Here is a 288,358-nt window from a genome sequence, read left to right as displayed (position 1 = left end):
CTGTCACAGAAAGAGGGCATATTGGCAAAAATAAATTCTAAGGAAGCTGCACTGTAGGGGCCTGCCTTGACCCTTTTGAGACACATTAGCAACAGTTCCTCTTGACTTCAGCAGGAATTAATGCTCAGGCAAGGGGAATACCCAAGAGTTCATTATGCTTCTAGATAACATGATAAAACTTGTTGGCAGCTTTGGAAGAAAAGGGCATTTTCACAAATGGGAATTGCTCTAGACAAGTAAGCCAGCTGTCCTTCTCTTGTTCCTCCTTCACCCTAAACTGCTTGTGTTGCTTCTGTGATGATAGTTTTGTCTTTCTCCTAGGTATTTGTCTTATAGCAATAGTGCCATCTTCTTTTACATTTACTGCTAGCAGTACCACAAACCAGCATCCTGTTTGCCTTCTTTATTGCAGCTGCATACGGGGCGGAAGGCTTTAGGGACTTTCATGCAATAATTCCCAAATCTTTTTCCAGTAAGTATACTGAAACTCAGTTCACTACAGAGCATTTCCATTTAGTTCCTACTTTTATGATTTTTGTTTGTGTCATTTCATTTCTGAGTAATGTATGTTTGTTTGCCTGCACTTAAGTAGTCTGATCTTTTTGTTTTGTTCATGTGTATATTGTTTTGACTTAAAAGAAAATCTGCTTCAAAAGCCACCTTCTCCAAATTCTTGGCAGTCAAGGAGACTTTAATTGTTTAGTATAAATACGTATTTATTATTCTTATAATTGAAAGAAAAAAATACATATAAATTGTGGAAAATCTTGTCATATACTCAAGTCAAACACTTCTATTACTTCCATTTGCCATGGGAAAAACAACAGTATGAAGTTGTAGCCCGTTAAATTTGCATAATCACTTATGTTTAACCATTCATACCATCTTTTTAAGTCGTGATGTGGTCATTGATTTCTTTTGTCTATCACTAAATTATTCCCCTTTTTAGAACATACATTTTAAAGGTAAACTGCTAGTTATGGTATGCACTTATTCTATTTTGCATATGATTTCTAGTAAAAGTGCAATACTTGAAAAATCATTAAAATATCTAGATTGGTAGACTTTTTAAGAGGTGTCCAGTCACGCAGTATTCATAAATGTGAACACCTTTAGGTTTTTGTTTCCCAGTAGGATTTTGAGTCAGATACCCTTGTCTGTTACATCCATGCAGTCTTTCTGGGACACCTGTGAGGTTGCAGGATGTATCAGAGAAGAGCTTGTCAATCCTCTCCACTTCAAAGGCATATCAAGGTCTTTCAGTTTCTTGAAGTAATTATTGCTTGTAGCTTATTGTTATCACATTGCCACACCATCACTTTTGAATAAGGTTGCCATGAAAATGTTGTTCCACAGAAGGAAAAGACCTGGACTTCATTGGATGAAACAGATTCCCTCATATTCTTAGCTACCCAGTGAAGTAAATTCTTCCCCTTTTTTGGGTTGGGTGGGATGAAGTTAGACTTTTTTTACTGTATGGAAAGTAAGATTTTGGGCAATGACATGGTCTTTTTCAGCCTAATGAAGAAGTATTTATTCACCAAAGCCACCAGATTAGAAAAGACAGAAATAGCAGCAAAGATAATTTTTTTCTACATAAAGTACCATATAATCATACACTCCTGTGGAGAGAAGAGGAACAAATACTGGCATGAACTTGTCTGGATCTTGACCCTTTTCCTTCATGTTAAAGTCTGCTGTGTTCATATCAGATCAAATTTGCTAGCCTCTATATATCACATATTTTGAAGCTATGGCAAATTTACACCTGAATTCTTCCTCTGGCTGCAAGCAATTATCACCTATGGGATTACCACGAAAAGGATTTATCCAATAAAATCATAACAGTTTTCCCAGACACCTTTCTTTTTATTTGAATGTTTTTTAATCATAGCCTTTGACTTTAGTTATCATCTCCTATTACTCAGCAATCCTAATCCTGCTGTCCTAGAAACACAACTGTCACTCTTATAATTTCCTTAAATTTTTCCTTCCATCCTTCCATATCCTGCTTTCTATATAAGTTTTTGTACTCTGCTCTCCCATGGTTATTGCTTACCCTATAGAACTGCAAATCAAAAATTTGGATTCAATACAACCTTTGGAATCTTCCTGCCAAGTGGAGAATGTTGCATTTCCTGTTCATTTTTATCCATTGAGTTGAGTTACTTACTTTCACAATTATTTTGGACAAACCTCTATGAAGTCGATTGATTTTAACTTTCATTCCAATTAGCCTGATTGTCAGAATGAATAGAATAGAATTATAGTTGAGGTCATACCATTTGTTATTTAGTGATATTGTACCTGCTGTTTAGAAGTTAACTCCTTTCATGTGATTGTTTCTTTGCCACATTATTTGTTCTGTAACCAAACTGAGTGGCATCCTGTATTGTTTCTTTCAGCCGGTAATATTAAAATAGAGACTCAGAGTGATGAAGAGAATGGGCGTGCCTGTGAAATGAATGGGGAAGAATGTGCAGAGGATTTACGAATGCTTGATGCCGCAGGAGAGAAAATGAATGGCTCACACAATGGCCCAGGCAGCAAGGCTTTGTCAGGAGTTGGAGGCATTCGACTTCCTAACGGAAAGCTAAAATGTGATATCTGTGGGATAATTTGCATCGGTCCCAATGTGCTCATGGTTCACAAACGAAGCCACACTGGTAAGGCCTGCCATGGTTTTTCCTGTAGTAGACAAGAACTGGCCACATATTAGGAACTAAGACTTATTTTCCATATCATGCACATGTTGCCTCTTGTAAGGTAATGCAGCATTGGTGAGCCTTTGGAACTCAGTTATTTTGGTACATCCCTTTGGCCTGCACAGGAATTGAGACTTCTTCATGGAAGTCCATCTATTGGGCTAGAAATTGTGCTGTTTGTTTGGTTTGAAACTAAAAAAGTTAGAAAAATCAAATTTAAAGGAAAAGCAGTCTTGTTTAATTTCTAAGAAATTTCTAAGAAATGCTAAAGAAAAACCCATTTGTATCTAACTCTGAAATTAACACAGCTGTAATGTTTCCAACAAAACAGCAAAGCTTATTATGGATCAGTGATTACAAAAGTGATTGGAAAAATACATATTAAGAGAACTGTATTGAAAACTTAGTCAAAAAATACTTACATTTCATGTCCAATGTTTCATGAAGTAAAAACAAGTATTGTCACGGGTCAAATGCTCTGAAGTGTTTCCACTGGGACACTAAAGGAGACATGTAAAGATTTTGTGTTCCATAGGGATGGCTTTTCATTATACAGTGCTGTGAATATTCTTGCCTCAATTTTCTAATTCTGAGTAGTCTCAAAGAGGACCAAAATGAAGAAGCTGAAACAAATAAAAAAGTCAAAATTGAGTCTCACCTTGCCTGATATAAAATGTCTAAAATTTAGGCTTCCAATCTAAACTTTAATGTCATTCATAGCTAAAAGAGAAGAACTGGACTGTACTGTTGTTTCACAGAAGTTGCTTTGAAAATAAATTGGGAATTTGGCATTTTTACATGAATATTCCAATGAGAGGGAATTTTAAAATATTTTTAAGGTAAGAATGACCTGTCTTATAGTTACATTCAACTGAAATAGTTGTGCCAATAAACACATAGATACTTTCTTCCTCCATATCCTCAGAGTCTTGCTAAAATAACCTTCCCAGAATAACTAAGTAATGAGATTAACAAAGTGCTTGCTTTCAGAGTTTAAATGGAGAGGATCCATGAAAAGCCCCCTAGTGTGTTCCATTGCCCTCAGTGTTACTGTCTGTGACAGCAACTGTGTCTGTTCAAGCTATGAAAGTGTGGGATCCGTTAATGTAACATGGGTTAGCCATGTTCAGAACCAATGCTGTTATGTTACCTGCTTCAAAGTACCCTTCAATTATATGTGATAAATCCCTCTGTCAGGAAAAAGCAGATAATTACTGGAAAAGCCACATCTAGTACTCAGAAAAGAGGCTATAGCCTGCTTCCTAGATATAACACAGTGCTTGTTGATTCTCTTCTCTTCTCTTCTCTTCTCTTCTCTTCTCTTCTCTTCTCTTCTCTTCTCTTCTCTTCTCTTCTCTTCTCTTCTCTTCTCTTCTCTTCTCTTCTCTTCTCTTCTCTTCTCTTCTCTTCTCTTCTCTTCTCTTCTCTTCTCTTCTCTTCTCTTCTCTTCTCTTCTCTTCTCTTCTCTTCTCTTCTCTTCTCTTCTCTTCTCTTCTCTTCTCTTCTCTTCTCTTCTCTTCTCTTCTCTTCTCTTCTCTTCTCTTCTCTTCTCTTCTCTTCTCTTCTCTTCTCTTCTCTTCTCTTCTCTTCTCTTCTCTTCTCTTCTCTTCTTTTTCCTTCAAAAATTGATAAAATTAATGCATAAAATGACTTGTGCATGGGGCCTTGTAAACAGACCCATGGGCTGAAGAGGATGCTGTAGTGGTTGAAACAATATGTTGCAACTTGAAACGCACTTAGAGATAGAAGTCTTTGTGCTTGTTTAAGCAGACTGCTCCTTTGTTATAAAAACTCCCACTGTTGCTGGGTCAGAGAGGAGCTGTTTCAGGTCCCTAAGGGTCCATGGCAGTGTTTGCACCAGGGCTGAATAGCCTGTGTGAGGACACACCTGACTTTAGGTAGATGGTGGGCCCAGCTGCCTTTGTTTCTCATGCATGCCTGCCTGGTTCCTGTGACAATTTCCCCAGGGGCCACCTCACTGAGTGCCAGGTCATTTCCCCAGCACAGACCTTCAGCTACCTGAACTTCTTGCCTGGCAGAGGACCCATTTGCCTGCCAAGGGTGCTTGGGGTGCTGCCACACAATGATTGTCACTTGAAGATTTCTCCACCCTTTGCAGAGCTCTTCCCTTGCCAACTAGACCCTCTTTTGAACAAGGGAATGTAGTTCAAGCCTGCACTGGAAGCACTCCACAAGAGGCTCTTTGCTCAGGATAATCCTCTTCTTCTACACTCAATAAAACAAAAGGATGTGAAGTTTGGTCCCTGGATCCTTCCATGGAAAGAATGCCTTTGCTTTCCCTCCTGCCTTATTCTCAGCTCCTCCACTGAGCAGCCTCTTTGAATGAGCTCAGGTGGTTTTTCAAGGGCTGGCAAAGGAGTGGAAGTTCAGAGCTGGTAGTTTAAATTAAAGGGATGTCATGAGGAAACAGTGGTGCCTGCTTTTCCTTTCAGCTGCACTGTGAAAATTAAAGTCGAAATGGGATATACTATTACAGACATTTAACTGACTATGCTGAAGCTCATTTCAATACATGCCTGGTGAAGGAATAAGCCTCACAAATGAATTACTTTGCTGCTAATTCATGTAAAACCTGCATATGCAGTGAGGTTTTCTTAAATAAATATTTGATAAGTGAACAAAACTCTAGCACACTAAAGTGCCAAAATAAAATGACTGCCTGACCTGATAAAAGACATAATTGCTTTTAATGAATACACCTGCCAAGTGCAGATATGCAGAGCAGCACCTGATATTTCTGCCCTCTCCTGTCTGCAGGCAGCTGTACAGCACTGACTGCTTGCTAGTACCTTACCCGTTGCTTACAACAGAGCAAATCCCAACTCACAGATGCTCAACTCTTCTCGTTCTCCTTCGCTTTGAGCACATTCATTTTGTCCATCTTGCCACTGTCATGTTTGGTGTTTAAGAAAAAGGAGATTTTGAAAGAAGAAAGAAACTCCTGCTCCCTGATGCTGAAATCTCAGGGTACATTCAGGCTTCTCATGCTCACTGTGCATATATCTGCATGTACATGCAGATCTGTGTATGTGTGTGCATAGGTGTATATATTGTCTCCCTATATGTTATTGTCTCCCTATTGTCTCCTATTGTCTCCCTATACTAAGTTAAGTCACCAGTTAGTTCACTCACATCTTGTTACTTGTTTCTGAATGTCTCAAATTTATTTAGAAAGAGAGTTCTTGCAGGTCTCCTAGAGTTGGGTGACCCTGTCATTGTTTAGAAATTAGAAATATTTTAATTAAGATTATAAGTATTCTTCACTGAATAAGTGGTACAGGGCCCAAGCTCCTACTGAGGTTTGCAAATCACTGCAATGGTGATGGTTGATTGAATTCAGGGTCCCATTGCAGTTTTTGTTCCTGGGCCTGTATTTGGTCATGGTTACATGCCCAGGACAGGTATGTACTGTTCAGACCTGGAGAAAATAACACACAGTTCAGACTGTTAGAAAAAGAGTAATTATGTATTTTTTTCTTTCCATCCTGTTCCATCCTCATTTGTGGAGGTATCACCACACCCAATAACCTTCCATCAGTGACTGTCAGCATCCTGGCAGGTCTGGGAGTTTTGCCAGGCTCATAAAGGAGGCATTCCTCACCCCAGTATTTGCAGCATGGACAGCCAAGGGCTGGCCAAGCTACACATAGCTCCAGGGTCTTTTGGTGACAATGTTGTTTCCCTTCTACAGCAACATGAGTTCGAGCTTCCTTATATCTGATCCCACTCTGAGTTCTGTAGAAGTATTTGGCGTGCAGCAGTCTCGTTTGAAATGCTTCATCCATCTTTTCCACCTAGTGAATGACTTCACCCTGTAACTGGGAGAGCTGTAGGCTAGAGATACATTACATTTGTACTTTGCTTTACATTTCTCTCCTGGAGTACTTCAAAAATACTTGGTTTGTCTTCTTACAGTCTTCCGAGTAAAAATAACAGAAATGAATGCCAGAAAAGCTTCTTAGAAGGAATTAACAATTCCTTCTGAATGTGTCCCCCTTACCAAGCTGAATTCTTCTATTTACTTTTTCAGTCCATTTCTGAAAAACACTTTCTGCATTGAGTAACTGCCCCAAAGATTAAGAAGTAAAGTAGAGAGACACTTACCTGTTCTCTTATCTCCTTAACCATACCATGCATGGCTTATGAAGTAAATTGCAGTCCTGTAAGGCTTATGCTGGCATTTTTGTGTGCCACCCCAGCTGAGCCAGATGTGGGTGTAGTTTGGATGAACAGAGCTGCTTGATGGACAAAGTGAGCTCATTTAGCTTGACATGCCCTGTGCTGCTCTACTTGAAACTGACCAATGAAAATGTCTTGCTGTAAAGGGGATTCATTTTGCTGTTGCTGAATACTAAAGCGACCAGCCCTGATGGTAGAGTTTTTCATATTTTGGGGTTGGGACAGTGCTGATGTCTAATTGATCTTCAGCTGTTCTGCTGCATTACCCAGAAGGCAAAAATGATCATGCTGCACATATATGCACATGTATGGACGTAAAATGTCATCCTAGGTGTGCAAAATGGTACACGATGTTTAAGTGAGAGAGAAGGAAGAAATTTTTTTTTTCTTTTAGTATTTTACCTTCAGCACTGAACTCCTAAATACAGTGTTATTGTTATACAAAAAAAATAATCAAAACTTAGAACAGGTCATCTTTGGGCTGTTTCTAATGTTGATGCATTATAATTACTACAACAGATGGAACTGATGCCTAAGAGAAACAAAATTCAGCAAATATGTTTTAAAGGTTAGTTTGACTTAGTTGAGGGCTGTGTAGAAAAAAGGCATGCAGCAGTTCTTGCTGATAGAATGCTCTTACGTATAATTTTTCTTTTATTCCTATCTGGTGCAACTGGAAACATTTGATTTCCCACTGATTTCAGAAAAGGCCTCAACCATCTTAAATTAAAAAAAAACCCCAACACCTCCCCCCCGAAAACAAACAAACAACACCCCCCCAACTAATAAAATATCATATTAGTTTTAAACAACACTAAGCAAAAAACAGCCATATTAATTTTTGCAAAGGCTTTGATTCACTTCCTTGATAACAGGCCCCAGTTTAGACAAATCAAGGCAGTCTCTTTTCGAGTTTTTCCACATCTATCCAGAGTGTAAACCTTCAGAGCCTGTTTGTGCTGCTCCTCTGTTCATACTATACTAGAGAAGGGTTGGGACTGAGACATGGCAGTACAGGGCTTCCTTTGCACTGTCTTAACTTCTGTGATTTTACTCTCTAGCTTTCTCTCTTTTCTCTGTCTCTTTCCTGATTTGGCTGCTTAGGGACAGACAGGTAATGGAGAAGAAATTGAAAGGGAAAATACAGGGAAAATGTAAATGAAAAGAAGTTATTATAACTGTTATAATGAAGTGCCTTTCATTTAAATATAAGAATGTAACGCTGAAATGAACTTGTGATCCTGAAATGCATTTTTAATGAGTTTCCTTTTTATTTTGCTGCTTCAGTGGCATATTTTAAAGACCCTTTGAAAAAAGCCACATTAAAAACCCCACCAAATGCCACAACATGCAAAATTGGATATTGGTTTATTCCAAAACTGCTGATCAGGAAGAGTGGCTCTTCAACACAAAATGTTGCAGTCACTTTATTTAAATGAGTTTGAATTTGCATTGTGATGTGCCATTCTGATTTAGAAAAAAAAAATTAGATTTTCAGATCAAATTGACCCAGCCAGTGAAGCATTAAGAAACTGGCAGGTTTAGTCTGAAAGCCTCATGTTATATCAAACCTGCAGCCGGTGGAAGTCACAGAGCAGCAGTGAGAAAACAACTTTCTTCCTGAAATCTTTCTCTGTTACCGCATAAGGTCTTTTTGTTCTCACATATTTTCTCCTTCTTCCCACAGGAGAACGCCCTTTCCAGTGCAATCAGTGTGGAGCCTCCTTTACCCAGAAGGGCAACCTTCTGCGCCACATAAAGCTGCACTCAGGTGAAAAGCCCTTCAAGTGTCACCTGTGTAACTACGCTTGCCGCCGCAGGGATGCCCTCACGGGACACCTGAGGACTCACTCAGGTAAGTGGAAGTTTGGGAATAACCAGGGCTGCTTATCTGCTTAGGAGATGGGGCTGTCCACCAATCCTGAGAGCTCTTGTCACCCTGAGGAGCTGAGTAACCTCATCTTGGGGTTAGCCAAGCAGTGAACTGGCCACAGCACGTTAGCAGCAAAGAAATGACTAAACACATCACACTCACGACCCCTCACGAGAAGAACTGTGTTTGTTCCCATACTTCTTGGCTGATTCAAAGTTTCTGTATTAGAGTTTCATCTTACAAGCCTCGTGTGAGTAATCCATTTCATGGAAGTACAAACATGACTTAAGTTTATGAATGTTTTAGGGTTAGAGATAATATAAAGTTGAAACACAGTCTTGTATCCATCTTCAGCCTAAGGAGTGAACGCTGCCTATAGCATTTAGCAGGAGTTATTTGTTGCACATTGTTATTACAAGTACTTTGAAAAAGAGAGTGGACAGAAGGCAGAGGGTGGTAGAAAGAAAGATAATCTTCCACAAAAGAAGACTCTGATGGAGTTTTTCAGTGTCTGTCTCAACATTAATATGGAGATATGAATAAATATTTTTGAATAGCTGCACTTTCCCATTACCATGAACCTCTCATTGTTTGACAGAAGCCACAGTCACATACCTTCTGTGAAGTAAAACCAATTTAGCACATTTAAAGTGCCTTTAAAAGCAGAGTGCCATCTCATCTAGTTTCCCAAGCTAAGCTACAAATGCAAATTGCTATTTGGATGGGAGACCTCCAATACACATTGCTGGAATTGACACTGGTAATGTTACTTGTGAAAGTTGATTTTGGGTTCTGGGTGGCAGAAGGGGAACTCTCAAAGTGATTTTTTTGTGCTCCAAAAAATTAGGGAAATTCTTCTCTAGTATACATATTGAGTAATAAAATCCTTAGAGTTGATCCCAGATTTCCAAAATAATTTCCATTTCTTCATTTTTTTCCCAGCCTGATTGGGGAAGGCACATATTTTAAATAGTATTTTGCCTCCCTCTCCCTTATTGTTATTGATTTTCATGAATGCACAATTTGAAACACAGCTTTTCATGTATATATATGTATGAAATCTCATGTAGACATTCTTGGCAAACTGAGGATTACGTAGTTAAAGAAACAATTTCTAATCTATACATAATGATTAGTTCCTGCAATTGGCAAATTGACATCAATACATTATCAAAAAAGTTGGATGTCTGAATCTGATTTTCACCAAGAATCATTAAATAAAATTCAGAAATTAAACTGTGTAACTATCTAAAATTGTGAAATCACATATAAAATTACAGTCTTGTCACATTAAGACAGAAAATTCAAGTCTAGAAGTACACAGAACAGTACTGTTGGTGAAAAATTTCTAGAACTAGCCAGATCCGGATCAGTGTAATACAGAAAATAAATTGTCATGCCATTTATCTTGAATTTCCAGAAGCAGAAAACACACAAAATTAAGATTGTATTAAAAGAGTTGAGCTGGTTCTGTTTACACCAGAACTGACCTCCAGCAGAGCAAGTCTCTACATACACCACCAGTTTGTCCACTGGCAGTCTCTAAAAAGACACTAAAGAAACTGCTCCAAGACGTTTGAAATATTTCCATTTCTAACCTATGTAGATGCTGTTTTTAAAGATTTAATGTCACAGTCTTTATCTGATCTGAATCACCTAAAATCAGTTTGCAGCATCCATAGAACTGGCCTGTTGATGTAAAGATATACAACCAGCTTTCCGTTAGTTGTTTTTCCCTTAGATTTTTAAATTGATGAAATTTTCCTTCACCACAACATGGCTTTATTTTTGGGGTGGGCTTTTTATCTCTTGTCCTTAACATTGCTAATATGCTGTTGAATGCCTCATCTGACTCTCATAATGGATTGTGTTTTCTCCAGTTGGCAAACCCCATAAGTGTGGATACTGCGGTCGCAGTTACAAGCAGCGCAGCTCTTTGGAAGAACATAAAGAACGCTGCCATAACTACCTTCAAACCATGAATCTCTCGAGTAGCATCTACCCAGGTAATAAAAGTGTCCATTTGGGGAATACTGCTGTCCTGTCATAAATGCAGAGAAAGGAGTGCAAAAGAATCAGTAGTACCATTTGTGACAACTTTTGCTTTGGAGAGTCATACTCATTCCCCATATATATGATACTGTGTCTGGATTTATTTTTTTTTTGATAAACATTTGGCTGGTTTTTCTCTTTTTCTGGCTCCAATGTAAAGCTAAAGTACAATTCAAACGTAGCAAAACACTTGCAAGTCCTGGAAAACATCAGTTTGTCATCTCAAGACAATATGGCTGTGCCTTCTTTTGGAGGCCTATATTACAATACACTTGTGAATGTATTTTTAATAAAGACTTAATTCAGGTTTTCTAGATAGGACTGCAGAATCTTCTGCACTTCACATCTCCTCCCCTTCCCAGGTATGGCTCAAAGGGCTTATTTGACCCCTGGGATCAACTCATCTAACAAAGGTGATCTGGCTTTGATCCCACTCTGCCGGAGCAGAGGACATAAAGCCAGAGATATTTAATTTAGGCAGTTTGATTTGAGACAGTCCAGAATGGCTAATAATTTATTGACAGCCTTCTTCCCAAGCTTCCTTTTAAAAGAAAACTGGGGGGAGGTAAGGACCTGTGTTGAGACTAGTGTAATGATGAAGGTAAAGTCCATTTCTTAGACAACATTAAAAAAACCCCAATGCCCAGAAGGAGAGCAAGCAGGTCTTGGGGCTTGGGTTATATTTTTTTTAACAAAGATCCAAAAGATCTTTATGGGATTGATCACAGTAACTAGCCTTACAAAGTCCTCGTGCATGTGCAGTTTTAGATGGAGGAGATCCAGCTTCTCTGGTGGAGTTTAAACCCAGCCATTAAGTTCCATTTCCTGCATACCTTCTTAATCCTGTCAATATATGTTATTTAGTTTGTCAAGTGACAAAAATGAAAAGTTCACTCTGCCCTCTTTGCAATGATGCTTCGTTTAATATTTTATATCTGTACAGAACCTGAATATGTTTTTACATGCTATCAAATAATGTAAAGTATATGCACATAATGATAGCAGTGAATACAACTGAGATGCTTCTGCAGACAGCGTGTTAGAGCAGCTCACCTTCTAATTTTATCGAGGGGCTGCAGAATATATGAATAGAAAACCTCAATGCAATAATATGCAGTAAGCAGCAATACTTATTTCTCAAAGAGGTGATAGGATTTAGAAGCAAATATTCTGGTTTGAGATTGCAGTCTTCAGTGTCTGGTACATGGATTTAAGTACCTATACACTGAATTTGAAAATCTGTGCAAATGACTAGCTGAACTACTACGAAAGTCTTAGTAAGATGAAACTGATGTCAGGAATCATAAACTTTAGTAAGAAATAAAACAGTTTTAGTGACTGACCCTTTTTTTATATCAAATCCTGACAGGAGAGCTTGCACTAGCTTACAACTAAATATCTAATAACTCAGTGGGATAAAAACTTTAGGAACTTATTAATGCTTTGAAAGAATCACTTCTTCTTGTGTATACATTAATATATATCTATTTCTTCTTGTATATTTTCCTTATATTCTTGTATATTCCATATTTGACATAATAGGACTGCTTTTGCAAATTAGAAAAAAAAATAACTAAAGGGTTCAAACCTCATATTCAGCCAAAGACTTCACTCTTAAAGAAATGTAGTCCTCAGTTAACAAATCAATTCTATACATTTTTAAAAATGAAACTTTCCTGCATTTGTCCTAGTATTTTGCATGATGAAAATTTAGAAAAAAAACAGTTGAGAATGAGTGGATGTCCAGCGAATTTTACTGTATTCTATGATAGATCTAGAAAAACAAGTAGCTATAGTATCACCGTTCTTAAACTATTTCAAGGTGTGATGTGGATCTATTAGAGCCACTATTGAGACCCGTTTTTCCCCAGCCTCAAAAAATGTTGGTGCAAAAATATCTGCTAGAGCACCTGATTTGACATTCTGCCACAGCAAGATTGCTTTTTACAGCATTTTTAAAATACTTTTTGCAGTATACGAAGAAAAAAAGTCAGTAGAAAGAACCTAAACTTGTAGAAGCTTTCCATCATCTTCTAAATCTAACAAATGTAATTGAGAAAGAATTTTAATAAGGGAAAGATAGAGCTAAAGGGAGTAAGAAGAGGGAAAAGAGATTGTACTTACATTTTAACTTTTCTCTCTTTAAGAGAAAGAAATATAACACAGAATTGGAACCTGACAAATTTAATGCCAAAATTCTTATTTTAGAGGACTATAATCTCACTGCCCATATGAAGTTCTTCTCCTAGAGATATTACCTGGAGTTTTGCGTTTGAGTTGAGTGGAAGTGTGCTGAAGTCTTACCAGGCTTAAATAAAACAGCAGGAGAAGTAGTTTATGACATTTTTAAAGCGTCGATTGCAGTTCTTCAGTCACTGGGAGTTTTGGTTTGAAAAGATAAAATGATTTTTTTTTCAGTTCACAGACACCAAATTATAGATAGTTATTCATTTGGCAGCAAATTTCAGAGAGTTTCATCTGCAAGTTCTGGTGATTAGTACGTTATTCAATTTGTCCTCTTTTTTAATAACAGTTTTAGAAGTTTGAAAGTTTGACTATTGAATACATGACTCACCCTCTCTTGAACCTATTAGAAAAGGAATGTTATTATATCCTAAACAGATATTTCTTGATCATTTAAACTTTTAACTAAATATTCGGTCCCTTGTGTGCCTGTTAAATGTCTGCTTTAAAAGATTCTCTGTAAGTCCCTTCCTGAGGTGGTACCTGGAAGCCTTGGTCAGCACCAGATGCTGGTGTGTGCATGTTCAATGGTGGCTATATACCATAAATAGCCTTTATTTTTCTGCACCTTCATGACTAAATTCATCTCATTTCCTGCATTCGTCACAGTCTTTACTGTATTATGGGGCTGGACCATAATTCCATGAAACTCCATGTAACTGCCATTGGCACTGGCATTTTCATTGTCTCTATCACTGTCACGGCAGTATGAGCTGCTGTAGCAGTGACTCAAGAGCAGTTTTTGTACTCCTCAGTTTGGTTGCAGGGTGCTGTTGAATAGGACACTTCACCTGCTCCTCACAGTTATCCATCAGACCTGATTTCATAGATTTCAGGAACAACAAAATTTTCACAATCATCATTTTATGACTGTAGTGTATTGTCAGAATAACAACGGATCGCAACGATCTGTTCTCAGCTATTGAGAAACACCCAGGTACCAGAGTAATGGGTCCTGTGAACCAGTAAATCCAGTGAGAAAACAGATTCTCAGCAGGCACAGAAGGAAAAATGTAGCAGAGTAGGGCACTTTATTGAAACAGCTCAAAGAATCAAAGTCATATTTTGTGTCTTCCTTCAACAGCAACTCAAAAGTCCAGGAAAAATGTCGATATCCTAGTAGAAGATAAAAGTAAAGTTAACACCTTTTTTTCCATTGACAAACAAACAAAAACCCCCAAACCCCACAAACAAAAAACTCACCAGCAAAACAGTTGTGCTGTGATCTCAGTGCATTCACCTTCCTCTTAAATGCCGGAAGTCAGAAATACTTTCCATACCTTTTTCACAGTGGTTGTTTTGACAGTGCATTTTCATACAACCCTTTTGTTTCTGCAGGAAAGTACTGAAGTAAAATGTACTGAAAGTGAAATAGTCTCCTTTTCCTAGAGCCTCACAGTTAAGCTCCTAATTCTACAGAGTCCCAGCAGCAGCAGGAGGTTGGGAAACAGGTTTGAGTATTGGAATACAGTGTTCCTACTGAAGGTGTGATTTTATCAATTAAAATCATTAAAATCTAAAATAGCATCAAGGAAGTATTGAAATATTTGATGCAGGATAAAAGGGGCTGGAGACAAGGGTTGGTGTAGCTTGCAAGTACATCTTCCACTGCTGGAGTTGATAAGTTTATCAATTTTTCCTGCTGAGGAAGCAATTATCATACAGGGGGTTCACTGGGAGAGGTGCAGAAGGACATTGCGGGGGGTTTCAGTGGGAGAGTGGAAAGATGAACTGCTTTGTGTCCAGGATAAAGTTAGGACCTCATTTATTCACAGAAATGCAGAGTGCTGTAGAACAAGAGTAGAATGATTATGTGACATACAGGCAGAAACCTTGCAGTTGCTATCTCATCTTTGTGTCCTAAATGAGGAAAACATCAGCATGAACATAGATTAATCAGATTGAGGGAATTTGTTACCAAGAGTCAGAATTGTCCTGTGTCTCATATGCTGAACTCCTTTGTCCAGCTGCTTCAGAGCTAAAAGACATTGACTGACAAACAATAACCTAAGACAACAAACAGTTCCATTAAAATGGAACCTGCCTAACCCTTTTGATGTCATTTGATTTCAGTCATAAAAGACGAAAGTAACCAGAGTGAAATGGCTGAAGACCTGTGCAAGATAGGGTCAGAAAGAGCCCTCGTGCTGGATAGACTAGCAAGTAACGTCGCCAAACGTAAGAGCTCTATGCCTCAGAAATTTGTTGGTAAGAGTTAAACGTTTGCTGTCTCCTAAAAATAAAATAAAACAAAGCCCCCTAAAAATCACTTTCTAGCATTTTCACTTTTGTTTTATAATTTTACTTGTTTTACTAAATTAACAATATGTATCTCTATAGAAGCAGATACAGAAATGTGTTGGGGGAGAAAAAAAACCAACTAAATATCTCCAGCATAAATTTCTGCATGTATAATTTTTCACATTTGGAGATTCAAGTTTTTTTCTGCCTTTTTAAAAGCTTACAGATCAGATCATTAGAAAATCTGAACAGGTTCTTGAAGTTGCCTTAAGAACCTGAAGACAGGAATAGAAGTTTCCTGTTGGGATAACATTTGATCACACTTGCAGAGTTATTTTATTGAATTCTTGAATGACATTCAGATCTGGGCACATTGGTGTTTTTGAAAGCATTTGTGAATAGTTGAACATAGACTGGGTAATATTCTTCACCCTTTGATAAAATCTGTTTATTTTTACAGCCCAAACTGATATGTCTGAAAACAGTACCTAAATGAAAACTTTGTGTACATTCTACGAACGATGCAAAAACTTCATGCCCATTTACACGAAGCAGTTCTTGTCTTGACAATGAAAAATTTGACATTAAGCCTATAAAAATGAAGGCTACACATATTGTTCTGTTTAGTAGTCCTGTGCTAAGTAGGGATTACACCACTTTTGTGAGATCCACGGACAATATTTTGTCAGCTATGTAAGGTTAGTCTTCAAGAAATAAAAACATGGGAGATCAGAGGACAACATATACTCGCATCTAGTTAGGTTTTTTTTAATTCTCTGTACACTTAAAAAATATTCTATAGGAGACAATCAGATTAAAGTCTCTGAAACAAAATGCACATTAAGAAGGTCTTCAGTCAAAAGTCAAGACAAAAAAAGACCATTTTATGGGACAGAAAATGCAAATGTACTTTCTTCAAGAAGGACACAGGTGAATGGAAAATTAGTATTTACTACATGAGGAAAGCGGAGTTTCAGCTGTGTCAGAAGGTGCAACAAAAGGTTTTAAATTAAATTCCGAGGCTTTTTTCAAGTCCAAAGACAACAATTCTAGGAGGTAGTCAAAGATAAGAAATGTTCATTCTTATAAAAGGGCAAAAGTTTTAGTAGATAGATACCAAAAATATATCAACGATAACATATATGTAAGGCCAACCAGACTAGTTTAGACACTCTAGTAACTGTTTGCATTAGCCAACATACTAATTCAATGAAAGTTCTAGGTGCAGAGTGCAAAAATTTAAAAGATACTAACAAGTATACTATCTGCAATGTATCCTTGGGTGTGGATCAGCTATTTCATTTTGGACTGGCTCTTTTTCTCTGTTCACCCTGAGAAACACTAAAGAAAGCCAGTTTAACTGTGAGTTTTAGGAGGGCAGAGTTTCCTGACAGTGTTTCAGGGTGCAGTGTAGGAAGACAACTTACTGACAATAGATATTTATGGACATTTGCTAACCTTCAGAAGGAAAAATTTTCTAACAAGAAAATGCTCCAAAATCCTTTCCTTTCCAGTCTTCATCTGCTGCTTCATACAATAGAGAAATTCCTGATTAACACAAGGTTGGGCTGGCTGTTGAGGAGAGCTTTTGGGTACTAAAACATGTTTATTGCTCCTGTAGATTATCACGTCACCCCAATACCTGTGCTGAATTCCAGCAAGAAGGAGAAAATGGTGTCCTTCACATAAAGAGCATCTTCTGTTTCACTAGTTGATCTCAAGACTAAATTAATTACCTTTCAAAAATAAGATTGTTCGACAAATTCAGCCAGTTACCTGTAAAATTCTCTCTGTATTCCAAACCACCAAAAAATGGGCCATCCAAACCAGAGAGTGACAACTGCATGAAAGGTTGACATGTGATTATAATGTTCAAAAGAATAGGCAGCCAAGAGAAGGATTAAAAAATACTAAGAGAAAAGGTGCACACATGCACTGAGTGCATTTTTGACTGTTTAAGTACCTGTAGCTCAATCCTGAGCAGTGCAAACCTTGAAGTGCATCAAACCATTAGCAGTTTAATTTACTTATGCTCTAATAACCACAGAAATGAGCTATTATTTTTAATGAGTGCAAGTATTATGGCATTGCCCAGATATCAAAATGGTGCCTGCCTACCCTAACTTTGTGTCTGTTTCAGACACTTTGCTTGGAAAAAAAAAATTCTGAATACTTGATCCTCTCAGCACAACTACCAACAAGCTATGCTACATAAAGCAAATACTACCAAAGAAACAGATATTAAAATCATGCTTTCTGAATGCCCAAGATTTTGTTTATAATGAAGACCAGACCCATTTTTCAGTGATGGGCAGTGCCCATGGAATATGAATGATTTTGGCTTCATCTTTTCCTCCTTGAATAAAGTGTATACATTTATGTTAGGAGAGCTTTTCTGTATTTAATTCAAGAGTCTTTTACAATGCCTATTTGGAATCTTAGGCAACTCTGCCTGAAAAGTATAGCATTATAAAGGATAAATCTGGAATTAAAAAAGAATGCAGCCCAAATTGGCAGAATGATTGGGAAAGAAACCAAGAGGAACTGGAAGCTTGTGTAGCACGGCAGCTAGAAAGTCTCTGTACCCTACATACCCGATAGGAACTTATGCAATGCTCAGGGTTTTATTTCTCTGCTTGCAGAGCATGGAGCTGGTATGAAACCATATCTTGTGGGAAATGTAGACCACAGGACTTCCTACACTTTAGCCCCCATCATTGCAGAAATGTAGTGCTAGAGAGTTTTTGGTCTCTTCACTGACTTTGAATGGTCAATCTGAGTAGAAACTCAGTGGAACATTGTTGATAAATTAATGTGCAGATCTTCTGGTAAAATTTCCATGCTTCTGTTAGTATTTCATTTGACAAATAGGACTTTCCAAGACCTACCAGTAAATTCCATGGGGATTGGGAAATGGTGACAGAACTTCACAGAGATGTTTTTGGCTTTTAGTGTTTCCCAAGATCTGAAGAGCTAGAAAATCCATCCAGACTATCAACAATATGTTATTGGTAGAACTTGGGAGCCTGTGAAAGTCTTTCACCTCTTTACATTTGCATGAATTTATTAAGGGCCTGGTAAAAACTTTGGTGGTTTATACTGTTAGAGAAGTTTGCTCAAGTTCATATAGTCAGCATCTGTGCATTTAAATAGTTTTTTCCACTCCTAGCTTTTGCCTTCTATGTTTTGCTATCTGTCCAGTTATTTGGGGGTAAATTGTAGTGAAACTCAATGTTCAATGCTGGGATATCCAGCTAAATATACATTAGTGCAGTCTGATTAAAAAAAAAAAAAAAGATTTATCCCTCACCTTTGGTATCCCATCAGAATCAAAGTTACCAGTAACAAGTAACCTTGCTCCAGATAGGGCTTTCTACCTTGTAGAAAAAACACGATCCAACTACAAACGCACCTAAATCTTTTCCGTAATTCTTGGTTACTCCTGTACCAACAAGATTTTAACACAAAATATTTAGGAACACGGGTAGTTTCTGGTAATGTAAGGCATGTCTAACATGCCTTATGGTAGGTGTGTGGGGATGGTAGCAATATAACAAATAAAGTTTTTATTGATTTTACTCCAAAACGAGAAATATATGACCACATTACTGATGTGGTTATTTCTAAGAAACTGAAGGTCTGAAACTAAACCATATAATTTCCAGTCTAAGAATGTCATATGTTAGGTAAAAATATTGAAAATTTGCTTCATGTTCTGAAGCATCAGGCCAGGCTCACTGTGGCTGTGTGGTTTCACCAGCCACAAGGGCAGTGCCTCTGCTCCCTGTAGGAGGCAGATGAGAGACACCAGTGAGAAAGGAGAAAGACATGGCAAAGCAGTAGATATGTAGCTCCCATGAATCCCTGTATAATTATTTCCAGAATTTCTTTCATCCATTTGCTTTTCCAAAGCCCTCAAATTATTTTGCGTGCTAAAAACAACTGCCAACCCACCACTTTTCTGAGCAGTCGTATTAGAACTGTGAATACCTTAGGTGGATTTCAGAGGTGGATTCGGTCAACTCTCTTCTTCCCTGTTTTATTAATCTATAGTGTTCATTTCCTTAACCATGTAGAAATCAGCCCTCTAACTCCTCACTGTTTCTCACTGCAGGTGACAAATGTTTGCCCGATCTTCCATACGACGCCAGCATCAACTACGAGAAGGAGAACGAACTCATGCAGACGCACGTGATTGACCAGGCCATCAACAACGCCATCAGTTACCTGGGAGCAGAGTCCCTGCGTCCCCTCGTCCAGACACCGCCGGGTGGCTCTGAGGTGGTGCCCGTCATCAGCCCCATGTATCAGCTCCACAAACCTCTCGGGGACAGTCAGATTCGCTCCAACCTCCCTCAGGACAACGCAGTGGAAAACTTGTTGCTGCTTTCCAAAACCAAGTCGGTCTCCTCTGAACGAGATGTCTCTCCCAGCAACAGCTGCCAAGACTCAACAGATACAGAGAGCAATAATGAGGAGCGCAGTGGTTTGATCTACCTGACAAACCACATAGGTGCTCATGCAAGAAATGGCATCTCTATAAAAGAAGAAAACAGGCAGTATGATGTCCTGAGAGCAGGTACTGACAATTCCCAGGATGCTTTCAAAGTGATCAGCAGCAATGGGGAGCAAGTAAGGGTTTACAAGTGTGAACATTGTCGAGTCCTTTTCTTGGATCATGTGATGTACACGATCCATATGGGCTGCCATGGGTTCCGTGATCCTTTTGAATGCAACATGTGTGGCTACCACAGCCAGGACAGGTACGAATTCTCTTCCCACATAACTCGAGGGGAGCACCGTTTCCACATGGGTTAAAACACTGGCACAGATCGAGCCTCAACAGCTGCGTTACTGGAGCTGCACGAGTCATGACAGCAACAAAAAGCAGCTGGACAGTGAAAGTTACAAGAGAATCAGAGTTTCAGCAATGTTCTCCCACAAGAACAGGGATTTCATTTTGGTAGCATGCATTGTAACTCAGTTTTCTAAAATGAGTTTTTACTGAAAATGTTTGATCACCAAAAACCTTTAGTAATGTAAGTAGGAGCTTTTGTAGTCACATAGCTGAAATCCCTTCCCTGAACTGATGCTTGTTGCAAGGCCCCCCTTGCCAGAACTCTTAACCACACACAGGATGCTCCACATGACGAGGACACAGCAGGCAGCAGTGGCCAGGCTTTCTCTCTTAACACCCTGAGCTTGGGGCTCTTCTACCAGATGTTTGTCTTTTTGATTTCTAGTGTTATTTGACTCTTTTGAGAAGATTGAACTCAACTAAAGGTGGAGGGACCCATCTCAGATGACTTCATGGACAGCTGGGGTGAGATGGGACCCACCCACCGTGCCTAGAAGGTTCTAAGTTGCTTTGGTGGTAAGAAGTAGAACATTTCCACCTGCAAGGGTGCTACTGGTATTGACATCATAACATGCCTTGTTTGTGTCACTAGACAGGTGAGTAGGAATACAAAAGATAGAAGAAATACCCTTGTAATATACTCTGTGAGGCATGAATTGAGTTTAAAGTATAGAAAAAGGGTATTGTTGACTCATCTTTGAATAAATATTTTCTCGTCCTATTCAATAAACCCCCACTTTTTGTTAAGCAACCCCTCATTTCTCTGCATATAAAAGTTACAATGTAATTCATTTTTATTTCTCTTTAAAGTTTTAGTTATTTAGAAAAGTATGATGTACAGTTGAGAGAGTTGATAGGGATATGTGTGGGAAGTCTCCTTAAGCACATTTTTCATCTTCTTAAATTGTTTGGAAAATATCCAAATGTCCCTCTCTTAGATATAAAAAAAAATCCCATGTTGCTTGCACAGAAGATGTCCCCTTGCAGATTTTGTGGCTCTACTCATAAGTGTTGCACTTGATTTTTTTTAAAGCACTGAGATGAATTAAAACTAGCCAGTCAAAATTTGCAGCCATCTTCTTTTTTCCTGGCATTTGCCATTTAATGAGGGACCAGGCCCACAAAGGTGTGGAGAGCCTTTACTTCCTATCCAACCAGTCATTTCACTAAGTGCTTTGAGTTACTTTTATTTCAGTGGAACCAATCTTAAGATACAAAAAATGTTACTTTTTGCAGAATGGAGACCAGAGGCTGCAACACTGCAGAGTGCAGAAGAGTCCACCAAAATCTTTCTCCATGGTGGGTTCTGCTGCAGGTACTGTAGCTTCAGTTAGAATCAAAACTTTGATGACAAATAGATTTTAACTCCAAACACATCTGATGAAAAACCTCTTTTTAAAAACTTCTACTTAGCTTCCTCTTCCAAATATTTCCTTTCTCTCCCTGAACACCCTCATGCTTTAAGACTAGGCAAAAATAAAATATTTGCAGCAGTATAAAAATCAGTCATTGGTGCTGCAATATTTCCTGGGCAACATTCACAAAAATAACCCATCTTATTAACTTAATGTATAAATATTTCCACCCTGCATAAGGAATGGATATTTTGCAGTAAACATGAACACCCAACAAGACTAGCACTCTTGTCCTACATTTACACATTTTCCATTCACAAGTGCACGCAAGAATGTGTATTTACTATAAAACAGATTCGATGGGACCATGAGCTGCCTGTACCTGGGCCAGTGTGGCTTGAGAGTACATTTGCAGCTATATTTGATAAACATTTCCTATATACACATACTATTACAGGCATGCCGAGTTCCTTCTGCTTTCACTTTTGCAGGTGTAGGACAGGAGCAACAACACTGAAGCTGAGGAAGGACACTGATGACAAAATGAATCACAAATGTGTGCTTATACTACCCCAAGCCTCGGCTGTTCATGCCAGTTGTGAGGCACTTGCTCCACTGGACACGTGGGCACAGCAGTGTTTCTACACTGAACATGCAGGAGAGCCTGGCAATGAGGTGGCTTTGTCACCAGAGGTGAATGCTTGTGCCCACAGCCTGGTGCATACATCCACAGAAGGAAAAACACATTACTAGTACATGTTATCCCCCAGAAATGAGCAGCCTGAACTGCAGACCCAAAGGTGATCACCTCAATTCCCACATTAGAACTCGGTTGTCTTAAGGGACTTTATTGGTGCCCTCTACTCCTGCTTTGTAAATCAGCAGAGAATTTATTGCTTGTTACCTTCCAGCCCAAGAGGCTGCACGAGAGGTGAGCATGAGGAACCCGTGGCCACTTTCATGCCCCAGCCATGGTCTTGTCATCAATGCCTGCTACACATTCAGCTTCAAGACAGACTGTACCTGGCAACAAGGAGTTACCAAATATTTTGTATAGGAATGATCTGAAGAGAACTTTCCAGAGGGTAATTTACATGGATGAATTTTTACCTTTCTTTAAGAACAGTTGGAATGGGTTCATTTTTCATAGTTGGTAGGGATACATTCAGCTGTTCTTACCCCTCTCCAGTTTTGATTGATGCCAGAAAAGAGGGGACAAAGTAATTTCTAAGCCCTGCTGCAATGTCCTGTGTGAGATCAGACATTGGCTGAAACATTCTGCTTTTATTGCTCTTAGACCTCCTTCCTGTTCTTCTTAGATTTAGGTCACTATATGTGCCATGTCACCATTTTTTCCACCCTTCATTTGAAGACTCCCCCAGCTGTACAGAGGAGGGGGACAGCAACAGCTCACTCAGGTGGTTTTTTTCTTTGCTTTTACCAAAACCCGACACAAATAAAGCCACGTTCTTGAACCGTGTAAACAAGCACAGCTCCAGAAGAGTTCAAGTGTGCCTCAAACACAGCTTTGGAAGGTGATTTCTGATTCCTGGGTAGGTTTGCCACCTTCCCCACATCTCTGTGCACACACACACGTGTCTGAGTCCCTGTGTCTCTCCTCGTGGCGACATGCACATGCCCTCTCTGCGGCTTTGTGTATCATTAATATTTTATATACATTTGTATGTGTATATATATCTAAAATGGTTTGTATGATGATGCACTGTCACTCACAGTAGGTTTGTTTTCTGGCTCTGGAGTTTTCTTATTTATACTATAACAGAATATGTTGATGTTGTATAATAAACAGTACAGTAGTATAAGTATATTAAGACACAGTGTATCAGGGCATAGTCTAAAGGCGGAGCGAATGGCATTTTCTGTTCACTAAAGGGCTTTATAGGTTTGGTTTTTTCCAGTGCTTTTCTCTTTTGCACAAAAACATCTTCAATTTGTTTAGAAAGAAGTGGTTCAGTAATTTTATTTATGAACATATGCAAGGATGGCATGAAAATAGGATGTTGTGTCTGTGTACATTGAAACAAACTGTGCCCTCAGAAAAGTTTAGTATAATCTTCTTTTTTCTCTTTTTTTGCTATGGTGCAATACCCTGATACAGCTTAGTTGATAATTAAAAGGAGTAAATATGTGAGTGGTTTTAAGTTTATATCTGTTTTAAAAAAATAAAAAATAATTGCTTCCCATTCCTTCCCCAGGCACTGCCTTTTCTAATAGGTGTAATGTATTTACACCTTTTTTTTTTTTGCTGTGGTTTTATATTGTAACTTCACTTTCTTTGAGAATATTGTATTTAAAAAAAAAAAAAAAGACAATTTCATAAAAATTGGAGATGTTATTAAATTATGTCTGCAAACTGAGATGTATCTTTTGAGACAAGAGAACAAGATAAAAACCCCAAGCCCCAGAACATTTTTGTCTCTCTCCTGGTGGGTGAAGGAGGCTTTGGGCACAGCCGGAGGCTCTGTGTCTGTGCCTGTGTGGGAGGGGACACAGAGCAAGGTGAGGGGCAGGGAGACAGGGCCCCGTGAGGAGTCCCTGCACCAGGGAGAGTCCATCGTGCTGGCCTCACAATCCAATCTGTGTGGCCAAAAAAAGCCAGGCTGCGTCACCACCCTGCCCTCAGCCCTGCGTGAGGCAGCCTTGCTCAGGCAGCTCCAGTGAAGGTCAGGTCCTGAGCTGGCCACCTGCTATCCGGAGTGTCCCTGCCCATCCCCATCGCCCAGCTCCTGCAAGCAGCCGGCTTTTAGAAGTGCTTCCCCCCAGCCCTCTCCTCACACCCTTCCCTCCCACCAGCCAGATGGAGTCATTACAGAACACGATTACTTCTGCATGTAGAGTCATGGTAATTCAAAATAAAACACGGAGAAATTATTTCTACTTTTTGCCATAACAAAGGTGATTTCTCTGCAGGTGTCCCTGTTTCCTTCAGCACAGTAAATTTCACATCACATATTTAATGCAAACAAGCATCAGTGTTTTGCTCAGAAAAAGCACCGTTTTATAAAGTTTCAGAAACATTTCCATTTTTTAAACTGTATTATTATTAACAAAATGAAGTTTTAAAAAAAAGAAAAACAACCCCAAAACAAACCCTAATGGTATTGCAATTAATTCTTTTACAGGTTCCCAAAATCTAAATTTTCCTTAAGTTCCTTAAGTTTTTGTGGCATAGTTTCATCATAAACTATGACTACTTAATATAATCTAAGAAGGAACTAACATCCTTTGTTCCCCATCATAGCTAGCTCTCAGTAAATGAAACAAACTGCAGTTTTCTGTTTCAGCTGGTGACTTTTCTCCAAAACAAATATGATCTGTTTAATAATAATAGTAATAAACACAAAAATAAACCAAATTGAATATTCTCAATCAGTGTTATTAAACTCTTGAGCTAGAGACATCTACAGATTTAAATGCAAGTTTGTGTGCCTAAAAATCTGTTCTGGGTCTCTTATCTATTTCGTTTCAAAGACTTCCTTCAAATCAACACATTTATATTTTTTCCTACTAAGCTTGATTAAATTACATCAGAAACTGTGGCAGGTGCCAAGATACGAACTGTTACACAGACAAAACCTACAGCTACTGGGGGTGAGTATTTTCAGCCTTGAGTTCCCAGACCGGCTTCCCAATCCCTTCACAGGCATCAAAATACCAAAACAGCATTAACCAGTGCTCAACAGACAACGTGTTTGAAATCAAGAAATACACTAAAAGACACAGGAATGTTTTAGAGATACCAGAATGAGAATTCCAGCCAGACCTAGAGCACGTGGATCTGATAATGTAACAATTTCCTGGCTTTTTGATGTTGTGTGTTTGTGTGCGTTTGTGTGTGTCCGTGTGTGTGAAAGAATCACTCAGCATCTTACTTGGGAAAAAGGAGCTGGAAAATGCTCCTGGCTTTGCCGGTACACTGAGGATATTGCAATGCTTTTATCAGCTTGTGAGATGGTCAAAAGCAAAGGAAAAGCTTTCACTGAAAGCTTCACGTTTTAGCAGCAGGACAGACAATTTAAAAACTGAAAATGTGGCAACTGGAAAATCAAAATGTTTGATTTCTGAACAAAATGTTCATGCCTGTCTTGTGGGTTGGATCTGCCAGACATCCTTCCCTGCTATGGGCCAGCCAGGCTGTGTCCAGCAGCACGAAACACAGGAAACTTGTTGTCTGGAAGGAAAACTGTACATGAGAACAACTTCTGGTCAAAATGCATCCTGAAAGACAGAAATTCCTCAGACCTGGCTCATGGAAGGCAACAGAAGTCCTAATCTTAACAGGACATCCATTGCCCCAATTTCAAAATTTTGATGCTTCTTTGTTTTGGCCACACAGACTCTGACTTTTCAGAGCTGCTGAATTGAAGTCACGGGCAGCAGCAGACGTGCAGCATTTCTGAAATCCTGCTGTAATGGCCACTAAACGGGCATGCAGAAAACAGGAAGGACAAAAATTTGCAGTTTTGCTGAAAATGGGATAGATGGAAGAGAGAAATCCAAAGCCAGGCTTCAGACAGCAGGAGCTACTCACATTTAAACAAAAAAGGCTGCACAAGCACAACTGAAACCCCACTCTTGCCAAATGAACAGATCCCTGTTAACTGCAGCGAGATTTCTGCTGCATTTATTATTACTTTTTTTTTTTCTTTTCATATAGAGAAAGGTCTCACTGCTTTAAAGCCATCCCAGGACATGGAACAATTCCTGGTTTTATCTGTCCTGACCACACGTATGAAACACGTGAATGATAGAGGGCAGCTGCTGCTGTTCCTGCTGCTGGCGGTGGCTGCAAATCACACAAACCAACGCCTTCCTGTCCCTTGGGAGAGAAGTGAAGGTTCTGGTTTATGAGCAGTTAGAGAAGAAAAAAAAGAGAAAAAAAAAAAAGTAGAAAAAAAATCTACACCTTGCAGCAGACAGTGAGCCAGGGGCTGGTGGGGGTGAGGAAGTTAATCAGCCCCAAGCAGGCTGTTCGGGATGAGGCCAAACAGATGGCTCGTCTCCGAAACGGCAAAACGGGAAGCAGATGTGGCCACCGCTTCTCCCCATGCATAACTGGGAACCAGCCGGTTGGTGAGGAACTTTGCATAACAAGGATAATTTGGTATCAAAACTGTCCCTACAAGTGATCTGAATGGATCTGGGCACAGTTGACAGTTTTCACTTCTTGTTTCCCACTCAAGGTTCAACCAGATTAAATCTCAAATGTGACCCTGCTGCTTGCCTGGGGTTGCTCTCAGCTCTTCTCTAGGGAAACCTCTGGTGGCAGTCCTCAGGTCTCCACTGAAGCTTTCAGGGCTAAAACCCTGATCTCTGTTCAGCCAGTTGACATTTTAGTGACCAATTTCAGCAGGCTCTGATTTCTCAATCTGAAGTCCATAAACTTTTCAACAAGCAGCGGAACTGACCTTGAGCTCCTCTCCTCTATTTGCATGCACCAAAACTCATAGATTTTGGGGACAGGAATGCCATGAGCATGGGCTAACGTCCCCTGTAATCTTCTTACAAGTAAGAACAGAGCCAAGGGCCTCAGAGGAGCCTGACATCCCTTCCTGGGGAGAGATCATCTGCCTGGAGCAGCAGGGATAGGAGCCTCTGGCTGCAATGCCTCACCAGAGTGTCAGAGACTTCACACCTGCCTGCCCTACATGCATTTTACCAAAATAACTGGGAAAATAACCTGAATATTCAGGGGGTAGTTTAAAACATAGATGGGATGCATACTACAAGTAAAAGAGGGGGTTTTCTTTCTCTATTCCTCGCTATTTTGCTTCAAAGAAGATAGCAATGTCAATTTGACTACAGCTTTTACTTTATAGTGTCCCTGTTGCATTGACAAGAATTAAAGAAACTACAGCCTTAGTATGCTAAGTATGTATCAAATGTATCAGCTTAGTAGGAATCAAAAAAGAGATCCAGAGAGGTCTTAACATTGTTTGTTCAAATCTGGATTCAAACACTGCAGGTTTATTTCACTGATAGTTGCAGTGTACAAAAATTTACCTTTATCACCTTACAGAGGTTCCTCAGTGTAGCCATGGGAGAGAATATAGACTTGCTCAACATTGAGTTGAAGAAAAAGAAGAGGATGTAAATACTTGCCAAAAACATATTTGTGGGCAGTAACCAAAGCCCTGTTACATGAATTTCATTTTTTTTTTAGCACAGCACATAAGCAATTTATCTCCCCAAATCCAGCTCTGAAACATTCACAAATGCTTTATTTTTGCTTTGCATCCAGTCACTTAGTTCCTGGCTAATAATAAAGACAGGGCTTTATTTGCATAGTCTAGCAAATGCACATGGGAATTGTGCTGAGCACTCACATGTGTGGAGGGGGTTTTTGGACTCATTAAGTATTGGAACAAATTAGAATGGTTACTTCTGCTTTGGAAACATCTGTCTCGCCACCTCTCTGTAATCCAAATCCAGGCTGAGGCATCAACCAGTCTTACAAGGTATATTGTAATTATATGATGATATTTTAATGGTACCTGACAAGAGAATTTTTTCTGCAGGGTAAAGCTGAGTGAGAATGCTCAGGATCCTGAGGAACACCCAGCACCAACAGACCCTGCAGCTGCTTCTCCCTGAGTCTCAACTCCACCATGTGTAACTGACCTTTAAACAAAGGTGGGATCCTGATCAGCAGGAAGAGCAGGGGAAGAAAAGCTCCAGTGGTTTTAGGAAAACAAGGAAGTAAATGCATGTGTTAATTGAACAATTCATCTAAAGTTAAGCATTTTCGACAGAATTCCAAAGCCCAGGCCAGGAGAAGGAGACTACAGGCATCTGCCTGAGTTTCATTAACTAGTTCTTGATAGCTTAACCACTGGTCATTGAAGGTAGGAGCAAATGTACCAGAAGTGATAGGCAGACCAGAAGGGAAATGGAGGGTGGTAGAAGATTGGGTGGAAAAATTAACATATCAAGTTCAGCAGTGAAGAAATTACCCTCTACCACAAGGGTTATTACTGCAGAATTAAGAAAAGCCAAACCCAGTGCATTTCAGGGGGAAGAAAATCCACTTTTCTTAATGGCTGCACACCTATTATAGTTCCTACTATACTATGGGAGAGTTGTCCTCTTTTCTTGATTATTCTTAAACCTGAAATGAATTTCTGAACTAAAACTATTCTTCTATTTGGATCTTAGTGACCACTCCTGACCCCCCATCCCTGCCAAATCCAGGCAGCCAACACAGGTGTTCCCACTATACATTCACACTTCCTTTTTGTCCTCAATACCTGACAAAGCAGAGAACTGTGTGGTGTAAGTCCTTTTCAACAATTTCTTTGATGCTTTCATTATGATCCTTTCATTAATTTTTAAGAAAAATTCTCTTCTTGCTATCGCATTCTCTGGAGATAGAGAGTTGTGGAGAATATCCATTTTTGTTTCCAACACAGCAGGTGTGTAGCTCTGCTGACTTTGGGATGAGTGTGTGTTTATGTGCATAAGATTACAAGTGGAAATTATTTTGAACCAAAAGGTGATAAAATTTCTTCCTGTTATCTTTAAATTTATTCTATTGTTTTCAAAATTCAAGATACTTTTTCTGAAAGGTTGTAAAGAGCAGCACCAGTGTGAAACAGCTACATCCTTCCCTTCCCTGAAAGAGAAATTGAAGCACAAAGTGCTCCCTGAATTCCTTATGCAAGCTCGAGCAACAGGTTTTTGACAAAATCAGGATTGGCACCCAGGTCTTCTAATGTTTGTTCTTATTCTCCAGCCACAGGTTGGGCTTCTTCCTTGGTGGACAATAAACTCAGGAAACTCCACTTGCAGATCCTTGCACTAACAGTTAAGAATTGAAAAAAGAACTCAGGTTTTACATTACATCAAAGTATGTGTGTGTTTGTGCACAGGTACTATATGTGTAAATACTACGTCTCTGTCTAATTCAAAATATTCAATAATTTTTAGATTTTTAACCAAGAGCTGCCAGGTTTCCTTCCACTTCTCTGTTAACAAAAACATCTTCAATTGCCTAAATTCACAGAATATTTTGACCAAACATACCAAGACACAAAATCTGTTCCATGATTAGTTGTTGAAATTAGACAGCTTTTGCCTTGCAAATATCTTTAAATGATACACAGAAAAAAAAGGAAAACAATGTTGGGACAGGGACTCTCTTGTCTGGTGTACTGCCCTGTGGGCCCTCTCTCAGTTTTTCTACGGAAAAAAAAATAGTTCTATATCACTAATATATTATAGTGATATAAATATTCTGCTTAAATATCTCTTTTATGGTGGCCAACTAGTTGGGATGCTTTCCTAAGCCTTCAAAAACACAACAAAAAATTACCCCATCTGCCCTCCCAACAATGCCAGGGAAAAAACTGGAAAAAAAAAAAGAGAAGAAAAAGAAAAAAAATTTAAAACATCAGGCTGTGAGGGCTTTAGTTAGAGGTTCATTTGCAATCGAAAAGATGAGGCTTGCCCAGACTTTGCACAAATAGGAACGTGCAAAATAGAAACTTCAGATAAGCTGTGGAAAGAGGGTGGGATTTCCAGAAAATAGGGAAGAACTTGTTACACCCTCCTTGTCTAACTTTGCAGGATCACCACAGCTTCTCTGGAGAAACAGTACGTGCCGAGGGGGAAAGCGAAGAGCTTTCCTTTTGGTTCTGCTTCTCCTGTATAAACTGCTTGCCTAATTTCCTTTGCAATCAGGGAAATATTCGGCTCAAACCCCATCATTTCCACATCTTACTCTGCTGTGTGCTTTTGCTACAAAGTCTCTTGCTACCTCCATAATTTTATGCCATGAATATTGTACCAGGACCGTAGTTCTTCTCAAGCCCAAGACTGCATCAGTGCTAAGCAAGTTAAAGCCATTAGGGCAGGGGAAAGAGGGAGAGGCTGGAGCCACTCAGCCCTGCAGGATACCCTGACAAGCTTGCTAGCATGGGGTTAGAAAGGAAATGCTTAGAAGAAACAAATGCCAACAGGTTTGGTGGCAGCAGAAGGGTGAACAGAAATTTACACAAGATTTAAAAAAATATTCGGATTGGGAGTGCGTTAAAATACAAAAAATAATTTCTTCGGGAAATTCCACTTCTTGGCTTCTTTAGGCTAAGCCTAAAGCCTCTGCACCAGGAAAACACTGGGAGGAATGAAGGTAGCTGTAAGAAACACTGGCTCCTGCAGTGAGCTTTCTAAAAAGTTTCGCAGCAGCGATAAAGAAAAAAAAATAAATAATAGTATTATCATCACATGCAGTCAGCACACAAAAAGTGAGCCTGGAAAGAGCCACCCCAAAGATGGATATTACAGAGAAGGGATTTCTGGTTTTTTATGCTAGTCTCATATCAGTTCCAATTTTAATTATGTGTCCAGAGAAAGAAAAGAAATAGGGAATTTGGATTGACCTATGATCATCTCAGAAAACTGCACAACAAATTTCTGGACCCCACAGAGTACCTTGGCCTGCTTTAGGCACAGAAATTAGGTACAGCATCTGAGAGTGCACCTCTTCTCCTTGCCTCACTCTCAGGACAGCTGTGATACATGGCAGTGCCCCAGAGGCCACCAGGAGACCCCTGCAGCCACCACCCTCAGCGAGGTTTCAGCAGCAGCAGCACGTTCAGGCCCACGGGACAGAGCAAGGGAGATGTTATCACCATTTCCTTTCCCTTCCCTCTGCGACCGCTCTCTAAAGAAACGCGCCCTTCAAAAAAGGGAATTGCAGCAGCCTTGGGCTTTCCCCCGACCATCCATGCTGCCACACCGTGACGTCGCCTTTCCAAGGATTTGCTGAGCGGTGCTGTGTGGAAAACCAAATCTGTAGTCCAGAAATTTGTTGGCTCGACAAAAGGGATGGCTGACACAAGCTGCCTGACAAAGAGCGTGCGCTTCCTGTTGTTGGCAGAAAGTGAGACTTCACGCTGTTCCCCCTTGCTTCCTTTAAAAACAGTGCCAGGAATTGATGCAAATTGGCTTCAGAGCATCTGACCCACAAAGCAGGGAAGTGAGAAACTGTAGGACTCAAGGAGCCAGAGCAATATTAGCCCTCTGAATATACACAGGGTTTTAATATCCTTGATCAGTGATCGTGGTGGCATCGGCGATTTTCCCTTGAAACGTGCTCGGGGGGCTGAAGCCCTGAGTGGCTGCAGAGTTATTTCTCCAGAGAAATCAGTCAAGTGGTTTCTTCAGGCACAAAGGCTCCGCCGGGCACGCTGGGCAGGCTGCCCGGACAGCTCAGTCGAACGCCCCAGAGGGGTCTCCCGAGAAGTTAACTCCTTCCCCAGACAGAGGAATCCTGCCGGGGCATCGGGAAAAGCTCCTGCACTGCTGGCCACGGGGGCTGCTGCTGTTTGACCCTGTTGCAAGAGCACAGTGGTTTTTACTTCTGACACAATTCCAAGAGAGCAGCAAATGCCATTTACCATCAACCAAAACTCAAATGAATTGAGACTTTTGAGTTAATTGGACTCAGTCCCTGTTACCTGTTGTTTATCTACATGTCAATGCATTTTCAGGATCTTCAGCCTGGGAGACTGCTTGTATCGGCTCATTTATTCTGCTATTAAAATTTCCAAGATCATGGATCAGTTTAAATACAAATGCACTGTGTACCAGGATTTTCACCTCTTTTTCCAGCCCCAGTTGATCTGAGACACAAAGAAAGATTAATCTCTCAGAATCCTCGCTTTGTTAAACAGGAAGTCCTTTAAGTGTCAGCCTGGTTTTTCATGGCTCTCTCAAAAAAAAATCTTAAAAATAAAAGTCCACCCCAAACAAAAAAACAAAACAAAACCCAAAAAAACCCCAAACAAACAAAAAAAACCCCAAACCAAAAACAAACCCCAAACAAACAAAAAAATCCCAAAAAAAACCCCAAAAAACAAAACCAAAAAACAAAACAAAACAAAACCAAAAACCACACAAAAAACCCCCCCACAACCAACCAACCAAAAAAACCCCAAATACAATAATTAATAAAAGTTCAGTAACATTGACATTGGATGATTTTAAGTGACAAAACAAGGAAATAATATTGACTAGCCTTGGGCTTGGATGGACTTCTTTAGTAAAAGAACTCCATCTGGTGGCAGGCTACAAAAAAAGAGCAATTCAAACACCACAGCTGTGTTCCTCTCCATGGAAAAGACTGCTATTAGTGGAAATGGAGAGGAGTCCTGGGGATAACTACTTCTACATAAACTTCTAAGACTTATGTAGCATAGACTGAGCAAGGCATCTTTCAGGCTTGTCCTAAATGGAGGCAGAGGTGAATTTTTTGAGCTCACCTGGCTCCCATATCCTGCTGCACAACTTCTGCTGCTGACAGCGCTGTGTGAGACATCCCCAGGCTGTGGAAGAGGAGGAGCAGCAGGGCCATTGCCACCTGCATGCTCAGGCATATGTGTCCAGGGTACTGGGAATCACCCTCAGACAGTAACTACAGTCATTCCTCCCTAGTGGTATAAATAAGGCAGCATCACTTTTCCTCTGCTCTAGAGGTAATAAAGACCCTTAGAACATGGATATTTTTTGATGTGATTGTTCTACCGACGAAAGGTAACATTCCTGGGCATGAGTTCCCCCTCTTCTGGGGTGACTAGAGGCATAAGTTATACTACCATGACTATCTGGGGAGATGCAGCACCCCAACTATTTTTAAAAGCACATGAAAAACAGTTTTCATTAATGAAACCACAATGGAGCAGTCTCTAGAGTGCTCAGTCTTGTCCCTTCTGAGGCATTTACAGACAGAGTGTTACTGTGTATTTTCAGCAGATGACAGCAAAAGTTTCTGAAAATTTGATCTTCTGTTTCTTTGATGCAAAACTTCTGGTTTTGGAATGACTTCTGATATCACAATGTTTTAATTATCACTTTTTTTCAGTCAGCTCTGAGACTCACTGTCATATGACAGTAAGGCACAGTAAGGCATTAAGAAGGGTGAAACCTTTTAAATTTAGCCTTAAAATCACTGAGAAAAAAAAAATCACAAGGTGAGTTCAGAAAATAATGAACTGATCACAGAATTGTCACTACAAGCTTCTTCTTTCTCTCCAGTTGTAGCTATGCCAGCCCAGGGGTTCTGTGACCTGTATGATTTTATATAACATACATTTAGTGGTGAGGGCACAAAACAGAAGAAGAAAACACCACTTTAAGCCATGGACAGGTATTGAAAAATATATCATCAATGACAATGACAGCCTGACAGTATATGTTTATTTGTATCTGTACATGTAATCAATCTTCCCACCCACAGTAGTTTTCCATTTTCTCTGTTGATTCTGTTTGAGTTTTCTCTCTGTTTAATTAAGAGGAGCTGGCACCAGAATAGCCTGCAAACACCAGCTTCCAGAGTTCATGCCCTCTCTGGAAAAGAATTCTTGATCACTTAAGAAAAACCAGGAGTTTCTATAATGCTGTGCAAATAGCTATATCATTCACTACACCAGATCTGTATCCATTCTGTAGGGCAAATAATTGGTGTGTAAAAAATACAATATATCAAGTGAATTCAAGCTTCCAATGTCAATATTTACTCTTCTTCTTTTTTCTTTCCATACTTGGTAAAAAATCCACAGGTCAAATAAGTTCTCCTTCTTCAGAATACTGAATTAAGTATGCGAGCACGAGCCATTTCATAACAACTCGTGTAAGAAATCTCACTGGTTACATCAGACCAGCAAGGAGAAGCAGTCACTAGTTGCAAGTGTCACAAAGTAAAATTACTCATTTGGGAAAGGAGAAAACAGACTTGTAGATCTTCATCCCTACTGAGGAATATTTGGGACTGGGGACATTTATTAATCAAAATGATCCTGCACAACAGTTTAGGTGAAACTGCCCCACCTGGCAGAGACACATTTGGCTTTGGCTGTGGGCAAAAAGTTATAAAGAGACAGTTTTACTAACATCAGTAATCAAAAAGCAAAGAAAACACTCTACATTTAAAAGAAGCAGCCTAGGCAATTTAATCTTACTACATTTTAACCCATAGTACAGAACTCAAAACCTGTAAGGATTGGGTTGGAATTTTCACAAGCCACTGTCCAGAATTTTTTTATCTACTTCTGTAAAGAAAAAAGCTAGCTTTTTATTTTCCCCTGTGAACACACAATCGTTCCAGACAGTCTTTCAGAGCAATGCATTAGCAGACTGGCCATCATTTATTTGTTGGTACTCAGGTGTTTCCATTTTACAAAGCCCAGAGAGAATTTCAGATTGCAGCACGCCAGTTCCAAAACCAGGCAAACTAATCTGAAAGTGGAATTTTCTATCTGCACAGTTTAGGGGGAAGGCTGAGCTCCTGGGAGCTTTTCTCCTGTGGCTTTGGTGGAAAGCCTCAGAGCAGCCTGGCTGTGTTTGATTAGGCTGCAGGCGCCGCAGCCAAAGGAGGATGTGATAAGATCAGAGGCAGGACAGAACACAAGATGCCACCCCACCCCTGACCACTACAAACCAACCCAACTCAAACAGAGAGGGGCTCTCTTGGGCTTAGGGAGTTGTTTGGGAATCTGAGAGACCACCTCAGCTGCACCCATGAGCTTGTGGTTGTGACTACACCCGAATCACATCCACAGCAGCCCTGACCCTGCTTGGACAGCTGCAGGTTCCCCTTTTCTGTTCCCCCCCTTCCCTGCCCAGCTAACGACTCCAGTCATGCCTGGGTGAAGAAAGGGCAGTTGTTCCTCTTTTCCTCAGTGACCTCCAGTGAGGAAGCACTGCATCATCTCTCCCCCAGCCAGAAAGCAGATCTGGTGTCTTTACAGTATCCCTGCAGCTTTCATTCACTTTCTTTGACCCTCAGCTTCTGGAAGAGAACAACATCACCTTTTGCTCACTGCTCCATCTTTGCCACAGGAAAACAGCTTAATATTCCTTTAGAACAGGTTATGTGCCTTGGGAATATGGACATGGGGCACATCTCCTCTGAATCTTTCTTGTGACATTTTCTGAAGACAGAAATTATTAAATTGTTGTAACACCTCTGCCCAGTTAGTTGTGAAGCCATAATCAAAGTGCATTTAGAGACAAACCACAAGGCATGCCAGAGATTTCACTTGGGCCCTTCCTGCAGCAGGGATGATGGATTCACTGGTGACTATTAGTGATGGAAGAGGGAGGCTCCTCTGTGTAACTTTGCTGTTGGAACTAACAAGGTGGGAGAACACAGCAACTTCAGAACAACTTTGCTGAAAATGAACAATGCACTGAAAAGTTCATCTACCACCCTGCACCTATGGCCAGCCCTACCCTGCTCCAGTTTGGTCCCTTATCACTGACGAGTGCTGTCATTTGGGGTATCAACCCTGAAGAGAGATGAGCACTCAGAAGTGATCAGAAGATTAACCAAAAGGAAATTATTAAAAGGAGTGGAAGAGTGATATTTATTTAGCACAGGCAGTATTGTTGTGCCAAATGACAACACATCTCAACTGTTTGAGGTAGCTGCTACAAAGGGGATGATTAAACCTTTCCCCACATCTGTGATGTGAGCAATACAGACAGGATAAGGCACGGAATACATCACAGTAACAGAGAAGAGACATTAGGGAAGAGCTTTACTCACCTTCAATCTTGCTAAAGAGAATCCAGGCAAGAAAGCCACTTTATCAATGGCTAATACTGAATATTTACGACTCTGTGTTTGTAGTGCAGCATCTACTGAATATGTCAAGTCCTGAGTGTGAACATATCACTAGTATGGGAATAAAGTCCAAAAACACACCAAGGCTTTTATAAGTACTCAATGTTTTTAAAGAACAAAAGGAATCACAAGGATTAATTCACCTTACATGAAGTGGGAATTTGAGGATTTCTTATAGTCCCTTCCAGACCTGTAACTGTGATAATGCAGTTCTGGCTTCACAGCTATGACCCAAGGTTATATGAAGTTTCTCACCTGATGGGACAAAAAATCCAGAGACCCAGAGACCTATTAGTACTACAGCTGCTTATATCTACAGCATTTTACATGACTGATTTTCTAAAGATAAGGTATGGAATGGTAACAAAATACTAAAAAGCAAGGCTAAGAAATGAGGACTTTAGGATATTGTGTCCGTATCTTTGCCAACCCTCGCTTTTACATGAGTTATTCTGTGTTGGGTGCAGGGGTGTCAGTAGGGGAGGGCTGCAGGCATGGCCTCCGTGGGGCAGGGCACAGCTGGTTCCAGCAGACCCACGGAACACAGGCACTGCAGCCCAGGGGACAGCTCAAGCTGGTTTGTTTGGTGGGTTGGTTTTCCAATGTCACAATGTTGGCTTGTAACCAGTTCCATAATTTCTGTTAGAAGGAAATTGCCTTATTTCAGAAGGACAATCTCAGTGATGCTCTTAAGAGGTCAGTCTGGTTTCCATCCACTTGCCATTAGCCAGTGATGATCATTTCTGCCTCATCAGCTTTTTCCCCTACATGTGTTGGCACAGTTTTCTGTAAATGAAAATCCCCCGGGGGACTTCACACAGCTCTGAGACAATTTAGCTAACTCAAATCCAAGATGCACTCAGAGCCCAAATTGCCTTGTTTATTAATAAGACCTGACTTTTCCAGGACTGCAATTATTTACCTTTAAAAGAAACTGAGAGATTGTGCACCCAACGTTGCTGAACCACAAAACCAGAGAGCCTGCATTTCTTCTTCCGAAGATCAGCCAGCCAAAAAGAATAAATAATGAAGTACATAGGTTTCTGCATACACTAAACAGCTCCATTAAAGTGGATTTATCTGCACCATTTCCCTTAAATTACAATCATGCCCTATTCCTGTGCAATTTTCTGTATTTTGTGAAATTATGTTCCTGGCAGCCGAATCGCTGTGTGGTGGCACTGCCACAGAGGGTTATGAAGCTCATCTTGGGCTGACACTGCAAGTGCTGCTGGCTCTGAGCTCTGCAGCAAAGCCCAAGGAATGCTACAGGGCTGGGGAGATGGCCATGTCACCATCATTACTAAAACACAATAAACTTTACCTAATGCTCCCTCTCACTATTTCTATGTGTTTCCTAAAAATAAAAAAAAAAAAAAAAAAAAAAAAAGGCAACATGTTCACATAATTCTTGTAGTGAATAAATGAACAACCTAAAAAGTAGGAGGAAGAACAGCCTTGTCTGGTTCTTTTATCTGTTTGACAACTTCCACTTTGCAGAGACAAATACAGAGGCACAGAACTTTTGTCCCAGTCGTTGTCACCTCAGGAGGAACTTCATTCTCTGTCACTATGAGGATTTTCATTGGTCCCTCCTTGTAGAACACTTCCATTAAAATGTGAAAATTCAGACACAGAGATGACCACAGAATGCTCACACAGCACACCGGAGTAATTCCCAGCATAAATAAGGCAATTATTTAATCATATATAAGACATTTATTAACCCTTGAGCAATCCTTAATTTGACTAAACAATTAAAATTCTCTGGTGTTTCATTCACTTGACTTAACAATGAATTTAAATAAATGTTTGGAGAGAGCAAAAATCTTACCTAGTATGTGTTTACAGCGCTCCAAAGCAGAACTTGTAACAGACTTAATCTCATAATCTTTACCCAAGTGGCACAAAAGTCAATTGGTTTGGACCAATCACACATTTATCCTCACAAAGTAATCTAATTATTCTATTTTCACTATTTAAAAAATAAAGATAAATTCCCATACCTGAATTTTTACATCTCTGCAAAACAATTTCTGATATATGTTAGACTTGACAATAAACTATGAATATAGTTTTGAGCTATGAATAAAACTGACTCATTTGCTTAAATCAGCATGAGCTCTAAGAAATTCTAAGTCTTCCAAATTATTCTGAAGGCTCACTATAGTCTCCTGGGCCCTGTAGTTTCCAAATACCTTTAAATATGCTAGTTAAACAGCATTCATCCAGTTTCAGAGAAATCTAAGGAAGAGCAGCTTTTAAGCTCTGCATTTTCCTCACTAGGAGAAAAAGTTCTTTAGAGAAACTGAAAAACGAAGCACAGACAGCAGAGCAGCCAGCTCTGCCACACTGACAAAGGAACCCAAAGGAAAAATTTCCATTTATTTGCCTTTCAGGGGCAGCTGTGCTCAGCCAGTGGGCAGGGACAGGTTATGTGAATAAAAGGCTGTGCATTCTTTCATGCCTTAGGTATGAATACCAAACACAAACTGGCCAGGAATTTTACCATTGATGCATGAGGACTTTTTAAGGAGCAGGAACCCAGGAGGTGTTGGGACATGGGATTTCTCCATCCTGACCACTAGAGCACAGCACTCTCAGAGTAAGGTGTCTTCCATCCTAATTTGATGATGCAGCTGCTGCTGTTTCTGCTTGGGGGTCCAGCCAGGAGCCAGGCTGAGCCCTTAATCCAGACCAGTGGGTACAAAACCACACACACACACAGAGACAAGGACAGAGGGAGCAGTGTCTTTCCCACCACACACACACACAAATGAACTCCCACAAACCCACCCACAGCCCCACCCTGTCCCCCAGCTCCAGCCTCACAGCACCCGAGGTCACCAGTGCATGACACAGTCCCCACCCTCCCCAGTTTCACCAGGACACCTCACCCACAGAGCCTTCAGATGCTGCCACAGGATTTAAGTTTATCCAATAACCATGCCCAGACCCTGGGCCCCCTTATCCTGCCACTGGGGGGCTCTTCCCAAATCCTGTTTTTCCTCCTTGCCAGTTTTTGGCAGTGAGTTTTGGATCCCTACAGCACCTGGTTGCCCACGCTGGCTACCCCACGGCTGGGCCCAGATCCTAAAGCCCCTGTGACCCACGGCCTCTTCTCCACCTGCAGGTATCCAGACCTCCCAATAAAACACACCCACACATGCTGATGTAGCACAGAAAGCAAGGTCAAGCAGAAGATCATCAAAAAAAGTTTTTAATGAGAAGCTGGGGTTAACTGCAGTGATGAGTCAGAAGGTTGTCAGACAAGAGCAATGCTCAAGAGACCTTTCTCTTTTGTCCCCCTTTCATTTTTCCATACAAGTCCACAGTCATCTCTGCCCTCTCCTCCCTCTGCTCCTGTCTCCTCCCAAACAAAGCACCTCCAGTCTTCCTCATCCATCCCAGTTTCGGCATACCCCTACTCCAAATCAGTATTTCTGCTATTACTTGAATGTCTTACTGATACAGCATGGTGGACCGTGCAAGATTTCCCCAATATTCCTTTCAATTGTCTGTGAGGTTTGATAACCCTGCCCTTAAACATCAGTGAAATCTGTCCATCTCTGCCAGCAGTCTGTAAATTCTGTCAGCCTCTCAATGCCACTGCTGTTCAGCAATTTCTCGTATCATGACCAGCAGTTCCTCACAGTCTTTTCAGCTGGCAAAGCCTCAGCCAGAGCCTGGACATCTGCCTGGATAACATAAGGAGGTTTAATTCCAGGGCAGAAACAAAGGAAGTGCAGACGCATTAATTGCCACAGGTTTGATGCGTGGCAGCGCTGAAGCCCAGAGGCTCCTGTGGAGCGGCTGGGCCGTGGCTCACCTGCCGCAGCCGAACGTCTGGTTCCAGGTCTCATAGAGCTCCAGGTCCCTGGGGGACACGCTGGGCCGCACCGTCCTCAGGGCACTCTCAAAGTCCAGGAAGGAGATGGGCCGCACCTGCTCCGGCGTGATGGTGGCGATGTCCACGGACTGCAGGCTGCGGATGGGGCCCAGGGAAGCTTCCCGGCAGAGCTGGGTCATGTCTGCCCCAGAAAACCCATCAGACTTCTGGACTATGAGTTCGAGCTCCTCTTCATTTAGAGAGCAGTGCTCCCTTGCCATCAGCCGGGTGACAATTTGCTTCCTGGCGGAGGCTTCCGGCAGAGGGATGTACAGTCTCTTCACCAGTCTCCTGCGGGCAGCTTCATCAATTTCCTGGGGTCGGTTTGTTGCTCCAACCACGAGGATACGATCTTCGGAGGAGGTCGTTGCCCCATCTAACTGCACCAGAAATTCAGTTTTTATTCTCCTGGATGACTCGTGCTCCCCCTCTCCGCGCTGGGACAACAGGGAATCGATCTCATCGATGAAAATCACCGCTGGCTGCTGGCACCGCGCCACAGCGAACAGCGCACGGACCATCTTCTCCCCCTCACCCACCCACTTGGAAGTCAGAGAGGAGGCACTGATGCTAAAAAAAGTGGCTCCAGACTGGCACGCGATGCACTTGCCTATGAGGGTCTTACCAGTCCCAGGGGGGCCAAAGAGAAGAATTCCCTTCGGAGGACCGCGCAGGCCGGTGAAGATGTCCGGTCTCAGCATGGGCCACACCACTATTTCTTTTATGGTAGCTTTGGCAAACTCAACTCCAGCAATGTCATCCCAGCCGACCGGAGGCCCGTGGTCCATGATCTCGTGCATGATGAGCTCAATCATTTTTGGTTCTATGTTTTTCAGCCGTTCATCCACGGGCAGCGATGGGTCTGTCGATTCCCCTCCGTAAGGTTTACACTGTGCTCCTCCGGTTTCACTTCCATCTTGTTTCGGGACTGGAGGCACAAACTTGCTGAAGGGACCCCGAGACCTGCCCGCACCCAGGGATTTTTTTACACCCCCATATGACGAGACCGGTGCACGCGGGTTTTGAGATTTCTTTTGCTGATCCATCCACAGCTGTTCCTTTGCAGTTTTAAACCCAGGAGCACTGCTCTCTTCAGTTCTGTTTCTTTGTCCTGAAAAACCATTAGTTTCTGTAGAAATGGAAGCCTGACATGGAGCAAGGCTAGGAACAACTGTGCTGCCTTCATCAGCCATACCATAGAATGCTTTTCTTTTCCCAGAATTTGCAGACCAGGCAGGTACAGCTGACTGGTTGAAAAGAGACAAATTCTGTCCATTATAACAGTTACCTGACATTTTCAGAGAAATACTACTAGTGACTTCTTTACTCCCAAAGAGCGGAGTAGCCTGGAAACCTGGAGGAGCCTGTTTGCTTAAGGAGGCAGAGGCGGCTGGAAGTGTGTCTGAAGTTCTGGTCACAGGAGGCACACTGCTTGGAAGGGACTTGGACGATGAGGGATGCCCAAGAAGATCTGATCCCTGACTTGCACACTTTGCTGAGCCAGCACTGGGCTCAGTCTCCCCGGTGCTGCCGAAGACATGGAGTTTAGGAAGAGCTGGGGCAGTGGGGGCACTGACCCCTTTATCAGCTCGTACACGGGCATCTGCCGCTGCCATCTGAGAGCGCTGGAAAATTTTGCCAGCCTGCATCCTCTCTTGCACACACTTTAATTCAAACACATTATCTGTTGTCAAGGCAGATTGCCACTTGTCGCTGTCACTTTGCTGACACGTTGCCAAAGTCAGAATGTTTTCCGCATAGTTATTCAAGCCCGTCTCCGCGTTGCCAGAGTCAACAATCGCAGAGTACTTCTCCGCGTACTTCTTGAACAAGTTGGCAGCACAGACCTGGGAGATCTCGGAGTTTGCCCATGCATACTGAATGCGCAGGATCTTGGCACGGAATCCGTCTGCCTTCTGCCCGGGCGTGCAGGTGCCCGAGGTGACAGCAAAGTGACTTTCCTGCCAGTCACTCAGGTGCACCGCGCTGCGGGCAGGGGTCTCCATCACTGACACTGGGACAGACAGAAAATACCTGCAGTTACAAAGTGCCACTTCACACCATCTGCACCAGCTGCTTCCCCCCTCTCCTGAACACTTACACTGGAAAACCTACAGTATTTTAACTGAGAGAAACAGAGCAGGAGGTCTTGCAAGCTACTTAGCCAGTCTAGACACTTCACTCTTTTCAAAAAGCAATCAGCTTTGTGGTGCAAAGGCATTTAGACTGAGGTTCTCTTTTCCTCTTTGTCCAAAGAAAAGAAACAAGTGGGGGAAAAAGAAAAAAAGAGAGTTTGTTTCTAACCAGAGGTCTCCTGGGGAGGTAAGTAGGCTGCAAAGAATGGTAACAGATGGCCAAGCAAAAACTGGCCTTGTTAAATGAAATCACCAGTGCTTTCACTCTTATTTGACAGAATATGGCACAGTGCGGCAGAGGACAGAGGATACACCACTGTCAGAATGATTTCAATTATTACAGTGATGGTAATAAAAAAGAAACAATTAAGCTAGTAAGTAAAATTGTATGCAGTGTCTCCAAGGGGAGATAAAAATTGAATGAATAATCTTGAAAGCAGCAAGCTTTCAGATTAGGAAAATATTAACAGATTAATAGCAAATGTTCAAAACTACATCTTCCATTTAGAAGGCACTAAAATATCCCCATTTTACACCCTAGAGAAACAAAGCTCTTGTGTGTTTAAAGCAATGCTTGTTTCTCAGTTTCAGAAAGCGGAATTTAAACTGCTTTAGTGTTGGGGTTTTTTTAAGAATAGGAAAGATGACATTTGGCTCAGGAGGAATATTTTGTTTGATTTGAAATGATTTGCTCACGTTCACAGTGTATTTTCTTTCTCTGTAAAGTATCATGTCCATACATTCTGCACCCTTCCCAACAGAGTATGTATGAGTCAGGCAGCAATCCTATGGATCAGCCATGGACTGCGCAGGAGTGCAGATGAAGGTACAAGGGCAACGTTCATGCAAGGCTGGGGAGACATAACTCAAGGAATACTGGCTATGTGGGGGTGTCCTCCCTAATTATTTACAAAAATAATCTGCCATCAACATTAGACAACAGAGAGCATGATATGATTATTGCTCATATGCTTATATGGTTACACATATGATCAATAATGAGGATGTAAATCATTTTAGAGTATTTTTTTACTAGAGTCCAAATTTGTAGAGCTGTTTAGAAGAGTCAAAATACATTTTACCTGCAAATCCGGCACCTCTACAAGCAAATCTAATTAAAACAAGCAAAACAAAACCACAAAAGTAAGACTCTCTCTGAAAAGTTACTGCCAACTTTTGCACCATGAAAAGTCTAACTTGCACCTAGAGAATCTGATGCAAACTCATCCACATCCATCCATAGCTGAGTGACAGGTGAACAGATGAAAAGCTGCAGCCTTTTACTTCTTTTCTCTAAACAGCTGTCACTGTGCACATATTTTTTGGTAACTGTTGAACCAGAAATATCTTAAGTGACATAAAAGGGTAAGTTCATGAAAAGTTTAATAGCAGGTATTTACCCCCATGAAATACTTCCATAATTCAAAACATAAAATCTCAAGTTCACCACCACTTTCTTAAGGATTCAGTGTCACCTTCACAGCACTGAGGGAAGGTTGTAACAAGCGAACAGTGGTAGCAGTTTGAAATTTCAGTTTGATTACTCACAGAATCACAGAATGGGGAAAGTTGGAAGAGACCACAGTGGTCATCTGGTCCAACCTCCCTGCTCAAGCAGGGTCAACCCAGCACACATGGCACAGGATTGTGTCCAGACAGTTCTTGAGTATCGCCAGTGAGGGAGACTCCACAGCCTCTCTGGGCAACCTGTTCCAGTGTGTGCACCCACACAGTAAAGAAGCTCTTCTCCTTATCCAGGTGGAACTTCCTATGCCTCAGTTTCTGCCCATTGCCTCTTGTCCTATTGCTCGGCACCACCAAGAAAAGCCTGGACACCCACCCTTTAGTTATTTACATACATCTTAATCATCGTCTAGCATCACACGCTCCCTCCAGTCTAATCCATATAAATTATCCCCATAGCCTTTCAGCTTCTCTCCCAGAGAGCCACACGCACACGCGTTCAGCCAGAACTGTTCCCAGACGAGGGCACGGTCCTTGGCGTGCACGCCTGGGCTGGATCCAAGCACTGCCGCCAATGGATCTGCACTCGGGAGCGTGCTCGCCTCACGCCGAGCGGGCGGAGCTGCTCCCGGTGCCGCTGCCTCCACACACAGCACGCCCCGCACGGGGCCGAGGGAAGCACGGCCCAGCACGCCCGCCCTTTCACTGCCCTCAGCCGGGAACCCAGCCGGGAAGCTGCCGGCCACGGCTGAGCCCTCGCCGCCCCTACCCAGCCGGCAGCCAAGGCCCCTCAGCTTAGCAGCCCTGGCCGGTCCGGCGGCGGGCGGCTCCCCCCTCACGGCACCGGGAAGCGGAGGCCACAGCCCCGAGAGGGCCCCGCAGCGCCCTGCCCTGCCCTGCCCTGCCCTGTCCTGCCCTGCCTTCCCCTCCCGTCCCGTCCCCCCGCGTCCCGGCCCTGCCGCTCCCCGCACCCACCGGCCGCCGCCGCCGCCGCGAACCGCGCGCGCCCGCTCCCCTCCCGGCCCCGCCCGCCAATGGGATAACAGCGCTCCGCGGGACGCAGCCAATCAGAGATCGGGGGCGGGCCGAGAGGGAGAGGGGCGGGTTCGCTGTGCTGACGTCACCCGCAGCGCGGGGAGGGACGCAGGGAGGCAGAGAGGGAACTTCCCATTGGCTGCGCCCTGGGGTCCGCTGCCCAATGGGCGCGGGGTCCGTGCCTTGGGAGGCGGGGCCGGCCCCGCGCCCACCGCTGCGCGCGGGGTGGCGCGCGCCCGCGTTGGCGGTCCGGCGGGTCCGTCCCGCGGCCTTTCCGCGCGTTCCCTCCGCGCGCCTTTGGCGTGCGCCCGTCGGGCCCGCCCCGTGTTCCCCGGCGTGTCCGCCCGTCTGCCCCCCGTCCTTCCCGGGTCCCTCCCGCCGAAGCCTCGGCGGCGGCCCCGGGCGCTGCCCTGGTGCCGGTGTCTCGGCTTGCTAGCCCTGCTCACACGCTTCGGAAGAACCTTTCTGGTCACGGCTTGGTTCCTCAGCCGAAGGTCGGAGCAGCCGAGAAGGGAGAGGCTGTGGGATGTAAGAGTTGTCACATTTATTGCCTGTCCAGGCCATTTTCAGTAGCAGTAGAAAGTGGAAACGTGGAGATGTGCAGTTCCTGCGAGCAGGCGAGGTCTTTACCTCGGTTCGGTGATTGAAGGAGCAGAATTGCTGTGGCTCTCGCTGTGTCAAACTCGACTTTGGCTGCCCCAGAACGGCAGGGCGGACACCTCGCATCAGCATTCCCCGCTGTGTGTTCCTCTCCTGGCAGTCGGAAAGCCCTCGGGTGCCCTTTGCTCAGCTCACGGGCAGCCGGGCCCGTGGCGCCCCGGGCTCTGTCCTTGGCAGCAGCCCTCCGTGCAGGACGGGCTTCACAGGAGATAGGTGCCATCAATGATGGCCCAAGCCCGAACCCGAACCCTAACGCTGGTGGTGACTTCGCAGCCAGTGATGGGTACCTGGCCCTTAGGCACACAAGCCCTTGACCTCCACGGCCACCGATTTCATCTGTACCCCTGTGGCACCGGCTGCGCGGCCACCACGGCAGTGTGAGAGGGGAATGCTAACACTCCTGGAAACTGCTGCTCAGGCCTTTTTGGGAGAACAGCTCTGACAAGGACAAGATGAATGACACAATTTTACAGGGCAAAAGATGATGGTCCATGTGGAAGTATCCCACGAACGGAATGAGGTGGTGGAGTCCCCATCTGGATCACACCAACCCACGTTCAAATTAGCACACCAATCTGGATGCAAATTAGCACTCTAAGCTGCAGTTGCACCTCTGGTATTAACAGAGACGCTTCTGTGTGGGTGAATATTTCATTTCCCGTGAGGAACCTTTCCTGCAGTTACTGTCAGGTTTTTGATATACATCTGGCTTGTTATGCCATTAGTACAGACAGCACATTAAACTGTCTGCGCAGGTATGCAAGCTATCATCTCAGACCCAGCTGGGCTAACATTTCAATAGTTTGTGACACTGCTGCCATCCAATTTTTCCCAAGGCATGCCTGCCTGATTTCCCTGGGATTGCACAGAGGCAGGGAGCACAGCAGCCTTGTGGATGCAGGCTGCAGCCAGGCAGGACGGGTGTCATGGGTTCCTTCCCTGTCCTGCATGATGGCACTGGAGCCACACGCCAAAGCCAGAGCTGGGCAGGTGGCCCCAGGGGCAGATCCAGCTGCAGCACTGTGCAGAACTTGGCAGAAGGGTTGGCACTGGCCCTGGGTATAGCCAGGTATTTTTCAGACTCCTCTTGCTGAGGAGGAAACTTCCTGCAGGAAAATTTGCGAACTCCCGTTTGAATTTGAAGGATACACTGAAAAATAATCCTTGGTGGTGAAAATCAGGGCACTGACTTGATATAAGTAGGAAAGTTGGGCCTCTTACAGTGCATCTGGCATGAATGAGATGAGAAAAGCTTAGTTAAGTACAAAGAGACAATAGCTGTACTTTTGTTTCCATTTATTAATATTGCAAATTAAAACCTATATGTCTATTCAGTGGGTTTTGGATACAGATTTTAAAGCAAGTCAACAGCTCACAAATTGTAACTAGAGCATTAGACTTCTGATTATTTTTCCATTTAGAACGTACAAACTCTACATATTCTATATAGATATTATCCATTGATGGTTATTTAACTTGCCCCCACCAACCACCCTGGTCTTCAGGATTCAGTTTTCAGGTCTTCAGTTTTATTTCTCATTTGCTTCTGTCTTTGAGCAATTCAAATTTATACATCTCAAGGTTTAGACTGCTGTTGTAAGGCAACTTCAATGTGAGTACTACTCATCACATATGTACTCACAATGTGAGTACACTCATCACCTTCAACAACAACAAAACAGCCATGAGCAGAATTATGTATGTCAAGGCAAGAAAAAAATTAAAAAATTAATAATTATAATGCAGTTCAGAGTATAGTATATTACCAATACTTTAATAAATACATATATTTCCAATATTTCACCATCAGTAATAAAATATATTTATAATCTGTCATTCAGAATGTAAGTTCTGTACTCTGCTAGTTTTAAAAAAATAAATTGAGGTTCCTGAAAGTAAAAGTCAGGTTTTTTTCCTTCCTTCTCTAAAAGCTGCAGTCTTCCTTGAGATATGGATATTCTACTGAAGTACAGTTTTGCGATTTTGTAATTATTTTTAATATCAAACAGTATTCACCGGCACAGACTGTATTAGCTTTTGCACACAAGGCACAATAAATCCAGGTTAACATTAACTATTCACAAATACAGTGTTTCTCACTTACAGATATGTTGCAAAGCTACAGAATAGAAACAGCAGTTATGTTCTTCTTTCAAAATGTTCCTTTCGATGCTTCTTCTTGAGTTGCTTACATAGCCCGTATTTCCTTTTCAGATGACCTAAAGTTAATAGACTAAGAAGGAATTATCCCATGAAGAAAAGAGGGTATGAAAGACTGAATACTATGAAGGCCTTCAATAGCTACATATTTGAATCATCCTAGAATTTCAGAAAAAACAGAACTATGAACTTCAGGTTTCTGTACTGGGTTAGCCATGGGCAGATGTAATTCCATGGGTCTCATCACTGCTGTTTATTAGCCAGATTTACTTACATCATTTCTTTAAAAAACAAAACAAAAATTAACTTTTATTCCATCTTTATTTTAAATTAGCCTTTATCTTAAATTCTTTGCCATCAGAAGTTTTTGTATCTGGACAACAGCCACATCTAAAACTGATATCCAGATACTGAAAAATGTTTAATTGAATGTTAGTTTTGGCAGTATTTTCCCATAAATGTCTAAAGGGATCTATTTGGGTGTGCATCCTGCCTGCATCCCAGTTTTACAGCAGTTTGGGGCTCACACAGGCGGGCATCATCCATCTCTGCTCTGGTTTCCATGGAGCAGATTTCCAGCAGAATCTTCTTATGTACAGTTTAGTGGTGCCTTAACCTTGCGCCTTTCTTTTCCAATACTTATTAGTCAGATTTTTAATTTCACTTATAGTCACCTAAGCCCAAAGCAACTCCATTTAATTTCAGTGGAATTATCCTGGATTTACTCTGTGATAGTTTTGATCCAAACCTGATCTCTCTCTTTCTTTTTCCCTGGACAGACCTGGTTATATATTACACATTTAAAAATACTGGTCTGTCTCACAGAGAAGGTGTAATTCTTTGGCTCCAGGATTCCAGAGTTTTCATAATGTAAAAGTTGTAAAATTGTATCAGCATGGAAGATACGTCTTATGGATGAACATTGTTTTCCAGGTCATGAGATCTGAATAACGTTTTTTAAAAAAAATAGTAACAGAGAAAGGGAACAGCATTTTCCACTCTCTTCAGTCTACCAATCTGTTGCACAGAAAAGCTAAATTTCATATTGGTTCTGCTGAAGAGAATGATGCTATCAAAATTTCTGACACTGTAGCTGACAGCAGTGTCTTATGTCAGTCACCTGCTCAAATATTACTGGGTTTTACCAAATTCATTGGCATCCCTTTCTTCATCTGTTGCCTGGGAAACCAGTTCCTTATGGAAATAGTAATCCTTCCCAGAAGTGAGAGATTAGGAAAGGCAGAGGTAGGAGCAGACCATGTGCCAAATTAACTGTCCTGATCCAAGTTGCCTGGTCTACTTGTAACTCCCCAGCCATAGGAAGTATACTTGAAAGGGATGGAGGAAGAAAGCTGAATAATTGTGCATGTTGCTCAAGAGGCTTTAGAAGTTAATATAAGCATTAAAAGGAAGATTGAAATACAAATGTAGAAATTAATCTTACATATTATTTTTCTTGGAGCAGCTACTTATGTTGTTCTTATTTACGCAGAAATAACTGTCTGGAATTAATGTTTGTTAAATGGCAAAAGCACTTCTTTATTTGATATTGTTCTGACTTTCACCTCTAACTTTTATTTTAGCTCTTTACTGTGCCTGTCTTTGACAGGATGACATATTAATGGTTTGTGTCAAATATATATGATTTGACTTTCTCAGAAAGAGGTTTTCCAGTATTTCATTTTCCATTCATCACTTTTAAGGGAAGAAAACCACTGATGGGGGCACCACAGCTGATTTTGGGTGTTTGCTCTCTTACTTCCTATTTTTATTGTCACTTGTTTACTCATTTGTTAGCTAATTTGAGAAACTAAGAGTAACATTCTTGACATCACATTGTCTAAGCACATTTTGTCAAGATTTGTTACACCATGAAGTAATCAAAATGGTAGCCATAAAAAGAAATCAACTCAGTTTCACAGATCATATTTTACAGACTATTGTCAATCACTGCTGAGAATAACTTGATTAAAAATATAGACTACCAGGTAGCACATGGCTTTTGACAAAAGTCTTCAGGAGGAGCTTTTCAGGGATCTCATTATGAATCTGGAAACCAATATCCAGCATAACCTATTTGCTGGAATTTGACAAAATGGCTGTTTTAAAAGCAAACCATTTAGGGGAAAGTGGAGAACCTGCTAGAAGGATGATTAGTAATCAGTTAGTGCTCATTCCCCTAGGTCTGGCTATGCAATGAAGGAAGTCTTGAAGTCCTTTGTCCTTTGTTCATTTACAAAATTACTGCAGTAAGTGTATCATGACACGATAGTGCCCCAAATCCTGGCAACTACATTTGTGCATGCCTATGCAGATATTAACATACTCAGAACCTGAACTGAACTTCCCCAAATTGGGTTCTTCCTGCAGTCATAGTAATGTTAAATTAATTGGTTATAACACCCCTTAGTTTCATCTGTGAAGGAAGGAGGGGCCAGGCTAGAGGTGAACAGGGACAATGGAGGGAGCACCAACCCTTCCATTTCCATTGCTTGGTTGAACAAATGCTCTTGACTACAAACTGTTAAGAAATGACAGCTCAAGTCTCCTTGGCTATGTGCATCCTGGAAACAGGCAAGATGAAACTACAGTACACAGAAGGAATGACTACAGTTACAACTCAACTTGCTGGCAAGGATTTTGCTACTGCAGCTGGGCTATATAACAAGAGGTTTTGTACTTTTTTCCTTCATAGTTTGACTTTCCCACCTGCACCTAAAATAAAACTTGGCAACACAGAGAAAGCCAGTTAATTACCTCATCACCACTTATACTTCACTGCTGTTACTGCTGGTTGTGGTTTTGCTCCCATGTTTTCAGAAGATCAGTTGCCAGCTGCGAGATGTGCTGCCAGGCAAACTTGATGTGGGTGGATTCCACTGTGCGGGAACAAATAGCAAAACGTAGCACAAACTTCTCTCGCAGGTGGCACGGGACCAGATGGATCTTCTTGGCATCATTTATGCCTTTAAGAAGTGCCTCGTTTAGTTCATTTGAGCCCTGAAATCATTGTAATTCAATGGATATAGCAATAAATTTCAGAAACAAGTCTGTTAAACGTAAATCCCACCAAGCAGTCAAGCCCAAGTAGCACGAGTAACAAGCAGCCACTTTCTCATCTCTCAGTGGTTTGCCATCAAAGGATCACAAAAGGATGATGATGTAAGAGAGAAGTTTTGAGCCACGAAGAGATTTAGGGATTACCTTCAGTTTAGAAGCAGTGTTCACACTGGGGCATTTGTGATAGCTGACTGCCTTTTTGTCACCTAAGGTTGTGAGCTATGGTAAAAGCATTCATTATTGTATCCTTGTTACTACACTCTTCTTGGATGTAATCAAACAAGCACAGGAGCAAGTTTTGCAATAAACTATACTAAGTTTCCTCACTTAAGCATGGCGGCTGTGAGAGATTCTTTTGAATATGAAATCTTACCCTTAATTAAACAATTTTTAAGGTAATATATCCCTGGCATAAATAAGTTTCATATTATCAGTGGAAACCCTAAAAAAGTATTTTCCTCAAGTTCTATAGGAGTTATCCACCAAGTGTCTTAGTTCTTGTGCAACCTTTACCCTCTATTACACTGGTGGTAACACACAATTGCAAGAGATTCTGCATTTTTACCACAGTGTCCCCTTACTGAGCACTGACTGTGGAAGAAGAGTCACAAATGGACAAATCCATCTGCTCAGCAGCACGTGTGTTACTGTGGCAGCATTGGTCTTCTTGAAGACATCCTGACCAGAAAATACCTTCTCTCAAATCTGGGCAATTTTGACTTTCCTGCTTAGCCTTTTCCATATAAAACCAAAGTATAAGGCAGACAGTTTCCCATTGGAAGCAAGGATAAATGTATCATTCTCACATTTTTAGAACACATTAAGAATTAAGAGTTGATCCCAAGTCAAAACCTTGTTCTGTCTTAGCCCAAGTTGTTACAAATTTGGTGCAACGTCCTAAAATTCATGGCTTAGCCTTACTCTTCTAGGAGATAATTGTGACTGAAACGCTCCTGACTAAGAAAATGGACCAGCTTTGGTGTTTTGCAAGTCCCCACCTATTACAGATCAGTCACTGGTGACAATGATGTCGTGCTTTCTTATCAAAGGCAATGCATTATTAAAATGACAATCCTTGCCTTTAATATCAAATGCACAGCATTGACTTTCAGGCAATACAAGCAGTTATATGATGTTAAGTTGGCAGGGGTGAAGGGAGGAAGGAGAAAGATCCATTTATCTTTCTTCTGTTCTACTCTCACAGCTCCACCTTAGGGCTGCTGTGACACTCGGGTGTCACGTCAAATTGAAGTTGGTAGTGACTAATCCTCTCCCAGAGCTTTGAGAAGGCAGCTTTGATTGAGTCTGTGAGCTTCAATAAGACAGCATTCTCACCCCCTTGGAGAAATTACTAGCTTGACTTGTATTCATCTGCAGTCATGACAAGGGAGGCCTAAAACTAACCCTTTGGCATGACATATTTGATGAAATAATTATAATATGAAAGTCATAGGTAATTAATCCATTTGCTCAACAATGTGAAAGGCAAAAAAAAGTTACAGCTAAGTAAAAAAATTAAAAAGAGCTTCTCAATAACAAAGGAAATAAGAAAAAATATTTCATACTGTTTATTTCAGCTATGCAGCATATTGCAGCTATGCAGCACTATGCTCAAGCCCCCTGACCCTTACTCCTATTATAAATACATAAAATTTACAAATATCCTGCTTCCAAGATGTATTTTAATACAAATTATAAAAATGACAGAAAGATTTTTAAAGGAGTGATATAAAAAGCAAATAAAGCTGTTAAAATAGCTATAAAAACCTCCTAATTTGAAAGCTTGCTAGTGTTTTTGTTTTTGTTTTTTTTTTTTTTTTTTTTTGTTTTTTTGTTTTTTTTTTTTTTTTTTTTTTTATCAGATAGGCAAGAAATTAAAACTCTGCTCTTTCAACACTGGTTTTCACTGGAATCAGGCCTTTGTTCTACAGCTAGTCCAAAGGTTTCTTAGCTAAAGATCCAGTATTTGCCTCCTACTGTAAAATTGCCTTTCCCTTTAGATGTGATTTCTTCCTCTGAATCATGAGGGACAGGAAAACAGATGTAGACGAGCTACTGGTCTGATCAAAAGCGACAATTCCTGTGTTTCTATGCTCTATTTCACCAGAACTGTTCCTTCAAAGTAAATGCAGAGCACTGACTAACAGCTGTGTCTGGAACTGCAAAACTAGTGTTTGCTTCATGTGAGAGAGCAGACAGCAACCAACATTTTGTTACTGAGCAATAAAAGCCACAGAATCTATCCCTCAATATGTTTTAAAAGTTCTTGTTAGGAAAGAGATTATATTTGTGTTTCCACTGAGTGAAAAAACTACATTCTATAATCTGTCTGATCCCCTAAACACAGAGTCTTTTAAAGTTTTATTTTAAACATTATAAATTCAAACAAAGCCATCTTCCTATTCCAGATGAATTCACCATTACTTTATTATTTACTGGTTAGATTCTTCAGCCATCAAACTCAAGTTGCATCAAACAGAAAACCTAAAAGCTCATTTAGGTATCATGTTAACTAGAAAACACTAGTGCTATTGTTATTGTTGCTTGGTGGTCAGATTCAGTCTCACAATCCAGTCCTTTGCAGAGGCTTTAGCTGCAAGCTTCTCTAAAAAATGACTTCTTTACCCAAACTGAGACACTGATCCCCTTTTAATATCTGATTAAAACAAATGAGCTCTCTCAAGTACTGCAGCTTTTATGCTCCAAGTGCAGAGTGAATTTTCTAGTTTCCGCTGGGCAAGGTCTCTGTGTCAACAAACTTGGCACTTTGAGAAATTTTGGGGAATAAAAGGCCAAACAGGGCAAAAGGATCATGTTCAGCAATAAAAAGCAGACCAGGGAATCTGTCCTCCTACGTAACCTGTTCTTGAATATATCTTACTTCAATTTTCCCAGTTTTACCATAGAATTTTATAGACGAAAAAACAGTCTTTAAAAACAATTTTAAAAGTGTTTAGTGCTCTGATTTTCATCTATGATAGTAATTTTTAATAAAATTGAATATTAAATATATACACATAAGATTAGGTTGGCAAGAAAAAAATAATACACGCTAACCATATTCAGAAGTCTAGGGAAATATACTAAAACAATCATATTTATCAAAGCTCATCACACATGGAAGGTAAGTCATTTTGTGTGACTAGTTAAAACATTTGTTTGCCTTGACTGTATATTTCCATACCTTAATGTGCTTTAATTTCTCTTAAGCTTTTGATTCAGTTTTAATAAAATTGTCTTAAGCTTTTTTCTTTCATCTGCTTTGTTCTAAACAAACTCATTTTACTTTCCTTTAAAAAAATAATCAAGGATATTAACTACAAAGACTGTATTTAATTGTAGATTATGGTGTTAATTACTATAAACCATGAGAGAAGAAACAGGAGATCTTAGCTGCCTTACCTTCAGCCGGAAGCAGACCAGTCCCAAGACAACCTCAGCACAGATCTCAAACCTTCCATCCTGAAGGACCAAGTGTTCAAATTGGTGCGCCAGTCTGATGTGCTGAGAAGAGAAAGGGATCTATACTGAATACATTTGATTCACCAAGAGAAAAGGTGCGCTGAAGTATTTTCCATGCCTTTGCTCTGTTCCTTCTGCTGATGTGTGATAATATTCACATATTGCCATCTGCTTGTGTTAACTTCCATCCCATTTATGACTCCCAGAGACCATATGGAGCCATTGCTGTATTCGTATCTCAGTCTGTCTTAGGCAGTGCTGGTCTGCTTCTTGAGACACTTCAGCACTATTTGATATGATACCACATTAAGAGTAAATAATTTTAATAATTCTCCTTTATGTTTTATACCACTGGTAGTTTTGCCTGGGAATAACTAAAGAATCCAAAAGTCATTAAGAGGGAAAGGGGGAAATGCACAGATATACAGGGAAAAAATTGTGGCAATTACAGTGAAAATTGAGCTGGAAAGATACACCTTTTAGAATAGTTCACTTAATATGAGAAATCTGTGAAGAAAGAGAGAACTTGCTCACTAGTCTGACATGGGTGCTCAGGTTCAGTTGGAAAAAAGGTATAATCAAGTGGCAGTATAATAAAGCAAATGGACAGCAAATCTCAGCAAACCTGTTGAGAAGTTTCTGAGGCAAGAAAGAATGGCACTGGGCGCCAAGCCAGAGCAATTATTTTGAAGCACATGAAACCAAATTTCAGATAAATACGAAAAATACCGAAAGACATACTAAAAACCAGCTGGGAAGTCTTAACATCAGTCAGTGGTACTTGCATACTCATACCATGTTTTGCTTTGCTTTCTTCCAAAGAGAAAATGAATTTAAAAGTACTTTCAAAAAACCAACCCACATCCTCATAAGGTACCTGCAGTACCTTATCCAGCACCCCTCCTACTGGCTATATCATTAGCTTATTCACTGTCCTAGAAAAAGCCAACCAACCAACCAACCGAAAAAGGTAAGACAACAACAGCAACCAGGCATTTGAATTACAGTTTGTCTTCATGCAATAGCCAGCCTATACCAAAAATTATCTGAAACATCTAAAAATCATGTTTAAAGATTCTTCAGCTTTTATATAGTTAGGATTGCAAATAATTTTATAAAAAATAAACAACTAAGCCCATGCTTTTGCACTTTGACTTTTTCTAAGTTCAAGGTCAGCTATTAAACAAAAATGAAACATATCACTTTGGGTCAAAGTTAAATGTGGAATGTTTCATCTCACAGGAACTTCTTCCAAAAGGACGAAGAAAAAAACAGAAACTACAGAAAAGAGAAAAAAAGCCAACACATTTTGCAATCTTAATCATAGCTTTCTGGTGGTTTTTTATTTCTTAAAATAGAGAAACATAGTTTAGATTGAATCAAAATATTTCTTCAAAACCTTCGTATTTGGCTTACTGGTACCCTACGCAACCAGACAGTTTTCCTGTTGTTACCACTTCCGCTCTGCTGTTGGCTACATCCATTTATCATCTCCCTCTAAAATTAGCCTGAAAGCTCTTTGAGTCAGGAATGAGACCAGTAAAATGCTCAATCCCTTCCAAGGCGTTTGAATGTTCCGCTAATACAAAGAGCATGAATTTACAGCTCTGAAATTCAACCAGAAGTATCTGCATACATACAGATATTTGTATGCATAATAAGTGTGTGAAAAACATATGTGAAATAGGCACAGGTGTTGTAAAGGTCTTTTACTGTCTCCTGCTATCCTCACATTCTACAGCTTTAACCAAACATGTTTTTTACACAGCTCCCCAAAATTCTGAACTGCATGTACCATGACTTGGAAATCAAAGGAATAAAACAAATCATGTTCAATGCGATAAGAATTTCACAGTGTCCAGCTGAATGTAATCACCAGCTGAACTTCATCAAAATTTATCTGGGTAAGAATTGAATAAAGCAAACATTTAAGATCTGGCTTACTTTGAGAAGTTTGTACAAGAAAATTCCAGACCTAAGACATGCATTTTATAGCAGGTACTTTTGTCCACTTTTTGAACTAAATGATTTTTCAGGATTTTGAAAGAAATAAAAGCAAGAGAAAATAGAAAAAAATTAGTTAAGTCACAAACCAAAATTCTAGAAGTATTTTGCATTCATGTCTGGATGCAAATACTTTTATCCATAGCAAGTTGTAACAAACAGCAATAATTGGTAAAGACACTGGGGGGCACCAAGCGTTTTAGGTTTTACTGAACTGGAAGGAGAGAAAGTGGAGATTTCACTGGAGTTTTATGTGTACAGCTTTGCCTAAATATAGTTACCCAAGGCCCTGCACCTTTGAACCATAAGCTATTATCCTGAATTGCTCTTACAAAGATTGCTGCAACAGTAAAGTTAAATATTATTAAGCCTGGAAGTTCAAGTTCTGTAGAACTGCAGGGCATTTAGGTGTCACACATGCCTCTCGAAGTCCAAAAGCTGTACTCACTCTGGATGTGAGCACGGCAATAACTCACAGGAGGACATGTGTGGCTTTAGTGCTTCGGCTTTTCAAGACAGGCATGTACACTGTGAAAATAAAGTCCTGTTTGAAAAACTGGAGGCACTGAAACTGAGGATAGGAAAGAAGAAGTAAAAGACTGACAGGCTGTTCTCAGTTTTCTGCTGAATGTGTACATACCAAGCCTGACCTAGGATATCTTAACCCTCCAAGTGCTTTTGATTTTGACATCTGTGTCAAGCTGTGTCCCTAATACCATTAACTTAAAGTCGGCATTCAAATATATTTAACTTTTCAAAATTATTTTATCTAGAGGTGTTATTTGATTTAACAAAAGTGTGGACATAAGAAAACCAACTCATATACTGTTTCTAAAACTACCCTTTGAGCAATCTCTTCATCAGGTGGGTTCTCAGAGTGGAATCATATGGACTGTGTTAGTGTCCTAAAGTATCTTGGTATATAGGAACAGAATAACAGCCCCAGTCTTTGCAGTGCAATTAAGCTGATTGAAAAAAGAGGCTTCTAAGGAATTGATATGTGTCACTATTATCTCAGGTAAATAACCATTGCTCTTCTGAAGAAGAGTGAGAAAAGAAACAAGGGATGAGATTAATTTGGTTATTCTGGATTAAGGGAAATGTCTTACATAATCAACAACAGGAGCAGTAACCTTGCAAGGCACTAAGACGTGGTCCCTTTTCTAAAAAAATCTGTATTTTTCTATGTATGTCTGTGAGTAAATAACTATAACAATGAATATAAATATGAATATAAATATAAGTAATATAAATGCTTCTGCATTGAAGTGTTCAAGCTGAATTTTAATTTTTAGGCAACACCTTCAAGAGCTAAAATAGCTTTTGATTGCAGGGAGCTTCTCTGAAGCATCAGAGTACACTCCTGTGTATATGCAGATAAGAGTCCTGGCCTAGTCTTGATCATTTCATACTTTTTCTCCTCTAAATTTCACTTCTTTGCCTGCCTTAACCTGCATCCCATTACACTGAAGGAAAATGCAGTCAGAAGAGTCTTCTTAACAGCCACATGGACTGTGCCACTCTCCAGTTCAAATACTATCTCTAGTATTGCTGTTCTTTACAGTTCCAGTTTCTTGGACTCTACTGTTAATTTTTAATGGCATCCTTTATCCTCAGTACACTGATTACTTCTGGTCCTAAGGAGGATTCAGCTGAGTCACAATGTTCATAGGGATTGCATACAAAAACACACTAACTCCTAAATTTCTCAAATTACTTCCGCGCTCTTTGAGAGGACTTGAACCAACAAAGGAATAACAGAGATGGGTCAAGCGGTTTGCAAATGGGCCATTTGGGTTTCACATTTATACAGACTCTGAGTGGTTGGCATCAATCGAGAAAACTGTTGTTGTTGGGTTTGCCCTCTTTTTCCATCTCCTCTGTGGCTTTGGGACTTACCTCCAAAATTTGTATTTGTCTCTCCCCACATCCTTCAAAGATGACTATCCTCCCTTTTACCACTGCTTTAAAACCTATACTTTGCAATAGATTAATATAACATGCTGTGTGTGAAAAGCGTGCATAACTGGAATGTTTAGAAAACAAAAAAGTTACTGTATCTAAATCCAAGTCACACATTCTCATCTCCTGGGAATATTTTAGTTCCTAAATGTCATCCTCAAGCAGATGCCAAGTTACAGTGGTTATCCAGCAATTTTGATGTCGATCTTAAGGCTGCAAACACAACAAACATCTTTTCCTTAAAATATACCAATAAAAGATGGGGGGAAATAATTTTTGTGACAGATTACATCAAGAAAAAAAAAGGTTGTGAAGAGATAGCTACAGATGTCTTTGGTCTTCCACACAGAAACTTGCTATCACATGACAAATAGGGTGGGTTCTTAGGGATCTACAGTGGGTTTTTTTTCCCTCTAAACCATGCCAGAAGCTCATCACTACTGAAAATCTCAAATCCCTTTGTACATAACAGCAGGCTGCACAAAACAAGCCTAACTAGAAATCTATAAACACTGCACAGATCTTCCTAGAGTTTTCCATGACTTAGGAACAAACATAGGCATCTCCTTCCCCAGATTCCAGCCCAAGGTGCTGCTTCAAACCTCTACTCTTCTGCCCAACTGTGTTAGCCTTGCCTCAGGGCAACTCCTTATTAACTCAAGAGAGACCATTTCTTCCTGCTTCCCCAGCTTCAGCCCCTGTGCTCTCCGCTGGAAGGTTGCAATACCTGCCTCTGCCACTGTTCCTAGGTCTCTTCTCATTCTATGTCCACTCCATCATCCCCTCGAATGCATCTCCAAATCATCCTATGCAGCTTCAGAAACAATTCTGGCACCTGCAGGGCTTCCCTTAAAACCCAGTTAAAAGTCCCAAGTACACAGGAGACAGTTCCAGCCTGGGACTGCCTTGGCCAGCCATGGGAATAAAAAAACTGTTATTTGCAAGATGCTACAGCATGTTTAAAAGAAAGCAGCTTCTCAAAACCAGGCATGAGGATGAACAATGTTAGAGCTCAGCTAATAACCGAAGCTAAATTCCAAATTATTTTTCAGTTGGAAACTTGTCAATAGGTTTGAAATTTTAAACCAATGTCAGGCTGGTTTAGATACTTCATTACTGCTCTACCAGAAGAAAGGTCCTCTCAATTTACCTGGAGCCCATGATAATTCCTGAGAAGACAGGCAAAAGTACAAGATTAGAAATTCATTTTTGATGTTTATTTGGCAGCTAGTGACATAATTTTATCAATGTATCTGAAAACTCACAAGAGATACCTTAAATTCTGCTAGAGCAGGGAGCAAATGAAATACAATTATTTCTTGAAATTTAAGTTCAACAGAGGCTTGCTGGAGATAGAAATTACTTTTTTTTTTTAGATGCTTTGGAACCCACTGAACCAGAATTCATTATTCATTAAGGGTAGGTAAAGAAGTATGAGGAGAAATTAATTTAATGGTTCCAATTTGAAGATCTATACAGTGAGAAAAAAACTTCATCTAATTATCCCTCTTGTCTTTTCATAACTTATTTTTATATCTATACTGAAGAACAATTTAGTCCTTAGAAATACAAATCAAATGCACTCATTTCAACAAGCCCTTGGAAATCTTAGCTGTCTGAATTACCTTTACAAATGAGGAAACATACAAAGGTTTTGCTTTGGAGTCAGTATCTTTAAGAAAAGATTCATTTGCCTAGCCTTCCTGAACTGTGCTGTCACAGAAAATATCAAAGCTTGGTCCTGAGTTATGATTCTATGAAGATGAGCATCTTTTAGCAGGACAGTCAGGGAAATATGTGGGAGACAGGCAAAGAGGGAATTTTTTGAATGGAAATACCGGCCTGTGGAAACCAGCCTGACAAAAGGCCATGCAATTGATAGGAGTCTTCCAAGGCTTTACTTAGGAATTCTTCTGTTTAGTACCAAAATTGAAAGGAATGTGTATCTGCAAGGAATTTGGTATGCTAGGCTAGCCCTTAGCTAATGGATATTTTTGTAAATATTTAGAGCCAAGTCATGGATCTCATGTCACTAGAGGTTTCCCTGAACTTCATAAAGATGAAAGGTATGCTTGAATTTGACTTTACTGCTCCAGAGGAAGTATATATAAAATTTATCAGGCACCACATGTGTTTTCAAGTGATTAAAACCCCCTCCTTTTTCATCAAGAATAAACCTAGTATTTATAACACTATTAACAAACTGTAAATTGTACACATTCTTTTTTTAACAAAAATATATTTTAAACAGGAAAAAAAAGCAACAGCAGAGGTAGACATGCCAAATAAGTCACTGTATCCCTTAATGATAATCTAAACATACTATCAATTCATGCACATTAATAAAATAAAGAAGCAATGAATATCTATGTGTCTCCACAATAAAACCATGGATGTGCTCTGACTTAATTTGAGAGGGAACTGTGGTACCATACTGTAGAAATTCCAAATTTCTAGACTCTTCTTTCCTAAAGATGAGCACAAAATGAATAGCACCTTTGATCCGGCCATGATATGAAATTGTGACCTTACATGGGGCAAACGAGCAGCAGCCGTGTTGAACTGAGCTGCCTCAAGCTGTTTCCTGTGCTTTCTGAGTGTGCAGAACTCATGGAGAGCAGACAGGCAGCCAGCTCATTTTCCCTTGCCGTCCCCACAGGGTACCCAAGAAGGCCATTCCCAGTCACCTTGCGGATGTGCTCCTGCAGCCCCTTGACCCCGTACATCCTCAGCACGAACCAGAGCTTCAGGGAGCGGAACCTCCTGCCCAGGGGGATTTGCCAGTGCTGCAACCCAGAGAGAAGAGTCCGTGTCAGAGATCGCCACTGAATGACACAGCAGGAAGTACGCTCTGCCATGGCTCTGAAGTGAACCACACTGCCACATCCTGTGGGCAGTTCTAGAGGTGGATCAAATAATAGAAAAAAAATCTATTCCTGGTTTATCAATCCCTGTTTATTAATACCATTTAATACTCAAAATTTTCAAATTAAAATTGGCAAAGGAGGTTGGAGTCAGAATGGAAGGGTCACGAGGCAAATCAAATTTTCTTTGTGCATCCTGAATTCTCCTCAAAGGCTTTAGAAAAACAAGTCTCTGAGAAACTCATGTACCTTGGCTAGATTAAAGTTGTGGGGCTAACATCTCCAAAGACAGGCATGTTTTCCATTTCAAAACAACAGTGTTTCCATGGTAAAAGATTAAAATAGAGATGCTTTTAATTTTTTTTAAATTGTGTTATTCACTATGTTAAAGAAAAAAAAAAACCAACCAAACCCACAACTTTAGGAAATTTCTTTCTACTGTCTAAATCTAAAGATATTGCACATGCAAGACAATATCTGCCTTTAAACCATTTTTTTTTCAGAAAACAAAAAACCAAATTTCTGTTTGAGCAATGTTAAAAATTTAAGCGAGCTGCATCCTTCTTGTAAAGAAACATAAAGTTTGGAAGTTTGTGATAGTAATGGAAAATAAAGTCCTAAAAATACCAGTACATACAAGTAATAAGATTAATTATTACATCAGTACTGTACTTACACGATAATCTGTTACAAGACCTGGAAATTAAAGAAAAAAATGTTCATATTGCATCATCATCACAACAGCCAAAGACTTTAATCATTCTAATGTTATTGGAAAAGCTGTATCTTAGCTATCCTTTACATCTCCTACAAACTTCAGTATCATCAGTGTCAACATGACCACTAAATAGCTAGCTGGATACTTGGCAGCACGTTAAATGAAATTGCTTGTAATAACCTTTGTTCCTTAGCTAGTTAAAATAAGCCACTAACAAAGAATTTACAGAAGAAACGCTATTTTCATTTCTGTTATGCTGCAGTGCTATGGAGATGATGGATCAAATATTATGTTTATTTTCTTCTTGTAGGGAAAACAAGCAGTAGCTAAAACAATTATTATTGATTTTGATTTAAACAGTTTGCAGAATCCCTAGATTCACTTCATAACTCATCCTCTGCTGTGAAATGTCATCACCTTTACCCTAGTGAACTAGTAACACTTTAAAATAATCCACTTCTAAATACCTTTTCTACTCATACATATATTTGTTGCTAATACTTCAGGATGTCTAATAAATGACTGGAAAAATCAACTCAGAATTTGAACTGTTCCTGCTTGGAGAATAGTATTCTGCAATTTTTTAATGGTTTTTTTTATGGAGTGAAAGCCCCTTACACAGATGGACTAAGCCACAAAGCAGTCCAGGGAGGCAAGTAGAGGGCTTTATTAGATGTCCTTTATATAAGCACACAGGGTCAGGATTCACCTACCTTTTCTTTGAATCAAGGAATTAAACTGCTTTCACAGTAAACTTGAACACAGTCAGTTACTTGTGTTAAATCAGTGACAGAAATAAAACTGATGTAATATTTAATGCACTTCTTTAGGAAGCATCTGCTTAGCTTCCTTATTCTGATTTATTTCTCTGCAGTAGAGTGTAAGCTTCATAGGAGAGAATGAACTTGTATTCGTTGTGAAAATGCTAAGTACTTCTAGAATTGTTAGCTGGAAGGTAGAATTGTAGCTTCTGAATTTGACCAGTATATGCCATTTACATAATTTTCAGCCTTTATGTTTTCTAGGGGAAAAAAAAACCAACAAAACCCAACAAATCTGCTTCCTGTGTTACAAGCTCTCTTGCCAATGTTCTCTCATTTGCAGCCAAAACATAGGAAAAAACATGGTCCTCCTTTCTCTGTAACAGGTGGCCATTAAGTTCTTTAACCTGTTACTATGCTGGTTTCCAGGTGGTAAAAAACCCCAAACCCACAAAAAAACCAACAATCATTAACCTGTTCTGGACTTCAGGAAATGAATGTGGTTGTCTCTGCTTGGTAACGAGGTAAATTGATACTATTCATATTCTTCTGCATTGTAGCAGTCATTTCTGTTTGATAGCTGCAAGACTGGTAGCAAAGAGTGTAAAGCAACTGGTGACAGATAAATAATCCTACGCTCCTGTAAGGGGCTATGTCTAATGATCCACAACAACGCCTTTCACAAGCTGTGAAGCAGAATGTAATCAATGATTAGTGCTTGATTCCTTGATTACAAGCCTCAGCCTTACATCTGTATTTAACCAGGAGGAATTGCATTGTGGGAGTGTACATGGTGTTCACAATGGAGTATAAAGCTGCATTCTTCTAACACTGCCATGAGGATCTGACCTATATCCTGGGTTGCCAGGCAAGCTAGTATAATCTTCCTGGTGTGATGATGCAAATCACCTAAAATTATAATTAATGAGAAAATAAAGACTCTCCCCTTGGGGACACACATAATTGCCATATGGTTATTAAGAGTAATTGCTCACAGATAGAGATATTTTTCTGCTCATTTAAACTCTTGAGTGAGAGATGAGCAAATTCAGAAATACTACTTCATTTACTTAGAAAACCAGGACAGGAATTCTCCTGTCCTGGATAGACCTGAGAATACTGAGAATTCAAGACCCTCTATTCGGCAAGTTGTTTTTCCAGGAGTGCTCACATCCCATAAATCACACATGGGTCAATGGGGACTGCAGCACCTTCATGCAGCAAATTTGATGGTGTTTATTGAAGGAGTAAGTGTGGCTGGGAAGTTTAACCAGAGGCATTTGCATTTGAAGTGTTGTCTAACTCCTTGGGAAATTGATATCAAATGGGAATGGAGCATACAAAAAATTAGCATTCCTAGACTGCTAGTAATCAGCTGATCTCCTTGAAATCATTATGTTAGATCACATAGCATGTTATAACCCTTGTGAAGGCAAGATGAAGGCTAAAAAACTCTTTCTCCAGCTGGGGTGATAATGTTTTCAGGTCAACTAGGTGGCCTTACAGAAACTTCCTGTTTTTAAGAAAAAAATTGGTTTTCTTCAGGTGTTACTTAACCCAGGTAAGACCAAAAGTTTTTGTATCAGCACTATCAGTTGTTCCAAGAACATATTTTCATTTTAGTTAAGGCTAGAATTCTTTTTCTCGAGGATAAATATTTTTAATGTATGCTAAGTAAAAGCTAGTGCCTTAAATGGATTTACTGTAATTTGTATATTCCATTAGAAAAGGCTAAAAAAAGTTTTTTTTTTTTTCTTAAGAATGCAAGCTTTTAGAGGGTGAACATCAGCTCCAGAATTACTGCATGTTCTTGTTTACTGCACTGTTCTATGGTTGCATTCCTTGGAAATGAAGGAAAGGAATAAAATACAAGGTTTATGGCAGTTCAGGATAAAGGCACACGAATCCATTTTTCCTAGGGCTTTTTAGTGAATAGTGGAATTCTAGATGATATTAATTTAAATGTCAATGAGTGCAGAGCCATAACACGATACACTTCTGAACACAGATCAGCACCAGCAATTCCAGGAAAATTATGAGGTTGAGTATATGGTAAGACCTTCTACAGATGCTTCACACTCTTCAGAAAGTTATGAGGGAACTTCCACCACATGTTGACACTGCACTGCTGTAACCTTCTTCACAATTATTCAGTTAATAACCAGATGTGTAAAAATGGGCTTCAGGAGGGCAAATATCACTCTGCAGTTGCCAGGTATGTGCAAGGACCAGCACTAATCCATTAAGGAGCTTTGTACAGAGCCTGAGATTAAGTTCTTTGTGAGCATTTTGTGAAGAGCTTTCATGAGCATTTTGTACAAGAGAGATAGTCCACTCTTACTGCCTTTCTCCAAAGCCAGTGTAAGAGCATGAGGACCACAGCATAATGTCCCAGAAAGCCCTCACTCAAAAGCAGAGCACAGACAGCACAGTTCACCCCCTCTTTGTAGTTTCAGGGATTGTTTACTCCTCACATGGGTTTCTGAAAAAATTGAAGCTTTCCTGAATAACTAAGAAAAAAGTCACAGACCTCAGAAACTCTAAAACTAATTCAGATCCTGAAATCATTTGGGAGAAAGATGTATTAGGGAAGACAGGCTAAGGGACTTGTTACACAACACCCAATAATATGTTTATCTGACAGCCAAAAGATAATAAGAATTTGCTCAACACTCCTGCTATCAATCAGTGGGCAGTCTGAAACTGGGGAAATCCCAATATAAAAGTAGTAATGCATAATGCTTTATGAAATTACTTTCCTTGTATTGCTTTTAACTAACTAAAATCTCACTAGACATGTATTTGCATTTTAATGAGCTTAGTTCCCTAGAGTGCTCAGAAAATGGAAACAGCCTCCTAAACAACTTGGGTAGTTTAAGAATTGCTGTTTCCATCTTAAGTTCTTTTTTTCCCATTAAATATCAAAGTGCAAACAAAATAATAATAATCTCATTTAATTATAAAATTACCAGACTCCTGATGGTGATGCTGCAGGTAAAGAGGTTCTAATTTAAAGGCACTTATTAAATCTGATCTTTTTTTCACCCTGTATAAAAAAAAAGAAAGAAATCAAATTGAGAAATTTAAGAATAAAGAGTTAAGGGATTAAATTTCTAGAAGAAGTGAAGTCAAATTGAATGTGTTTAAACTGGCATATTTCCTTAGCACAGCCTGTGCCATTTTCAGTGCTTTTTCACAGCCATATCAGTACTGTACTTACAAGTAGTTAAGTGTAAGGCTCAGCAGGAACGGGCAGCATGACTGCACGACTGCATATTTAAAAACAGACAAGAAACAGACATGGAGGATCTTTTTATGGTGATAGACACTCACACCAGAATGTGAGACTAGCTGAAGCAATGTTAATGTTTGCAGTCAACAGAAGTTGTCTTGAAATTACTGCAGTACAAAGCTGCGTGGGAAGAGCTGTTGCTTCCTAAACATCGTGCGCAGAGCCACGCTGAGGCTTTGGGGGTGCTGGCCACTATCTCTCCCTGCTGCCGTGGAAGCAGCAGCAGCAGCCACTGGAAGGGACAAGTTCCCAGTCCTGACTCAGACTCCCCTCTCGTACCACCCTGCCATTAGCTGGATCCACTATACAATTCCTGACAGACATGCTACAGCACAATGTTGCACTGAGAAGCATTAACTTAGTATTGCCAGCTAGGCTGGCATGACTGGACTGAGGTTCAAAAGCCAGCGTGTCCCTTTTAGAGAGAATAAACCGTGTTTTGCCAGTGATTAATAACAAGATTTTTCTGGTTCATGCTTCATGCTGAGTAAGACTGACTCACCTCCACAAATGTTGGGGTTTATAGAGGCAGAAGAAGAAGAAACCATAAATCAAAAAGGGAAAGACTGCTATATCATTATATTATGCCTATAAATATACTACAAAGTAAACAAAAATTACATCAACAGAGGGATACTCTAAATGACAAAAATCCAAACCTTTTTTCTGTGTTTTAATGGTTTAATGTAGAATTTTTAAATTTCTAAGCAAAAATCTAATTTCCAATATTTTAGTGTGTATGTATGAATGTACAGGCCAGTACATACTCCCACTCTCCTTCACATCTAGGCTGTGGTCATAAAACATCTTATTCAAACAAACAAAAAGCCTTCCTCTCACTAATAGTCAGGGAAGTACCAAGGTCAACAGCTAAGTATTTGCCTTCAGGTATGGGAAACACATAGCTGATAATAAGTAAACTTATGTACATGAAAAATAGCAACAGATTTTCAAATAAAATAAAAATAACCTAATTATTGCTAGAAATGTCCTGTGGACAAAAGGAAGAAGACAATAACTGAAAATGGGTTTAATTAAGAGAAATATTTTTTAAAAATTCTAGGTTGTTTCACTGCAGTTTATTTGAAATATTTGATTACTTTGATATATTCCTGTTTCAGTAGCTCATTCTTTATGTAGCTAATCCAAGTTACAAGCAATGTCTTTAGATGTTTTGTAAGTGTTTAATTTCTTCCCCTGTAAGATGCTGCATTAAACAATGGAACAAGTAAATATTCTGCAGTAATATCTAGCTTAGAAGATACAAAAATGACATGGAAGTTTCTGTAGGCAGGGCATGCAGGAAGGGTGCTGCTGCATTCTGCCAATAGGTCCACACCTCTGGCAAGTCCTAAGTGCTCAGGAGGTCCACACCAGTGTGCTCAGTGCTCAAGGTCTCTGCCATAAGGGCCCCCACCTCAGAGCCAAACCCAGTGTGTCGATTGAGGCAGCCCCTGAGAAGTCTGATGCTGCCACTCAGATAGAACTGGTAAGGAAGGAGATGCCAGTAGAGCTGGTAGCTTGCAATGGATATCCAGTGATGCCTTAAGTTCTGGCTTTCATATTTTTTAGATTCTGTACTGTCTTAGTGTATGATCTGAACTTCATAGAAAGTGTTAGCAAGTTCTCTTCACAGGGTAGCTAGACAAAACAATCCTTCTCCAGCTTGAGAACCAAGGACAGCTGTTAAAGCCTCAGGCCCAAAAGCATAAACAACGGTGAATTGAAGAGAGCAAACTGAGAGGATGGGACTTCATAACCAGAAGCTGTAATTGGACAATTAACCCCACTATGTAAATGGACCAAAACTTATAGAAGTGTGAAGACTCGTGATCAGGCATCCATCTTGCATCTATCTTGGGTCCATCTTGGCTATAGCCATGGCTGGGCTCTTGTGCTGCCCAAGGTGTATCCTGTGAAGGCCTTTCAATAAATACCTACTTTATTCCTTTAACTCTGTCTAGCCTCTGTTCCAGATCAGCCTCTCTGGCATCACCAGATACTTCTGGAGAAAAGGCTGGTACCTGTACAAGGTGTGCACAGGTGGCTGACCTGTTGTCAGATGGCTGCATTATAAGACACAGATAAAAGGCTGTGTGGTAGTAGAGGGACTGAAACGGAGGTATGTGGCTCCATACACCTACAGTAGTTAACTTAGCTTGAGACACCTTGGACTCTGGTGACCAAAAGAAACAGGGCTCCAACCTCCACCCTCCAACATTCAGACCAAAATCAGGTATGATTCTTTAAAGGTTTTAGATGTCTGTGAGCAAGGAAAACAAGGAGAGCCTATATCAGGAGCCAAAAGTGGTTACTGTAAAAAGAAAAGTTGAGTGACTGTAGCAGGTGACTCTCTGTTAAAGAGGCTCTGAGGCACCCATCTACCAGCCTGAAAGATGAAAATCATAGGGCCAGATGATCTCCAGAAGTCCTTTCCAACCCTAACAAATCTGGTCCTGTGAATATGTATTTCACAAATTATACTGGTAAACTAGATTTTTTTTAAGGCTGGATGTTATGCTACTAGACCAAAACCTAGCTTAAGTAGCACAGATTCACATATTAAGTACTCATAAAGCAAAATGCATAAGAAAACTGCTGGTGAAATAAGTAATGAAAATCTGTGAGAAGTGACTTACTTGAATTGTACATCTGCAGCTTTTAACTGCCTCACTGTGTTTTGTGGATTTTTAATGACAGATAAAAAGTTGACCCCGTATTATGAACCAGCAGGAAAGTTTCACTTCAGTTTGTGTTCAAGTAGATTGTTCAAGTTTGTTCAGCTGAAGTCAAGAAGTGAAACACAACCTCATTTCAAGCAGTGTTCAAGACCAGGCTGGATGGGGCTTTGAGCAACTTGGGCTAGTGGAAGGTGTCCCTGCCCATGACAGTGGGGTTGGGAGTAGATGATCTTTAAGTTCCCTTTCAAGCCAAACTATTCTGTGTTCTATGCTCTACAGGTAAGTATTTCATGTAAGCACTTTCCTCCAGTTACTGAAACACTGTTCCCAATCAAAAGTTAACACTTAAACCCTGAAATGAGTAATAAAAGTCAAAAATATCAAGACTTTGAAAGATTATTATTTTCACTCTCTCCGAATGAAGAGGCTTCTTCCTATTTTATAATATTCCAGAATATCAATTAAACAAGTCAGGCAAAAATGACTCTAGTTTCAAGACAAAGTCTCTAAAGGACTCTAATATTTGAATATAGAAAATACACCCTTCTTGGACTGGCTGTATTAAATTCCTCTTTGTAGGAAACTGACTGCTGTTTTCTGTACATCAGGAAGTCTGAGAGTATTTTACAAAAGGTTTATAATAAAATTGTCTCCAAATCTTAAACTACATCAGTGCCACATATTGCACTGGGTAGTTACATAATTACATTACAGATCAAATGGATAAACTATTGTAATCAGCTTGCAGCGAAAAGAAATGCAAGTGTTTACTGGGGAAAGCACTGAGTCGTCGGGGTTATTTTGAAGTCTGCCCATCAATGGAACTCAGATTACTTTGGTTCTGAAATGGTGTTCAGTGTTTACTTTCCATTTTATCATAGTATCATGCTTAATACTTTTCATTGATCCTAAGAGGACGACCTATCCTTCACAGTAGCTTTTTCTTACCATCCTTCATCATTTATTATTACTTCTCACCTTGTCAGAGAGTGTTACAGTTGGTAAGACAGGTAAATTTTGGATGTGGGTCTTAGAATTAGCTGGACAATAGACTTGGCTTCAAGTCAAAGAGTTTAAGTATACATTTATTAAGTGAATAACCTCCATGCATAAATGCCTTCCTGAACTGAAGCCTGAGTGGCTACAGTTGTGAAACTTTTACTTTGAATAAGAAGACATTGCAACGTCTCTTCAGAGTCCCTGGGCTGGAATTTTCCTACCTACAAAAACAAGCACTTTGTGCAATGGCTTATCTAAAAAAACCCAAAAACCAAAAAACGTCCTACCCAACAAGAAACAAAATGCAGAAAAAATACTTTTGTAAGCCTAAACTCTAAGCTTTACTAGGAATAACCTAAAATCACCTGAGAAGGGAACTCACAGTGTGATTGTATATAACTTGTTTTACTGGAAAGCCAGGTAAGATCCCTTTAACATAGTTCCACAGGGTTTTTAAGGAAAGCAGAATTAATAAGAAACTAAATTGTTAGGGACTAGACCGTGGTTCTTAATTGTTCTACAAACATTAAAGAAAATGATAGTGTATTTTGTAATTTGCAAGTTTTTAACAATATCTCTGAGCGATGAGAAAAGGATGGGAGGAACTAGTGAAGGAGTTTGTTTCATCATCTTCCTACTTCCTTATATACAGCATGTTATGAGGTGCTGCACTACTGATGAATTAGTCAAAATGTAAGCCACCTAAGGAAAAACTCCAATGTATTGGAAGATTAAAATGCCTACATCAGCTGAAATAATAAAGTAAAAACCGTAATTTATTACCTGAAAATTAAAAGAGGGAAATTAAAAGAGCCAAAGTTTAACCAAAAGCAACTGAGTGATCATTGTCTTACATTTATTCCTCTTTTAAGTAAAGCGACCAGTTTCTGGATGATGTTTTGTAGTCTTCTTTTTTCACATTTGCAAATTTTGTTCTATTATAACTGAAATTAATGTTTTCATTTATTTTGATAAATAGTCTGCATTTGTTAAATAGCTGTTTTGATAATAAGTATCCTTAATTGTGATGCTGGTTATCATTTAGTTTGGGACAAAATAGGATCATCTACTATGGAATATTTTTAACAAACCCATGCTATTAGTACTGACATGACACTTTGCTTTCTTTTGAAGTATGTCTATGGGTTTCTATTTTGGCATCATTTAATATCAAAATGTCTCTGCTGTCATCTGGGAAAATTGAAAGTCAGTACAAAAATACATAAACAGGGCTTTTTAAAATCAGCTGCTTTTCATCAGCCAAATCTTAAAAATTTTTAGAAAGGCTTTAAAAGAACCAAACCAAAACAAATGTTATGGAAAAGGAAAAAAAACAAGCCCTGTTTAGCATGCTGTTCATTGCCTTGATATCCTTAAAATAGGGGGGTTTTATGTTTTAAACAGTCTCAAAACGGAGCATGTATAAATCTGCAGACTTCTTGGGACTTCTCTCTCTTTTTAGAACATAATACAGAGCTCAGACCTATTTTGAAATTTTATGTTTTTGAAACTTGGATTAAATGAAAGTTTGACTTCTGTAAATAATTTATAAGATTGAAAACTATGCAGTTCTCTTCATTTCAATTGAGAAATATTAAAAAAGTCTACTGCTAGAAAGGAAGACTAATATAACCTCATTTTTGTCTCTTGTAATGTTTCCCTTTACTGTAGTACTTACCACATTGCAGAGCAATCAAAATTCACTAGGAGCCATTTGTGAGGATTAAAGTTAAATGAATCTGCAAACTGAGAATGGATAAATAAAAACAGCATTACGAAAGAGAAAAGCTTCCATGTACTAATGATATAACTTTGTCAAACTGTCTGTGTATCTATCAATTAATTCCTGAATTAGGTCTTTATAAGGTTCATACTGATATCACTTTATTTAGTAACTATTGTAGTTAAATTTTCATTTATTTTGGGAGCAAAATTAACATTAGGTATGCAGTTAGGCTAGTGGTATCAACATTTTGAGCATTTGTTTGCAATTATACTTTCTTGATACATATGCTTTGGAAAAGTGTATTTCTTATTGTGATCCTAAATAAATAAATGAATGAATCTGCATACTCAGAAACATTCACTGGAGTTCACATCACATTCTCCAATAACAATTCCCCAACCTTTCTATTTCCAAGATACTAAACCAATACACACAAAATTCATATAGAGCAAGAAATTATACGTTATTCAGAATCTGCACATCATATTCCTTAAAAAAATTACAATTGACTAGGGAATATTTTTTCTTTTTATTACTTCTTTTTTTTTTCTGACGGTATTTTCTTTCAGTAGAAATTACTGTTTCATCTAAATCAAAATAAAAAAACCTAAAATAAGCACTTGCAATGAATACATATTTATACATATAAATATATATTTATTATATATATTTATACATATAAATACACATTTATACACCATTTATACACCATAAACCAGCCAGGCCTGGTTTACTTGTTTAGGTGGGGCATCAGAAGAAACCCAGGTGGGTAAGATGGGACACCATTTCGGAAAGGTTTCATCCAAGTTTTCTGTTTTAACAAAGGAAGAAGTCACCAGCCTTAAAAAGTGGGACGGGGACCTGGCAGCACCAAGGTCTGACTATTCCATATAGCACTTTTCTGTTCTCAATTGCTTCTCATAACCTTCCCTGTCACCTGTAAACAATTAACAATTGCTGTAATAAATGATCTGTCTGTCTCTCTATCTATCTATAAATCTATCTAGCTATCACCCTGTACTATATAAGGTAGGAAATCTATTCATGGTTGTTAAATATTTACTCTTATGAAAATTGCTGGCCCAGACAAGGGATGCTGTTTCATTTCCTTCAGAAACTAATAACAATAATTTAAAAAAATTCTCCCACAGGAAATTACAGCAAGCTTCATTTGCTGATAAAAAAGAGACAGAAAGAAATGCTTTATGTGTGAGGGGGTTTTCCCTCCTCTTCTTCCTTAGCCGCTGCCTATCAGTGCTGTGTTTAAACTTCTGGCTTTACCAAACAGTAATATTTTCTCCACTGACGTGGAAGACAAGGACTTATCTGACTGAGGGGAGCAGCAGGAAATTGAAGTGTTCTTATCTAAGTAACTGAATGCCAAGCAGCTCAGCAAGGCGGGGGAAAAGGAACAGCAGTGCTGTTGGGGGAATATTTCATTTAGGTCTCTTGGTTATTAAACCGTCTGTTTGAGATACAGCTACTGGCTCTATACTATATGACTTTCAGGATGTAAGAAGAAAATCAGACATAATGAGCTCATTAATTTGTCAAAATTATTTTTTTCCTCTTTTTTTTTGTGTAATGTAGAATTAGGATGTTACAAATATGTTTTTAATGATATTTGGGGAAAAGTTCCTCTTTTCTATTTGTTGATTCAGTACTTGTTATTCTGAATGACAAGTATGACTCTTCTTCTTATAGAGGAGCAATTCCATACTCCAAGTATAAACCACTAAAAATTTAAAAATTTAAGTAATGTCATAGAATGTACAGGGATTTGTAGAGCAAATTGAGGCACAGCTTACTCAGAGATTCTGGAAGAGCCATTAATTTTGGATGCATAAGAGACACACAAATTCTATGAAAGAGCAAGGTTTCAGCAGGCTGCTAGAGAAAAGACACTCATTCACCTCCACTCCATTTAAAAGATGCCTGAATTCGGGACAGATGAAAGCACTTCCCGCATAGGCTGCATCAATATGCATCCAGATCTTTTCCTTATTACCTACAAAAAATAATTGAAGGAAATAAATTAAACAGCAGATTAAAAAGCCCAATTATTTTGCATGAAACCAAGTGCCTGAGAGGTTTCTCTTTGATGTTATTATTTTCCCAATTTAAAATTAAATTAAGAGATTAAATGTTTCCACCATCTGGGTTTTGATTAATATATAAAAATGTATATGAAACGTATTATTTTTCCTTTGTGCTTCTACTGGAAAAAAATTACAGAAACATAGAATCACAGAATATCCTGTATTGGAAAGGACCCATAAGGATCATCATCTCTAGGTTTATCTTACTAAAACTAAGCCACATAAATTATTTTCTGGTTTTTATTTAAAAACCATTATAAAATACACTTTTAAAAACATGTATCTTGAGATTTAGCTATAATTTTTATGGTAATAGAACTATTTTAGCTGGAGGAGATAAAATATTAGCTGTGCTCCCCACTTCTAACTCATGAATCACAAACACTTTTCTAAACAGTATTTTTTACATACTGATAAATGTGCATGCACATGCTTTTGAACTACGTGCAGCAAACTATTTGTTTCAAGGATGGAGACCCTTATGCAAAAGCAAGCACTGAAATGCTAAGGAAGTGCTACTTTTGATTAGTCACTGACTGGTTTCTGCAGAACTATTTTGGCATATGAGCAGCTCATGTATACTCTGTAATTAAGTATTCATACTCTACTCTAGAAAACACTATTTTAATGCACTCAGTAACAATTATGGTCTATCAGCTGATGGCTGAAGCCCGCATTACATCTTTATACTGGCCACCAGATAATTCTGATGGTTATTTCCACATACAGAGATATATCCACCGAGATCTGCAGCTGGGCACCAAGTTCATGCTGAAATTTGCGTTCTTGTGAACTAAATTTTCTTTTTGCATGAATGTCTGGGAAAGCTAATAAAATATTATTTAGAACATCCACAACTTAGGTTTATTTGAATGCATGTTGAAAGTTTAACTGATTATCTATTTTTAAATACACTTGGTTTGAGACACTGCCTTTCTATCATAGGACTGCTCCTCATGTATGCTAAGGAGAAAATTAAGCAGAAGAGCTATCATGAGACTTCGGACTTCACTGGTATGCCATCCTCCTGCTGGGCTCTGCTGCACAAGCAGGGAATCATTGAAGTGAAATACATGATTACTTGCTATGACTAAACGTACCAGTGTCACTATTTTAATACCTCTATAGGAATAACACAAACAGCAAAACAATCTGTAGCTGCTAAGCAGACTACTAGGAACCTGTTTAAAAAAAATAATTGGGAGAAACTGAGTCTCTGGGTCTTGTGCTGAAAGGCAGGACACTTCACAGAGGAAATGACCACCACACAAGCCCCAAAGTTTCAACTCCACCTGAATAAATTAGCAAGACATCAAACCAAGCTGTGTTTCCATGAAGTTGCTTCCAGATGTTTACAGCTATGGATTTCCTGTTCTAAATGTACACTTGAAGAGATATGGTGTGCTTTGGTACCATTTCCATCAGCCAGCAAACGTGATTTGACCAAGCCCTGCTGCAGATCAAAGCTTGACAAAACAAACCGTAACACAGACAGAAATACTTATGAACAGTCCATGGCTCGATCACTGTATTAAACACGCTTACATTTGTTCTATTTTTTTAGAAGAAGATGGAATTGGGAAGGGGAAAGTAAGGATTAAGAATAGATGGAGATTTTTGGTGCATATTTCCCTGCCTTTTATAGTTATTGGAAGGCAGGAACAAAACACTAGTTGCAGAGCAGAATTAAGAGTTCAACTTTTCCCTGATATTCAGCATTGCTCTAGATGCCCTTGCAGGTAGAAGGGCTTGAAGAAATATGTTATTAACTGAGGCATTTACAGTAATTCTTTACTGACAGTATTCCAAACTATGCCCCCTTTCAGAAAAAGAACCCTTAAGGCAATGCCCTCTAATTCTTTTAACAGCTTGAGAATGCACATTTGCTGCTTGACCTAATATTAGAAATAAAAGTGTAAACTGAAGGTCTCATCTATAAGTAGCTTTACTGTGTTTGGACACTGACACTGCATAATGTCCTGGAAATGACTCAGCATGGCTTAAACTGGTATCTGCAATTTTAGATAGAAGCAGCAAAGACTTACAAATAGGACCCAGTTCTAACAGTTTGTCAAAGGAGCAGCAAGAGGTGGTTCCAAGTGTTGCACAGAACTGCAGAGCCAAAAAAAAAAAGTGTTACAGCATAGAAGATTACCAAATGAGAGAAACAGTCTGTAAAGGCAGCAATAAACAAAAAGAATAGACATTACAGAACAACAACAAAAAAATGATGTTAGTCATTACCTACTCTTAGTGGAACTTTTAAGACTATGGTGCATTTTTTTCAAAGCCCCCATAACAGTCCATTAAAGCAGATGCATAAAATAAAATGTTTATATAAAATTGAATGATAAGTGCTGCACTATAGGCACAGGGTTGTGCTAATGCTGTATTTTATATATTTTCTACATGTTCCACATGCTTACTGTGTGGCTCAAGACTACGTTAACATATGCAAATCCCACCAAAACGATTTGCAGTTCATGGTACATAAGTAAGTTCTGAACTTGAGCAACTCAAAGGTGCTAGAATTATTGTTGACAGAATAGATGAACAAATGTTGCTGTCTTGATCAGAGCCACAGCTCTGCAACAGAGATTTGTAACCAGTTTATGCTCAAGAGATCTGCAACCTGGAACCTGTTCACTAGTAACACATGTTCACTATTTGGCTTGCAAGACTTTTTCACAGAGAAACTTCTTCTCCCATATTCATCCTAAAACACTGGAACACTTCTTCCTTCATTCTGTTAATGTCTCATTCAATGTATCCTTCTGTGCAGCCAGTAGACCAAAGGCCAGAGGCAACACAAATGCTGAAGTTTCCCAGTAGAAAGATAATAGAATTAGGTGAAAACGAGCTGTTGTAATTTATTGGGAATATGCATGTAGAATTTTAATCAAAAAAACTCCAGCTACCAAGGGCATATAAACTGACATTATTTCATTTTTCATTGCTACACTTAGGTTTAAAAACACCCTGTCTTATTTTTGAAAGCACCAATGAAGGCTGAGTATGGTTTTTGTCTTGTACTAGATTTCTACATATTAAAACTTTACAGTTTAAATAGAGAAATAAAGTATGCTGTGTTCTAGTCAGAGTATTGAAGCACAAAAGAATTAGATAATTTATCCAAGGTCACACATAAAGTACAGTACAACTAGCAGATGATTATAAAAATGCTAAACCCAGGATTTTGCTTTTTTCATTTTAATATTTCTGGTTACCTTTTCTGCCAAGTACACTGTTAATGCAACATATTTTGTTCTTACAGTTTTTCCCTATATATCTGGAACTAGCCACGTTTCTGTGCATATATGTGCCCATGTCCCTCAGCAAATTCTTTGTGAGACCAATAAGAGAAAGGAAAACCTATCACAATCCTATTGTCCATTCACTAGACTTTTCAAGAAAAAAAACATTCTGCCACAGTAAAACTTGCAAAAAGCTATTATTAAAAAGGGACAATTCAGTATTTTTTCTGTATTAAGATACTAAGAACTAGAGTTTGAAACAAATACAGTTCTGCAAATGAGATGTATATTTTATGTATATAGTTAGCAAAATTGTGAGCTAACATATTTTTCCTTCAAGATAATCTAATCTATATCTATACTAAGCCCTCCTATATTCCTGAGACAAAGGAGAATAAAAAACTGAAGGGCCTTAAAGTACGTTTAAGAGTTCTCTGGAAGACTAATCAACCTCTGAGAGTGGATGCTTTGAAAAGATTGCAGGGTATTTTTTTAAAGAGCAGGAAAAAAATTGGTCTCTATTTTTCCTAAGAAGGCATGTGTGTATGGAGTGAAAATATATTCATCACAGTGGAGGGTACCATGATGAAAATGCCAGTTTTTCTGTATGCATAAAGAAGAGGGGTTAACCCATTGGATTGGGAAATAAATAAAAAGAATGCACTATGAACTTAACTCTGCTTTTACACATATATTTCATGGTAATAAGGTATGAATTTTCTGACAAGATTGGAGTAAAATTGCCTTGGTTAGTCCAGAAATTAAAATAAAAATGGAAAATTCACAACTAAAAGTTACACATTTTTATTATTAGTTTTGTACTGCAGTTAAGGTATTCTCCTAATCAGGATAAGGAGTATGTTTTTTCAGTGAGAGATTATATGAGTTCAAACACATTCTTAGTTGTTTAAATAATGGCTTATGTAGAGTATACCTCAATGGCTCTGTAAAGTATACCTCAATTTCTAAAATAATTTTGTTTTCCTCTCTGCGGGTGTCTAAGCCTCAAAGCTACTTGCTTTAATTCTCAGAAACCACTTAGAGTGACAGCATCTGCTCTTGTCAGGACTCTCATTACCCCGCCTCGGTACTACAGAATGAATCTAACTCAATTTGTAGCCTGTATAACACCAGAAAAATCACATTTGTGCAAAGGACAGGGGACAGACTGCATCACAGAAATGGGACTGATGGCTCAGTATAGCCTGCAGGGCTTTTCCTTTTCAGGTTGTGCACTTTAAATTTGACTCAGCCCTTGGTTGTGAATACAAAGCAGCTAAAATGCTTAACTCAGTCATCTCGTGTTTTACTTTCCTGAAATGGAGAGCTGTGTCAGGAAACATGCATAAATCTTTATGATTCCTGAGAACAATTATTCTCAATCTTTTCAACTGGAAGACTTCCTGCAGCTTTTGAGAAAGATGTGGACACATTTTGCATGGCTCCACCACAAAGCTTTTCATTTGCAAATAGCTAAAATGAGGCAGAACTTTCAACATTCACATATTTTTCTTTTCTCCTATTCAGTTCTTGCCAGCTTGCACACATGAGAATGTCTGTGGCCTGAAGAAAACTGCAACAGTTCTCTAAACCACCATTCAGTACTTTACAGAACAGCAATCATTCACTAACTAGACATCTGTACATGTCTCAAGATTGTTTCTTCCAAATGGAAATCTGTGGTCAAGATCTAAGTATTCTACTAAAAAGATGGCTCCTCCGTCAGTCTGATTCTGATTTATTGTTTCCCAAGTGAGTCTGGATACAAAAAGCCTGCTTCTTAATTTCCTGTGGATCATGTTCAGAAGAGTCATTTCATCTGGAATCAGAGAGATTTCATGCTGGGCAGCAGGTTGTAGCAGCTTTATACTGGTATATTATACAATATACGCTGAGGTATATTGTATCTTGTATATGTCAGCTGCAATCTGTCAGTGCTGACTTATGAAAGACAGCACAAAGCTCACAGGCCACCTACACACATTTAGGTGAACTAGGCTTGAATGCAGTGGGCACTCTATCTGAATTTAAAAGTGCTTCACTTAGCAGTCTTCACTAAGTTTAGAGCCAGCCAACATTCTGCCAACACCGAGGTCTGTCTCAAGCTGGGAGCATAGGGCCCAACTGAGAGAGGCATTTACACACAGGTTTAACCACCAGTGTGTGTTTGGAGTTAATCAAATGGACATGACTCCAGCACATATTTTAAAGCTCCTCCTTAACTCAGCACCAGATGAAGGGCAGCACATCATCCATGCTGGGAAACGGCTCCTCAGTAAATTGTGGCAACTTTAGTGCCTCAACACCTGACATGGTTAAGTACTTAGTTTTCACAGTCTGCTGCTGTACCACATGAAAATCTCTCTGTTTCAATTTCCGCAAAAGTATTCTGAAAGAGACAATTTAACACAATTCTGAACTTGGAAATAAAAGAAAGAAAACAGAAATAGAGATCCGGATACCCTAGTGGCAACAGCTTTCACTGGACAAAATGATGTACACATTACTAGTGCTACAAGACATTGACAGTGGGTAGGAATGCAAAGATTCCTTTTAAAGACAATGCCTCTCCCCCAAAAAAGCTGACTGCCAAGTCCTATGTACATGAAAAGCAAACCTTTAATTAAGAGATTGTTGTAAATGACAGAACCTTTTTCACATCAAGCAAACCTGACCTGATTCTCCACTCACCTCTACAGGGAAAGCACTGCTATCAAGTTCAGCATAATGATTCTTCATTTATTCATTAATTATAAGAGGAGAAACATGCCTATAAGGCATTGCAATTTATTTGTATTTTCTATTTAATCCCTTACAAAACCTTTTCTTGTTCCTAAAGGAGACTGTAGCAGCTTGGACACAAACAAGACATCTTCATTAGGAATGATGTCTCTGCTGTCACAAGTCTCTTCAGGCAGAATTTCTTCCATCAAACTTGTTGCTTTGATGTTGAATCACTCCCCTTAGTGAAGGTTCAGTGAATACAGGGAGACATGGAATTGAGTGGCGTAAGGTGTTTCCTTGGCAATGTGCATATCTTTGTCGCCAGAAAAAAATACAACAGCACCAAATTACTCAAGAACATAAGAAATGGAAAGGCTTTTGAAATCTGCAAGCCAGAGAAGGGAGCACTAATACAGTGCATGGACTGCTGTTCAGCATGACAGAGAATTAACACACTTTTTGTGTTAAGAGGCCAACCATACCGATAATGAGATCTAGTTTAACCTAAGCTGATGTATTTTATGTATACAAATAAATGGAAGACTCAGTACAGGCTGTATTAACTCAGGTAGTGCCTCTGCTGTCTTTGAAAGCCTGTTTTGCACAGCTAAACAAACAGAGGAAGAAAAACAGCAGTTAAATCACCCTTTGTAAAGGTGTCACTGAATACATAAATTAGAAATTTTTATTCTCTTGCTATGCATAGAAAAATTAAGAAGGCGTGAATATTTATGAGCGGCCAGTTGCGGTTTTTTGCTGATAGACAAAAGCTGAGGAAAAAAGACATTAATTTTATAGTCACTGAATGAAAATGAGATATCCTGCTGTACTTGTAATTATTAAACATTAACAGTGAGATATAGGAACAGGATCCTGTGTAAGGTATTATGAACTGAGATCATAACACAGAGAAATAAAACATGCCTTGTGGCATTTTCTCCACCTCAACAGGTGTGTCCCACAGAAAAAAAGTTCTTCTTGGAATCCCTAGAAATGCTTTTTTCTCAGTCAGAATCTTGTTGTATTGCAAAACAATTGACAGGATATGCTTGGTCATCCTAAGGACTCGCTAGTTCTAGGCACCCTAGAAATCAGCAGCGTTCTGCACGTATGAAAACCACTTCTCATTCTAGTCATCCTCATATTACATAAAAACATTCTCTAAAGGTTAATAACAAGAAGACTAAAAAGATTATATTTTCAAAAGAGCTTGGTGAAATTTAAGCTTCTTTGTGCCATTTGGCACTAATCCATGACTATAAGCAAGCTTAATCTTCTAATTCTTCTGAAAACAGTTCATAGAAATTTAAGTCATATTATCCCTTCTCAAAATGTTACAACACGAAAGAAAAGAAACAACCATTGTCAGACATGACTCTTCTGTGAAAAAAGTGACTTGTTTTTAAATCTCTTTAAAAATCCCATTTCTGAAGTCCTCAGTTTCAAATTAGTTGTGTGATGATTTTTTCTTCAGTGGAGGCCAGTACAAACCTATTCTCTGTAGGATGTTATGCCCCTTAGTAGACCTATACAGCCTGTGGTCTGTATCAAGTTTAGTAGAGCACAGTGTTTTGAAATAAGCAAAGAATATTGTTGGTGATGTACAAAACCACAACAGAAATTACTTCATGGGAAAACCCAAATTGTAAAATCTTGTTTTAACCTAAATTAATAACACAGTATTCTGAACGGGCAGGAGGAGTAGATTTGATGAATAAGCAATTTTTCTTTTTGATCAGATGTTATCATGGAGGAACCAAACTTTTAGAATTTTATGTAATCTAACAATTCTCTATGTCAAAACTTGGGGGATTATGAGCTTAAGGTACTGAGACATAACTATACTTGCCTTTGCTGTCCTGCTGTGAAAGCAGGAATCTCTGGGAAAAAAAAGTGGACAGATAACAAGAAATGGTGACACCTTAGGTTTCCACAGCTGCATTCCCTATAGCTCACTTGTTAGAGATTAGTTACATACTCACAAGTACCTGAACAACATCTGATTTCGATGATATTTGGTTATATTATGGAGATTCATTTCTTTCCTAAAGTACTATCAAGGGGAAATTATTGTTTCTTGAAGACACTTGAGCTTGAGATTGTATAATTTAATTTATTGCTTTAAACTTGTTTCATTTGTACGTAAGTTGGAATCTGAAAAATAAAGGCAACCAGTTCAGAATTCAGGAATTCAGAGATTATAATACTGCAGGACTACATGTGCTACAAAATTGATCCCAATCATAATTTTGCTGAGAAGTGCAACCAGCTGCTCCAATTATTTTCTCTTCCTGCACAAAAAGGCACGTGAAGAATACTCATGGAACATCTCCTAGGATCCTAGCTAAGCTGCCTATCAGTGCCTCTGTTAGGGATGAGGTCATCTATTCATGTCAAAAGCATCTTATCAGAAGCATTAAATCTGATTTAATGTTAAAATACAGTACTCACAAAGAATGGTATGAGACCAGCAGCTTTGTCTTCATCCAGAACTTTCTTCAGGGCTGAACCACAAACACTGAATGTGTCATCTGAAGGAACATTTTTAATCTTCACAGCACCAATTAGTGCAGCCCTTTCCACAGATGAATGAGCCTACAAGGAAATTGGCAGGTTTTAAGACCAACAACTTTTACTGGAATGTAAGAAGTTTGTTTGTATTTACAAACTAAAAAAGTAAAGCCACACTTGCGATCCTGGGACTGTTGATGGTTTGTAATAGATACATACTTCTCCACCTTTCCTATAGGTAGATGGACACACACACACACACACATATACATAATTACACACACAAAATAAACTAATAGCAGCCCTGACATTTCCTTGAGACCATTGCATTGATAATATTAGACAAGAGTTCCATTAACCTCAGTGAGAGCTTTAATTTACACGGTAGGATTGATGCAGAGGGCTCTAGATCCATCAAAAGATGTGCAGACAATCATCTTGTCTGATAATGATTCAGGTGCTTGCTAGCATATTTTTATTGTGTGTACCTTTTCTGAACTCTAAAATTATACATGTCACAGTATGCTACAGACAGGTATTTTCTTACATGACCATTTTCTTCAGATTACATACTGACTAAACTGTGGTTTGATCGTTCATTCACTTTTTTAGGCAAGTAAGGATCATTCCCAATATATTATTTTATTTACAACTCACTTCATTTGAATTCCCCAGAAAAAATATTGTTTTAGAAAATAAATCACATCTCTGTAAATAAAAACAAAGCTATCACTAAAAAATTCTTAAAAATTTGTGAAGTACAATAGAATAATAACAGGAATAAAAACTCCATTGACAACAAAAGGTATATTAGCCACAAAATAATCTCCTTTAAAGCATGATAAAAACAAACAAACAGAAAAACCATTTTACCTTCTATAGTTTCATTAATTTGAAAGAGGAAAATCCCTCACCTTTTCATATCATGACCATTCTTATTCACAATCTCCTTGGTGATTCTTGCCAGTGCCTATAAGACTGGTTATTAATTCTACTTTAATTTAGCATATAATCACAAAAATAACTATCCAGAATTTTGTTGAACTTGACTAGATGAAGTTTTCTGCCTTTCAGCTTAACGTATTCCTGGAATGACTTGTTTTAAAAACAGATGTAGCATTAATTTGTATCTCAGTAGTGCCTCTTGTTCATGTGCTTTGGTAACTAATTAGGCACCAGCTTGAGAAAATCTGGAAGCCTAGACTTGAAATATAATTTTTTAATGGGAAAAAAGGTGTATGACATAGCAATACCATACTTCATTCAAGTGTACAAAGAAAAAATGTATTTTAGAACTTATTTATACTAGAATTGCAAATAAGCAAATTACAATAATACACTGAGATTACTAGCCAGTCAGAACCTCTAAATTGCTTGATCAAGACTCAAAAATTGTATCAGGATACTTTTCCAAATGCATTCTGGCATTGTTGGGCTCTATCAGTGAATGGTTTTCCCTCCCACAGAATGGCTTACATTGAACTTTCTTTTGTGGATTACTGCCTATGAGTCACACAGGTCTGTTCCTAACACAGAAGGAACGGTGAGCTTGGCAACAATCTGCTTGGAAAGGTCAGCAGTATCTTAAGGCAAATCCTTCTGTAAACGTAAGATCCTCTGACCTTCAGTAGGCAAGAAGACCTGTCAGTCTTCATTTCAGGTCAGCCTCTTACATGGGACAAAAAAAGTCAAAGCAAGTAAAAGGTTTTGTGCATCACTGGGTTGGTCAGAGCTCTGGGACTGCTTGTCTGTGCAATACTGACCTTAGGGTCCCACACAAACAACAAGAAGAAAGGATAAATATCCTTTTTGCCTCTTGAAAGCAGTTATCTTTTCTCATATTTTCTTGTCCTGTATCTTCTCACCATGCAAGTGCAATCCTCTTCCCACCAGCAAAGAGCAAGCATAGTGTAAACTTCTTCTCCAGTGCTTTCTAACATACACTTAGTAGTAAATCAAAGTAAGGCCGAAACCTGGCCATTTTACTCTGCACATCAGATATTATTTTAAAATAAACATTAAGTACTAAGAGAGAGGTTTTTTTTCTGTCTCATTTGACATGTAGATAAGAAAATGTTACAAATATTAAGAGAAATAACACTGCTTGGCCCTTCATTGGGATTACTGTGTCAGAAACGTAGCAGCAGCAGAACTCACACGAGCAGAATTTGTTTTCATTAACATTAAAAGCCTCTCATAGTCATGGCCTGCTGAGAATTGAGTGTAACTCAGTCTGCTAAATACCACTCACAGTCAGAAATCAAAGATTACGTTTTCTGTTTCCTTATAAGATTTCTTAGTTAGATTGGCAGATGGATATCTCAAAGGTTTTCTTTTTTTTTTTTTTTTTTAAATAATGTTTTGGCTTCCTCAAGTACTGTGAGCAATTTGCTTTATATTCATGCATTAAGTTTTTCTGCATCTGTACCCATGCCTGCATATAGGGGGAGGATGTACGTTTGTTTGTTTGCACATGTGCTTGTAGGAGGAAAATACTGTGTGCACAGATGGACATAGAAGACCAGATGTAACAAAAGGTACCCTAGACATACTGAACATAACTGAAATTAATACCTTATTTAATTATCTTATTTACTTCGAACAAGCTCTTTATAAAGATATTTAACACTGACAGCTGGATATTTATCCTTTATATTATGATAGCACATATGACATTGCAGTTCATTTACCATAAAATCATAGAATGGCCTGGGTTGGAAGGAACCTTACAGATCAAAAGACAGTGGTGCAAATCCCACTGTCATGGGCAGGGACATCTTCCACTAGACCAGGCTGCACATACGTCCTGTGACCCCATACATCCTGGCCTTGAACACCTCCAGAGGAGGGACATCTGCAACTTCTATGGACAACCTGTTCCACTGCCTCACCACCCCCACAGTAAAGACTTTCTTTAATATAATCACCCCACTCACAGTTTGAAATCATTCCCCCTTGTCCTGCCACTACATGGTCTTGTGAAAAATCCCTCTATATTTTTCTTATAGGCTGCTTTAAGTCATAATTATGTCACCCCAAAGCTTCTCTTCTCCAGCGTGAACAATCCTAATTCTCTTGGCCTTTTCTCTTAGAAGAGATGCTTCATTCCTCTGATCATTCTCATGTCCATCCTCTGTACTCACTCTAACAGGTCCATGTCCTCCCTCTGCTGGGGGCCCCAGAGCTGGATGCAGCCCTGCAGGTGGGACCTCAGCAGAGCAAAGGGACAAAATTCCCTCCCTGGCCCTGATGGCCACGCTGCTTTGGGTGCAGCCCAGGACGTGTTTGGCTGTCTGGGCTGTGAGTGTCCACTGCTGGGTTATGTCCAGCCTCTCACCCACCAGCACCCTCAAGCACTCCTGGGCAGGGCTGCTCTGGATCTGTTCATCCCCCAGCCTGTGTTGGTACTGGGGGTTACCAAGACCCAGGTGCAGCACCTTGCACTTGGTCTTGTTAAACCTCCTGAGATTCCCATGGAGCAATTTTCAAGTTTGTCCAGGTCCCTCTGGATGGCATCCCATCCTCAGGTGTGTCAACTGCACCACTCAGCTGGGTGTCACCTCCAAATTTGCTGAGGGTGCACTCAATCCCTTCGTTCAAGTCTTTAGTGAAGATGTTAACACTGGTCCCAATACAGACCCCTGTGGAACAAACTTAATATGTACAGTAATATTTAAACAACCAAAATCAAACAGTCCCCTATCCAAAGAGTTTATACTAATTCACCTGCCTATTCAGATGGTTGAAGTTGCTAAGTATAGACACTGTGTTTCCATGTTTATGAGAGGTACTCACCTGGTCAGAAGCATAAGCCACCAGTCTGCCCATGATCTCTGCTTCTGTTAGCTCAGGCTTCTCTGCCTGCACCTGTCTGATAGTCCTTGTTCTTGCAGCAAGCAGTGCAATCAGGGTGGCCTCACTTGCACTTCCCTGTGGGATAAATTGAGAGAAGATTCAAAATGAAAACAGTGCAGAAGAAGAAAAAGCGACATTCATTCTGCATGAATCTGTGAAGAAGTTAACAGAAAATGCAGATGAGAAACTTTGCAATTTCATGTTCTTGAAAAATATGTCAACAGCAAGAGAGGCATCTCTGCTTAATCTTGGTCTCTCTCCTTCCCAGTGTCTCTGCCTGTTTTCTTAAAACTCTCTGCTTGTTCAGTTTAGGCAACAGCCTTGCAACTATGTGCTAGAAAGCTGGACTCGAAGACTTGACTGTATGTGAACAGGCTCTCAAACCAGGCAGCAATCTGCTCTTAACTCGTAACAATGTCAGAGTAACTGTTGATTTGTTACTCTGGATTTCTGCACATATAAGTTCCATCACAACCTGAATGCCACCTCTCACTTCGATCAAGCAACATGCCTAATTAAACGCCTTCTTTCATATTAGAATTACCTTGGGCAACCAAATTATTGTGACTAAATGAGAAAAAAACCACTGAAAACCCAAAACGGCTATGATTCAATACAGCTAATTGCAGTTCAAAGTATTCGTTTTTTTCATCACCAACAAAGATGAAAGGAACAGTGACACACTGTTCTAAATTGCACTTTGACTCACAAAACATCAGTTTAAAATGTGTCTTAGATACTCTGTGATAACAAAAAGGAGAAATTTTTGTATCGATTTATTAGTAAATTTCACAGAATATGACTTCTTGGAAATTCTTTATATGGTTTTCATCTAGAACATGCACCTGAAACATGCCCTAAACTCCTCTTTTAAACTATAAGTAGCACTTTGTAAATACATGCCATAAATTTCAATGCATTGGGGAGTCTCTATGCAAGACGAAGGTTTTAGGTACTTCCAAAGTTGATCAAACATGGTGTGAATCATAACAGTGATCTGAATAGAGTCAGTTATTTTAATATCTATGTCTCAGAAATATCCCCAGTGTCAACAAACTAATTTTGGAGTGATGTTTCTTGTCCTGTGCCAAAATTCTCTCCTCCCTTTGTTGAAGACTGTGGGAAATACTAAAGGTAAGAAGACATTCAGAAAGCTGTGAAAACAGGGCTCAGAAACAGAAAGAGCAGAGCATTTAGAATCAGCTGCAGCTGCAAAGTCTGAAACTAGAAAAGATACTGTAAGTATTGCAAGCAAGGACATGAAACAATAGTTTGAGTTTTTAGGTTTGGCTAGGATATACCTTAAGACTGCAGAAAAATATGCCTAGCAATATAGTAGAAGGTTTTAAGCTTAATAATGGAGTATTGTGTATTGTTAATAGAAAGCATACAAGCAAGCATTGTTTGAAGCAGTGTATGTGTGTTTTTAGTGGCTGGCTTGAACAATTGTAAGCTTTAGCAATATATTACTGGCTAGGAATTTTTTTAAATGCCCTGTAACAAAGAAATCTTTGGCTGCTGCTGGCAAGATGTGAGCTGTTGCCATCTTTCAGTTGTCTCAAATCTTGTTATGAGACTGATGCTGCAATAAAGGCTCGAGGAACATCTCCCAGTAGTCCTGTCCCATTCGTGCAAAAGCTCCAACACAGAAGACCTGTGTATACTTACTAATTGCAACACATGTTTAAATATTTGGGAAGCGATTTTATTTCCCTGAAGGTAAGCCTGATCTGACAGATTTCATATGTGAGAATGATCCCAATGAGTTCAGACTTTCTCCTGAAGTTAGCTGAGCTATTCATGAGACCAAGCTGCCTTCTACACATGTCAATATCTCAACAGTGAATGAATGCAATCCAGCCAAAATTCAACAGCCTCATCAATGGAGTAACTGGGGAAAAGGACAGTCCTGGAACACTCACTGACTGTATTGCTAATGGTGAATATATTTTATCTGCCTTTTTGGTAGTGTGAGATTTGGGGAATGGAGACCCCTGGGCATAAACACAAGCTGGAGACAGTTTTGTGCACTTTTTTGCATTTTTTGTGCATTTTTATAGCTGCTGCTGCATACAGTGTTATGGAGGAAATATTACAGATATAGCATGGAATTAGCATACAATTACTCTTTTTGGTCAAGTAAGGTAGAACTTCTATGTGGGGGCAAGGGGTGAAGGAAATTCGGTCTATTAATTACAGAAAACATAATTTGGCAACTTCCTCATTTAATGTTATTCTGTATATGGTCTGTAGCCGGACAGAGCTCTCATCACAATATCAGAACCAGGAGAAATCATCCTACTTTTTCTGTCTATAAAATCAAAATAGCTGAAATAAAATAATTGTTTACACTGTTAGCATATTTGCAGAACATGTATGAAATACACATTTTACAAAACATGGGCATTAATATATAAAAGAAAATGGCTGTAAGAAATTACAAAGGTTAAGGCATTCATTTGAGATACAGAAATTTAGGCCCCCACTACTCTGGTGATCACCTGGCTGAGTGGGCAGATAACTTAGCTGAAGAATAGTGTCAGCTTTCTAAGGAATACACCAGGATACCCAAGCTCTTCATCTATGTTGGTGTGTAGTCCATGTATACAACAATTCATGCATGAATTTCCTTTCACAGAAACAAAGATGAAAAGAAAAGGGCCTGTTGCCCAGATGAATTTTGCCTCCTGACATACAGCTGGGACATAGCCTAAAGGTACCTGAATCCAGCAACCTGGAAATGCTTTTGGATGTCTCATGATAGACACAGGCTTTTTCCCTTGCCTCAGTTTCCATAAATCACTTTTTTTTTTATACTGAGTCCTTTTTACACCTTTTTTACACTGAAGCTTTTTACACTACTTGCAGAGCCTGGTTTGCAATGCTCTTCTATACACTTGGCACCAAAGTCTTGTGCTAAATATTTTTGAGGAAAAAACCACCTTGGTTCTTGAACTACTTGGCTAACTGACAAGTAAGATAAATCAGTAGTGTTCTTTGCCAGGCCAAAGATATTTTTGTCTTACCCTTAAAATACTTTTTCTTTGCAGAGCAAGAAAATTCTTTAAAATTCAAAGCAGGTACACTTTCCAGCAATTTATCTAGAATGAACAGCAGGATACAAACTTCAGGAAGAAGGCTGCTTTCTCGCTTATTTTTGAAAGCTGGTTTTTCTCCTCTTGAATGCTGTATTCTGCATTAAGTAAAGGATGATGATACCTTTGCTTTCACCACAGGCAAACAAAGGTTGCCATGGCAAGCAGGCTCAAGAGGCGGAAGAAATATCAGCAAGAGCTGATGTTCATGTCCACCAGAGCTCTGAACTGGAATTTTCTTTCATCTTTTGCCATTTTGAAGTGTCATCTTGCACACAACAACAAAGTGCTTCATATTGACATAGACTTTCAAATGTAATTAAGAGGCAATTTTCACAGGCTCAGTTTTACCCAATAGCACAATAATTACCTGGCATTTAGGAACAGAATGACTGGCACTTTCACATACTCACGTTTGTCTTTGCCTCACGCTCTCTTGCTTGGATCATTATTGTTTCAAGAGCAAGGCAAGAGGATCTGCAGCCCAAATGACTGCATCATAAGCTGGAACACAGAGACCACTTCTGATTCTGAAAATGACCGGTTTCTGATGAAAATTATGGGCAATCCAGCACTGGCAGCCAGGAGGGGCAACATTTCCTACTGTTAACAATCAGACATAATTGCTTGCTTTAGCTGGTACAAAATAGATGCTGCTATGATGTACGAGGGAAGCTTGATTTCTTGAACATAAAGCCCTCCCTAGTAATTGTAATGATTAAGATACTAACAGAGCAAGCAGATAAATAAAGAACTATACTGGAAATACACTGGTGTAGGTACAGGTCCATCTAGGACAACGACAGCATTTGGGTTAAATTCATTCTTCCCTGGGAAGACGCTGGGAAGATTTCATTGGAACACACTGTAGGCATTTGCAGGTGATTGAAGAAAGAAGCCCTGAGTTCTAGCATCTAAATCAGATGTATATTAGAAGCCTGTTTTAGGATAAAATGGATTGTGCCCTGGCCTCCAAAGACCAGACTCCAGAGATTATCACAGGAGCAGAGAACAATTATTTAAATTTCAATCTTCTTCATAGAAGAAATCTATTTTAAGTGGATTAATAGTTTTGACCAGAGCTGCATTTGCAGAATGACCATGCACTAGTGGAGCCATGGCTGACAAACAGTATAGCTCTATTATGCGTGCAAGATTGCTCTCTGATGATATATTCATTATTGTTCAGGTTATCTGTTCAGATATTGTTTCATTCAGCATTCAATGGCAAAGTTTGGGGACTTTTTTTTAGTCTGGACATGCAGTGTAGTCTCAGAATTGTATTATCTATTGATAGAACTGCTTAGATTCACATTTTAAGCAGCTCTTCAGTTTATTATAATATTCTGATGTTTCCTTTTGTTATATAAGAAAAAAAAATAAATAATTTTATCCTATTTAGAAAATATTAATAGACCTTCTACTACATTCTGCTATTTCTATTTATTGAAGTTAATTCAAATGTTCTGTGGAAACTGAAATAAACAATTGCACATATAAAAGGTAGACTTCCAAGCTCAGCTATGAAACATTGCTGCTATTGTTGATAAGTATGAGTTTAGGTCACTGAGTAACAAATTAAAGTCTCCATCCTACACAATTCTGATTTGAATTTTAAGCCTAAATTTTAAACTGAATAACTAACAATTCTTCACTGAGAAGCGTTTTAGAAATCAGCTGCTCTAAAAACAAAGGCATTACTTTCATGAATGATCCTGCCCACCTATTGACATTCTCACAGACCATCAGTCCTTCTGGAAAGGAACCCACGTAGCACCAAAAAAATGTATTTCCTTCATTAGTGTCCTAGTATAAAGACTTCACGGAATCATGGATTCATGAACTCAATCAGCTTCCCTTTTTTCATGCCCTCTCTTACCTGAATGACTCCTCCACCTTGGCCATCCTTCCCAGCTAAAAACTCTTCAGGCAAATTAATCATCTTCCCTAGCCAATCCAGCATGACAGTCTCCAGCTCTGTGCAAGCTGGACTTGCAGCCTGTGTTGAAAAACAGAGCAGAGGGAATAATCTCACTAGACCATGAAGAGAAATCAGATCCACCAGAGCAAGAATAATTCTCTCTCTCTCTCTCTCTCTCTCTCTCTTTCTTTTGCTATAAAGGAAGAGACCAGATGACTAATGTCACCAGCCAAGTTAGGGACCTGAAAACCATATTGTGCATGTAGTTTCTAATAATAAAAAGAAGTCAAAATAGGCCTTGAGCAGAACCATGACTATTGAATGTCAAAGCTAGGATTTGTATCTTGCATATTTTTTTTCAACATCAAAATGCAGCCTCTTTTGAGAAGAGTATACCTCATATGAATGTGGGGGTTTTAAGACAAATTTCCATTCATCCAGATGAAAAGAGAAGTAACAATAATGGGTGCTAAACAATAATCATACTTATTACTGGATTACCAGTATGTTTGCATTGCTATCGCTAATTCTAAGTGTTGGTGATTTTTCAAGAGCAAAACATGTATGAGGAAATAGCCTTTTGTTCCTGGAGTCATTCACAGTGTCTATGTGAAAACTCTTAATTAATCAAGGAAATTTACCTAAAAAATACTCCTGCGACTTGACTGCTATTAATCAATAATTTCATTGAGGAATGTTACTGAAATGCTTAAAATCTTGGCAAGGTGAAGCACCATTACCACACCAGAGTAAACTCACCCAAGAGAAGCCCACACATCCTATTCCGCCACACAACATATCTGCAAGAAGAGCTGGGAAGGAAGAGGCTGCAGGGAAGTAGGCAAAAAAGTACGGACTGTGCCAATGAGTCACCTGTATTAAGGGGAAAATAGTTATTTTTAACTAATACAGAAAGCAGAAACAAGTTGTCACAAATTCAAAAAAAGGTTAGAGGTTGTGACAAGTCAACAGTTCTTGACTAGCTGGCTGTAAAAAAGGATCTCATTTTCTAGAAAAACTTACCTTGTATTTCTCATGATTTTTTATCCATCTTTTACTCAAAATAAAAATAAGTAAGTTCTCACCCCAACCTTCCAACAGTTCCAAAATTAGAGCTCTCCATTTGTCTTCCTAGAACACAAGAACTGTGTGGGTCATGGCAGTCTAAGCCTCTATGCAGGACACTATTCTTGAGTCTCTACCATCAGAGACTCTCTGGCATTTTGTTTTCCCATCTCTGTCATGCAACTGACACAGGAAGAGTGTCTTCAGTACGACAGAGGTCCACAGAACTCTATCGCCCACACACTTGTGTTGTTTGCTAATTCTCAGGTGCTGAATTTGACCAAACAGATCCTCACTACAAAATGAAACAACACACCCCAGTATACAATACCTTCTGTAGAAAAATAAACTCTCATCTCCCTTTAACATGTTGTGATTTACATACAATTCCACTTTGTATGAACTAATATGAGAGAACAACATAGTAAATGCATAAATGGTAGTGAATTGTCTTGCCAAAGCAACATTTAGAATTATCATATGTAACATCCAAGCAATTTTAAGGATCTGTGAGATACTTGATAGTGCTCCACAGTTCCAATCTAATAAAATTTGAAAGCAGGAAATGCACAACCACACAGCAGTGTTCAATGGAAATAATGTGATTCATGATATGTTTGGTTAAAACAGCTTTCACATTCAAGGTAAAAGGCAAGTTTTTGAAAAAGTGCTTCCAGAGCTGTAAGCAAGAATTCAGCAGATCTATGTAAGATTTTTTTCATGGTTGGAAATCCAGAGGTTGCTGAGTTATTGAAGGCTAGCCTTTTCTTACATAATTTTGTTTCCTTTTTAATACTGAAATTCTTCTGTTACAGCTAGAGGATAGTAAGAATATACATTCTCTCTTGCCTGAGTTCAGTGTTTCTGTGCTGTTTTGTTCTGCATTCCCACTTCTGATGAATTTTAGCTTTTACACTCCTCTCTCCCAACCTGTGATAAGGTTTCTGGTTCTGGAGCTAACTCAGGGATTGCTGTACCACACTGTTCTGCATGCTACAAATAATCCCTTTCTTTCCTCTTCTAACCTTTCTCATGCCAACAACAAGCTCTTCTTTAAGGGATGTGGTCCATGCCAAGGGGGAACGGTCTTAACTCTTGACAGAGTGAATCAGGTATCACTTTCCCTGCTGTAGTATGCCAATTTCAAATGTCCTCATCTCTTTCACATGAAAACATCTCCTATCCATTACAATTCTCCACAGTCTAAACTAGCCACTATGTTCAAGATTTCATTTTTACTGGTCACTAGGTTGAAACCTGTCAAATCAGTTATCCAAAGACAAGCCACTGTGAACCTTTTCAGCTGTATCTCATATTTGGTCAGGATATCTTTCTTTGCTGTAACAAAGTTTTAGAGCACTTGTGGCCAATGCCTTCCTTCACAAATCAGAAAAAAAACCCCAAACACATAGGATGTGGTTCTTCACAGGAAAACAATAAAATATTCAAGAAGCAGTGGTCCCCGATAGGATCCATATGCACAGACTTTCACTGATGTCCGTAATGAGCCAGAGCTGCCACTGTTCATCTCCCCAGCTCTAATCCTCTGTGATCTGTAAGCCTTGTGACATTCATCCTGGGTTAATCAAGTTAAACTGACTGCTTGCTGGGAGCCATTTGCTTGATGAAACACAGCAGATTCCAGTTGCACCACTCACACAAAGCGAAAAAGCTAAAAGCCCTGGGGCAAGTACAGCTGCGCTTCTTCCTCCTGCCTCCCCTTTCCCCGTCCCTTGGAGCAACTGTAGAATTCTTTTTTTTTTTTACCATGTTGGAACAGATACACTTAGTCAGATATTGCAAAGAGCCTGACATAATTGATGCCTGTATTTTTAGCCCTCTGCTGATAAATAATGATATACAAATGTCTTGGGGTTCACTGTAATTACCACTCCAATGCTTCTCAGAGACATTCTATTTCTTCTAAGATTTCCAGGAATTCTAAGATTTCTTCTAAGGATGTCTTTCCCTGGCTTGCTTAGTCTAAGGAATAGTCTTCCTTTAACACACACTAAGGATAGGTACTTCAGCTGAAAGTTCATAGATTAATGGATCCAATGTGAGGAAAATCAGCATCTTGATTACATCAGTAGTATTTTAAAGTATTTTAAAGTAATATTGCTGTGCTAGGGATTAAATTTGGGTTTTTTGTTACAAACCTGAAGGTAACCTAAAATGCAAACCAATATGTGGCAAAACGTAAATTTACACTAAGCAGAAATAAATTAGATAATGCATGCAATTACCAGTACATGAGAGCTAGAACAGTGATTTAGAGCAACGCATTATCAATTCTCTAAATACTTTATTATCACTCAGGGTCCGCAATAGCTGGCAAGCCCTAGTTTAAAGAGAGGGTTTAGAAAATAATTTTAGGGTATGATTCTTAAATTCACTTCAAAAGGGGATTTAGTTATTATAGATTTAAATTTGGCAATTTAAAATAACCTGAGTATAGTGTTGGTGCAGAAAACACTTGCGTTTGGCATACTTCTTTACTAGGTAAGATTAGGACTTGGCTAGGGTATAGGCATTAACTGGAAGAGTTTTCGTAATATATTTTAAAAACTTTTTGGTAATAGTAGTTAGGAAAGCTTTTTAAAATGACATATGTCTTGTAGATAGCTATACAAAGATATATCAAAGTTTGTAAAGCAGCCAGCTTTGTCATTTATTGTTTTATTACACTGTGACCCAAGAGCATTCTGGGCCATGGTAACAAAACTGCTGCCAGAAGGTCAAAAGAGGTGATCCTGCCCTTCTACGCAGCACACCGGGAATGGTGTAAGGCCACACCTGGAATGCCACATCCAGTTCTGGGTTCTCCAGTACAAGGAACAAACACATGGCCATACTGGAGTGATTCCAGTGAAAGATCATGGAGATGATTAATTGCTGCATCAGTCATGTGACAAGTGGCTGAAAGAGCTGGGGTTGTTCAGACTGCAGGAAGCTCAGGGAGTACCTTATTAATGTGTATAAACACCTCATGGGAAGGGGTAGAGAAGATGAAGCCAGATTCTTCTCAGAAGTACCCAGTGACAAGACAACAAGACATGTGCACAAACTGAAATAGAGAAAATTCCACTTAAACACAAGAAAAAGCCTTTTTACTGTGAGAGTAATCTAACTTTGGAACATGACAGCAGAGTTCGATCTTGGAGATATTCAATGACCAGTTGGACATAGTCCTGAAGAACCTGCCCTAGCTGACTCAGCTTTGAGCAGTAGGGATAGACTCAATGATCTTGAGATACCATCCAATCTCTACTACACAGGACCTCATGGTTCTGTGTCCAAGCGAGTCTTCGAAACTGAGTATAAGCAACATGGGTAGAATCAGAGTTACTATAAGAACTGAGATTTATATTGTGCTCTTTGTATCACTAACATTTCACACCAAATGAAAATTTAGGCAAAATTTAGGACAAAACAATTTTTCTTCAGAATGTATATTTTGTAAAAGTAAATTTGTTTGCAGGGTATGTAAATATCAAGAAAAGGTCAATTTAGTTAAGAGAGAACATAGCATGTTGATGATATAATTGGAATTCAATGTCCCACTTTCTACTCTCAAATGATTCATCTCTTATTTTTTAATCTATTATTTTGTTGAAAGTTTTCAAGTGTTCAAAGTGTTTTCTGCTTCACAGACATTACTATTTTCCTCCAATGAAAAAAAAAAGGCAGTTATATCTATGAACAGCAATTAAAGCATTTGCATGTATTGGACATAATTCTCTTATCTAATCTGCATTGGTTTAATTCTCTTGGAGTTAGGACTTCATCCATAACCCTTTGGAAAGAGTGCAGAGGTTTCAGTTGACTTCAGTTGAGCTTTTGCCTGTTAAAGTACAGCAGGGCTGGCTCCAAGGAAAACAAGATAATCATATTGAATATCAAATATTTACATTGGTCAATGAAAAGGAATTGGTATTATAATACACTGACTAAAGCCATTTCGATTGTGATGTCCACTCCCATCACAATCATATCACCTAGCTGCATCTAGAGAAGAAATCCAAAGTGCTTATTGCAGAGATCTAAAGGAGAGATTCCTCATTAACTTTTACTAATAATTCACTCCTCTTCAAGCTATTTAGAGACTTTAGGAGACAAGCACATATTTAAAATAAAAAAGGTGTACCATGAGGGGAAAAACAAGAAAAATTTAGGCCTAAACAAATGCCAGATACTTAGTTCTGCACTGTCTGTCCAATACTGATCTATTCAATATTTAGGCAGTGTCCTTCTGCCTTTAAAGATAGAAAAGTAGTTGACATTTAGGAGAGTAAGTCAACAGAACAAGTATTGAGGAGAATCCTTTCTAGTCAACTCTCTAATAAAAAGAAGTCTCCTACGAGAATTTTAGCATTTAAAGATCAGCTTGAAGAAACACTTTGGGCACAGCCGACTAATAAAAATACTATTTCATAAAATATTTACTGTGCTATGAAAGTAGTAAAAATACCACATGAAACTGAAAGTGATGAAGTTTTGCCTTAACCAGTTCAAGGGAGGAAAGGGAATTATTGTCAAAAGTAAACCCTGAATGAAGCAAAGGAATGATTTGATTATTTCTAGGAAGAATAGAAAACATTAGTTAGATCATATTCAACCTTGTAAAGCTGAATCCTGCCCTCTAAAAGTTAATGAGTGTGGGTAGTTATGTTGGTAACCCCACACTTTCCTTAAGGTGTTTGAAAACCTAAATGCAGTATTGAACATTGCACCACAGTTCCATTTTTCTTACCCCTGGCATAATGATCTTCTCAATGTCTTTAAAGACATCCTCAAAGCTCTCAGGATCCTGGGGTGCACAGTCTGCGATGAGGGGCCGAAGGTATCCTGGCTCCACATCTGGGAATACCTGTCGTTTCTCTATCTTCTCCAGGTAATCCGCAACATAGTCCACCATCTCCTTCCCTCTCTTGCGGAATTCTGCAGCATCCATGGGTATCAGAGTCTAGGGCTTATTCTCAGATTAAAATCGAAGCACTTTAAAAGAAAAAGAAAAAAGAGTCACTAGAAAATTTTACTAGTTTTAAACCTGTTATTCAATATGATTTAGAGGAAGACTCATATGGTTGTGACAGGATTAGATTAGATTAATACAGATAGATAAGAAGTTTAGCACAGAAGAGTAGAAGCACATTGACGAAGATTCAAAAATTACAAATTTATTTCCCACAGATGCTGGTTGACACAAGGATGTGGCACTGTTAAGTGGCACATAATCAGCTCCCTTCTGCCTTATACAGAAGTGTAAGAAAATAGCCTGCTGTGTGTCTCTATTATAATCTGTAATAACAAGCTATAATAATCACAGTTATCACAGTGGTCCACTGTGCTGCCTTGTCATTTTATCTGCTTCTCAACTCCTGTCTTGCTTCAAGATTAGCTTCTTTACTGTTTCACTGTAAATGCATATGTTGTGTCATCTACAAAACTTTATTTCTTAGTGAGGTTTCAAAAAGAATTCACTTCAAGTTGATCTGTACTGTTTTACAGGAGAATGTGAGGAAACTCTGTCCATATTTCCAAGATGGTTGGGCTGCAGCTCCAGGTGTTCTTTGAGATGGGCAGATTGTGTGAGCACACCCAAAGTGATACACAGCTCAGTGAGATGAGCTGGAGTTTGCCTGCAAAGTGCTCTGCAAACATAAATTCATAATATTACAGTGCCTGCTCCTGCCACCCTGGCCCACCCAATGTTATTACTCTATGTAGCTGTGCATTTTGAGCACTCAGTGAATAAATGGCTGAAACATTTTATTCACTGAGTACCGAAAAAATGTTCCAGAGTCTCTATACACTCAGATTGAGGGATAATGTTTCTTGGAATCCAGTCAGAAGATTGGCAAGAAAAAAAAGGATACTCACTGCTGGTCTCAAGAACTTTTGTGCTTAACTCACACACCTGTAGATCTTCACTTTGTAATAAAATAATTATATTAAGCATGATGTGAATATTAGGTAATTAGGAGACAACTTTTCAGATGTCAAGTATTTGTGACAAGGATTTCTAACCAACGACATAATTTTGAGGAAAGAAAACCTCCTGGGCTTTATTACATTTGAATTAGTACTGTAACATCACAAAAGAAAGACATCATTAATAACCACTATCTTAGAGACATCTCTGCTGCTACAGAGGCTCTGGGATTTGTGTGGAGCAGCTGCTGTTGCTATTTAAGAGGGCAGGGTGCTGCTGTAGGTCACGAAACACTTGGGAGAGCACAGTAGACTTTTAGATCCCCAAAGATGGCTGTTCTTTTGGCTATTTTACTAGAATTTCAATGTTCTCTTTAATCATCATGTAAGTGTTTATTTGGCTCTGTCTATATCTTTCATAAAGGGGTATTAGGACCTTTCCCATATCTTGCTACTAAGTTGTTGTAAATGTATTACCAGTGGTCATTACAGTCCTTAGAATGTGCAGTGGGCAGCTTTTTGTGTCACCTCCCTTTTGAAAAGCTGTATTTAAGTGAGCAGTTTTGTTTCTATTCCTTTAAAATCAGGATGATTCCATTTCTTCCATACCCCCTAAATCTTATGTGCATTTTCATTTAACACATCTTTGTTCATTGTTCAAAATTTTAGTAAGCTTTCTAAAGAAAACAGCATGAACTGCAGAAATCAAGATGCATTTCTGTGGCAGCAATCTAATTACACATCAAGGATCTGTTATTTGGTTTAGATATTTTTGCCAGAAGAAATCTAAATATTGTACTGTTGCACTTCTTTTTCAATGTATCTCTAACTTAACTGTTAGCTCGTGCTATTATTATTTCTTTTACACTACTTCATTCATAGGTTCATTGCTATAGCATGCCCTAAAACTTGTATGAGGTGATCTGTTATTTTTTCCTCTGGTTTCAGAGAAGAAAGCTGTGAAAAAAAGCATTTAACACACAACTGACAAATCAGTGGGAGATGCCTGAGACTGAACTGACTCAGAACATGTGGACTGGTATTTCCATCACTGCTATTGCTCACCAATGTGCTACAGTTATTCCTACGGACTTTTACACATGGATCAGTTCAGCTGAGCATCTCATTCCACATCTGGGGTTCCAGTGAACCCCAAGTACAGCATCAAGACAGGTAAGAGTATCCCTGTGTAAGAGCATCACTAAGCTACCCTCTAGCTTTACTTTGTAGTATTCAAAGGGACCACTTAACAGAAAAACTTCTGTGGATCACATGGTCTTTTCCCATATTATAAATCAAATGGCATAAATTAAATCACATTGTGGGTAAGCTCAAAACAGTTCACAAACACACAGAAAGAAAAAGGAATTTATCGAAAATAAAAGAATTTACTTTATCATTATCACCAGAATATACACGGTATGTTTTATAGGTTGTGACCAATTTTCCACCACCTAATTTTTTTTTTACCTGATATTTGTAGTACAGGTAACATTTACATCATCTTGTTGCTACACAGTACGCTGACAATTTATTGTTATTTTTATTATTAGAAGTTTGGACAAAGTTCTTTTTGGATATCAGCATAAGCAAATAAAATATTAAATATACATTCTGTGGTTTTAGTCTATTTATATTGAATATCTCTACCTCTTGCATGCACATAAAACTCATGTACAATGCAACAACAGAATGCATAGGGAGAGACCTTCCCTCTATGCCAGTATATTTAAAAAATATAGAGATTTTTCTAAGAAGCAAAATACTTTAGACAACTCAGGCTTTAGGGTTTAAAATGAAAATACTGTTTGAGAGAATCTGTACTTTCTGAAGGGATGAGGTTACAATCTGCATGCACTCAAAATATCCACTTGACGGAACTTAAACTGTAAAGTAATGCAAGCCAAGTTTCCAAAACTAAATGGAAATTTCAGAGAAACTAAGCCTCTCTCTAAAGTATTTAATAATGGTCTATCATCCTGAAGGCTCCTAAAGAGTGAGAAAGTCTCCACACACTTTCAGAGATCCCATACCTCCCAGGATGAGTTTCAGCATATTCAGTATCTGCGAGCTGAACCCCAAGTGAGGAGAGCACATCTTCCTCAGGAGGTGCCCTGCCTAATTATCAACCTCTGCCACACTGTGAGCAGTCTGTATGCAAATTCATTGACAGTCTCACTGATTGATAAAACCCAATTTTACCAAGTATATATTCTGCCTAAGCATTTTTGTTCCCAGCAGGAATCAATGGCTATTGTCACCGCTGCATACTTTAGATGAAATCCTACATTACTGGAGAAGATTGAGTTCTGCTCTAAACTGCAGGTAAAACCAAGACAAATCATGTTAAACCTTAAATTATATCAGTGTATATTTTTTTACTTATTCATACATAAACTCCTTGGTCTTTGATTTTGCTGCAATTTGTCAGAGTACAAGTACACTACACAATCTAAAGTTGACATATCCTTTGTTGCTTTTTTAAAACTATTCCTTCTACCTCAGTGCACTGAAATTAGAATACAGCCACATTTTATTTTACTGAAGTTACTGAAAATTGTTGCTAGACTTTAGATTGCATATGTTCATTTGCAAGCAGTTTTCTACTTTATCTGAAACCAAACCATACAAATGAGTAGTTTACACCCAAGTAATTACTAAAGATATTTATATATTATATATATATTTATATATATGATATTTATAGGTATCATATTATGTTGATAACATTCAGTTTAGTCATGATTTCTGTTTAAAAAGTATTGTCTATGATTGTAGAACCTGGGTGAGTTTTTTTCATATTTACTATATATGAATGTAAAATAGACCTAAATGTTACCAGGAAACTCATTATGAGAAAGAAAAAGAGAAAAAAATATGAAAAAAGCAGAAAAAAGAGGGAAAAGAGGGAAAAGAGGAAAAGTAGAACAAATTAGGAGAGAGAGGTTTATTTGATGTGTTATAATTTTATGTCTGCCTCTTCTCCAGGTCATTGAACTAAAATAAACAACAGCTAACAAAATCTTTTAGCAGCTCCTCCTTATAAATACAGACAGGTAGAATGCATGAACACATTACTTGCATCTAAAACTGATAGCTGTATTTGTTCAAAAAAAGCAGTAACTGTGTATCTTTTCAATACATGAGTCAAGTGCATTTGCTATTCTGCCAACTGCTAGTCGCAGAACAAAATGTAATTTAAGGGCTCATGGTACTTCAGTGACACCAGTGAAGCCACGAGAACTTCCTGCTACTGAACCTAACTGAAGGGTTTTGCAGCTGTTGACACTGTTAAGCTGAACTTCCCCTGCTGGCAATAGGATATTGCCAGAAAAAGAGCTGAAAGGATGAATTTTATATCAGCGTGAGTAAAAAGGAACTGGATTTACTCTGCACTTCTACCTTTGCACAAGTCAAGAATTAGGAGTATATGTTACTATCCCTACATTTTATTTAAAGAATTACATTTTCCAGAAGTTGCTGGCTGTATTCATTTACTGTCACTGGCACAGAGTCTGCAATTTTATAATGTTCCCCACTGAGGTCTTATTACAGTAATGGCAAAGGGTTATTTCTGAGGAAAACTTCATCCTAAAGAAGTCATGCATTTAATTAATCTTGAAATTTTATTATTCAGAATATTTGCCAGAGAATTCGTCAAGTTCTGCTTGGTTATTGCAAGCACTTCTGTACTTGGAAAGACAAGACAGAAACTTTTGAATACATGGGATTCTACATAAATGTATATAAACAGTTACAGGTGACATACATCAGACGTAAAAACAAGCAAACACAACACAATAGGTGTACACTACATTGTGTAAACTTAGATTAAAAATAAATGCTTCTTTTTATTATTATTATCATCCCTGAAATAACACAAGCTGGCTAGGTATTAACTGAGCTCCCACTCTCCATAACCAATTGTTGCATTCATCCAAATGTACCTACTTGAATTTAATAACCATAAAGCCTTAAGGATGAAGAATGTTACTTACAGCGAGTTGGAAAGGTTTTTGATTCTCCCCTGCCTTTCTCACTGCCTTTCTTTGCTCCTCAGTGACAGCTATAAAGCCGAGGGGATGCAGTTGCCAGCATATATAGGCAGAGTATCCATGTCCCTTCAGCCTATCACAGCCACGGGCTTTGCACGGAACGTGCAGCAGCAGCATCTCCCTCTCCTCCCACAGCTCCTCCAAAACACACTTCGCAAAGAAAGCTCCCTGAAAAGCAGCGGGATCCGACCGAGAGACCGCTCATGCCTAGGTTAACTCTGCAGTGCCCTGTGCTTTCTTCCAGGGGCTCCATTCACAAGTTCATTAGCAGTGAGTGTCTGAACACAAGCTCCCCGTCTCTGCTGCGCACTTCGGGACATTTCTGCCGAGGCTGCTGCAGTAAAAGCAGCTGCTTTGATCCACTTCTGTGAAACATTATTGCCAGGAAAAAAACAGGGACATGGTTGAATTATCACTCAAGTGACTGCAAGCTCCGAGCAGGTATATAGCTGTGGAACTAACATCCCCTGATAAGCTTTATCCAACTTTTTCCAGTTTCTCTCTTTAATCATAATTAAAGATCACACTTAAAAGCAATTCTAGGCATTTAAGATTTGTTTTCCTGGTTAAAGAGTTTTATGTGGAGTTCTCTTTCCTAAATGAATCCAGGTGACTTCCTGTCATTTTTATTTCAGTTAATTAAAAAAAAAATACTATCAGCACTTCACAGCCCTAAACAGCTTATAACCAGGCAGTGTGGCAGATTTGGGATTGTCATTGCTCTCGGACCAGTCTCCAGTCCACTGCAGTATTATTACAACCAATCTTTTAGTGAAGGAGGAAAAAGTCACAGCTTTTTAAAACTGTCATGGCTGTATTTGCTCTTCTAATGTTACAAGACCAATGACAACTCTGCTACAATTCCTTGAAGACCCTATTCAAAATAAAAACCAAACTCTTCAGGTGATCTTTCTGGTGTCATTGCACTTGTGCCAGATGTTATTCTATGATATGACTTGCATTTCCAATGCCTGAGCTGGCTGCTGTAATGATTAGTTCTTCAATTTCGAAAAGCATCAAGAAATCCCAGAGTCAGTTGCCAGAGCCTCTGAGATGTTTTCCACTTCAAATTAACTCCTGAGTGCACAGGGCTTCAAACTGGGCATATTGGGACCCCATAGGAAAACAAGTGTTTTGGAGACTTTTCCTATTTATTGCTTTTTTCCTGAATTTGACTGAAAAGGCTGAAAAGTCAAAATTTGTTGTGAGGGTGTAAGAGATGCAAAAATTGAAGTTGTCTCTAGTAAACTTAAAGATAACTGAAATCTCACTTCAATGTTTCATCCAAATGGCTTGCAAAAAGGTAAATAACTTTCAAAGGAAATTAAAAATGGAATTTAAAATTAAGATTGGAGTACTAAAAGGCTGGTTTAATGAATACTGAAATACAAGCTCAAAGTCACCTGATGTGCCTTTATTTCTCTGCTATACCTGTAAAGCTTGCTGTGAAGAGGCAATAGTCACATTTTCCATTAAAATATTTCTTTTTGTAATTTCTCACTAAGAAAAAGGAAATAAAGTGAGAAGATACAACAGGCAAGCTGGAAAAGGGGAATTGAATGCCCTTCTAAAATGCACGTTCCATGTCTCTTCTACAATTTAGAAATTCTGGTTTGTACTAGTTTGATAATTCTTATCATCAATTGTTGGCAATAAACAAATCTTTGTTTAACAGAATCTTTCTGTGATGGACAAAAGGAAGATCATTAAGTTTTCTATCATAGATGCTGGCTAAGTCAGACCTGTTGTGGCCCAGTGAATTTGTTCCAGGCCCTTCAGACTGCTCTCTATTTCACACCAAAAAAACCAACTTTGTTTACTGCTGAAACACAACGAATAGAGACCCCCTCTTTAGTGCCAAACTGTTCCAAAGTTTAGAGTACCACCATGCAAGAAATAACAGATGATCGCAAAAGGTTTAAAGGCTGGGGCTTGTCGGTAAGCACCCAACAGACCCATTATTCACAGCTAACAAAAGACAAGCTTCGATATGTTTTCGCACATGGAAGTCAACCGTGATGATGACACATAAACGATGCTGTGCCCTTGCAGTAACAGCACCGATTTATGACCATTACTGAACCCTTGGGTTTGCAAACGAGGTGGGAGAGAGGCTTTGTTTGAACAGGAGGCTCCAGCACAGCACCAGAAAATGAAGCAGACAACGTGTTATCAGTCACTGCAGTCCCACTGTCAGTCCGTATGCAAAGACATGGATCAAAGCAGAGGGGATTAAACAGTTGGTACCCACTTTCTAACAGCTTTCACCTTTTCCACAACTGCACAATGCAGGTTAGAAATGAAAAGGCAGTTTCCTCAGGCTTTTGGTCCTCTCCCAACTCCCAGGCTCCACTCCCAACTTTGTTTTTCCCTCACCTGAATAGCCTGACACTCTTCTCATGCTAGGCTTTGGTGTGGTACTAGATACTAAATTTGATGAAGATGGGTTTGGGCTGTAGTTCACTAAACCTAACATTATCTGAAAAAACCTGTTCTGAGCTGTAACATGAAGGGCTTTAAATTGACTCAGATATACTCAATATTTTAGACATTGAGAAAATAATTTGAAACAACTAATTAGGGATCTAGTGCAATGTTTGTGCGTCTTTTCCACATTTGGTGTCAAAGGAACAGTCACTGTTGCCTAAGCATAAAAGTCTCCACTGGTTAATTGTATTTGATTTACTCTGTGTCTGCAGGAAGCTATTTGGAGACTGAGGGCATTTTTTCAGTTTTCCTTGCTGTTGCTCCTTCAAAAAGAGAACAGTAGTAGAACCCCATCTTTGTCTTTTTCCCCCCAGTATATTCTTCCATTAATGTAAAAATACTAGTTACAGGAAATTATCTATAAGAAGGTACAAGAAATACAAACAAGTGAGAATGGAATGAAAAATCCTTTTATGTTCCATAAACAAGGTCCAAATCTGCATAAGCACAAAGATGAGACAAGAAAGAATATTTTGGATTAAATGTGCAACTAACAATTTTCTAATTAAAACAAAGGGTGTATTTCCTTTGGAAAAAAGTATGAATTAAATAAAGCCTTCAGACACAAATAGATTAATTACTCTCAACATATGAGGATAAAACCTAAGTCTCCTGCAGAACATAAGTAGACTTTGCAACAGATTAGCCAGAAGATGAATCTGAGACAGAGCAGACAAACTGGGAAAGTAACTATCCTCTTTTTTCATAAATATTTTATGTTTGACTTGTTTTCCCTGTTCAGTTCCTATTGCTGGTTGTGTGAACATGTGAAAGTAAACCAAAGAAGAAAAAAAAGGAACTGCTAACAAAACGAACATGGACACAGACTCACACACACAGTTTCAGAGGAATTACTGTACCACTTGCTGATTTGAGGCAGCCTGAGCATATTACTCTTATGGAAGCAAGCCTACAGAAAAGAGAGGTTGTGATGAACTGAAAAAGTGTCAACAGAAAAACTGACAGGCTGTGAAGAGTCACAGAGACAGTGAGAGCAGGCTGCAATCGCAGTGAGCAGATTCTTCCAATACAGGGATAGGAATAGCTTCTGCTGTGAGCTGAGATGTGCTTACCTAGGGGCGTAGGCACTGCCAGGGCACTCCTCCAGCCATGTATTGCTCACAGAGAGAGCGTTCTCAAGCATTGACTATTGTGAGCTTCACAGAGGCTGTGGCTGACAGATGAACTGCCACTGACCTAAAATGTGCTGTGAAGACCTCATGTTAGAAAAGCAAGTCACAGCACATAGTTTATGAATGGAATAACCCCCATGTGGATGGAAAGACAGACCCAGGTGAGGCAGGAGGAACAAAGATGGCTTGAGATATAGAAGGAACACAATGCAGTGCCTGTTCTTCAGCAAATGATTTGTTTGGATCACTGTTTCCAAAGATATCAAAGAACACACAATGATTGGTTGAGAAGGTATTTTGCCACTGACCGTGATTAATGTCTTGTCACAAGGGCCATGCACTTGCAATAAGCTTGGAAGAGCATTTGCTACCACTATAAGACTCGAGTCATTCTTGAAAGGATGAACATCATTACAGTCTCTTCATAAAGGGCACGTTAGTGCCCAGTTGTTTGAGATTACAGCAAGTACTATGGCAAGGAATCACACCAGTGTTTCTTGCTATACCTTCATCAGCTTCTGTGCAAAGGTGTCTTGGGCTCTCCTTCAGTCTGTGCTAACACATGCATCTTTCCAGAAAAGATCAGTGCAAAGCTCCAGCAGACTTTATGCTTAGTAGAGCACACTGGAGAAGTTCATGGAGGACTGTCTCCTGTGGGAGGGACCCCATGCTACAGCAGGGGAAAGACTCCTCTACCTGGGCAGTGGAAGAAACTGTGGCGAACTGACCACAAACCCCCAATTCCCTGTCTCCCATCACTGCTGAGGAAGGAGGAGGTAGAGTTTGGGAAGGAGGGAGGGGTGGGGCAAAGGTATTTTAAAGATCTATTTTACTTCTCATTATCCTGTTCTGATTTTGTTAGTAATTAATTCAATCATTCATTAATATCCCCAATTCAAGCCTGTTTTACCCATGATAATATTTGATGAGTTATCTCTCCCAGTCCTTATCTCAACCCAGGAACCCCTGGCTACATTTTCTCTCCCCTGTCCAGCTGTGGAGAGAAGCAACAGAGAGGCTTTGGTGGGCGCTGGCATCCAGCCAGGGTCAACCCACTACACACATATCCCAAAATGAGAGCTCCAGAGAACTGAGTGGGAACCTGATCTTCCACATGCACAGGGTCTCTCTGGTCCTGGACACACATTCACAGCTGCAGCAATGAGTAAGGTAATATTTGCTCCCTTCTGCTCTGGGCTGTTGTCTTTGCCTTAGAGCTGGGAGTGATATATGTACACAGCACACCTGCTTGAATGCGGGAAGATGCATTACACTGAGTCTATTGAGCCATGTGACTCTACTCCTGACTCCTGCTAATATGGTTAGCATAACCAATGCCATTTCCTAAGACAGTCACAACATGTAAGTGTGCTGTCACGTATCACCTCCTTCTCTTTTCCCCTTTTCAACTCTGTAGTTGTCACCAAGATGTGAAGACCGCCCTTACAGAACAGCCAGATCCCCTGTCAGCACTGTGAAAAAGCTATTTGCCCATGCAAGATTGCTACCAGGATGTGGTGACACCTATTATGGAACACAGAAATGTAACAGTACATGAGATACTGCCTATAAAATGAAACAACTGCAAGGCTTGATGCTGGGCAGCAAAACCCATGATCCTCCAGTGGTCTGGGACACAGCTACCGCTGTCTTCTTCCTCTGAAGACTCAATGAATCATTCTCCTGGGTAAAGGCTGAGTCCAGATTATGATTATTGTATCATGCACTCATTATTAAGAATTTGACATGATCTGCAGAGGGTCCAAGTGACTAAAAGTATAGACAGTTAATGATAAATAAAAGTATAGATAATTAAATAAGAACGCTAAAATAATTACTAGAAATTTTGCTTAGCTGAAAGTATAATTCATAAAAACTGTGCAACAATAAACTACACTAAATCCTAAAAACTGTAGATAACAATAAACCATGGTGAAAGTAAAGTGTTTAATTGCAGTAATAAAGATCTAATTGTCCCTGAAGCCCTGTGCCAAATTCTCATTCTACCAAGGATCCCTAAAAGAATCTGCCTGTCCCAGACATTAGGTGACAGAGCCACCAAGTGTTCACATGCTCCATCCTGCCAACTCCGTAAGAACGGCAACCATCTCCAGCTAGGAGGGAAAACAGTGAGCCAGGAAAGATAACAGCTTAAGCTGCTGCAGGTAGCTTCACCACAGTGCAGCCAGCCATCTCCCCACTCAGAACTGCTTGCCATCTGTTCTCCTTATGATCCTGTTCGCTTCCACACCTCACATAATCACAGCTTCCACATTATCATTAGGAGAGACAGGCTCTCATTTAGCCAGGATTTACTGGCAGAGACAAGCAGTTAAATAAGAAGGACAGTCCAATGTATTCATTACATTTGTATTCAGAGGCCTTAGTTCAAGCTCCTACTTTTAAGTATAGATGCAAGTCTTTGCCATATGCTGTGAAATGCTGGGTAAGTTCTAAGAGGAATTTTCCATAAAATATTTTGCTAGAAAGGGTTGTTCTCTTCCAGCTTATTTTACTGTGCTACCATATTTGGCTCCAGCTGGATTTGGAATTGAAACAGCCTAAATGTAGGCCAGGTTTAAAGTGGCAGCACCCTCAGTCGAAACCCTGGTAGTGTTTATGTCTCTCTGGTCAGAGGCACAAATTTTGAACCCATCTGTGCTGAGGTCAGATGGTTCCAGTGTAGAAGCAAACTGTTTTCATAGCAGTCTGATATTCTGCATAGTTCTCTGAAAGACAGTCTAGGAAAGTTTTGGAAACGTTGAGATTTCTGTTTTCTTTCTTCCTGGTAACTTTTAAAAAAACACTCTCTTATTTAGTGATCTTGTTCTGTGTAGTCTTAAGACACATCCCTTCCATCTCTACCACCAGGCTAACTTTTTTCAGCAGGAAGTGGTTGAGAAATGTCATTTTTCACTGTTTTTCAGTGCCCAGAGAACACAAAGTGGTGTGAAATTATGCTTAGGGAAGGAGAATCACTATCACATTTTATGTTACATACATTGCAAAATACAATGAAACAAGATAACTTACCTGCCCATAGCTTCTGCTGAATTCTAGGGGATATTTTCAGTTTCTTTCTTTCAACAACACACCAGTCTAAACCTATTACTGTTGCCCATTGAAGCAAAAAGCAAGAAAACAGCTATGTATCTACATTCTCAGACTTGTGAATGATTTAAAAGTAGTTAATATTTTACTTTGGTGGCTAATTTTCTTTCTTAATATGTATGCTCAGCGTGTGAAATCACACTAATCTTTCATAAAATTATCATTTATTTACTTTATCTTACACAATAATGAACTTATACAACCCAGGTCAACATCTTAAGTGACTGTAGTCTTCAAGCAGAATAATTGTGTAAATTAATTTACTATATTAAAAAAACAAAAGCCTAACTCAAGATTCTTCAGCTGTGAGTACAATGCATATCAACCACATTCCAATCCTGCAACACTGCTAAGATTAAGGATATAACTCAAAGCTATGTTAAACAAAGGATTAATTACACGATCTCCTTAATTCCCATTCACTGTAAAAAAAAAAACCATGAAAAACAGTGTTACACTATATTCAATGGATACTTACAAAGAAGAGTTGGTTTCTACCAATGCTAGAATAGTAAGCTGTCACAGAAAGCCTGGCAGTATTTCTGGATGCTCAGGACAATACAGTTCTTTCCAGCTCTGCAGCTTTCAGCTCTGCTGGCTGCTACTGCTGCTGTCCAGGAAGACAAGCTGTAAAACTGTGATGACCAGGTGACCAGAAGCATCCTGAACCAGCATGTGGGAGAAAATTGGGGAATAAGGGATCCAGAATCTGTGTTAAGATTCAGAACATTTGCAATAGTTCTGCCTGTTGAATTTGAAATAGAGATAGGTGGAGCTGTGGGTTTTCTTACAGTGAAGTTGTTCATATCCTCATCAGGCATCGAAAATCAAATTTTTTCTTACGTGAAAAATGGGCTGAATATTGGGCCTGTGATCAAAGTATGAGTCTAGAGGCACTGAGCCGTGCAGAAGGGAATGATGTCCAAATTACAGAAGGAGACACAACTTCACAGCTCAGTTACACTCCATCATCTAGCACTACCTATTTCATATTTCTCTTTACATTTGTCCTGTTAAACATCTATTGAATAAGCCATTCATGTTCATTACATTTCCTGTTTGGTTGAAAATATAACCTTCCTGCTGGTTTATCAAACAAATGAATGGTGCTTCTATGTCTATGTTTGTTCTGTTTTCCTTCCAGTTTCCTTTAACAGGTACTTTTCTTGAGCAAAAGAATGTTTTAGCCTGCTTTGGATACAATAAATTTTGATTCATCATCTTAGCAATTTCAAAACATTTCCACTATTTATCAGAGGCTTCTGTTGCTAAAGTAACTACCAGTTGTCTGTAGGAACAGTATTTTTTCAAAAAAACCCCTTATCCTCTCCTGAAAACAAGTACTGGATTCACTTGTAAAGTGGAGTTGTGCTGAGCAGCAGAAACCACAAAAAGATGACAAATCAAAACCTGCCAGCGAGGTCAGCTGGACTAGAAGTGATAATCTTTGTAATGTAATTGTGTTGTAACAACATGCTGTAGTAACATTCAAAACCTCGGAAGAGCAAACACCTTTCTTCAAACACAACTTTTTTTTGTAATTTGTGTACCAAACATACGTGCACTGAAAGTAAGGACTTGAAAGCAATTTGTAGTAACTAGCCTCCATAGCCTCGTTCTTGTGATGGGACTTGATCCTCAAAACAAGCAAGATAAATTAAAGATGTGTCAACATGCTTTTCCTAGTAAAACAGCATTAACAAGCCTATAGGTCCACCAAAGAACCTGCATAATATCAAGATAATTTTAAGTTTCAAATTCAATGAAACATTCAAATTAGGGATGATTTCTAAACAAAATTGTAACCAAAAGGTATTTTTTAATAACCACTATCAAGAGCAGGATAAATAAGGACAGGTGAGAAAGAAGGCACTAACACACAGCACTTATTGATCTGTGAAAAGATTTTTTATTTTGTAATATTAATAACACCGGGTTCTCTATACCACTTTTAATATCTTATTCCTCCTGCCAGCTACAAACTTTTGACCAAATTTATGTGCTTTTAAAATGACTATTCATAAAGAGGTATTACATCAAAAATTGTTGCTCCAAAAGGGAACAATGTATTTTTAAGAAATATATAGTCAAAAGCATAAAAAATCTGCTCTTGAAAAATTAAAAAAATATTGTCCAAAAGAACCTTCAGAATAAAGCAAAAGCTGTAGAAAAGAAGACTGACATTTTTTGTCTTATTTTCTTTTTAACCTTGAAACAAAATGTGAGAAAGCCACAGTAGTAGCAAATGAATAGTTCACCACTCAATCTTAAAGTCATTTAAGGACTAGTATGCAATTAAGTAATTACTGGGTTGAACAGAACAGCAGTCAACATGGTAACAAATCACTGCAATGGTAAAAAAAAAATTAAAAAAAGGAAAATTAAACAGACAAAAAATATGTTTGCATCTCAGATTTTTGGATAGAGCTAGAATGGAAATCACCCAAAGCCAAGAACATACTCATTAGGATGTACAATAGAAATATGTATCAATAACCTTGAAAAGGAGGAGGCAGAGGTAGGCGTAAGAACAACCCAGGGCATGAATTCACACAACAGTTGTGTGCCGTGGGCAGATATTCTTGAGATCAGCCTTATAACTAGCTGAGCTGCTGATGCAGCTACCGAGAATCCTCACACTTACATACAATCATAATAATGAATTCTATTTTTTGTGCCTTATCTTTCATTAGCAAAAAACACATTTGCAAGGCTCTGGGTTTTACTTTTTGAATTTAAACTTTTCATTACAAGAAATGTCATTGTCAGCAGCCTAGCAGGACAATAGACCCCTATCTTGGCAGGTGTGGCAGGCCTCAGGATGTGGTCCTGCAACACTTGCTCAGGAATCAACCCCTTTGTACCTGGTACCTAAGGAGAACAGCACAACGTGGGCCCATTTAAGAGCTGGCAGGGCAGGCAAACGAGGAGACAAGTCATTGCCTCTGTGAGCAGCGCCGAGAAAAAAATCCTGGCATGTGCAAGGCAACAGAAAACAGGAGAGAGAGCGTGTGAGGCACCTGTCATGTTAGCAACCAGCAAATGAAAGACTTCTGAGAGTCTGAAACGATCTTGTAAGAGAAGCTTAACACATATAAGCATGTCCTTCTATACTCGCCTAAATAAAGGCTGTATGTCATTTGCCTCAACAAACAAGAAACATATGGCTAAATAATTAAATTCCAGTATGATGATAAAAAGGAGTATTCTAGGGACAGATGCCAACATTAAATATAAATTTCCTTGTAAGGAAACAAATAGTGAAGAAACAGAAGAATATGCCATATAAAAAAAAGATTAAAATGATAAAACAAATGTAAAAAGGAAAATTGCAGCACTATGTGTAACATGTGCATCCAGTCAGAGGTTGCTGGTTTTTCCTGCTGGCTCAGGCCAGGACCCTGCTGTTGGCTGGTGACTGCCTGGGGATGCCTGTACTGGTACTCTAGTTGGGGTGCAAGATGCTTTTTGTTTGAGTGTGCACATTCCTCAAAGCTAGGCTTATCCTGTTATTGTTTACAAAGCTTCACAAATGCTTTCTATTGCTTAATAGGTTAGTTTGAATTAATCAGTTGAATTGGTTAATTAATGTGAATTAAGGTAATGTTTTTTGAGACCAAAAAACGCATTTGGTCTCAGGACTTGTATTTCTGAGCAATTATAGTTCTGTATCTACATGTGTTATGAAGCTCGACTTTGTAACCCAGTTTATCATTGGGCCTTAATAATAATAGTGTTAAGCAGTCATGAAGAGGTTTTCAAGTTCTCACAATCAAGTATTTCATCTGATTCTACACTGTGATATTAAATTTTATTTACATATTATTTTGGAAACTTACTGATATGAAGGAATTTTCTTCATAGATTAAGATGATCACTAAGTTGCTTTTAATTATTAAACTTTTACTGTTTAATATGAAGATGTCTGTAACACCCTCCTAGTTTCTACTTTTCATGAGAAACGTTTCAAAAAGATACTTTCTAGCCATAATTTCTTTCTTTCCAATAATCAATTATTTTGTTCCCTGGGTGTTTCCATTTGCAAAGCCAAATCCATAAAATTAGCTGGTCTTTTATAGTTGGACAGAAAATATGATCATCTTATGGAACATCTTCAGTAAGTGTCAATAATCATGGGCAACAGAGCACAGAATCACAGAATGGGCCAGGTTGAAGGGACCACAGAGGTCATCTGGTCCAACCTCCCTGCTCAAGCAGGGTCATCGCAGAGCACATGGCACAGGATTGTGTCCAGATGGTTTGTGAATATCTCCAGTGAGGGAGATTCCACAACTTCTCTGGGCAACCTGTTCCAGTGCTCAGTCACCTCCACAAGAAAGTTCTTCATATTCAGGTGGAACTTCCTGTGTATCAGTTTCTGTCCATTACCTCTTGTCCTACTGCTGGGCACCACTGAGAAGAACCTGGATCCATCCTCTTGACATCCTCCTTTCAGGTATTTACACACATTAATAAGGTCCCCTCTGAAGCTTCAACAGACCCAGCTCCCTCAGCCTATCCTCATACGAGAGATACACACAATATTCCTCTCTCTCCCACAAATTCGCTTAGATATTTTCTTTTGTTAGAATACAGACTTAATCATCATCTCCCATCTCAGACCTCTCACTACCAATCACTACAGCAAGTATTCTTTCTGGTCCATTCTTTCCATGTCCCATCTTAACCACAGCTGGAGGTCTCAGTGTCCTCTGCTTCAGGTGCCTAAAATATATGAAAGCTGCAATACCTGGGGGCCTTTATATTTGTGAGGTACAAAAATTTGCAGTGAAAGGGTATCATTCCACCATTCCATTATCCACCTCTCCCTCTTCTTTTTTCCTTTTAAAGATGGAGCCATAGAAACTGGGGAGAAGAGCTAGGAATGTCACATCTGAATAGTCAGTACAGAATTGCAGAAAGCTCAGTACAAATAGTCTGAAGTAACACAGGATACAGAGAGAGTTAAGACGTCTTAAGCGTCAAACTTAGTCTAATCAGTGCTGGATGGAAACCTCTGTTTAATAAGTAGCATGATCAAGAATATCAAGAAGTTTGGATCCACTAAGAACAAGTTGGAGAATTACAGGAAAAATATTCTAGTGACTTTTGATCAATTGTTGAAATATTTCTTGAACATTCAATATTCTCTCAGATTTTCACTTTCAAAAAGACTTCTGTGCCCTCCTGGAGCATAAGAGAAGATTCCTCTTCAAAGGCACTTATGCTGTCCTCTGGGGAAGATTCAAATGAGTGGGCCTGGTTAGCTTTGAAAACAGAACAACATGAGAGAAACCAAGAAAAGGATAAGCTGTGAAAGAAAGAGTACAGGGAGAACACAAAGAACTTCTGTTTTTCAAATTCTAAAAGCCCAAGAGGGACAATTCTGGGAAATTAGAGATAGCACATTAAAAGCAGACAGAAGGAAACACTTTTTCACATCATGTGTGGTTAAAACTGTAGAAAATATAATTACCACAGGAAGAACTACAGTCAGGAACTCAGCAAGATTCTGATGGGTTTGCAGATGTATAAGGATATCAAACATATCAAGAGCAATTTAACACTGCTGGAAGGCACATGTATTCCTTCAGGGAAAACTGTCCAAGCATTTTAAAACTGCACAAAGACATGTGCTAATCAGACTGAGAGACAAAGAAAAAGGTCTCTGCAAGATAATGCACCCACAGGATGCCGTTGAAGAAACGACACCTCCTCTGAAATCCTTTGCATTCATTCTCTCTCCCTCCCTTTTAAGACGCGGCACAGAAAGGGACAATATCTGCCACACTGAAAGGCCATTTCCTTTAGGGTATTGTCCGAGATGAAAAGGTGTCTGCCAGCCATTCTCCCAGCATGCTGGCATTTCAGCAGTCTTCAGCTTGTCCCATGTGTCTGGAAATGTATATTTGCCTTGAAATTCATTGAGCTGGTTCTACGATTAGCTGGATCCTTTCTACTTCTCTGAGCTCAGATTGTTTTTAAAAGCAGAAAGCACCATATGTAGCATATCTGTAATTTCCCATCTCACTTTTTTGCATGACTAAGTAGTCACAGTAACGATGCTTCCCTCTTGTTATGTCACGTTAACTGTACCTGCGCTGTCATGTGTCAGAAAAAAGAAAATCTAAAAACTGTGAGGTTTATTCACTGAAATGAAACAGTTTGTCAACAGCATAACTGAGTGCAAGTGAGGCCAAAACACAGGGAGGTGTTATAAGTGACTTAGCAGCAGCATTACTCTAACACTCAATTTCTAGGCTTCCCAAACAATACACTCCAGTGCATTTTTTTTTCTAGGACCTCTTTTTCAGCCAATTTTAGTCTGCTACTTATATCCTATCTACCGAGCAGGAAGTGATTATTCCCTTCCTTTTTGTAAAGTGAACTCTAAATTATATACCAGTATTGCTGACACTAGTGCTTGACGTTGCCCTAGCAATCAGACAGTAGATGGTACTTGGTATATAAAAAAAAAAAAAAAAAAAAAAAAAAAAAAAAAAAAAAAAAAAATCTGAAGCATAAGGAATGTCACAAACCCAAGTTTGGCACGACTGGCTTGAAATTCTGAAATGCTAATAATAACCCTGACTTAGGGTTATACATATTCCAGCTTCTACTGGAATGCACAGTTGCTGTTACTATGGCTTCAATTGCCTCCAGGGTTAAGATCAGATGAGTCCCATGTCCTCCCTCCTCATACTCCTTTCAGTGACTAAAACCTTTCCACCTTATCTTTGTTCAAAACAGTTCAAAACCTTCCAAACCTCTCTGCTTCATATCCAGTCTTGCAAAGATAGGCTCTACCTAACAGATGGGGAGATACATCCTCTACAGAGGCTGTTTTGATAGGTGACACAGTACTGGAGTCGCATCTTTGCCTTCAAGTCATCGCTATGTTCCTACACTGAGACTCACAGCACAGCACTTCACTGAGGGAGAATAAATGAAAAAAAAAAATAATGTGCTGCCATTAATCATTGCATCCATCTTAGGGACAGAATCTCTCTGTCTCTCTCTGAAATAAATTCAGGAATAAAGTAGTATGTCTGACGTAATACAGGAATAATAACATTAAACCTACATTTGACTCCATGTAAACCACCCAATTCCACTGAAAACGTATAACCAGGAAAGATAAAGCTAATTTCTATTTACGCCTTTATAAAGCTTAGCAAACTTGCCCTGAATTTTAAAACAAAATGTTCCTTTCAAAACAAGCAGAGAGTGAGGGGGGCAAGGGGGTATAATACAGTATTATTTGATAGTAATCTGTAAGAGCAACCTTTTAAGCATACAATGCTCTTGCCAGCTCTCTAACAAAGAGTCTAACACTAAAATCCCAATTTATTTTCCAAGAAATTGTTATTTACCATAATATTTCTTCTGATTATTCATTTGGTTTTGAATAGATAGCGATACAGTCCACACAGGATCAAGAAAGGCAAAAAATGTACAACAAAACAGTTGTTTCATTCCAAAATTTTCTACAGGAAAGATATCACTTCTAGGAGAAAAAATATAATCAGCATGAACTGGTTTAATAGGGAGACACTCATCAGAGGAACACTGAAGGATTGTGGACATGCAGAGGCAACACACAGTTGAGATGAGTAACAGGACTGGACTACAATATGCTGGAAGTAAACTGAGTTTGTCTTGTATGTTGAACTCTCTCTTTCACTTAGCAATAATGAAATACTGCTGGCCATGTATTTTTCTGATTACACAATAAATTATCAGGGATTGAAAAAATATACCTTTTTTGTGCCTCAGAAGAATGAGGTGAACAGTTCTTCAGAGAACCACAGAATGAACTAGGTTGGAGAAGACCTTTGAGATCATCAAGTCCAACCTATGACCTAACACCTCCTCATAAACTAAACCATGCCACTGAGTGCCACATCCAGACTTGTCCTTAACTCGTCAAGGGATGGTGACTCCACCACCTCACTAAGCAAATGATTTCAGTGTCCAGTCATTCTTCCAGTGAAGAATTTTTTGCCTGATGTCTAACCTAAACTTCCCCTGGCACAGCTTACAACTGTGGCCTCTCGCTCTGTCAGCGGTTGCCTGGGAGAAGAGGCTGACCCCCACCTGGCTACAGACTCCTTTCAGGAAGTTGTAGAAAGTGATATGGTCTCCTCTGAGCCTCCTTTTCCCCAGGCTCGGAGAACAACCCCAGCTCCCACAGCCGTTCCTTAGGGCTTGTGTTCCAGGCCCTTCACTAGCCTTGTTGCCCTCGTCTGGACGCATTTGAGCACCTACACGTCCTTCCTAAATTGAGGGGCTCAGAACTGGACACAGCATAATGGAAAGAACAGAGTAAGAAACATACGCTAAAGCAACACAGAAATTTCCCATTGGTGTGCATCAACTGACCAATCAAAGAAACTCTCTTACAATTTTAAACAACCTATAGCAATTTTAGCAAGAAATTCCAGTCTCCTCACTTTGTGTTGCTGGTGGGGGATGCACATTTTGAACATCAGAATTCCAGGATGCTCTTCCTTGAGGCGTCACTCACCCAAGAAAACCTTCCAGCAAGTATCACAGGTATACTGCAAATCTGTTTTTCATTGAACTTTCATTAGAGTATCTTATTTTTCCCCTTTTATTTGCTATTGACATAAGCAGTAAATTTCTGTAATGTAAATAGTGATTGTCATTTTATTTTTCCTTTCCTTTTCCAATTTCACCATCTCCGTACTCTTCAAATCCCAGCAATGCTGTAATAATTTTTGCTGTTTCACTTTTAGCCCCACATAAAATTGTAGTGTCAACATAGGAAGATCATTCCAGTCCCTGAGCCATAAACAGGATCTCTGCAAGAGGATACACTTCATATGACAGGTTTACAATGAAACCAAGCTCAAAGGAGCACAGAATTTTCAAATAAGAACTTTTTTTTGACCAAATTTTAAAAGATTAATAAAATTACCTTGTTAGCTGGGATCCAGCTCCTAGACTGCCCAGTACATCATTTAGAGATACTGCCATCCCTCCAGACTGCTTCCCCTAAGCAGCAGTGCCTTCAACTCAATTTTTAGCAGCAGTTAAGAGGTTCTCTTAAAAATGTTGTGAATTGCAAATCTTTGATTTCAAAATACTTCATGAACTCCTGACTCATCAGAACTGCCTTAAGGACACGTCAATTAAAATATTTACATGTAGCATATTACGCTGCACTTCTAAACACTGACTGGTTTAATACCTAACAAATTATGTGGATTTGTTGGATCAAATTACTTGGTGAAAGTGCAGAGGTAGCTTCACTTTCCATTACCAAATGTATCCTTACCTTTTGGGGATTTCACTCCTTTTCCAGGTATCTTGGAAACAGGTATTGATTTTAGTTCCCTACAGTTTCCTGTAGTTCACAGTCGCCCTGTAAAGAAGAGGTCACCAGAAGTGGCTAAGGAATTTTAACCTCAAGAAATTTCCAAGGCTTTTCCAGCAGCTATCGGGGCTTCACTGGTACTGTGCTCGCCCTGCACTCCTGCGTTAACCATTAACCAGGCGTGGCCCTAGGACAGCTTTATCAGCCGCTCTTTCTCCACATGGGGAAACTAGAAAACCCGTGGGCTCGTTCAGCCGCAATTCGCAGCCATTGCCATAGGAGGGACGTGGGATTTCTCACTTATTCACAGAGCCTTAGGGGACAAGCCCAAAGAGATGCGGGGTGGAGCGAGCCAGCAGCCCCGGCATATCCTGCCTCTGCCGGGGTTACGCTGACGGCGAGGATGTCTCCGCCACGGAGATGTCTGGAGAGTCATATTTGGGAAAGCCCAGAGCCGGAGCTCCCGGGGCAGCGGCTGCCTGGCGGCTCCCGCCTGCCGGTGCCTCGGGGGCCCTGCCGGTGCCTCGGGGGCCCTGCCGGTGCCTCGGGGGCCCTGCCGGTGCCTCGGGGGCCCTGCCGGTGCCTCGGGGGCCCTGCCGGTGCCTCGGGGGCCCTGCCGGTGCCTCGGGGGCCCTGCCGGTGCCTCGGGGGCACTGCCGGTGCCTCGGGGGCACTGCCGGCGGGAGGAGCCCTCATGGCCACAGGCGGGACATGCTGCCCGTGGTGGCGACGGGGCGGGCGCCGGTGCCCGCCGTGCGCCAGCGCTGCCATATGCAGCAGTCACCCCGCCGGAGGCGTCCTGAAGGCGCTTAGAGCTGTTTCACAGCAGTTCCACAGGAGCCGTGGCCCAGGGTGCCGCCACAGAGCAAAGGAAGCCCCGGCACAGGAACACCCGCACGCTCGTGTGGGGCGGGCCCGTGCGCCGCGCCCTCTGCCGGCCCAGGGCAGGGACGGAGCGCGCCGTGCCCGCGGCCCCCCGGCCTCGCCAGCCCGGCCCGTTCAGCTCCGCGGCCGGGCACAGCCCCGCTTTATGTCAGCTGGCCCGCGCTGATAGCACTTACTCCACGATTTGGACTTGTCAGAATCGGAGACTAGAAATCGGCAAAATGGGGTTCCATAGTCACCAGCTCCTGTTTGCCAGGGCGGTCCGCAGCCCCTCCGGGCCCTGGCAGGGCAGCAGCTGCCCGGGGCCAGCCCGGGTGAGCCCTCGCTGCGGCAGGGCAGAGCCCAGGCACGCTCTGCTGCCGGGAGGATCCTCCAGGGCGGGATGGAACCGGGCTGCGCACCGGCATTTGATCTCATCAGTGCACATGAACGCCTCCAAGTCGAGTGTCAAGAGGATGGTGTCAGGCTCTTTTCAGTGGTGCCCAGAAACAGGATGGGGAGCAATGGCCATAAACTAAAAGTTTCACCTCAACATGAGGAAGAACTTATTTACATTGAGGGTGGAAACGGCTGCTCAGGGAGGTCGTGGAGTCTCCCTGTCCGGAGACATTCAAACCCCACCCGGACACGTCCATGTGTAACCTGATCTAGGGGACTGTGCCACCGCAGGGGGGTTGGACTGGATGGTCTCCAGAGGTCCCCTCCTACCGTAAAAGTTCTGTGATTTACTCTTTCCATTCTCTCCCTGCCTGAACAGCAGTGGGTGGCTTGGGAGAGCCTCGACAGTTCCCCGTGAACCCCCCACACCCAGCCTGCCCACCCCAGCACAGCGCTCTCCCTCTGGCTGCACCATAACTTCCAGCAAGAAAAATCACCTGGCTTGAGCAGATGCACGCCCCTTTCTCTTCCCCAGATGTCAATGGTGTAAGGAAAACCTGCATTTTACCCTTCACAACACACCCCTGTGCACCGCTGAACAAGAATGCCCAGAGATACCCACTTGTATGCAACTTTTAGTATACTCACTTCAGACGTGAAAGGGAGTAGCACCCGTTGCCTGTTTAAAGCTCATTTTAGAGCTCAATCCCTATCAATTATGACCCGGTTTTGAGTCTGAATGAAGCCAGACCCTGCTCTTGAACACCTTCAGAGCTGTGATGGACTCAGCTCTGCTGTGGCAGCCCCCAGACCCGCAGCAAACCCTCCCAGTGGCAGGCAGGAGCAGGGGAAGGCACACGAGGACAGGACAGCTGTTGCAGACCCTGCAGGCATCACTTCCTGGGGTCGGGTGGTAGGGAGCAAATTCAATACTTACATGGCTGTTTCACTAAGGGCAGCCTTAATTCAGTCAAAGGGAGCCTCCAGTTGACTCTAGAGCAGGTTTTCTTGGTCGTTCCTCAGATCTTAAGTGCCACCTTCAGTTGCTTCTGTATGAGCCAGCCGTCTTGTGGGCACCTTACTGGATCAGATGAAAAGTATCTCTAGGCCTTGTCTTAGTAGTGGATGTGCCAGGAAGATGTACTTACAAATGTGCTGTCTAGTAATGATTCTTCCCCTAAAGACTGCTCCTGGCACTTGGTGACATGTGACCAGTGGACTTTCAGAGAAAATGATGGTAATTTTGTAGTTATTATCCATCAGCTGAGTTTAATCTATCATGATGTAATAGAAGCCCTTTGTGAACCCATGTGAACTTTTGCCACATGCTACATTTTGTGGTGGACAATGCAAGAGATTATATTAGCAGTTTATGAAGAAATACTTCTGGTTTTCCTGAACTGGCCCTCTGCATACTTCAGGTGACCTAAGTATCAAAAAAATTCTCATAATTGTTTTGTTTCTGCTCAGCTGCCAGCATTTATCTATAAATCTATTATATTAGCTCACTAAACTGTTTTATTATATATTTGATTGTTCCTCTGACCCTCAAGTTTGGTCTTCGGCATGAGTCTACGGCATCCTAAGTCTCCTTTTCTACTGCTCTCTTACACTTTTAGGGAGAGAGGATGCAATCCCTTCCCAGGTGCATGCATTTCTCTGAAGCATTCTGTTTTCTACAGCAGGTCAAATGCTTATTCCAGCAATTGATTTGAAATATTTCGAGGCAAATTTTTTGAGCCTTCGACTTTCACCCTTGTTTAGCCAGCTGTTTTCACAACCTTTACTGTCTAATGAAAAAAACCCAAATAAGTCTTCTACCTAGCAATCGATAATTACTAATTTACATTCTTTCATAACTAGATGTGTTGTGGAATTACTTTTCAGAAAGTGCTAATCCTCACAGCTTGTGTCATTTCTGTATTTGTTTTTGATTCTGAGAGTGCTACAGCAACCTGAAAGCTAGGGGCTGGTAAGAGTCACACAGAGCACATTATTATCATGCACAAATTCAGCAGCAAAGAGAAGTATTACGGAGAGAATCAAATAATGAAAAGGTCTAAATAATTTAATTACTTAAAAATAGGATGTGCCTGGGATTCTTTGTGGAGCAATGACATTGTACACTTTCAGGACTGTGCTTAGCTATTTGCTTTAACCTTCATTGTTCTTGGCAGAACCATACTACCATTCTCTCACCTTCCTTGTCCTCTAATGGCAGTTGGACAGGCTGTTTAGGAGAACGGGCAGGTTGTAGAGAACACCAATTCCACTGCTGTTTCTCCCCTTGGTAATGCAGGACGCTAGTCCTGCACCTCTGGAGAATGTTTCAAAAGGCAAATACAATGGGAGTCTTTATTCAGAAGTGTCTTCGCAAGTTTGAGGGAAGAGGAGGGGAAACTGAATCTTAGGGAGTGGTGAGCAGCACTCAGGACATCACAGCACTGTCTTCACTGTGTTCCTAGTCACACCCAAACCACGCCTTGGACAATACTGCCCAAGAGTAATCCTTTTCTCCCTTCCACTTCCCTCCCTGTCCCTCTTTGGAGCTCTGAGGAGTTGTACCTCTGAGCACAGCCAAACTAAGCTTCAGGGCCCACAAACCCAAGCTGTAGTTTTGCTCAGGGCCGGCAGCTGTTTGTAATTGCACCTTCCTATTCCTCAACTGTGGCCTTGCAGCCAAGGGATGGAAAACACCTGATTACAGAACAGCACAACAAACCTGGGCAACTAACAAGTGTTGTAAGACCCTGTTACTCATAGTTTAATGCCTTGTGTGAACCTTTGTTTCTTGCTAAAACATCTCTTGGTATCTGTGCAAAATGACAAGCTATTAGAGCAGAATTGTCTTCGGGCTAAGAGTTTGCAGTATGTGTTCCACAAACTAATTTATTTTCAAGTCTCAGATGTGACTAATCACAACATCTAATAAAAATCATATAAGGTCTTGGACATAGTTGTGGTTATGTTGGATTTCCAAATACTAATTAAATTGTGCTTCAAGTTAAGGAAGGAGGACTTAAGATTTAGGATGCAGAAGAAACACAAATGAAGGCAGCATGGATATTTCAGAGGAAGATATCTTTTTCCTCCATCTGCTGACATTGTTACTGAAGTTTCCAAGATGTCAGAAAAACAATGTCCGAGACACAAAGCAGTCTGCAAACTGGACATTGACAATACAGATTAAAGCATTACTAAATTAGGAGTAACAAAGACCAAAAGTCATCTAAAGTTCAACTTGAAGGGAAATGGCTCATCTGGTGATTTTTTTCTCATCTGGTTTTGCAGGTACAGGCTGAAGCAACAATTTAGTGTTAAAGTAATCCAAATTTAAGGGTTCTTTGTATCTGAATGGAAGTCCTGCAGTCACATGTTGTAAAACATGAGTCTGATAACAATTTACTTATATGCCCAAATGCATTTAAGCTGTTTTGCCTAGTGAACTTCATGCTAGAATGCTTCAGCTTCATGTGGGATCAGGTGTCTTATCATGTCTGTTGTTTTGCAACTAATGTAAAAGAAGCAAAACCTATCAGGCAAGTAATTCAAATCTGTACCATAGACCCACTTCTGGCCCACACTAATTTTGTGCTGGTGATGTTCTGATAGCCCAAGTACCCATTGCTAATGCCAAGAGCCAGATTTCACAGGTATCATTTTGCATTGCCATAGAGGTGGGCAGTTTGGACAAACATGCTGACAGCACTACCTTGCTACAGGGCAGGCTTACTGAGATCTTCCTACCATGTTGCTTTTTTTAATGCCATCTTCTTGTTTGTTCCAAATGCAATATATACAATAAAGCAAGGTGGGCTTTTGGTGTTCATTTTTTTTACAGGTTTGTGTAGAATTATTGTCTGTGACTTTTCATGATCATAGTGGGAGTCAGTTTCAATGTTAGTATGGCCTCCTGTAGCCAAGCAGGGAATAGACATCCTCAAAGCTTTTGTAAGCAAGCAGTCCTCTTTGTTAAAAAAGTAAGTTACTGCATGCAGGATAGTGAATTCTAAGCACATTAACATGTATGGCCAGATAGAAAAAGAACTTGAGGAATATCAAAATCAAAAGGAAGTACTCTGCCTCTATGTGTGATAAATTAATTTCATCATGCTAACATATTAATTAACTCATGCTGCAGTGCAATATGGAGACGTCACATGGAGACACAGCATAAAGAAGCCAGAGTGTAACAGAGTTTCAAGTGGAATGCATTTGATGGCTTCTATGGATTAACAAGGAGGAAACAGGAAAGGATTGTGTCTAAAAGAAGAAAAGTGAAATATTCCCAACCTTCTGTTTTTCTGTCTACCAGAATAACCACCAATCCCTCAACCCCACTCCTCCACCACCCTTTTTTAAAGATGTATTTTTTGCAGATGGTGCTTTTCCACTCAAAGTCTGATAGATGACTCAAATATAAGGATTACAGGGGTAAATAATTGCTTTCTGGAAGTACTATTGAAAAGGTTTCTGATCCAACAGCTATCAGGCCAATAAAGTGTTTTGAAAGAATGTGTATTTTCAATGAGTTATAACTTCATTACCTGAAAGTTGGTCATAGTTGTTCTGATATGATTCCAGCAGCCTTCCCAAATGAATGTTGTAAGTATCATAGCAGAATATCCCCAGTATTTTTTCTCAAACAAAAGGAGAGAACAAGTTCTTACCTAAATAAAATGGAGTCTATCCTAATAGGAATCTTAAAGACAGAGCAGCCAGAATAAAGGTATACTGGGGATTGTGTTTTCCTTTTCACACTTTTAAAAAGCTGTTTAACATGACCCATCCAATTAACCTGAATTAAGGCAAGAGATATACAGTGTACTGATATATCCAAAGGACGACATTCATTCCAATATAAAATGAATAGCATTGTATTAACGTTTATTTCTAATTACAAGAAACAGAATATCAGTCCCTTATTTGTACAAAAATACCTGAAAGATTACAATTAGGTTCACAAGCCAAAAAGCTATTTACAGTATGAAGCAAAGCATATTGAATAAAGGTTTTGTCTCTTAAGTTAATACCTTTTGCATTCCCTGAAACTTTAAACTTTATTCCATTTTACAGTCACTAAATCTTGCATTGTGACAATATAATTTACGATAAGCAAGTCTTGCCACTGGAAAGGTGCATTGATTGGTCAAACTGTCAGGTATTTAGTGCAGAAAAGATAAGACAAAACATCTAAACTGAGGCACGTGTTTCTTCAAGATTAATTAACAAATAAAAAGTTTTTTGTACTTTTAACACCTATCGTAACATAACTTAACTAGTAACCTCATTACCAAAATGGTTTGGCATTTTCCTTCTCAACATATTCAAGATTGCTACATGAAGTATTTATTTAGAAAATAAAATCACAGGCAAAAAGATAAAAATTCAACAGGCTCCAAAACAACCCTGAGCATCCCCTTTACATTCATGTCATTTAAATACAAAAATAAGAGTCAAATGTCCTTCAGTCCTTGGTATTCTGAGCTGGCAGCCAGCTGAATCTGTTGGAAAACTAAGGTGGCATTGACTGTTTTCCAGCAGAAAGAAGACAAAGCAGTGATCTGCTTAAGTAAGATTGTTGCCACTTTGAAGGTGGTCACTTTCTCAAAACAGCTCACTTTAGCTGGGAAGAGTACAAAATACTAAGTCAACCATCTACATACAAAAATCATGGTTCATAGTCAAACTTTTATTCTCAATTTAAATAAGATGCAAAGTTTTTTTTTATAAATATGAAACACTGCAAATACTATCCGCCTACTGGGAAAAATGCATGGTTGTCACTAAGCTATGTAAACAGAAAAACTTAAAACTACAGCATAAATGGTCTTATTAAACTGGTAATGTAGTCAATACAAGTATCTTTTTTCTCCTAATAGGGGCCAAATAGATGCATGCAAAGTGAAGTCAGACTTAAGTTAGCTTAATTTCAAGGTTTTAAAATACATTGTCTAGAAAGCAGGAACACTCATTTCACTATGTACAATTAAAAAAAGCAAAACAAAACAAAACAAAAAACAAAAAAGGCTTCTACTAAAAACAAAATCAAGTTTCTTCATTTTTAGTATCTAGACATTAAATGGAAAAAAATACTAAATGTGTTCTGTAAACTAAAATACAGTGTTTCTATACCATTGACATAGTTTAAACTGATATGGACGACTCAGGCAGGTTATGGTTTGTCTTAAGCTATTCTTAACACTACATGAAGACCTAAAAGTGTAGGATTGGTTTTCCTTCTTTACCCTTTCAGATGGCTAGGATTTCAAACCCAGTGGCAAATATTAAGGATTAACTAGCCTGTGTAAATAATTTACCATTTTACAAATGCTCTGTTCTGCACTACACTCTGCAAGTTCCCAGGGTGGAATACTTCTCACTATTGCTAATGGCACCAAGCATTTGGGAGGTTACTTCAGTTCAGGCAGTTGCTGAAGGAATGGTTTGTTGCAACTGCAGGATCAAGGTGGGACTTATCTGACTTTAATACTGGTTTATCATCAGAAGGAGTTATTGTGTAAACATTAAACAATTCCTTTAAAACATTAACAATAAAGTAATTCTGATGACAAACCAGCACCAGAGCAAGATACATGCTTGTCTGCCACAGGTATTGGCGTGCAGCAGCACACATGACACAGGGATCACCAGTTACCTCAGTGGATGATACTGCCAGCAGCTACTTCACAATCAAATCTGTTTCTATTCCCAGCATGTTCCTTCTCACCACGAAAACTTTCATGGCCCTACAAAAAGCAGAAGGGGTTCTGTTCTTATGCCCTATCCCCAGGAGAGCGTTGTGTCACTGTAGCTTTACTGTACTGAAAGAGCTCTTTGAAACAGTCTGAAAATTCAAGGAGCTATAAAGCTAAAAACACTGGTTTTATTTTTTTTTTGTCATACTAAGACTACCTGCAGAAGAATCTTCTCACAAAAAAATGGTGGTTTCAAATACAAGTGTAGTCATTCAGTCCTACTCTATTTAGTAACAGTAAGTTTCCTCAGGAAAACAGTCAAAAGGCTGTAAAAAACAAACCACCATTCCAATAATAAAAATTTGTGCATAGAATCTAATACAGTCTCTGCATGACTGGATGCCACTAATATGCCATCAACATACTACAGCCATAATGCTACAAGTCAACAGTTTTAAGAGTATGTATATTGGTGGTATGTTCTTTTAGAATTGTATCCTCATTGCTTCTTCAAAGACATCTGCAGATCACTGAACCTCAGGTCTCCAGAGAAGTACTGAGACATACGCGCGCACGCACACACACACACACACACACTTCTTGATTTTCTTCTAGATCCTTTTAGGCTGAAGCATTCCATACATTTTAGGGTGCAGATTAATACCCAACTCCTGCATGAATTTTAAAAGCCACATCAGCTCCTAATATAGGCTGCATACAATATCCAAAACAAAGTAGGAGTGCAAAAAAAGTGATCAATACAAAAAGTAAACACACTAGTCTTAATTGTCAAGATTATTCCAGGGCAAGAGTTCTTTTCAAAGATTTCTCTTCACACTTGTTCCTGTTAAGTGGCCCAGCCAAGATAGTTTCCAGTTTTGTTTCAAATTTACTCATTGTTTTACAGACCCTCCCCCCATTTTTGGGATGCTGGGACACTCAGCAGCAATCACTCTTAGGTGTTAGACAAACCAGCAATCTTGGTCTGTTGGCACCTGTCGAATCCATCCCTTTCAGAGTCCCAAGGTGCATAATATTTATTTTTTTAACCAACTTACAGATCTGCCAATTCCCCAGTGTCAACGTTCTCTTACAATTACTCTTCTATCAAATCCAGTCTTCAGTGAGAGTCAGATTTGAGGTCATAAGGCCACTCGGATGCAGTGGTGTTTGAGTTTGCAGGGCAAGACTCCTTTGTTTAGTTGATAGAATTCAACAAGCTGGATTAGATCACTGAATTTGGTGTTCCCATCATCCAGACTGAAAAATATCTGTCCATCATCTTCACACTAGGGAAAAAAAACCATTCTTTTCAAGTCAGGCTGCACATGAAGAGATACACGCATGGAAAAACTTAGAGAGCACCACCAGTGTGTGACATAAATAAATGATGGGCACTCGGTCGGCATTTGGTTGTCCAAACAACCGAGTGCCTGCAGTTCTTTATGAAACCATGCACAGCATTAGAAAAAAAATACCTTAACCTAACTTATAACATTTTGCTTATGAAAGTGAAAACTTGCAGGCGAAGTAATTAAAAGTTGTACAGACAGCCCTGGCATTCATTAGATAAAACAAAAATACCCCAAAAGGATTTGTTAGCTGTTTATAAAATTGGCAGGCTAAACAACAGAAGAGATTTTGTAACAATAAAATGGTGTACATAACCCTAAATTTTTCATGCTTTTACTGATCAAGATAAAAATCAAATTGTTTTCCAGCATCTCAGTGTAACATTATTTGAAGTTCAACATTATCGGATAACCTCCAGAATAAAACTTTTTAAAGTTTCTCGAAGTTTTTCTGTATTTCCTTAAGTGAGAAGGGAGACAACAGCTGCTGTTGTTGCTAACTCAGTCACAGAGAACAAGTTGTTTGCATTACACAATTCTAAAGAATATCTGCTTATATACTTGCTTATGGAAACATCCTTGTTAGTTACATCAGTAATTAAATAAGAGGTCTCCTCAGATGTTGGCAAAAGCTTCATGGTTTAAAATTTCAGGTTTTGTCATCAGTATCAAAAATAATCTACTTACCGGCAAGATTTGAAAATGCTTTATTTTTTGATGATGGCATAATGTAAGTACAAATGCCTTTGGATTGCTTTGGCTGTCCCGGAGAAGAAATAATCTAGGAGAGAACATTTTTAAGAACAAATTGAGTACCCCCATCTGTTTGTTCTTAAATAATCAGAACTACTAAGTAATTTTGTGCCACTGCTGAACTCTTCTTTAGTTGCATTGAGAGGTGATTCAGTAACTGGAAATTTGTTTTCAATTATTATGCCATGGCTAAGCAACATGAACAGATGAAGAAATAAGAAGTTCAAGATACATGATGGTAGTTCTTTTCCTAAGAATGTACGTATGAGGCTTTTTCTAAGGTTCCCTCTACCTCAGCTTTCCATTAATGATATGTACTCTCATGAAGAAAATGTTATCATTTAATTCCAGAGAAAATCTGAATTTCTGTAGATGGGAAAGTAATATCTGGGAATCTGCTCCCACTGTACAATATCAGTTCACAGAAATCCAGTCAGCAAAATTATGTGTAGGTTAAATGTCTGCAATTGCACAGAAACAGCTCAATACTTCCTTAAAATTATTTACCAGGTAAGTAGCTTTCACATTGTCAAGATGGGGAAAACACACCGATTTTCCCTCTAGAACAGTCAAAGTATTTTTCCCTCAGCATTAGTGGGAAAAAAAGTACATTTAGGCATACTGCTACCCACATCATACACTGGGTAGCTGTCACTTTGAAGTTAACCCACAGAACTGAAGTCCTACCCCACACTGACTTTATTTAACATCCATACTGAGAAGAGGACAAAAAAAGCTAGATAAGAATTATGAACTAAGGAAGCAGATCCTCTCCATGCCACAGAAAACAAGAATATACCTTTGGCAGAAGACTTATAGCACTAATCACTAGTGGATTTGTGAGATGGCTGAGCACAGGACTGGGGCAGGCCTCCGAATTGCTGAGCACTAAGCCAGGAACACACTTTTCCAAGGTGCAGTTGCAAGAACTGCTTGTAGTCTTAGGAAACCAAAAGAATTTACTCCAGCTCCTCAGAACTGATTGAGCAATGTCATTACCACAAAAATGCACCATCATAACTAGAGTCAGTTCAGTAGTCAGGGACAGGCATGTCTTGCCACTCTCAGAAACCATGCATGTTATTTGAATGTTCCATTCTAATCCTAGGAAGGACAGATGTGTGGAAAAGGGACAAAAGCCTTTATAAATTAGGATCCGTGTGAGAGAGGAAGACCTTATCTGCCCTCTGGTTACTGCAGTTCATGCAGGTATCTCAATTATTTTTCATCTAGATGTTTCAGATGGTACTGTAAGCTGGTGGCACAAAGCAAAGGACTGCACAACTGATACTGCAACTGTTTGCTCAACCTCTGGCAAGCAATCAGCTTCCACACAAACAGTGACTACCAAGAGAGAAGCATCCTCAGCAAGAACTTCCAGATACCCAAGACACAGCATCAGTTGCTTGCATATAGTGTTGAGCCTCTTCCATGAACCATTAGGAGACTGTTAACTTTCTACCTTCTTTTGTTCAAGAACACACAAAGCAGGAAAACATAGGCAAGAGTTTTCCACCCTGAAAATCATAATCCTTAGATCTCAGAGCATATAGGTAACATGGTTCTTTTGTCACTGCTGGTGGACCTTACTATGGCCAAACTAACCAATTTTCACATTCCACAGTGAGTAAACTGATTAGGCACAAATTTAACACAGCATCAAACACATGAACACATTTATGAAGACCTCAGGAAGGATGGGCCACTGGATTCCTAAGGCAACAAGACAAAATGAATCCAGGATTATAACATGAGAAAACCAGAAACTCAGACAGTCAGCAGGGCTCCTTCGCTTTTTCAGCTTCTCTTTTCTGTTGGACTTGCCTAGCTACAACCTCCTGTCCAGCCTTAGCCTAGACAAAACCCCCCACAAAATAAGCAAACACTGCTTGATGAATATATATATATGCACCACCAGTTTGTACTCCCCTAATGTATTTAAGTCTTCAGAAAGATTAGTGTTGCTTCTGAATCAGAAAATGCTGAAGAAAGGTTTGAACTTCACTGTCTCCTGCAAAGCCAACATTGATGTTTCTGCCCTAACCCTGAGAGCAGTAAAGACAATGAACCAAAGGCAACCATGCCTTTCCCATCCTACAAATCAACAATGCAGAATGCAGTTCAAGCAATTCCCTTCAATAACCATACCTCCATATAAATAAGGAAAGCAGAGATGCCCAGAAGATACCTAAATCTCAGCTGTTAGACATTTTAGAGAGTGCTGGAACAGGTACTTCCATTTTTTTGCTCTAGAATACAAATAGTGAGCAAGCACCATTAGCTGCTCTGATTCATGCAGACGAGCACAGATCGCTGATTGTAAATTTGTTGGCAAACGGTTAGGTACAGCTTTTTCTGAAAAATAGGTCCTCAATGCAGATTACAAGAACTGACTATTTTCAAATTCTAACATCATCTAAAACTTGACTGCCTCTGTTGGAAAAAAAGAAAGACACTTAAGTATATTCCTAAGATTTTACTTTTCAAATTAAAAGTTAGGATCCACTCCTACAAGCACACACTGACTTTTTGGAATCCAGGCAGGTTATAATGGGACTACTCAACAATCAGATTACTCAGAAGTGCTCATAAACCTGTAAACCATTACAGCAAAAGTTGTGCTGTCGTCTGTAAAGCTTACTGTCAGATCATAAATACTGAACAACAAGAATACCTACCCATCTACAAGCCCTTGTTGCTTAATAATCCTGTGAGATTCTTCTCTAGAGATTCTGCCGTGAAACCAGTGCTGTGTCCTATGAATAACTGGAGGAGAGAGGGAGAAGAGGGAGGGGATGGTTAAAAACAGTTACATACACAACCATTTTTTCCACATACTAATTATTTAAACATTTTAAAAGTGGGTATTGTTCTCTTACAGAATATAAAGTATCTTCCATCAACCTATATAAAAAAAGAATCAATACCAAAAATTGCATCTACTTAATATACCAAGTAGAGAGGCATTATCTCCATCTATTTTCCAATTTACAGTTGTACAATTAGGTAAACAAGAGAAGTCTCTTGTAATACTGCTTTCTCATAGCTTCTTCAACATACTGGACTAACAATCCTTAGAACTTGATGTATAAACTAATGAGGTAGAAACAAATCCCTCTAGATCTCAAATCAAGAAATGCACTTTAGATGGTGCTTTCAAGAGTCAAGTTAGCCCCCAATATTTTTCATCTTTGTTGTTTTGTCTTTCAAATGGTATTTTAAAATTTTGTTAACAGAAAATAGCTGTGTTTCCTCTAAGAAGTCTAGGATATTAATATGAAATTTCATGTTGTTTTAATAAATTTACAATCTCAAAGAAATGTTGAGGGCTTGCATATTTCACATTTTTCAGTTATTATGGAACAAATTCTGGTTTGAAAACTCTCATTTCTACTCTTTAAAGATTAAAAGATCACTCATTGACTTTCCTTGTCCAAAATGGCAAATTAACTGCTGGATTCTTTTAAATGGAAACATTTATGGAGTGTCTTTTTTTACAAAATACGAGTTTCAAAAGACTAGTCCTAAAGAAAAGCTTGAGTGGGCCATCAAAGGAAAACAGGTTCCTTCTGTGGTGTCCATATGGGTAGGCATGTTAATGAAGCTAATGATAAGGATTGTATTTGACATCACGGCATTCACACTACACAGCTGCACTCTGTGTCTGTATGAAATGTATCTCTTCTTTACCCACAGAGGCCTCTGATACTATGGTGACAAACCATCAGAATTTACCTGTACTCAGTGTGGAAGGATGGAGTGGACTTTGGCTACCCAAGATGTTCATTCTTGTGCTACGTTTCTATAGAGAAAATGAATTACCGTTAAATCCACACCAACGCCTCAGGAGAAGAGAATTAGTGCACATGCAATATAGATTTAATTTACAGGAAACTGGGGGCTGGGCAGATTTAATGCAAGGATGAGAAAAAGAAATGCAACTTTGAAGGGGGCTAATCTACAAGCAGCATCTCATCTCAGTTGGCTTAAAACACAAGCCAGATGTTAATGATGAAAGCTCAGTATCTTAAAAAAAATGGAAAAAAAAGACAGAAAAAAAAGAAAAGACTGATATGTTTCTGCTCAGGCAAAACACCAGGCACTCCGTAAATCAAGCAGTATTTCCCTCCCGTACATAAAGCACCAGCTAATGCTTGAGTAATGACTCCTTTTCCCTAAAAGACGAGCATGTGGGAAAACTTGTACTGCAGCTGTCTGTCCACAAGACACTACAAACAAGTTACATCAGTTTTCATTGCAAGAGGTCCTGCCTCTTGTATATTCTGCAATTAAACTTACTGGGAGCAAGCCATTAGTCAGAGCCCCAGCCTCTTCCATGTGGGGAAGCATTTAATTTGACATATTCCTCCTCAGAGACTGGTTTTGCAAACTGGCAGTAAAGTTCTGGTGGGTCTGCTTTCCCCCTCAACTTTCCTCTGGACACTAGGGGGACAGAGAAGCAGTGGTAGAAGGTTGTTGTGAATGTGACAGTTTTGCTAAAGATGGATATTGACTTTCAGATCTGCATGCTTGCAGTGTGATTGCTTCAGGTCGGAGCTAAGCTATACTGTGACCAGCACTGCACTAAAATCATAGCACACTCTGTGTTTTGGCTCTCAACAGACACTGATTGAAAAAAATAGAAAAGAAGAGAAGATAGCTACCCTCCAAGCATGTCCTTCTTCCAAGGCAGCACTCTGTGCTTCAGCAGGATTTTCAATAACTCTTCCTATTTGCCCCGAAAAATCCATTGCTACTAGTGAGTTTTCAGATACACTTCTCTGAAAAGGAATTTTCACTTGTTTCAAAAAACAGGGAAAGGAAAAACCAGCTTGAGAGTTTCATTTCAGACTGTTTTGGTTTCAAAAGACTGTCTAAAGTCCTCCTTCAACAGCACAGAAAATACATCTTATTTTTTTCCCCTTTCTAAAGATTCACAGACACAAAAATAGATTTTTTTTCTTTTTTGACTGTAGGGGAGGAAGACAATTCAAAGGCTCAGAATAAAATCTGTTTGCTCAAGTTGCCCTATTACTATATTCCAGTCATTTTCAGGGCCAGTTGGGATCCAAATATAGGCTCTTCCCTTCTAGGTAATTAACAGTCAGCTCTTGGCCCAACATATTTTAGGAAATCTACGTGTTAGTTTTGCCAGACCTAAGCTGGCTTCTGCAGAGACAGCCAGATGTCTCTGTGCCATACATCTCAAAGAGCATGACGTAGCCAAGATCTTTCAATCATGTGGATCATGTAAGCCTAAGATAATGGAGAGCCAACCACGGAAACTGTACTCATGCAAAACATGAACTTTACATTGATTTGCTACACAATGCTGAATTTACATTTCTTAGCGTAAAATTTTCCACTTTTAAAATGCAAAAGCAAATGCATCTTTTCTGACATCATACATCAGTGAGGTAAAGTTCATCACTTACTACTGGAGTGGAAAAGTGTGGAAGCATGGCTTTTCGCTGCTGGGGAATTCTGTAATTCTGATACAGTAGCATTCCATACTGCCAACAGAAACACAAGGCCATTATTATTCAAATATATGCCCTAGGAAACAAACTGTAGTGATTTCATAATGCCACTTACACTGGAGCAAGATGCCACCAGTTTATTATCAGAAGCTCTCCCAAAACCATTTGCATTGAGCAATAATGATTGGCAGGTGGCAATCAAAGAGCAAATATGCATAAAAGGTTTTATTTAAGAAAATACAAATTTGAGTGATATGTATATCTACACAGGTTATTTTTGCCACTCTCAGCTACCACCATATTTTACCTGTAGAACACAAGCTTTCAGTCGAAATCTGAACACACATATTAATTTCCTTCTTTTTACCCTCTAGAACTTAAAAAAAATCTGCACAAGACATTCAAACTCAGTTTGCATAATGATAAAAAATAAGAACCTTTCTAATTCACTAGCTCTTTCAATAAAGTTCACTATCACTTGGTTCTTTTCTCATCCTTAAAATAATAAAGTGATTGATTTCCAGTCATGCCCTTGGTTGAACATGAAAAATTTTAGCAACATTAGTAGCTAGGATGGTAGGTAAACCTACTCAGTGCCTTCCCTAGTGCTGAAGTAGAGCCACATCTGCTTACTGAATGTTCTAACTGAAACAGTTTATACAATTTCCAAACAAGGTAATATAGGAGTATGGAAAGCTAAATGAGATGGTGAATAAAAAGGAGGATTATGGACACAGCCTTGAGGCAAAGCCTTAATTTTCACTGACTGTACACCTTTAATCATCTTTTGGTGTGTCTTAAAAACAAAGTCATTTTTTTCTCCGTACATAGGACATAGTAAGGTAGAGAGAAAAACACAGCAGTTTTCAAAGCAGCACATTCAGAAAAAGACTTAGAACCAAACCAGAATTTATGCACATTTTCCTATGAAGATCAGGAAGTTCTCTCCTTCAAAGAGGACAAAGTAGTCAGCTTTCTCCTCAGTTTCCTCCATCATGATTTTGTTTCAAAAAGCAGTGAAGCCTCCTATCATATTATCACAAAATTTCATTGTCTGCTCTCAGATACGAGTAACTTGCACCAAGATATAGGGTTACTTATTTCTATTACTTCTTCTAATAGAACCTTCAGAAAAATGTAAAAAAAAAAAGAAATTGCTAAAGGCATTTTGTTCTGGTAAAGAGAACCACTTACCATTTTGAAAACATTTGCTTTAGCTTTATGATAACTTGAAAATACCTTTTTAAGCAGGTTTTTTAATTCATTCACATATCTCAAATTTGTATCCAAAACTAAAACTCTACTTGATTCATTTGTGGAAGGAACAGATCTCGGTCCCGTGTTTAAATTCTTAGGTGGGACAGGTCTGCTTGGCATTTTGCTCTTACCCATATTGTTTTGGAGCAGATGATATTTAAGAATACATAGGTAATTTCTCATGAACAAAATAACAAATGCCACTTAACTCCAGGTGTAGCTTTGCAAAAGTAGAAGAGATTAGCTACCTTGAGGAGTCGAAAGGCAGTCATCCAGCACGTCCTGCTTTGCTCGTCTTCAGCACACAACAACCGCAGTTCCTTGGTTTCATTTCTCACTCTGTTTGGCTTTAAAGTATTAGAGGGAAGTCAGATACATTCATTAGAAAACCATGAACACTGTAAGCTTAAAATCACTGTACGCAGGGTAAAGGCAAGGTACAGTATTAGTCTTAAGTAGCCAGAAAAAGATCCCACTGCGCTGAATGTAAAGTTCAGGAGAGGCTGAACATGCTTTGAAGGAAATCACATTTTCAGCTGGGTCCAACAAGATCAAATGTTGATGCCTCCTGACTTTCAGAAGCTGGGGTCATTGATCCTTGTACATCCCCTCCAACTCAGGGTATTCTATGATTCTACGGTTTGAAATAACCTGCAGTCCTAGCAGTTTATAGGAACAAGGTATTCAGGCCATACTAGAACCAGATCCGGGCATGGTTTTGATAGTGGGGGTGGGGAGGGAGTGTGTTTGTTTGTTTTTAATTATTAGTAATTTTGTGTTTATTTGTTTTTGGGTTTTGTCTGGTGGGTTTTTTGTTTTGTTTTGTTTTGAAATCTGTGAGAAGTTCTATAAACCCCCATTTTGAAATGAAGGATGAAAGTTTCCATAACTGAGGGAAACTGAAAGTTTGCTTCCATCAGTTCAGGATCTGACCTGCAGCCAGTCTCTTTGAGGCAAACTCTTGTTGTCTAGCTCTGGAATGGCTGCTAGGAAGGAGACTACTTCCTACTGTCATAAAACTAGCTCCCAGCCTTACTTTCTACTCAGAAAATTACAATTTTCAAACCTTTGAAATACTTTCCAAATGAATCTTTCAGCACAACAGTTTTAAAGATCTTCAAAGCCAATTGGTTATTCTTATATTTATTTTTCCAAGACAGTCTTCCTCTTTAAATAAAGGCAAACCTCTGGCCCACAATAATGGTAAAATTGCATCCCATCTGAGGTTGATCCTTTGCTGCTATATAGTTTTGGTACTTGCTGTCCACATAAACTTTTCTGTTTGATTAGAGGACTTGGAAAAAGCTTTCATCTGTGAGGTGAACCAAGGCCACCTCACAAGCACATCATGCTTCAGCACTGAGCTGCTCTTGCACAAAAATTTCCCAAACCAAAGGAGCACCAGATAAAGTGTTAAAAGTGTCACATAAAATGATGACAAGATTCACAGGACATGCCTGCCAAATGAAAGATGTTAAAGATCAAGTCCTTGTGACAGAAAAGGCTTGCAGAGTTTTACATACAAATCCCATTTAGCTGGGGGTTGGGGTGACTGAGCTACCAACACAGTCTGGAACTTTGGAAGAACTCAGTGAGAAGATTTACCTTTATACAAAATCCATATTCTGCAGGGGCATTGTACAACTTCTTGCCTGCTATCAACGAGAAGATATTGCTGTCTTCTAGGTCAGCCAACAATTGCAAATGTCTTGGCTCCTGGGGAAATAACATGATGTAGCAGAGGTAAGTGAACGGTTTTGGAAGGTGTTGTGCAAGCTCTGCAGTCTCTCCAGCCCAGCCTCCAACAGAGGGCAGTGCACGAACAGAGCTCCTCTCGCAGGCAGCCTCGAGTGGCCATGGCACACAGCCCTTAGCTACGGCCTACCAGCACAAAGGGCTTGGGACAGGAACCTCACAAAACGCTTCTGCAAAGCCATCGCAGAAGAAATGGCCTGGCCTATTACACTGGTCCAGAGAAATCTGAAGGTTAGCAAAACTTTAGTGGCCACTATGATGTTGCCTGGCTGGTTTGTTTTATTTTATAATGAAACTGTATGGCTGTGTTTGTGCATTGAGAGCCCAGGGCTTGACTGTCATTTGATCATGCCTTACTTATCTTTTTCTATGGAACAAAAGATGGGAGATTTTTTTAAAAAACAACAAAAATTACTGTGCAACTTCTTTTTTAATCTTACCTTTGAAGTTCCTTTTGTAGAACAATACAGTCCTGATCTCCTCAAACACATAAACAGTTTCTTCCATGATTTCCTACCCAGCTCTTTCACATGCAAGAAACCTTGAATTTCAGGGCAGCTACTGGAGTTTAAGAAGTTCTGTTGGAGAGGAAAATGTAGATGAACATTGTATCCTATGGATGAATTATAAAATTTTCACTGTATTTGCAGAATGGAGAAGAAAATGGCAAATCACTTTGCTGACTTGAGGTGCAGTTTCTAGGCTTCAACTGACCTAGATGTTTGATCTTATTTATGACCCAAACATATATTCCTGCTCCTCCATTGCTTCTACCTGGCCATCTCCTCCTGCAACTGATACCTTCCTATTCTCTGCATCAAGACTTAAATCTCAAAACAGCTATTGCTTCTCTGTCTCCCTATTTGTCTTGCACCTGGCCTGAAGGGAGAGAAAGTAAGCTTATTAATTCTTAAAATAACACCCTGTCACAGCAATTTTGGCAAGTTGTCCAACTTGAAAATATTGGCCAAAATCTCCATCTTTATGCTAAAGTTTCTAAAAGGGAACAGACTATTTCAGGATTTCAAGTTGTCCCAAGACAAGGAGTATAACAGACAACAGAGTATTTAACTGAAAATGGGATGCAGAGCAGTCAAGTAAGTGCCACCAATTATAATAGACTTCAGGACTGAGAAGAATTTAAGTTCTTGACATAAGCAGAGAGACCACATAGAAAATAATTTGATTTGTGATATATCACAGGAAGGAAGAATTAATTATGGTAGGAGAACTGAAGGATTGCTCCCTTATTACAACAGGCCAAGTTTTTAAATGACAGAGGGCTTGATCATTAAGTTAAATGCCGAATTAATAAATTCAACAAGTATGAAGAAAAATGCATAAACCTGATGTCTCTGCAATTCTTCAAAGCTGTGTTTTGGTGTGGACAATGTCCACAGGATAAAAAAACCAAAACAGCACCCTATGTGAGAATTCTTACTTGCATTAAACCCTAATTTTTTTTCCAGTCCTCCTTCTCATGTCCTCTAACAGAATGAGAAACAACAATTAATTGTCTTGCTATTTGTACTATGAATCTACTTCTCAGCTGTGAAAGGGAAAGACTAAAAGGACAATAGATTATTTTTTGTCCAGTCAGTTAAAACAAACATAAACTAAGATAGTAAGATTTTTGCATGTCTGAGCCTGGTTGAGACAAAGGAAAGCAGATCCCACTGGTTTTAATGCTATTGTCATGACTAAAAATACTAGCTCTTAATGCAGTATATGATATCATGAGATGACATTTAATGTTCTTCCCTGTTACGTGTGTAATTAAAACCAGAGAAATTGTTCAGTTTTTAAGGTGGCCTCAGATACAACATGCTTAATGACTACTAGGCTGCAGGAGGTTTACTTTCAATAAATTACAACTGCCATTGAAATTCTGAAAAATGTTTGTGTCTTTTTTAAAAGAAAAGAAGTACTTAATATAAAAGTTTTAACGAAAATAGTTTTTGTATGGGTAAATAATGAACTAGAGGGAATCTGCTCACCTTCTTTCCCCTACCCTCTTGTGTTGTTAACCCCCATGACTTATGCTTCTCCAAGACTGTACATTTCTGAGCCTTCCCAGAAGCAAACTGATACCTCACGAGGTTTTCCTTTTGCTAGTACTTGAGTTACCCTCAAAACTTTTCTATCTTCAAGAACATCTCACTCTTTTGGGGAGTCCTGCTGCTTGTATTAACAAGCAAATTCAATTCTCCACTTAAGCTACAGGAAGAAAGGTCCAAGGTGTGAAGACCTCTCTTCCTACCAGTCTGTGGCAATGCCACTCCGTGCCAGTTTTGGTCCCTAATTACAACCTCACTGCTCAGGACTTTCATTTATAATTCCAGAAATTGGCTTGATTTTTTTTTCTTTTGCTTGTTTCCCAGATCTAATGTTTTAAATTCTTCTCAGTGAATGTGGAACCAGAATTTAATGGACTTTGGTATGGTTATGGGACAAAATGAGTGCTCTGGATCAAAAGTCAGTGGAAACTTGTCTTTGAACAGAGTCAATGCATATTTGCAAACATGCAAAATGACAGAAATCAAGCTAAAATCAGTTAATTGTATGTTTATATTCTTCATATATTTGTGCTTTATAATTTGCCTGTTACTAATGATACTGTCCTCCAGGTATCATGGTCATATGTTCTTAGTACAGTACTTCTTTAATAAACTGTGTTTTAATTTGGCTCTGGAGCTGAATATTGAGGTTGAGAAAACAGGTTGAGAAAAAAAGTGAAGTGAAAAGGATTTAGACTATGGGTTTAGATTGGAGTGCTAAAATTGAGAGATTTAACTGAACCAGTTACTGGTCAGAGAGGTAGCCCACCCTCCAGCACCATCCTTGAAGGTCAACCAACTATGCCACCACCACGACTCCTTTATGAGCAAGAATGAAACTGTAGAGTGACACCAAAACTTCAGCATAAATGCAGCACACATGCCACCACCACACAGATTGCACAACTCTACCAACACAAATGCGTAAGGAACACACCCCGGCAATTTAACCTGGGGAGCTTTAAATGGGATTACTTTGCAAATACTGTGTACAAATTTCTACTTGCACTTACTTCTTAGAGCATTATTTTTCTATACAAAAGAGCAGCTAGTTGGCTGAACCATGGGGAAGTTGGTCCTTATTGTCAATTCTTGCCAGGCACAAACATGGGACAGAAAAAGCAAAAGCAAAACCTCTCATCATCTCAAACTCATCCTCTAATATCCACTTGCATTTTTACATTTTCTCCTGTGCTATGATGTGGAGTAAAGAAGAGTACTTCTGTTCTGCCTTTTATAAAAGGTATGTTTGTTTTTCTAGAAATATATCTGCCAAGACTGTTTGCGAGTAGCGTTAGTGGCTAAACGAAATACCCACGGAGTAAGTTGAGTATTAATGGAACAAATATGTATGACTATAGCTATGAATACTCTGTGTTTACCATTTAGACCTCAATGCCACTGGGTAACATCTTTGTCAGGTATTTTCAACATTAGCCCCATATGCTAATTCACTATACTGATATTTCTCCGACTGACTGTTTTCCAGACTTTTGAATTCTCTTCCTTCCTTCCTTCCTTCCTCTCAACTCCTCCCCCTCCAATTCCAAAACTTTCTTTGTCCATACAGATAATTTACGGTACCTGCAAAAGTTGTGACTGTGGGATACTGCCATTTGTTTGCTGGCACCAGGCAACCATTTGTTCTGGAAAGAAATTCTAGACACAAAAAGAAGACAATTGGAAGTCACATTATATTTGAACACTTACAGAGAACTGGTGACATTTTCTTCTGGTCATTAATTTTTTTGGAACTATCACTATTAAATCAATTTGGAGATCCCCTGACACAGAAAGTAATGCTAAGGCTTTTCAAGTGTAGTTCTTCCCTTCCTTCTGCTCACCAGATGCCCATGCAGACAGATTGTGCGTTTTTAAAATATCTGATATGCAGCATTTTGTAAGTGCATTTTCCTCTCACTTCCTCTTCTATTGAGGGCTTTTGGGGATCTCTAACAGCCTCTCCTTTCTTGGGAAGGAAAGGATGAATGGTCCTGCAAGCTGAGTATGCAGTGACTCCTTGCTTACTGCACCAATGACTTGACTTCAGATTTATTCCTCCAGTTCCCCTTTTGTCTGCTATGTGGTAAAATTCCTGTGTAATTTGGTACACTGAATTTACTATACACAGCAATGATATGAAATCATTCTTGAAGTTTTTAAACATTACTTGAAGCATGGAGACATACAGAAATGCCTGAAATAAAACAATGACTGATTATAACAAGATGAATCACAACAAAAACATTTCCAGTTTAGAACATTTGTCACTCTTCACGCAATATAAATTTCAGACTTTAGGGCATGAAGAGAAGGGCTGAAGAGGAGTCACCCTTCTGCCAGGTAAGTTGCACAATGAGTTATGAAAGCTAACATTTACCAGCCTCTCTTGAGTAGAAACAGTGCCATATGGCAACAGCTAATGCAACGGATAGGGAGCCTTCGCATTCTTACACAAGAATGATTTATTCTGTGATTGCAGGAGCCTGGGACTGAATGCCAAGCATTCTGGGTTTAACTCCCATGCTCTGTTATTAATTAAAATATACCACATGAAACTGATGCGCTAGCTCCTATGATACCAAAACTTCTGTACAATGCTCAGATGTTCTTAGGTTATCAGATGGTGAGATCAACAGAAGTGGAAAACTAGGAACACTCCATGTACAGAAACGTTTCAAAGAGTAAGTCAAGGCACAGACTCTGAAACAAGCACCAGCAGATGACAAATGTACATGCAAGCACACGTGCGAGGCTGCAGCAACTGTGCACTTGCATCTACAAGCAAAGGAATGAATTTATCACCTGCAGTTACTTCAGCAATGAATTTAAACATGACCTCGTGTATCTTTTCTTCTTCTCGCACCACAGATACCTGAGTGACCCAAAATCTGTTCTTGCCTAACTACCTCTGTTTACTCTGTTTACCTGATTACTCTTCCTCAGCTATCTCGATGGGTCGCACCAGCTGACACTGGTTCATGCCAACAGTCTGCTCCAACTTTAATTGTTTAGATAAAATGTGAAGAAGTCATCCTCAGATAAGCAGTTACACAGTAACCAGCTTAAAATGACAACATTCAAAGGATCTTACAAATGCAGGAATAGGTACAGCTATGGCATACAGTACTTTTCAAGCATGAGTGTACCAAGGATATAGAGAGGGCAAGCAACTGTGATCAGCAAAGAAGGCAGAGCACACTAGTAAAGCACAGCCATAGGTGAAACAACGTTCAATATTTGCAATGATAAACTGGAAATTCCTTGTATGGAGTAGGGGCTTTAGGGGTTACCCAGATGGGTTGAGTGTTTTATTGATTATTATAGTCAGAAATTAAAAGGTCTGGATACTGCTTGTTATGTGATGAATTTGCTTTGAATCAAGTAACTTTGATGATAAAGAGTAAATTGCCCTTCTGATTGTTTTTCTTAAACCAATGAAGATTTCCCTGTCTTGGTTGCTCTCCAATGTAACTACAGACATTTTGAAACAAATATATTTGATAACTTGAAAACACTTGAATTTTTTAGGCTGAGAGGAAAGTACAAGGAATTTAAACATTGGTTAAAATTTCTTTGGAAAGAATTCCATTACTTGGTTGCCTATTTTTTAATAATAAATGTTCAAGACATAACAGTGCCCAGCAATGTTATTGCAATCCACCCCTCTGTGGTGTAAACAACTAAGTAATGAGACTCACCATGGGATTTTTGAAAAATTCGTATTTTGCGTAATTCTTCCTGAACAAAAATTTACTTTCACTTCCCATTGTGGATTCAACTTGAACTATGAGCTCATGATCTTCCAAGCACCTCTCTGTGGAAAAACAACAAGATGTTAACACAGAGCCAACCAGGAGGAGTGAGACCAACTAAGAACAGAAGTTAAAACAACCCAGTGTGATTCTGTTACCTTTTAAGAAATTGGCAAAACACATTCTAGCTTTCAAACCATATTGCCATGACGCAATACTTTACTTTGTAATGTATTACACAGTTTAACATTATATAGTAGTGTTCTTCAAGGAATTCCTATATCAGGGCTTCATAAGCACAAACTTTTGAGAAAGGAATAGGGTTTTTTTGTGTGTATGCAGTAGCTACAGTAATATAGACAAACCTCTGCTTTTGGCATTGGTTGTGTGCCGTGGAACTGGCAAGGTAGACAGGTTTAAGGGGGAAAAAGTTACAGAAAGGCCACTGTTAGGTCCTGAACTATCACAGAAATACAGTGTTGTATTTGATCACACTCTATAAAACCAGTTCATTTCAAGGTGAACTTCAGGCCTTTATTGTAGATGCTAGACAATGGGGTTTATTATGAAAGAGGTCACAGGATCTACTTTACAGGAATACTGACAGAGACAAATGTTTTGTACACATGACAGGGCAATTTTCTGCTCTAGATTTGGTTACAAGGTAACTCCCCATAACCACCACTTCTCTGGTCAAAAGACTGGCGCATCAAAGCATGAACAGATAGCTTAACAAACCCAATTCACTGAAAGCAGTAACTCGAAAGAAGGCAACTGGCTAAGTGTGCACTACTTAATGAACACATTATCTTGACAAGTCTTCAGAACTTTCTGAGAAAATACTTAGGTATTTTTCAAAAGTTTTAACCAGTCAGTGCTTTCATGCCTTATATAATACAAAATTTAAAAATTAGGTCAAACAAAACATAACTTTTGCAAAGCTTTAAACAAAATGCCTGTGACTTGCTGACCAAAGAAGTTTGCAGAGTCCCTTCCCCACTTTGTGTTCCTGCAATTCCTGTATTCCTACAGTAAGAAATCCCAGGGTGCCCCAGTTCTCTTGGCGTGTTTTCAAAATAGAAAGCAAGCAGTCATTGGCATCTCAAAAAGAGCAAGCTCTGGAATATCACTTGAATTACTGAACTCAGCAAGATTACATGGTGCTCTTTGATTGAAAATATAACCTATGACTGAATGATCCCATCATCTTTTTCACCTGCACTTAATGTGTCAGTCATCACCAGCTCATTGATGACTTCAGCATTTACTGTGCATTTGTAAATTCCAGCCTTGCTATAGATTGTGTTTTCAAAGGGGTTAACACTGAAAAATCTCCATAGTGGGCTGCTCTCGAACAAAGAGCTGTTTCTTAGTGAATCAGGTGTAACACCACTTTGAAGGGGTAGCTCTTTTGACTAACGTGTGCAGCAATACTGCTATGGGGCGGCTGTTAATAAAGGACATTTGGCACCACCTCAGCACTCATCACCTAAACCTACACATTTCTAGGGGCTTTGCAGATAAAGTTTCAGGTATTGCTAATCTGGTGCTACTATCATGATTTTTAAGCAATTGGTGAAGTCAAATCTCCACATTGTGATGAGGACTATGAGGGTGAAGGGCTTATTTTTCAAATTATGCTTCCTTTTTTCCAATGCTTTATTACATTGGTATGAAGCTTCATCACAGTATGAACCCCAAAAGACCTGTAACATGTCCTGTTACAGCCTTATTCTGCCACCACCTAAAGCTGTGGTCTTTGTTTTCCTAACACATTAAAAATTACTTGTCAGGAACAAACTGCTTATTCTGTTCTGAGGAAATGAAGTATAGATGAACATTTGTCAATTGGTTTTGTATTTCAATGTTTAGTTTGTGTAAATATACTTAGTGCCTGTTTCTTAGATGCTTTAGACAACTGACCTAGATGTATTCTGTTACTGCATCAAGACCCTTTTGAGATTCTGTGGTGATACTCTGGCTCATTGAATGTTTATATTTTCATTTTGATGGTCAAAGCCAACTTGGAGAAAAGGTATAGCATTTCATAGCACGTGCATGCAAAAAAAGGGAAGCTAGTCCTGGTCAGTTTGCTGTTACTTCGTAGAAGTTGTACACTTGGGAAGTGCATGGTAATTTGCACTCAGTTGGTACAAACTTGGGATGAACTTGACACACGAGCAACTCAGCCTCAGCCCTGCTTTGAGCTTCCTGCTACAAAACTAGAGGTACAGATGTCAGCCTGCTAATTTCAGTTCAATAGGTCAGTCTGTCTTCAAGTGGCATCGCTGTTGAAGTGACCACAAATGTGTCCTTTCAGTTCATCTGATAGGCCCCACTCAGTCTCCTCTACACACTTCCTGGAATAGACTTTCCCCCCACCCCACCCAAGTTAACCTACGTGATTATCAGAATTTCTACTGAACTGTAGCAGTGATACAAGGTGGGAAAAGGAGCTGTCCTCCATCATGAACGACTCACAGGCATAGCCCAAAATTCTTAATCAGAGAATCACTACAAATGACAGGTGGACCCCTGTACAGAATAGCCTGCCCTGATTTTGCATTTAAGCAAGCGCTGTTAACTGTTCCGCTTCTAATTCACTCATATTAAGGGAAATCAATGCATGTTAACAAAAAAATCTAGGTACAAAACTGCAGCAATGCTTTCTTCTAACCCTCACATTTTTCAGAGCCCTACGATGTTCTCTCCTGCTTCAACTGTATTTAGTAAGATGCACGATTCTGGAACTGGAAAAATGCAGTTTATAGGTAGGGAGGGATTCTTTCAGTGTCCAGACACACACAATCATGTGAATGTCTTCAGCATTATTATTTTTGTTAATGTCCAGTACATAGAACTCTGTCCCCATCCTAAATTAATGACAGTTAAGCATGGAATAGAACACAGGGAGAACACCACATTTTATAAACAGGTCAGGTATACTTAAAGCAGCAAATGAAATTATGGGACCAATTCAAACTTCATAGACTGCTTAAATATTGACTACAACGTGCTTTAGATATTAGCGGTACAGTGCAGCAGGAACAACTTTCAAATGCCAAATCAAGAAAGTCTGATGGCAAATTGTCACACCACTGCCTCCAGTGAGAACACAAATATTTTGTGCAGTCAAATAGCTGTTTAAAGTTATGTGCAAGCACACATTTATATGGAATATAAACATTTATTTTTATGGAATATACTTGGCTATGTGTATGAAGTGAACAGTGAGGTGAGGGTTCCCTCCAAAGTGTGAACTCAAAGACCAACGTAATGATAAATATGCAGCTGGCTTCAAATATTCTATCTTGTCCCCAGTCTGCTCAGCAGTAAAACAATGAATTGGTTCTGCGAACCAAGCTCTTTTGGAAAGTACTATCGGGCAAAATATGGGGAGGAAAAAAAAGATAGTGAACTAAATGAAGGAACTCCCCTCTTTTGTGAGCTTCAAGACTATCAGCTAGAGCATTAAGTCAGCAAGGATGTATTGTGTAAGAAATGTCTTCTAGAAACACCAAATTCTGATTGCTCTTTAATCATATTTCTTTTCACGCTAAGTGTTTATTCACCATTGTTTCCTACTTATACTAGCAATCTTATATCTATATGAACAAATATGGACCATCAGATGCCTGATGATAGCTTCATCCAGGTTGCAGATTACACTTGATCTGACAGTCTCCAAAATACAGGAAAGCATTTAAGCTACAGAGGAGGTAGAAATAAGCAGCCAAATAATAAAAAATTCCAACTGCAACCAAAACTGGTGGATGCATAAAAATTGGTATTTAAAGTTTATTGAATATGTATACTTTAGACCCCAAATTCAAGAAACTGGATGATGCTGTCTCCTGTTAAATGAATTAATTTATTCCCTTTTCTGTCCTCATCCTTTCAAATATGTCAGATCTGTATAATTACATTTTTTTGTGAATTCTTTAAATATCTTTTTCTTTCTCCGTTGCCTTTACACCCCTCTAAAGGTTGCACTACTTCTCACCCAGATCTACTGCACGGCGTACAGGGGACAGCCCTGGGGACAGCCCTGTGGAACAAGGTTTGGTGGCTGCTGAAGCCCAACCTGCACACCCCGTTTCTCTGGGGCCCGCTTTGTGCTTCAGTGTGAAACAGAGGTCCAAGGCAGGCAGGTCCCCATGTATATAAATGCAGCCCGATAAGTATCTTGCTCTTTTCCCATCATTGTTAATTACCAAGTTATTTGTGTGTAAACAGAAGCTTTTGATTTCCTAATCAGCCTCCTGCCCGATTCATTCAGAGATGTCACACACCAGAGTTTGACAGCACAATTAGTCACCATGGAAGCTATTGTGATGTCACAAACACTGAATTGTGGCATCATTGAATGAATCTGGCAGGAGAAGGATGTTGGTTACAAAGGAGAAGGCTTCTGTTTACACAATACCTTGGTAATCAGCAGTGATGGGAAAGAGAATATAGAAAAAGAGAGCCTGGTAGTTTAATGAGCATTGATAAAACTGAAAATTTGTAAAGGTTTTTAGAAGCGCATGTGGCGTATTAAGCTACGGAGATAAAGATTCTGTAATTTATACCTTAATTCTTCACCTCATCCTATGTCCTCAGAACTGAAAGTATATCACAGACATAGACCAGTGAGGGTTTCATGTTGATTTTTTCATCTATTTCTACATTAGGAGAGAGAATAAAACCACTACATAACCAGAATATCCTATGTCTTTGGAGTTTTTTTAAGTGTTAGTCTGCAGAGCAGTGATTTCATTAGTGTTTAACAGTACTGGTTTAAGGCATCACATTTCCAGCAAACCATTTCCTTTTTTTATTCGTAAGGGTTCTGAATTACATTTTTAGACATAAAACCCTCTCTGTTAGCTACAGATAGCATTCACAATTCCAGTGCTGGCGATTGCAGCTTATGATTTGTCTTCCTCTGTTTTCTAGAAAAAACATTCCCCATGAAGTATATCGACTAATACTCCAAATGCTACACTTTTTAAAGTGTTATTGTATGCTACGGAGAATTATAGGTAGCATTATCTGAGCGATACGCTATTGCAAGCTGCACAGCAGAACCCTGTAACTAATCAGTGCCACAAAATAACAGGAAAAGCAAGACTGAATAACATGAGATCCTTTCAGGTACTGTAATTAAACCAATTCATGGTGTTATTTAATTCCCCGCGGTTCTTCCTCTTGCTGCCTTCTTGAAACTGTAACCATGACACCTTAATTTCAATCAGGTGGAGGAGCTGCTGCCTGGAGAGCAGATACCACCGCTGGTCCAGAAATTGCCCATGGATTTGCGGGTGGTGCCACCATTTTTTCCCTGCCTGAAGTCAAGTTTAGCCAACCCCCTCCCCCACCTCAGCATGTCAAGCTTTCATAAGCATTACTGTAGGTACGTAAGGCTGAGTCTGTTCACCCAGGTCTCCCAGCTGGTGATGAGCTGAGCTGTTTCATAGGACTGTACTCTAAGGATCAAGCTTAATTTGCCTAAGCTGTTTATTTGCAATAGCTTCAGACACAGCAAGGTAGCAACAGAGCGCTAGCGTGAAGATTAGACAATTCTTTTTTTTATATAATAAAAAAACAGAGGATGGGAAATAAGGGGAAGGACTTTAAATAGCTTAAACGCTTAACACATCAAATTGTAATACACAGAAAGCACGTATGTGACTTCAGCTAATTGTTCAAATAAAAGCAGTGGAAAAGAAAACGTTCCGTCTGGATGCACATTTATACGAATTACACATATTTTATGTTCCCAGGTAACCATGCCACCCCTTTGACCATTCCCTACCTAATCCTAGGTGAGGGTGATGCTCCACTAGAGTCCAGCTGTTATCATCCACACAATGACTTTTGTAAACGAGCAGCTGACAGAGGTCCCTGGCTGTCATGTCTGCTAGAATCTCGACCACTTTGCTTGTTCCATCTTCACTAAAGACTTTTACATCCTGCAACATAAAGGGTACACTTACAGATCAACAGCTCTGAACATAGGCAAACCACACAGCTACTGCAGAAAAGCATCATCCTCTTGGTGTGAGGGTTCCAAGCACCTTGGCAGCCAGGACAAATGAAATGGATGATTCACTTTATAACACTTTCTCTCCATGCCCCCTAGACCTATTTCCCCTCCCCCCTCCCCAACACCTCCCTGCACTAAACAAAGATTCAGCAGGGTTAATATGACCACGTACACAGGAAAACTGAGAGAGCAGGTTCTGTATAAAGCTGTGTAAGGTAAGCAAACGTGAAACAATGTCGAGAGAGTACTTTGGCAACAGTGGGCGAGAGAAATCACATCCAGTCAAACGCGCACAATTTTCGCTGCGATCCCATCGGAGGCCTCCGAACAATCACAGAGGAGCAGGCCGAGACCCCAAAGATTAAAAAAGGCTCTCTTGTTCCCCACTAACTTTTGATTGTTTCATGTGGCGAAGTCCCACTTGCAGTTTGCCGGCAAATCAATTACCTAGCACAGTCCACACATTTCTTTCCCTGCCCTGACTTCTCTTTTGATCCCAGCTTGAAAGTAGTTTGAAACCAAATGTGCATACGCTGCACATCCTAAATATCAACGGGGATGAGCGAACAAGTCAAGAACCTTCTCCCCCACCTCCTGAATTATACAGATGCTTTCCTCTTTGCATTGTTCTGCTCACGCGAGAGACACTTCCCGCAAAATTATTTCTCCGGGCAAATGTGCAGCTCCCAGATTTAAATAAACTCCGCGTTTAAAACGCTCCGCATCCTAGCGAGAGAAGGAGAGTCTAACAAAAACCTGGAGGGTAATTCGATATGGAAAATCTTACCTCAACGGCACGTAAAAGGCAGCAGTCGGAAGAACAAGATGGCATTTTAAATGGGGATTGCCTCTTGAGAGTTAGTTCTGTGCCTCCGCCGACCCTCTGCAGCCTGCGGCTGGGCGCCCGGGGTGCCGGCGGCGTCAGGGGCGGCCGTACCCTACCTGTCACGTAGCCCCTGCTATGGGGACTGTTCTGGGGAGGGAAACAACTCTGCCAGAGCTCCACTCAAAGGGTTACACGCAATCTTTGCGGTAGTGAATCAAACCACACCGTGCAGACCAATCCTAGCCCTCCCTCCGACTGATGTAATCATTTCCCACACACTATCAGACTTCCAAATTATTCCCGCCTCCCCCACCTCCCAAAAGAAAAAGAAGGAATTACAAAGGAAATGTGGGGTTTCTGTGACGACCTCGGCGCGCCGGAGACCCCCGGGGCGGCCGCGGGGCGGGGTGCGGGGAGCCCGGCACGCGTGTGCCGCTGCCCCGGCGCCGGTGCCGATCCCGCCCCAGCCCGGCCTGCCCGCGCTGATGTCATCGCCTGCAACTTGGGCACTTGAACTTCTCCGCCGCCGCTCCCCGCCCGCCTCGGCTCCGCTCCGGGCCCCGCCGGTGCCACCGCGCCGGGGCCAGCGGGCACGGCCGGCGCCGCCCCACCCCCGGCTCCCCGGTGCTCCGGCTGGGCACAAATTCGAGCCCGGCGAGGGAGGAGTTAAAGCCTCATCCAGCCCAAGTGACTCAAACCCGCGCGTTCAGGAAACGGCTTCATCTGACAGCAGGGATGAGCCAGCTCTTTCAAGATCGGGCTCTGGAGAGGAGAGGAGGGGGAATCCCGGTTGCTCTGGGGAAGGCATGCGTGCTGTGCAATGTTACGGCTGCGCTCCTGCCAACGCTTAGCCAAGCCAGAGGCATCCTCACACACGCAGGAATTTGTTGGGCGTGGGGGCGGCCCCGTTTTCTGTCCTGCGGGCAAGTCTCCGTTGTGTCGCTAGCGCCGTGTCGCAGCAGAGCCCCGCAGCACACCCGCGGCGGCCCGGCCCGCTCCGCCGCTCGGCAGACGCGGGACGGGACCCGGGCGGACGGATGCCCGGGACAGCCCAGGCATCGCACCGCAGCGTGCGAGCAGGGAGCGCAGCTCCCGTGCTCCCTCCCACGATGGGCAGGCACACCGAAAAGCCGGGATGCAACAACACAGAAAGTAGCTATTTTGTTTGTTTTAGTGGGGAATGGGAGGGACTAACACCCGCTTGATATTTTTTTCTTCTTCTACTTTCTAAAGTATAGCCATAGGTTGGACCGAAAAGTTGCTGGTGAAAAAATTTCTCTCCACTTTTAGCTTACTCTGTGCACCTAACTGCACTTTCTTTATTGAAACGAAACTCTTTTGGATGGATTTCCTGCCTCGGGAACCAACCTGGTGACATCATTCATTCATTAGTCACGAGCAGCACAGCCCTCTGCTCTCCGCCTCAGGTTTCGCAGGGGAGCCCGAACCAGGAGTACGCCACAGCAATCGCCACTTCTGCCACACTGGAGGACAAACCTCCCCTCTTTCCTGCTGGGAACAAGGCAGGACAGACCGCACCTGATCACTGCCAGTGCCAAGCCCCAAAAGAGAGGCAAAGCTGTTCTGCTGAGGGTGCCTCTGTGTCCCGCGCAGGTGGAAAAGAGAGAGCTGTAACACAACCACCGCACTTTCCTCTGCTCCCAAGCATGGAAAGCCTTAATGCCGTGTGGCCACTGGAAGAAAGCTGCAGCTGTCTTTTATGCTCACTCATGCTGTGCTCTCTGCTGTGCTCTCTCGGTATGAAGTAAAGGGGTCATGGGTGCGTGTCCCACCCTCTCCCTCCTTGCCCAGAGTCAGAGCTGATGCTGATGCCAGCCTCCCTGAAGTCCCACAGCATTTCTAATTATTGGATACCCAAGGCTCCAGTGTGGTGTGCAACTACTGTAAGGCCATGCTCCCTCCTCCAGAGAGCCAGGCCCTAGAGGCAGCACCCACTGTCCCCACACCACAGCCACTATGGGAGCTGTGTTACAAACACTGATATGTTAATTCAGACCATTCAGAGCAGGGACCAGTCAGCCCTCGGTGTTAACAGTGCCTTTAAAGCCCAGGGACTGGAGTGCAGTGGGTGGGCAGCGTGAACGCAGCGACGAGCAGGTTAACTTCACTGACTATTAATAATGCTGTGTTTGCCATCAAGGGCAGTGCAAGGCCATGTATCACCACTGACATCACAGATATAAAACACTGCATCAGGAGGGGATGTAATGGCCTGAGCTGACCCTGCCCCAGGGGACGGGAGAGAGGCAGAAGTGAGATGAAACCCTGTGCCTCTGCAGAGGAAAGAGTGCAACAGCCCCTATGAGGCTTACATGGAAGGTAAGGGGATTTGATGCCCCCACACAATGCTGAAGAGTTATGAAGTATAACCACAAATACGAAACCACCTTGACAACAAAGCTTCACCTCCAACTTTCTGACAGTTTCTGTGACAAAAGATGCAGAAAACAGTGTTCCTGTATCACAGAGGGGACTGAATTTAAAGTCAACTGGTCAAATCCAACTCTCTCACTTTTTTTTTTTTTTTTTCCCTAAGGAAGCACCTCCCATTTTAGGGGCTCCCTATTCAGACTTCTTTCAGCAGAAACACTGTTTCACTTCCAAAATTGATTTGAGGCTTATTAGCTACAAAGGAAAATGAAGAATGATTCATTTGAATAAAATACTGTAATAATGAAAACACTTAGTCTGATGAGAGGTTCAAAAAGTTAGTCTGACACTTTTGCCCTGCATCCCTCCGAGAAATGCAATGAAATGCAACAGCAGACTGCCTGCAACAGTGATTTACAAAAGGCCCTAATTACGTCAGCAGCACAAGGCACCTTCTATTCAAAATTAAGGTTAAGAATGCTAAGCCAACCAGAGCACTATATTGGCTGAACATTCAGTGCTTTACAGCGCAAAGGAGCAGATAACAGACTGCACCATTGTTCTGGGAAGAAGTCTTCCCCCAAGCTTTTCTTTTCTTTTTTCAAAAGACAAAAAGACTTAAAAAATTAAAAATTTAAAAGAACATTAATATTCATTACTTCAGTGGTTTCATATAATGGGTTGCATATCTTGACTATCTTCATGGCTGTTTCATCTTCCAGCCTCAGTTCCTCAACCTCACTGCAGTATTTTGTGTGTATCAAGTAATGCAAATATTTAAGGAATGTGAAGGGGAAAAGAAAACAACAACAAAAACCAGAAAACCCAAGCGGTCATGTGATGGTCAAATCATTTCTTCTCCACTTTTTATGCTCTTTCCTTTTTCTTCAAAACAAAACCTATGACTGTATACAATAATTACAGAAATTCATTCTTTTACATGATGTTATGCTGAAAATCTTCAGTGGCAAATAGATTTACATTTGCATTCTACAATCTGAAATTAAACAGTGTCATTTATGTCAGTGCAGACCAACCTGTGTTACCCTTCTTATGACCAAACATAAGAAGGAAGCATCAGTTATCAGAAGGCCCTCTGACTGAGATCTAATAGATAAAAGGTTTCAGTACACTAGTTCTTCGAGAGTCCCCCTTTATAAGACATGTAGATCAGAGACTTCACAGAAAGCTATTAAAATACACTGAAGAGTCATTACTAAGAGCTGCACAAACAGAAAATCAGTCCAGCAAGTTTTGACTCCCATTCCCCAATTTCACTCATCAAGATTGTTCAGACATGTCAATCATACAATCAGGGAGGTAAACAGAAGGAAAATGGAACCAAAATGTGTGCATGTACCTTGTGCAAGCAGAAGCAGCTATTTACTGCAGAAGGCACCTATATAGCTTATCAGCTCACAAGAGCAGAGTCAGAGTCACTGGAGGAATGAGGAAGCTTTCAATTAGGTCAACTCAAAGCTGCTGAAGACTCAAGCTCAGCCTGCAGGCTACCCTTGAACTGCTATTTGCCTGGTTGAAAAAGCAACAAATAAAATAAGGTTTTGCTTCCTAAAGTTACGAACCTTTGAAAAACAAAGGTCTCTAAGCATGCTCTGTGCATACCTAACAGGCAAACAACTCAGTCAACCACATCTATGTGCTGGAGCACCTGCCAGTCCCCCTTTACTTGCCCAGCAGCATTAAGGCAGCTTTATAAAACATGGAAATTTCAACTGCTGCAATGAAATAAATATATAGGTCAACCCCATGGCTCTTTTTGCCTTCTCTGTTGCACTGCTCATGCAGGAAAATAGCCCTTCAGTCAAACAGCAGTGGTAACTGCAATACATTGTGGATAAGATCACTTATACACGAGGCATCAGATAGTACTTCCTTATAAAAGAAAAAAAAAAACAACAAAAAACAACTGTGAGGTATTTGATCACTGCTTTTTTTCCCTCTACATATACACATAAAACCCTTGGAAATGCTGAGGTTAAGGTTCTCATAGCAACATTAACTCTCTCCTCTGGCATACACTATATTTAGGTACACATTTAAAAACCTATGAACAACGAAGCAGAACAACTGTTGTACGATCAAGATCTATGACTTTCATATTCAGAACAGCAACCTCAAAAAAAAATCCCACAAACCCCTGCTTTAGTTTGCCATGTTTTAAAACCCTCATTTTGCCCCCTTTCACTGGGCTATTGAGTTTTAAACCCATTTCCAAGGGTCAGAGGAATAACCTGACCTGAAGGGGAATCTTAATACCATCTTATGCTCGGTGGTCATCAAAACCAATACTTAAGTCATAAACTCCATGAGGGGTGTACCAGCAAGAGAGATTTTGGGAATCACAAAGATGGTTAGAGCAGGATTAGTGCCAGGTTCAACTCAGCATTGGTATTTGGAAGCTTAGCTCTTCTGAAGAGATCATGTATGACCCAGTCACAGATGAACCCAGTGATTCTGGAGAGTTACATTCCTTTTGAAAGTAAGGGAGAGAGATGGAGTAACTTAACATCTAAAGCACATGACAAAGGCTCCTGATTCTGGACTTAAGATGGATGCTGTAAGCTATGCTGGCTGAATTCAGGCCACCGTGGTGAATAATCAAGCAAACGTCTCTCTGCACTATTGACATCACAGTTTAACCCCAGCCAGCAGCTTAGCCCCACACAGCTGCTCACTTACTGCCCCCAGTGGGACAGGGGAGAGAGCTGAAGGGAATGAGGTTAGATAACTGATGGGTTGAGACAAAGACAGTTTAATCAGAAAAGCAAAAGCCATGCACATGAGCAAAGCAAAACATGAAATTCATTCCCCACTTTCCATGGGCAGATAGGCGTTCAGCCATCCCCAGGAAAGCCTATCATGACTAATGGTGATTTGGGAAGACAAAAACCACCACTTCAAACTTTCCCCCCCTTGCCCCCATCCTTCTTCTTCCCTCAGCTCATAGGCCAAGCATGACACCCAATGGTGCAGGATTTCCCTTGGGTTAGTTGGTGTCAGCTGTCCCGACTGCATCCCCTTGAGCTGCTTGTGTTCCTCTCCCCTCCTTGCTGGAGGGGTGGGGTGAGGACCAGAAAAGACCTTTCCTCTGTGCAAGCACTGCTGAGCAGTGACAAACATCTCTGGAATTATCAACACTGCTTTCACCACAAATCCAAAACATGGCCCCCTAGCAGCTACTAAGACGAAAATTAACTCTACCCCAGTCAAACCTAGCACAATTACACACTGCAATTGTTGACATTTGAGCTTAAAGAAATAAACGAAGTGTGTTATGTTGCATATACACAAAGCACGTTTAAAGAAACATATACAATGAGCAATTTGGGGCACTATTAAAGTTCAAAATAGAAATATTGTAATAACAAGCCAAAGCTTTTCCTCCTCTAATTCAAAACTGCATGTGAAAATGACTATTTGCTATGCAGGCACTGAATTATCTGCTTCTGTCTACTCAAAACTCAAAGCATTTCTTAAATCTAAAAGTATTGCTCTCTGTATAGGTTTAGCATTGTATAGCAACTGCATCAAAGCATCTTCAAAAATCTCAGCTGTTTACCTACAACTGTGTAGAGCACATTTTCAAGACATAACCACTGCCTGCATGAACAAAAGATTTATTTCAACGTGTGTGCACATACTTAGAGGCTGAAGGTTTGGAAACTGTAAGCTGCTACCCTGTAATTTCCATATTTTAAAAATAAATAGCGGAATGCAGTTTTAAGTGATACATACCTACATACAGACAACACATCAATTTTGTGACAGTATTCCCAAAAGCTGTTTCAACTCTTTCCCACTTTGGTTTAATGTTCAGATGTTCAGATAGATCATTTGACCTGTTTGACATTTTCACATCTTCCCACTCAATTCCTCATTTGCCTCTCATTTTTAGGTAAAAGAAAGGAGAAAGACTTTTTCAATCCTTCTGAGAGTAACAATAGGCCTTTATGAATTTTGCTGAGGCTTCAGGGTATTTGCAGAATGCTGGAAGAGAGAAAGCTCGGGAAGCAGTTTGTATAGGTTTGACAGTCCACACCAGCACGAAGGGAGTGCAGCAACAGCCAGCTCACTCAGTCCTGGATCTGGGGGTCCAGACTGTTCCAGCATTTTCTATTAGTTTTGACTGCAAGTCTGTGAATGTGCTCCCTTCTCTCCACACAGCTCCTCCTAACAGCAATTGCTTTTTATGCAAAAATCTTTTCTGGTTTCAAGATCCTTTACATACATTAAAAAAGACAGTTACAGACACTGTTACACTCTCTTGATTATGTAATGAAAGGTGTTAAATGATTTTGCTGGCACTAACCTTTATCTTTCACATATTTTATTGTGCAATTTATCCCTAGATAGTTTGCAATTCTCTTCAGCTGTGCTTACAGAATGCATTATTTATTGTCTGAATTTGCTCCAAGAGAAAGGTTTAGTACAAAACTTCTTGCAAACACTATTTAAATCACTAACAACCCTAGAAAGGGTAATACAAAGAAAAACCATAATAATTTCTTGATTAAATCCTTAAGTAACCAAGCTAGTTACTGAGTATTTTAAATTGCTTTGCCATTATAAATTACTCTGTAGAAAAGGAATTATTACCACATCTTCCTTGCTGCACAGGGTTCCAACCACAAGAACCACATTAATTTGAAACTTGGCAGCGGGCGCAACAAGGCTCCAGGGAGCAGCTTCCCATAGGATTTAGGAAAATGGTACAGGTCCCCAGGACTTGGATGGCTCCTTCTTTCCCAGTGTGACAACAGCAGCTGAGGCCCTTGTCATCTAGGGACCAGGCCACCCTATGAGCCAAAAAGCCATTTCAGCACAGGGCTTGGCAACGTGCAATTGGCTTCTCACTTTGATTTCCAATTATCCAAGCAGAACTTCTGTGTGGGTAGCTCACAAACCTCCCCTTCCCTTGCACGTTTTTCTCAGGAGAGAGGAGCAGAGAGGTTGCAGAGCAGACAACAGCAACGCCTTTAAGGGCTGCACACACACCTAGACCTGGCTCCAGCACTCTATCTGCATCTACAGGTCCAGCCACATATTACTGAGAAAGGGAGCAGAGACTGCTTTCAAAGATGTCTTTGGAGACTGAGGATTAGTATTTGAAAATGTATGCATTTTTAATGCATGAGAAAACCTCTGGGGTGGTGACTGTCTCTTATGTGATAAAATGGCACCTTGGAATTTTGGTTCTGGTTGATGTAGTAACAGAAATAAAATGGAACAAAACCAGCAGCCCAACAATAGGGGACAATGCCAAATAAACTGTATTTGGAATGTCCAGACACAACAAAACAAACACGTTATTTTAGGAATGAGTACTTATGAAATTTGTCTTGAACCAATACAATCCAATTTACCTAGTCTGGTAGCAGAGGAATCTAAACTAGCATTAAGATGTAGAGCTGGACAGAAATTAAACTTAGAATGCAGTACAGGGTAAGACAAAGATAGACCCTCTTCCCACTCCTGTGTCTTCCTCCATCCTCCCAAAAAAGTAATCACAAGGAGTGAAAAAGCCAAGGATTTAAGGACTTGTGAATCTGTTCCCAAGCGCTTGCAAGAGCAGAGTTCCTAAGGTTTCCTCCGCATCTCTGAGGGCTAAAATGAATTAAAAAAATTAATGAAAACAAGTCCTTAGCTGAAGCCCCAGCTACTAGATGTGCTAGAACTGACTTCAGCAGCATGAAAAGAGTTTTCAGAAACAGATACAGTGGTGCACTAGATTAAAAAAAAAAAAAAAATCAATTATTGGTCTTTACAAGAGTTCCTTTATTCCTCACACACACACACTCACACACACATCCTGATGAAGCAATGACATTCCAGAACAGGAAGTTACACTAAAGATGCCAGGAGAGTGGGGGAAGCTGGAAAGCAAAACAAAAGAAACTTTTAAAGAAAAGCCTCTATGAATTCAACATGTGTAACTTGATAAGAATCAAGTATGATATATTACATGGAGACAAAATACAAAGGCTACAACCAACCTAAGGGTGAAAATACGAAGATGAGAACAACTTAGGACAGTGAAAAAGATAATGGAAGCTATTGGAAAAAAAAAGGCAAAATACGGAGAAAGACGCCTCATGAAAATTGGCCGTAACCTACGGACACTCAAGGAATGATGGTCATTTAAAATACAAACACCCTATGAAATTTACAGCACAATGGCGTCTGTGCGCTGCAAATCCCAAAAGCTCAAGCACATCTTGGAACTACGGATTTCCCGCACTCCGACAGCATCGGGCACAACGCACCATCGGTTTTTCCAGTCGGGCTGAGTTCATACTGCTCTGACAGTAGCAGCAGGGTGCGTTATGAGGAGAGGGTGACAGGCTGAACTCCAGCAGCAAGGCAGAGCATCCCACTGCCCGGCCGTCAGCTGCCTCCGCGCCGTACAGCGTTCAGCAATGCCGCTTAACTTCCCGTCTCCCAAGCTACCAGCTCTGGAAGCCGGCGATTCCACGCAGAGAGCATCAGCTAATTGTTGCTGCCCGCAATGTTCAGGATGTTTTATGGGTCAGTTTGTCACATGCACATAATAAATGCTTTTAACAGAGCTGCTCACATTGGGCGGGGAGGGGATTTCTGCGCAACTGTGTAAGCATCGATTGTGTGGCCAGAATTAACCCCCTGCAGATCTTTACCCAGGAAAAGTTATGTCAATGGAAGAAGAGAGCTTATGTTTTCTTTTCCCCAAGGCATGTGTAATTCTCATTTTCAGTAAGTTCTTTAATGGAAAGAAAACTGTTCCATGAAACTGCTCTGCTGTTTAATTTTTGGTAGATGTAAGTATCAGAGTGGTGATATAGCAAAAGTTTCCAGGGCTGATGTAAGATTTAGGGTTATGACACCATGATTAAGCTGGATAGTCTCTCTTGCATGCAGCTAACCCCATGCAAATTCTACTCTCTTCGAACCTGCTAAGAATTATTCATTTTCAGTGGAAAAAAAAAAGTGAGAAAAATATTGGCATAAATCCAAAAACAATTAATACAAGCGATTTATTAGCATACAGTGTCTAACGACCCCACCCAAAAATACTTCATGTAGAGATCCAAGGTACCAAGGAATTTTTCACATCTCTCACTGCTCTGCTTTGCTGCTGCACCCATCCATCCATGCACAGTACAGGAAGATCAGCTCTTGAGTTTAAGTCCACAGCAAGCATCTCTAACTTATCTATTTCCAAGTTCCCTCTCCAGGACTTGTTTGGGGCCAGTTTGCACACCCCTTCCTCTGAGCAGGGGCACCACAAACAAAAAAACAAACACAAAAAAACCCCACACAACCCAACCCTTTGCTTAGCTTACAGGGACAAATTCCCTGCTGCCATGGTTACCACTCCAACTTCTCCTATGGAACTAGAAATAAAAAAAAAAAAAAAAAAAAAAAACTTCCCTGAGAACAGACGGCTATATGTTAGCTCTCCCTCCCCTCACTCATCATTGTTAGCCACTAAATCAGCTACATCTGGCATATTTAATTTGGACTAAATAAAATGTCACTAATTAAAAAGATGCCGAACAAGCAATCCATGACATTATAGAAACAGCTTGGTATTCAGCCTATTATGAACTGAAAGGAATCAACCAGTTTTTACCAAAAGCTGAGAAACAAAGGCAACTAAATGGTCCTCTGTACAATCCCACTCACAACAATGTCCTTCAGCTCTCCCCTATCATCTACATGTACTGAGGTTTCCAGGCATTAATTCCTGGAGCAGCAGTGGCTCAAAAGTGATGTAGTTAGCTCATTATAGATTGTATTACATGGATTGAAGTCTGCAGCATTTATGCCAACTTTTAAAAAGAAGGTTACTTTGCTAAAGGCACAGTAAGACATTCAGCAGGCATACACACAAGTTGCTTTAGAGGACCTGTGGCCACATAGCAGATGAACAGTAATAGCCCCTCCTCTCTTATGTTCTCCCCAGTTCTCAGCGGCCTGATCTGAAGTACCACAAACTGCTCCCTCCTCTCTTGCAGCTCCCCTCCTCAGCCTGTTCCTGAAGATTAACATGTCAGCTCTCTGCATCTCCTGCAGCAGGTCACAGTGCAGAGATTTGAGTGCTGCTTTGTACCAACACCTATTCCAGAGCAGCTCCTCTTACCCTGACATCAATACACCCTCCCCACCCAGTCCTTCCCATCATACTACACACGTCCTTCTACTTTGCACGTACATCATTATCAGTATTCCACTGCTGCTTATCAGACAGATTTCAGTGCAAAGCTGCACTGAATCATATAAACCTCTTTTCACAGCTCTTAAATGTTTTCTATCATCTTTTTTGCCAACTGGTAATCTTTCATTCTATCCCTTGTGACTAGTTGAATAAGCATTTGAGTGATGTTATTTTTAGTGTCTCTAAGGCTGAGGATTTCCCAAGAGAACAGATCATCTTCTAAGTGCTCTGGTCCAGGTATTCATCATTTATAAATCAGACGACTGGCTCCTCTATTTTTACTGATATCTGACATAGAACACATATTTAATTGTACTTAGATTGCCATTGTTCAATTTCAGTACTGTTCATAATCAAATAACATCCAAACATTCAACACAGAAATCCCCCCACTAAAGTAAATTTTAATAGAATTCTTACAAGATATCCAAGCAGTTGGTAATGCTGGCACATGCCAGGCAAGCAAAAATATTACTCTTAGAAACTCAGTAGTTACAAATGAATTAAGAAGGAGCTTTACCCTCCTAACTCCTAACTTTATTATTAAAGACAAAACCAATACACCTTTACCCACTTTTGGGGCTGATGTTTTTTTTCATTATAAAAGTTTAAGAACAATCACAGGCTTACATCGAGTTGAGGGATGGAAGGGATCTGTGGAGGTTATCTGATCCACCCTGTAACTCAAGCAGGGTCACCTAGAGCCCTTTCTCTGGGACAGCGTCCAGAGGCCTTGGAGTATCTCCAAGGACAGATTCACAACCTCTGTGGGCTGTGACTGAGGGCAGTCAGTCACCCTCACAGTTACAAGTGTTGCCTCACATTCAGAAGGAACATCCTGTGTTTCTGTTTGTCCCCATTACCTCTTGTCCTACCCCTGGGCACCACTGGAAAGCCCCTGGGTCTGTCCACTTTGCACCCTCCTGCAAGGTAATTATGCACATTCATAAGATGCTCTCAAGCTTTCTCTTCTCCAGGCTGAACAGTCCCAGCTCTCTCTGCCTTTCCTCACAGCACAGATGCTCCAATCCCCGTTTCATCTCTCTAGGCCTTTGTTGGATGTTCTCCAGCATGTCCATGTCTCTCTTGTGCTGGGGAGCCCAGAACTGGACCCAGTACTCCAACTGGCCTCACCAGTGCTGAATAAACCTCCCTTAACCCACTGGTGATGCTTTGCCTGCAGCAGCCCAGGATATCATCAGCCTTCCTGGCAGCAAGGGCATATTGCTGGTTCACATTCAACTTGGGAGTCCACCAGGACGCCCAGGTCTTTTTCAGCCAAGCTGTTTTCCAGCTGGGTGACTCCCAGCATGTACTGCTGCCTAAGGTTGTTCCTCCAAAGGTGCAGGACTTTACACTTGCCCTTCTTAAACCTCATGAGCTTTTTTGCAGCCAATTTCTCTAGCCTCTAAGCTCTTATACAGATAGTAAAAAGTTACATAACCACGACATTAACTAAAGCATAAAAAAGATCTAGTTTGCTCATAGATCAGGAAAACTAAATGGGTTTTTTTGTAGGATTCTTCATCACTGTTTTCTCAAGCCAGAATGTTTCAAAGTTTCCTTCAAGTTAGTGTTACGGTGTGTTTGTCAAAGGCTGATGAACTGAACAGTGTAGGTATAAATATGAAGCAGTGTGCTGAAATCAATGTCATGATAAAAAAATGCTTCCTCATATAGAACTAGATAACATGATGCCAGAGATCTGATGCCAAAGCCTGCATGAAAGAAAATGCTACTTTTTCATTCAGCATCTGCTTCAGATTATTTTATATGGAAGTCACTGCTGCTCTGAAGCTGTCGAGGCACAGTCAGTTTCCAATTAAGCTATCTTATCTTTGAAGTTAATTGGAAGCAAAGCTTTCTCCTCCCTATAGGCATCCCCCTACAAGCAGGTAATCTGAGATAATTTCCAAACATATTCATTTTGTGCTGTCCACCCAATTAAATATCTTACACAAATGCAATCAAAGAGCCTTCTCTCTAATTGAAAAGTTTATGCAACAATTTTCACGAGGATCCCAGTAAACATTTAAAATAATTACCTGTATTAAAAAGACAATTATATTCAAATAGCTCACATATCTAGTTTCTTTGTTTAGTGTAAGCAAAACGGTATGAAAAAAGTCCCAAGAGGAAAAGAGCAAACACTGGGTGAATCTTTTAAGACAAGAGACACTCTCTAGAAACCAATTCTGCATAATATTAAGTAGGAAATCTTTTAACAGTAGCCTTCCTTCTGCAGCTGATCATAGAGAAACCAACCATTCCAAGACTCTGAAAGGCAATGACAAGGAAGCTGACTCTGTATTTTTATGTGCTATAGATAACACATAAAAGTCATTACTACAACCATGCTTCCTTCTGCCCCTTTCTCCCCTCCCTAAATTATTGTCAAGAGGTTAAGGAAATCCACCATGCAAAGATAGCAGTAACTTTATCTCTTCCCTGGGACAAATGGTAATTTTTTTTTTCTCAAAGGATTTTGATGGCTCTGTATTTATATCATGGATCTTCTTCAGGATTATGCTGAGAAAAATCTGGGTCATTGAAACCTTCTTGAACTGAACCATAGAGAAAATGAAAGAGAATATAAAGAGAATATAAAGGCACTGGTGTCAGGTTTATTAAAGGAAAATGCCTTTTCCCAAGCTCATTTTCCCCCTCAGACCCCTCAGATTGACTGACGGAAGGTAGATCAGCCTTTGGACATCCTTCTTATTCTGAAGTGTCTATTTCCATGAGTGTATAATTCCATTCCTTTTCAAAATAAAACATTTTTTAGAATGCTGTGCTCTTGGCTCACAGACCCAGCTACGTAAGTTTAAGAAAGCTAGCCTCAAAAGGCAAGAGTACAATTTACATCAACATATAACAGAAGACATGTAAACATCTCAGGATGTTAGGGTCCTGGGCAATATAATAATTAAATAGTCCCTTCTAGACAGAACTTGAATAAAATACATTTCAATGTAACCAATGTTTTTCCCTTCCCTTCCTTCCCCAAACAATAGCTTGGGTTTGATATGAATCTGAATACTAAGATCTGCTTCCCTTAGTCTCTATGCTTATTGCTTCTTGTATTTAGGTAAACTACTAACATACATTTAAATAACATTCTATACATTTCAAATTTCAATATCTAATTCTTGCATTCAATTACCATGTAGAATTTCATCGGTTAAATAGATAGCTGCACATGAGAAAACTGATTTATTTTGAAGTGTCCATTAAAACATATTGTATTAACTGGAAATAATAATATAAACTATTAATTATGTCTTCATTTCTAACTGTGTCAAATCAAATCTGCTGACTTCAGCAAATGTCAGTACTTACCACTTTCAATTCATGTAGAGAGAATTCTACATATAAAAAGAACTTTATTGCCTTTTCAAACTTCAGAAAGGTTGTGGCTTTGGGTGGTGGCAGAGCATAACGTTTCTTACTGGAGAAACATCCACCTTGCCTTTTGTACAGCATAAAAAAGTGTCATAACACTTGCTTCTTCCACAGCTCTCCCATCTTCCTGCACAAGATGACACATGGCAAAAGTAGAAATATTTTGCTACCTGCTGAGTACTAACAAAAAAATAGTTGGTACTGAAACCATTCTGTGTTCAACTGTTGCTTATATACTCTTCAACATAACTGATACTAATCAGCCCTAAAGTGTAACTTATAATAAATAAGTGGTTTTGAGGATTTGTTCTGTAGGTTCTTCTTTCAGTGAACCCAGCTGAACAGAAAACAACCCAAGTTTGCTTGGCTCACATCAACCAAGGCTTTGCCAACCTGTGCACCCTATGAATTTCACTTTTTAAACCATAACAAAATAGCTAGTGCATGAGTTTCTTTCAGCCATACCATGAAAACCCTGTTTAAAGAAGAAGTGAAAAGCTACATCTTCTTGGAGAGTGACAGAACACACTTCCCTTCCACAGACAGTGCCTCGTTAAGCCAAATGTCTTACTCTTCTCTGCAAACACCATTATTTTCCATATGTATGGACTGGATTAGACAAATTACCAGGTAGTCTCATTCTGGGGTTCAAAATGGAAAGCACCTTTAGATGACAAATCCAGCTTTTTAGTTAGCTAAAACATCAGAAAGAGATCTTCATGACTTTGATTGTCCATTACAAAGATAATCAATCGGGGAAATTAAACCTCTTTCCTTCTTCACAAACCAACTCGAGTTTCTTGCATTTGGTTTTCTACACAAAACAAGAGCTAAGGGCAGCCTTCCCTAAGGGTACAAAATCAGAAAGCAAATCAGAGGTAAGTTACTTGCTGAAATGGCAGTCCAGTTCCTCAACCCTCTCCCTTAGAAACTCTTGCTATTGCTCTCCCCTCAGTGGGCTGACTGGCTCTCGAAGAAGAGATACTTCCCCCAGCCCAGGTTCCCATTTGCTACTAAATTTTCTTTTTTGTCAAAAATTGGCATCACTATTGTGTATCAAGTGCCAATGGCTAAAACTATCTGTGCATGAAAAGTCTGTATTCCCTCCCTAAATCTTACCTATACTCCTCTATTGAAAAGGCTACCTTCAATGTCTGCACAATGCACATGGAAGTGAAACTGCTAAACAGATGTGGAAGAGTACTCATGAGAATTTGCACAACAAGACTGTGACATGAAACTCATCATTTTTCACAGGCCCTTAACAAATGATAGGAAAAAATCTGCCCTGGTGCTGCCAGCATCTCTCCAGATAAACTCTGCTGTTTCTTCCAGGAGTAACTGAGGACATTTGCCATTCAGGCACATGGTCAACAAAAATTTCCCACTTAGAAACAAGGCCCATTTCGGTCCTGATAAAGCAGCTTGGTAACTTAGGGGAAGGAAAGGATCTTCATGATCACAGATCACTATCTGGTTTGCATTCCAGCTGAACCACAGAGAGGTGGCAGTCATTTCAGCTATCACTAGCCACCTCAGCCAAAGCACATCCTGTCTTCACTAGTCATTCAGGTTCCCACTGTGGTCAACAGAAAGAGGAAGAGGCACTTGTGCAACTTACCATCTTTACAGCTTTGCCACCCTAAGACAGCATGAAAGCCCTTGAAAGGTACTCCCCTATGTCACCATTAACTGGAGACAAGCAACCCAAATAACAGGTGAGGAGGAACAGAGCACGCACCAAGGTGCCTTGGTCAGCCCATAAGGCTCATCAAGTAAAATATGGAACACAACACCTTCCCAAAATAGCACTTGCTGTTGTTTTTGACAGGAAGCAAGCATCTACTTCAAGAGGTCTGTGAACAGAAGGACAGTAAAAGGCTGGAACTACCATGTCTGCATCTGACAGCAGGAATCTGGCAACCTAAGGGTGATTAAACCCAAATCTCTGACAGAGCTTTTATGAGACTTACGCGCTGAGTTTGAGCCAACTGTTAATTCGACCACTCATGGTACGAAGTCGGACACAAAAATGTGAAGATTACTTTCACCAAGAAATCCCAGCATCATCCTTTGAAGTTAAAGTTTTTTATCTCCACTTCTTCCAAGCTGAGATTCAAAAGAGGGCTCCCTGTAGGTGGGCAAAACAACTATGCTGGATATGTTCATTAGTCTACATGCCACTTTCCAGCAGCAAAAAAATGCCACCGCACAGCAAATTATATGAAAAGCATGGCCATTCCTACTACTTGTCTGTCATAGGTAAAGATCTCCAAGTTTGTCTTACATTAATGTACGTTTTATAATTCAATATGCAATCAATAATCAAAATAGGTATCAATTCAGATACTGGTAATTTCAGTGCAGCATACAAACCTAATTTGCAAGTCAAATATCTCCTTCAAAAATACTTCATTACGGTTGTAGTGCAAAAGCAGACTTGCCCAGCATAAAGAAATACTCCTCAACAACCATTCAAAAGATCTGTTAAGTCATTGTAGGAAAATTTGCCTTGCAAAAGTTTTGCACTAACACAATTAGGTTTGTACAAAAGATCATGGAAGAAGCCCTTCCATATCAGGGTCAGAGTTCTGCATTGACTGCAAGTCTAAGGCAAGCAATCTGAGCTATCCAGTCAGACTTTAAATACCTTCTCTTCAAATATTTCTCATATATTTCTTCTGTGAGCCCTTACTGGTTTGAAATTTTATATAAATATTGTGACATAATTTAAGAGAAAAAATAATTACTTTCTCCTTCCCTACAATAATGTATTTTAAAATAAAGAGGTGAAGATAATCAATTCCCCCACAATCCATCAGACCTCATACCTAGATATTGCCACTAAGTTGCTCCTAATGTGTTCAGAAAAGACATAGCTGTAGTAGATGAACTAAATTATGCAGAAAGCAGAGACTGCTGCAAACTCAAGGAATGCAGTCATTATGAATCATGTCTGACAATGTACTTTTTTTTGTTAGTTTTGCTGGAATTTTACTAGGGTCTCCCCTTTCTTAATGGTTAGTATTTGAATGTAGGGCTATTAGCAATTCCAGGCCTCTGGCACAGGGATAAAGCAAGCCCTTTGCATGCACATCATCCTTGAGCATTTTGATACACAAGTTAAACATCACAGCTTTTACAGCTGCACATTGGAGAAAGCTTGAGGAAGAGGCAGAGAAACTGATGTGAGCAAGTTTATGGTGCAAGTTACGGTAAAATTTATTTCACCATCTTCAGCGCTACTAGATTATTTATTTATTTAAGAGATAAAAGTAACATACAGAAAGCTTCCTATGAAGTTCATTCAACTCTTTCATTTTAATGATTATATGCCATCATAGCAGTCTTTCACCTCAGAGCCATTCGGACATCAATGGATCAACTGCTGGAGATACCCAAAGCCAGCATCTGCTGCACAGGCAGTTTCTCTACTCACTGAAATCCATCATGCTCTGTCTCGCTTCTTGCAGGATTTCTTGCTAGAAGTGAAATCCTAAAAGGTTTCTCTGTGACCTCTGTAGATTGCCCAAGTGCTATCCCATGGACACAGAGGGCAAGACAGGATGAAACCTCACAGACACAGCAGCTAGTGCAACCTTGGGCAGAGCACAAAGTTAATTTCTTGTTAGCCAGATTGGCTTGAAGTTCCCCTGTATTACTTGAAGTGTTGCAATTAAGTACTGCTCTAAGCTATGCTTAATTAGGTTGTAAGCAAATGCTCATATGTAACTTGCATGCAGTGTAACGCAGAACTGAATGTTCACTGGGAGCAAGGGGAAATTACACTGAAGGTACATTTGCACAAATATAGCTGGCAGCCTCCTGATTTCCCCCTTCTTATTAATATCCTAGAAAATACTAAAAAATGTGTTGCATTGTACAAATGTTAGAAATTGACAATCTTTATCCCTGGGGATGAATGTGGTGCTCTCATGGCCCTCCAGCCAACAAGCACTTCACTGCCTTTGGAATGACAGGCTCTCTCTGCAGAAGATGAAAGACTCAGCATTTAGATTACCTTTTCCACATGTGCAGGCAAAAAATCCCAAAAAAACCCAACAACCCAATGCCAGAAAAACAACCAAATCCCCCAACAGACTAGGATGCAAATCATGGTGGGTAAGTATGCTCAAAGAAAAGCAAAGCATAAACTAAAACTGTCACCTAAAGCATTGACTGCATCTACACTCAGGAGTAAAATCCAGTCTCAGCACCACTCATGAAGACAACAAAAGAGGTTCTCAAATATATTTAGGATCTTTTAAATACTGGAAATGAAATGACATTAGCTTCAAGTGCAGGAAGAGCATTTTTCAACAAAACAGTATATGAGTCTGCCTTTTAGAGCATGCTCATTTGACAAGGCTGTAACAAGAGGCAAGGCTCAGCCTCACTTGGATGAGCTTTACAAAGCTTTAACAAGCTAGTTTGTTAAAGAAAAAAGTTCAAAGGTCAGCAATGGAAAAAAAATAGAACAAACCAGCATATAACACAGAAAAACACATGGAGAATATAAAATACAAGGGTTTACCTGCAAGACTAGATGAATTCCTGTAACATTAGCTTTCTTTTCTTTGCTTCATGAAGAGAAGGGTGATCATTATATAATTAATGTCTATTTTTTTGCAAGCTGTCCCATAAGTCCATTACAAGGTAACAGTATTGCAAACAATCTTTTCATTTTCCCCTATACACAATCATATATATATGTGTGTATATATATATATTTCAAACATTTAAACATAACACTGCTCTGGAGTTTGTGACAACTTAGTAAAAAGCATTCATAAACTGAAACACAACAGGTATTTTTCAAAGCTAAAACTGTGTACCCGATACCTGATGCCTGTCGAAGATCCCATCTATAGCTTGTTCGGCAGAACTGAGTACTCAGTGAATGAGAACTGCTGAAAATATCTGTACAGCCATTTAAAAGTTCTGGAAACACTGTGGTTGTCTTGCTTTCTGTGGATTTCAGTAAGCAATAAGGAAAATAAGAGTAACCTGCAACAATGTGACAAGCAAGTTACTTGATAGTAATTAGCTGCTCTTAGAGTTTGCAGGCAAGGACATGTTCACAAATGACTCACAGAAGCCTGAGGGCGACTTGTCTGTAAAATTAAAGCCAGGTGTTTTACTATGGGGACGCTGTTATTTAGCTTAGAATACTCTCATTAAAGTTCTGCACCTCCTTTTTTTTTTCCAGCAGTTTTTTTAAAGCAATGTTTATTCCTTATGAGTGGCTTTTCCCTATTCTTATTACCTATCCTGGCAAGGATGGTAAGGAAAGACAATGTTTAAAGGTGAACGTAAAAGGTGAGAGGAGGAACACAAGCAAGGTCAGCACATGGTGAGGCAGCCAACCTTCCCTGGTGACTGTCAGGCACAGGCATCAGTCCCAGCACTCAGGAGCTGCTTCCTCTGAGAGCCCAATTCCTCCTCCCACAGCGTGGGACATCTGGCAGGCATGAGGCACGGAGCGGGAGATAACAGAGTTGTCTGCATGGACAATGCACACTGTAAACTTTGTGTGTGTGCAGGGTGAAGCAGTGTCCTCACAGCCCATCTGTAAATAACCCCAAAAAACAGAGCAGCTCCTCACTCTGGCCAGGTGAGAGATCTAGGCAGATGAAAGGGCGAGCTGAAAAGACCTGGGTGCTATAAAGTGTCATCTGTTTGGTAAGACACAGAAGCAGCTTTTAAAGGCCTCTCCCACTTTCATCCCCTTCTCCTACAAAAACTTACAGAGCACTGTTTTCTTGACTGTTAATGAAATCTCACTGGAAGTAAATCTGTGACAAAGCTACTTTACTCACATTCCCCAGAAATATCCCATGCTCAACATGGGATCTTGGATCCAAACTTCCAGCTAAAAGTCAATCCATTCTGTTTCAGAGTGCTATTCATTTCTCCCTCAGCAACACCAGAAAACCCCAAACACTCCAGGCATGAAGCACAACAACAGTATCTCCAATTCTGCTGCTTCCTGAAATGCAGAAGGAGAAACCAGCTCGAGTAACCCTGGCAGCAGCAGGGTCTGCTGCTGGAGAGAACAAGCAATCCTAATGCCAGTGGAGAAACAGGAGATGTAGCTTCTGTGAACCAATGATAGCTTGTCCTTTAGCAAGTCCAGATTAAACTCACTTTAATGTAAATTTTGTAAATGATGTTCAGATTACAGCCAGGCTGAAGTAAAGATTGAAGGTACTTACATTAATTAAACAAAATCACTTTTTAGTACAGTAATTCTGCACTCCTAGAAAGAATAATATAATGAGAATTTGATAGCAATAGGAGGCTATAAATCAAGAGCAGAGAGAATTGAAACTCATCCCACAATGATTTAATTAACTCAGCGGTATTCTTCTAATACAAAAATGCTATTAAATTCCTACTGACATTTCCCCCTGTTTAGGAAATGGAACAAAACTGTATCTGCAAGCTCTGGCACAATGCAAGAACATTCCATTACCAAAACAATGAACTAACTCCAAGTTCCTTCTTCCCCATGCATCCACACACAGGAACCACCTAAGTGAAGATGGACATTTCAAATAGATTTCCACTTTATTGTGGGCATAGGTCACTGTCTAGGAAATTAAAACAAGTCCAAAGAAGCCTTTTACCTGCTCTGAATAAACAGCATTCCTCCTCACACTTGAGTAACAACTGTGCTGATGAGTTGGAAAGGAACAAACTAAACATTGGCTTTGCCTTCCATCCCTAGAAGAGATGCCAGCAAGCAAGCCAAAACTTGGGTGTCTTCCCAGTCCTGTACTCCATACGTCCACAGCATCCACCAGGGATCGCCAGCAGCTCAGCTGCAGGTGCCAGCACAGTTCTGCAAGAGCTGCCACAGCTCACCTTGAGAAGCACCTCGTGGTCAGCTCACCTACCAGCTGCTAGCAACAAACTGGTGCCACAAGGTCACACAGGACACACGCAGCAGAGGCTCTAAATTATGAGTTTCTGCTTTCTTTCACCTGCCCCACTCGGTAGCAGAGGTCCAAAAAGGCTTCTATCCAAAATGTCTAAAGTTGACCTGAACTCACACCTCTAGTCCAGACAGCACAGATGTCACACAGATTCAGTGTGCCTACTCCTACCTTGTTGAATGCCTCCTTAAAGGCCATCAGCACAAAGTTATGACATCTCTAATTCATCTCAACCATTCATTTATGGTATGATTACAGTCACTCAGTATAGTTCTGGGTTTTTTAATTCCCTCCTGCACTTATGTTTACACCAAAACCCATTCCTGACTGCCTCACTAGGCACAGAGAGAATTAGAATTCCACTCATATTATGCTTTCCCATTTTTCACTGCCTTCTCAGCCTGATAGCTCCTCAGTTCTGTCAATTCCCCATCAAAGCACAGAACAGCAAAGTTATATTCTTACTCTTCCATTAATAAAATACAGCAAGAGGAATGTGCAACAAAATGTGCAAGGGCACACGTAACTAGGACACACACACACCCAAAAATGTAGTGTGAACACACTCACGCAGTTACTGGTGCAGATACTACAGGCTGCTCAGTACTATGACTGTGCAACAGCTTTTAAAAATCTGCAAATATTGCTGTGTGGCTGGAGACCCAGTGAGGGTAGCAGCACACACGGGGCAAGGCAGGCTCGGGGCAGGTGGGCTCCGTCCTGCCCAGTGTGCCAAACCACTGTGGGACGGACGGACGGACGGCAGGCTCCCCGCGGGCCTGGCCGCACAGCCCTGCTCCCAGCGCAGCAGCACCGCTTCCGGGTAGGGAGCCAAAACGCTCCTGGGAGCTGGGCCAGGGTTGTGTCACCAGAAACAAAAAAATCCCAACAAATAACATAGTCTTGGGTTTGAGCATGAGATGCCCTCAGTATTTCCAGTAATTCATGTTGGGACTGTAACTACTGTTCTGGCACTTTCCAAAAAGCAAGAACAAAGAGACTCGCTTCTTTCTACCACAAAGCTTCTTGCTGTAAGAGGCATGAGGAAGGAGAAACAGCAGCTTTGCCTCTGTGCTGATCGCAGCCCTCAGCAGGTCCCGTGCAGGGCTCCAGCTGGAGAGCCTGCCCACCCACCTGGTGAGCAGCACCAGGAGCACCGAGGGCTGCCGGGCTTTAGCTTAGTCCACAAGGCTCCGCAGACCTCAGGTATTCGTCACTCTCTTCTTCAGTAATGAGTAAATGTCACTTTCAGAATGATGTGAACTCACCCCCACCCTGGTTTCAGGACAACATGTTTCTATGAGAGAGGAGGTAAGATGACAACATCTTTCCTACACCTCCCATCAAATTTAGCTCATTTAGTTTGGGAAAGTGTTATTTCTCCAAAGGAGAGAGGGGCACCCAAAGGCCTGCTTTCATGCAGTGAGATCACAGCCTGCAGCAGTGGCCTGCTCTTTCCCCTGTTTTTTCCAAACACAATTGCAACTGCATTTAAAAAAAAGCATCTGAGTTAAACATGCTGCAGAGCAATTTATTTATGATTTATCTACTTAGCGTAAGAGACTTGCTTCAAAGGAAGATTTGAAAGAAAAAATATGATGTGTCATGGCAGGTACTCATGAAAACTTGTGTTTTAAAGCTGGGCCAAAGGGAATGCCTGGACTTGGACTTAAGGAAATGACCAGATTATATCCAGCTATAGATTTGGCCTGTTTAGAGAAAGCCCTGTTGACTCACTCAGATGTCAGCATTTATTTTCAGAATGTCTTGTTGCTAAAGATTGTTCCACTGAAGGATCAAGTACAAAATTTGCTGTGACACACACGAAATCTAACTTAGTACATAATGCCAGCATTATACAGAAGTTCGTATTTTTATACAGCTTCTCTTCAAAAAATCAACATCCTCATCTTCAAAAGAGCCAATATAAAAGTTTTATGGGAAGAAAAATAATAAAAAAAAGTGCATCGTAAGATGTAATTAGAAAATCAAAACTAAGAAGTCTGTTTACACAAGTTCCCTTGAAGGGTAACTAAATCCAGAAAAAAGAGTGACATTAATTCATATCCATTTGTGAATTTAATTTGCTAGAAAAGAGTAAATAATTTGGGTACATCAAACTGCGTTTTGGAAGTTTGCCTGGGCTGTATAGAGGGGGGATGTGAGAAATTTGCCCTATTTTTACAGTTGAAAGCTTCATTGACTCACACAAGATACTTAAGCCTAATATCCTGTGGCATTGCAGTGACCTACATGTAATTATTGCATGCTTTTTCCAAAATATTTGTACACAACCAGAAATTATAACCTAAGTTACCAACTAGTTCTTCGTTTATACCAGCAACACAAAGATGGACTTCAACTGGCAGTAAGGTAGCTGTCTGATGTTTTTAGCAATCTTTTGGACAAATGTTTGGGCTTGGTTTGGTGTAATTTTCTGGTTTCCATTTTTCTTAGACAAACATATTTATCCTGTTAAGTAAACAATGTTTTAAAAACTTCCAGCTGTCCCTTCTCCTGGCCTGCAGCTACTGCCCCCCCTCAGACATGGGGTGATCTTGTGTTTCTAGGTGTGCATGAGCCTTACATACAAAGATATGGGGGAAAGGGAGAAAAATATCAAGCGGTCTTGCAATGCCACAGTGTCACCCAGACCATGTCCTTCCTGCTCCTGCCTTTTCTTGCCCTTCCTATGCATGGAAAATGGGAGTGCTCTCAGAGATCTGCTGAAGTTTTGGGCTCTGTGGTGACGGGCAGATGGGTGACACTTAGAGGACAATCAGGCATGTGATGAAGAGGGGAATGCCTGGGCATGCACTGATCTGGGAGCTCCTCTCAGCTCCTCTCAGCTTCCTGTCCCAGCTCACAGACAATGCTGCTCTCAACTCAAGGACATAAGAGTTCTTTGCCAGCTATCACTTGAAGGATCTCCAAGCACAAGACATCTGCACTGTCTCACTCACCACACCAGCAACTGAAGTAGCCACTGACTCAACCGTACAACCAGTTGGTATTTTTCATCCAGGTGCTCACCAGCTGGTTGGCTACTTTACTAAAACTTCAGCTGTGCCAATTTTTACGGACGCATGTGCTGTTCACTATCAACAGCCCAACATCTAACATTGTTTACTGTAAAATTAAGCTCAAAGAGGGCCATTTCCACCTGCAGACCTGTAGTAAAGTATCATACTGCTGAACTCTAAAGAGCCATGTATCTCTTTAATTACAAATAATTTCTGAATGCCTATCACCAGGTTTGTGTGGTCACACAACCATATTGGCACAGACGCTGCCACTGTGGATGTTGCTCAGTGCAGGATAGCCTTTGAAATGTAACCTAAAAGTTCAGAGTTATTTCTCATCTAAATCTTTTGCTACTAAATTATGTGCCTGTTTCTCAGACCTTTATCTGCTCAGAAAAAAATTATCCACAAGATTAAGTTCTTTTTGAAAGCTAAGAAGATTACCCAGAGTTAAAAAAAAACTCTAACAAACAAATCTGAAATTATTTCAATACGCCTAACACTCCGGTTTTGCCTCCCAGATTGCTTCTCCCATTAAATAACTATCCTCTTTGCCTCCATGTGTTGTTAGTTTTCTGCTAATACTGAAGACCTGTTATTTCTCACTGTTGTCTTCTGGGGAGCAGCTGCAGTACACTGCTGCAGCCACCAGCTTTAAAAGCAGTATTCAGTGCCTGACTGAATTAGAGTTGCAGCAGAGTTAGAGTTGCATACTGCTTCCTGCTGCAGTGAAGTTAGTACCATTACCCAACAGATCTCATAAAAATACTTTCAAAAAAATGAAATTATTGCACTTTTTTGAGTACAAGAAAGAAAATGCTTTGTCACCACAAGAAGACAGAAGAAGTAACCTAGCATAAAAAAAGTAAGGAAGGTTTATTACAGTTATTTTTCACTGCTTTACTGTTTTTACCTTTCTTTGCTGAGCCAAGAGTATGAAACAAATGCAGAGAAGTGCCTAAAGCAATGCTGTGAACTGCTTGTTAAAAAAGCAGTGGCAACTGCACAAAAAAATAAGGAAGAGACTCAAAAGCAACAAGAAATTTGTATCTCAGACTCCAGCTACAAAATAAATTTTTTCGCATGAAAAAAGACAATATCCATTTTTTCAGCCAAAAATATAATTCAAGCTTTATGACCTGGAAGCTCCTTTACTCACTCTTTCATTTACACATGCATCCTGTTCCTATAGGGAGCAATATACTGGGAAAAAGTATGACTTTTCAAGTAAAACTTGTACAGAGGTGGCATTTTTTTATGCCAAGGCTTGGCACTATGACATGAGACTCTTCTCTGTTTAACAAGACTGGATCTTTAAATTCTTCTTGCATAACCACTACAGATTTTATCATTACAGAGTTGTATTTTACAATTATTAAACAACACTGAGACGTTCCAGGTGGAACAATACAAACATTTCCTTTCTTAGGAAGTCATCAGACCCTCCAGCTTTGCAGTGATCTCCCCACTGTTTCACATGGTCAACAAACAAAATACTCACTTCTTTTTGAAATCTCTAAAGGCCACATTAACCTGAGACCCTCTCAAGTGCCACAAATACAAGCTGACCAAAGGCAACACTTCCTCCACACCATGTGTGTGCCGTGATGTCCTGTGTGATCAGAGCTGCAGCACGGCTGTTTGCTTATTTACCTGTGAATGCTTGAGAAGCATCAAAGGAATTCACTAGCACCTCATACATGCCCTGTAAGCAGAATGGCTCATTCCCATTACCTATTTTAATCTGTGCTCAGAATTTGCAAGCAGAGAACCTGAAATTAAGCATCTGGATGTTTTACCTTGGTTAGCATTTAACATTGCATTTACATTTTCCTTAAAGCACAACTTATTTTCCCTAACTGCCAGGTATTAAAACTTGCTATTGCAGTCCTTTAACTAAGCTCATCACTCGTTTTATTAATCAGTAGTTTGTATTGTATTGATGGACATTTATCTCAGCCAGAGCATGTTTTAAAACAATTTACTCAAATTCCTAAACTCTACATTTTTTAATAGGTTGAAGTTGGAAAGATGATATTTAGCAGACTCCCATGAAGGGAACTGAGTTAAACAAATTATAAGGAAGCTGAACAGAAAGATTATTTTGTTATCCAATGATATTCCATCTTTAAAATTGAGTAGTTTTCCTTCTTCATGAAGAAACCAAACCTATTCTCTTTTCTTTGTACCATTAATAATTTAAAACTAATAGGTTTTTTTCAGTTTTATTTCTCTAACCCTTCATTGTAGAGAGCAAAATACTTTGTTAGAGAGGAAAAGAACACTTTCCTACTCCTTCCTCACACCAAGACAGGGTTCCTCAACTGCTTCCAATGAATCGATATGCTGAAATGAACAATGTATTTGCATCTACAAAAGAAATCATGAATGCCTAACATGCTTTACCTCCTCAGCTTGTACCCTAAAAGGTTTTACCACTATAATGGATGGTCTTTGATTAAAAAATTCTGCAGCAAGCATATCTATACAATATAAATTATTTCATTTTAGGCTTTCAAAACATTTGTCAAAAAAAATTCATTTAAATTAAGGTAGAATAATTAAAAAAATCTAAGGTGAAACTTGGAAAAAGAAAAGATCTTCTGTTCTTCCTTTATATCCATTTTCTTACATACATTTAAAGACTGGTTATTTTTATATTTATCTGCTGTTAAACCACCAGTTTCTAAATTCCATCTCACTGGAATAAAAACTGACTCACAGATCATTTAGGGTTCCTTAAGGTTTTATGGAGCCAAGTTTAGGGTAGCTTGGGTAATTTTAGTAAAACATAGAGCTAAAGGCAAAGAAACCCTGAACCCGGGGAATACTGGGAGAGGTAAACACAGGTTCATCAGAAACTAAAGTTTATTCAGAAAGACAGCTATGCTGCTGTCCTGCTGGCAAGTGCCAGGAGGTGGAATTGCCCCTGGTTTTATCTCCCCAGAGTCACATCAACACTGCCTAGGCAAAACAGCCTTTCTGCTTAGCCAGTACTTGGGTCTCTGACAGGCTCCTGTGCTAAATTCCCAAGGGGATGGGTCATTTTTTTCCCAGGGCATGATTTGGTTACCTGTCTGTCTTGTATGTGCAAGAAATACAGTAAAACCAGTGGAGATGCACTGTGTCTCTCAGGAAAGGAGGCAGCTGTTTATGGTGCTGTAACACAACACAGAACATGGTAGGGCACACATTTGGGTCTCCTGCTTGTAGCTGAACCGCCCACCCAAGCCCTTTATCTCTCAGGATGTAGGAGCTAATTACAAACTAACTGAGCAGTGACAACAGAACAACTCAACATTTTTGGGTACGCAAGAAGAGAGTTGCTGTAAGCAAACAGACAGAGCAACCCATCTTTTTATTCCCATGCAGGTCAGCACAGTTTACAAAATAAAGGTTTTTGAGCCCAGCTTTAATCCACAAGAGTGCTTGAGGAATGATACAAAACAAGATGATTGTTTCATATAGAGTGGAGTAGGACAGAGAAGAAAATCTGCTGTGTCGCTGAGGTTACTGCTCTGGGCCACATGAGAACTCAGTCTGGGCTACCTTAACTGCCAAGAACCCAGAAAATTACTCCATCAGCTTTCCATGGGACAACCTTCCCCTTAAATCCCATTAAAATGAGCTGTGCCTAGTTACCAGCTCTAAGAACACCTTTGCTTTTTGAGCAGCTTCATGAAAAACAGCAAATAAAGCACCACCATGTCTTTAAAGAATTCAGCTGTTCAGTGTTTTTGTTGCACCGAGAATATGCAGCATAAAAAGCACAGATCCTTATCCAACTCTAAGCTAATTCACTTGACTTCAGAATTAGTAAACCTTTAGGTTGAACAACAAAATCTGAAGGCTATTAAGCATTACTGCTCCATTCACATCACGCATTTATCTGAAAGAGGCTTACTTCATTTTTACACTTCCTTCTTACAAACTTTCCAAAAAAGGTCTGAAGCCTATTTGAAGATACTCTCCCGGCCAGTGCTGCCCTACACACAGACAAAGTCTACAAGTGGCTTTACTTATCTGGAAGCTTTCTTTCTGCCTTCAAAATGAAGTAGTCCACTGCTGGTTTGCACGCAAATGGATGACCCAAAGCTTCATCCCATACTCACATGCTTACTAGCAGGTTGACTCTGAGGTAAAGATCCAGGGGCCAGCACTGGAGAGCTTGCGGGGCTACAAAGTTCTGGGAAGGGATTTGGGATGGCCGGCAAGGACGATGTTCGGAATTGCTGTTCCTCTTCTTGAAGACGCCTATAAACACAGAAGCACTACACATTAAGAGGAGCAAACTGGCATCTCTGGACCTGGATCTCCTGCCCCAGCGTTTGTGATAATGACACTAAAGACAAAGAATCAAACCCACACTTTTTCTAGGTAGCTGCTGTACAGTTACAGCAACTCCTAGCACAAAGTAAGTAATTGCACGTGAAAAATGACCGGTCAGGCATCTATGCTTGTTTTGTTGCTCCTAATTTCATTACTTGGGTGAGTAACTGAGGTAACTGTGCAAACAAAATAAACAGAAATATCTATCTGTACTCACTGTTGTAAGCACTAGATTTCAAGCTTAAGCTGTGTGTGCTGAAAGTCAGTAAAGCTCTTCCAAACCAATGTGAAAGAGGAGAAAACAATGGCAGTCACTCAGAGCCAAATTCCAAGTGGATTTGAAAACAAACATGTACCCCACTGTAAAGTTCTCTAAGCTGAGACTTAAACCAATATTGTCACCTCATTATAATACCAGATTCTATCTCCAAGCAACTCCACATTTCCTGGAGAAATGAAAATGCAAAGACGTGGCTTTAGCAATCAGCAATAAGGAATTACACCCTCCCACGTTATGCTCGTTGTACAGTTACTGCTCAAACAAGTTTGCATCCACAGAAGTACCTCTCATGAGCCTGCATGTAACAGAGTTTCAAGTCCCAGTTTATAGTACACCTGCAGTGCCCAGACCAACAAAAGTAAAACTAAAACCTACCCAAACAGCTGTAAGACCTGTATTCATGACTTACACAGATGGCTTTTGGTTTCCCTGCTGCCAGGGCATCACCACTGAAGATGCACTAGCTGACTGCAGCAGGCTGCCCTTCCACGCCTAAGCAGAAGGCACCATCTAGTGGCAATCATGAAAGCTTCCAAACCAACTAACTCCTGGATTTGAAAGCCAAGGGATTAAAAACTCAGGTTGCTCTCATTTTTCTGCATGCCTTCAGCAACCAGAGCCTCCTCAACAGAGCTGCCTGGGAGACAACTGCTGAGTCTGCCCCCAGCAGCATGTCCCACTCTCACTGTCTTTACCTGTACCAGAACCTGGGGGATGACAAAATTTAACTACTGTGAAATCTGCTCCACAGGTAACTTTGTTCTGCAATTTAGTTGCCTTGGTGTTCCATGAATGAATCCTACAGATCTGGGGGGGGTTGCAACAAACAGCAGCTCCCAACCTGAGTAACTATGAGCTATGCCAAAAACTACTTGGCCTGCCTAGTTGTTTTTTTTTTTTTTTGTGCTCCCCGTGTGTGCAGGTCTCCACAGCACAGGGTAAAAGGACAGAGTAGGATTTCTTCAGACCAGTAGATATGTTGTATCTGTGCAACAGTGCACTGTACAGCAAGTTTTTGACTGACCTCCACTGCAAGAAGTAGAACCACAGACTTAATGCAATTAGAAAGGTGTAGTTTCCTGAAGCTGGGAATTCTCTGTGCTGTGCTCTGCTGTGCCTGTACTGCTGCAGTGTATCATTTACTTCATAACTGATACACACATAAACCTGTGCTCCTAGGAGATCACAGTCAATCACTCTGTTCTGGTGGCAAACAAGATGGATCCAGATAACCCTGAACAGAAGCTTCACCATTACCTTCTTTGATGATGATAAACACAGGATGTTCTGGTGTGCATGGAAGTACAGATTTCAAAAAGGTAGACTGTTCTCAAAATAAAGAGTTGCTAAGTTTTTAAATACCAAAAATAATTTAAGTGTTTTGACTGAGATATTTACAAAACATCAACAGAGATGTACTCCAGAGAGTACATTTTCCAGTACAGCCCTATTTGAGGTTAACTGTGAAATACCTGTAGAACTGATGGCATCATCAGCTGACTTAGTTGTTCTGCATAACCACTCAAATAGAAAAGCCTTAAGTATGCCATTCCTATATGCAATACATCAATGTAAAGAGTTAGAAGCCACTCCTTCCACACTTGAATTTTTTCTTTTATTGTATTATAACTTTTCACTTCCTTCAAAGAAGAAACTGTTAACTAGCAGGAAAGAAATTAATTTACCTACTCATGCTGACAGGAGCTCCCTTCCTCCTGCTGCCTGAAAAGATTTTAAGAACCTGTACATCACCTGCATACTTTCCCATTACCATCAAGAGTTTTCCACTTGAAGCCTGAATTCCAGTCCTCAGCTTTACAGTGGGGGGACAACTTCAACACTTTTTTTTTTTTTTTAATAACTTCCACAGCGCACTCAAGTGAGTGAGTTGAAAGTGCTCTGGGAAGAACAGATAAATAACTAAGACATGCTCCTTTTTTGTTTGTTAGTCTTAAATCATTCAGAAAACTTCCACAAAGAAAGAGGCACTTTGTGTATTTCAAAAGCAGTTGAGCATACCCTCATCTATCTACACGATCTCTTCTGTTTAATAAAACCTATAGGCTGTCAGTATACACCAAACTTGAGAGCACTGGTTTTAACAGTTTGGAAAAAAATCCAAATATGGATACAGCTGCTGCCAGTTGGTACCCATGACACACTTCTACAAATCAGCTACCGCAGAAACATCAAAACTTGACAAAAAGAAGGGTGATAATATGTGGAAATATGGTGTCCTTCACCTACTTAGCACGTTTTCCTATGCGGAAGTCCAGTCTAACACTACTGAGTTCCTTACCAAAGTGGATCTCCTGTTTTAAACCGCAGCTCTTTCGAAGCCAGCCCACGGCAAGGTAGGGCCAAGGAGGCGGTGCCCAGTCCCTACCTGACTGCCATGATGCGCACGGGCTGGGAGCGCTGCACCCTCTGCCTCGGCGACAGCGGCTGCAGGGCGCCGGGCCCCGGCGCCTGGCTGCGGCTCAGCTGCCCGTTCTGCAGCAGCGGAGCGGTTTCCGACTGCATGCTGCACGTGGAGTACAAGCTTTCAAACGAGGAATTCATGTCGTTCACCAAAGCTTCCAGGTCCACATCGTCATCTGAAAGACACAATAAAGGCAGTGTAACGCGTCTGAAGTCCCAGGCAAAGGAAATGTGGCAAGAGCAAAGACTAAGCTTCAGTAAAATGATCACATGATTACTTAACTACATTTTTACAGTGCAAATTATTATTGTAGAAATAATGCATTTCTTTTAGAGCAGAAAACCACAACTAGTAAGAGCCAGAAGAGCCAGAAATGCACATTCATCTTCCATGGTGACAGAATAAATATTACAGTATTTACTATATATATATTTGTGTGTGTGTCTGTATTGAACCACAATTCGGTGGGATTTTTAATAATGACAATGCTAATGTGAAGCTTCACTTCACTTACTGATAAACTGCCATACCTTTCCAAAGCTTGTCACTTATGAATACCTCAGTTTGGCTTGGCAATGTATCAAGTTTAGATTGCCCAATACTGTAATAAATACTTTGCAAGAATAATTTAGAGAAAAAAAAAAAACCGAACTAACACTGTGCTGCAGTTCTGGAAGACATCATTATACAAGTGATCATTATATCTTGTTAAAGATCCTACCACCATATTTTTGTGATATGGTATTTTAAAGGGTAGTCCAACAACTTTCATATAAAAAGATCTATCTGTATCTTTGCTCTTGCAGTGTGATAGATAGACTTCTACCTTAAAGAGTACAAAGTAAATCAAGCAAGGATGTGGTGTGGCTGGTTGGAGGAACACCAGTTCCTAAAAAGGGCACCAACCTTTCCATATACGCCACCTTACCTCACTGTAAATAAGTAACTTGTGCTCAATCATTCCTCCTTAACGATCATAATTACTCTGCAAGACAAGAGAACTCTGCAAGCCCTTTGCACTAACCACTCTCTGAACTCCTCTTGCAGAGCACTGTAATTACTCCCTAGCCACAAGTTACATCATTCCCTATCAGGAGTTCAGCAGGCTGACGAACACACACATCGATAGCTGCTTCTGGTTACAGCACAGCCACTGCCTGAACAGCTACTCCTGACCAAACAGAGCTTTGTGCAGCCAAAAATGTGCCCTGATTTTCCAGCTGTTATCAACTAGCCTGGCAAAACATACTATTGCTGCTTGCAAACTTTTCACCTCACGACACTCTTCATGACAGGGATGGAAACTAGAGACATGCGACAGAGCTGGCAAACACACAGTGCTATGCAGCTTAAACACACTGTATTTTCCATTCTTTTGCCACGTTTTCTAGGTAAATGAACCATCAGAAGCAGCTTGCAACCAGCTGCACTATTTTCTTTGAGATACCATAAATTATTTTGTACAAATATCACATTTCTTGAGGACATAATCTAAAACAGCATCACTTAATTCCTGTCCGCCAACGACATGCCTTGATAACCACAATGAGATCTGAACACGGCATTGACATGGCAATTGTATTGGGATGCTGATGACCTCCACTCTCAGTGTGGGGTGAACAAAAGATCTGCTCAGAATTAAACAGGTTTCTGGTCATGCCCCTACACCTGAGCTCTGTTTAGTGACCTGAAATACCGTGTTTCTCACTGAAAGTCAGTAGGCTCCTTACTATTAAGTAACAGCCACTTAGTCTTCACTTAGCATGTACTCAAGAGGACTTCAAGGTTTGAACATATGTAAAAAAAAAAAAAGGAAAGAAAAAAAAAACCCACATCACCCCACAAACAGGTTTCTTTCTTTCAATTCTTTACGCTAATTTCCCTCAAATTTTGTATTTAACAGCCAGCACACTGCTACAAAGACTCACCTTCACTGTGTTACACCATTTTCTCTGTATGTCAGCTAGTTGATGCATTTTCAACAATCTAAGCTTTGCTTTGCTTGGACAAAGTCTACAATAATTTTCCTGCTATTTTTAGTGATCTTGAGACAGAGCTGCAATTTAAATTTCATTCCATCCTCCAGATTCTTATCCTCTTTGGAGAGGACATATCGAAAACACTTCTTGAGCAATCACAAGGGAACCACAGAAGTAGGAGTATAAAGAGGGAGAGGCCGAATTACAAGGCTTTTAAATTTTATCATTCATCTAAAGTACTGATCTGTGGGGTGTCAGATGGCTGTCAAGTAAAAGCTTAGGGGTTGGATGCAGGAGACATAAAAGACAGACCCTGACCACAGAGTCAGGGAGTGAATTACAGCAACTAACAGCAATTGTTTAGCATGGTGAAAAGCAGAAAGGGAAGAAAGTCGAGGCATATATTCAGTGGAAGTCCATATGGCTTGGTCCCTGAGAGTGCTAATTTATTAACAATTTAGACAAAGCTATTAGTGTGCAAGATCATTAAGTTTTCAGGTGACTGTAACAAGGGAGGAATGATTAAGAGTCATCTCAAACTATCTCTGAATAAGCAAATAGTTGCAAAGGTGTCCTATGTAGCCTAATATGCATAAAATGAGGTACTTCATGCAAAACACTAAGCAAAACAAGTACATAGTTTAAAGCATTGAATTACCATTATCAAGCTTTTAAGTATATCAATTGCACACCTAAATTCAATTTCTAATAGGACAAGCACTGATAAGATGTATAGAGAATTCTCCTAATAATATGCTGCACTGAAGTCCAGAATCTGTTTTCACTCCTCTGTCAGCTCCTTTTCTCTGCAGGAGCAGCACAGTTATTAATAGCCCTCAGTCTTGCTATAAAACTTTTGCAGGAGCAAAAGACCCTTAAGATCCTTGAGCTTTTTGAAGACAAAGCCTGCAATCTTGAATTTCATACAGTTTCATCTCTATACAATGGCATTAACTACCAAATACCATAACGTTTTGGAGAGATTTCAGCATGATGCAATAGGAAACCTCACTGCTGTAGCCTACACCTCGGAAGTGCCAGCAGATGTCTCAGCCTGCCAAGTAATCCAGTATGTTACTGTGATGGCTCTCCACAGAGCTTAACTAAGCAACAATCAAACAAGCCCTCCGCAGGATTTCTAACCGTTTCAACCATATGCAGGTATACTGTTCAAAAGGGTATTTCATATATAGTGCACATATGTATGTGTGTATATATATATATATAAAGTATCTTTCTCTACCAAAACCAGTGAGATCCCACCTCCATCAAGACAACCCTATGCAGAAAAAAAAAAAAATTGACAAAACTGGCTTTGAGAAGGCTTGCTAGTTAAACTAGCAAGCAAAATAATTTGCAAATCACTGGACTTTGAGCCAGCACAGCACCATGCTGGTCCTCTAAGTATGCACACAGAGATTTTGTGGTTGATCTAAAAGAATTTAGCAGGCAGAGTTGCAGGTAGCTGAGGAGCTTTCAGCTCCCCGAATATCTTGCATACATGCATTTCCAGGGATTTAAAATCATATTTTCCTTAATCTGCACTGAATTCTGCCATAAGATCAAGGAATACGAAAGTGGATATTCAAGGTCTGTTCTTCCATTTCAACTGAACAGCACAGGGGCTACTTATCACTTCCATGCACAAACATGCAAACAGCCCTTGGCTTTTGACTGTCATTTTTAAAGGAGAACACTTGCAAAACCTAGCTCTGACATACTTCTGGTGGTGGACAGGGTACTGGCTGTTTCGTAGACTCTTCGGTGAGCAATGTTCTCTCCCAAACTGGAACCAAAGTGCACACACACTGGCAGCTGTCTGTACTTCCTTTTGTTTCTTTGCCCACAGCTTGTTAAACTTCGGCTTTGTTCAGAAACCAGCTCCACTGGATGTTGCAAATAATATTTTTGGTAAAGTAAATCACGATTTCAATTACAGGAAAAGGTTTAAAAGTTCAATTCAAGGAAAGAGGAAAACTTTGTTACAAAAACTCTACTAAGCTAGTGAGGTAAGGTATCATGCTCCATTAAAAAAAGCACCTTGAATATATTTTTAATGTTTTTGAGCATAACATAGGAGGGATGATAACCCCTAAATTAGGCCTGAGCAAACTTTAATCTGTACTTAACCATGTCCCACTTGCCCTTCTGCTTCTAGCCCTTGTCTATCCCTAGATCCTCATTTATTTACTTATTTTGGTAGTTGTTGGCCTTGACATGTTAAGCTCAGCTAACAAGACTAAGCACGATCCCACTTATTCTGAAGCTACATAAAGCTGAAATGATCCTGTTCATCTTCAGCTGTGCCAGGTTCCTGAAGAAAGGAGGTATTTTCATGGCTGTCAAGGGCCACTATGCATTGCAGAAATTCTATTTACTGAAAAAGAGATGAACATGGAAAGAATCTCAGCTTTGGACTACAGACCAGGACGCATTTCACATCTCTAAATGACAGTTCAGCAAATACTCTTCCCTTTCACATATGGTCACAGTTCATAGGGAACACTTTGAAAAACATCACAGGACCTAAAAAGTAATTTAAGAGGCTTGTAAAAACATTTTATTTAAAAAAATAAATAATTTCCTTCTTGTTTGCTCATTTTTTAATTTAATCATCCAGCATTACCCTTCATATCAGTTCCCAGAGATAACTTATGCAAGAACTACTAGGAATTCAGTAGAAGATTTATAAAAAGACTATAGCACTTTTCTGTCACCATGGAATTAAGTCTGATAGTATATGAAACCTAACAGCACATATATAAACAAGTGTTTGATACAGTAAGGCAGCTGTTGATCAGTCACCTATTCCTATCTGACAACCTAGCACCAGCAATCATTTCCCCAAAATGAGTTTCAGAGCAGCACATTCAAGAGCCATCTTGGCAAAACAAAAAGGCTAAGATATACCCAATATAAGATTTCAGTGAAGTTAGCTGAGTAGAGCGTGGTATCCAAGTTGTGAGCAGCACCTCCAGCACACACAAATTAACCCTCAAGGAGACAGATGGAAACAACAAAAGAAAAGGAACAGACAGTTGCATACAGCTTACCATCGTGCATTGATGATGCAGTGAAACACTATGTAAATCAGAGGTGATACAAGGAAAATACATTTATAGTAAAATGAACAGAAGAATTGTACCAGAACTTGAAAAGGGAAAAAAAACATATAAAATACTTGTGCTATCCACCTCAAGATCATGTTTCAAATCCTCTAAAACCACATGTAGGTTATTCTGATTCATACCGGTGATACAATGATGTTTTGCAAGGGTTTTGGCATTGTGGAAATCTCATGTTTTACGATCAAAAAATGCAGGTGAGGATTACCACAGTGAGACGTGTATACAAACTCTTTTTATAAGACAACCCTTCATATTAAGGGGATCCCTTGCTCAAGAGCACTGCAGCATGTCCCTCCACTACCATGTCCAAATGCCATTTTGAAAAGACTTTTCAGAATTCTCCACCACCATTTTTTTTTGAAAGTGTACTATCTCTGACAATGCAGAGTTGTAATGATGCAAAAAGAAGTCCATTCTAGGTAACACTCATACTCCTCTATTACTTTCTCCCTCTGAGCATGTAACTACACTCGCTATGTTTACACAAACCCCTCTCATATCCCTCTGTACTCTGGTTTCAGCTTCCACTGATGCCACAGGCACCAGTTGATCTGCAATTTTCCTACAATTGGTATCCACAGCCCCCTACGGATGCATGTATTTAGTGCTTGGCAGCTCCTACACCTCTGAGAGACGCATGCAACAGAAGGTGGATGATAATAAGCAGATCTCTTACAATTTTTTAAAAACCCCACAGTGTCCTCTACAGTGATGCTACAGCTGAATGACACCCTCCTTTCCCAATACCAGTTCCAATTCTAAGCAATCTCTCCCCTCCTGATTTCTTGAAAGCTCCATATGGATGGGAAGTTTAGCACAAGAAACAAAAAGACAATAAAACAAAACATTTGCAAACCCTATGCTTTCACACTGTTCTCCAGAGCAGAGAAGGCTGTCAGACAGAATTATAAAAACACCAAGACTGCCTCAGTTTAACATTAGAAGCTTAGAGGGTTTTTTTGTTCACTTCTTGTGAAAACAGAAGACACAAACACAACTTTGGTTGTCCTGGAGGCATCATCATCTCCAGAGTAGCCACAATCTGAATTAAAAATTACAAGCCTCAACCTCAAAATTTGATGTGCCCTGTAAGTCTCCTTATGGGCCTCTGCACTCCTTTCCTTTATTGCATTCTAATGTTCTTTAGCTTAAGTGAAATCCTCTATTTTGCACTGCAACTACAGTTGCTGGCCTACAAGATGTCACATCAGTGCATGTGCAGCTTGCAAAATGCTAAATGGACCGTGCCGTGGAGAGAAGGGCAAGAAATAGAGATGCTGGTTGGTAAAAGAGCATGAAATTGAGATAGGCATCTGTGCTCTTTGAGTGCACAGAAACACCACACAGAGAAATCAACAGTGGGCTTGTAACTGCTCCAGCATTCTCCAGGTAATTTTTAAACGCCACACCCATCTATTCCCATTTCTGCCAGTAGGGCTGTGATGGTTAACACCAAGCACACATACATTAATTACAGGTGTTGGAGAGAACTCTCGTTACTATTTCACACCTCTTTCCTAAAGGCTCATGGTTGGACTCCAGATATGTTCTCAAAACACACCTGATAGATTTCTTGAAATAGGAGACAAACTAAATTGAGCAAAATTAATGTTGCTAGGTAACAAATATAGGAATAAGCTACATAGGAAAGGTGCTCTTAAAACACCAAAGCTTCAATGAGTAACAGGAAGAACCAGCTACAGGTGTCCTGCAGCAGGAAGGAATGAAGTTGTACTTCATCCACTTGGATTAGTGGATAAAATGAGTTTTAGGAATTCTGATAGAAAAAGACGGAAGGTTAAAAAATGAAAAATTCAGATTTTGTCTAGTTCAAACCTAATCCTTGGCATCGTAAAGAGTGAAGATAATGTAAGCTAGGCATTTGGGGGAAGGGAGAGTGGGCAAGGAGGATTTGTTAATTATGGGTGCAAACTAAGGTAAAGCATGTCTCTGACAGAGATTTTAATGGTTTTGTCTTTCAATGGTGCTGCAATTATTCACAGACAACATTCAGAAGCAGCTCCCAGAGTACATGCTCCCATTTCTAACTCAAGGACTGCAGAGCCAGGTTGGTCCTTTTGTGGAGCGGATGGATATTGGTTGCCTCAACAGACAATTGCTATAGGTGGATGTCACCACCACCACTGCTGAACTCTTGCTTGACTCCACTGCACACACAAGTGTTGAAGCAATAATGGCATCAGTATAAGAGAGAGGCTTGAAATCCAAGGAAACCATCTAAACCACCTAGAATTCTGATTACGCATGTTCCAACTACCCAAGGTAAGACTAAAATATGTAAGCCACGGCCAGTCCCTTTTCCAGACTCACGCGGCAGACCATTTGGAAAACAGAATTCCTGATGCCCATTTCCTCAAAGTTTGAACCCAAAGGCAAACAGGACACCGGCTGATGCTCTGCCCCTGCACGCTGGGACTGCCCATCTCCTGTTGGGGGAGCACACCCTTGTCCAGCTATTGCTGGTGACAGCAATCAGCCAGTGTCGCCTTTCAAAACCCTCTCTGCAGGCCAATGCCTGCACAGCCACTGCTGTGTAGTAACTATTGAGCAAACACATCACTTACAGCAGAATACCAGATTAGGCAGACCTCCGGGAAACTGTAATTCTTGAGCAGATTACAAAATCCAGTGAAAAGATTAATTTTAAAGTAGCTGGTAACATCTGCAGGTTTTTTCCATGAACACGAGATTCCGTGGTTTTCCTGTACCATTTTCTCATGTCACCTGCTTTTAATTCATTGTTTTAAGAAAAAGACTGATAGAAAGACTGACTGACTTTAAAAAGAAAGCATTTCTTTGTTTCGGTTTATCAACACAAGGAAAACCCAAACCAGCCTCAGTTACCCAGACAGAAGCAGCACCATAGAAGGTAGAATGGGATATTCCTTCAGAGGCCAAACCTGGGGTCAGAGTAGACTAATCCTCAAAAAACCCTCAAGGACAGAGCAGTTACATTGGTGAAGGATGTGACACATCACAGGGTGTGAAGGCCAGATGCACTTTCCTGGCCCAAAAGGAGACAGGAAGAGAAGGGAAGCTAAAGCTTAAGTCATAACTGTGAGGAGTAGTCATGAACCTATAGTCTTGCTGTGGCCCACCCTTAACTTGGGACAAAAAAGAAACGAAGGAGTGAACATGAGACACAGACAGATCAACTGACCCCAGGGATTCTCCATTCAAGTCTTACCTTCCCTGTGAGGTTAACTGGGTGCTTCACTCTTGATGCATTATCTCAATGGCAAACTGAGAAAATATATCCCAAAATGATGACCATAGAAAGACTGTCACTTATCCTTCAAGAGGACATGGGTGTGGGAACACCTGGGCAGCAGAAGGACTCCTGGCCTGTGCAGCCCATACAAAACAAACAGAAAATCCGCTGGAACAGGCAAACCCATGTTAACCTACTGAGCCATTAAGGAACTTACAAGTCAGAGGTCAAGAAGCACAACGCTGGGTGGCAATGACAAGGTGAATTGAAATACTGTCAGCTGACCACAGGGTAAATTCTTGGCTGCATATTATATTAGGCAGTCATTTTTAATGAGAGAATGGCTTTAAGAAGATATTTTGTATCAGTGAGAGTTGCAGTTTGACACAGAAAATGTCAGGTTTAGTTGTATTTTTATTGAGATTACCTAGTCCTACATCAGAAAAAGAGTAAAAAGCTTTAAAATACTGAATAATTAAATATTTTTCCCAATTTATTCTACCATTTTCTATATACAGATTTCTATTCATAGCACTTCTCTAAGTTTTACTTGGGTATTTTATTCTTACTGCCCGTGTCAGAGAAAAAAAAGAAAGTGAGAGTGCAAATCAAATATAGACTAATAACACTACTAAAAAGTCACAGCTAAAAAGAAAGTTAAAAACTCACACAGACGAGAACAGCTTCACAGGTCTTGCAAATCTAAAACTATAAAAGGCAAGTTAAAAACAACCAAAGCATTTATTGCTTTCCTTTCGGGAACCTGTGCTCTCCCCAGCTGAGGGATCCCAGTTGAACAATCCTTACAAATCAATGTTAGCACCACTGCACGGATTAGCCCTTCCCATCCTGCCAAGAAACCCCAAGCTTTATCCCTGCTCCAGGAAACATCATGCACAACCTCCTAATGTGCTGCCATGGCTCCAGCCGAAGCCTGCAATGCCCTGCCTGCTCCAGCACCAGCAGCTGCTCCAAGGGAGCACTGCCTGACTGCTTGGGGATGTCCCTGCCCAGCAGCCAGCAAGCCCCAGGCTTCCTGCACAGGGGGTTTCATTTCAAATCCACTCCACAACAACTTCAACAAAGCTTCCAAGTAAAAAGTGGTTGGATTAACCCAGAAAGTCCATTTGCATTTCTCTTCAGGAAGTGATGGGTCTGCAGAGCTCGTGCTGAAGCATTATTATTATTATTATTATTATTATTATTATTATTATTATTATTATTACATTAGGCGTGTCCCTCATCACCTGATACTCGAGCTAACCTTTACTCCTACTAAGGTTTAACCATAAGTTTTAAATTTGGCTTCAAACAGGTTTGTTGCCGGCTTAGAAAGAATGTTTGAGGATGTAATGTAAGTTCCAAAAGTTGCACACAGCAATTAATGAATCAGCTATTCTTCCAAGTCAATTAAATATTGCGTTTTCAGCATACAATAGTTACCTAGGTATGACCGGCTTACAAAGCAGACAACTGGAATATTTCATATTTAAAGTACTTCTTGTCAAACTTAACAGAACCAAAGTCATATGAAAAAGTAAAATGCTTAAACGCCGGGGTAATTTTGGTTTCTTTTTATCAGTTGCTTTAATAATTTAGTATTAACTGCAGTCGTCATTTTGGTAAAATATTTACAAGAGACTGAACTGGGGGAGAGTTGTTTGGAATTGCAACATTGCATCAAGAAAAGCCTCCTTTAAAAGCCTGCTGGGGATTAAAATAAATTTACTTGTAGAGCATTAGAAATTGCCTCTGACTTGACTTTTAAACCCAGTACCCAACAAATAACGATGACCAAGCCTAACCACCTTAGTTTCACTCCAGAGATGAAGGCAGCTGCCATCCAGATGTCCTCTTATTCCATAGGCAGCACCTCGATATAAGCTTTCCCTACATTTCTTTGCCCTGCTAAAGGAGCAGTGTTTTGGGGCACGCATTTAATTTCATCTGCACACAGATATGCTGTCCCCGAATCAGCTCCCTATTTCAGGCTCTCCTGTCAGGCAAGCCAAGCAGCTGCTTCTGAAAAATCACAGAGTCTTTTGGGGTGCAGAATAAGGAGATCTGCCCCCCTGGCCTTGTCAGCCAAGGGTGGATAATCTGTGAGGAATTGCTGCTGTAAGGAAGTGTGAATCTCCACTGCAGAGAAGGGAACGCCACAGTCCTGCCGCACGGATGCCCAGATGGCAAAGCATATTGCTGCAGTCTCATCCCAAATGGCGGTGTGGAGCCACCGCTGAAGGTGTCTGTACCCCACTCCGCTCGGGAGGAAAACACTCATTTATAAAAGCTCTGCAATGCCTCCCTCTGCCATGACTATTGGTTTTCTTAACATAAATTAACAACCAAAAAAACCCAACCCCAATCAAGGATTACGTCACCACCAACAACCCCGAGACCAGCAACAATACAAAAGAACAAGTAATCTACATTTACAATTCAAAACTCCATTGAAAATCAGTAACATCAGCCTAACTTTATTTAGGCCTAAGAAAACCATGTGCTGACGCATGTCTTCTGAACTCACTAAATTGAGTTTCCTTTCTTTTCAGCTAGGCAAAGCCTGGTCCTTTGTGATTTATATCCCACAGGTAAGCTGCACTAGTGAAAATCAGTCAAGATCAGGCTCACCCAGAGGAGAAATGTGCAGGTGTGCTATGCAGAAGACTCATCATAGCTCAGCGTGAGTCAAAACAAACTTGTCCATTATGCCCGTTTTCCTTGTGAGATGCATATGCCCCATTTCACAAGCTGTGTGCATTCCCAGCTCAGGTACGCAGGGCATACCCTGCGATTTTGGGAAATTAGCCTGGTGCTCTTCTCCATCCAGTCAGTGTTCATGGAGCCCAATTCCCTGCCTAGACTCACCTCCTTGCACGCTCACAGAACAAGGCTGGAAGCAGAACACAAGATATTTTCCCTTAAGAGTATTCTGTTAACAGACCATCGCTTCCTATGAGGCTGTCTCCACTTTTTATACCCCACATGACAAGGATGTCACTGGCACGCTCAAGCGAGCTTGCATGGTGCCGATGTCCTGCACGGCGCTGCTTTAACTCACTCCACCACTCCTCTTAGGAGAGACACTCCAAAAACCTGCGGACACAGGGACAGTGTTCTCAGGAGGTGAGACAACCTGCTCACCTCGCTGTTTCATGTCTGAAATACAGCCCAGAGAAGCAGAGAAGACTGGTTGCTCCGTCAAAAGCACGCCCACGTATTTACAGACCTAGAAAGGCTTAGACCTAGAAAGAGGCAATGCGTCAACAGGACAGAGCTCAAGGTAGGCCAGAAGTGTTGCTGTAAAGCCTGAAGGCTCTGAAGGACTTCTCTCAGTGGCTTTTTAACAAAGTCAGCACCTCCAGGTTAGCTACCATCAGAACAATACCCACGGGTGTCCCAGCAGCAAGCCTTCCCAGCTTCGGCTCTCTGCCCGAGTGATTCACCAGTGGTGCCACCCCAGCCTTAGAGGCGACCTGTATTTGGACTTGAGTATATTCCACATTCTCCTCTTGATGTCTGTTTTTTTTCTACTTAGGCTCTAAAATTCATTGTTATCTTTCTGAAGATATTATCGTTACATACAATATTCTGAAGAATATTTATGGTTATTCTGGAGCCTGGAAGCTACCTAATTGTAGTCATTGGGCTCATCACCCAATTGTCTTTGGGTTGCAGACCTTGCAACTTAAAAACCTATCATCTGCAGTACTTCAGATTTCAGAGGGACTTGGAACACTCTCCTATGCCTGAGCTCTCCAAGATTTTGCAACCACTTAAGGACAAACCACAAAAAACATACACAAAAAGAGTAACTCCCTTTTGCCCTTGAACAGCAGCAAGCTCATAAATTAATTGCAAAAACAAACAAAAAAAATAGCAGCCCCCACGAAGCCTTGTTTTAAATATAAGCTTATTACCATCCTAACTTATAAAAATTTAGAAGTGCATGCACATGCAAATTCTCGAGCAAGGGACGTTAATCAGGAGGGTTAACAAGGCAGAGCCAGCTGAAGACGCTCCCGCGCAGTTACAGATCCTCTCAGACAGTGGTGCTGTAGCACACCCTAACATCACACTGCTCCTAACCTCACCGTGGACATGGCACAGTGTGCCTGCAATCTAGATTTGGACAGAAAGACTTAAATATTGTTACTGCAACCCTAACACCATTAATGAAATTACATACTAATTGCTTTGGTCAGTAGCACCTTATATACTTTAATTACTTAAGCAACTGCTTGCTGTTAAGAACTCCAAATTTAGCTACATCTCATGCTATATTTTGAAAGGGGTTTTTTGTTTAGCTGGCTTGCTCCATTTAACTCTGGCTTTTTTTTAGCTGAAATTGCAACTAGCTTGACAGAATCTTGTCCTTTTTAATAGGCACAAAGAGACTTGGAAAACGTAACAAATTCAGATTGATCTTCCCCTCAAAGCTTCTTGGCTTCAAGAGAAGTGCTGCAACCTTTTTCAACCTCAACGCAAGAATGTCAGCTCCTTTGATGCATTTCTCAAGTATCCTCACATGACACAGCTTGCTGTAGTGCTGTCATGAACCACTTGCAGCATAATGTTTACATAAAGGCAGAAATAAATACTATGCTGCTTATCACAGTCAGGTAAGCTGAAAGACAGTGATGACTGAAGCTTATTGTTACAATGGTGCACTGTGGTAAAAGATTTTAGTGCAGAACTGACATCAAATTACTACAGAGTTGTTTTTCTACAGGTTTTACTTATTTTATTATGCTATGAAGTTTTAGGGGTTTTCTCCCCTCCTCTTATTACATGAGAGCTTAAAACAAGTCTCAAGCTTGCTATATCTGCTTTATAGACAAAGTAAGAAATGAGAGTTACAGAAATGTACTATTCCGGTTCATTTTGGGACAGCCTTAACATCACACTATTTTTTTCAAAGCTACAGGCACCATAAATAATGCAAGATTACAATATTATCTTTTGCTATTTTCCTTCCCTTTAAAACATTCAAAAGCATTTTCTTTGGTATGACAACATATTTTCACTGATGTTCCTCAATCTTTTCTTAGATGGACATGAAGACCATCTGACTAGAAAAACAAACAAACCAACAAGCACAGACTTTGTTTCCTCATTTGTCAAATTTACAATTTAAAGCACAAGCCAAGGTAGCTGCAGCATAACAATGCAGAACGTATAGTTACCTAAAAGTATTTTTAATCTTTAGTAGTGAAAAATAAATGAAGGTTCTTTATCTTTTCTGATGTGTTTATGCATCTAAACACACTTAACTCTAACCATAAAATGAATAAAACACCAAAATATGGTCTCAGAACAGGAAAGACCTGCACTAAGAGCTTCTGCACCACGTAAAGCACTAGAAACCACTTCAAAGTTTCCTCCATCTCCAACAGTCTTCCAAAGTAGACACTCCATGTGGGCATCCTTTCAACTTGCAGTGAACTGATTTTGAGAGTTATCTTGCTGAAGAGCAACACCTTCTTTCATACTTGACTCAAATGGATTTCAGGTTCTTACTGTCTTCCTCTTTCACCACAGTAGGGTACCATTTTATTGAGAGCTACTTAGGTTCTTTTCTACCCTGTTAACCACTCTAGTGTCCACTCTGTCAACAACATCTCCCAGTTTTGCCCCCATTAGCGAGTCTGTCTGTTGGCTCCTCAAAACTGAGGATGCACTAGAAGACTCTGTCTTCCCACATGCTTTCAGTAAAATGCATTTAGTATAGGTCTGCACATTTGCCTGAAATACAAGGAAAGGTTGCAACCAACCAGTTCAATAGAAATGACTCCACATTTCTGCTGTTTTTCCTGTTAAAATATCTGTATTTCTAGCCCAGTATAAGTGCCTAAGAACGCTTTTATTGCTGCATTTCATTTCACTTGTCGAACCAGAATAAACTTCCTTCAGAGAAAGTGGTTTTTTGCTTTTACAAGTACATTAGGAAGAGTGCCAGTGCAGCTGTACCATCAAACCCCTGGGAGACACCAGACCCCGGGGAATGCAAATGGTCTGAGAACATCTCTTTTCAGGGGAAAGTCATCAGCACAGAGATCACCAAGTCTTCTTACTCAAACACCCTCGCTGTAAGAAAGGAGGCATTCACCCCAGCCATGCCTTCAGCAAATTTCTCTGATCGTCTCAGTTTGCCTTGGAGCCAACAATCTGACAGATTCATCTCTAAACTTGCTCTTCAGAAAGAGATCTCTCTGTTTTGTATTTCACCAGCATAACACAGCAGGAGACATGTATCCTGGCCCAAAAATCTCTGCACTATTGCCATAAGGAGGAAGGATTGAGAGGGTTTTTTGTTTTGCTTTGTTTAGTAGTTTTCTTAAACAGAAAGTTTATAGAGATACACAATGGTAGAAAGATATTACCACAAACATAAATACTGTATTAGTAGACATCTTGGCTCCTACAATAATGAAAACAAATTAGATCTCTTTCAATAGTTTCATTTCAGTTACATACTAAAACCATCTTAAAGAAACTGTGTGGCTTTTCATTTATGCCTCAAGCGTTTTTAACTTATCTCTTTATCCCACATTTAATGCCTTTTTTTTTTTTTTGTAGTAAATGTCATCTGGCAAGTCTGGTCACTGCTCCCCACTTTAATTTCAACCCTCACATGCACAAAGCTTCAAGTACCCTTCAGCTTAATTCACTGACCTCCTCCCTACTGTGAGTCAAGACTTATGCACCATCAATCAAAGCACATTTATGGTACTTAGAAGCTGCATCATCTCTCATCACTTCCATGTCAAAGGCTGTATACAAACAAGTCAATTTACAGAAAGGCTACCCATCATATCAAACTAACACCCTACGGTTTACCCAATGCACTAGGACACAATCTCACATATGTTCTCATTTCAGCCTTGACTTTGTCTCTGCAGAACTGGCTCTCGACTTAATACCATGAACAAAGCTGAAGTGAGACTTCATCTTCAAAATGATCATGCACACTACTAAGCAGATCTCAACCACATATTTGACAGAAGTTCTGCAATAGCAATATCCTCATTTTGCTGATGGGGAAAATGCAGGCCGACATCTACAGCTATTTGTTTAATTCCATGTAGAAGCTGATTCACTGAACGAGTTCTTCAAACTCTTTGCCCTGCTCCACATAGGCACACTGATCAACCCCAACAAGTATCTCCCAGCTTTGACATGGAGGGGTTGTGGGCCTTGGGGTGGAGAGCCCATGGCTGCTTCTGCATGCTGATCTAAAGAAACATACACCTGTCATCATCCTGCCATGATTTCTGCAGTCCAGCTATGGATGCCTGAGTCACAGATGGTTAGCTACCACTACAGGGGAGCCAGGTCTGCTGCTGCCATCACTACCTGCTACAGGTTTGCAACCTCTCGCTCCCATCTGTGCTTAAGAGTCCATGCAATCCCACAGCGCAGGCTATGGACATTTGTTACTCCACACAACTTCCAAAAGGAGTGAAAAATAACCATCCCCCCAACAAGGACCCTGCTACCTATAAAGCTGCCAGCCAGCCCAAGGTCAATCACATTCTTTCAGCAAGGACTGGCTGTAAATACAGGCAGAAATCTCTGTAGAGATGCAGGGCTTACAGAAAGAATCAGAAAGTTCCTGTAATTGAAGCCTGTGCCATTTTGCACTCTTCTTGGTATCTGAAGTCTGACTTTATTCGTTAATCTTAGATCATTTTTTAAACATAGAAAATCATGTTGATACTAAAATAAACATAACTCTGCCACTAAGAAAGCCTACTTTCACATTCACCCAAAACCATGGAAATTTATTGGCCAAGTATTTTTAGTGACATAGTTTTTTTGGGTGGTTTTTTTTTTATACACCACAGTGTATGTTCTTTTTGACATAACTAAATTAAGGTATATTTGCTGATATAGACCATGAGTGCATTCCAGTGTAATTTGTTTGTCTCAACTAGAAGAGATATGTTCTCATACTGGAAAAATCTTAAGATCTGCAGTCCTCGACTTCCTAGTCATCTGGCAGAACCAGTCTTTATTTTATATACAAATTATAAAAGACATTTCTAAGGAAGATCATGTTTAAGCTATAACTTGAACTAGGCATTTTCCTCTTAGCTGTACAATGTGTTATGCCTTTATGTGACAATCCCATTTTTCTAGTACTTAAGCTCCTGAAATTTTTTTTAATGTGCAGGAAAGGATACTAAAACCCTACACTAATTCTATACTTGTTCAGACTGCTTAACCTAAATTTGCTGTAATACTGTCAGCCAACTTTTAAAATCCATTTAATTTTTAAGCACAAGGACAACTTTTGTCTGTCATTTATAGTTCTTCCTCTAATTAAGACCAGCTAACAAGTGAAAAAGAGGAGCACAAAGTAGTTGAATCAAGGAATCCTAAAGCACCAGAAGCCTTTGCCAGGAGAACTGCAGTGTCAGAAATATGTCCCATTTCACTAATGCAAACAAGCCCTACCTCACCTTCATTCTGTTTCTCACCCCTAGAAATGTTATAGAGCTAGACATTGCTTAGTTGTTTTTATATTTAATAGTTGGGTTTTTTTAAAAAGAAGAAAAGTGATTCACTAATTTCAAAGATGATAAAAGCTCTGCTTTAAAGATGAAGCTCACAAAAAAAGTAAACGAACTTATATCACTGGAAAGAAGAGACAGAAACCAAAGGTTAGGACACTTATTAGGGCAAACAATGGAAGGAAACTAAGAGCTGTACTGCCTGTTCTCCACCCTCTCACTACTTTGACAGAGACCAAAAATATAACTTTAAAGGTCAGGGGAAAACAAAAATTCAAAACTCAGATACACGTCTCTCTCAGAACTGTCTGCAGACAAGAGGGCTGCACTGTGTCAGCTATTAAAAATCACCTGCATCACAAGAGAGATCAAAGGTGCATGGCTGGTCAGAGACAGAACAAAAATCAGTTCAGTGTGCTTTGACAACAGGGATAGGAGTAAATCAGGACCTTATCTGGTTAAATGGATTTCATTTTGAAGAAAAAAAAAAACCTGATTCCTAATTTGTTAAATGTTCAGGTGAAGTAAGGGTTAAAAAGTTTCTTGCAAAGATGAAGTCTAACCAATATCAATTCAGGGAGCAATTTCTGGCATTACATCTGCCCCTACTTCACCACACTACTGCTACCACACTCTTGGAAATCAGTTTCATAGAAAATGGGGTCCATTTCCCCCCATCACCTTCAGAAAGCACAGAGACACAGTTAACACTGTTCTCTTGAGAAATCCGCCTGCTTTTACCAAAACAGAGAGATTTATAATATAAAATAGCCTCCCCTCAATGTTCACAGTGATTTCAAACATTCCATGTGCTGCAGATAAGTGGCAATCAGTTTCTGACAGATGATACTCTTAAAAGTCTGAATAAGCAGAATAGATTTATTTCAGACTTGAAAACAGTCATGAAACCAGATTAAAGCCCTAGAGCTTTCCATGTAATCAGATACTGAAAGTCAGTTCTCTCTCCATTAAAGCTGACCTTGCATAGTGACATTGTACTTTTATCTCAAAAATTAGAGATACTTCTTAAAAGATCATTTTCAAAATATCTAACAGTATAGCTGCTGTGAGTGTGGACTGTTTCCATCTCTAAATATAACCTTCCCCTTTATAAAACAAATTTCCTTTGAAACTTAGAATTTGATTATAGTTAAGGTGTCAGAATTCAAAGTTAATATTCTGTTGTTGCAGAGACACTGTTTTTACTGAACAACTGTCATTGTTGTGGCATGATAAAAAGCCAGGCTACATAATAAATCAACTTTCTTAGCTGGAAAGCTCATTAGTACTGAGACTATTTTAAGTGCCCAAAGCCATGTTTTGACATTTGGCTACAACACCTTCACTGAAAGGTTCAAAAGCTTCTTACATAAAGCTAAATACACTTAAAACATTCCCCCAAACAGGGAATATGCAAAATTCAAGAACATGAAGGAGGAGGGAGCAGGAGCACAGGCAAGAATTCAACTCAGCCACGTTAAAGATGTCATCCAGAAGCTATCAAAAGAGCCTGTGTTGATACTATTAATTTTCATCCTTTTGCTCTAACATGTAGATGGTAGAAATTTAGTCAGCTTCCAAAAGAAAAGGCAATACCTTTATCTCTAGTTATGCCAGAGAATATAAGAGCTCATCCCGTGATTTTACAGTTAACTTTCATTTACTTAATTAGAAGAGGACATTTCAGATCACTAAGCTCAATTTTGGACCACTAACCCAAATGGAAGAAATAAGCTGCCCAGCAGGCAGAGGAATACCTGACACCAGAAGTGCCTCAATACCTGCTGGACAGTAGAAATAACTATATGAAATGATTTAAGAAATAGTGAAACCTCTCACATTTGACTGCTTTAACACTGGAATGGTGCAACTTGCTAAGCAAATATACTTACAGAGGAGGGAGTGCACCACCCGTAGGATAACAGGCTTTTTTTCCCCTCATGGAAGGCGTGAGATAAACACAAGGAATGAGCTCAGCCCTGATACCTGGGAGAAACACCTCATCACGAGGTGGATACTGAAACACTGGTTTCCCTCGGATATCTGAATCTCCCCAGGCACACCATTTCAAACAGATGTGTCAGAGCCACGAGCTCCAGCCCGAGAAGCGGAACGCCTGGAACAACATCGTCCCGTGAAGGGCTTGCAGGCAGCTTCCCTCCAGGAGCCCTGAGGGTGCTCTCCCTGCCCAGGAGTCAGCAGCCAGGCTGTGCCACCAGGCTGCCCGCACATGGGTGCCTGCTCAGCGAGGGTGACCCAACGCCACTGGAGCACTGGCAGCGGCACAGGAAGCTGGCATCACCTCATGGAGCTGGCACATGGCGGGGGGAGCTGCCCAAGGGAAGCAAATCCATGATGTGAATGACAGAGCAGTGTGTTTAGGTACCCACCCCCTGGTACCCAGCCCCTCACTGAGAGCCCCCAAATCGTGCTGCTCCCCTGAGCCATCCTTGTGCTACAGCTGCAGCACAGGGACGAATTTTTCCACCGGATGCCCCGGAGTGCAAATCCCCCAACAAAGAGAGAGGGCATCGCACGCTGTCTTGCATTACCCAGCCAAAGGATACAAAAAGAACTAGATTTGCACTTCTTCAGTGGCAGCAGGAAATGCATATATTTTAGTATTAAAGACAAAAGTGAATTTAAAAACACATTTGATTTTACAACTGATTTTGCAGTGTCTCTCCCTATTTGATTTGTGATGAGTTTCCAAAAGAGTCAGCGCTGTACACTTATGCAAATACTAAGCCAACTTGTTTTCAAGGAAGTAACACATAAGGGGTGAGGGAAGAAAATGCCCTCTTTTTCTGACCTGTAAAGAAGCAAGAGAAGCTCATCACCCAGATGCCCAGTTTATACCTTCCCCTCCCAAAGCCTTAGACAAGAATTCAACAATAACAAGAAAGGAGCTTCTAATTACCCTGAATTCACGCTTTGCGAGTTTACTCCCCTCTGTGCCATGGTAACTGCAGATACAAATCTTGAAAGAGAAGGTGGAGGAACACCTGTTTGCAGTTATTAAAAAAATCCCAAACCACTGTTTCAGATGTCATACACCCATACAGCTTCAGTCCCTGAGGCATGAGTATGGTGCATCATGGTCTATCCTGAGCAAGGAACCCAATTTCCCAGCCCAGCTCCACTTGCTCTTCCAATGCAACTGCTCTGCCCAGCAACCATCTTCCCCTCCAACACAGTGAGAAGGTCATTGCAAGCCTGGAAATAACTTTACTACTCTCCCATAGGCCGCAGGAAAAAAAAAGGCTTAAAATTAATTTTTAATATTGTAATACTTCTTGATTTAGGCTTACTTAAAATTCTTAATTTTTTCTACATCTCACCTTGTAAAACTTCCAACGAACAAAAGCCCCAAGGCAAAACCCATACAAACAAGACAGTGGGCTCCTACCCTGCACTGAATTCTACCTTGTCAGAGAAATTCAACAAATTGATAGACTGAATCCTGAGATTATAAACAGGCTTAAAATACCATGCTTGTCAATGATGAGATATTACAATTTTTTTAATTAATATCCTGTGGCTTCAGAGGAACACAATTAATTTTGAATATGTCTAAAACTGATGATTTGCAAGTTAGTACTAAAAAGTTGATACATAAAAAATAAAATTAAAAAATACAATTAAAATGAAACAAAATCCATCAGTTACCTACAAATTATTTTCTTTGAATATGCTACAGTTAAAATAATTTTTGTCCTGTTTCTTCTCATTTCATTGTTTTCACTCAATCTTCATTACATTATGTACAGAGTCTTCCAGCTAAACTCGATTAGTTCAGTTCATCTGTCTCCTGTAGCTCACTGCAGATCTCTGAAACAATCTGTACTAAACACCAATCTACTGTCTTCTCTTTTCATAATTTTTTTTTCAGAGTTCTGTCAGCCCAAGAGTTTGGAAACTAATCTAATGAGGGAAGTTAAACTTCTGCACAGCTATTATGGATGCCCTCCTAGTAGCCATGCTAACAAGATTCATCACCAAATATAAATGGAAGCATTCTCCAAAAGAAGACAAAGGTACTGTAATGAGCTAGGCAGGAAGCAGGGCCTCCGCTCTCCGCGTAAGATTAGTCAGTGTAAATCATTTTGGCACTAATGGTGGTTTTTTTCTAAGGCTGGACAATGACAACAACATTTATACAAAGCACGAGAATTCATGAATGTCTGGCAGTATTGTCTCCAAAATACAAACAGTGTTTGTTTTTCATTCTACACTTTCAATTCAGTACCAGCTGGATTCTGCAAAAAACATGGGTGAGTTCTGATACACCAGATAACCAACTCACCCCGGTCAGATGCCCCAACTGAAGCATTTCAGAAGCAGCACCCAGTGTTACTAAACACAGTCCTCCTTAGCTACACAATGAATAACAACATCGCCTCAACCTCCCATGTCTACCCCGAGGCAAATAGAGAAGAAAATATATTAAAAGCAAGTAATAACAACAGTGGTGGAGAAAAAGAGTGCTAACACAGTATTATTTCTCTGGGCTAGATCTTGGGCACTGTAATACTTCACCTACACCCATGCTCATTCAAAAGTCTGCCTGTATTTACACGGGCTTGTATTTTTTGGACACAGGACTGTTCCAGTGTGGTAGAAGGGAAGCTTCCACCATGCTGACATTTACTATTTCTATAAAAATTAACGTACTAGTGACTAGCCAGCAAGGTACAGACAGCATCCACCTCAAGAGTTGACTGCAGTATGATGCAAGTTTTGGCAGATGCCCTGGATCCCTCCAGTTTCACTGGGAGTCAAGTGGTCTGTACATGCAGGCAGGAAATCTAACGCCACCCAATCCACAACCAAAGCATATTCATTGTCTCACTACAGGCAGGACTTCCTACCATCACCAGTGAAGAAAGACCAAAGGCTGTTGAGAAAGGACAGCTGTTGGCTGAAACAACCTTATCACCATTCCCTTCCTGCCGCTGGAGCCACCTGGCTGTGGAGCCAGAGGTACCCTAAGGTTCAGCTCAGCTCTGTCTGCAAACTGCAGTGATAAAAAGCATCAAGTCCAATAAGAACTGAGAGCACCTTGGGAAAGGAAGACTTTGTGTGAATGCCCTGATAAAAGGAAGATAAATCTTTCATCACAGACCCGTGGCAAAACACATTTATACAGAAACTGACAATCATCCCACGAGTACATACATACAGAAAGTGCCAGCACTGCATGTCTAATACTTCCACTAAAAGGCAAGGTGACAGAATGTACATTATTTATGCCTGCTCTAGAATTCTGAATAAGAAGTGGCTACACAATCTCAAAAACTACATGTCAAGTACCAATAAAAAGCATTGCCCATAAACTCCACATCTGGGACTGGAGCTGGCAGTACTTGCTGCCTGCTAGAAAAACACACAGGAAAAATGAGCTCCAGAATATACATCAACAAAGAAAATCCCAGAAGTACAGAGCAAGAAGAGAAACAGCAGTGGCATGGTGGGCAGGTTAAAGCCCCTGAACTCCAAGAGTCAACAAATTCTGTTGGGCTTAAAGTTTTCTGTAGCATAGTGCATTTGGCCATCATAATTCATATAGCAAAGCTCTTCCACAGTAGCACACAGAAATCTACATGCCTTTGTGTTGCTATGGGACACATTCAAGGTTAAAATTGATGACATTGCACAGCAGCATCACAGAGCAGCCAAGAGGAACAGAGGCTGCACTACCAGGGTACTTGGAGAGGAGCACCAGCAGAACCCTTTGGGAAGGGACAAGGAGAACAAATGTGGGAGCCTTTCACCTCTATGGAAGACCTCTAAATGGCATCCCTGTGTGAATGGAAGGGTTGGAAGTAAAATCACTACTATGAGTCCCCATCTCTGCCTCTCACTACTGGACAGAGTACAATTACTACAGTCTACACACTGCAGAAAACTTGTCATTGCAAATTATAAACATTTATGACTGCTGAATCTTTTGCAAAGTGAAAAGAACAATACCTTTCATCACCTCCTAAGCATGCTCTCACTTTCTCTTGGTGTTTTTGAAGATAAATAATAATAATTGTTTTGCTTGTAACTTCACTTCCTACCTTTTCCTCTTCAGAAACACTACATAGTTTAGACACAACTTTCTTCTTCAAGCCTAAAGGCTTTACTACAGCTTCTGGAAGGACTGTTCCAGAAACACTTAGACTTGCTGGTTATTAAATGCCCAATCCTAGCTGGCTGTTCGTAACTTTCTCTAACTTTTAATAGGTATCTGAAGCATATCTGTTCTTTTACATTAGTGGATACAAGTATTGTTCAGCAAGACAGCTTGCTCTTTCCTATTATATTTCATTTGTGAAGTATCCTATGGGAAATATAGGAAAGACATCATAGTTCACACTCTGCATTTAGTACCTTTAAAAATTTGCCCAATTAGTAGAATAATTGAAAAGTGATGAACTAAATAATGGCTTAGACATAAAAATGGCTTAGATATAAAAATACTTATTGTTCAAGTAAGCAAGTTTACCAGCATACCTATACAAAAGTAGTTATTAAACTATTTCTAGGAAAAAATAATATTCCATCTTCACTCAATTTTGCACATTAGTTTCACATGAAACCTTCCCATTCCAAAGACTCCTCCTTTACAGAACTATCTTCTGCTCCCCAATCTTTACAAGATATTCTTTTGAAAGAAGAAGCTGAAGAGTTATAAAGCATCTGCTTGTGTAAAAACAGTGATTCAGCAGGAAACATGCACTTGAAATACCCTTCACAAGAAAGGGCTTATTCACGCGGGGACAGTTGGCAGGGCTATCTCAGTCTCCACTTGAATGCTCTTTTTCCAGTTTGTGTTAAAGGGATTCAGATGCCTGGGAAGAAGCTAATCACCATTTTTATAGGCTGTGGAAAGCAGTCTTGGTTCAGAATTGCAGGTGCTTGTACCAAAAGCTCTCCCAGTGAAAAGCAAAGGAGCACAAGTTAATGTTCAACAGGAACTGGCAAATCTGCTGCGCTCACTGAGCAATGTGGTCAGGTGTGAACTGCAAGTGCACACATAAAACAACTATGGCTGCTCAAAGTTCAGCTGCAGCATTTAACGCACAATACACTACAGAGAAAAAGGCAGAGAACACCTAACACAGGAATTATTTTAGCCAATTCCAATCCTTTCACCATTTCTACTCACGCCAATCACAGAAAGCTTTAGGTCTCCTAATAGGCATGTGCTTAAGTCAGCGAGTAATGTTGCACATAACTGGAAGCAAAAATTGCCATAGTCTGTTGCAAACAACTTTATCATCGACATAATCAAAGCATACCACCAAACATTAATTTGCAGTGGTTCTGCAAGTTGCTTCTGGATACCGGTTTACTCTTTTAAGCTTTAAACCAGTGTTGATGCCAGCAACGCTTTAATAGAAAGTAAAGGATAACCAAGTTTAGTGTAAGAGCAAGAAAAACAAAAGCAAATAGCGGCCACAGAATGTAAAAATCCATTTCATGTTACTAATCTAACCTTCCTATTTATTATGTGACTAATATGACTCTATGGGAGCTAGTTCAGACCATGTCACAGCTCCCTGAGCTGAAGCTCTTCATGTTATATTTTTCTATGTTCTATTCATTAATCTGGAATTCTAGAATATATGCCAGCTCTAAAAATACTTGTACACTCAAGTTGTTGGACAAGAATATTTATTTCACGTGCTATGAAAAGAGTGTAGGTGCTCCTACTTGGACAGAGAAAACCCTCAAGACATGACACAACATCACACTTACAGCCACTGCCATTTCTGAGAGGGTACCAAAGCAGCAGGGACCTTGCTTCCCTCCAACACTGCAAACAGGCAGAACTCCTACAGACCAGCTCAGCATTAAGGGCCACCTTTGAGCATTTAGGTCTCAGTTCTTAATCCAGACCACTAACATAACAGCATCAAGGTTGATACTGTACTATGTACTTACTGCAGCAACAAAATTAGAAAGATTTTAGAAACAGTGGATATAGAAGAAAAATCCCAAACAAATTATGAATGCATAAGCAATCTTTACTTCAAAAAGTACTGGGGAAAAACATTAACTGGATCTTGCTTGAGAAACCGCCCATACTCCCTATGCAAACTATTTTCTTTAAAAACTGCTGCTTCCTAAATTAATTTGGACATTTGTCTCAAAGTGGCTGAAAAAGAGCCACATGTCAGGTGACACTGTATGGATCCTTTTGCAGTACAACAACACTGATCGAAGAAAAGAAGGATCTGAAAAGGAAGTGGGAAAATGTCAGGCTGCAAAGCTGGCGTTCTGCCACCTAAACACAGTATTACCTTCTTCTTCTATAAATGTTCAGATTTCAAAAGCAGCAGACACAGGCACTGTAACATGTGAACTTGGACCACACAGGATGTGTTCCCACCCCTCTCAAGATCCCTTGAATAAAGGGGGATGTTAACAAATAGCTTCAGAAGTCACATGTATAGATCTGTTCCACAAGTTGCACATCCTGACGTAGGTGAAAAGAATATAACAAATATTATTAATTCTAAAACAGATGAAAAATAGAACTTATAAAATGTGTTCTATGCATGCAAACACGCCACTACACGCTGCCTCTGCTACTGTAAGTTTTAGACTGGATTACATTGCAACCTGTTGCCTTTTCAACTGAAAGCAAAGCTTTAAAAACACCAACACATTTGGAGCCATGGAAAGGGGAGCAAGTTAAAATACAATCCTCATTACACTCTAGGACTTGTTTGTGCAACTTTAATTGCCTTGATAATCTACAAGTCATGAAATTTGAGTCTTGATGCCCTTGACAAATTAAAAAAAGCAGAATTTTTAAAGGACAAGTTAAGCATATCATGTTTGGCAAATGTTTTAAGTAATATGCTTGTAACCTTTTTGGTTCAATAATCTTGTTCTGTCTGCATTACTATTAGTTGTTGCACTGATGAAACAACATTTGAAGATGACCTTCAAGGACTTGGATCAAATTAAACCATCAGGAAGACTGAGGGTAAGAGGGTACACCAGTTAAAAGAAGACTATTATTAATTATTTCAAACCTAAAACAATAAAGCTGAGCTGAATAGTCTCTGTAATAATAGTTAACTGTTGTCTTTTAGGTCTCTGAACAGACAGAAATCAGTGAAGACATTTGTTTTAGCTTTTTATGAATGGCCCTGTTGAATTACAGAAGCTAAACAATTACACCTACATTACAACATCTAGTTCAGGGCTGTCTTTTCACAAATGAGGCGATTTCTGTCATGGAAAGCAAGTAAACATGCTTTTTTCTTCTTCTCTACTGCAGACATTGAGCTAGAGCCCGTCTTCTGGTAGTCAAAGGTTTTTTTAAAATGCAACCTTAACATTACAAATGTTGAATTTATTGTCAGTACTTCCCTTCTTTCTAATCATAAAAATAGGAGAACATCCCTATCACCCAGGCCAGTAATCCTATCTTGGGCTACAAGGTTTCAGATGCATAAAAGTCCTTCACTCACAGCTCAAAGGACAGTTGTGACAAAACCAAATTTCTTCAGCTCTCCTTCTCCAACCATCCAGATCGTTTTCTTTTTCCCTTAATGAGAAGGAGAAATGGCAACACGGAGGCAAAACCATGCCTGCAGTCACCCAAGAAGCCTGGATTCCCATGCACTACTCCTTACCTTGGTGGTTCAGGGAGATGCGGTTAGATGGCTCTTGGAAACCTGGTTCCACCAGATCCCGCCGACCATGAGCTGAAGTCTGATCTACATTGTCCTAAAAACAGAAGAGCAGAATATCTGATCAAAACCAGGCATTCTGTACTCCCTGCAAGCTACATTACACAGAGTCAAACCACCAATACAAAACAAAAAATCCCTGCCATGCCTCTGGAAGGAGAAACCAATGTCAGAGAAGGTGGGGGAACAGATCACAGGCGGACACTAGGCTGTCACATTAATACGTGTGGCATGGATCCAGAATCAATGACTGTGCTGTTGGCTCATCTGTACACCAGTTCCCGATTCAAATGGAGAAACAGTGATGTAAACGCACTTCCTAGTTTAACAAAAGCTTCTTCTTGCATCAAATTATGTGGAAGCTTGGGGCTTTGTTTTCTTTAATTCCAAGTCTGTGGCTTACGGCTTTGTAACTAATTAACTGGACTGAAACAGATTCAGTAGTGAACTACTAAACCTCAAGAGAAATCAGAAGTTTAGTTTAGATAAACATCCATGGCTCTGGATGCCAACCTGTTGTTTTTTTCATACTGGAATTCTCACAAGATCAAGTTTCATGAACATAAACTGAATTTGGCTAAGTCTAAAATACCATGGTTTCTCACAGATCTTGCCAAAGAAGACAACTAGGAGAAAGCAGGAAAATTGAAATATAAACACGACAATAGGAAAAGCAAGGTAAGTTACATTTTAGAAGTATAAGAAGGAGATTTAGAGCAGGTGCATGGTTTTACAAAATTGGCATACCTTAGCATATCCTAAGTTAAGGGTGGGTATGGAAAGGTGTGCAAAGCTGACTGCATTGATACATCACCAAGCATAAACTGCCGCAGTGATATACGTGACTATACACATGATCCCACTGTGCCCAAAGTGTGGGCTAAATACACAATGGCATGACCTGCTTTTATGTCAAAACACAGGAACCACCTTCATGGCAAATGACATTGTAATTAAGGCAGAGCAGAAACAAGCACACAGCAAGCGGCAATTCAACTACACGCAACCGTGAGCCCTCAGTCCAGCACTGACCAAATATAAGCTAATGCTCAAAATCATAATGGATGTAGTGTCTGGGGACTAGAATCGTATATGGTTATACAGTATATGAAATAAATTATCTCTCCATCAGAGAGACTGTCTCAGCAAATGCTTGAGCTTTGATTCAAGTACTTAAGCACTGCTCTCAAGTGTCATCACCATCAGAGAGATCAGTTCGGGAGCCGCAGGCATTTATAAGACAGAAACTGACAACAGTGGTATGACTAAAGAAGGTTTTTATGAGTAAACACTGTATGATAAGATACAAATGGCACCCATCTATCTATGCCAGATACAGCTGGGACCACTCAAACTTCTTCCTCCGTACTGGCTATCTCCCCTTATAGCTCTTTACATTCTTCACACTGATTTTCACAACACTGTGGCTGTTGTTTCATATACCACATCTCGCCTATCTCATGAGTTTTTGTTATTGCTTCTCAGGAATCGAAAAAAAAAACCCCAAACCACATCAGACCTTCTGTCAGCACAACTGTCTTTGTTCTTACTTTCTTGAAACACAGCAGTATTTCTTAGCTTTTTCACTGGAGCTAAATGAAGACTTACTAGGAACAAGCAACTCACAAGCTTCTGTTTTCATCAAATCCCTTGCAACCACAGGGTATCACATTTTAACATTACCAGTACTTTTGGAGCACTACTCATTCTCACTGGATTTATCTCATTTTCTTTGGGACGCCACACAGTCATCACTGACCTGACCCACATCGTTTCCATTTTAAACTTGAGGCAAGAAATTTGGGACTCGCAGTGTAAGAAGGCAACTGCAGAAAGGACATTCAAAATTATGAATCTCATCCCCAGATAGTTCAGTAGTAGTTTTCCCAGGTGCCAAGGGCAGCAGCAGGGAGGAGATGCTTATCTAGGAAAAGTTTCTGTCAAAACTTAAAGCTGAAGCTGACTGCTCTCAGTACAAAGGCTAAGAGGTAAGCATCACAGGCACGGATAACTCAGGAGAACATACTTCCCCAGCCCAGAGTTGTTCTCTGTGCATTTCCCTCCACAAAATTCAACATGACCAATTTTTGACCATGGAGTAGCTAAAGCCTCACAGATGCAGTTTAGCAGCCTTAGTTCCACTTCCCAGGAAGAAGTCACAGTGTTTAATGCATGGATGCAGTGACACATTGCCTCTTGGCTGGGAAAAGCAACAGGGCATCCTAAGAGAAATAAAAGCTGGAACAAGAAAACCAGCTCTAAGCTATTTGTCACATACTTAAATGTGTTTTCAGTTGCCCCAACATATAAAAGTCCCTTCTGGATGGCAAAATTCATGAAGTACTATGTAGTAATAAAGGTGAAATGGGGCCGAGATGCATGATTTTACATTTGGGTTTCCCACAGCAGTAACACACAAACACTTAACTGAGAGACCTTATTTCAAGGTTTCACCTGGCTCCAGACCCATAACTCTTCAATTAAACCAGACTTTCTTTTTAACTAGCAATTGCCAAAAATTTACAGGAATAGGATACATCCTCTCTGGAATCACCTTACATCTTGTACCAGAAGATGCTGAGAACCACATGCCTTACTCATAGAGTTAAGCCAAAGCCATGGTAAGGTAGATCAAAGTACTCCGAAGCAGAGGTTACAGTGACTAATGACAGCTGGTGCTGCCATTACAAAGCTGATGCCCCTGCCCGTTTCGCTCGGTGCAAATGCCTGCCCACAGGACCCAGAGCATTTTCCTGCAGCTTGAGCAAAACAGGGAGGCAAAGGTTTCCTGCGGACACTGCGGGCCAGCAAACCCCAGGTGCTAAAGCAAAGCGACAGGCCGTGCATAAACAAAGCCACACCTGTTACAGCAATGCAGGCAGCGGAGGGGAAAAGGTGAGGGCGGTGAGGTTTAAAGAGCCAGGGGTATTTTCACATGACCCTCCAGAATCTGTTTGTGTCCGTTGTACACAGACAAACACTGGCACCGGGCCAGCTGCAGTGGAGATCACAAGCTGAAACAAGGGTAAAAGAAGAGAGGGGATGGGGGCAGGAAATAAAGTTATATAATTACTCTGTGCCAGCAGCCTTGTCGTCAGGCCCCAGCTCAGGGGGCAAGGTGGGCACCTGCCTTGGTCCGTCACCATCCCCCTGCTGCAGCTGGAAGCGGCCTCCACACAAGTCACTTGTTTGCTTCATGGTTTAATCCCCAGCTCGCCCTCCTCTTCCAATAAATGCTCTCAATATGAAATTAAAGCATGTTACTTAACTTACTGTACCATCCAGCTATTGTAGTATTTTTAGAAGCTAGCTGAGCATTAGCCCTCGCTGACTTTTTGCATGTGCTGTTTTCTCTGTCAGTCAGCCTCTGCAACCAAGGATGATTTAATCGAGTGGCTAGCAAGAGTGCTAGAAGGACCTGAAGCAGGGTCCTTTAAAGCATTAGCATTTCACAAAGCCAAATATACCATCATTACAGGTCAGATTACAGTGTCCTTTTGCAAACCTATGTTGCACGACACAAAATGTGACATGCCTGCATCGCCTCAAGAGCCAAAGTCCACTCATAGACAGTGTTATCTCTACGTATCAGTAACCAGGACAATCTAGATTTATTCTTCAATCTATAACCAAGCCTTTCAAGTTGCACTCCTTAAACTATGACATACAATGTTTGCTGCTGTTTGTGCTAGCATGATAAGCATTTCAGTTATCTAAGAAAACATTAAAGCTCATCTTTTAATCAGAAAATCAGCCAGACACATACTACAGCAGCTCTGCTGTCTGCACACGTGCTCTTTAATCACCTCTTTGGCTCCAAGTGCCACTGTTCCCACCTGCAGTTTAGCTCAGGAGAGTATTTATCAGCATGAGACTGCATTATTAGACAGACCAGTGTGTTGCTACCGCTCTACTGCTGCTTCTCTCATCCTGGCTTTTTCAGCAAAGGTTATCCAGTCAGTCATCAGGGTAATCCTACAGGTGAATAGAGAGGGGAGGAGGCAGATTTGAATGTACAAATAATGAAATATCATTTATACTTCCCTTTTCCCTCACTCTTTGTGAAGAAAGGGGTCTAGCATTAGAGGAGACCAAGCAGCTTTCTGGAGAACTCTGGAAATCTCCCGAAGGCTTCAGCTTCTTCTAATTTCAGCAGTCTCTGGGAGACGAAGAAGACGAAGAAAGGCTACAAGTGGCAGCACAGCTTCTCGGAAGCTCCTGGGAGCATGGCCAGACTGAGGATGTCCAGACCACCAAGAAGACAGTCCCTGTTTTTGGATCTGCTGTAGCTGTCTGCAAACCCACACTGCCGTGCCCCTGAACAAAAGGTTCAATTGAGCAAGAGTCACGCGTACTCATGCCAGCAGGCCCTCAGCAACAAATTAAGATCATGACATACTTCTGATGTTTGTACACCGTCCAGCACAACAGAAAGTAAAGTCAGCCGTGCTGACGGGTCTCACCGCAATTTAGGAGACTATCAAGGCAGATATGCCTCAGTTTACAGAGAGGGCACTCCTGCCAAACAGGAGCTCCCTGCCAACCTGGCGGTGCTCCTTCATCACGCCAAGGCACAGGTCTTAAAACTAGCTGAGCGTAAAGAGAAAATTACCAAAGTCATTATTTGAACCACCACACAGCTTTACTCTGCTCAGGCAACTTGTGTAAAGCAAAATGAAGTACATTATGTTAGCACAGGCCGAGGAAGGAGTGCTCAAGTGTAAGTGGTTCCCAGAAAAAAAGGCAAGTACAAAAATTCACTGAAGAGGTGAACACCAAGGGCTGTGAAAAAGTGGACACTGCTCCAGGCTTCAGGAGCAGAAAGGAGATACTTTGAGAAATTGCTCTCTCTCTTTTATCTGCAACTTGTTACACAGATAGACAAACATTTCTTTATCTGACTCAGTACTGTCATTCTTAACATGCCCCTGGAGTTTCCTTAGGCAATGAACAGATAAGACAGCATTTCTTCTGAGGATGCTTCGTAAGACTCCTCACTTCCCAAACAAAAGACAGTTTGCATTAATGTAAAGTAACTTCCTGCACTGATTTTTAAGCTATGCTGATTCTTTATACCATGATTTTGCAGCTTTGGTTTACTTCAAGCATCAAATGTACAAAGAGGATAACAGAATCAATTATGCTGAGTGCCAAGTAGCCAGCTATTCATCTCGATAAACTTTCCTATAGCTTACTGGTATCCACAGCCATCCAGAGTTCCTGCTCACTCCATTTTACTCTTAGCCCTGTGAAGGCAAACACACAGGCTATTACAAAAATAAATCCAACTGACATATCCAGACCAATGTTCAAGTTCTAATCCAAACTCCACAGTCCAGAGCCATTAGTAATTCATGTGATGTTCCTTTCTTAAAAACACAGCAGCACAGTCCCCTAGCAGACAGCTGTTTGCTACAACGTCTTTTCAGCAAGCTGACAGCCCAAAGTTTGAGGAAATGCGCTCCAATTAAGAGTCCTGAGGGAAATGCAAGGTTGTTGGGTTTGTCCAAAGTCACTGCTTTGCAAACAATTTCAAGTTTACTCGAACGGAGTGTGTTTCATTGTTTTCTGCCTGAGTGTTTAACATGTCACACAAATAAAGACAACACAGGCTTTGCACACTAGGCAAAAAACTTTAAAGCGCATTCTCAGACAACCCACATATTACATAATTAAAGACCTGTAACCTGGTTTCCTGCCTCTTAACTATAGTCATTTGACTAGGTAAGAGCCAAGTGAAAGGCTCAGTAAGTCAACAGAGTAACTGTGAACCTAGAATTTTAGCATTCCCATTGCTAAGAGAGCTTGTACAAACAAGGGCTTAAAATAAAGCCACTTAGCTTTGTCAAAAGTTGGGCTCTCTCTCCTGAAGTAGCAAAGCCACTAACTGCAGGAATCCTTCTGATTTTACAGGACTGGCTATCAAGACTGGGAGCAATAACCCTAGAGACCAAGAACAAACAAGCCAGTTGGGGATTACAGGAGCAGCAGAGGCAGCAGCACATTCCTCCCGACACGCCACAGCACCTCCAATCCTCAGTGCCACAAATCACTGAAAACACGCGATACCCTGGCAGGGCACGCAGACCTGCTGTGATCCACACATTCCTACGACCCTCAGCAGACCTACCAGCCCACCATGCAACACATATGACAGCTACAACAGACCAGGAATTAGCAAAGGGAGAAGGAAAATGAGGCTGACAGACATGACAGACCTGCATCCGTGGTCCATGTCTCTGCAGTGGCAGAGAATTTGTTAAATGAATCACAGGAATTATATTACGTCCCATGATACAGGGGAAGGCAGAAAGGCTTGTCAGTCTGACCTTGGAGGAACTTATCTCCTGACTCCTTCTGGGCTTTAGCAACTCACTGATCAGAAAAACTTCAAGTCTAAAAAAATCTGGGGATTTGGACCCTGTTGCCAGCCCTGAAACCCCACAGAGTACAGGCCCCGAGCCACTGAAGTGTTTCTTCCTAAAACCTATAGCCCCACACAGTTATAGAAGCCACTGCTACAGCTGAGCCAGAAACTTATTTTTCTGAAAGCGCTTCAGATTTATTTTTAGGAGTCTAGTTATGTGACTTATCACTACCTGCATTGCAATTGCTATCAGGGCAAACCAAAAACACCATCACCCAGCCTCTTTTTGTCACCCCTGCCCCAACTCCCAGTGTCTCTTTGGCATCCAGGAAATTAATTTATTAAATTAATTAATGTAGTCTAGCAAGAGCTGGAGTACAGCTAGCAACCTCCAATAGTATCTGGTATCAGCTGTTTACTCCTAAAAGGCTTTTCTCCAGTAAGGCAGGAGGGAGCATAGAGAGCAACAGCTCCAGCAATGCACTTTTACAGCATGCACACAGGCTAACATTAGAGATTCAGCTTCTCTAGGCTGGTCTTTGCAAAACTGGCAGGAATAGGGCTTTCAACACTCCTGAACCCAAAATTTGGCAAGAACTCTCTCACTAGTAGCAGTCCTCCCTTAGCAGGAACCAACCACTTCTGCAAAAATTGAGCTGTCTCCCCATACTCCGCACAGAGAAAATGGATAGCATACTCCACAGTGTGCACTTTTTGGACTAGACTGCCATTTATTATGGTAGAAGAAAGTTCAATGCATCATGGTTGCTGTCTTTTAATCAGCTAGCAATGAGGGAATCCAACTGACAGGCTTAGAAACACTAAAAGCTTTGTTCTATTTTTAATGACACTAAAACCACTGTGGCTGTTAAGAGACAGTTTACATAGTCTACAGCTAAAATAAAGTCTTGAAATACAGAAAAGAAACAATTGCACAAAGTTGTCAGTGAAAGCAATCACTTCTTAAAGGTATCTTCACCTATAAAGCACTTGGAAAAATGAAGCACTTACTTACTGATAGAGTATCCTTTAACATCTTTTTTTTAAAAAACAAACTAGGTTTATTTTCATTTCTAACAAAACACCACAGAATAAATAAACTTTATATCAGGAAATTCTTCACACTAGGAAAGTTGCATGCTTATATGGAAATTTTATTTCTTCTGCTGGCACCCACAGAACCTGATAATGTATCTCTAGCTTGTACTTAATTGTAAATTGGCCTTACCTCCAAAGCAAGTCACTCTCACCAGTAAGGGACTGCCACTGACAAAGATACATGTTCAAAGCTACATGCTTTGCTGCATGATCTAAGAAGCAAAGGTTTGCTTTTGGTCAATACTGACTCAAACATTAAAACCCCTGAAAAATCTGGTTTTTGTGAGACTGAACTGTACTTATCAATAGGAACTGAATTTCAAAAATTGGGGTTTGGTACCATGAGAAAGTATAACCTAAAGTATAACCTAAAGCAGTTAGCAGTTAGTCCTCTTTCTTTTAAAGAGACTTCAGTGAGATCTTGTACGAAAGAACTGACACTTAACAGACTACAGTACTTAAATTGAGCCAGAAGCACAAGTTCATACATGTTAACAACCATACAGGATGGTGCTCACGCAATCTAAGGGAGTCCTGCAACCCACAACAATGTGTTGTGGCTCATAAAACCTTCAGCCCATTCAAGAATCCTTACCAGGGACATTTTCTGTGTTTTGTCCAAGTTTCTGTCCAAGCATGGTCAGACTATATTCCCTCTTCATCAGAAGGACAAAAAGAAACATAATAGGAATGAATATTTGTACCCTGGTGCAATGGCAAATTTCAGCATCACACACTTGCTAACACACGTGTACAATCTCAGAAAACATCTTCAAAATTGTTTCCTTTAAGCTTGTATTAAAAAAAAGAATTAAAAAAAAATCTCATATATTCTTTTGGGGGATGCTGTAACACAGAAAGAAGGTACAGGATATTTGATCCTTTCGAACACACCAGCCTCCCCAGGCCCAGAGCTGTGGAATACAAGGTAGCTCATCTGTTCCACTTGGCATCAAATCCACCACGGCTTTGGTTATAGCAGCACTGCTGGCCAGCTGCTTCCAAGAACACTGGCTTTGGGAGTCAGGCTTTGACAGCATCCTTCTATCACATGGACAGGAGGCCTTCTGCAAAATGCTTTGGACAGTCTGTCCTAGCACAGGCTAATGATGCCCTGAATTAACCTTGGAAGGCTCACTGCTTGAAAGGATGAGCTGGTGGACTCCGGATCTCGCACTGCAGCAACACATTTGTGTGTCTCAGGCCAGGAGAGGGAGGAGAGAAGGAAAGATGCCACCTGGGTTGAAGGAAACCACTGTTTCCATACAACTGCATTCTCTTCAGGAATTTATATTCAAATCTCTATGCTTTGGGAAGTGGCAACCACAGCCAGATAACCTAAATTACATTTAAGTGTATGTAAGCTTATATCTAGGAAGCCCTAGACATCGAGACAGATGAAACTCAACAAAGGAATGCAAGTAGCATGAAACACACAGGAATTTATACCACCTGAATGTGGGTCTGCTCTCTTACCAGCAATAGTGGTTTCCCCTTTTGTCTTTGTGATGGTTCAGGTTCAAACTGAGAATCTGAATGGGCCAACAAGTGAAGAGGTTCTTCACAGCCCCTGACAGAAGTGATAAAATAATAAACCTGCTGTGGGGAAGGAGCCACGGTGCCCACATAGACCATTAAAATTTACTGGATGTCAGTGAGAAAAGTAACACTCACCTGCTAATGAAATTGCTCTTCAGATCCTCAAACCGATAATCTGACCAATATCAAGTGTCACGTTGAGTAAATTCATACAAGACTACTTTGCTATCCTTCCTTGCTTCAACTATTAGCAACATGGAGCTCATCACTCTACTTTCTAGCCAATTTCCTCAATTGCTGAAATTTAGGGTGTGCTTGGTACCCCTCCCCTCCTTCCCAATAGTGAACCTTGGCACTAGATATATTGTTAACTACGTCTAGAAGTGCCTGTCCCATCTGATCAAACCTACGATCCTAATTACCTGGACCACACACCTTTCCACTCAGATAAAAATCCATTCTCCTGTTCCATGGTGCCATCTGCCCCAGAACTGACTGCTCACTTCAGACAAGAGCATTTGTAGTTCAGGTGACCTGCTCTCAATTCAATACAGAATTAACTCTTTACACATCTCTAAAACAGCAAGCATTACCAAAAAAGAAAAAAAAGACATTTCAGAATCTCAGATACGGAGTAAATGTTTATATACTTCAGTTAGACTGCTCTATACCCTACTTAAACCCCACAGAAATCACAGACACCAGTCTAAGGCACAGTAATTATTCATGATTAATCACCTAGCATCAGATCTTGTATTGGAACAGACTGCTGTGTTCTCCCCTAACCAAATATCAGGGTTACAGTCAGAGCAAATCAGTAATGTAGTTTATGCAAAAAAAAAGTGTTGGGAGTCCAAGAAACCGTCTGCAATATATGGGTACTTAAAACAGTTGTTTTGTACTGCATATTTAGCAGTAATGGATTACTTCGCAAGCCTTCAGAATAGGAAAAAAAAAACCCAAAGAAAACCCCCACATCATTACCAACAGAACAACATGTCTGAACATCTGCATTTCTTTCCTTAATCATGTATGAATCTCATTTAACCTGTGCAACTCTAAGGAAGTCACATACATAACTGCACCTTTCACAGTGTCCTGGTTTAGGGCAAATTTGGGAGGAAACTTCCAAAGGGGCCCCTCTAGAAAGCAGATTCAAGGAGCCTCTCCCCCAGCTGGTTTGGGAATAGATTTCCTTGGAGAAAAGTGGAAAAAACCTGGTTATTTAACAAGCAAAGTATTAACAAGCATTAAAAAATTGAGTAATATGAAACAACAAAACCTCTTGCTGTTCTGAAGAGATGGTAAATTCAGAAAGTCCTTTTCATGGGACGTAGTTCGGCTTGCTCAGTCTCTTATCAGTCCCTCCGGTGCTGGAAAATGCCATCCTGGGCCATAGTGGGCCACAGGTGTGAGCTCCTCATTTTTTCCTGGGTTTTCAGTCCAGAGCAGGGCTGAACAGTTCCAAGAAAAAGAAAAGTCACAGTCCAGGGAACTTCTCTGCCTCAGCTAGCTAAAAACTAACTAAATAAAAGCAGAGGAGATCTCTCTCCCACTTCCATGCTACAGACAACACAGTCCATGCAAAGGTATGTAGGGGAGCAACAGCAGTTTCCGAAAACAAACTGTGTGCTTTTTCTTTCCTCCCTTCGCTCTCAGAACCATTCTTAAAGGTGCAGAACTCAATATCCAACATAAACAGAACAGACAACTGGGGATATAGGCATCACAAAGTCACCCTAGGACACACAGCAATGTTCAAAACAGTTTTCCTAAAAAAACAAAAATCCTCACAGTGATGCTCTATCAGATTTCAATTAAGTTGCCACCCCCAAGTGTTAGCACACAATGGTTGGACAAAATTTCTAATACAAATGATGCTGCAGCCTGCATTACAGAAATACCTAGAGCGTAATTGTCAATTCATAACAGCTGGAAAGAAAACAAAAATCAAGATAAGGCTAACAACAGGAGCCATCCTGACTATTTCAGTGTATCACTGTCCTACTCCAATTTCTCAAAATGAAAGAAGCTTGCAGGGCTCAATACAGGACCCAGTCTTCTTTAGTATCTTTACCACGGATCTGGACAAGGGTATCAAGCGTACCCTCACTGAGTTCACGGGCAACACCAAGTTGGGTAGGAGAGCTGATCTGCTGGAGAGCAGGAAGGCTCTGCAGAGGGATCTGGATCAAAGGGACATTTATATGAGGTTCAGCAAGTCCAAGCGCCAGCTCCTGGCTTGGGTCTCAATAACCCCATACAACACTTCAGGCTGGGGAAGAGTGGCTGGAAAGTTGCCCAGAGAAAAATAACCTGGGGGCACTGGTCAACAGCAGCCAAACATGAGCCAGCACGTGCCCAGGTGGCCAAGAAGGCCAGTGACATCCTGGCTTCTATCAAAAACAGGCCAGCAGTACCAGGGCAGTGATCATCACCCTGTACTCAGCCACACTTTTGAGTCTCTGTGTCCAGTTCTGGGCTCCTTACTACAAGAAAGATATTGAGGTGCTGGAGCAGGTCCAGATAAGGGAAACAGCACAGCAAGTGGCTGAGGGAGCTGGGGGTGTTTAGCCTGCAGAAAAGGAGGCTCAGGGGGGACCTTATTGCCCTCTACAACTGCCTGAAAGGAGTTTGTAGCCAGGTGGGAGCCTCTTCTCCAGGCAACCAGCGACAGGAGGGAGGACACAGCCTCAAGCTACACCAGAGAAGTTCAGGTTGGACATCAGGAGGAATTTCTTCATGAAAAGGGCTGTTAAACATTAGGACAAACTGCCCAAGAAGGTGATGGAGTCACCATCCTTGGAGGTGTTCATGACTGGACATGAAGCTTAATGCCATAGTCTAGTTGACCGGGTGGTTATCTGTCAAAGGCTGGACTGAAGGATTTTATTCACCTTCATTATTCTTAGAAAAAGAAGTATCTAGGTTTGACTATAGTAAAATCCAAGCACCTCAAAGGTACTTCTTAGCCTGAGAACTTCTCTCAGTGCTCTGCCTAGTTTGCCTATCTCTAATTTTCAAAAACCTAGGTACCATATGAAATATGCTTCATTGTTCCACTTGTTCCAGGATCAATAAAAATATATACTTGTATCTATCCATCTCAAGGTAGTGGCTGCCATGTTTTCCTTTCCTTGAGGAAAGGCAGTTAATTGCAAGTAGCTCTACCAGTTATCCCGCATTAAGAAGATGGCTTTATCATAAAATCTTTATTGACTTAACATTCTCTGAAGGAAGAAAATTTACAAAAGATCAGCAATTTGCATTTAAATAGTAACAAATTACATGTAAAATTGCACGCTGTCCCAGAAAGCACAATACAAAGTATAAATCTTCGGTTTTTGCAGAAGCTGGCACACTAAAAGCAAGCACGTCAATCACCTCTTCACGCTTGGAAGGTTTTCTTTTTGTTTTGTTCTGTTTTAAAGTTGTTCACAGAGTAAGTGTGTCAAGTGACCACTTATTTTGAACAGCTCCTCCCCACTTCTTTTAACACCTACTAGGTACATCCAAGGAAGTTATCCACAGAACATCAGAACATGCACTGAGGTGCTTCTACATGATTCGCAGCAGCTGCTTTAATTTCACACAGAGCCTCTGAGGCTACACTAAAGCCTCAACAGATCAAAAGGGTTTCATAACTATAGTCTGGTACTGGAGGAAGGTCTGGTGTGCCAAACATTGCCAAGGCAGCACATGAAACAAAGCAAGCAAACCACCTCAAAACAAGACCTGCCCAGGTAAAGGGTCTCCAGACAAGGAGATGGGAACAGAGATTGCAAAACTGGTCAGCCAGAAGAAAAGTTCAAGTAGTCCCACAGTTGTAGTAACTCTACATGTGCAATGTTTCATCATGCTGGCTTTAGCAACACTGAAACAGTACTGCTATCAACTTCAAGAACATCTCTGCAAATGGATCTCTACTGTTGGCCCCAAGAAAAGATGGGATGCAATCGGGTGAGCTGCTGTTCAGTTGGTATTGAAATGCCTTTTCTTTCTCTTCTGTGAAACCACTGCTAAAGACTAGGAGAACTACCAGAACAGTCAATGGTTGAGAAGTTTCTGGTCTTGTGGGTTTGGGTTTATTTTAATCTTCAGGGCAAGTCACACTCAAAAGATATGCTGTCAAAAAACTATTTTTCCAACTTGCTCTCAGCCAGCATTGCAGTGGTTTGTGACTTAACCATACAGACAGTTCATGCTCAACAGCCAGCAGCTCGTCATAATTCTGAGAACATAAAGGACTCCAGAGAAAACAAGATTGCAACAGATGCCTTTTTCAGAACATCTTTAGCACACTTCAGTTAGCCCTTTTGCTCACACCATGGCAAGTAATAATGTATTTCATGCAGAAAAATCTCACCAGCAAACACATAGGAAGGAATTGTTTCCATCAAATTTGCAACACACTGCCTTATAGATCTCTATATGGTCAGAAGTAGAGAAACAGGCCCTCTGAAGTCTTAATTCACATCTACCTTAAAAAACAAGCTCTACAAATGCTTCCAGCTACAAAACACCTCAGGCGACTACCTCAAATATTGGCACATATATTTGGGTTGAAAAACTCCTTGGGTCTGTCCTGAATTTGAAAAGGAAAAAAAATTCACCCAACTTGAGAGGGCATGTGTGGGTGAGTAAACATGTTAAGCTGCTTTAATTAATGGATTGTTTATGTATGTAAGTAACATGTGTGTTACGTATGATGCTGGAGTTACCTTCTGTAGAAATCTCTCCAAGAGGTCATTACAAGAGGTCATGGTGGTGTGGCCAAGAAGAATGAGCCCAAGAAAGAGCTCTTGAAGAAGGAGGATATGCAGACGGGGAACAGGGTATGAGCACACAGAAAGACTGTGCAGGACAAAAGGGCTTCACTCAGCCAGGTGGTAGGAGATCTAAAGCCCACAGAGGGTGATGAGGAAAGATGGCCCATGGAAGTGGACTAGCCACAAATATAGTTAACTGTCTCCTGACATCATCATTACCAAGATGTCTTCCTGAAAGAGCCTGTGATCTCTTTCCAGGAGAGCTAGAACATCTTCTCTCAAGCTCCTGCAGGCACTACTCTTCATCAGCCTGAACATAACCACTCAAGGAAATCCCGGGCGGTCAGGTCTTTGCCAGGGATGGAAGAGGTAGAAAACCCACAGGCAGGAAAGAGAGATGTTAGCTTTGCCAGGCTAGGCACAAACCCTTTACAATCAATAAAACAGTTGTTCACAATTTTGAAGGCTTTTGTCAGCCCGTGCTCCCCGACGTGCACTGCCTCTGTGCTCTCCAGGCACACAGATGGCATCTCTTCTGCAATGGGCCCACCGTGCAGAGGAAAGGGAACATTTGGCCAGGACTCTCCCAGTGCCTCCCACCAAACGACTCAGAGCCAGAGGCAGTCATCACCAAAGGAGAGCAGCATCAGTCAGACCTGAGGGCAGACACTCAGAAGCCCCACAGCATGGGGGAGCTTCCCTACACCACCCCAAGCACAGTCCTGGGGAGATACAGCTGGCAGTGGGTCCTTGGAGAAGGCACAGGAGACAGTCCACCCGGATGTAAGCCTTGTGAGAGACAGTAAACATCAGGGAAGCCAGGAGAGTGCCACGACAGGAGACTGAGTACCAACAGCCTGGCTGGGGGGCCACAAAGGACAGTGCTGGGACAGGAAACACCTGAACAATTGGCTAGCACCTCTAGGTCCTCCTTTGCTTCTGTCACACTGCCAAGCCTCTCATTTTCCACCTTGATACCTCTTCCCAAAAGAAGCACTCACCATCTTTAAGAAGATTAATGTTCAGAATACCTGTCTCAAACTAAATGAGTCCATTTTTGCAGCGAGGTGCATGGGATGGGGACAAACTTGACACAAATCGGCTAAATCACATTTCTGACCCACTCACAAGCAAACAGTGCTGTTCCAGCTGCAGCCACCACTGGATGCTACAAAGATATCTGGAGTGGGCTGAAGATAACTTCACAAGTGATCAGTGAACCAGCTGGGGAAGCATTTTCCTGCTTGACCAACGAGCTGGCAAAGCCATCTGATAGACAAAGAAGGGCCATGTGGGGAGGAAGACGCTGATGGCAGTGGAGATGATGCAGAGATGACAGTAACGAGTAAGCAAAGAGAGCAAGACTACCAGCAGAATTACAGTCCTGGACTGTGGGAAAGCAGATTTTTGGCCTGTTCTAGGATTTTGTGTGGAAGGTTCCCATGGCAGAGTTCTCTGAAGAACCAAGGTAACCACAGGAACAATCTGATCTTGCAGGACAGCCTCCTCATACCTCAAGAATGGTCCACTGTGGCATGCAGAAAGTCACAGGGGAATGGCAGAAAGCCAGCTGAATGGACAAGCATCTCCTGCCTCAGCTTAAATGCTGAAACACAAAGAAGGTTGAAGCAGGAAGAGGTTACGCAGAAGGAACACGGAGATTGTGCACATGCAGAAGAGCTGGAACAAGCAAAGGATGCCAAGAAAAAAACAAGGAATTGTTATATAGGCAAGTAAGGACAAAAGGATGGCTAATATTTGTTTTGTTAGTTCTCAGTTGTGCACAGGATCCATCAGCTAAAGAAAAAAAAGACCAATATCGGATTTTTTCGCCTCATTTTTTCCAATTGCTCCTCATGTCTCCCAGTGCTTTGAGCACAGTGTCAGCATCTGGAGGATTAACCATTACTCGCAGCAAAGGAAAATTAAAGATCAGACAAGCTAACTAGGAGCAGGAAGGGTGCATTAGAAGATTCTAAGGATGCTAGCTAACACTACACTATCAAGGCTACTCTCTCTTATCTTCAAAAGACTAAGTCACTAATCAGAGGATGATCCTGGCGACTGCAGAGGCAGAAAACACATCCCTCTTCAAAAGAGATGAGGATGACAATACGAAGAACCAGAAGCTGGTCAGCCTTGAAAAGTTGGCAAGAGTAGGGAGCAAGTCCTTCTGTAAGTCACTGCCAGGAACTCAAAGGACAAAAAACAAGCAACTCGTAAATCTACACTGGCTGTTCCAAAGAACAAGTCATATTTGTTTGCAATTTTATACCATTTGTACTAAGGGTCTTATCTCTCAAGAAACCAAAACACTTACACAGATCATGGGTCATTGTGCTGCCTTCTGATTTTATCTAGCTGCACATACTAGGTTTTCAAATACACAGTTAAAATTTTACAATACTGGACAATCGCACAGGATTTTTGGAACATCTACTTTCATTAGAAGAGCAGGCACTTCCTTTGTTCTCCCCACAGCCCAAAGCAACCTACCTCAATATAGTTGAAGGCAGTAGAAAAGTCAACCGAATACTTGAGAAGAACCTAGTTCAACAGCATAAAATTCATCAAAAGTACCTCTTTGCCTCCACTGAAGTATCAATTCTGCAAATCTCATGGGAGCTGAAATAATGGCCTGTCACTCTCCTACACTAATAGCTTCAGGAACTTCTTCAAGAAAGGTGCCAACACCACTTTGTCAGAAACCCCCTCCTGAACTGTACAGAAGTATTCACTATTCTGGGGAACTTGCCAGCATGACAGTATTTACGGTATGACTAATCTGCATTAATGAAGCACAAATGGACAACTATTTACTTGTGCTAATAACTAAAGCACTTTATTAGAGCTAAGGCCTCTAGCATGAAGGATTGCCAGGCTCCCCCACTTGCCAAAATTATGTCAAAAAATGGAGCCAATGTGTAAGACATCAAGAGCTACAGCCAGTGTGCAGTAGAGTCTTAAGTCATTGTTTAACGTTCAGCTTGCAAAGGACCAGCATGCTCCAAAACCACTGGCTGTTTCCGAGGGCTTGCCTTTTCATTGCAGGGGCTAGAATTTCAAATATGCACACTGGTCGTACCAGTACGGAGCCAAAACTATCTTAAAATAGCAGTAGAGCCTGAGAGCTTTGCTGGGCATTTGTGTTCTACCTTTGATTGCTCACGGTTCTTTCAAAACCAGAAATAAAAACACTGTATCTTAATGCCTCAGATTAAAATATCAATACTATCTAGCATAAAAGACCATCAATACCAATAAACTGGCCCTTTGTTCATGAAGGATTCCTGAAAGCTGATCAATTTGGTAAAATTCCATCCTGAAAAAGCAAAGTCAGCTGTACAAGAACAAAGTCCTTGCTCTGTGCAGCACTTTCCATCCCACCTCTCCAGGAAGGGAACATACCTGCAACACTAGCAAAGAAAGATACACCTCAAAAAGTGGCAGAGTTTGGTGGGAACCTAGGAATAACTTCTTAAAAGACCACTTTAGATTATATTATATTAGGAACAGAAAGAAAAGTCCTTAGGGGATGCAAAAAGAGCAGGTAAGGACTATTTTCAGTCATAGCTAGTACTAGGTGGACCTGATTTATTTATCTCTAGCTTTACAGAGTAAATGGCACCTTCACCACCTCAAGGCCACAGTGAGTTCAGGCTCTCCACCCTTCTTTGAATCACCAGCTTCAATTCGGAGCAGAAAGTCTGCAAGTGTAAAACAAGGAGATCTCTGCTACGAGGAACAACAACATGAACAATAAAGTCTGGAAACTGTACCCACAATTTCTTCCTAGAAACAGGAAAATTCTCTTCTCAGATTTGATCACACAAACAGCTTCATGCAGAAGCACAGGATTTGGGGTGGTAGTTTGGAGGAGTTTGTTCCTCCCTTCTTTTTTAACTTCAAAAAAATATAAGTAAGTGCTTATGAAATGTTGTCCTTCTTTTGATCAAACAGATTCTCCTTAGACTATGTAAGGCAAAAAAATGTACTGGGCATAACTTTACACAAGGTCTGTATCTAGATATATTTCTTGGAAATACTTAAATATAAGGCAACATTGTATCACTGGTCTTTTCCAAGGATAGAAAAGATTTCTCCGAGCCAACTGGCATGGACAGAAACACTAAGAATTATCTGAGCCACAGTGCTTTCTTGAAAAGTGACAGCTCCAAATACACAGCAATATTATCTTCCTCTTAAAAACAAAATAATCTTCTCCACTGGTTACTATTTACTCATATGTACAGCACAGAACATCTGTAGGAGGAAGGTTCATTAAAAGCACACCCCCCCAAACTATCACTAATGTAATTCAGCTGGCTATAACCAATGCAGTTAAAAAAACAAATACTTCTATTCCTTTGTATTTCAGATTTCTATCTTCTTATATTTATGCAGGCATTTGAAGTGTGAAGCTGTCTTAGGACTGGTACATCAACTCTCTTCTGTTAAATCAGAGCTGTTACTAACATGAAAAAACTCATACTGGTACTTCTCCAAAATAACCAGTTGGTAAACAGCTTGTTAAATATTTACTCATTTGGAAAAGATCCAACTCACGAAAAAATATGCAGGACTTTGTTTGGTGCTATAGACTGCTAAACTGCTACCACAGCTTCAGAATGTTCTCATGAAGTTTTGTGAGAGAACAACAGAAAATCTATCTCTTCCTATCAACGTGGGTATGTTTCCAGTCTGGAAGTATCGTCTTAAAAGTTGCATAGAAGTCAGAACCAAAAGAGACCCACTGTTCTTGGTTTCCACACTGTCACTGAACGACTGGGGCTGGAAGAGACCTCTGGATGTCACCTGGTCCAATCCCCTGCTCAAACAGGGCCACCTACAGCCAGTTACCTGAGATCATGTCTGGATGGCTTTGGATGATCTCCAAGGATGGAGATTTCACCACCTCTCCTAGGCAGCCTCTGCCAGTGCTCTGTCACTCTCACAGAGAAAGAGCATTGCCCAATATCTAGAGGGAACCTCCTGTGTTTCACATTGTATCTATTGGCTCTGGTCACTAGGGAAAAGAGCCTGGCTCCATTCTCTTTACAACGTTTCAGGTATTCATGTACATTCCTAAGATGCCCCCTCAACTTTCTCTCAAGTATAAAAGTAGCAAACCACAGGCTTAAATATAAATGAGCTAAATCAAGAGATTGCCTGCATTTAACGACAGGGTAGGTCTAGTGTTTAAGCATGAAATCATTAACAGGAAGATGCAAAATTAAACTCTACTTTATTTCGTCACTTGATTTGCAACATCTATGTTGTTGCCTGGCAATGGCAGTAGCAATGCAAGTAGCAAATGGTATGATTGACCAATAGAGTGTTTTGAGTATTTTTTCTCAATAGATTGAAAAAGTTCATATAATTGGAAAATGTGGACTGAGCCACTTGAAATTTCTTGCCTGCACTCACCTTCAAAAAAAGACTTCATGTTTTGCCAACCAACTTCTGTAAACTGGAATACAAAAGCAGAACTGCAAACAGTAAGTTACATACTTGTGACTGAAACTGTAGAAAGGTAAACTGGTACATCAAAAATCAAAAAAAATTGATGACTACTTCTTGTAAGAAAGGAAACCATAATAAATTGTATATAACCTTACTGCAAGATAAAAATTTCTTTGATGTTATTTTGCTTCATATAAAGTATTCTGATGATACATCATAATGGTGGCAAGTACGCTTCCACTCCTCTTTAGGAGGTAAGCACCACACACACATTTCTATTTCAGTGTTAATGAAAACCACTGGTTTTGGGACAATTTTTTAAACAGATTTATTTCCAAGAAAAATAAAGGCTAGAAATCTAGCTTCAGCTGGTCTTCGATAAAAACTAACAAGCAGCATCAACTCTATCTGTAAAAAACATTCGCAGTCTGCACCCAGGGAGACAGATTTCATAACTTCATATTGGAGGCAACATGTCTTATGAAAACATTCACTAATGTTCGCGCTGCTTTGTACTTTGTCTGCTCCAGTCCGTCAACCCTCTACACCACATACATGTAAACTGTTATAGCAAGAGTACCGTCAATAAAGGATTTGTTGACTGACACCATATTTCACAAATCTGATGACTTTCTGCATTGGCAGTAGTAACATTTCAGCTTTTCTTTATGCAATATGTAGAAGAATGATGCAATGTAATAATGCATCTGGTGTTTTTTCACTCAGCTATGCCCAAGGACTTTGAAAGCCTGCTTGTGCACTCTGGTCCTTCCATATTGTCCTCTTAGCATGAAAAACGTGAACTCCAGGACTAATTTTATGCAAGCCGAAGCCTTGTATGTTTAAATCTAATAAGAGCAGGCTTAAGAATCAAAACAGTTTGGTTTGAATCCTCAAAATCATGTTGTATTGGGTTTCAAGTGCGCGGAGGGACAGGGGTGGCCTCTGTGAGGAAGAAAAAAACATCTGTTCCATTGTGTCCTGGTTCTGACCAAGACAGGGTTAATGTTTGCAGCAGCTGGGAGGTTTGCCAGGACAGGGAGGTTATTATCCTACACCACCTCACCTCATTGCCCTGGATGGAAAAAGGGGGATTCTGCAGAGAAGGGGTTTCCTCCTGATGAGCAAGCCTGGCACTGGTCAGGTTCCATGAGCATTTTGCATGCGAAATCATTCTCCAAGAAACACTTCAGTTGTCAATATTGTTGCTATTACTGTTCCTTTTCTTATCTCATGGCTGTTCCCAGTAAATTTTTCTCACCTTAACCTGTTACCTTTGCCTTTTGTGCCTCCAGTTCTCCTCTCTGGCCACCCCCAGTGGTAGGGCTGGGGGGTGACCCAGCAACAGTGTGGTTTGGAGAGTCTCCATGGGAGAACTAAATCAAGGAGTGCCATTCCTAAACTGCGACAAACAGCAGATGAAGAGAGGAGTGGGAATACATGAGAGAAACAGCTCTGCAGAAACCAGGGTCAGTGAAGAAGGAGGGGGAGGAGCTGCTCCAGGAACCGGAGCTGAGGTTTCCCCGCAGCCCATGGTGAGGCAGCTGTGCCCCTGCAGCCCATGGGGTCCCACAGCAGAGCCAGAGATCCACCTACAGCCCATGCAGGGCCCTGTGCCGGAGCACACACGGAGCACGTGGATGCACAAACGAGGCTGTGACACCGCAGGAAGCCCACGCTGGAGCAGGCTGCGGGCAGGACCTGTGCACCCATGGAGAGAAGAGCTCACTCCGGAGCAGGGTATGCCTTGTGACCCCCCCACGGCACAGCAGCCTGTTCCAGAGGGACTGCACCCCATGGAAGGGACCTGTGCTCATGTGGGAAGGACCCACACTGGAGAAGGTCATGGAGACCTGTCACCCTGGGAAGGGCCCCATACTGGAGCAAGGCAAGGGTGTGAGTATGCCTCCCCCTGAGAAGGAAGGATTGTCAGAGACAACGTGTAATGAACTGACTGCAATCCCCATTCCCCGTCCCCCTTGGTCACTGGAGGGCAGGAGAGAGAGTAAACTAGCAGTGAAGTAGAACCTGGGAAGAAGGACAGAGTGGGGGGAATGTGGTTTTAACATTTAGCTCTATTTCTCATTATTTTACTCTGATTTGATTGGTAATAATTTAAAGTCATTTCCCTCAGTCAAGTCTGTTTTGCCTGTGATGGTACCCAGTGAGTGATTTCTCCTTGCCTTTATCCCATCCCATCAGCCTTTTATTAAATTTTCTTCCCCCTGCCCTGCTGAGGAGGGGAATGACCAGAACCACTCTGGCCTGGCCATTTTCTTACCACAACTGGCAAGCAACATCTCCAAAGAATCGATAAACAATTTTCAACAGCCAAACTAATGAAGATATTCAGTGTCGGACAGACAGTGAGGGCCAAAACATAGGTTTCAACAGCCCTTTGCAAGCCCACTCAGAGACAAATTCTGCAACCAAATATTTTTCATGCAGGTTTTTTTACGATAAAAGACATTTTATGCACACAAACATAGACTGCAGCATGTATATGTATACTAACACTAAATAACAGACTGTTATGTTCAATACCAAAGTGGCAGAGATGACTGAGTCATATAGAAGGCACCTGGATGACACAAGGGTGAGGATTATTGCATCCATCAAAGTGATTCTCTAATTAAATTAGAGATTTACTCAGATCAAATGGGGATTTTTTTCTCCCTTTTCACTAAAAGAGAAACTGTCTCTTCTCTAAGTGCTCGATCTAAGCAATGCACCCCTGAAAATAAAAAAAAAAAAAGCAAGTTTCCCAAAAAACCACACTCACTAAGATGAAGCACTCTAGGAAAACAATATACCATGGACTTTGATCAGATGACCTCCAAAGGTGTCTCCTAACTTACATGATCGTTTTATTGAAAACAAGGATCAAAGCTGCCGTACTAAAACCTGGAGAACCTCTGCCTAACTGCTGCTCCAGGTGAAGGCAGAGCAAAGTTGCTATTGTAGTTCTAGTATTGGCAGCAAATCACCTTCACACCCACAAATCTGACATCACTGAAAAAGGCTCTCATTACAGTAGCTACCCTCTGATTAATTCTCTTATGTATTTAATTCCTACTCTTGAAGTGCACAAAGCTTATCAAGTATGATGTGCAATATTTTGCACTCTTATCTGATCAAGAGGATTATAAGCAATCCTGAAATTCACAGCTCTGTACAAATAAAGAAAGCAAATTCCATTTTCTCCTTTGTGGCCAAGTATTTGTAGTCCATTTTATACCAAGTTACAAGTTCTTCCTCAAATAAGAATTCAGCTCACTAAAACCAAACTATATTAATTATTACTGAAGTAATACCTGCATCTTGGCCATGAGAAAACAAACAGAAGGTGGAAGATAAACAGAACATTCCTGTATGCCCAGATTTCCAGATTTTTATCTTCATAAACTGAGGAAAAACCCCGTTTTTTTGTTACTTATGTCACTGACACTTGTACAATTAAAGCAAAGGGTTAAAGAACTAAATATTCCCCAAGAGTTCAAGTCACTGCACATAAATACTGTTGTGACTACAGATTGCAAAAGAACGGAAACACAGTAAATCATCCTGTTTTTTCTGAGAAATTCTGGGACTATGTTCTGAATTTCCAGGAACAGAAGATAAATACTGCCAATTCTCACTGCTGGATTTTTATTGAAGAGTTCAAGAATTTGGGAAGGACTCTTGAAAGCCACTGAAAGATAGTATTGATTTTGGGTTTGTTTTTTGTTTGTTTGGGTTTTTTTTTTACAGAGCTAGAGATTGTTTCTCAGAGAATGCACTCAGTGTGACTGGTTTATCTGCTAACTCCTAAGAAAGTTAAAGAAAAAGAAGAAAAAAGCTCTTCAACAAGACCTGAAAGGTTCTGAAAGCATCAAACCTCTCAAACAAAGAGCCCAGTAAGAAAGTCGGAGATCTATACTTTGACCATCTCTCCAAAAACATTTTAAAAAATGAGAAAATGTGGATTGGCAGCAAGACACTCTAAGGATATTCTGTAGGGCATACTCATTTACCCAGGTTCTCATTTTTTCTTGCCTTGAATAAAATCCCAACCTTCAATATGTCAATTTATTCTAATACTGAATTTACAGCATTAAGGTCTCAACGTTGGGATCTCTGGAACTGTGTCCTTCATAGCTTTTCATTCACATTAAGTAAGAAAATGTGCTGAAAATATAGAATATTTCTTTATACCCTCATCTAGAGCATATTTAGTTTAACCTTCTTTCAGCCCTTTACCAACAAAATGCTTTCACTGCAGCCAAATTTGAAAGACAAGTTGATGAAAGCTCCTAAGTCAGATTTAGTAGGGGTGGAAAAACAGATGTTCAGGGTTTTTTTAATGCAAACTTCAGTTCTGACAGAAGGCACAGTAGTTGTGAATGGGCTTCCACAGCTAGTCTTCAAACTGGTTATAAGCACTTAGGGTAGTTAATACACAGTAAGCTTCGACCAAAAATAACTGAGTCACTTTCCCACCATCTCAAGTCACCCCATGATGCTCTGACACCTCCAGTCTGCTGACTGCCCCAGACTAAAGCAGATTATTTACAGGGTTTGTCAGAGAAAGGAAGCACCAAAATGAAAATTCACATTTTTATTTCCTATGAACCACTAAAGACACTGTTTTCACAGGAGAGATTGACACGCAGCTAAAGAATTTGCAGCTCAAAAATTACTGCCTAGAATGTCAAGTTTCTCTTACATAGCTCTCCCTCAGCTTCACATCATGACTCAGATGATGCTCTAAATGAATTGGAAGGATAATTTCACAGTGCATCAAAATTATGAAGTCCAGGCACATCTATTCACATATTCTTTTAAGCTCATAGATCCAAGTATAGTAACAGATTTTCAGGACATCTAGTTTCTCAAAGTCCAGTCTATATTTATAGCTGCAAAAGAAGCCATAAAAGAACTGTTATGTTTTTCCTGGTATTGGGAAAAACATTCAGGTACATTCAGCTGACAACTCAGCATATACTAACATTAGACTTTTAACTAATTAGAGGTTTCCTGTTGGGGAAAAAAACTAAGTTGACATATTACACAACACATATGAATCCTAAGGCTAAAGACAGTTTTTCGGAAATTTTTTGTTTTTATCTGGTTTTTTGCTTTTCTTCCAAGTGAGTAGCATGACTGTTGTAATCACTACTAGCAATGTTTCTCTTGGGACAAAAGGAAAAGGTTTTAATGTCACATGACACTATTTAATTATTTGTGTATCTGCAGGGTCCAAAATCATAACTGAATCCTCAGGGTGGTAATGGTATTATGAAAACAGAAGATAAAAAGTGCAAAGAAAAGACCATATCCAAACTAGCATTTTACAGTTTCATAAAAAATAAAAAGCAAGCATTAAGCCAACTAAAACTGCCCAGGCAAAAAAGAGAACTTTTACATGCATTTTTGTCAACTACCTTTGAATTTAGCTGAAGGTTTTTTAAAATATACTCTTTGTAATATGCCATATTGGCTGCTTAGATACAGCACAATGACTCAAAAAGCATAGGCGCTAACCAAGTGTAAAAATCTCTGCCTTTGTTCCTGCAAATATAGCATTCTGCAAACTGCTACATTTTGGTGCAAGGCATTTCACTGGTATTGTAGCTTGCCACATTTGCTTTGGAAACAAGTGCCTTCTCCCAAATAGGAAATGGCTATTTCGAAGACAAATATCAAATCCGTATATATTAATGACCCAGTTTTTTCAGCAGCAGAACTTGAACGCAGGATGGTAACAGAGGCTCTGTTTCCAAAATGTTAGCAAAACCCAGGGAATTGCCAGACAGCTATTAGCAGTTTGATGAAAAGTTTGAATGCACAATCAATCACCGGCACACAGCAATATGATGCTACAAGCTGACACGAACATGCAATTTCACAACTTACTATCCGATAAGGAAGATGTAAAAAGGAGTCTGGGCAGCCAGCTAAAGCCATTTGTTCCTTCAAATTTTCTTCAAATTACATCTACTGCTTCCCAGGACCTGCAGAGTACAAACAAACTGTCAGAAACCATACTGAAGACATTTCATCAACTTATTATTGAAAACAGTTGGAAGAGGAAGACTGAGAAGATCAAGATGAGGTGATGAGGATTTGCATCAACTTCAAGTAGAAAATGTGCACATTTGCTGCCTGTAGCCTAGCAAACACGTTCACAGTTAGATAATTCATTTAAAAACCCAACATAACTATTCTCAGGCTCTGTGGCTCCTGCTTTATTTCCACTGTTTAGGCAAAAATGAAGGCCTCCCTGCACAGCAAAACCCTAGCTCACCAGCTGAGGCTGTGTTTTCAATCGTGGAAAGAAAACACTGAAATCTCTGAGTTAATTAAGATGACAGTCACTTATCACAGAATCATTCAAGTTGGAAAAAAACCATCAGATCACCAAGATCATTATGCAGCATCAGCCTTCAATGCCTGGCTACACAACTTCTAACCTTTACCCTTCCCTGCCTGTCTTTTCCCCCAGGGTTTTATTCTCACACAATATATCAAACAGAGTGTCACATACAAATTCATTCAAGTCTTCCACTTGCTCTTCTCAGTGATTATTAATAGCAACTTTGCAAGGTGAGTTGTGTTTTCTCTAAAGCATCACTTCGTGACCGAATAGAGCTTGAAAAGAAATCTGCAAACATTTAGAGGTACATATGGCTAAAGAATGAAAAATAACAAGGCAAGACAATGTCCAGAAAGTTATTATAACTGTTTCATAAAAAAGGAAACAAAAATAAATAAAAATAAATAAACAAACAAAGCACTGTTTGCTGCTCCAGCATTTCTTCCTACCAGTGGTGGACACATCCCTGCAGTGTAAGACAAGTGATGCCATCTCCAAGTGGATGAAAAGGGCATGACTGGGGAAGAGAAAGCAGGCTGCAAAGCACAGTCAGAACTTTTACTTCTACCACAAGCAAGGTTCTGTCTGGTTCGCTGTTAATTATCAATTATGTGTTCAGAACAAAAGCACAACTTTCAAACAGGCTCTCTGGTAAGCACGAACTGTCACCAAACCGAAGCTGCCAGCAAAATTTATGGGACAGTTAAGTTCGAGACAGGGGTAAAAAACATCTTGGACAAACTGTTCCGGGACAACTTCCCGCCTACGGTCCACAGACCATGCACTCATCAAGGAAGCTTTATTCTACCTAGTTCCAGGACGAGTTTGGCTGAGGTATGGTGGTAGCCTCCTCCTCTGTCAGTAAGGCAGGCAAACTCCTGAGAACTCCTTTCCAGGAAGCAGTTACTGGGCTTCTGCAGTGATCAATTCATACAGCCAATTACCCCAGGAGGAAACTGGTTTTGGCAACAGCAAGTCTGAAAATCCATTTAACCAAGTAAGCACAAATTTAGTTGTTTATTCTAGGTAAGTAAATACTATGGGAAAAAAATTTAAACCTAAAATCCTACAGGATTCAAAGTGGGGGGAGGCCACATCAAGTATGCAACTCTGTAGACACGTTACTCAACTTGCACTATTGCTAGTATTTAGACATATAAACAGTGGTCTATAGCCTTCTAACTACTTCTCCACACCTAAAAGTCTGCAGTCAGTTTTAAAGACTGATCTGAAGATTTCACTTTAATCATCCAGTTTGTTCCAGGAGAATTAAGCACAGATTTAAGAAAAGCTCTTAAAAATCTTTTCATTCAGGGGAGTACCATTTTCTTTTCTTTCTCATATGCACATCAACAGAGAAATTAAGCAAGCCACTGAAATAGCTGTTATGAAGTTGGTAAAATGTATCAAGAATAAAGAGAACTGTATTATTAGCCTCTAAACCCACCAAGACTAAAGAAAGTTTACATAAAGGGGTAAAGGAAAAAAACTGAGCTTTACACTGCAACAGTTTTACGTTTATTATCACTTCAGTATTTAGATATCAGGAAAAGGCACAACTGCTGCAAATTTAATGGCAGGTTATTTAGGACTGAATATCAAAATACTGGTCTTTTGATGTTTCAGCAAAAGGCTCCAATTCCCTTATAGCAAGATAGATTAAATATGTTCCTAAACAATACCAGACCAATTTGTCTACTCTAGGGCATGCTGCAGTTTATGCCACAGCCCCATTACACCAGTGGAAGATCATAAATAACATCAAACAATAGCTGGAGTCAAGACTGCATAATTTATCAAGAACCATTTGCTTTGCTGCTACATTCTTGAGTATTCATTTGTTAACGCTGCAGAAACAGAGGAAAGCAATAATCTCTAGATGGTATCATTCCTGGTCAGTCACACATTAACACTGATTTAAGATCTCATCTCTTTTGTCTGTCTAAAAACAGTTTATCAACCTAGTCCTACCCCAGGAATACAAAAAGCCTTTGCTCACCTTTAAGACCTAAGGTCCCTTGTACCACATCAACAAGTAATAAATTTGATAGGGACAGAACTCTACACCAATTCACGTGTTCAGTAGATAAATACTAGGACTTAAAAAGAAAATTAGATCCATTTTTCCTGTGCTGCTGTCTTTAAACATGGTATTCAGCATGTCACTTCTCATCAGAGACTGTAGCTGCATACAGACATACATGTTCTTCCCACACAATTTATACAGCAAAGAGGTATTCGAGTGCCAAGTTACTGCCCTTTTCCTAAAATGCCTTAGATGGGGGAAGGAAATTCCAAAGGATTGTAAATAGGAAACAAGCTATGTAGCTGACCACTGTTACAAAACTCAGGATATCCAGTGGTGAGAACAACTGTCATGCAGCATGGAGTGAGGCAGTCTATACACATTCAGAACCGAGTGATTTCATGAGCTTTTACTGGCTTCAGAGCTCTGTCTCAGACAGAGACAGCCCTGAAAGAAGGACAGTCATGACAAACCGTGCTTCAAGGGTCACGAGACTAAATTTTGGTATGACATTCTCCAGAATAAAGAATGGACTATTCGTGAGGCATAGCTTTGATGTCTCAGGCTCTCAAAAGTGTTAAACAAATTCACACCATCTAAAAGATTGATATTAATCCTGCATGGAAAACACTGCATGTATGAACCCTGGAAACTGTCACTGCTCTGAATGGATTGTTTAGGTCACAATCAAATCACTCAGATAACCAGCAGATCACGTTGTCTATTAACCGCAAATTCAGCCCATCACCAGGTATGTTTTTCTGATTTATCCTTGTTATCTGCACATTCCCAGCAGAGGAAACGGTATCTTGCCCGGCACTCTGGAAGCAGACACAGCCTACGCACCTACAGATACTGTGGTAGGAAAATGGCAGGGGTATGGTCACTCTGCCAATTCAGGAAGTTTTCCAGGTTCTACATGTGCCATCTGTCAAAGTCTTTAAATTCAAGAGAAAAATAATTTTTAAAATGCAATTGCTTGCAGATTAGTTAGGAACAGGAGGAGGAGGAGAAAAAAAAGAAAAGGATTTTAACCTGGCAGAGTTGCAAGACAAGCTCCAGAGCTCTTGAAAACTGTATTTATGCTCTTTTATGAAAGGTAACTTAACAAATTTGTTGAATGTTACACCCTTTTAGGTATTTCATCATTTTTCTTCTGTAATGTTCTGCTTTCTATAGCTGAACTATTAGGAAAGAGAGAAGGGGGAAAAGCTTCAACATAGCCTTAATTCTGATCTGAAGACCTTTATCTAAGATCTCAGGTATTATATGCAAGTTAAAGACCTTTCCCTCCCTTTAATGTACATCTTTTATTCTCTCAGACACTAAGTATCACTGTTCCATTTCTCCCCACAATACTGAATGAGGTTTAGCAGACCAAATCTGGATTTTCCTAAGAAACTAGAACAAGGCTTTAAAACAGAATCAATACAATATTTTCCCCTAATTTACTCTCAGGACTGTCGTAGTTAAGTCTAGTGGACTTAAAATTTCACATCTTGAAGAACTCAGGGAGAAAAAGATTCTCTCTTCTTGGTCTACACAAGCAGCAATCTCCAAGACTTCAACTGGCTGTTCTCTTGGCTGTAGGCTCCCTACTACTTCACATCATCTAGGAAAGCGATCTGTTTTATTCTGCAGATGTGTGTGTACATATATGTATGTATATATTCACATACACACACACAGAGGGGTGTTTATCTGCATCTCCAAAACAGGTTTACAAGATGAGGTGAGGCAGTTTCATGGATACACCGAGGAACCCTCAGCAACACAGGCATGAGCACCCACACTGACACTTTCTTACCAGTCTACTCCCATTGCCATAGTTACAATGGAAATAAAGTTGGATAGGAGCAGCATGAGGCATGCCAGTGAATTTTCCCAAGCTGAAAGACCTGACAGCTAGCGATGTCCCCAGCTGCACTGAAACTGCAGGGCCCAGATGTGCTTTTGCATGCAAGACCCAGGCAATTTCTCACAAAAATGAAGCCTGAATGACTATGTGGGCTGAAAAAGAAAGTGCCATCAGATTCCTGACCTGGCTGGACCAAGGAGATTAAAACACCCTTGGCAGCAGCACACAAGTTGTGATCAGATTTCATCATAGCTTCAGCAACCAGTACACGTAAGGATTTCTAAAGCATCTTTCCCTCTTTTAGTGATAGCTTCAGGTGGAGACTGTGTCAATTTACAACACTGAGGATGCCCCTCAACCTCCCTAAGGGACCACTTGGTCAGCAGGACTGGATTCATCACCTCAAACACTTTACTGACCACCTTCTCAACTTACGCACTTCAAACACACACTCACTTCTCTCCCCAGTTTGCATATCCCCCCTCACACCCAGTCTCCAGTCTGCCCATGCTGAAAAATAGTATCTGGCTAGTTTCTCCTCAAACAAGTTTTCTTCCTCCAAAACACATCCCCAAACGCTTCAGAATGGAATCACTCTCCCACCACAGAAGACTTAATGACATGATCATCAACACCCTGATGGCCTACTGAGATTAGCAACAGGTAATATTTAAGAATACCTGCAGCTTTCCCAATTTCTCTCCGTTTCCCTTACAGGAATTCGTATCTTCACACCCATTTTGTCACACATATGTACCCAAAAGGCATTTGCAAGTCTAAGATATTGGAGCAACTGCATAACTAGAGGAATACTTTGAACATCTTTGAAAACAAAGCATTGTTCTAGCTAAAATTTCAAGCAAGTGTTGCGCACTAAAATGAAAAGCACTGTTCAAAATATAAATCATCAATCAAATGCACTTCAGTTACGTCCAAACACTCCCACGAAACCATACTAAAAAATCTGGTCTTATAAAAAAAGGGAATATAATTCTCTTTTGCCATTCTTAATTGCAAAGCTGTTAGTCTAAATATTACACCTTGTAAAGGAAGCCATTTGCCATTGTACTTTTGCCAGAAAGTGAAGAATCTTGGCAACGGCAATTCAGGCTTTTGAAAGCCAAAACAGATACATACTTCAGAAGAAGCACAGAAGAGCTGATGCCATCCTACTTCGAGCCTTGCCAAATAAAATTAAATAAAATATATGCAGTTCAGCATTTTTTGGTTTCCTGAATCTGCCTAAAATTTTGAAAGGGCTTAAGACTCAAGAAGCCTGTGAATTCATGTTCACCTCCTGACAGAACAGCTTCAATGACAGCAAAGATAAGGTCCTCAGAAAAAAACCCCAGTATTTAGACCAACAACATTGGACACCACCACAAAAAAAAAAAAAAAAAAAAAAAAAAAAAAAAAAAAAAAAAAAAAAAAAAAAAAAAACCACCAAAAACAAAACCCAACCAAAAACTCAAAACAAATCAAACAAAATCAAAAAAAAAACAACAACAAATCCCAAACCTACAATGAACTTTGGAAATATTTACAAAAGTCTGCAGTTTCACTGTCTTCCTTGATCACTGAAAATCCTCTTCTCTCTCCTAAGAGCTTCAAATCCATAGCTTTGAAGGAGGAACTTTGGCAACTAAACAGAGACTTGTACCAAAGTCTAAATGAACTGTTAATTAGACAGAAACTGAAATAAAAAACCATGTAAAATATACAGCAGACAACCCCACCAGCAAGCCATAGGCAGAGGTAGAGAGGGTGCAAGGATGCATGACTGGGACATGAGATGTACATGAGTGAGTGAGGCAGCCCAAGGTGAACTTCATCTGACAATGCCATGACCAGTGGCCTCCAATTTTGTATATACGGTTTCACACACTGTCCTTTGCCTCCAGAGAGCTGGAAAAACACTGTCTCCATTCTCTCTGTGTTGTCACTGTCTTCCCTCCCCCTCCCCACCCCAATCTAGTCACATTTCTCATAAAATAGACTCCAAAATTTTATAAATTTGGGAAGCAGTTCTAAATAATTATTTCCTTATGTTATTTTAAGCTTTTATTATCCAACCTGAAGACTTAAGAGTGAAGTTATACAACAGTCAAGATGATTTAATAGCTTGTTACTGCCAAGAACAGGACAGACATCCCACTCTCTTCATCAGCCCTTGCTCCGCTGTCTTCCTCCACTTCCTCCCAGCAGCTTCATGGCACTCCCTCCTTCTCCCCTTTTGTGTCATGTATGGCCCTTAATGAGTTCAGCGTGTGTTAATTAACGCATTTGTTTTGCTGGGTTAGTGTTCTGCTAAGAACGCAAATGCAATAAACTTAGAGCTGACAGGCAGTTCAGTTGGCACAATGTGAACGGCAGGAGACCATGAGCAAGAGGGGAAGGGAACAGGATCAGCCCTCTCCAGTGGCAGCAAACTATTACATCGGCCAAGGCAACCTGTGAACTTTCATTTTCTTTGTTTACTGCCATTAGGAGCTGGCAAATCTTTCCCACTGCACATCCGTGAGAATTAATGCTTTCCAGGCATCTCACAGAAGTTCAACATTTGGACAGATCTCCAAATCTTCAAATAAAATATGAAGTTCTTCTCAAAGGCACTTACTTTCACCTTCTGGTACCAACTCAACTAAAGTCTGCTTTTGTTGCTTACTTACCAAAACATTACTTTTTGTATTCAACAGACTGCTGAGCCTTTATGCTTCCAACAGACAGCTGCTGTGAATGGCCCTTCCCTCTGCTCTGCAGTGGGATTTGAAAGCCAAGGGCTCTAGACCCACCCCAACCCAGAAACTGAACTACGCACAAGACATTTTTCTAAACAATTAAAGTCCATCAGCCTCTACACAGTGTTGGTTTTTTGTGGATTTTTTTTAAAGTCAGATCATTACAGATTCTGTTTGAAACCATAGCTTGATCTACACGCCTGTGCATAAACACCCATTGGAAAGATCTACCAGACCTAACTTGCCTTTACTAAGATGACAAGATGGTAGCATGCACTCCTCAGCTGTTACCTTTACAGCCTCCTGACAAAAATCAGGAGGCTGTAAAAGTAACAGCTGAGAAGTGCATAATAGTAGTTGAACTATATATACAAAGGTTTGATAGAGAGACTTTTAAAATCATAGAGTAGTAATCTGCAGCAAGGATGCCCCTGCTCCCAGCTTCTGTTCCCTTATTTATCTAAACATGCCTTAATTTAGGAGGAGAATCTTTCAAAGCATGCAGAAACCCTTTTTCTCCTCCTGGCTGATGCAAAAGACAAAGATATAAAAAAAAAAAAGAGGAACAAAGAATAAAAGGTAATCTCCTATCACATGACCTACTGATCAGTTTTCTGAGCATTATAAGCCTGTTTCATCCAAATGATGCATTCATCAATCATCACAATTATTCAGAGTCTATTTTTCTTTACTTGAATCTTTATGCAGGGGGCTCCACAGCTTCTCAAAGAACTTGCTAGGTTCTTGTTACACCATACTAGCTGCAGAGGGCTGGCCATAAGGCTGACTTCAAAACTGACACACTTGTGCACAGAAAGCGACAGGCAGACATCTATCAACACCATTCACATCCCTCCTTAGGGTCTCTCCTGCTCCCCAGCATTTTCAGGAGCGTTAAAATACTTTTCCTGGATTTAAAACTTCATTATTGTGGACCAGTGACATCAGACATTAGGGTTTTTACTTTGACAATTTACAGGGTTTCATGCTGATTGTTAACACAGTAATTGTACATGTATTACTTGCTATTCTTCTCTTGGTACAAGATTTTTTGGGAAGAGTTATTAACTAGGATTATCAGAAGCTTTTATATAGACATCAAGCTTTGTGTTTTTGAAGCAAATCAACTGAAAGAGACTTTTACACTTATCTGTGATTTATGTTCATTAATAATCACTGGTTTATTTACATAGTCTCATCTCATACAAATGGTTGAAGCTAGAAGGCAAGTTTAGACATTTCAACTCAAACTGCAAGCTACTCACTAAGATGGTATCTTTTTGAGATACCATAAAAGGCACACCTATGTGAGAACGTTACTCTCAGTATACCTCGTTTGTATGGTTAGAACACTCCAAAGAAAGACTTTCTGCTTAGCCTCTGAAAAAAAACAAAATCACATTCTGTGAGCAGAGATGCATTCCCCAGCATCAACAGTATGCTAATTCACCCTCCAAGTAGTTTTGTGGTAACTATTCCCAAACATTATTTATTCCAAAGAATTCTATTGTTGAAAGAATTCAGACAAAGACACCATACTAAGCAACAGTAGCAAGTAGCAAAAATAAACAAGCAAACCCCTTTTACCTCTCATGCACAGAAGGGTAAGGGTTACCACAGAATGGCTTGTAAGTGATGATTCAAGAGAGCCAGGAGAGCTCTGGACTACATCAACCCCAAGCAAGCAGGCAGTGACCAACTCCACTTCTAGTTGCAAAGAGTGCAAAGAGGCAACTCCAACAAGTACTGTGCTGCTTTTGAGACCAACAGAAAACCCTGTCCATTCAAGAGGGCTATAAAAAAGGAGTGCAAAAAGTGCAAGGGATAACACACAGAAATTAAAGGAATATGTACGCCCTTGATTGACTGGAACATAAAAACCCGTACCCAATTTGGAGACTGCACTCATTCACTCCCATGCAATGAAGCGCCAGCAGTGCCAGAGCTCGCTCAACTGCAAAAAAACTGCTTGTGGTTTTAAGATACTGATGTCACAGATACCCCATGTGCACTTTAACGCTGCCTCACTAACAAATCACAGCAATCTCTTCTTAGAGCAAAGAGACCATTTTGTAATCTCAAATGCATTTGCTGGCATTATGCAACACACAAGCTTCAAATCCACGGGTGGCTTACGGTTAGCAGCAGGCAATCAGTGCCGACCTTCAGAACACAACTAAAATGTTACTGGTGCTCTATTCTTGAATACAGGCTAAGAATTTCTATTTTAAAAAATAAATAAATAGAGGATATCAGCAATGCAGAAGTCCTTCTTACCCTCTTACGTTTTTTTAGCCCTTGAAAAACAATTTCAAGCTGACATCTCAAAAGCGAGTATGCTGACCTACTTGCAAATATAATACCACTCTGGGACAAACAGGGCATAGCTTTTTCAAGTAAGTGTAAACAAAGCAGAAAATAAGCCTACAGAATAGGTTAATATTTTGTACAGGAGCTAATGTTCAACAAAAAGCTGAAATCTGGCCAACTGATCACATGTTTCATGTGCATTAGTGAACACTGATTTACTGCTATTAACTTGTACCTGCAGAGAGGAAGAAAGAGGATATTCTTCCTTTGATTCTGAAGGTCACAGGGTGACCAAAATCCCAGCTTAATGAAGACTATGGTGAGGTTGCAAGTGTCACAGCTTCCACCAACCCTTTCAAAATGCAGTGTTGGAAAGCACAGGGAAGAAAACTGAAGTAATACCACCCAGGCTTCATAGACTAAGTCAACTTAATTAGAATGGTATGTTGGCAGTACCGAAGGATTACATATCGAAGGCTGGGTAGCAGGCCAAAGAACTCGACTAGAATATTTCGCCAAGCCACCTACATTAAGAGCTACTTCCCTGTACTTTCTAGGTGCCATAAAGGAAATCTGTTGTTTCAGGCCTTATGAGGCTGTTTAACTGAGGTATAAAATGTTGAATATCCCCAGCACTGAAGGTTGATGTGATGTGCATTAAACAAGGAATATCCCTAGTCCCTTCAGACTCCAGAGGTGCCAAAGGGGAACATTTTTCTCCAAGGGTGTAGGCTCCAGATGTAGCCAAAGTGCCTTCCCTGTGAACCAAAGCACTTCAACCCACAAAACAAGCCTGGCACACTCCAAGCCTGGAACCCAGACACAGGTCCCATCTGCATTCTCCCACCTCCAGGGTTGTCCAACCGGTACTGGCAGCAGCAGAAAGGAGGGAGAAGACAGCATCTAAGTGTCCCCCTACACAACATCATTTTACAGGCCTGTAGTAATTGCCCACAGAAGCAAATCAACATCCAGGGTGCACACGGAGCCAACCACAACTCTGTTACAGGATATGAAGGCAGTCACATACCCTAGGTGGTGGTGGTATGTGTACAGGAGAAATGCACACACCTGCACTGCCACATCAGCCAGGGAGGAGAAACAGGCTCTCTTTATGTGCAGCCCATCTTATTCTACAGCAGCTATCTGGATGTCAGAGAAAGCTGGGGCTTGCATGAGATGAGCTCAAAAAGCCACTTACAACCTACACAATTCAATGAAGCACACCACTGAACTCCTGGTTCTTTCCATTGACAGCAACAGGAATTTAGAAAATGGGTTCAGATGCAGCCATCCATGATCTGGAGACAAAAAACCAGCCAAAGGAATTCCTCCCCAGTGTACAGCACTGAAACTTCAAACTCTCAGCACCTCTGGACAAGACTGACAATTATATAGTAATGCACTATCCCCAGAATTTTGCTCTCTGTACTGCTGAGTCAATCCTGACAAAGCTTCAATTTCTCCCAGCAATTTTTAGGGTTTAATTTCACTCAGTGTGCATGTTACACCATAGTAGCTAGCTATTATACTCATATACAATAGAATACATATATTATACCCATTTATTACACACATGCACTCACATGTGCCTGTGAACTCTGTGAACTCTAGATGAAGAGATTCTTCAGCAGCAGCACACAATGCAAGATGACACGGCAGAACTCAGTCAACCTCATGAAAAATAAAAAATCTCAGTTCTCCTCCCTCGGTTTCTTTCACTGTTCGATGCAGAGATTTTGTTCATACTCTGCTCTTCCAAAAAGTTCTCCCTCTTCCAAAACACACTGCAGTATAATAAAACACAACGTTTATCAAAGGAACAGATGAGTTCTCTTGCAAAAGCCTCTGTGAATATCAAAAATTTTAATTTCTAATTGCTGTTGTTAATTGATAAAGTAACAATTCCAAAATTTTTGCTACTTTGTATTTTGATCTATAAAAGCATTCACTCATCATTAATATAATCAATTTGACAGATGCATCAGAAAAGCCTCGATTTTCATTTCAGCCTCGCTAATTAGCAGTTCTATTTTATTAAAAACCAGCTCTGCATGAAGAGATGGCTTCACACAACTGCCTGTTTTACACAAATACCTCCCACAGGCTTTCATGCTACTTTCTGTCACTGAAAGAGGGAGAATATTTCCTTCACCTAATGCTCTGATGTTTACAGATCTCAGCAATCACTAGGTTGTAATATTCCCCATCTTCTTCAAATGGACAGCAGTACCACAGAATTTGCCGCCAATGCCTGATATTCTCTCCTCTTTACAGCACTGCTGATCTTAGATAAATTGCACTATGGCTTGGAAACTATCACATTTGTTTCCTGCAACATCTTTGCCTCCGCATCTTTTCCAGTCCAGTAACTTGTGTAAGTCAACAGCCTAAAATGAGCAGCACAATTTTCATGAGGACTCTCACATTTAGCTAAATGACAACCTCCTCATTATACAAACCCAAAAGGTTTCTCTCCAAAACACAAGACAGAAGCAGAAGTTCCTTGAAGCTGGATGCCTCCCAGGAGACAGGTTTGAGAAGGCTGCTCCATACAGAAGTGCTCTTCTCTCTGTGGCAGGCAATGACAGCCACTGCTCCCAAAGAAGCTCCCAGTTGCAGAACTTCCTAGTCTTGTCTCTTAAGCTGCAGGCATACCCTCATATTCTGCTCCTGCAGAAATGCAACAACACATTGCCTAATGCAGCACTCCGGTCAGGCTCAGTGGGACAAGCAAGCAGCAGGAATGACACAGGTATAATTTTTGCCATGACAGCAAGAAGAAGCATTTGGTCAGAAAAGACCTTGCAGCTCAAGTTAAGAAATGTAGGATTATAGAAAATCACTACCAATCCATGGGGAGGGAGAAATACTGAGCACACCAGGAAACAAGCACCTGAATTGCTCCCACGGTCTGAAGGACAGAAAGACATGGCTGATTCTCCACCAGACTTTGATGGTAGATCCCTAAGTCTTTACACAGGTCTGTCTTAGGCAGGTTAAACCTTCTAAGGTTTAAAGGCCTAGTAAGATTCACTTTTAAACACAATAAAAAAGACAACTGGAAAGCGCAGAATCGCTCTGCTTTTGCGCCAAGTCGGAACACAAACAGTTCCTTCTGTGGAGGCCACATATGCCAGGAAGGACTAGGCTCCAGCTCCTGGCACTTGAGCAGCACTGAAATTTTCACTCTCTGGATGGAAAGTACAACACTGCTGATCATTTCCACTGCAGACAAGTTAAGGAATCACCCTGCATAGTCAGACAAAATTCAGCAAATGTGTCACTCATTACCAGAAACCTTCTCCCTCATATCCAGTGACAGGATGTGTGGGAATGGCTCAGCGCTGAGTCAGGGGAAGTTCAGACTAGACACACAGAAACATTTCCTTTACCAAGAGAGTAGTCAAACACTGGAACTGGCTTCCTAGAGGGGTGGTCAATGTCCCAAGCCTGACAGTATTTGAGGCACTTGGACAATGCCCTTAACAATATGCTTTGACCTTTGGTCAGCCCTGAAGTGGTCAGACAGTTGGACTGAATGATCACTATAGGTACCTTCCAATTGGAATGTTCTATTCCATTCATCAGACATTCAATGTTCCATTCAAGGAACTTCTTTTATACCAAAATCACTTTACCTGAGTGAATGATCTTAAATGAAGTTCAAGACATTTTCTTTCTTTAATTTGTAACATTTTTTTTTCTGATACAAGTCAGGCATTAAGGCAGCACTGGAAATAACTACTTCTACAAATGTCCATCTCAGAACACTCAGGTGCTCTCTTGCCATCAAATATGAGCTTATGGAAAAAAACAACAGTCAGCTGAGAAAAAGTAACCTTCCCATCAACAACCCTGTTCTGTCTCAAAGTAAGAGGAAAACCAGTCAGAGTCAAGAGCAGCCTAGGAAAAATGGTTTTATTTGACACTGAAACAGACTGGGAAGTCCAGAGGATAAACTGCTATGTCCAAGGTAAGGGGCGGATGACATCCCACAGCCATCTCAGGAATCACCTGACTGCCACAGTGCCCCACACTTTACACACAGCTCCCACTTCTCATCCAACACCTTCACTTTCAGCATGTGGCTCTTGCGGAGAGCGTGCAAGCTCGCACTGACTGCTGACCAGTGATGTTGGCCAGCAAAGGACCAGTTAACAATACGAATTTCACAAGCTCACAATTACAAAACAGATATGAGCAAGTACTCTGTTGGCAATTAGAACTCCAGCTTTATTTTATTTATTCTAGCATAAGAACAGATGTTGCAGTTATTCAAAGGTTTTCACAACCTTAATTGCTGACCTTAATTGTTGTTAATCTTTCCCATGCAGTGGAGACAGACAGACGCCACCCATATTTTGTGAAGAAGATAGGGAGCTCCAGGGTATGGATAATAAAAGACAGTATTGTCTGCCTTCTCCCTCCTGTGTGAAATACCAGGGTATTGGGATTGGCCCGCAGCATGGAAGAAGAAGAAGAATGAACAAGTGACTCAGCTGTTTTATTTATTTTTTTTAAGGACACATTTGCTGCAGGCTTGAACCTTGACACGGACATTTCTCCCCCCTCCCCAGGAATGGGTGAAGCTTCCAAGTGCCAGCGAAGGAAGTGCTGTATTTAGCTTTCACGACGCCTGAAACAGCTGATACACAAAGCACCCTGTCCACCTCACTGAGCATCACTAAAGCTGTAGTATTAAGCAGCAAAGTCTTGAGTTTCACAGAGCAGTATTGGGTTTCATAAACAAGTTCTCAGACTGGACAAGAAAGCAGCATTAATTATGTGCTAGAAACATTGCAAAAGATACATGAGAGCTTCCCAAGTCTTTTCCTTCGCTATTGGGAAGCCTGCCTGACTTCTTACTCAGGTGTGGAAATTTTATACCCATCTTTTTGCTGCAGAACTTGGAGATTTAAGTTTTCTAACCAAGACGTACATTCCTCTGACTTTGTTCTGCCAAGTTCTACTCAAAGATGCTAACTTGGTGTCCCAGTAATTTGAGACCAGGCAATGCAGAGGAGGGACACAAGTTCAGCAATGAAACCCAGGATGTACTGATGCAGCCATGCCCTATAACCTAAGGCAGGAGCCCCAGAAGTCAGGATAGTGAAGATCAGTTTCATGTTTATGGTGCCCTCAAGCAAATGCCTAGAGTGAACTTGGGGCACGAGACTTAACCCAAAGACCAGACTAGAACAGCATCAGCTACCTGCTCTGCTGCAAGATACAAGAAATCAAGGCTTTCCCCCACTTCTCACATCAAAACTCAACTTAACTGCAAACATCTTCAAAGATTCTTGACAGAAAGAAAAGGTAAGGACTGTTTTTATTTTAGTTCCTTACGAGATGTAACAATTGTTCATCAAAAAAAGTCAAAATAGGTAAGACAACCAGGCACCATGAATACTAAATAACTGTTCACACATTACATTTTAAGAGCAGCATTAAAAGATTGTTTTTAATTGCACGATGGAAATAATTCAGCTAAGATTTCTACAGGAAAACATCGAACTACCAACCTGTTAATTGCTGTATATACCCTGTCATATCTAAAGAGAATTGGATGTAGCATGAAAAATGCTAAGTTCTATGTTTTTAGAAATGAGCTCAAGGTAATTCCAGGGAACTTAAAAATCAGAAAGAAACTTCTCTGAAAGAACTAGCTAAAACTAGGTAACCAGACATGAATAATCAACAAGATGGCAGGAGCAAATATCAGTACAGCTTCTGCAGAAGTTATGACTCAAATCCACCCAAAGCTTATGACACTGCATGAATGAGACACAAGTCTCATAGAAGGTGCTCTTAGAAGGACCTGAGCTGCTGTAGCTTGCAGGAGTGGTTCCCTCCTTTAACAAGCAGACAAAGGATAACAGTTTAAGGTAGGAAAACATGGAGCTTTTTTCCATACAAGAAGTCTTCAAAATTGCCATAGTGGCCTTTCTTTTCAACATACCCTTAAGCTCTCTGAAATGTGACAACCAGGGAGGTGACATGAAGTTTGTCAACAGTATGGTGTGTTCAGTCAGAGCTGGAGCTTCATGCGAAGCACAGCAGAAGGATCTCATGATCACAAATGGGTAGCCAAAAGGGAAACTCTGATTTAACTTCCACAAACTCAAGCTAACACGTGCTAGAAGAATAACCCTGCCTGTGTGTACTACTGAAGTAAGTGTCAGGAATCTTAAGTCTTGATTGAAGTATCATCTTAGAGAAAAGAGCGATGGCAGGAAAAAAAAAGCACACAATATCTCACAAGGAAATACAGTATTAAGAATCAAGGAAAGAACAAGCAAAGCAGAATCATGACAAGTAATTAAATCGAGGGCACACCCACTTCTTGAAAACTGTGGGCTGTTATGACATTGGCAGGGTAAAACAGAATTAGAAAGAGTACAGAGAAGAGGAATTCCTAAAGAAGAAACGAACAGCCCTGGATCACTTGGCACAGAAAAGAGAGCTGAAGGACAAGAAGGCAGACATCAAGTCAGTTATAGAGGACATGGAAAAAGTGTCCAGAGAATAAACATTCCCCCTCAAAAGAAAAATTCAGAAAATCTGAAACTGATAGGAAATATGAAAATCTTTCCCATGGGGTGACTGGATTTATGAACGTGTTAAAATAATAATAATAATTTAGTCAATCACTGGAGAAAGCTCATAAGGGATAGAAATGATAGTAATAGATGTGCACACTCCAGATAACTGCAATACAGCTCACCATGAAGTAGAAGGGTCTAAAAGCAGAGAAAAACTCCTTGCAGGCTTTCTACCTAAGCAACTGCAATTCAGACCAACATTTTTCTTTTTTTTAATTAATATTCCTGGCTGACAGTTGTGAGTGCTAGACATTAACCTAATAGGGATGGTGGTGCAGAAGAGCTGGAGGACCAGCCACATCACCACGGTGCCGAAGCACCACCTCAGCACTGCATCTTCCAGAAAACACTGCACCAATCTAACAGATTTGCACCTTTAACAATTTGGCACAGACCTAAACACTACAGTTGCTAGGCATCCTCCAAGTAACATTTACTTTTAACAGCAAGTCCTGCAGGCTGCTGCAGTGTGCAGAAGGTAGAATAACATGTAGCCCGCAAGTTGACAAGCCCATGGCGAAATGCTGGCCCTCTACAACACACAACGTGATCCGCTTTGCCAAAGTGCCCCTCCCACTATTTCCCTGGGAGTTTACTACATCTATGATGCAATACATTTTAGGACTGAATAGAAAAAGTGCTGTTTTCATAATGGGCATCTAGGAAGACCCCTCCTTTACACTTCAGGCCAGGGCAAGGACAAATTGAAATCTAAGGTTTTAAAGAACATGATTTCTGCATGATTAAGGAAACCTGATTAAGTCCTCCCAAAATCACAAGGCCAAACCATACTGAAAGCTGCTAAGAGACTACAGCTGAACAAAGCCTTGAACACCTCTTACCGGCTTTTTATTTTGAAAAGAAATGTAGAGCTAGTTTCAAAACAGCACAAGAGTAACAACACCAGAAAGATTCTGGCTTTTTCATGTTCTCAAAATAGCATGCTAGAAAGACGTCTACAAAAATAGAAATTTAAGGTGCATTTCACTTTCATCTTGAGCATCAGCTCAACTCTATCCAGCGCAGCATTTGCGTAATGCTCCATAAAGCATTCCCTCAGCCACAATCCCACTCTGATCAGTGACAGATCAGAAAATTGGGATCAGATGCAGCCAATCACTTGAAAACACTCCAAGACCAGAGGATTTGGATGGTGGAGCATGCTTGTCCCTTCCCCATCACCCCACACACACTGTGCACCGAGAAATTCAGATTCCTCTAACTTGCTTCGCTGAAATCCAAGCGATCTAATAGAAGGTGGCAGCCAGCAGTATCACCAAAAATAAAACCATCAGAGAGAAACTACTGAAGTGTAAAGTAATGCTTTGTTTCAGGAGGTTAAATGTTCAAGTTATTTTCACTGTACTTCTTGACACAGAAAAGCAACAGCAACAAAAAGCAAAAGCAGCAGCAACAAATTTCAGGAACCCCAAATCCCTTCTCCTTCATGCTCAGGAGGGAGGAGAAGGGAAAAGCAACTGTCTTCAAACAGCCCCTCTGCTCCTTGACTGCCCAAAGTCACCCTTGCTGCCCTTCTGTGTGGCAGAGTGAAGCTCACTCAGTGTGTCAGAGAGAGCATCGCTCCTCACCTCCCGCTCCCTGCCTTCTAGGAATTTCCCAAGCCAACACTGGAGGATTAGGAGCTGTAATGCTATTAAACACTGCAATATCAAAATGTGAACTAAAGCATATAAAGTCTGCCTTAAGAAGAGGGGTATTTTGGGGTGTGGTTTTTCTGTTTGTTTTCTTTTTTTTTTTTTACCTCTGGGAAAGCATCTAAGGAAAACAGTGAGGAAGCAGCATCAAAACTGGCAGCTCCACAAGCAAAACAGCCGAATTTACGTGTGCACTGCAGCCTGCCTGCTACTTCAGATTACTTATTGCAGAGCAACAAGTCATTCCCTCCCTAATTGGGTCCCAGTCTAAAATAGTCCTGTTATTTTTAGTACAGTACTTAAGCATCTGAACTGTGCCCTGTACTGCCAAAGCTGGCATGCATCCCTGGCCATACCAGAAATTCCGTTATTGAACAAGAACACACATGCCACATACCCAGGCCGACGTTTGTTCTTCTGCCTTGTCTTTAGTGGGCGACTTTAAAGACTTTAAACATTAACAGCCAGCCAAAAATGGCACAGGCTTACATGCAAATTCTGCATTTAAAGCCTCTCTCCCAGCTACCGTGCAACAAGAGAATCGACCCAGCAAGGGGAGACTGAGGGTTGCAATACCACTGATTAGAGACAGTCAGTTTGTTTTTAGGGCACAGATAGAAGATAAGAATGGGATTGTTTTATCTCCATTTTGCTTGGTTTGCATCCATACAAGTTCTGGGGCACTGGAGGAGAGGATAAATCTAAAATGCACTCTAACTCACCCCTCTTCTGTCCCCTTCCACACTGCACATACACTACTGATTAAATTTAAACTAGTCAAGAAACAAAAGGCCTGTGTTAAATATGTTTACACACACCACAGAAGGAGGATTATGTAAGCTCTGTCTCACAAACAATATGCTTCTTCTGCAGAAGAAATGAGATGATCAAAGGAAGATTTGTGCATGTTTCCAAGTCAGTCTTCCCACCTTCCATCACAGGGGTGACAACCGTCCTGCAGCATGCTAATTCTGGAGTGCAGGGAGCAAAACAAAATCCAAAATATCCATAGGCTGCTCCAACAAAGCCTTACCTGTCACCGTGAGCTGACTGTCCCTCACCTTGTGCTTCCACTATAATCTCGTTTTTGTTAGACCAGGAAGAACAAGTTTCCAGGAGGAATTTACTCTGTCCTTTTACCAAGTACTTTGCAGCAAGGAAGTCAACTCTATGAAAGAGCTTTAAAGACAAAATCCTAACCTGAAAGACGGCTGCCAGCCAACAAAAATTTGTTAGTCTTTATTACCACTACACCATCTGTTTTTGAAACTGTACGTTCCTTTTCAGAAGGGTTCTTATTTTGTGAACAGCATTAGCATTGTTCACTCTCTCCACTCTGTCAACATCCCCTTATCCAACATGCGTCTAGATCTGGTGCTGACACAAGACTAAGCTTCTAGCTTATCATATCATTATCTAGTCATTTTGGGTTCATCAGTATATTTATTTTCAATTATCCTAACCTCAAAAAGCAGCAGCAGCAACATATGTAAAACCTTCAGGGCTTCTCAATTATGGCTGAGCTGATCAGGGGCACCAACTAAATGTTCTTCTCAAACCCAAGTCTGACAAAAAAGCTGAGGCAAAAATCCAGCCTTCTGGCATTCGCCCTTTAACCATTTCAGTATATTGATTCTGGATAAAAGAACTTGCTTTGTATTTGAAGAGAGTTTTCTGCCACTGAGTGCTCATTCTCTCTCATCTCCAGTTAATCCTCAGATCCAAGATATTTAAGCTTTGCTGTTGCCCATACATGACAAAAAGCAAGCAACAGTTTGTCTGTCTATCTTGCTAGGTAAAGAGGTCAAACAAAGGCCACCCCTCTGCACTCCACTAAAAGGGCAATAGCCTGTAGACAATTATTGCAATACCAAAATAAGTGAAAGTGAAACAAGAGACATCAAAAACTCATTCTGTAATTCCACAGCAATAAAATAATAATTTATTATCATTTATTATAAAAAAAGGTCAGTCAACTCATCATTTTCTCAAAAAAGGTACAGGTAACATCACCAAAACAGAAAAACAAAAAGCAAAACCCAACAAACAAACAAACAAACAAACAAACCCAAACTACTACTAGTGATGATAGGAAAGAAGATCGAAAAAAAAAGATTAATCAACTTTCTCTCAAATTAGCTGGTTTTCATGAAACTCAGTAATGAATTGAACAGTTTGGATTTTTTTTTAAAGCTTCAAATCATCAGCAGTTATTTTTGAAAGTCCATAGTGGATTGACAAGGTAGCAGAGGCTGGAGAATGGCAAACAGTGATTTCCTACAGAAGTGGGAGGGGGAAAGAGTGGAAAGAAAAACATTAAGAATGATACTTGTTGCTTAATTCACACATTTGCCATTAAATCCATCTGCTAGCACCAAGAAGAAAATAAGACTGAACTCAACAAAAACTGCTTGTTCATGTATAAGCCAAGTCAAACCAACTCAACATCCTACTATGTCAGAATAATGTATTTTAGGAACACAGAAACTGCAGACACTGAATCTGAATCCTGACATTAGCAAAACCACATCAAAAGATTCAAACTGCATTCTTACAAAAAGATAAGAAAACTTTGTCATACTGTTATCAATGCAAACAGTCATCTTATGGCAGATTTGAAAGCGATTGAGCAAACTGCACGGACTTATATTTGCTTGGAATGTCAAAAAAAATTGAAGCACTCACATAATAGCCTGACATACTGAATAACCTCTGCAGAGATCTGCCCCGGTCCCACACTATTCTAGCACTAATGATATAGATAATGAAGGAGAAAATGACACTTATTAAACTTGGGAAAGCTGCTAACTTAAAGCTGTCAGCTTGCTGGAAGACTTAATTCAAAGGAAGTTTTAGAAACTGGAAAACTCTTTGTTGAGAAAGAGGCAAATACCACAGAGGAATGTATAGAGGAACATATGTGAGAATCATGAAGCAACAGTTCTGCTCTACTTGTGGCTGATAAAGCTTCCAGCACGAAGCTGTACCAAATCTTCAGCAAATTTCAGAAAAGATCAACTGGAAAGAATCCAAGCAAAAGCAACAGGAACATCACAGAATTAGAAAAACATGACATCTGGGAGGAAAAAAGAAGAAACAGAATTAACTGGAGCTCAGCCAAAAGAAGCAAAAGTAAGGGTCATGATGAAATCTTTCAAATCTGTGAAAGCCTGCTGCAAAGAAAGAGGGAAGAATATCTTCTCCATGCTCACAACTTTCAGACAAAAGAGAAAGGTTTAAAAAGCAAAGATTTAGGAAAACATTACTGTACTGGGTGGTGTAAGGGCACAGAGAAAAGATAAAAGAGAAGCAAGTCAAAATTGCTAAAGGGGAAAGAAAACAGTGAGTCAATACCCAAGACTGTGAGAGGAACAAGCAGTTTCCCCCAACCACTGCCACCAGGCTGCCATCAGAAACACAGCTACACTCCAGCTTTTCATTGACTTGTTTAGCTGTGTCAAGTCTCCTCTCCAGATCTAGCACTGTGCTACAAGAAAAGTAAGCTTAACAGATGCATTGTCTCCTCTCCTTCTTCAAAGCATAGTACCCAGAATGAGTATACCAATAAACTGCATATCAACTGTAACCTTCAGAGCTGAAATGTCAAGAAAAAAAAAAGAAAAAAAAAGAAAAAAAAAGAAAAAAAAAGAAAAAAAAAAGAAAAAAGAAAAAAAAGAAAAAAAAGAAAAAAAAGAAAAAAAAGAAAAAAAAAAGAAAAAAAGAAAAAAAAAGAAAAAAAAGAAAAAAAAGAAAAAAAAAGAAAAAAAAGAAAAAAAAGAAAAAAAAAGAAAAAAAAGAAAAAAAAGAAAAAAAAAGAAAAAAAAGAAAAAAAAAGAAAAAAAAAGAAAAAAAAGAAAAAAAAAGAAAAAAAAAGAAAAAAAAAGAAAAAAAAAGAAAAAAAAAGAAAAAAAAAGAAAAAAAAAGAAAAAAAAAGAAAAAAAAAGAAAAAAAAAGAAAAAAAAAGAAAAAAAAAGAAAAAAAAAGAAAAAAAAAGAAAAAAAAAGAAAAAAAAAGAAAACCCCCAACCAACTCAAAACCTTAGCTGTTAGAATACCTGTTCAAGAAGTGTAACCAGGCACTTGCCTCTGTTGATACATGGATCCAGCTCTATCCTAACAAACAAACCACAACCTGACAACAGAGAGATACATGGGCCATACCCTCAGCCCTATGAATTCTGCTCTTCAGTCTCAGTCTGGAGGACAAATCGCAGAAATACCACCTTGACTGTAATGTCTGTGTGTTTTTTAATGCTTTTTAATGCTTAGCCTCAATCTACAAGCTGTAGATCAAAACCTCATGGTTCTACTGCCTGTCAGGTTTTGGAAGGATACAAGGAACAGAGAAATTTCTTCTTGCAGGAGAGGGTGGAAGATAACAATCTATACATGGCTACCCCAGCACAACTAACTGGAGTCACTACTGCAAAGTGCAATCCTATCACTCTGAAGCTTGGCACTGACACATACTCAGTAGCAAGCATCTCTGGAAGCTGGGGGAAGGCAGGGGTGATCAACAAAACCTCAATCCCTTCAATTTTTTTTAGCTCATGGACTGTGAGCACCAGTGTATTCCAAACTGCATTTGCATTTGTTCTCACTATGCAAAACCTCTGGGAATATCTACAGGAAATGAGCTCTGATTAGACATAACTGCAAGCACTATCACCTTATTCAGCCAATTTTCTCTCTCCAGCCCCCCTCCCCACACTCCAGTTTGACCTCCACCATTTGCATCAATGGAAGTAGCTGGGGATTGGCATTTCACAAATCTCCCAAATCCAGGGTACAAGACTTACTTCAGCTTTTAACCATGCAAGTGGAAGATATTTAAGCATGCCACAGAGGCTTACGGGAGGCTTTGAAATTGCATTTGATTCATATTGTGCATGTCAAAAAGACAGTCATTTGTCATCTTTTCTTGAGTATCCCTGAGTAAGATGCTGATACAGATATAAATATTCATAAGGCTAGCTCATGCAGTTTTCCTCAAATCTGACTAGATCCAGCTCCCTCTTGTTTTAAGAAGTAGGAATTATATGTAAATATCAAAGCAAAGGAAGGAGATGTAGATGTTAAGATGCAGGAGCTAAGATCCAAGCTTCTGTGCATGGGAAGGACCCACTGTGGATTTACAGGATTAGTGGCAATGCCCATCCCTCTCTATCAGGAATGACCCTCGGCTCCCCACTTTGCATATTTACGATTGCAGACACTGGCATCTTGGAGCATGAGGCTGAGAGTCTACAAAGGCAAAGTACTAGTCACTCCTAAACAGTAACAGCGCTGGGAAATAGAAGGAAAAATAAAATGGTTTTAAAAAATAAAATCAATAGGTGTAGACACTTGAAGTCAAGAAAGTTAAGCACACATTGCTATTTCATGGAGTTCAACTGTGCCACTGTTTGCACTCACTAGGATTTTTGCTCAGGTGCCTCACCATGTGGTTATCCCTGGAATCCCTGACTGTCCAAATGGCCACCAGGCCACAGGACATGGCACACAGACATCCACTCCAAAGCAATACTTGTGGTTTAGACCAGGACTGAAGCCAGGCCAAGTTTACACACAACTTAGCTACCTGTATCACAAGTTGGATGTTTACCAGGCACTGTGGTATAAATACTCCTTCTCTCCCCATTTTCTTCCTCACACTTCTTCCACCTTTGGAGAAGCCATCATCTCTGGGAGAATTTAACTTCCATGAGCTGGGACGTGGAAGCAAACACTGAGTGATAAAACCATCACAAAGGCAAAACACATCCACCAAAAACTGCAGGCCTTTTTCATACAAGTGCCTCACAGCAGCTCCAAGAATGCGTTAGCATTACTCCAAAGAGATATTCATACCAGTAATCATTTTCAGAGCCGTGATTTAGCCATGCTGTGGGTTAAGACATTCCCTCACCCACCACATCATCTTCACCAGAAAAGGGTGGGGGTGCAGCCTACTTTGCTTTTTCTATAAGTCTAGAAAGACACACATGACTATGGAAGTCAATCTGACTCCTTCTCATCTCACACTGCTGAGAAATGGGGACACTACGAGAAGAGGAAAAAACTCCAGAAGATCAAGGGAATGAAAAAGTTGAGCTGTATCAATACTGCCCTTCTTTGTGCCTTCTCTTCTAGGTCCTCAGCACCGTTTCTTCAAAGCAATTTCTCCTTTCCTCTCACAGTGCTACAAAACACACATGAGCAGAGAGGTCACCTAGAAACTGCTAATCAAATGCTCAAAACCAGACTGAAATAGTTTCTAATATTTCTTTTTCAGTATGTATCACAATAAAAAAAATCCTATCATTTTTAGTTTGCCTTCATTTATACTCTTACATGAATTTTAGATCTTTAGTCTGTAGTCAGTTTTTCATCCCTAAAAATGGGATGGCTCGATTCTTTCTTACAGGATGTCAAAGAGCAGGAGACATTGTGGTGTTTCCCAGTGGAAGATGACATGAAAATTCAAAGCTTTATAGGTTAGGTCAGTTTTAGGATACAGCTACTTCAGATTGCTCTGCTTTGGTTTACACAAATCCCGTTACTTCTTCATTGACCAGGTAAATCTTTAGGAAGATTACTGCCATGCTACAAAATCATCTCCACTGATAAAATAAAACACTTGCAATCCAGGCTGCACTTAAAGCAACAAGGTTGTAAACAGACTCTTACAAAAGTGGGAGAAAGTCATTAAAATTCATTTAAGCTACCTAGAATATTTGGTTAATTTTAAACTGCTAATGGATTTCAGAGACAGCATGTCAGGTGAAAATCACTTCTAATAAAACCTTTCAGTCCCTTGGTTTTCTAGGGACCTCATTTGACACAGATAAGGTGTCAGGTATCCTGAGTTACCTCTTTACAGCACTACTTTTAAGAGGATCCCAGAAGACTCTAGGAAGACTTAACCTGAAGCTCCCTCCTCCAAGCCTCTCAGCTCCACGCACAGCCACAGCCCTACAAACACTTCCACTAAGGCCAGCAACCCCCAGCCCCATTCAGAACTTCAACACAAACCAGCCCTGCATACACCACATTGCTGAAAGGCTCCATCCTAAGGTCCCAGGCATTCCAAAGAAGTGTTGGGTGCAGCATGCACTGAACTGCAGAGGAGATACACCTCTCCCAGACACCACAAAAGGGCTGTGTAATATAGAAATATATCTAGAGTACATATACTCCACTTTGGAAACCTTCAGGTTTTCAAGATGGTAAGTCAGGATTTAAAGAGTTCTCGAGCTCCTCTAACAAAGCACACACACACACACTTCCTTGCTTGGTTTCACAGAGTTACAACTGCAGAATTAAAGAATATTGGCAGGAAGAGGTGACTAAGACCAGGTACTGGATGAAAGCATCACTGCCCACACAATGCAAGAATTTATGCCTCTAACATAGTTTTAGCAAAAAATTCACTCTGACCACGCCACTTGATCTGCAGTCAAACACTGACTTTAGACAAGCCACAGTTGTACACAGGAAGAAAGCTTCAGTCCCCACACACTTTAAAAAAAATTTAAAAAAACAGTTAATTTTTAAAAATACTTATCCCATGAATGCTTCTCTGGCTGGGTGAATCTTCTCTGAACCACTGCCAGAGTCAGTACAGATATGACATGGCTGAAAGCAAGCGTACAAGTTGGCCAGATATCCCAAGAAGAGGAAGAAACTTGCTATTTGTACAAACCACATTAGTGTGCCCATGAAATTATTGCTCATTCATTACTTCCTTCACCTCAACAGCCCCAAAACACAGCTATGCAAAGCAACTGAGACATCATGAGCAGCATTTTTTATAAAACCTGAACTTCAGCTGGCAGCTGACAGAGAGTGCTTAAAGTAAAACACAGGATATGAGGAAAACATTTAATACACATTCTGTCACTCTCCAAATGACCTTGCAAAAGACAGAAATTGTTTCTAGATGGAGGCAAGTCCCTGTAATAAAGGCTGAGAAAAGATCTTTTCCTCCATCCATCCAGGAGTCCACATACAATGGAATCAGTATCCAGCCAGAAGGACTAAGCTAGTCAAAACTCAATAATTTTTGTGCTAAAATTATAGAAAAAACTATTCAGAAACGTTTTTGAAGAGAAACCCCAGTCACTGCTGTGCAATCCTGAACCCAAGAACCTGAACTCCAAGTATTCCCAAACTCTGTTGGGTAAAATGAAGAGAATCCATGATATGCCACCTTGCTCCCAGAATCATTCCAGAGTTACCACAGACAAGAATAATAGCTGTAATTACTGAAGAACTTATTTTGGTTTTCAGTCTGCAGAGCTGTTGCTTGTTTGGGATTTTTTCAGGCTAAAGCAGACTACCTTTAGCATGGCTGAGAAAATGGAGCTCTAAGGCAGCCCCTCAAGAGCCACAGGAGCTCATGAGCAAGATCTGCCTCACAGCCATCAAGACCATTTCCTAGCAGACACCAGAGCAGTCACCTCAAATGCCTTTATTTGACTTTGGTTACAGAAACCTTCTTGATCACAGCAGAACGGCTGAACCAGCTCACAGGCAGTTCTGGGATTCTGAGACTGGGAACAGATGAGACATTCCAGGAAAAAAAACATTTCAGCTGGTAACTGGTCTGAAACAAATATGTTTTACCACTACGTTTCAGAGCAAGTCAACCAAATCTCTGGTGTTTGAACAGCTACTACGCTTGCTATTTTTCATAATATGAATAATGATGGATTTATTACCAGTTACTTCCTCAGTTGCTCTGTTTCATGACGATCATATAATAAGATACAGCTACACATACCTTACATAATCTCCTGAAACTTTGAAGGTGCTATTTTTATCTTCTTTAAACGCACAAGAGCAATAGTAACATTTTTGTTACGGCTGAGTTGCTCAATATAAAACCCCACCTAGCACTGACACATTTCATGTTCATTTTAAGAAAACAACCTAGCACCACAGGTCCATTTCATTAAAAAAGAAGTAAAATTAAAAAGACATGAATAAAGACAACATTGCTTTGATCCACATTCCAGGGCAGCAAAGGGATCAAACACAAGGTTAACCCCCACATATCGCAGAAAACTCCCTTCAACAGGTAAACCTTGCAAATACAGGCAAACTCTGAAGACCCTCTACAAAGCCAGGTCTAGCCTTTAGCTTGCTTGCTTGTGTAGTTCCATAAGATTTGTTGAAATTCACTAAGAAAAAAAATGTTGATGGGTTGCCAAGCTGGCCCAGCAGTTTGCTGCCCCTGAAAAGAGATGGGATCTGTTCTTCTCTTTCTCATTTCTCTTCCTTTCCCTGGAAGAGCACCTCAGCTCACCTCATCTGCTCCACCACATGCTTCCAAGAACTGATCCCATCCTTTAACCCAGAAGAAAACCAATCCCAGAAAAACCAAGTACACGGGATAGCTTTCCTACCCATTTAGCGTGTCAGCCACGCACACATGTAGTGAACCACCAAGCTGGCCCAAGGTTAAGACACCAAACACTCCAACAAAACATCACCAGCTTTTGGTGGCAGTCAGCTCTTAGCATGGCCCACATCGTTTGAGAAAAGATGTGCCTCTCTTCCAGGGGAAAAGTTTTTCAACCTCTTCAAAGTGTAGAGCTTTCACACACACACAAAAAAATTACTATTTAAATACCCGAAGAGGTAAAAGTGACCTGCCTCTCTGACAGCTGCATGTGTGCTGTCTTCCTGAAACTCTACTGAGCACTGTCAAACTGACCTGAAAGGCAACTTCACATCACCTACAGACATGTCATCTTAGCTTGAATGAATTTTAAATGAGACCCCTGGGGAATAAATCTTCCTAAGGAAGAGCTGGACTGTTGGACACGAAAGATCTAAGGAGTTCTCAGAGATGAACAGAGGCAAAACAAAGTCAGGCTGTTATAGCACAGGACTCTTTGACTGAATTTTTCAAAAAATCATCCATTTTCCAAACACCTGTGAGAACTTCTCCTGCTCCTGGGAAGAAGAGTGGAATCCTTTCCAAGTAAATGAAGACAAATGACACATTTACCAAAATTAGCTAAGGCTTAGATTAGCAAGACATCTTGCAATGCCATTCTCCTACTGAAGGCTGTACCAACATTTTCAAAGGACGCTGGGGAGGCAAATTATCCAACAACTCAACCAGGCATTACAAGTGTTACCACACACCTAAACTGCATCAGCTGCCACAGCCTTTGCAATGCTCCTCTGACTTCCCATGTGTTAACAGTGTAATCCACCTTTGCTAGCAAGGAACTCCACAGAGATTTTTTCCTGACCTTTTTTTTAGCATCAGCTCGAGAACAAAAAACTGCATATCGAATGTGAATTAAGTCTGAGTACACATTAGAGATGTCATCAACTCAAACAGCATTTGCTCTCCACTCCTACAGCTCCTCTCATAGTCTTGCTCAATTCTCTTGAAGCTTTTTGGAAAATAAATACAATGCCTCTTCAAAAACTGCTAAATGTGATGACTACGTGTAATGTTATAAAATAGCCTACCAGTAAAGCATATCAAAAGAACCAGTTCATGAAAAATCACACACAGACTGTGACATTCCAGTTTATTCACTTCTAAAGCATCATAAAAGGCTATTTTGATTGCTTTCCCCTCACAGGGCTGTCCTGGTTTCAGCTGGGGTAATTATTTTCTTCCCAGAAGCTGGTACAGAGCTGTGTTTCAGATTTAGGATGAGAATAATACTGGTAACACACTGATGTTGTAGTCACTGTCGAGTAGTGCTCACACCAGGTCAACAGCTCTTCAGTTTTTCGCCCCACCAGTGAGGAGGCCTGGGGTGAACAATAGGCTGGGAAGGGATACAGCCAGGACAGCTGACCTTAACTGGCCAAAGGAATAATCCATACTATATGGCACCACAAAAAATTTGTTTTGGCTAAACAAAAACACTGGGGAGAGGCAGTGCACTGCCTGCTGCTTGGAGACTGGGTGGGCATCAATCAGTAGGTGGTGAGCAATTACACTAATCATCACTCGTTTGTATACTCTTTTTCAGTTGTTACTCTTCTACCTTCCTTTTCAGTTCTTCTACACTGTCTTTATCTCAGCCCAGGAGTTTTGCCTTCTTTCCAATTCTCTTCCCCATCCCACCAATGTGGGGGGAAAGTGACTGAACAACTGTGTGGTGTTTAACTGCCTGACAGGATAAACCACAAGGCCTTCATTATAATCATAATTTAAAAAAATAAAGCTAGGTGCCCAACAGCCAGGGAGGGGAAAAAAGCTAACCAAAAAATAACAACAAACCAACTGACAGACCAGGGGAAAAGAAACCTCTATCACCAAACTCACTCACTTTTGGCCTCAACTTTTTGACTTCAGAATTCCTGGGATGATAAACAAAATAATACAACAAATAACAGAAACAAACAAAAGACGACAATGTTACGGCTGGTGAGCTTTTTCATAAAACATTAAAAATGCATGCATTGTGCATCTAGATGATGGCAAATCTGCCTCTAGCATAAGATGCAGAGGCAAGAAGTACTTTGTACTCACAATCATGCTGCAGAGATATGCTTCTCTTGGAAATTGTTTACTCCGTCTCTTGCTGTGACCATGTACAGTAACTGGAGTATCATAGTTAGAGATGGACAGAATAAACAAAAGCAACCTGACCCACCAAGAAAGCATCTGCCAGCACTTGAGCCATTGTTCTGCACAATATCAAGGCTTGAATTCTGACATAATCCCCTGACATCTCGGGTGATGTCAGCATGAGCAGCTATTAGAATGAAGAATGATCCCCCACAAGACATTAATTCAGAAATAATTGATGGTCTCGCAATACATATTTCTCCCTAAACATTCTCCTAAATGGACTTTAATATCTTTGAGCCAGAAAGGAAAGCAGGCCTTTTAAAAAAGCTTGTGATATTTTTGTCTTGTGCCAAAGCCTTCTGAATTTTTAGCTTTTCCAACTCCTTGAAGTTTAATTCCACACTTGTGCTTTGATATAATAAAAGCTCCTCATTCCTTTCCAAGGATGCTCAGAGCTTTAACATTACACTAAGCAAGACCAACCTACATATTTTACCTTCCCCCAGTCCTTCTCACCCCCTCTCTCAATTCCCATTTAAGGAAAGAGAACGTTCTCCTATCTGAATCCGTACCTAGTAGTTTGGCAGAGATGAACATCACAGAAAGGGAGGAAAGAAGAAAGCAGGGAGGAGAAGAAAAATCATCTCCCCATTTTTATTTCAGCCTTGAAAACTTCTGCTCCAATCCTCTCTAATATACAACTATCTTGTCCTATCATCCTCCAATAGTCAGTACTTGGGAGAATTTTTCTAGCAGTTTTTTCCTCTAGTAAAGGATTCAAATCCTTGCTGCCAGTTAGTTTTGACATCTACAAATATATGAAGCATGCACAGACACAGAGCTCTGTTGCAACTCCCTGACCAAAAATACGTTTAAGTGTCAAATCAGAATCACAGAAGCACAGATCGCTCACTAGTAGCCACATCAGCAATGAAGGAGATCTGGCTGACATTTAATGGATTCCCTTCCTCACAGTTTCAAAATTTAAATTAATAGCTGAAGATGACCTAGAAATAAAGTTAAGCACAATAAAAAAAGTAACTTCTGAAAATTTAGTCTATGCTACAAACCAACAACTCGAGTTTGGACAGAGCTGCAGCCACTAGATCAAGTCATCAAAAGGGAGAATTTAGATGCTGGGCACTGAAAGAAGTCTTTAAGTGTTCATCAAGTGCTAATCTCCACCATGAAAAGTCTCCAGACATACAGCTTTTCCCTGCTTATTGATTTTCTCACCAGGGATGCATAATGGAAGAATGACACTGGTCTCATGGAGATTTATCCACCCTTAGCTGCCTTCAGCAACCACAGGCTCAGCTTGGATGCAAACACTTAGTTTCTCAGGTTTCTCTGCTGACACAAATTCTGCAGCAAGAGCGTGAAGGGAGTGCAAGGACCATGCTCTGATGTTTAGTGTGTGAACAAAAGAAGAAATCCCCACTGTTGCTCAGCAGGAGAGCTCCTTCCCACTGGGCTATAAGTTTATTTCAACATGATGGTATGGTATTTCCTCTATGGTTTGTCTGCCAGGAAAGTAATTTCCTATTTTTGTCCTGTTATGAGCTAGTAGAAGCTGGCATTGATGGAGGCTGGGAAGAATGAGAGGTTGGTTGCTAGTGGTTTAACCAAACATGTGTTTACAATTACCCCATTCATCCCTGTCTGTGCAAAACTGTCTTTTTTGGAACGTCCCCATGGTCCTTGGATTTGGCCTCCAAAAAATCTGAAACAGACTCGCTAAGAAATACATTGTTTGAATATTACAGCTAGAGCAACAAAACTGTCCAATGGGTAATACTGCAACCATCAATGCAGTTGCTGGGCATTAAGATCAACATAGCTGCTTAACTCGTTGCTGCTGGCCAAAGGATGACAGGTCAACAGCAGGAGGGTAAGATAATGGGAAAAGCTCTTGCAGTCTTCCCCTGGAGTCCAACAAAAGAATACAACAGAAACAGGGCTTCGCGTTTCTTTCTCAAATATTCTACAGCATCTGCCCACAAGAAGAGAATGCAGAGATGGCCATGGTGTTCCCAGTAATTTGTCTAGGGCACTCATCACCTCTTTATCCAAGGACAGTGACGATCACCATTGTGCCAAAGCTCTTTTCAGAAACACACAGCACAATATAACCTAGACTTTCAACCCCTCTCATCCTCTCCCCAGTTCTCACTTCAGGGAAGAATAAACAGAGTCTGCTCCATTATCATGTGGTAAAGGAGGAATTTCTCACTGCTGATCCTTTCTCCAAGGAGAGGTCAAACTATTCCAGCAAATATGCCTTATCCCATCATACCTGAAACAGCATAATCTCAAAGACAGCAGTCTTGAAAGCTACAGAGCTCCAGAAGAGACACATTTCACTTCTCTCAGTATCAATGAGGTAGACTTTCATGCCATGTGCCTAGATTACTGGCAATTATTATTGGCAATCTACAAACTTGATATAACCTGTAATTTTACTTTGTATCATACGTCAAAGAACTGCACGTTTTCCTCTACCATTTTACTCACTCCAAAGTTATCATTTGATACCCAGGGATATAATGACCTAGCAGAGGTTTCTGAAACAATTCAGGAAGAAGGTCTCTCACACTAATTCACAGCAGAAGTTACATTATCCATGTATTACCCATGATATGCGAGAAGGTGCCCCACTCTGCTAAAAAGATCATCCACTTTAAAACAACTGATCTCCCTGACAGCTTTTGCTGTAGCCATTCAGGAGTGGTAATCTGCATTCCCCATGGGTTAACTAATTGGGATGCAATTAGCAGGTTTCATTAAAAGCTCTCTTGACTTGTAAATGAGCATTAGTGTTGGGCTTTGAAGAACCCACCCTTATTCATCCTGACTATATTTTTGTTCAATCCACACCTGAGTCTCTGGTCAATGCCACTACAGGTTGCCTGCCTGTAAAAACCCAAGCAGCAGCCATAAAGCTGCTGCCACCTTCTAAAGGAAAGTAATTCACCCAGTGCTCATATTCTCATGTTTTTGTGAGTGATTCCTCACTATTAAACAGAATTCCCTGGTCTTTTCTGTTACAGATACCAGGAAAGACAGAACTGTTTACAAGGGCACTACTCTAAAGCAGAGGATGAACTTGCAAAGCCTTCAGTCCTGAGAGCCACGTCCCTATGCTCTGTATGAACTGATCTATCTATGACTTATGAACAATCCTAGGAAGGCGAAGGGGGAAGGAAGTTTTCAGTCAATGGATGCACATTAGTGTGAATGTGAACATCTCTTTATTAAAGAGTTTCAAGAGACCTTGGCACTGATATTCAGTGCTCGTATGTACATCTGAAATCCAAAAAGCTGCTGGAAGCCATAAACGACACCATTTTCAGAGGAATGGACCTGTATAAAAAACGTAGTGTCTGTCTGTCTCTCTACACACGTACCTGCTGACAAGATGGCATCCAGGGGAATAAAGCATATAAGAAAAGAGAATGTTGAACATATCCAACCAAATCTTATTGAGTCAGGCTACCCTAGTTCTTTCATCACTGAAGACATTAAGAGACTGTTTGTGGCCAGGATGCTTCGTAGTGATCCATAGCTTTCTTTAATGATGCCTTCACAGTGGAATCTGACTTTCTAGGACAGTGCTCGCCACATTCCCCATGCGACAGAGGAGCCATATTGAGATAAAGGGAGAACTGCTGTCCAATTCAACAGATGGCATGAGAATAGGAAAGACCTGGCACGGGACTAGTTCAGAAGAGCACAGTTCAACATGTATAAAGAAAGAGAAATCAGGGAGGTGGCATCTGTTTACTTCATAGTATTACATTTCAAAACAACCACTGGTTTGGGAGAAAAAGTAACGGAAATCAAGACTATTTTGCCACATCCAAGTTTAGATTGCAACACACTCTCCTGACCAGCAGGCAGTGTAAAGATAGTAAACCTGTAAATAAAGCTCAATGCTAATAAAGGGATTCCTTGGTAACCTCATTCCTTGTAATTCCTAAAAAAGATCGTGGAGTTTCAACTTTTTGGTAAAGGATCTCCATTCCTAGATTTCCCTGGGTGAAGAGTTGCAACTGGTATATTTTGGACATGGCCAGGAGCAGGTCCAGTTTCCAAGAAAAACAATCCTAAATTCTTAGCCTGCTTTCCTACAGAAGGAGGCTTATGCAATCACACTGTAGCCAAGCCAGTTGGCAAGCTGCAAGCCTGACAGAGGCAGAGGTCTCGGGAGTTATCTTCCTTGTTTATGAAAACACTGGGCCAGGTGGGCACACTTAAGAAACACTGCACTGGGAACTGGCATCAATACTCTCATAGCTGAGACAAATCCAAAGAAAAGCAGGCTTCTTTAGTCTTAGTTTGGACAGAAATGTTGGCACAAAGTGAAGAAAAGCTTTTCCCCTGACCCCATTAATAAAGTTCACTCAGAGGTTTAAAATAAAAAGGCCAGCAGAAAATAGTAAGGGGTTTCACCACAGTGTTTGCTGCAACCAGTGAAATTTTTAATTCAGCAAATGCTTAAATGCATCCTTAAAGTGTATACCACTGAACATCAAAAGGCATCCCTCCACCTATTTCCCACATTTCAGTGGTCTGAAGAAGCACCTGAGTGCATTTCACACGCAAACATACACACACACACTTCCCAAGACAGAGCTGAGCTAGTATAAGCAAAAGTTACACCTAGAAATCTGGCCTCATTTAGCACCATCACTACCATAGCCACATGCAGAGGGGCACAGCAAAAGGGAGCAACACTAGGGTCCCACCCAGAGTGACACCACCCGGGGGCTCAAAGTGAGCCCCTCAGTTTGCCTGCAGCCACTGCTTCGTGTGCCCAGGGAAGCTGAGGGTGCCGCACAGTCTAGAGGGACATCTGCTCGTTTGGGGCTGTCAGAAAACAAATTCCCAGCACAACACTCGGGTGCTGCTGGCAGAAGCAGTGCATGACCCAGCTATGCCTCTCCTCTGCTAGCTGGGAACTCCCTGCCTTGGAAAGACACCTTTACAAGAAAGATCCAGATACTTTTTGCCCATTTACACCCCAAGCACAGATGAGAACGTGACCAAAGACTTCTAAAAAACCTTCGTAACTATTCCTGCTAGAGTCATTTAAGCACTCGCAAGACAGAGGGCTGCAAACACTTGTTTTATTCACAGAGTGCACACTATACACTTCAGCAGAACTGAGATGCAGAGATCCATTTTGCATTTAGGCAGAGCTTTTGGCCTATGCATTAAAAACACAGGAACACGCTACTGAAATCCAGGTGTGGCTGTACGTGAGGATAAAAGCCAACTCACACAGTCAAAGAGAGGGGATAGTTTGATTACCAAAACCAAGGGAAACCATGGAAGTACCACAAGATCTTTAATGTGTAGCCAGGGCAAACAAGACCTACTTTAAGAACAAATAATGTCCAAGTGAAGAAAATAAATCAGACCATAACATGGTAAAATGATCACCGGAGGCAAGCGTCAGGGTCTGCTGCTCTGTCAGTTTACTCGTTGCAGCAAGGCTACCAAACAGTACTCTTCAGGCTCTGCTGTTTGCTCTACACTGTACTGAATTTTAAAAAGACTCCAGTGTGACAGAAAGAAAACCCAAGCAGCTCTGATGTCAATGTATACCTGTACAAAGGCAGCCAGAGGAATTCAGCTCTGGAACAGCTCTCCTTATGCTGCTCTGGGAGGTTAAGCCCTGGAGGAAGACTAACAGCATGGGAAGAGCATCCTGCTTACCTCCCACACCCTGCCTCAGCCCCAAAACCATCACGAAGCCAGAGCTCTCATCTAAAGTTTCAAGCACATTTCACCTTTTCCAAGCAGGTTTTCTAATCTCCATGTGTTTGTGGGGTTTTTTTTTAACCTGTCCTCATAACTCACTCCTTTTAATCCTAGGATTAGCCTTGTTGCCCTTCTCTGTACCTTTTCTAGGGCTGTAAGTACCACTACCAGCCTCAGAATGCAGGAATAGATGGAGCTGGAGTATTAATGCATCCTTGCTACACATCCCACAACATCTCCGTTAAAACACATAAGCACCTTTACGAGGCAAAACAATTTCAGCTGCCCTCAGAAGCATAACTGAAGGTGGCAGATGCCCACATCCCTTCTATCCTGTCCCCTCCTGCTTTGCCCCAACCCCAAATTCATTCTGCCTTAGTGGAGAGAAAAGCAAACCACATTCTTTGAGTCTGTTTTAGAAAACCTGATCAATGCTGCTTTGACATACCAGCAACACATGTTCCCATTTCAACAAATGGGAGCATTTCAGGCAGACCACCACTTCAGATGGAGTGGGGCTCCTGGCTGCTGAATCAGCACTTTCCATCCTGCTGGCAATACAGAGTTATGCGACGCTTCAAAGGGAAGCGGGGAAAAGGGGGAAAGGGGTGGGAGGGGGCGCTGGCACTTAAGCAACAGAAGCGGGCAAGAGGATTGTGCAGGAGTTCATCTGCCAAACCAATTAACTGCAAACTGTTCTTACAAAGATGCCACAGTTTCAGCCCCGGCTCGCAGCTCCCCGGTTATACAATGAGAGCCATGCGTGCGCGCCTCTCCCCGGCGGGGAGCTGGGGCAGGAGAAGCTCCGCACTGCCCCCCAGGGAGGGTCTCCCGGGCCGGCGAGGGCCCGGGGCTCGGCAGGGCCGCGCTCCCTCGGGCACACGGCCGCCGCCGCGGACGGGCAGGAAGGTGGCAGCACTCCGGGGTGGCATTTCTGCCAACTGCCCACCCGCCAGCCCTCCCGCAAACCCCGAGCGCAGCGGGGGGAACGCCGGGGAGTTTCGGCGGCAGCAGCACCAGCAGTTGGCGGGGCAGCTCTTCGCTCTGCTCCAGCGCGGGGCGACGGGAAAGCCCGGCTGCCGGCACCGCCGGGGCGAGGCGCGCAGCGGGCGAGCAAACAAAACGCGGCAAGGAAGACCCGAGACGGGGGAAAGGGCCGATCCCCCGAGCTCCGCGGCCGCCGGCCGAGCGCCGTCCGACCCGGGCACTCCGCGCCGGGCGGGGGGCGCGCCTCGCGGGCACTGGGGGGGGGGGGGGGGGGGCTCGCCGGCGGCCCCAGGAAAAGGAAGTTTGCTCTCCTCCTCCTCCTCCCACCGGCCTTCACTACCGAGGAGCCGGCGAGCCCTCATCCACCCCGGCCCGGCCTCACCCCGCTGCGGCTCCCCAGGGCAGCGGCAGCCGCCGCCCCCCCTGCGCGCCCCGCGCCGCCCCCCGGCCCCTTACCTGCTGGGCGGCGGGCGGCCGGCGCCGTCCCCGCCGGGCGCCGCGCACCCGCCAAGTTTGGGGCGGGTCGGGGGAAGGGTCGTGAGCGGCGGGGACGGGAGCGCGGGCGGGCAGGGGGATCCTCCGGGCGGCGGGGCGGAGTGGGGCGCGGGCGGGGGAGAGCGAGCTCCCGGAGCCACGCGCCTCAAAACCAACAATAAAAAAAAAAAAAGAAAAAAACTGCAAAAAATCAAATTAAAAATCAAACTATTTAAAAATTAAAAAAAAAAAAAGCAATTAAACAAGTCAAAAGGGAAAAAAATGGGGGGGGGGGGGGAAAGGCAAAACACACCCAACGCGAACGGGGACGTTCGCGCCTCCGCAAGGCGTCCCCGGGCTGCGGGAGGAATCTGCGGAGAAAACTTCTGCCCGCCTGTCCGCGCTGCCGGCTCCGGTGCTAACGGCGCCCGCCGCCGCCGCGTTCTCCCCTCGCGCCCAGCTGACTCCCGGCGGGCCCCGCCCCGCTCCCGCCCCGCTCCCGCCCCGCTCCCGCCCCGCTCCCGCCCCCGCCGCACGCAGCCGCAGCCCCGGCCCGCGCCCCGCCGAGGGCAGGGGGCGGCCGGGAGCCCCGGCGGCCGCGGGCGGTGTGGCGGCGGCGCCCCGGCCCGCCCTGCCGCGTCCCGGGGCGAGCGGCGCTGGAGGCGGCAGATCGTGGGGCTGTGGCGGGTCTCCTGCCCTCTAAGAAAAGCTCACCCGCAGGTAGCACCGGCGCGTGCTTTTCTTGGGAAGGGCTGTTTTTTCCTTAAAATAAAACCGACGGAGCATCTCCACACGCTAGGCATTTGTGCTTGCACGTTTTCTTTAACCTCATCGATCCTGTTCTCACATTTTCCCCGCAAAACCACGCAGCGCAAGTGCCCCAGCTCCCCTTGCTGCGCTCCAGAGCGCACGGAGCAGGCTCCCGGCGTGTGCCAGCAGTACGGTGGGATGTTCAGAGCTCCTCCGTCCTGCAGAGCGCCCTGCTCTCCCGGGATCCTCAGGCTGCCACTTGCACTCCTACAAACAGCTGCTGCGAACTTCTGTGCACTGGGACCTTTGCTATTTCACCACGGCAGTTCCGAGCCCTCTGATTTGCGAGCAGCTTGCGAGTAACTAGGACTGTGGAAAAGCTTTCTAAGGGAAGCAAAGCTGCACGCTTCCCTAAGAGCTATTGTTTTAAAACGTATTGGCTTCGAACAAGAGCCGTCACACTCTGAGAAGAGGGATATTTACTTCACTAGACGCAAGAACACTTCTCATAAGAAAGTGGTCAGCCCTATAAAAGGAGATTGAGCCCAAGGAGAAGTGGGAGAAATCTCCGGGCTTTTCCTCCTAGACAGATGCATGTACACCAATGGGAATATTGTGGCTAAGCGCCCGAACTGAATATATTTTGAAATGTAACATGATACCTTCTTTGCTCTTGCTCTTTCTTCCTCCATGGCTCTTCTTTACTCGATTTAAAGGAATGTTTTTCTTATCAGCCCCCCACTCCGGTCCCCGTGCTTCCCGCCATGCTCTGTTCTCTCTCTGTTCTCACCACTCACTCTCCCTTGTACAAGTCCTCAGATAATCTCTCCAGTTTCCTTGAGTGTGTCACCTCAGCCTCTTGGACACACGTGCCACTCTGCCGCCTGCTCGCTGCTCACCCTGTTCATGCCACCAGCCCCCCGGCCTCTCCTCAGCACCGCGCTTCCCTCGGCCATCTCCACTTGATGCAGTGCTCTTCAGTCTGTCAGCACCACTGCCGCCTGTCCTGTCCTGTCCTGTCCTGTCCTGGCCTGGCCTGGCCTGGCCTGGCCTGGCCCAGTCCATTGGGAGCTTGTTCCGTGGGCTGTCACTTCCCAGTCTCGTTCAGCCCTCTCTTCCCAACGCCGGGCTGCTCTGTCCTGCCTTCCTGTGAGCCGCTATTCACCCTGATCTTGAAATGTGTGGGTCTACTCTGAGGAGTGCTGGTGCCTCACCAAAGGAGAAGCTGTCTCCTGTCCAGGTTACTATTTAGTGAAAAGGTGGTATCAGATTCTGCCTGAGATTACTCCAGAGACAAGGAGGCACTTACTCACAGTAGGCTGGCATCACAGTCCCACATGCTTACATAAGAAACTTTCTGCATATGTAGATCCAGCCCAGATTGGAAGGGAACTCCAAAGATCACCTGGCCCAACTTTTTATGGGAAAGGGATGAGATGATCACCCTGTCCAGTCACATCTTAAAAGCTTCCAGTTGTGGGCACTCCACCCCATCCCTGGGGATGATTTTCCAACGGGTGGTTGTCCTAAGTGTAAAAAAAAAAAAAAATTTTTCAGTGAATCAAAATCAGGAGAAACCTCTCCTCAAGCAGCTTGTACCTGTTGCTGCTTGTCTGCTCCCTGTTCCTCCCTGTAAAGTGAATATCTCCATCTTTTTTCGCAGCCGTGCATGTACCTGTATGATTTGGCTGGGGTTTGTGCAATAGGTGTCCAGTTCTTGCTGCTTTCGCAGAACCCGCTGCTGTGGGGACAGCCAAGTACTTCAACACATGCCTCTTCTACACACTGTTTAATGCTATTTGCCCCTGGCACATTCCTTAGCTGTGCAATGCAACAGTTATACTTTGTCATCTGTAGTATTTCCACCCTAGAATATCAATTTACAGCCCTGCGTTACAGCGTGTCCTCAAAAAGTGAGAAGTGAGAGAAGTTATATAACTGGTCTGGTGCTGCAGAGCCAGCCAGCCACCAGCAGGATTGCATTGCAGGGATTCCCACCTTCTAAAACATCCGCTTCTTCCCCAAAAGTCCTGCTGCCTCAATCTCTAAGGCAATTTACATGCTTCATCTTGAAACCAGACGACCTTTATGACAGTGATGCTCTGCATCCAACACTGAAGGGAAACTGGAGGAATAGAGCTCAGGTATTTTTGAAGCATCACACAGGCAGCCACCTGGCTGCCTTCCAGTATGCTCTTCCTTTGAGTGTGCTCACTGTTTCTCATATATAAGACTGCTGATCCATCAGTTAATCATATTAAGTACCTAAAATTAACTTTTAAATTATTAATGCATGAGAACATATCCGTTTGCCATGTACAATATTTTAAAGGATTACAGTGTGTACACTGAGTGCCATTAACATTACATTTTGAAGACAGTAAATTGACTTGTATGGAAATCAGAAGAGTTGATGGATTCCTCTATAGATGCCTTTGACAATGATGAAATGTTTAGTTGAATTATTATTAAGCACGTGTCTGTACTTTCTAATATTTCTAAATTTCTTTCCAATACATACAAAAATAAGCAGCTACTGAAGTCTTATTAGTATATTATTTTTCATATTGTGGTGGGTTAAAAATGTAGATACATATGAATATTGAAAATACTCATCTGACAAATAAAAACACTAGGAAAGATATGTTTAGTTTCCTAGACTACAGCTGTATCGTTCAAGACAAAACTGTACTGTCATAAGATTGTTTATCCAAAATAGCACCACTAAAATGGTGAAGTGAAGAAGTAGCAATGCATCTTTTTGGTAGCAGTGAAGGACATGCTTAGCTTTTCTCTTAAGTAATGATCTCTAGCAACACCCTACACAATGCTGTATCATGAAAATAACAGCCTAAAATGCTGCTATTTTCTCTAAGAAAAAAAAGATGATCATTTTCCGCAAGAAAAAGCACACAAAACATAATGTTGGCAATAATGTACTCTGACTATGTAAACATTATTCCTGCTCAAGGACAGTCTAAAAAGTAAAGGCAAACAGCCTTGGCAAAAACCTTGATGCCTTCAGGAGTTTGTGCCCAGGAGAAGTTTGTCCCAGCTCCCTGTTTTCTTCTTTCTGCAGTGGTTAAGGTTTGGGTTAGAGAAGACACATTCCTCTAACCCATGATGGAAGAAGAAGATGGAAGAACTAATGAAGATGGAAGAACTCGGGCTGTGCTCAAGGGAATCCAGGCCACTGGGGGAGAAGAGGGCTGGGCATGCAGTCCCCTCCTAGCTGGAGAGAGTCTTGCTGCCCTGCAGCTTCCAAGTTCAGAGCCTTGGCACAGTTGGGCTTAGGATATCACTTTATTCTCCAATGTACTTCTTCAAGATATCCAGAAAGCCCCGAAAAAGCTCTTTTTACCATGTATACTCCTCAGGAAACTTGCATTAACACAGGCTGCTCATGTGTTAAGGGTTCAAAACTGGGTCCAAAATATAAGCAGGATATAGGCATTCTTTATTTAGCTCTACATTTAAGACTCAATACCTGATAATAAATGGCTGTTGGAGTTTAAATACTGTGGACTTGGTTTGCTTTCTGCAAAGACTTGAACTCTGCAGGGTGACTTTTCATTTTGGAACTTAGCCAAAGGACATTAAGCTCTACAATTCAGTTAGTTCCAAGAGAGAAAAAGGTCATTTTCAAGTTTTATTAAATAGACTAATGAAAACTGTCTAGTAGATATGAAGTTTTCTTTAGAAACATTATTATATTTCATATATATACTGAGAACAGGCATAATTTTCTTTTCTATTACATTGATTTAGGAAATGAAAATCCAATAGCAGAAGATCTGAAGTGATCAGAATCTTGCCACTGCTTTCCCTCTCAAAGGAACTTTCATGAAAGCATTATATGAAAGTTGCATTAAGCATGATCTTTAACTAATAGAATGCACTGATAAAAGAATCCAGCTATCTAAAAAGGGTCAACTTGGTCATTATTGCCTGGTAGGTATATAGGCAGAAGTGCTGACCAACCTTTGAAATTATAATAAGTTTCTTTTGTCATGGACAAAGCTTTTCACCTTAAATAGACAGGAAGTCTTCTAACACAGTAGAATTTTAATAATGCTTAATCTGGAACAAAACCAACTCAAAATTATCTCTGTTGCTTTTACTATAAATGAAGCAAATGCTTAAAATATTTTTAAAAGTTGTCCAGAAAAAAACAAGCCTTTTTAACATCAAGATGGAAGTGGGCGGGGGAACATTCTCCTTCCTTTCTGTCTACATGCTTCTTTTCCACTGTATTTATTTCATCACTCAAAGTATGGTGGAGATTGTAAGGTGAGGGGGGAAATGAAAACACTGACAAAAAAAAACTAAAGTTTGTAAAAACACTCACTAAATATAGCTGTATGAGCTAAGGACTACAAATGTATTTTCAGTATTCACCAAAAGACTGAAAACACTGAGATTTTCAAAATTTTACTGAGTATTTGCTCAGTTCTGTTTTTTAACTGATTCAGCAAGAACTTCATCAAATGCATTAGTTTTAGAAGTTAGAGACTTAATCTTCTGCCCAGTTGTTAGCAAAAGGATTTTTTAATATCAGTTGAGTATAGAAAAGATTTTTTCTGTAGCCTCTATCTAAAGACTAGTGACAGAAGAAAATCTGTGGCATGACCATAACTGAATAAGCTCACTTTGTTCATAGACCACATTGTGGAGATCTACTTTTTGTTGCTAGGTAAGTTATATCTCTATTTACAGCTTTTTCAAAAGGCTGAATAGTCAGGGACATTTTGTAATTCGAGATGGAGTCCTAAGCTCTAGTGAGAGAGATGTGCTCTTCCTGGACTGTACAAAATAGAGCAGTTACACAAGGTGGTGTAGAGGAGAGGGGAATTTTAAGCCATACTGATCATTCAAACAGAAACTACATTAAAAAGACGAATACATTCAGCCCACCCTTCTACAAATACACATCTGTTCCCACCACTAGCTCCACAATTAACACATAGACTGATTCAACACGAAGAATTATAAATTGCTGTATTCTCTCAGTTCCAATGAAGTGATGAAGAAAATGGGCAATTTTGGACATCAAAGGTGTTAAGTGAAATTACACCTTAAAAGTGATTACTTTCCCCAAATCAAAGTCAGCTGATTTCTTGATGCATAATAAGTTTTCAGCAAGGATGCCAAATAACACTAGAAGAAAAACTCAAAATTCTATAGCAATAGGAGGAGATTCAGTTCAAAATGTACTTTATATTCTCATTTATGACATGAGAAATCAGGATTTATTCAAAATGTAGTGCTCATTCACAGCTTTGCCACAGATAAGGAGAGAAGGCAACAAAAATTGTGACTCAGAATGAAATCCAGCCACACTGCAGTCAGTGGCAAAACTCTTAGGGAGCTTAGTGTGACTGTGATTTTGTCTCAAGTATTTTCTTGGTTCCTGAGGGAGGGGTGATTAAAATAATAATAAAGACAAAGAGAAAATCTTCAATGTCATAGCTTGCCTGCAGGCTGTAGCTTTTAGAACATATTTTCACAACAGCTGAAGCAGTATCATCAGGCTAGTGCCATCTGAAAACCAGAAACATTGGAACAGTGTAAACAAAAATAGATTACATAGAAGTAGGTTTTCCCAAGCTGAGAGAAGAGGCACACCAATCCAGCTGTATTGGACCCAAACCAGATCTTCCCTCAGTCAGTGTGCTGAGCTGTGTGCAGACCCCAGCACGCTCTGAATTAAAATGCAACTCTGTACAGCCTTGCAGGGAGCCAGTGTGCCTTTTGTTGGCTTGCAGGATATGGATGCAGAGCTGAGGTGTGTGATTTTCCCCACGTGCTATAGGCACCACCACTCTCCATAGCAGCCAAGTCATGCCTCAAGCCATTCTCCAGAGCAGGTGATGCGAAGTTTTGAGACCATTCCCATCTTGTGACTTTGAATAAACAAAATCCAGATGTCTAATTGTCAATTCAAGTCTAAACTAAACTTTTTCTATTTAAACTGCCATTTGCAGAGGAAGTAGTATTTTGCTTTCCTGGTGCCAGAATTGCCAAAAAAATTGCCAAATCAAAACCAATGTACACTGCGTTGTCATCTAAATTAATCCCTTGCCATACAGTTATAGTCTCTCACTAACTCTTCTTAGCCAATTAAGCCAAAACTTTCTCAGCAGTTGGCTGACAGGAAAGGATTCCCTTGCTCCATCCATACCAAGTAGTGCACTGGCTGCTTAAACAGAGCATTGAGAATTTGTGTTAAAATAGAAATTTTGTCTGCAGTGATTTAAAAGTATATTTTCTACAAGTCTTGTCTATTTATTCAGCTATACTAGAGGAGTAGGTAGTCATTCTCTGGTTTAAATTATTTTGTTCTGTTTGGAAAAATAGTCATCCAAGGAGACTGATGGGACTTGCACTGTCTGGCCAGAAGTAGGCATTTAGTGTACCTTTATTACAGAGAAATCTTGGGGGCTGAATTATAGGATTAACACAAAGTGATATACATCCTTTGATAAGAGAGCAGTCTTTCAACAGAAAGGACTGTCCTGTAGTTGCTATCCTGACAAAATGAAGATTTCTTGGAGGTCATTCCAGCCTTGATGATTCTACGATTCCTCTCCTCTCAAAACTGTGATGGCTGTCCTTTATCAACAAACATTTTTTCCATGATTGTCAGATGTATACATATAGTCTGCACATATTCTTGAGGCAATCTTTAACTTTCTTGAGAAGTAAGTTTTTGAAGATTCTTCATTTCACTATCGAAAAATGTAACTAAAGTTACTAAGGTCAAATTGCCTCTGTTTTCCTCTGATGCTTTAGCAGATGTGAAATAAAAAAAATAAAGTTGTATTACAACACAGTACCTCAGGCATTCATCTTCAGGAGCCTCTACATCCAGAGGCAGTGAGAATTCTCAGGGAGTCTCTCAGAAGCTACTACAGCAGCTGAGAGGAAATCTGGTGCTCCTCAGGAAACTCTCACCACCTCTAGCTGGAAGTTTGGGACAGGCAAGCTTGTCACCAATTGCCTAAGATTAAGCTGTTATTTATTCTGTTTTTCTAAACTTAGCCATGTAAAGGTGCACATCTGTCTAATCTCATATGCTAATTGGACCCCAAAATGTTTAGTGAAAGTGAACAGAGAACATCTTTGCAGAAAAGACTTTTAGAACAGTTACACCCACCAGCTAAGATCAGTTCTTTCTCCTTGACCAAAAGCCTTTTTAACACACACTAACTACTCAGTGAAGATTTAGACAGGCTGCTGCATGGCAAAAAGGCCTAGCTGGACTGGAGCTCCAGCAGTGAGGCTCCCTTGAAGCAGGAATGTGGCTCCTCTGTGATCGTGTGCCCACCTCAAGGGCATGGGTTCTGTTCCAAACAGCCCATATTCTAAGATGACAGATGACATCTCTGGTCTTACATTGATTGCTTTGTAGGTTCTCCCTCCTTCCCACAAAGATTTGGTGATCCTCTTATCCTAATATTGTTTGGCAAGCATTTGAACAGACCTTTATTTCAGCCATGCCTTAGGGATGAGATAATGTAGAAAATGCCACATTAAGAAACAACTAAACAAACTTCATTCTGTGAACCACAATGGAGTGATGATAGAGCTAGGATATTTACAGCAAATCAATGAATCTGTCTAATTACTATGCTTTAATTTAGATCATTTGCTTCTACAGTGGGAGGCAGACTACTGGTGGATTGTTCCTCCCTCTTTAAGACCTAGAGCTACATATGTCATATTGTGAAAATGAAATTGCATTCATATTACTCACTAGGAAGCAATTGGAGTCAGGCCAGGAGCAGATGGCAGCTCAAAAGGCAATCCTCTTCCTCCTTGTGAAGTACTATTACTTTGCACTTCAGTAGCAGTATTGATCAAGAAACTTGATGCTTTTTACAAACAATAATGAACGTAATTTTATAGTGCCCTGGTAGCAGAGTTAGTAGGATTTCTCTGCTTTAGCACATGGGGAAACTGATGCATGTCAGGTTTACAGCATTCCCATGTCCACAGTTTTCCAAGAGATTCCATTCTCCATCTGAAGAAAAATCAGCATCTCTAAAATCCCAGCATTCTGCCATAAGTGTGGCACTCAAACATCAAGGACATGAATTTAAGGGATCCTAGTTAGAGGCAGAGACAAAGCCATTGGCCAAAAAGAATTTCCCAAGCCCCACAAGAAAGGAAGTAGCTAGTGGACCAGGACCTGGAGGAGCTCAGTCCTGGGCTGTGCTTTGTAAGCTCTCCCTGTGAGCCCATGGGGAGTATCCAGCTACTCTTGAAACAGCTTGCCCACAAAAAACATCTCTTGAACAAGTTAAGCACTTGTTTAAAGTGGAATTGAATTTCTGAACGTGAATACCTGCTAGGCATTATACCTTGCAGCACAGCTGGATCTGGGGAACCTGCTGAGATGGTGAAACTCTCCATAAATAGACATCAGTATGTTTCCCCACTCAGGGCTGAGTAAAACTGAGTAATGAAAGAGATATTTTTAAAATGAAAGAAGCAGAAAGATTTTCCTACTTCTTACACTGATCTAGTAACCAATACAGTCATGATATTGAAATGTGAAGAATTTCAGCCCAGATGTTGGGGTACAATATAAAAAAGTTAATTTGACAGTAAGAAAAAGCTTGGATACTTCTCAGACCTTATTCTAATATGCATGGAGGTCAAAAACAAAACTGTCAAGCATGAAAAACATTGGGCACACAGCAAACAACTTTGTTATAAATTACAGTGCATAACCCAACAGCACACCTTTACTGGGTCTAAACTCTCTATAGAAGTGAAGCTAGGAAAACATGTAAGAGCCAAACATTATCTTCAGGTGTATGTTGAGTATGTGCGGAATATATGTCATGGTTTGCAAAGTTTGCAGTAGCACTTAGGTGGGTGTGAAACTTAGGTGGGTGGGATTTCTCCTCTTAAGGATTTTATTTCATGCTCACAGAAGGGTGATTTCTCATGAGTTTTTACAAGTGAACTGTTTCATAACAGAAATACTGTAAAATCATCTTTACCATGTAAGTTAGAAAAGGAGAAAAAGCTGAACCAGTGGCAAACTATGTAGGAGACAAAAAATACGAGTGTCTGAAGAGTGAAATTCCATTTTTCTACTAGCAGTTCAGAAAATTAGTTTCGCAAAGAGAAAGCTACTTTTATAAAAAGAGGTTTTACTTTATAGATTTTAATAAATGTGTTATCTGTGTGTATTTCAATGCTGACACTCACACCCTGTCGGGCTACTTTTCAAGAGAGCAGGCTGCATTATAAACTAGGATCCAGTTCTGGTCCCAGTGAGGTCAAGGTGCAAGTTGGAGTCAGGCTTGACTTCTTCATCTCTAAACTCTGCAGCACATGCTGTATAGTTAAAAGTCACTTTTTCTTTTGATTGTCTACATATTATTTTAGTTTTTCTCTATTTCCCAGAAAATGAAGTGAGGTATGCAGAGGTTATTTAAATTTTTGTCTTCTCAATTTCCCGTACATTGAGGCAATGAGGTAGAACACCTTTCTATTGTCGTGTGTGGATAGACCAAATGTTAAGAAACAACAAGAAATAGAAGTATTTCTCCAGAACAGTGGAGCACTAATTGATGGTAAGTTGTCAGAAAGCAAGCAGTACCTAATCCTAAGGTTCAGGTTGGACATTAGGAGGAATTTCTCCATAGAAAGGGTGGTTAGAAATTGGAAGGAGCTTCCCAGGGAGGTGATGGAGTCACTGACTCTGGAGGTATTTAAGGAAAGACTGGATGAGGCATTTGGTGCCATGGTCTAGTTGACATGGTAGTGTTAGGTCATAGGTTGGACTTGATGATCTAAGAGGTCTTTTCCAACTTAACTGAATCTTTGATTCTATAAAATACCAGTACTGAATCTTGTGGTCAGATAGCCCTTATATCTGCAGTGGAAAGCACCTTTCATTCAGGTGCACTGGGGAATGTGGCCCTCATGATAGCAAAATGCAGACACCCAGTATCACACGAGAATCATACATGGCTACATAATTCCAACATCATATCATGTGAATTCCTGCTGCCTTACTGAGCATGAATATCTCTGGGAAACACCAGTGCCTGTATCATATGATAGGACAGAGACCAAAGGGCATGCAGGAAAGAAAACAAGAGAGAGAAGAGTGTACCCTGGATTTCAAAAGGTAAAAAGATTGGATGTGGCCAATATGTTATGGGATGTGTATCCATGCTCTGGAGATTGATTATAAGAACAATACTTTTTAGTCATAATGTGTCACAACAAAGCAAGGATCACATTTAAAGACAAGTCTGCTAGTACAGAAGAGAGCTGATGTGGAATTGGAGGGCAGAGTTAAGTCCATGCTGTGACTGACATGGGACTCTTAATTTAGTGGATAACGTTCACATACAGACATCCTTCCAGCCTATGTTATATGCTGCATCAGCATATTCAGTGTTATTTACACCAAGGAAGTAAGTAAATTGTCTTCCATGAATAGCAAAAATCCCAGTCTCCATTTCTCCTTGAGAAATACAGAAGTCAGTAAAAGCAAGCCAACATCATAAATCAAATTATTTGTATTACAAAAGTTCCCAGGAGCTCTGGTCAGCATGACAGAAAGTCATTGCACTGGTCAAACATTGAAAAACATTTAATTAGCTTATAGAGCTATTAGTTGATCTCCATTTTACTGGGTGCACCCCATCATAGAATACCCCATAATTGGACTTGACCTTGGATACAATCATAGGAAGTCAAGGTGTTCTCACTTTCTCTGGCAGGAGGGTTTTGCAACAGCAACACAGCTTCACACTCACAGTGTGAGCACTAGTCTGCACTGCACAGAACCTTGACTGTATGATGACACCGGCATTGCTGTATCTGTCCAATCTGTCCCTGCTGTGCATGGGACCTAAGGACTACTGATAACAACAGGACCGGCTGGGAGAACTTGGGTAAGCAGGCCACCAACCCTCTAATTGTGGGTAGTCATAGCAGGCAAAGACTCTGAATCCTTGAAGACTTCTATCATCAAATTCGGTCTTAAGAAATTCTCCTACTTGGCATACAATCTCTTTCATGAGCTTGCAAAGCTAAATAATGAAGCAATTTAAGTTACTTCTCTTAGCTCTGTTCCTCCCAAATAGAAAACTATATTAGAACTGCATTCCTCAGGTAGTCTGCAACCATCTTCTAATTTCCAGCCTAAATATATTCACAGCCAATCTATTTCCTTTCTGACACCATTTGTCTGTCTGGTCTATTTGTGACTCAGTCCTTATTTATGACTCACCGGTGTGAAAGATAAGATTTGTGGCTTAGTGAGTGGCCTAATTGCCCAAGCAATGATTATGTTAGAAATACTCTAAGGGAACATGTGAGCGCCCTTCTTAAAGTCCAATTAATGAAATATATTTACATCTAAACAACCATAAATAAAAATTTTAAAATGTACTTGATCTGGAATTTTCTGGATAAATATTTATGCTGTGTTTGCTCATCAACACTGCAATTTTCATCCCGATCCTCTTGTTCAACATGTACAAAGAAAAGGCAAGGTGGTGTGGAATATATGATGATGCTACCTTTCACTGTTTGATTAGACTCCAGCTGTGGGAGTGACTAGCTTTCATGATGTCTGTGCTAGGCTGTGGTTAATGTGAGCTTGGTGGAGCCAATGGTATGAGGATGACTTGGCAGAGCAGCTGGAACAAGTGGCAAAAGTTATCTTGGTCACCCACCTGAGAGAACATGTTCTGGCTTTGGTTCATCAGCTCTGTCCCATAAAGATCTGGCTGGAATTTCAGCTGCTTACGGATGTTAGGGTAACAGCAGTGGACAGCAAGTGTTTTCAAAATGTGCTTAGATCTCAGTTCTGCAACACACTAATCATGCTTGGATTGAAGATTTTGCAAGAGCAAAATTAAAAGTTCATAAAGGCTGCTCAGAGAAGGCCCAGGAGCAGTTATCCATTACTGGTAGTTGTTCATTTTATTATTCTGGAAGTACAGTCTAGAGACTTCAGTGACAGACAATCTTCATTGTCCTCAGCAATGGGAGGACAATAAAGGGCCAGAACAAATGGCCAGTTTTTTTCCACATTTGGTGGAGAATTAGCAAACATTTTCTTGGAGGATGTTTTTCTTTTCTGATGGCAGTAGATCAAATCCCAGTTTCAGCTCTGTTACAAACCATCTATTCCTTGAGTGTTACTAGGGACTCCATCCTCTGGTAGCACAGATCAAACACAGTGCTGTGTCAGTCACCCAAACTGTGCTGATGTACGCTCGCTGCGTCACTTCAGCGAGGACAACGGTGTTACACCAGCTGACACCAGCACAGGATCTGGCCCTCGGACTCTGTCAATGCCATGAAGTATCCCCCTTCTCTTTCTGCTTCTTCCTCAGCGCAGGGAGATTATTCTGGCTGACTGCAACCAGGAGCCAGGTGCAGCTTAGCTCCCTTCCTGCACCCAGCCTCTCTAGCTCATTAGATCCCAGAGGAACAGGGGGTGTGGGAGGGGAGAAGATCCGGCCCTTTAGAGGTGGTTCCATTTATAAATATTGACTTTAATGCTAATTTCATGTAGTTGCTTGTAAAAGTCTTTTAGGCTGAAGCAGAAGGCACACTGCAGATGGCAAGGATATTTTTCACAGTTTTTATGGTGGATAACAATATACTTGACATTTTGCTCATTAAATGTGAGCCCTGGTATGTGAGTAAACATGCTAGGCATCTGCGCTCTAAAATTACCAGTGTGAAAAGCAACAACTCAAATGTTTCAGTCAATAAATGTACAGCACAGAAGCAACATTCAGCAACTTTCTGAATGCCGTGTGCAAGGCGAGGACTGAGTTTGCAGTATTACATGGAACACTCTAGAACCAACAAGGAAGAAATAACATATTGCTTTACAGTCCATATTTTTGAGGGAGAGGATTACATCCAAAAATCTCTAAAGTCAACGTAAACACGTGGTAGACCATACCCATCAATTTGTGTTTCTAGGGGAAATAACATGTGCCTTGTCAAGCCGCAAAACTACATTGGAAAGAAAGGAGTGGAGCCAGAATTAGCTGAAAAGGTGGAAGAGGCGGTCTGTGGAGGAAAACTTCTTGCCATTGTGAAGAACTGTAGGCTGGGACAATAAGGGGCAGAAGGACAGATGCGTGGTGCAGTGTGAGTGGTCGTGATGAGTGACTGACCATGAGGAGGTCAAACAGAACAGGTGCCACAGAACTACCACAGGCACCTTTCTGCCGCTCACTGTTGGGTTTTCACACATTCTTAGAGAAATTAACAAAAGAAAGGATGAAAACTCAGGTGGAAAGAAAAGCTCAAAGGGTAAGATAGGTATAGGATATTAATCTATGCTTTCTGCTTGACTTTTCAACATTTTGGAGATACTGTCTTGAGACAACTGCAATTCTGAGTGAACCAAAACACACCTGAGGAAAACAAAATTTAGCTTAGGACATCTTGTGATGTTCACGACTTAAGGCTCTTCCAGAAACCACTACCACACAGACAACTACAGCAAAGTTAAAATTTTAAAAAGAAGGGATAGCTAGATTGAAGTAAACAGAAGACTGGTGCCTCATAGTTTTACTCATGGATTTAGCATTTGTTTTGGCATATTTCTTTCTGAGAAGACAAACAATTTGTTACTTAAATCTGTATTATGGAAATGGGTATGAAGAAAGTGAGACTTGCCATATGAAATGATGATTTATTTAAAAAAAGACCGGGAGCATTAAGGTAATGCTGACTTCTTCATTAGTCTCCATCTCTCACAGCAGTGCTGACCTATAAACATGGTTTTATATCACAATATAAACAGATGTCTTCTCCCTTTTTTCACTCCTTCATCTTCCCTTTTGTCTCCCAATGAATTTACCTTCATCCCAGTGTTAAATTCCTATTTTCTTTGACAGCTACTGTTCAAGTCATGTCTCATATCTCCCTCCAAATAAAACTATTTAAACTTTTGTTATCTGCAGGGAGTCAGCTATTTGGTACATCACATCATGATGTTAGAGACATTATTAAAAAGAAAAGATTTTAAAATCAACTTGAAACGGGAACTCTGGTATTAACTAGACTATACTACTTACTGCAGTAGAGGGTTCTGCCAACTAAAGCAGTGGATAAAACTCCTGTTAAGGTAAGTGGAAATGAGGTTAGATCTGTAATTGACCGAACTAAAAGAGACAGAATGGATTCTACTCAAAAAGAGGGTAAGTATTTTAAACCTTTCACCTTTAGACTCATCCAGCCACCTAATCTAAGAACTCTCATGCTTTCTGCACTGCCTGCATAACCATCTTGCTGCACTTCTTTTTCCAATAGTTACAGGCAATCAAACTTGAATGAAAACCAAACCAAACAACTAAATTCTGTATTTGTGACAGAAGAGTTAATTGGCAGTCTCATATATCACACTTAGCAAAATCATTAGAAGAATTATTGAAATCCCAGAATAGGGTAAATTAATCTGCATAACAATCTGTACATTAGGACATCTTCCTGGTATTTGAGAGTTTATCCCTAAAACATCTTCATCTCTCTTCTTAAGTACTTCATTCTCAGAGGTAGGCCCCAATTCATTTATAAACAACTTCAAAGCTAAGAGGGTCAACTGTAGTTACAAGGTGTCCAGAAGTTTCTGTGACAGCTAGGTATATAATTTTTGGTGGAGAAATTAAATATGCAGGAAGATCCATCTGGTCAGATTATTTCTGAAGGTTTAATATCAGATCTGATGGAACAATGACCACCATATCAGATTAACCAGCTGTATAGCTGTCTGCATCAAGGAGTGTAAATTCCTACACTGATATCACCTTCTTGAAAGGGGTGTGTGACAAACTGTATTAAATAGAAAAAGAAAAAAAGAAAAAAAAGAAAAAAAAAAAAAAGAAAAAAAAAGAAAAAAAAAAAAGAAGAGATGAGTGAGGGGAGCAAATATGCAAAATGTAAATGTTAAACAGCACTGAACTGAGACCCACTAATTAAGCACATTAATTCAGGCATACATTTTTCTTAGGAGAAATTATGGTAATTTCTAATGCGTCTTCATGAAGTAGTGTGAATTTGCAAGTAGTGTGAAGTGAATCTCTGAAGAAAATACTGAAATCAATCACATTTAAAGAAAATAGTTTTTCTTCCTTGTCCTCATTTGCTTCAGGACCTATCAGGTAGCCCCCCCAGAAATCCGAAATCCTAACTTTCATAGTTCTGTTATCCCACAGTTTTGAACTGGGACTAACATATCTTCTGTTTTGTGTTAGGTTTCCAGTTCAGGCAGCTGAAGTATAAGAATTCGGGGAATAGAAGAAACCATAATTGGTCCCCTATTTGTAAATACACAACTGCTGTTTCACTGAGGAGTCCCTGCTCATGGAATAGCTCTGGAAGGCAGGAGGTGTTTGGCAAAGTAGAGCTCGATGTGAAGAAGAGTGACAGAATCTAGAATTGCATATGCTATAATATTTTCCTAGAAATGCTTGTAATCAGTTTGTCATGATGATTGATCTGTTCAATTGCTAAATGCTCTGAGGACATAACTCCTTATTCAGCAGGGAATTAGTAAGAGCCCATGCTCAATATTAATACACTCGTTAGCTGACACCAGGGCACTCGGAGCGTGAGATGTTTATTCCAGACAGATAGCAGTGAGATGTTTCCAATAATTCCTGATAAGGATACTTGACATCATGACATAGATTCTATAATTTAGAAGAACTTGTAGTTGGTAAACTGTGGCACCTGCTCTGTATTTCTTAAAAAGAAATCCTAGATACTTGGCAGAATTGTGGAGGTTTTTTCAGCTATCGAAAAATGGACATGTTACTAACCTGGCTTTCAAATCATAAATATTCCTCACATGCCTAAGATCCTGAGAAGCCTCAGCAGCAAAATGTCAGTATTATGCTGTGACATAACAGCTTATCCAAATTAAGAAATACTTTGGTGATAATATAATACACCACCAAATCTCAGCTGATCTAGGACTACTATTTACCAGCTTGCAACAAATCAGTGGTATTGCAGATGCCCCCTCAAGACAACAGATACACCTTCTGGGTCAGGATTTCTGGTGTTAGTTGCAATATTGTTGGAAGAAAGATAATGTGGCATCAGAAGTAAACAGTGCAGTCATGCAGGGGTTGGCATCCATTCCTGCACGTGGCATGTATATGTTCTCTGTCCACACCAACACCACCCTTCTGAATTGCTAAGGGGAAAAGGTTGTCTCTGGAGTTTTGCCACACAAAACACATTCAGCGCTAGTTTCCAAAAATGCCTTCTTTTTCTCACCAGAGATGCTTTTCCATGGTTGCAGTCAGGTGAGGAATATCAGCACACAGTGAGCCCAGAGGATGTGAAGAAAGAATGACTGGTGTATCCCTCTGGGACTGGTGGGATATCCATCTTACCATTGACTCAGGTAGCTATAAAGAAGAGATATGCATCAGCTAGTTGAATTTTTACAGGTAAATGCAGTCAGTATCTATCACAGGCATTCATTTTCCTCTACATGGAAGGAAAATATCTTCAGAATTCCTGGACAGAATATCTGGAAATACCAATTCCTTGGTAGTATTCAGTCTTGATAGAAAGTTGATCTAGCCCATTATTTTCTAAGTTCTTGAAGAGAGTGGTGCTGCAGGTCTGGTGGCACTCAGCACCTGGCTAACTGGGCCTGTGAGCCTAACAAAGCTGGTACTGGGTCAGAACAAAGGCCACCAGCCCAGTGCCCTACCTGGAGGGATGGCTCTCTCCTGGGAGAGCATAGCAGCAGATCAAACTCAAAGTGGTATTTTCTTCAGTAGCTCCCTGTTCTTCATGTTTTGTGCCTCAGGGATTCCCTGCATGAGAGTTATCTTCTTTTAATTTAATGTATTTGCCAATCAGGTTTTGCACCCATACAGTTTTTAAGTCTTCACAAAATGCTGTGATTAAACTGAGGAGCTGCTTATTATAAGTTGCATAATGTTGTATCTCTGTCTATTTTAAACCTGTTGCCTGCTGTTCTTTTTTGAGATCCTCTGATCACTATATCATAAAACAAATCAGGTACTATTCCCTGTCCACCTGTCCTCTGCTTTGTTATTCATCTCTTGGAAAGAAGATGGCCTTCATGGGATGGAGGTTAGCTCCGTTATATCTCAGCCTCCTTCAGGTCTTCCTGCACAGCTTGAGATATTTTGCACCAGGCTGCCTGTGATGAGAGGAACCTCTTATCTATCTGTACTTTTTCCTTACAGCTACTTCTTAATTTCTCATGCTGTGAGAAGATAATCTTTCCAACAAGAAGGAGCCAGGGCAAGTATCCTGGGAAAAGAGAAGAAGATAGGAAGGAAGAAGAGAGCAAATTTCAGATATCATGCCAGAAATGGGTAAATCTTAGCCAAAAAGTTCTCTTAGGGGCTTTCTATATGGAAAAGGGAAGATGGAGGAAACGCAGCAGATGCTTTTCCCTAACTGAGACCCACAGCTGTAGAAAGAGTAATTTCAAAAGCATCAGAGTTTATCAGGTTCTGACACAGACTCTGATTGCTGCTGTATTAAACACCTTGAATAGGTACCCAGGGAAAACACCAAGAGATCTGTGCCATGCAGAGAAAGAGAGGACATCCAGGGATGAAAACAAGGGCAAGGGCATGCACACAGATTCACCTTGAGGTCTGCATTGCGCAAGGACTTACGAATTAAAGAAGGATGTGGGTTAAGGCACATCTCTGGATGAATTTGCTGTCTTGATGGAAGTCACCATCACTCAGAGCAGAAAGGAGTCTTTCACTGCAGGAACTGCTGGGTCTGCACTAATCCACCTCCATGCCAAAGCAAACATTATTCCTGCAGGCCCCTCCGTGCTACGTGAGGAGTACAGTTTCAAACCTCCCCTGCTCCAACCACTTTGGGCACTAAATGCGAAACTGCAGACCAGCTTCTCAGCTGGTTCAGACTGGTGCAGCTCCTTCAAAATCAGTGGAACTCAGCTGCCACCATCTAATTGGGGTTTTGGCCCAATTTTCAGCCTTCAGTTCTTTAAGAAGGCAAGTTGCAAATGTTTTTTAACCTGTTGCAGATGTTCCTCTCTTTTGCCCTTCTTTTCTCCCCTCTTTCCCTTTCCCTGTTGCAGCCATCTCCCCCTGTCTCCTCAGCTACCACAGCACACATAGAGGGCATTGTTAGTTACAATTTACAGGGGGTGGAAAACATTAAATCATGGGTTAGGAAAATAAAGTTCTTACCCTGCAGCAATCAGAGGCAAGCAATACTTCACCACCGAAACATGGCATGTGCAATGGTGCATTTTAACTGGATTCCAGGGCACAGAAATATTTGCAGCTCTCGATCCTAAATTATACTCACATCCACTATCTCGGATTTTCATATTACTCAAACATAAAACTGTCACCATGTACATTTGGGGCTTAAATTATGTAGAAATGATATTTTATTGCATAGAATTTGTTTGCATCTCTGTGGAAACCTGGCAGCTATCCCACTGCTGAAGTCCAAAGGGGCAGTGACAATTTAGGAAAAAACTGAGAAACAATCCAAGAAAACAAGCTACATATGCTTCGTTATCTAATTGCTTTATTATTATTATTATTTGTTTTAATATTGGAGGGAAAAATTTGTGGAAGAAAACACGATTAAATAAAACCTGACCTTGAGTAATTTGAATGATAGACCAAGCAGCAGCATAGTATATGTTCACAGGAATTGACCTTCACCCTGTTTAGGTTCCTGTTTGGAGTAGAGTTAATTCACGTACAGGATTGCATAAGCTACGTGCAAGTGGTAGCATTTCAGCCTGGGGGAAAAAAACTGGTTGTCACTCCTGTGCAGCCACGGAGCAGGTAAAGACAGGTAGGTGTGATGTCCTGAGATTTTGGTATGCAGGACAAGGGCTGCAGAAGCTTAGGACTTGACTATGATTTCTCCTCCTATGTGCTGCAGAGGTGCGTGTTCCTGCATGTGCAGTCATAGTATCTCCTTAGCCCACTTGGTTTGGAAGGAGTGGTGCTGACACCAAGAGATAAGGTGAAAGATGGTGGGAACAGGCCCTTTCTGACCACTCCAGGTGGCACAGCAGCAGCCAAAAGAAGACATGAGCTCAGACACCTTTCCCTTGGAATGAAGGATGAGTAGGGAACAATGAATTGCAACCCCCAAATGTGACCTCACCTCACTTCCATGAACAGCACAGCTATTTTCTTGCACGTGGCAGAATCCAATCAGTGAAGATATTCTCCAGTCATCCAGGGGCAAGCTTACTGCCTGTGCCCGGGATATCTGTGCCGGGACCACACGGCTTTCCCTTCTATATTCTGTCTGAGCTGGCACATCATACCCAGTGTTAAATGTAGTGGGAAATTACTCTGAGTGAAGGGTCTTGTGTTTTGTGTTTTGCTTGTTGAGGTGTGTCTGTGTGTGTCTTAAACTCTGGGAGGGGGAAAAAGAGTTAGATAATACAATAATTTTTTTTAAAGAAAAATAACCAGTCATTTTATTATGACTGGACTTCCATAAAGTTAAAAAAAAAAAAAAAAAAAAAAGAGAGAGAAAAATAATGCCTAAACTGCTCTCAACATTTCCTCCAGAGCAATAGAAAATTTTGCTAGCTGGTGTTAATTTTCATGCCTCTGTGGGAGAAGTGAAAAAGGCATGCT

General features: G+C 40.6%; 4 protein-coding genes across 19 annotated transcripts in view; 1 reads left to right on the top strand and 3 right to left on the bottom strand.

Annotated features, from left to right (window-relative positions):
• IKZF1 (IKAROS family zinc finger 1) overlaps positions 1 to 23,732 on the top strand; it is a 69,468-nt gene extending 45,736 nt beyond the window's left edge. For 2 of the 7 annotated variants that reach the window (XM_063399387.1, XM_063399378.1), the window contains exons 4-9: positions 413 to 472; positions 2,406 to 2,666; positions 8,593 to 8,760; positions 10,659 to 10,784; positions 15,148 to 15,282; positions 19,430 to 23,732. In XM_063399387.1, coding sequence (XP_063255457.1) covers positions 413 to 472; positions 2,406 to 2,666; positions 8,593 to 8,760; positions 10,659 to 10,784; positions 15,148 to 15,282; positions 19,430 to 20,133 — 1,454 coding nt within the window. In that variant the 3' untranslated portion in view covers positions 20,134 to 23,732. The remainder of the gene's footprint in view (positions 1 to 412; positions 473 to 2,405; positions 2,667 to 8,592; positions 8,761 to 10,658; positions 10,785 to 15,147; positions 15,283 to 19,429) is intronic. The other 5 variants (XM_063399395.1, XM_063399398.1, XM_063399410.1 and 2 more) reach the window with 5 other exon arrangements.
• Positions 23,733 to 39,394: 15,662 nt separating this feature from the next.
• Positions 39,395 to 44,680, bottom strand: FIGNL1 (fidgetin like 1). The gene is made up of 2 exons (XM_063419982.1): positions 44,636 to 44,680; positions 39,395 to 42,075 (listed from the first exon to the last, which is right to left on the bottom strand). Exon 2 carries the CDS (start codon positions 42,065 to 42,067, stop codon positions 39,998 to 40,000), a length of 2,070 nt encoding a protein of 689 aa, XP_063276052.1. The 5' UTR covers positions 42,068 to 42,075; positions 44,636 to 44,680; the 3' UTR covers positions 39,395 to 39,997.
• A 3,864-nt stretch (positions 44,681 to 48,544) lies between these two features.
• DDC (dopa decarboxylase) lies at positions 48,545 to 101,547 on the bottom strand. Its single transcript, XM_063419976.1, has 14 exons — positions 101,501 to 101,547; positions 96,322 to 96,566; positions 91,263 to 91,376; positions 90,462 to 90,581; positions 85,428 to 85,562; positions 81,573 to 81,716; positions 75,189 to 75,255; positions 72,958 to 73,052; positions 70,997 to 71,064; positions 65,316 to 65,392; positions 61,544 to 61,563; positions 60,691 to 60,789; positions 53,978 to 54,079; positions 48,545 to 50,515 (listed from the first exon to the last, which is right to left on the bottom strand). The coding sequence occupies exons 2-14, from the start codon at positions 96,520 to 96,522 to the stop codon at positions 50,300 to 50,302; spliced, it is 1,458 nt and encodes a 485-aa protein (XP_063276046.1). The 5' UTR covers positions 96,523 to 96,566; positions 101,501 to 101,547; the 3' UTR covers positions 48,545 to 50,299.
• A 22,205-nt stretch (positions 101,548 to 123,752) lies between these two features.
• GRB10 (growth factor receptor bound protein 10) lies at positions 123,753 to 268,431 on the bottom strand. 10 transcript variants are annotated; one of them, XM_063399300.1, is made up of 18 exons: positions 268,264 to 268,430; positions 267,933 to 268,151; positions 231,540 to 231,637; positions 206,352 to 206,445; positions 179,820 to 180,030; positions 176,937 to 177,078; positions 147,799 to 147,955; positions 141,945 to 142,060; positions 139,828 to 139,902; positions 136,627 to 136,764; positions 136,037 to 136,147; positions 134,680 to 134,778; positions 133,130 to 133,207; positions 132,359 to 132,475; positions 131,430 to 131,496; positions 130,373 to 130,460; positions 127,629 to 127,722; positions 123,753 to 126,878 (listed from the first exon to the last, which is right to left on the bottom strand). In XM_063399300.1, exons 3-18 carry the CDS (start codon positions 231,588 to 231,590, stop codon positions 126,732 to 126,734), a joined length of 1,785 nt encoding a protein of 594 aa, XP_063255370.1. In that variant the 5' UTR covers positions 231,591 to 231,637; positions 267,933 to 268,151; positions 268,264 to 268,430; the 3' UTR covers positions 123,753 to 126,731. The 10 variants fall into 10 exon arrangements, 9 of the variants coding, with proteins under 9 accessions (XP_063255370.1, XP_063255360.1, XP_063255394.1 ...); XM_063399290.1 differs by lacking the exon at positions 267,933 to 268,151; XM_063399324.1 differs by lacking the exons at positions 231,540 to 231,637; positions 267,933 to 268,151 and having other exon boundaries at positions 268,264 to 268,429.
• Between the last annotated feature and the right edge of the window lie 19,927 nt (positions 268,432 to 288,358).

Source organism: Prinia subflava, chromosome 1, assembly GCF_021018805.1.
Source record: "Prinia subflava isolate CZ2003 ecotype Zambia chromosome 1, Cam_Psub_1.2, whole genome shotgun sequence".
In the NCBI taxonomy this organism is placed as follows: Eukaryota; Metazoa; Chordata; class Aves; order Passeriformes; family Cisticolidae; genus Prinia; species Prinia subflava.
This window is presented reverse-complemented; position numbering and strand designations above follow the sequence as displayed.

Bases quoted from the DNA above. Each gene is read 5' to 3' on its own strand.
- FIGNL1 (XM_063419982.1), bottom strand. From the start codon at position 42,067: ATGGAGACCCCTGCCCGCAGCGCGGTGCACCTGAGTGACTGGCAGGAA.
- DDC (XM_063419976.1), bottom strand. From the start codon at position 96,522: ATGGATGCTGCAGAATTCCGCAAGAGAGGGAAGGAGATGGTGGACTAT. The intron at 73,053-75,188 runs GTAAGTCTTTGC...TATTTTTTGTAG, and splicing joins GTTAGAACTGGGTCCTATTT to GTAATAAGGAAAAGATCTGG. The intron at 65,393-70,996 runs GTAAGTACTACA...TTTTTTATACAG, and splicing joins TTTGATTGCTCTGCAATGTG to GGTGAAAAAAAGATCAGATT.
- GRB10 (XM_063399300.1), bottom strand. From the start codon at position 231,590: ATGGCTTTAGCTGGCTGCCCAGACTCCTTTTTACATCTTCCTTATCGG. The intron at 139,903-141,944 runs GTGAGTCTCATT...TTTTGTGTCTAG, and splicing joins AATTTTTCAAAAATCCCATG to AATTTCTTTCCAGAACAAAT. The intron at 131,497-132,358 runs GTAGCTATCTTC...TTTTCTCTATAG, and splicing joins AAGAAGGACATGCTTGGAGG to AAACGTAGCACAAGAATGAA.